Below are 272,180 nucleotides of genomic sequence, written 5' to 3'. Positions count from 1 at the left end.
CAATAAGGCTGTTGATCGAGAGTTGCCGTTTGCCAGTTTGACCGGGGAAGAGGAGTTTTCCTCAGAACCCTGATCTCGAGGTAACGCCAGGTAATTTTGGAACTGCACAACGTAATGACTCCATGTTAAAAACATGCCAAATGTAACTGTGGTGAATAATGTTCCTCAAGATGCATGAGTCAAGGGAAGGTTCCCTCATTTTTCTATTTGAGTTGTTCTACAAAGTGACAAAAATTAGAGAGGAGGTGGTGCAACAACAACTTCTGGTACCGGGTTGCTATAGACAAACAGTTTTACATGCAGCCCATTCACATGTGTTTTGAGGCCATTTGGGTGCAGAGAAGACACAGGATCGCATTCTGCAGAGGTTCTTTTGGCCAGGCTGTTATAAGGAAATAGCAGATTTTTACCAGGCCTGTCCCACCTGCCAGGTAACTGCCCCGGCTCCCCATTTTAAGAGTCCCTTTGTTCCATTACCCATAATTGAGGTGCCATTTGAGCGGATTGCCATGGACCGGGCCGCTGGTAAAGTCGGCTAGGGGTCATCAGTACATTCTGGTAGTGGTAGATTATGCAACCAGGTATCCGGAAGCAGTTCCGCTGAGAAATACCTCGTCTAAATGTATTGGGAAAGAGTTGGTACACATTTTCCAGAGTGGGTCTGCCTAAGGATATATTGACAGACCAGGGGACGCCGCTTATGTCCAAGGGGATAAAGGAACTCTGCAAACTGCTGAAAATTAAGCAGTTGCGGACTTCTGTCTACCACCCCCAGACTGATGGGCTGGTAGAAAGGTTTAATAAAACCCCAAAAATATGTTGAAAAAGGTGGTAGAGACAGATGGCTGAGACTGGGACTGTCTGCTTCCCTGCTTCCTATTTTCCATAAGAGAGGTTCCACAAGCATCCATGGGTTTTTCGCCGTTTGAGTTGTTATATGCACGACAACCCCGTAGGTTGCTGGATACGTAAAAGACATGGGAGAGTGAGGTTACCCCGCATAAAAGTGTCGTTGAGCATGTGGCCCAAATGCAGGATAGGATTGCAAAAGTCATGCCCCTGGTCAGGAAGCAACTTCTTAGGGCACAGGAGAGCCAGGCCAGGATATATAATAGGTCCGCCAAGGTCAGGGATTTTAGGCTGGGGGATCGGGTACTGGTTCTAGTACCCACAGTAGAGAACAAGTTCCTGGCCAAGTGGCAAGGGCCGTATGAAGTCCTCGAAAAGGTGGGGGAAGTTATATACAAAAAAAAAATCAAATCATGGTATTTGTATAGCGCCAACTTATTCCGCAGCGCTTTCAGGTAATTATTACTTATTACCCCCCACCAAGCTGGGTTCTCATTTTACCGACCTCGGAAGGATGGAAGGCTGAGTCAACCTTGAGCCGGCTACCTGATTCATGTGGGAATCGAACTTGCAACCTCCAGGTCGTAGGCGAGAGCTTACACTCTGCACCACACGAGGCTCACAAAATACACCAACCAGGTAGAAGAAAGCCCATACAGATCTATAATGTAAACTTGTTAAAAGCCTGGAATGAGTGAGATTCTCTGGTCCGTCCTTGTTTGACTATAGAGTCAGGATGTGGCATCCAAGACGGGATGATTGCTGAAACGCTATCAAGGTCCCAGGCACAACAAGGTAGAGAGTTTTTGCAGCGCAATAATGACTTTTTCACTGATCTGCTTGGTTGCACCAAGATCATTCAACACGAGATCCTTATGGACCCTCAGGTAAAAGTCTGCCAGAAACCATACCGAATCCCGGAAGCCCGTAGGGAAATAGTGTCGGTAGAAGTCAAAAAAATGTTGGAACAAGGGGTAATTGAGCCATCTAAAAGTGGGTGATCAAGCCCAATATTGCTGGTGCCAAAACCCTCTGGGGAATGGCGGCTTTGTAATGACTACAGGAAACTCAATGAAGTCTCAAAGTCAGATGCCTACCCCATGCCTAGGGTCGATGAGTTGATTGAGAGGTTAGGGTCCACCAGGTACATAACCACACTGGACCTATCAAAAGAGTATTGGCAAATTCCCCTCTCAGCAGAAGCTAGGGAGAAGACTGCTTTTTCCATCCCAGAAGGCTGTTTTCAATATGTGAGAATGCCATTTGAGTTGAAAGGTGCCCTGGCTACGTTTCCAAGGGCAATGGATAGGTTAAGTCCCCACAAAAGATACGCAGCGGCTTACCTGGATGGCATTGTCATCTTTAGCCAGGATTGGGAGAGCCATCTGAGTAAAGTCCAGGCTGTACTGGACTCAATCAGAGCTGCTGGGTTCACGATAAACCCCCAAAAATGTGCCTTAGGAATGGAAGAGGTCAAGTACCTTGGCTTTCTCATGGGGAGGGGTTTGGTAAAGCCCCAACTCAAAGTAGAGGCCATACAGAATTGGCCAAGGCCCCTGACAAAGAAACAGGTGAGAGCCTTCTTGTCGTTGGTGGGCTATTACCAATCTTTTGTCCCTAATTTTGCCAAGATGGCAGCCCTGTTAACAGGGCTAACAAAAGGGGGGGAAATCGAAAATGGCTCACTGGTCACTAGAAGCGGAAGAAGTATTTATGGATCTAAAATGTGCGTTGTGTCAGCAACCCGTGTTGGTGGCGCCTGACTTTACAAAAACGTTTTATAGTCCATACGGATGCATCAGATGTAGGGCTAGGAGCAGTAATGTCACAGGAGGTTAACGGCGAGGAACATCCGGTAATGTTCTTGAGCCGAAAACCTACGACCTCTGAAAAAAACTAGGCAATAATTGAGAAGGAAGGGTTGGCTATAAAATGGGCCCTGGACTCACTCTATTACCTCCTGAGAAGAAAGTTCAAGCTAGTGTCAAATCATGCCCCCCTGAAATGGATGTACAAAAGAAAAGGGAACAACGCCAGGGGAACAAGGTGGTTCCTGGCCTTACAAGAATTCAACTTTGAGGTTGAACACAGGCCAGGAAAGGCAAATGGCAATGCGGATGCCCTGTCAAGGGTCAGTTGTTGGGTAGAGGTTTGTGCCCAGCCCCCCCCACTTGGGGCAGAGGGGAAGGGTATGTAGCAGGGCGAGAGGGGGAGTGAGGGCCGGAAGATATATATCACAGAGGTTACTAGCATCCGTGATGTAGATGCGGTCCGTTCCTCACTCCAGTACGGAGTTCCACCTGAGCAGGACAGGTGGTGGATATAAAATTGGTCCAGCTGACATGTAGAGGGAAGTGTGTCTTGTGTGAGCAGCAGAGGCCGACAGAGAGGGCTGAGCTGGAGACACTGCTACAGGGAAGTTTTTGCTGGAACTTTGTCCTACTGGAATTTAAAAAGACTGTTATGTTTGTTAATACTGGACTGCTGATTTTAAAAGGACTTTCCTTATATCTTTTTGTTATCTGGAGACTACCAGTACTTTATGTTTTGTTCCACAAGCCTGAATAAAAGACAAGTTGTTCAGCATTTGGTCGTGGCCTGGTGTGTTTTCCCCCTGCACTGCTACAACCTTATGCCGGCTTCACACGAGCGTGACGGGCTCCGCCGCGGAATATTCCGCGGCGAAGCCCGTCACAGCGCCCCCCAGAGACCCCATACTTACCAGCGGAAGATAGCGTGAAGACGCTTCCCCGCCCACCGCCGTCGCGTCATGTGACACGCCCACCGCGTCACATGACGCGGCCGGCCGTGTCACGTGACGCGTCAGCCGCGTCATATGACGCAGCGGCGGTAGGCGGGAAAGCGTTTTCACGCTATCTTCCGCTGTGTTACAGCGGGAGATAGCGTGAACGGACGGCTTCCATTGACTGCAATGGAAGCCGTCAGCGCGTACACCCGCGGCAAATAGAGCATGCCGCGGGTGAGGACGGGAGATTTCACGGTGCGGAATTCCGCGGTGGAATTCTGCATCGTGAGCATTGTGCTATTAGGTTCAATAGAACCTAATAGCAGCGGGCAACGCAGCGGATTTTCGCCGCAAATTACGCGGCGTAAATCCGTTCGTGGGAAGGAGGCCTTAAACTGGATTAAAACGCATGTCTAGTAAACAGAAGATCCCCAGTTTAGCTCAGCGGTTTCCTTACTCTCTACCCAAATGGGAAAATATTCTATAATATATAAAGGCCCAGCTAGTAGAACTGATATCTGTGATACTAGAGTCAGAGGTACAAGGTCAAAACTTTAAATCCAACAGCTGAAGCAGAAAGGAGCAACTTTGTAAAAGGCTGGCTATCTTCCATAGAGTTTAAAAACTTTGGAACTCTGGAGTGAAGTGCCTATAATTGATTTACAAGCGACCACCTTGTTCGAGCCCAGCTGCAAGACCCCGTAAAATCATGTGAGACTGCATGTACACTTTCAGCCCCCCCCCCCCCCCACCACCACCACCCGGCATACCAAAAATATATTCGATTATGGTTAAAATGATTTTAAAATCATTTATTTTCAGCTTGAACCCGGACACCCAAAAAGATCTTGGAGTACTCCTTAATTCCTCGAAGGGGTATTCGTTTCCTCAAATAAAACGATATTTCATCGTAGGATCACTTGTCTGCAGGGAGCACAGGCGACAGATGGGGAACATTGGGGTTATTGCCTGGCTCTTTGAGACCCATACATTCAGTATAGCTTAAAAACCTATCCATCTAACTAATGATGTGCTACAACCCTAAATATAGCTACAAAGGACAGCGATAAACAATAACAACAGTTAGATGGCAGCTGCCGGATGGGTAAGTCTCCCCCCCCCCCCCCCAGTATCCTAGAACCTAGGGCTTATATAGCCTTCCCAGCCCTTTCTCACCCCCTCTCTAATCCCTCTCCACCCTCTCATTCTTCCCTCCCGACTGCTTCTCCTCTACTTTCTACTTTCCATTCCTCTCTTCACCAGCTAAAACTAACGCTTTGTTTAGACAACGCTGATACGATCTACAGCACAGAGGTGAGTTACTCACTATACTCTCGCCGCTGCTTATAAGTTTACTTAAGTTTCTTTATTTGGTTACAAGATGATAACATTTAACAAGTTAATGTGCCTTCACCGGTTTACTTGCTTGAACTGACTGATTTATTGTAACTGTGAACAGTTAGGTAAAGTTATCGACATGTAAAGTTACTGATATCCCAATAAAATACTTATTGAAAATAAAACCTATCCATCAAAGTAGCCTTGCTGGTAGTTATTACAGCCCCTGGGCGGATTGGTGAGATACGGGAATTACCTTGTAGAGTCCTACCTAAAGGACTCTACTTGTGCTTGACTATAGGAAGTTATGAAACTAGACTTATTTCATTTTCCTACAGTGATGTCGACGTTTCGCATGGAAAAGGGAATAATTCTGCCTTCTGTCAGGTTTTTAAAATGACAAAGAATGGCGCTTGTGCAGTTTAGACGTCAGAAGTACAGTCCTGTCCTATTACATGCCTTCCCCTAAGGGGTTGAGAACCCACGCTACAAGAGCTCTCGCTTCCTCGTGGGCTGAACGTAGTGAAGCTGTACAGAGCATTTCTAAAGCTACAATGTGGTGTAACATCCACACATGTTCTAAGCACTATCGCTTGGATCTCCATACTTTAGGGAGCTAGCCTTTGGGCGGAAGGTCTTCCAGGCAGTCCTCCCCCCGCCCCCAAGATGGTGATCTGAATTCACAGACGTGACTAACTCTAAAAACTTATATTTATTAATAACTATATTAAAACACATATACTGGGCACTACAATGACAACACACATATACCAGGTTCCTCCAAACACCTAACAATTGTAGGAGGTGAGTACCACTGGGGGCCTGGAATTATTTTCCACTCAATAAGAGTAAGAAGTGATTGTATGTTGTAACAAACACGCTCTACCCGAGATAGTTTCAAGAGAACATAGGATAATTCAAAAATCGGAGTTAGGAGTCCTGAGTTATATTGTATACAAGAAGAACAAGGTGTCGATTCGAACTAACACTTGTAATGATCAGGACAATCACATTATTAGTGGTCCGAACTCCAACTCCAAAATTATTTTATATACAAGCAAGACAAGATCACCATTTTGATTTCTCGCTTGTAACAAATAGTACTTAGACTCACTCGCTAGTAGTGGTCAGTACATAGACTTGTTTGAGTTCTCACTTGTAATAATCAGTACTTAGACTCGCCCAGTTGTAGTGATCAGTGATGAGACTCTGATCAGTACTTAGACTCGCACACTTATAGTGATCAGTACTTTAACTCTACGCGTTTCTCCAATAGTTTAGTGGATCATCAGGAGGTATAGTACTAGAGTTTAAAATTCAAAGGTAGAAGAGATTCAATATATCGAGGAGACCATCAGTCTGAGTTAGAGAAAAAAGCTGAATCTCAGATTTCTAAAGATGCAGCGAGATTTATGTAATGGTCAATGTAGTGACCGAGATGGATGTCCCCATTGACCAGAACATACAATTGCTCTTGCAGTTGGGAGCCTGCGTGGGTGAATTTCTAATTGGAGGTAAATTACATGCTAGTGCTCTATAGGTGGATAATGCATAGAGGTGACAAAATTAAAGGTCTTGGTTTCCCGCTATGCAAGTCGATACAGATATGGAATTTGAGAAGACAAAGCCCCCAAGGTATCGGGAGAACCTTGTCTTGACCTATCAGTCCGCTTGTGAGTTGGAGTCAGGCACAGAAGAAATACTCCATTAGATATATCCGGAGTATTGAATAGTTAACATACCAGAGTTAAGGCTTGGGTCAGTGATGCAGAGAGGAGACACAGTATGTGTGTCTCAATCTCCTGACTCAATTCAATGAGCTCTAGACGCCATGCATAGCTTTTCAGCAGTATGGTCTACTGTGCTGAATTCCAACCCTAAGTGCTTAAATTTAGGTCATAAATATAGGGATGAGACATAAATATATGTCTCGATCACTAGACCTAAATGCACTTTTAAGCGCGGTGCATGATTTTTAAGAAGCTGGCTAAGCTTTAGTGCTAGTTCCAACCCAAGTTCTGATTCTAGTCAGCAAGTTCCTAGTCAGCAGTTTCTAGCAAGCAACCCCAGCAATTCCCCCAGATGTAGGGCTCAAGGAAGAGCAGAGAAAAAGAGCATGACCCTTCGCCTTGATGGTAGGCTAGGGAATCATTCCCTAGCCTACCATCAAGGCGAAGGGTCATGCACCGCGCTTAAAAGTGCATTTAGGTCTAGTGATCGAGACCTATATTTATGTCTCATCCCTATATTTATGACCTAAATTTAAGCACTTAGGGTTGGAATTCAGCACAATAGACCATACTGCTGAAAAGCTATGCATGGCGTCTAGAGCCCATTGAATTGAGTCAGGAGATTGAGACACACATACTGTGTCTCCTCTCTGCATCACTGACCCAAGCCTTAACTCTGGTATGTTAACTATTCAATACTCCGGATATATCTAATGGAGTATTTCTTCTGTGCCTGACTCCAACTCACAAGCGGACCGATAGGTCAAGACAAGGTTCTCCCGATACCTTGGGGGCTTTGTCTTCTCAAATTCCATATCTGTATCGACTTGCATAGCGGGAAACCAAGACCTTTAATTTTGTCACCTCTATGCATTATCCACCTATAGAGCACTAGCATGTAATTTACCTCCAATTAGAAATTCACCCACGCAGGCTCCCAACTGCAAGAGCAATTGTATGTTCTGGTCAATGGGGACATCCATCTCGGTCACTACATTGACCATTACATAAATCTCGCTGCATCTTTAGAAATCTGAGATTTAGCTTTTTTCTCTAACTCAGACTGATGGTCTCCTCGATATATTGAATCTCTTCTACCTTTGAAATTTAGTACTATACCTCCTGATGATCCACTAAACTATTGGAGAAACGCGTAGAGTTAAAGTACTGATCACTATAAGTGTGCGAGTCTAAGTACTGATCAGAGTCTCATCACTGATCACTACAACTGGGCGAGTCTAAGTACTGATTATTACAATTGAGAACTCAAACAAGTCTATGTACTGACCACTACTAGCGAGTGAGTCTAAGTACTATTTGTTACAAGCGAGAAATCAAAATGGTGATCTTGTCTTGCTTGTATATAAAATAATTTTGGAGTTGGAGTTCGGACCACTAATAATGTGATTGTCCTGATCATTACAAGTGTTAGTTCGAATCGACACCTTGTTCTTCTTGTATACAATATAACTCAGGACTCCTAACTCCGATTTTTGAATTATCCTATGTTCTCTTGAAACTATCTCGGGTAGAGTGTGTTTGTTACAACATACAATCACTTTTTACTCTTATTAGAGATGAGCAAACGTACTCGTCCGAGCTTGATACTCGTTCGAGTATTAGCGTGTTCGGGATGCTCGTTACTCGTAACGAGCACCACGCGATGTTCGGGTTACTTTCACTTTCATCTCTGAGACGTTAGCGCGCTTTTCTGGCCAATTGAAAGACAGGGAAGGCATTACAACTTCCCCCTGCGACGTTCAAGCCCTATACCACCCCCCTGCAGTGAGTGGCTGGCGAGATCAGGTGTCACCCGAATATAAAAATCGCCCCCTCCCGCGGCTCGCCTCAGATGCGTTGTGACATAGCTGAGGGACAGTGGTATCGTGTTGGAGCTGCTGTAGGGAGAGTGTTAGGAGTTAGTGTAGGCTTCAAGAACCCCAACGGTCCTTCTTAGGGCCACATCTAACCGTGTGCAGTAGTGTGGAGGCTGCTTTTAGCAGTGTTGCACATTTTGTTTTTTTGGTATATCGGCCGTGCAGAGCATTGCGCCCTGCAGTAATACTCCAGGGACAGAATTGTGTAGGCAGGGCCAGAAGACATATATTATAGATTGAATATACGCAGTGGTCCTTTTCAAAAAAATATTGGAAAAAATCTATTTGGCCTGCCTGTCACTGTGCTCAGTGTTCTGGGTCCGTGTCTGCTGGCGGTAGTAGTTCTCCAAATAAATACGCAGCCAGCTAAGTGTTACAGCAGGCTTGCGCCAAATTATTTCCTGGCTCTGAAATCACCGCTCTGTTGCAGTTAATAACAGTGCAACACTGCAGTTCCGTGACACACTCCAGGGACAGAATTGTGTAGGCAGGGCCAGAAGACATATATTATAGATTGAATATACGCAGTGGTCCTTTTCAAAAAAATATTGGAAAAAAATCTATTTGGCCTGCCTGTCACTGTGCTCAGTGTTCTGGGTCCGTGTCTGCTGGGGGTAGTAGTTCTCCAAATAAATACGCAGCAAGCTAAGTGTTACAGCAGGCTTGCGCCAAATTATTTCCTGGCGTTCCGTAAGCGAACTCAGCCTCCAACCACAGGCCAATAAGCGGCACATTTAATTACAGCGTTGTGTTTCTGCATTCCTGGTAATACACCATGCTGAGGGGTAGGGGTAGGCCTAGAGGACGTGGGCGCGACCGAGGACGCGGAGGCCCTAGTCCGGGTGTGGGCACAGGCCGAGCTCCTGATCCAGGTGTATCGCAGCCGACTGCTGCGGGATTAGGAGAGAGGCACGTTTCTGGCGTCCCCACATTCATAGCACATTTAATGGGTCCACGCGGTAGACCTTTATTAGAAAATGAGCAGTGTGAGCAGGTCCTGTCGTGGATGGCAGAAAGTGCTTCCAGCAACCTATCGTCCACCCAGAGTTCTGCGCCGTCCACTGCTGCAACTCAGAATCCTCTGGCTGCTGCTCCTCCTTCCTCCCAGCCTCCTCACTCCATGAAAATGAGACATTCTGAGGAGCGGGCAGACTCCCAGGAACTGTTCTCGGGCCCCTGCTCAGATTGGGCAGCAGTGGTTCCTCTCCCACCAGAGGAGTTTATCATGACTGATGCCCAACCATTGGAAAGTTCCCGGGGTCCGGGGGATGAGGCTGGGGACTTCCGGCAACCGTCTCAAGACCTTTCAGTGGGTGAGGAGGCCGATGACGATGAGACACAGTTGTCTATCAGTGAGGTAGTAGTAAGGGCATTAAGTCCGAGGGAGGAGCGCTCCGAGGATTCTGAGGAAGAGCAGCAGGACAATGAGGTGACTGACCCCACCTGGTTTGCTACGCCTACTGAGGACAGGTCTTCAGAGGGTGAGGCAAGGGCAGCAGCAGGGCAGGTTGCAAGAGGCAGTGCGGTGGCCAGGGGTAGAGGCAGGGCCAGACCGAATAATCCACCAACTGTTTCCCAAAGCGCCCCCTCGCGCCATGCCACCCTGCAGAGGCCGAGGTGCTCAAAGGTCTGGCAGTTTTTCACTGAGAGTGCAGACGACCGACGAACAGTGGTGTGCAACCTTTGACGCGCCAAGATCAGCCGGGGAGCCACCACCACCAGCCTCACCACCACCAGCATGCGCAGACATATGATGGCCAAGCACCCCACAAGGTGGGACGAAGGCCGTTCACCGCCTCCGGTTTGCACCGCTGCCTCTCCCCCTGTGCCCCAACCTGCCACTGAGATCCAACCCCGCTCTGAGGACACAGGCACTACCGTCTCCTGGCCTGCACCCACACCCTCACCTCCGCTGTCCTCGGCCCCATCCAGCAATGTCTGTCAGCGCAGCGTCCAGCCGTCGCTAGCGCAAGTGTTTGAGCGCAAGCACAAGTACGCGGCCACGCACCGGCACGCTCAAGCGTTAAACGTGCACGTAGCCAAATTTATCATTTATCAGCCTGGAGATGCTGCCGTATAGGGTTGTGGAAACGGAGTCCTTCAAAAGTATGATGGCGGCGGCGGCCCCGCGCTACTCAGTTCCCAGTCGCCACTACTTTTCCCGATGTGCCGTCCCAGCCCTGCACGACCACGTCTCCCGCAACATTGTACGCGCCCTCACCAACGCGGTTACTGCCAAGGTCCACTTAACAACGGACACGTGGACAAGCACAGGCGGGCAGGGCCACTATATCTCCCTGACGGCACATTGGGTGAATTTAGTGGAGGCTGGGACAGAGTCAGAGCCTGGGACCGCTCACGTCCTACCCACCCCCCAGAATTGCGGGCCACAGCTCGGTGGTGGTATCTGCGGCGGTGTATGCTTCCTCCACTAAACCACCCTCCTCCTCCTCCTCCAACGCAACCTCTGTCTCGCAATCAAGATGTGTCGGCAGCAGCACGTCGCCAGCAGTCGGTGTCGCGCGGCGTGGCAGCACAGCGGTGGGCAAGCGTCAGCAGGCCGTGCTGAAACTACTCAGCTTAGGAGATAAGAGGCACACGGCCCACGAACTGCTGCAGGGTCTGACAGAGCAGACCGACCGCTGGCTTGCGCCGCTGAGCCTCCAACCGGGCATGGTCGTGTGTGACAACGGCCGTAACCTGTTAACCTGGCAGCTCGGCAGCCTCACGCACGTGCCATGCCTGGCCCACGTCTTTAATTTGGTGGTTCAGCGCTTTCTGAAAAGCTACCCACGCTTGTCAGACCTGCTCGGAAAGGTGCGCCGGCTCTGCGCACATTTCCGCAAGTCCCACACGGACGCTGCCACCCTGCGCACCCTGCAACATCGGTTTAATCTGCCAGTGCACCGACTGCTGTGCGACGTGCCCACACGGTGGAACTCTACGCTCCACATGTTGGCCAGGCTCTATGAGCAGCGTAGAGCTATAGTGGAATACCAACTCCAACATGGGCGGCATAGTGGGAGTCAGCCTCCTCAATTCTTTACAGAAGAGTGGGCCTGGTTGGCAGACATCTGCCAGGTCCTTGGAAAGTTTGAGGAGTCTACCCAGGTGGTGAGCGGCGATGCTGCAATCATTAGCGTCACCATTCCTCTGCTATGCCTCCTGAGAAGTTACCTGCAAAGCATAAAGGCAGACGCTTTGCACTCGGAAACAGAGACGGGGGAAGACAGTATGTCGCTGGATAGTCAGAGCACCCTCCTGTCTATATCTCAGCGCGGTGAGGAGGAGGAGGAGGAGGGGGAAGACACAGCTTGGCCCACTGGTGAGGGTACACATGCTGCTGGCCTGTCATCCTTTCAGCGTGTATGGCCTAAGGAGGAGGAGGAGGATCCTGAAAGTGATCTTCCTAGTGAGGACAGCCATGTGTTGCGTACAGGTACCCTGGCACACATGGCTGACTTCATGTTAGGATGCCTTTCTCGTGACCCTCGTGTTACACGCATTCTGGCCACTACGGATTACTGGGTGTACACACTGCTCGACCCACGGTATAAGGAGAACCTTTCCACTCTCATACCCGAAGAGGAAAGGGGTTCGAGAGTGTTGCTATACCACAGGACCCTGGCGGACAAACTGATGGTAAAATTCCCATACGACAGCGCTAGTGGCCGAAGGCGCAGTTCCGAGGGCCAGGTAGCAGGGGAGGCGCGGAGATCAGGCAGCATGTACAGCACAGGCAGGGCAACACTCTTTAACCCCTTCATGACATGGCCTATTTTGGTGTTGAGGACCAAGCGATTTTTTTTGGTATTTTTCCATCTCCATTTTTCAAAAGCCATAACTTTTTTATTTTTCCGTGGACGCGGCCGTATAAGGGCTTGTTTTTTGCGTGACGAACTGTAGTTTTTATCGATGCCAATTTTGGGTACATAGACTATATTGTAAAATTTTTTATTTTTTTTTTAATGATAGCAGAGAGAGAAAACGCATCAATTCTGCCATAGATTTTTTTTTTTTTTTTTTACACCGTTAATCATGCAGCATAAATGAGACTTTCCATTTTTTCTGCAGACCGGTACGGTTACAACGATACCAAAATTCTAACATTTTTTTTAGGTTTTCCCACTTTTCTGCAATAAAAACCCTTTTTTTTGGAAATCTTTTTTCTATTCTAAATTGCTGCATTCAAAGTCACGTAACTTTTTTATTTTTTGATGTACAGAGCTCTATGAGGGCTTATTTTTTGCAAGACGAGCTGTAGATTTTATTGGTACCATTTTGGCGTACATACGACTTTTTTGATCACTTTTATTGCGTTTTTAGTGAGGCAAAATGCTAAAAATGAGCATTTTGCCTCAGTTTTTTAGCTTTTTTTTTAGCGTTTTTTTCGGTGCACAGTCAAAAGCATGTGCAACTTATTGTACGCATCGTTACGGACGCGACAATACCAAATATGTGGGGTTTTATTTTTTTTTTACCTTTTTTTATGCTAATCTGAGAAAAAGCATAAAAAATGGTTTTTTTACTCTTTTTTTTACATTTTTTTAATTCATTTTTTAAATCTTTCTTTTTTTTACACTGTTTGTGTCCCTCTGAGGGACTTTAATCACTGCCCTGATGATCGCTGTCATAAGGCATGGCAGAGCTACTGCTCTCCCATGCCTTATAGCTCATACAGCGATCTCAGGCATAGGCAATACAGGACGCCAGTGTCTGGCGTCCTGTTGCCATGGTGACAGGCCGGGCTCTCGCGATGACATCTCGAGTTCCGGCCGGAGACACAGAGGGAGCCGCGCTCCCGCTGTGAACTCTTTCCCTGCCGCGATCTACTTAGATCGCGACAGGGAAGGGGTTAACAGTGGCGGGCGCATCTCCGATGCCCCCCCGCTGCTGCAGCGAGACGCCGGCTGTGACTGACAGCCGGCTCCCGCTGCGGGATAGCGCTGGATCATATGTGATCCCGCGCTATCTCCAGGACGTAAGTTTACGCCCTGTTGCGGGAAGTACCCCGCTCCCAGGACGTAAACTTACGCCCTGCAGCGGGAATGGGTTAAGGCCCTTGACTGCTTTATGGCTCCCCAGCAAGACTGTATCACCGCTCCCCAGTCACGGCTGAGTCGGCGGGAGCACTGTAAAAGGATGGTGAGGGAGTACGTAGCCGATCGCACGACCGACCTCCGTGACGCCTCTGCCCCCTACAACTACTGGGTGTCGAAGCTGGACACGTGGCCTGAACTCGCGCTGTATGCCCTGGAAGTGCTTGCTTGTCCTGCGGCTAGCGTCTTGTCAGAGAGGGTGTTTAGTGCGGCTGGGGGAATCATCACAGATAAGCGTACCCGCCTGTCAACCGACAGTGCCGACAGGCTAACACTCATCAAGATGAACAAAGCCTGGATTTCCCCAGACTTCTCTTCTCCACCAGCGGACAGCAGCGATACCTAAGCAATACGTAGGCTGCACCCGCGGATGGAAGCATCGTTCTGTATCCCCATCAAAAACGGGGACCTTTTCACTTCATCAATCTGTGTATAATATTCCTCCTCCTCCTCCTGCTCCTCCTCCTGAAACCTCACATAATCACGCCGAACGGGCAATTTTTCTTAGGCCCACAAGGCTCAGTCATATAATTTTTCTAAACTATTTTTATACGTTTCAATGCTCATTAAAGCGTTGAAACTTTCACCTCAACCAATTTTTATTTTAACTGGGCTGCCTCCTGGCCTAGTTACCAATTAAGCCACATTAACCAAAGCGATTAATGGGTTTCACCTGCCCTCTTGGTTGGCCATGGGCAATTTTTCTGAGGTACATTAGTACTGTTGATACAGCAATTTTTGTGGGCCCTCGCCTACAGTGTAATCAAATTAATTTTTAGCCCACCTGCATTACAGCTGACGTTACATCAGCTGTGTTGGGCACTGCAATGGGATATTTTTATGTACCGCCGGTGGGTTCCAGGGAGCCACCCATGCTGTGGGTCCACAGGGAGTTGTAAATGCATCTGTTTCCACTTCTAAAGAACCCCAGTCTGACTGGGGCATGCAGTGTGGGCCGAAGCCCACCTGCATTAAACATGACATTACTACCTCAGCTGTGATGGGCAATGCAATGGGATATTGTTATGTACCGCCGGTGGCTTCCTGGCACCCACCCATGCTGTGGGTCCACAGGGAGTTGTAAATGCATCTGTGTCCACTTCTAAAGAACCCCAGTCTGACTGGGGCATGCAGTGTGGGCCGAAGCCCACCTGCATTAAACATGACATTACTACCTCAGCTGTGATACGCAATGCAATGGGATATTTTTATGTACCGCCGGTGGGTTCCAGGGAGCCACCCATGCTGTGGGTCCACAGGGAGTTGTAAATGCATCTGTGTCCACTTCTAAAGAACCCCAGTCTGACTGGGGCATGCAGTGTGGGCCAAAGCCCACCTGCATTAAACATGACATTACTACCTCAGCTGTGATGGGCAATGCAATGGGATATTTTTATGTACCGCCGGTGGGTTCCAGGGAGCCACCAATGCTGTGGGTGCACACGGAATTCCCATTGCGGAGTTGTACCTGCCTGTGACTATTTATAAAAAAACGCGGTCTGACTGGGGCATGCAGACACATTGACAGAATGAATAATGTGTGGCACATAGGTTCCCCTTTGCTATGCCCACGTGTGCAGCTCCAGATGGAGGTGGCACAGGATTGGATTTCTCATTGCTTCTGTACAGCATTGTGGGCTATCGCCCCACCACTTTTAAAGAGGGTCGCTGCCTATCCGTGCCAACCCTCTGCAGTGTGTGCCTGCGGTTCCTCTGGCAGACGCACTTATAAATAGACATGAGTGTGGCGTGGCATGAGGGCAGCTGAAGGCTGCGCAGGGACAATTTGGTGTGCGCTGTGGACACTGGGTCGTGCAGGGGGGGTTGGGCAGCATGTAACCCAGGAGAAGTGGCAGCGGAGTGTCATGCAGGCAGTGATTGTGCTTTGTTGGAGGTAGTGTGGTGCTTAGCTAAGGTATCCATTGCTAATGAGGGCTTTTCAGAAGTAAAAGTTGTTGGGGGGGGGGGGGGCCCACTCTTGCCGCTATTGTGGCTTAATAGTGGAACCTGTGAACTTGAGATGCAGCCCAACATGTAGCCCCTCGCCTGCCCTATCCGTTGCTGTGTCGTTCCCATCACTTTCTTGAACTGCCCCGATTTTCACAAATGAAAACCTTAGCGAGCATCGGCGATATACAAAAATGCTCGGGTCGCCCATTGACTTCAATGGGGTTCGTTACTCGAAACGAACCCTCGAGCATCGCGAAAAGTTCGTCTCGAGTAACGAGCACCCGAGCATTTTGGTGCTCGCTCATCTCTAACTCTTATTGAGTGGAAAATAATTCCAGGCCCCCAGTGGTACTCGCCTCCTACAATTGTTAGGTGTTTGGAGGAACCTGGTATATGTGTGTTGTCATTGTAGTGCCCAGTATATGTGTTTTAATATAGTTAGTAATAAATATAAGTTTTTAGAGTTAGTCACGTCTGTGAATTGGGCTTTATATTCTTTTGTTGACTTTAACTGCCCCCTCTGTGAAAGTCAAGATGGTGATCTGGTATTACCTCCATGTGTGCTGTGAGGATGAATGTTTAGGTAAAACTGGAATTATATTTAACAGTATGTTTTTTTTTTTTTGGGGGGGGGGGGGGTTCAGCAACAATAAAAGACTAGGCCATGTATCTGTTGTGGTGATTTGAAGTCACTGGAGATTGATGCTGGGAGGTGCCCTTAAGGGCTCATGTCCACGGGCAAAATAAGAATTAAAATCCGCAGCGGATTTTAACTCTTCTCCTGCCGCGGATCCGCACCCCATAGGGATGCATTGACCACCCGCGGGGTAGATAAATACCCGCGGATCGTCAATAAAAGGGATTTTTTTTAAAATGGAGCATGAAAAAATCTGGACCATGCTCCATTTTCGTGCGGGTCTCCCGCGGGGTCGGCTCCGTGCCGAGTTCATCCGCCAGCCGAAAAAGAAGATCCGGCCGTGAGGAAGAGAAGACTTTCCCGAACCGCTCCGGATGGGTAAATTCTTTTAAATTCCTATTTTCAGCGCTCATGTCCGCGGGGCAGGAGGGACCCGCTGATTTTCCCCTTGGACATGAGGCCTAAGAACTCTCCTCTTCCTGTCCCAATGAACTCAGGCGGGGCAACGTTCATGTGTGCTGTCAGGATGGACTCATGGAAAAGGAATTAATGGTAAGAATAATTCCAGTTTTTCCTCATGCCATTGGAAGCTTAACTGTTATGTCAGATACCCTGAAGAAAAGACGGTACCTCTTATGTGAGCCCAAGAAAAAAAACTGTATGAGATAGTTGTAGGAATGTGTTCAGTGAACACTCTTCAGTTACAAGGAAATGCCAGAAATTTCTAAAGTAAATTAACAGTGCAGTATTATTTGGTAATCATCTTATGTGCCAATAGTTTGTGTTTAAAAATAGGATACCGCGCTCCTCAGAACATCCACGTCCCGGACAGCAGGTAGTTTTCTTTCACCTCGTTTATTTGCACAACGCGTTTCGTCTTAAAGACTTCCTCAGGTACATGAGGAAGTCTTTAAGACGAAACGCGTTGTGCGAATAAACGAGGTGAAAGAAAACTACCTGCTGTCCGGGACGTGGATGTTCTGAGGAGCGCGGTATCCTATTTTTAAACACATAGACTTTTACTTTAGCGGCTCTCTTGCTAGGGAGACGGAGGATCCGCAGGAGCTCTCCCAGCTGTCTAGCCCAGAGGGATTTTAAGGGACTCACCGGCAGCATTTACCTACAGGCTTTTCTGGATATGGGGTGTTGGTAGGGATCTTATCCAAGGTCTCTGCCAGACACCGGGTAAATGTGTTACTTATATTCAACACACGTGCATATTGATATCACTCTGCCTATATATTCAGGAGCGCTAACCTGGTTGTTTCTACTGTGATGTGCCAATAGTTGCCATCCCATGCAAACAATCAGAGCAATTCCTGTGGGGGAGCTAGTGAGAGCCAAACGTTTCTGCACTAGGGAAGACTATACAGTTTCAGAAAGTGAAATGTGTGAAAGATTGGAAGAAAGAGGGTATAAAAATGGATGCTAGAAAGAGCAAGATAAAAGGTCCGAAAAGTGGATAGAACCGATATGTTAAGGAACAAACAGGCTAATAAACAATTGCAGATTTATAGACTGTTTGTTTTTTTTCCTACGACATACAGTCGAGAGTTCAGTAGAATTTAGAAAAATAATAATTTCATACCTTCCCATTTTGAAACCGGATAAGACATTAAAATCTATTTTGGAGGGGGTGTGCCACAGCGTAAAAAGAATCTAGGAAATTTACTGTCACACAGTCATTTAGGAAAGACCAGTAACTCACGATGCTGGCTGTTGCAAAAGGGCTTCAGATGTGGGGGAGTCAGGTGCAGAGCATGTAAGCTTGCTAACAAAGTAAAACAATTTTTGGAACATTTATAGGAAAACGAAAAATAAATTCTTTTATTAACTGTGATACTAAGAATGTTGTCGTCAACATTGTATGCACACACTGCACCAAAGTTTATACAGGCTGTACCACGAGGAAATTAAAAGCCAGGATCATGGAACATATTAGAGATATCAGTAACAAAAATAACTGTTCGGGCGTGGTCAAACACACAGAAGAAAGGGTACAAGTGACGGGTCTCCAATCCTCGTTCTCTTTCTCTCTTTATTCACATTGAATCCTCTGATAGGACTTAAAATCTCTCTCTGCCATGGGAATAGGCGGTGGGGACTTCCACGTCAACTTCAACATTCGGGGCCCACCCCGGCCACCCCAAGGGGAGACCTCCCGCATGTGACTCAGCCCCTCAGGCCAGGATTAAGACAATGCTCATGGAAGTCCTCAGGGGACCGAGACAGTTCTTTTCTCGCAACCGTTAGTGGGGGTCTAAGGCATTCGCTTCCACAGCTCCCATTCCCCGATGAATCTATCGTGTGTTTCTTTTCCAGCTGGAAAGTTCCTCAAGGTTGTATATCAAGTCAACCTTATCTTTCCACTGAGTTATAGAGGGGCAAGACTTTTGCAACCACATGGTGGGAATCGGGGCCTTGGTGGCATCCATAAGAAGAGCTATTAGTTTATCCTTAAGAGGGTGGAAATTTGCTGACTGCTTCCACAAGAAGACTATCTCCGCTGAGAGTGAGAAGCCCAGTTTAATGCTCCTGATTGAGCTTTCGACTACTCTCCAGAAGGTGGAGAGAGTGGGGCTATCCCACCAGATATGTCTGTAAGACCCTATTGCAGAGTCGCATCTCCAGCATCTTTCGTATGTGGCTAGTTTGTGCAAATAACCATTGGGGGGTCCTATACCACCTTGCTAATATTTCGTAGTGGCTTTCTTGAAGAAGGACGCAAGGGGATAGGCCAAAGGCCAGCCGCAAAATGGTTTTCGTGTCATCCCCAGAAAGAGAAATACCCAATTCACGTTCTCACGAGCTAAGGAAAGCTGGTTTGAAGCATGCCAGGGGCAAGACAAATTTCCTGTAAAGTTTCGCGGTTAATTTATTTGGGGACACCTTCCTGGAAGAGCTTTTTAAAAGATGTGGCGGATCTGGTAGACCTGTATTTCTTGAAAAACTTTTCTATTGTTTTAGATATATGGGCTTTTTGTAGGTAGGAAATGTGTGGGCCTCGGCTCAGTATTCGGAGAGCCTCTGTGGCACCCTCATGAGCCAAGGGTTGTAAGTCTCCCAGTTTTAGACCTGTGAATTTGTCCCAGATACTCTTAGTGGCGGGGTCCAACGTAATGCCTAATAAGTTGCTGATGGTGCCTATTGGGGCTATTGGCGATGGTTCAGGGGCTAAGGAGCTCCTTAACGTGTCCTAGGCCTCGCAGGGGGCTCTCAACAGGGGGTTGAACCTATTCGAGTTGAATTGGTGCTTGGAAGGTCACCATAGGTCCTCCATCATAGATTTACCGTGTGTATGCTTAGCTAGGTTTTGCAGGAGGGGATCTCTCATTGGGTGGACCAGGTCCAACCAGTAGCTAAGCTGGATTGAACTGTATATGTCGTGGACACATGGCATGTCGATCCCTCCCTCCCCTCTCCTCTTGGTCAGTAGGTTGTGGGCTATTCGTGGTCTCTTCTGTCTCCATATATAACTGAAGAATAGAGCGCGAAGAGAATGAAAAAAAGATTTAGGGATATAGATTGGAAGCATTCGCAATTTATATGTAATGATGGGTAGGGCATAGGACGTGACAATGTTTTTTTCTCCCAAACCAAGATATATACGGTAAATCGTATGTGTGGAGTAAGTTCTTGCTATGCGGGAGGAGGAGGTGAAAATTGGTGGTGTAGAGATTTTCAGCTTTCTTTGTGATTTTAATGCCTAGATAGTCTATTGTGGTCTCTGACCAAGTAAAGGGTGACTGGGACTTTAAGATGCTTCTAATATTTGATGGGACAGACACATTAAAAATAGTGGATTTAGAAAAGTTTATTTTAAAGTCTGAGATGGTGCTAAAAGACTCTAGTAGCGAGACTAGTTTCGGGACTCCTTTCAGCGGCTCCGACACCACAAACATGATGTTGTCGGCGAATGCGGCTGCCGAGAGTGAGTGCTGGCCGACCGTGATTCCCTTTATGTCCGGGTGCTGTCTCACCTCTTGTAATAGTGGTTCCAACGCGAGGACAAAAAGGGTCGAAGAGAGCGGGTACCTCTGGAGGGTTCCATTTCGGATATCAAACGCGGGTGATTAGGGTATTGTTAATCCTCAGCCTCGCGTAAGGTTTGCTGTATAGTGAAAAGATCGCTGAAATCCAGGGTGTCAGAAAGTTAAAGTAAGCTAAAACTCTCTCCAGGTATAGCCAGTTCACGCGATCGAATGCTTTTTCAGCGTCTGTACCTATCAGCACCATTGGTATTTTGCGTGCTTGTGCGAACCTCATCGTATTTAGTAGTCTATAACAGTTATCTTTACCTCCCTTCCCTTTATGAAGCCCGTTTGTTCGTTATTGATCAACTCTGAGACGAGATCCTCCATTCTATTGACCATAAATTTGGCCCATAATTTCATGTCCAAATTAATCAATGATATTGGTCTATAGTTTGTGCATGATTCAGGGTCCTTGTTTTTTGTGTATAAGAGTAATATGAGCTTCTAAGGATTGCTTAGGAAAATCCCCCCCTCCCCCCACCTGAATCAATGAGTTGGATAGTTCCTTCAGTTTAGGAATAAGGGTTGTTTTGAAAGTTTTAGAATAGGTAGCTGAAAAGCCGTCGGGCCCCCGGGCTTTTGCCCGAAGGGCATGATACGATCAAGTCCTTTCCCTCCTGGTCTGTGGCTGGTGACAGCAGAGACTGCGCTGCCTCCCCATCTAGTTTCGGAGGTTTTAGGGTGCTCAGGAAAGAGTTAAGTCTTTCCTTTAATATTTCCTGGTCCATCGGGCCTGGTTGGTCTCTCAGATTGTACAGTTTTGTGTAGAACAGGTGAAAAGCTTTGGCTATATCCTGAGATGTAGTTGCTATTTTTCCTGTCTGGTCCTTAATCGCGTTGATGTGATTTCTAGAATGGGATTTTTAAGTAGTGCAGTCATATACTTACTTCCTTTGTTGCCCTGGATAAAAACGGTCTGTTTAAGGAATAGCTGATTTCTATTAAATCTGGATCGCAAGAGACGTCCTAGCTCCCTACTCTTGTCAGTCAATTACTCTAGGTCAATTTTGGTTTCAGAGAGTTTGGATATTCTTTTCAATTTTGCTATTTGGGACAGTAGTTTATCTATCTCTTGATGCTGGAGTCTTTTTAATCTAGCCCCTCATGTAGGCCTTATGGGCTTCCAAGACCAGAGGGATTTTTAGGTCTTTCCCCTTATTTAGTTGGAAATATTCCTCTAACAGCTCTGTAAGTTTTAATCTGTCCTCTTCGTTGTCTAACAAAGTGTCATTCATACGCCATTGCAAGCAATCTTGACGTCTATGTGGATAGGGGCGTGGTCCGAAATTGAGCTAACATTAGTGTCCACTCTCTCCACGTGTGGCAAGAGATCGGAGGATATGAAGAAATAGTCTACTGTTTGGTAGGACGAATGTATCTGTGAGTAGTTGGTGTAGTCCCTAACTGAGGGGTTTAATGTTCGCCATGTGTCCACGACCCCTAAGTCCCCCAGAGCTCTGATTACCTTGCTCAAGCGCCCCTGCGAGACCTGGGATCTGCCCCTCGAGGAATCCCATAAAGGGTTGAGGGTTACGTTCAAGTCACCGCCCAGTAGCGCCGCGCCAATAGAAAACTCCTTAAGGATTTTGATCTGTTTGATTAACCATTCTGCCTGATGGGAGTTTGGGGCGTATAGGTTTGCAATGGTTAATTTTACATTGTTTATTGTGCCCTTTAGGAATAGTACTCTGCCTTCTTCATCTGAGTATTCTGACAGGGGAATAAAATTCACTGTCCTGTGGAATAGAATCGAGACCCCCTTGGAAGCAGTAAGGGGATGGGAGCTGTGGAAGCACTGTGGGAACTGTTTCCCCGGCAGTGATAGGCACCTACCCCCTTAAACGTGTGTCTCCTGTAGGAGCAGGATTTTTGTGTTGTACCTTTTTAGTAGCTGGGAGACTCGATACGTCTTTTGCGTCGAGTTGAGGCCCCGAACGTTGAACGTACATCGCAATACCTCCGTAGACATTGGGCACTGAGAAATAGCACTTAGCACCTGTGGTATAAAGCAGGGGATTTAAGCAGATGTTCGTTAGTTGTAGTTTCTGAGTGTGACAATAGGTAATGTGTCTCTCCGCACCTGTCGCCAGCTAGCGATTAGAGTGATAAGGCTTCGCTGTTGAGAGCAGGCAGAAGGATCGACGTTTTAATAGGTGTGAGAGGGGGAAGTGGTTAATAGGGTATGGTAGGGGTGGGTTGGAAGGGGGGAAATATAAGGAAGGGGAAGTTAGGATAACAAATATGTCAGAAAATCAAATAAGGGAAACAAGATCTCTCTCTCACTTCGTGGGAGAGATACGGACGTGTTTTGGTCTATCACTTAAAGGGGTTGTCTCGCGAAAGCAAGTGGTGTTAAGCACTTCTGTATGGCCATATTAATGCACTTTGTAATATACATCGTGCATTAAATATGAGCCATACAGAAGTTATTCACTTACCTGCTCCGTTGCTAGCGTCCCCGTCTCCATGGATCCGTCTAATTCTGCTGTCTTCTGGCGTTTTTAGACGCGCTTGCGCAGAAGGGTCTTCTGGCTTCTCTTCGGTCCGGCACGAGCGGCGTTCTGGCTCCGGCCCCTTCTACGCGTCATCGCGTAGCTCCGCCCCGTCACGTGTGCCGATTCCAGCCAATCAGGAGTCTGGAATCGGCAATGGAACGCACAGAGCCCATGGTGCACCATGGGAGAAGACCCGCAGTGCACCATGGGAGAAAACAGCAGTGCATCCCTGGGAAAGATCGGCGGCCATCTTGGGGAGAAGATCTTTTAAAGTTCATATTTCGTCGGATCGGTGAGTAGCAAGCGGCTTAAAAACCACTTTAAATTGCTATTTTATGCCAGGGGGGTGACAGGGGGAATGGGGTAATGTAAAATTTTGATGTTTGCCGCGAGACAACCCCTTTAAGCACGTCCGTGAGATGGAGGTGAGAAGTAAACGACATAAAACTCAAACTTTAAACTTTCTCTGCCTGATCAGAATGAGACAAGCAAGCACCATGTTTTTAGGGGTCTATAGTAAACAAACCATTATATACGATAAGAAAGGTGGGGGGAGGGGCCCTCTCGCAAGTCATGTTCAGCTTGAACCAGAGCGGGGTTGGAGACGTAGGTAAGCATGCCTTATGACTCTTTCTCAAGGCCTCGTCTCCACTCTGACCGATGGTCAAAGATCCAGCAATAAGATTAGATGTACAGTCAGGTGTCAACCACTGTGTTGTCTTCTCTGGGTTTTTTTCTTCTACTTATTCCTCAGGGATTTCGCATTGTTCACGACGCTCCAGTTTTCTGGGGCCGACAGGTAAGGCAGGTTAGGGAATTCTGGCAGGGAAAGCCAGTTAGGAAGGTCCATAGGCTCCAAGTCTAGGAACTGCCAGCTGTTCTGCAGGTCTTCGGGGGACCGAATGTTAAGCCGCTTTCCTCTGTGGGTCACCCCCAGACCAAAGGGGAACAGCCAGGCGTATTTGATATTTTTAGATTTTAAAGCGTCCAGCAAAGGTTTCAGTAGCCTACGTTTGGCCAGCATTGTGGGGGACAGGCCTTGGAACAGTTAGATCACCACCCCCGCATATTGCAGATCCAGGTGGTTTCTGGCAGCTTCCAAGATGGCCACTGTGTCCGGAAAGGCAAGCAATTTACAAATTATGTCCCTTGGGGGGTCCACTGCTGTTGGTTGTGGTCGCAGTGCTCTATGGACCCTTTCAATTGATATTGATGCCGCTCTGTCTGCTCTCACCAGGGATAAAAAGATCTCCAGTGTGACTTTTGGGAGGGCCTCCATCGCCCACGACTTGGGGACCCCCTTAATGCGCACATTTGGAGAATCGCAGTCGCCGCAGCAATCTTCCTGCATAAGGAGAGTTTTATTTAGTTTCTGGTGTTGAGCCTTTAGAACATGTGCCATCTCAAGTGAATGTGTAGTAATGGCGGCCGAGGAGCCCTCTAAGTCCTCCACCCTTCTCCCCATATGCCTCACCTCTTCTTTAATTTCTGCCAAGTCGGCCAGAACTGGGCTCATGGCTTTTGCGATAAGGTCCCTCATAAAGCCTCTCGAGACCCTCTCTTCCTCTTCCCCCTCCGAGGATGGCTCACCTTACCGCTCCGTCTGAGGTGCTGTAACAGCCACCGGCGCCATCTTGCCTGGAGCGTGCGGCCTGTTCCCTCAGGTATTTCTGAAGGTCCGCTTGTCCCCAGGTGGTTTCCACTCCTTTCCTTGCTCAGTTTACCCATGTTGGGTAAGAAATACTGCAGCAGGGTGCTTGTCTGGCTGTCTCTGTGACGGAGCTTTCTCACCAAGCGGCCATCACTCTCCGCGGACAGGCTCCGCCCCCCGACATTCAGCTGTTTTTATTCTTCTAAAATTATTGTATTTACTTGTTGTAGTCAGCTTTGACAAAGCAAGAGGTCGCTGCTGAAATGCGTCGCTGCAAACAAAGTGTTTTGTCTATGCGTCTTGTGTTCTGAGCATGAATTTATAATAAAGAAAGAAGTTGTGTGAAGCTGGCAATTCATCCCTTGTCTTGAAGTATATTCTCTGCTGCTTGGACTAGCCAGGGTTTCACACATGCTTTTAGCAGACTAATGGAAGGAATGCCTTACTACCGTGTTTCCCCCAAAATAAGACAGTGTCATATATTAATTTTTGTTCGAAAAGGTTTAACGTTTTTTCATGTATAGCTGCCTGGACACTATTTAAATTGACTTTTTAAATTAACTGTTAGCAGGGCTTATTTTTGGAGTAGGGCTTATATTTCAAGCATCCTCAAAAAGCCTGAAAAATCATTTTGGATCCTCAAAAAATTCTGGAAAATCATGCTATGTCTTATATTCAGGGTATGTCTTCTTTTCAGGGAAACAGGGTACATTCAAGGTGAGCTACTTGTTTTTACACATGGAGGTGCAGCCAGATGAAACAAATGTAGTGAGAGGCTTGTGACTCTTAAAGCTAAGAGGTCCAATGGACTGTCCTATCAGTGATCGACAGCTATTTGTGTATGGCTGTACATGGGGAGATTGCTGTCAATCACTGATAGGGACCGCTCATTTGACCTCTAAGCTCAGAATGAACAAGGGTTTTAATGAATAAAACACGAGTTACACTGAATCTTTCCCCGTAAGACTTTATATCAGTCTGCTCAGCTACTCCTGCTCTATAACATCATGCCTGCAGTTTGAACAGCATTTTTGAGATGACAGATTCCTTTTATTACATTTGTTACTCTTAGTCCAGTGAACTGTTGACTAGCATATGAAATGCTAGTCTAAGTAAATGTGTTCCTTCAAATGACTCTTGATTGTAGGCTTTGACAATATTTCTACCTTTACTCAGGTATAGATCCCCGCCTACTGAAAGCGCTGCCTCAAATTGGCTGAGCGCTGTTACCAATCAGAGGCAGCGCTCAGCTGTCCATTCAATGAATGGCTGAGCGCTATCTCTGATTGATCATGGAGCTCAGCCAATCAGAGGCAGTGCTTTAAATCCCCAGGGAGAAGACTTGCTAAGACTGGACAGCACCGGAGAGGTGATGTGTTTTTTTTAAAATTATTTTCAAGCAGCTAGGGCTTATTTTAAGGAAAGGGCTTATATTTCAAGTCCTTCCTAGAAAATACTTGCGGGCGTTGCCTTCATTCCATTGCCTTCAATGGGGCGGCAGCAGTGCTGGACACATTGAAAGCAATGGGAGAACATCGGTCTCCTCTGCCACAGCTGTGGCAGGGGAATTCTTCATCCCCTTGGGGAGTCCCTATGTTACTGAACACTGACATTGCTGTCACAGTGTTCAGTGATGAGGTGACTCCCTGCGGGGATGAAGGCATTCACTGCCACAGCTGTTCCAATGGGGCCTGCGCTGGTGCCGCTGGCCCCATTGACAGCAAGGTGAAACCGCTGGATTTGACAGCATCCAGGGGTTTCACATCCAAGGAATCTCCTGCTGCAGCTGTCACAGCCGCAGTAGGGGATAACGATGGGACTGCACTTTTATGTGCAAATTTTGCCATTGGGTGACTGCATAAGTGCGAATTTAAAAACGCGTCTGCCGCTACGGTCACGCGATTTTTAAATATGCGTTTTGCAAATGTCTTTCCCGCTCCTAAATGCATGCACAAAAATGCTCGTCTGACTGAACCCTTGAGTTGGCTAGATGTTGTGAAGGGTTTTTTCTTTATACTGCAGTCAACCACTTTAGTTGTCATCTAATAATAATAATGATGATAAACTTTATTTATCATTGCACAGTATGGTGAGGTGGAGAGTGAGGGATGCTATACACATAGACAATGGTCAGACATTTAGCCGTGTGACGGCAGAAACGGTTTATGATGGCTAGCAAGGATTGCAGTCAATAGGTCAGGGAGCATGTTGTCAGGCGGAGTACAGAGGGGTTTGTTTAGGTAATGCGGTATGCCTCCCTGAAGAGGTGCATTTTTAGAGCACGCCTGAAGTTTTGCGAGTCCTGGATTGCTCGTGTAGCGTTTGGTACTGCGTTCCAGAGGACCGGTGCTGCTCTGGAGAAGTCTTGGAGGCGGTAATGAGAAGTTCGAATTAAAGGGGTGCTCAGTCTGGTTTCGCTAGCAGAGTGGAGAGCCCGGGCTGGGTGATGGATTGAGATGAGGGAGGCAATATAGGGTGGCGCTGCGCTGTGGAGGGCTTTGTGGATGAAGGTAGCGAGTATAAATTGAATTCTGTATTTAATGGGCAGCTAGTGCATGTTTGCTATTCCAGGGATTCCATCAGAATGTACTAAGTTGTTGATTTGTCCACTTCTAAAGTTTTATCTGTTTTATTTTCTAATTTGTTTATTAGAAGAAATCATGTACAGATGTTATAGTAAAAATGTTTATCACATCAGCCTAGGCAAACATGTGTATGTACATATATGTAGATACTGGTATAACTTCCTCTTTAGTGGAAAATCGGCATCTAAATAGTTAAAGGGGTTGTCCCGCGGCGAAATCAAAAAATTTTTTTTCTACATACCCCCACATTGTGCCCCGTTAAAAACAATCCCTTTGTTATTTTAAAAAAAAAGTGCTTACCTGCATCCCCGTTCAGGCAGTTTCCTCTTTTCTTCTTTTAAAGATGGCCGCCGGTCCTTTCCCAAGGATGCACCGCGGTTTTCTCCCATGGTGCACCGCGGGTCTTCTCCCATGGTGCACCGTGGATGTCTTGCGTTCCACTGCCGATTACAGCCACCTAATTGGCTGATCGGCACCACGTGACGGAGGCGGAGCTACGATGACTATGCGCAGACCAGCTCTCCGGCAACGAGCACACCGGAGCGGCCCCATTCAACAGAGCAGAAGACGGGACAGCACAAGCACGTCTAAAGAAGCCAGAAGATGCAGAAATTAGTCGGAGCCATGGCGACGGGGACGCCAGCAACGAAGCAGGTAAGTGAATAACTTCTGTATGGCTCATATTTAATGCACGATGTATATTACAAAGTGCATTAAAATGGCCATACAGAAGTGTATAACCCCACTTGCTGCCGCTGGACAACCCCTTTAACACTGGTATGTAGATGTAGGCTCATCCTTCCTCCATATTCTGGCATGGCTTAAGAATGTCTAAAGATAACTGGAGATATCTAACTCCCCATACATATAGAAAATAGTAGAACGGTGTATACTAGGATCCAGTTTCTATCCATGGGAATTGCGTGTTTGGAGTAACACGCCTTCAGGTGTTAACATATGTTGAACCACTAGCACTAGAGCCAATCATGAGTTCTTATGATTACAGGGCATGTATTTCTGATCATGCATAAAGGAACTTATACATACATTGTCTGCTTTGTATTAAAGCCTGAAGAGCTTTAATTGTCGAATGATAGTCTGTCATGTGTCAGTGATTCGTGTACATGACTTCTCTTATGATTTGGACCAGGCAACGAAACCCTATGAAATCCCTCTGATAATTTCCCTAACAAACTGCCGCCCTCAAAAAGAGACGCGCGAGAAAAAAAGGATTTAATTGTCCGACTACTTAAGTTCAATGCTAGAGATGAGCGAGCACCAAAATGCTCGGGTGCTCGATACTCGAGTCGAACTTTTCGCGATGCTCGAGGGTTCGTTTCGAGTAACGAACCCCATTGAAGTCAATGGGCGACCCGAGCATTTTTGTATATCGCCGATGCTCGCTAAGGTTTTCATTTGTGAAAATCTGCAAAACCCAAGAAAGTGCTGGAAATTACACAGAAACGGATAGGGCAGGCGAGGGGCAACATGCTGGGCTGCATTTCAGGTTCCCAGGTCCCACTATTCAGCCACAATAGCGGCAAGAGTGCCCCCCCCCCTACCAATTTTTACTTCGGACAAACCCTCATTAGCAAGGCACACCTTAGCTAAGCACCACACTACCTCCAACAAAGCACAAGCACTGCCTGCGGGACACACCCCTGCCTCTTCTCTTGGTTTACATGCTGCCCAACCCCCCCCCCTCCCGCATGACCAAGTGTCCACAGCGCACACCAAAGTGTCCCTGCGCAGCCTTCAGCTGCCCTCATGCCACACGCTGGCCTCACAGCCACACCACACTCATGTCTATAAGTGCGTCTGCCATGAGGAGGAACCGCAGGCACACACTGCAGAGGGTTGGCAGGGCCAGGCAGCGACCCTCTTTAAAAGGGCGGGGCGATAGCCCACAATGCTGTACAGAAGCAATGAGAACTACAATCCTGTGCCACCTCCGTCAGGAGCTGCAGACGTGGGCATAGCAATGGGGAATCCATGTGTCACACAGTATTCATTCTGTCAAGGTGTCGCATAGCTCAATCCACACTGCAAGGGGAAAGCCGTCAGCGCTCTGCCCTCTACCTAAGTCAGTCAGTGCCTTAGTTCCCATCGCGGTGTTTGACTTGTCTGGCACAAAGTTTGCACCAACAGCATAGGGGGGTCCTAGGAAGCCCAAGACATGAACCAAAAATTGATCTGAGCGGCCAAACATAGCAGACTTGCACCGCGCCCACGACATAGGCCTTGGCCCACAGCTTTAGCAATCCTAGGCAGGAAGCGGACTTTCACTGCACTAAGGACATAGGCCTCTGCACAAACCCTCAGCAATCGCGTGCCTACAGCGGACTCCTATGCTAGCGTAGCTGTGCACGTCTCATTAGCGCTGTATTGCTCCTGTAGTTTGTCCCAATGCAGTGCCCCGGATAGTAGAGCTAACGTCAGATTAAATACAGGTGGGCTTCGGCCCACACTGCATGCCCCAGTCAGACTGGGGTTTTTTATAAGTAGACACAGGCAAGTACAACTCCGTGTGGACCGACAGCATGGGTGGGTCCCAGGAAGCCACCGGCAGTACATAAATAAATCCCATTGCAGTGCCCAGCACAGCTGAGGTAACGTGAGGTTTAATGCAGGTGGGCTTCGGCCCACACTGCATGCCCCAGTCAGACTGGGGTTCTTTATAAGTAGACACATGCAGTTACAACTCCATGTGGAGCGACAGCATAGGTGGGTCCCAGGAAGCCACCGGCGGTACATAAATATATCCCATTGCATTGCCCAGCACAGCTGAGGTTACGTCCGATGAAATGCAGGTGGGCTTCGGCCCACACTGCATGCCCCAGTCTGACCGGGGTTTTTAATACATAGACACTGGCAGGTACAAATCCCTAATGTGAAGTCCCTGGGGACCCACAGCATGGGTGGCTCCCTGGAACCCACCGGCGGTACATAAATAAATCCCATTGCAGTGCCCTGCTTAGCAGAGCTAACGTCACATACAAGACAGGTGTGCTTCGGCCCACAGTGCATGCCCCAGTCAGACTGGTAATATGTACCTTAACAGTAACCGCGTTGGTGGGAATGTGGTGGCGACTGCGGACCTAGTAGCGCGGTTTTATTTAGTTGGTTTTCGGAATGTGGCCAGGATTAAGTGGACCATGGCGGGGGGATGGTGGAGGGGCTCTCTTGTTGTGTCGGTAAAGGTGAAATTCTTGGACTGCCACCAGACGGACCAATGCAAAGGTATTTGCCAAGAATGTTTTCATTGTTGGAGGAGGAGGGGGATGTTTTTGAGGCACTACGTATCCTCTCCACGTGTCCGTGGTTATATGCACCTTAACAGTAACCGCGTTGGTGGGAAATGGCCTCGCCACCATCATGTCTTTGGGAAGCCTCCGTTTCCACACCCCAGTGACATAGCATTAGCAGCGGTACAGGCAGAGCCCAGAATTAGTAACATTTCAGCGGTAGCATTAGGGACAGGCCCCAGTAACATCACTAGCAGCATTATAGGGGGAGCACAGTATTAGTTCCATTTCAGTAGTAGTAGCAGTCCAGACAGGCCCCAGTAACAATTCCGAAGCAGCAGTATAGGGGGAGCACAGTATTAGTTCCATTTCAGTAGTAGTAGCAGTCCAGACAGGCCCCAGTAACAATTCCGAAGCAGCAGTATAGGGGGAGCACAGTCTTAGTTCCATTTCAGTAATAGTAGCAGTCAAGACAGGCCCCAGTAACAATTCCGAAGCAGCAGTATAGGGGGAGCACAGTCTTAGTTCCATTTCAGTAGTAGTAGCAGTCAAGACAGGCCACAGTAACATTCCCGTTGCAGCAGTTTAGGGAGATAACAGTTTTTCACATTTCAGTAGTTGCAGTATAGACAAGGCCCCAGTTACATTTATGTAGCAAAAGTGTAGGCCAACCCGACACACCTTGCTGTAGCATGAGTGCAGGCGAAGCCCATAAAAATTACTAGGATTACACTGTAGGCGAGGGCCCCAAAAAACTGGTGTACCAACAGTACTAATGTACCTCAGAAAAATTGCCCATGCCCAACCAAGAGGGCAGGTGAAACCCATTAATCGCTTTGGTTAATGTGGCTTAATTTGTAACTAGGCCTGGAGGCAGTCCAGTTAAAATAAAAAATTGGTTCAGGTGCAAGTTTCAACGCTTTAATGAGAATTGAAACGTATAAACATTGTTTACAAAAGTCATATGACTGAGCCTTGTGGGCCTAAGAAAAATTGCCCGTTCGGTGTGATTACGTGAGGTTTCAGGAGGAGGAGCAGGAGGAGGATGAATATAATACACAGATTGATGAAGCTAAAAGGTCCCCGTGTTTTATGGTGATAGAGAACGATGCTTCCACGGGTGCAGCCTACGTATTGTTTAGGTACCGCTGCTGTCCGCTGGTGGAGAAGAGAAGTCTGGGGAAATCCAGGCTTTGTTCATCTTGATGAGTGTAAGCCTGTCGGCACTGTCAGTTGACAGGCGGGTACGCTTATCCGTGATTCCCCCAGCCGCACTAAACACCCTCTGACAAGACGCTAGCCGCAGGACAAGCAAGCACCTCCAGGGCATACAGCGCGAGTTCAGGCCACGTGTCCAGCTTCGACACCCAGTAGTTGTAGGGAGCAGAGGCGTCACGGAGGACGGTCGTGCGATCGGCTACGTACTCCCTCACCATCCTTTTACAGTGCTCCCGCCGACTCAGCCTTGACTGGGGAGCGGTGACACAGTCTTGCTGGGGAGCCATAAAGCTGGCAAAGGCCTTGGAGAGTGTTCCCCTGCCTGCGCTGTACATGCTGCCTGATCTCTGCACCTCCCCTGCTACCTGGCCCGCGGAACTGCGCCTTCTGCCACTAGCGCTGTCGGATGGGAATTTTACCATCAGTTTGTCCGGCAGGGCCCTGTGGTATAGCATCACTCTCGAACCCCTTTCCTCTTCGGGTATGAGAGTGGAAAGGTTCTCCTTATACCGTGGGTCGAGCAGTGTGTACACCCAGTAATCGGTAGTGGCCAGAATGCATGTAACGTGAGGGTCACGAGAAAGGCATCCTAACATGAAGTCAGCCATGTGTGCCAGGGTACCTGTACGCAACACATGGCTGTCCTAACTAGGAAGATCACTTTCAGGATCCTCCTCCTCCTCCTCCTCCTCAGGCCATACACGCTGAAAGGATGACAGGCAAGCAGCATGGGTACCCTCAGCAGTGGGCCAAGCTGTCTCTTCCCCCTCCTCCTCATGCTCCTCCCCCTCCTCCTCCTCAACGCGCTGAGATATAGACATGAGGGTGCTCTGACTATCCAGCGACATACTGTCTTCCCCCGCCTCCATTTCCGAGTGCAAAGCGTCTGCCTTTATGCTTTGCAGGGAACTTCTCAGCAGGCATAGCAGAGGAATGGTGACGCTAATGATTGCAGCATCGCCGCTCACCATCTGGGTAGACTCCTCAAAGTTTCCAAGGACCTGGCAGATGTCTGCCAACCAGGCCCACTCTTCTGTAAAGAATTGAGGAGGCTGACTCCCACTATGCCGCCCATGTTGGAGTTGGTATTCCACTATAGCTCTACGCTGCTCATAGAGCCTGGCCAACATGTGGAGCGTAGAGTTCCACCGTGTGGGCACGTCGCACAGCAGTTGGTGCACTGGCAGATTAAACCGATGTTGCAGGGTCCGTAGGGTGGCAGCGTCCGTGTTGGACTTGCGGAAATGTGCGCTGAGCCGGCGCACCTTTCCGAGCAGGTCTGAACCACCAAATTAAAGATGTGGGCCAGGCATGGCACGTGCGTGAGGCTGCCGAGCTGCAGAGCCGCCACCAGGTAACGGCCGTTGTCACACACGACCATGCCCGGTTGGAGGCTCAGCGGCGAAAGCCAGCGGTCGGTCTGCTCTGTCAGACCCTGCAGCAGTTCGTGGGCCGTGTGCCTCTTTTCTCCTAAGCTGAGTAGTTTCAGCACGGCCTGCTGGCGCTTGACCACCGCTGTGCTGCCACCCCGCGCGACACCGACTGGTGGCGACGTGCTGCTGCTGACACATCTTGATTGCGAGACAGAGGTTGTGTAGGAGGAGGAGGAGGATGGTGGTTTAGTGGAGGAAGCATACACCACCGCAGATACCAGCACCGAGCTGGGGCCCGCAATTCTGGGGGTGGGTAGGACGTGAGCGTTCCCAGGCTCTGACTCGGTCCCAGCCTCCACTAAATTCACCCAATGTGCCGTCAGGGAGATATAGTGGCCCTGCCTGCCTGTGCTTGTCCACGTGTCCGTTGTTAAGTGGACCTTGGCAGTAACCGCGTTGGTGTTCCTGGGAGACGTGGTCGTGCAGGGCTGGGACGGCACATCGGGAAAAGTAGTGGCGACTGGAAACCGAGTAGCGCGGGGCCGCCGCCGCCATCACGTTTTTGAAAGCCTCCGTTTCCACAAGCCTATACGGCAGCATCTCCAGGCTGATAAATTTGGCTATGTGCACGTTTAACGCTTGAGCGTGCGGGTGCGTGGTGGCGTACTTGCGCTTGCGCTCAAACATTTGCGCTAGCGACGGCTGGACGCTGCGCTGAGAGACATTGCTGGATGGGGCCAAGGACAGCAAAGGTGAGCGTGTGGGTGCAGGCCGGGAGACGGTCGTGCCTGTGTCCTGAGAGGGGGGTTGGATCTCAGTGGCAGGTTGGGGCACAGGGGGAGAGTCAGTGGTGCAAACCGGAGGTGGTGAACGGCCTTCGTCCCACCTTGTGGGGTGCTTGGCCATCATATGTCTGCGCATGCTGGTGGTGGTGAGGCTGGTGGTGGTGGCTCCCCGGCTGATCTTGGCGCGACAAACCTTGCACACCACAGTTCGTCGGTCGTCTGCACTCTCAGTGAAAAACTGCCAGACCTTTGAGCACCTCGGCCTCTGCAGGGTGGCATGGCGCGAGGGGGCGCTTTGGGAAACAGTTGGTGGATTATTCGGTCTGGCCCTGCCTCTACCCCTGGCCACCCCACTGCCTCTTCCAACCTGTGCTGCGGCTAAAATTGCCTGCCCCTCTGAAGACCGGTCCTCAGTTGGCTTATCACACCAGGTGGGGTCAGTCACCTCATCGTCCAGCGGCTCTTCCTCCGAATCCTCTGTGCGCTCCTCCCTGGGACTTACTGCCCTTACTACTACCTCACTGATAGACAACTGTGTCTCATCGTCATTGTCCTCCTCACCCACTGAAAGCTCTTGAGACAGTTGCCGAAAGTCCCCAGCCTCATCCCCCGGACCCCGGGAACTTTCCAAAGGTTGGGCATCGGTCACGATAAACTCCTCCGGTGGGAGAGGAACGATTGCTGCCCAATCTGGGCAGGGGCCCGAGAACAGTTCCTGGGAGTCTGCCTGCTCCTCAGAATGTGTCATTGTAATGGAGTGAGGAGGCTGGGAGGAAGGAGGAGCAGCAGCCAGAGGATTCAGAGTTGCAGCTGTGGACGGCCTAGAAGACTGTGTGGTCGATAGATTGCTGGATGCACTTTCTGCCATCCACGACAGGACCTGCTCACACTGCTCATTTTCTAATAAAGGTCTACCGCGTGGACCCATTAATTGTGAGATGAATCTGGGGACCCCAGAAACTTGCCTCTCTCCTAATCCCGCAGCAGTCGGCTGCGATACACGTGTACCAGGAGCTCGGCCTGTGCCCACACCCTGACTTGGGCCTCCACGTCCTCGCCCCCGTCCACGTCCTCTAGGCCTACCCCTACCCCTCAGCATGGTGTATTACGAGATTAGCAGAAACAGAACGCTGTTATTAAATATGCCGCTTATTGGCGTGTGGTTGGAGGCTGACTTCGCGTACGTAACGCACTGCAGAGGCAGGCAACAATTATGCGCAAGGCTGGGTATTAATTCAACAACTACTACCCCCAGCAGAGACGCAGTAAACTGAAGGCAGTGACAGGCAGGCCTAATATTGTATTTTTGAACTTTTTGGGAAAAAGCCCACTGCCTATATAGCCAGTATACCTCTTTCCCTGCCTCACCAGTACTGCCCCTATACTGAATAAATGACTGCAGACTGAGGACGCTATGGTCTGCACGCCGATATACAAAAAAAAAAAAAAAAATTGTGCAACACTGCTAAAAGCAGCCTGAACAGTACTACACACGGTCAGATGTGGCCCTAAGAAGGACCGTTGGGGTTCTTGAAGACTAAAATAACACCTAACACTCTCCCTATAGCAGCAGCAGCATCACCAGCACTTTCCCTGATCTCTGTCAGCATGCATCTGTGGCGAGCCGCGGGCGGGGCAGATTTTAATACTCTGGCTATGCTCAGCTGGGTGCTGTGTAAGGTTTGTTTATTTGCCGTTTATCTGAGTTTTCCAGTGTTTGACGAAACACTGATAGTATGCTGAGCATAGTCTTAACCCCTTAGTGACCAAGCCTGTTTGCGCCTTAATGACAGGCCAAATTTTGCAAATCTGACGTGTCACTTTAACATGGAAAAACACCAGAAAGTTTTTGCATATTCAAGCGATTCTGACAATGTTTTTTCGCCACATGTTGTACTTCATTTAGGCGGAAAAATTAGACCGATAGAATTTGTGTTTATTTATTAAAAGCGCCAAAATTGGGAAAATTTTGAAAAAAATCGTCTTTTTTTCACATTTCCAACTGCAATATCTTAAATATGTGCAAACATAACAGAAATTTTTGCTAAGATTTATATTTCCACCCGTTTACTTTATTTTGGGCGCACATTGGAAAAACTTTCGTTTTTTTTTTTTAACCATTTAGGAGACGTACAAATTTAACATTACATTTTAGCATTTTGAGGAAGACTTTGTTTTCCTACACCAAGCCAAGATTAGAAAGGCTCATGAGTGTCAGAATAATAGATACCCCCACAAATGACCCCATTTTAAAAACTACACCCCTTACTGTATTCACTGAGGGGTGTCATGAGTATTTTGACCCCCACAGTTTTTTTTCAGGAATTAATTCAATTTAGAGGAGAAAAAGTAAAATTTCATATTTTTGCAAATCTATCATTTTAAAGACATATTTTTTTCCTATAGTTTACATGAAAATGAGGATTTACCCCAAAATGGATACCCCTGTTTCTCCCATGCTCAGAAATATACCCATTGTGGCCCTAATGTTATATCTGAGTCCACAACGGGGCCCAAAATGAAAGGAAGTAGTCCGTGTCTTTCAAAACAGGAATTTTGCTTCAAGTCCTTTTAGACCCCATAGCACACATGTAGAGTTCTTGAGCGCCCAGAACCATAGAAAACCCCCACAAATGACCCCATTTTTAAAACTAGACCCCTTAAGGAATTTATCTCGGGGTGTAAGCATATTTTAACCCCACAGTTTTCGAATGAATTCAAGCCAATCGGAAGGAAAAAAATGGTGATTTTCGTTTTTTTGGCAATTCTGTCATTTTAAAAACAGCTTTTTTGTACAGCACACATATGAATGAAGACTTGCACCCAAAAATGGATACCCCTGTTTGTCCCGTGTTTAGAGACATACCCATTGTGACCCTAATCTTATGTCTGGATGCACAACAGGGCCCAAAATGAAAGGAGTAGTCAGTAGCTTTCAGAACATAGATTTTGCTTGAAGTCCTTTTAGGCCCCATTGCCCACTTGTAGAGTTCTTGAGCGCCCAAAACCATAGAGAACCCCCACAAATGACCCCATTTTGAAAACTAGACCCCTTAACGAATTTATCTAGGGGTGTACTGTGTATTTTGACCCCACAGTTTTTGAATAAATTCAAGCAAAACAAAAGGAAAAAAATAGGATTTTCATTTTTTTGGCAATTGTCATTTTAAAAACAGCTTTTTTTATACAGCACACATATGAAGGAAGACTTGCACCCCAAAATGGATACCCCTATTTGTGCTGTTTTCAGAAATATACCCATTGTGGCCCTAATCTTATTTCCGTATGCACAACGGGGCCCAAAATGAAAGGAGTAGTCGGTGGCTTTCAGAACATAGATTTTGCTTGAAGTCCTTTTAGGCCCCATTGCCCACTTGTAGAGTTCTTGAGCGCCCAAAACCATAGAGAACCCCCACAAATGACCCCATTTGAAAACTAGACCCCTTATCGAATTTATCTAGGGGTGTACTGTGTATTTTAACCCTACAATTTTTGAATAGATCTAAGCGAAGCAGTAAGAAAAAATTACGATTTTCATTTTTTGGGCTATTGCGTCAATTTAAAATCAGTTTTTTCCTGGCGTCATCCTGACGGCAGACATGGAGGTTGCACCTTGACCTCGTAGGGACAGGAAGCAAGAGACTTTAAAAGGCTCCTCCCGTCTCCCACCAGTGCTTCCTGTCCCTACAGGGACATGCAAGAGGAGCTCCCTCCAGGGAGCTGCAGGATGACAGCTGGGGGAACGGTCCATAGGGCTGTTTCCCCCCTCACCTTTTTCCAAAGCAGGCTGACTGTAGGGATTGACGGTCCATAGGGCTGCTTCCCTTCTCATCTCCCTTCGGGGTGTCAGCGCGGTCCGGGAGCACGGCGGGCCACAGGTCTGACCGCCCGGGGTTCACCACCGCAGTGGTCGGAGCCGCGGACCAGAGGTCCTTGAGTCCCCTCCTTCCTCTTCCACAGCTCGGAGTTGTTTTTCAGCCGGGGAGAGCGGCGGGCCATAGGTTCAGATGCCTCTCTCCGTCAGGCATGCCGGCGCGGCCGCGCGCGGCGTCGGGGGACGGAGCCAATGACGCGGCGTGACGCGGTGATGTCAGACGCCGTCAGCTGACCCGTAACAGCGGGAGATTTGAAAATGGAGACCCCCCCCGGCAAGCTTCCACTGACAGCACACCTTCAGAGAAGGATTTATCTGTCTAATCTGGTTCTGTCTGCGTTTCTGCATCATGACTACAAAGGAACCAGAGAAGGAAGCCCTGCAAACTGTAAGTGTTACTTGTTGCAGGGATGTTATGCTCAGGGATTTAGCATTGTGTGGGGGGGTTTCCCTTATGCGCATGCATGTATATTCTGCAGGACAGGAAATTCACCCAGTCTAAACAGGACCTAAAGAAAAAACGCAGGAAATGCGCCCTGTGTCTTTAAAAAAAAATAAATAAAAAAATGGACGAGGCGTATAAAAAGCCGCTATGCCCCGATTCTACCTCCAAGATCCTTACGGATGAACAGGCTGCATTCAGGGAAGATATTAGATCACTGGTTAGAGAGGAGGTCCAGGCATCGATTTCCAGTCTCCCCCCAGCTCAGCGGGAAAGAAGGGCCGCTAAAAGGGCGAGTCACATACCGCTAACGAGCTCAGACTCTGAGCAATCCCTGGGCGACCTGTCAGATGGCGAACTCTTTGACCGTCCCCCTGACGTCAGGGATGAGAATAAAAAGTACTATTTCCCTTCGACATCATGACAGCATACATCTGGAGGTTGCTCACCTGCTGACCTGATGGGACAGGAAAAGGCAGAGCATAAAAGAAACCTCCCCTCCACCAAACACCAGTGCTTTTCCTGTCCCTTCAGGACAGCAGCGGCAGAGCTCCAGCTATGCTGTCCCATGCCGGAGGTTCCAGGGCTTACCGGTGAGCGGCGGCATCTCTCCTGGCAGCCCCGGTTGCCCCATTGGGAAGTACCTCATCTGGGAGCTAACCGGGGACTGCGTGGGCCTGGGTCCAAGTACGGGCTTTCCGGCACCACTGCGGCCGTCATTTAGGCGGCGGCCGCCATCTCTGGGTCCAGGGCTGAGCAGCAGCATTCCTCAAGGGGGCGTGGCCTCGGCGGAGCTCCGGGAGTGACGCAGTGACGTCAGACGCTCCGCAAGGGGGCGTGGCCTAGCGTGAAAGGGGCGTGGCCTTGCGCCGGATTCAATTTTTAAAGCTCCTCTGCACCAGGGAAGATGGCTGGTGTTTCTTCACGCCGGGAATCGATCCTAAGTACAGGAGTTGATCCCACAAGCGCAGGATATCGGCCAGAGAGGACCCAGAGAATCTCCAAACTGTAAGTGGTCCTGTGGGCCAACCTACAGACACCTGCACTACATACACTTCCTGACTAACAGAGTTCTCCCTTGTCATTTCAGGACAGGGATACTCAAAAACCTAGGGAGGCTAGGAGGAGGAGTAAAGTGTCCAGTGTGCTTGGCCAAACTCGACGACTCCTACACTAAAACATTATGTGCCGTTTGTTCTGCAAAAGTTCTGCAGGAGGAAAAATCTTCCCTTATGTCCGAAATTCGGTCGGTCGTCCGGGAAGAAGTTCAGTCCTCCCTCTCGGACCTCCAACCTGGGCCCTCAGGGGTTACACGAAGGTCTGCTCCGGCTGTGTCAGAGTCCGACTCTGACATGGCGGAAGATTTGGAGTTTGATAATCTCGGGGAAGTGTTGCAGGAGGAGAAAAAGTACCTTTTTTCCACCGCTGACATGGATCAACTTTTAAAAGCTGTACGTAGAACCATGCAAGTGGAGGAAGATGTGCAGCAACCCCGCACGGCGCAAGACGATATGTTTGCGGGATTGCTTCCACAACGGAAATCTTCGTTTCCTGTAAATGCCACACTCAAACAACTAATCCTGAAGGAGTGGGATTGTGTGGATCAGGCTCCGCTAATCCCTAGGGAGTTCAAGGAGCGCCTTTTATTTGCGGGAGACGAGGTGGCGTTTCTGGACGAAATGTCGAAAGTAGATGCGGCTATCGCTATGGTGTCCAGGAAGTCTGGATTACCATTTGAAGATACGTCCCACTTAAAGGACTCCTTGGACAATAAAGTGGACATAACTATGCGTAAGGCCTGGTCCACGTCCAGCCTTATTATAAAATCCAATATCGCGGCCACTTCTGTGGCTCGCTCCATGGCGGTCTGGCTGGATCAGCTCGCGTCCCTAATTGACCAAAAAGCCTCCAGGGAAGAGTTTGCGAGCGGCATCCCTCTGCTACAGATGGCAACGGGGTTTCTGGCGGATGCCTCAATGGAAACGGTCCGCTTCAGAGCTCGCATGGCAGCCCTATCCAACACCGCCAGAAGGGCAGTCTGGGTAAAGGAGTGGTCGGGGGACTTAACATCCAAAAACAAGCTGTGTACCCTACCCTTTCGGGGCGCACGCATTTTTGGACCGGACCTGGATCGCCTGCTGGAAAAAGCAGCTGACAAGAACCAGGGACTGCCAGCCATCAGACCGCCCAAAAGACCCTTCACTCCACGTCCCTTGTCTACATACGCTGGGAAAGGGAAGACCGGAAGATGGTCTTATCCGAAGGGTGGAAGGGGTAAGACTCTTATTGTTGTCCCTCAGCCCGCATCTTCGTGCCCGGTGGGCGGTAGACTGGCTCGTTTTGCCACTAGTTGGCGTAACATAACGACTAACGAGTGGGTGCTACACCTGGTGGCGGAGGGGTACAAGATCGAACTAGAATCTGGCCCCCCTGACAGATTTATTGTAACCTCAATCCAGTCTCCAGCCCTAGAGCAGGCTCTGTTGAGAGGTGTACAGAACCTGCTGGATCTTGGCGCGGTTATCCCCGTCCCCAAGAAGGAACAGGGGAAGGGATTTTATTCCCCCCTTTTTCTGGTTCCCAAACCAGATGGCTCCCACCGCACAATAATTAACCTCAAAGAACTGAATAAATTCATTGAGTATAGGAAATTTAAAATGGAGACGATCAGAACTGCAACTCCCCTAATTGCCAGGAATAATGTAATGGCTACAATTGACCTAAAGGATGCTTACTTTCACATCCCTATTTACGCCAACTCGCAAAAGTTCCTGAGGTTTGCGCTGAGAATGGAAGGGGAAATCTGTCACTTTCAGTTTATTTGCCTCCCATTTGGAATTTCCTCTGCTCTGCGGATTTTTTCCAAGGTGGTGATAGAAATGGTTGCCTTTTTGCGCAATTGTGGGATTATTATCGTCCCCTACTTGGACGACTTCCTGTTGGTGGCAGATTCCCCGACTATTCTGAGGTCACACTTGGGTTCCACGCTTCAATTGTTTAAGGACCTGGGTTGGATTATTAATAGAGATGAGCGAACGTGCTCGGCCACGCCCCTTTTTCGCCCGAATACCGCGATTTCCGAGTACTTCCGTACTCAGGCGAACAAATTCGGGGGGCGCCGTGGTGGCACGGGGGGTAGCAGTGGGGAGTGAGGGGGAGAGGGAGAGAGAGAGGGCTCCCCCCTGTTCCCCGCTGCTACCCCCCGCACCGCCACGCCTCTCCCCGCCCCCCGGCACCCCTCGAATCTTTTCACCCGAGTACTGAAGTACTCGAAAATGGTGGTACTCGGGTGCGTAAGTACTCGAAACGAGTACGTTCGCTCATCTCTAATTATTAATGATCTAAAATCCAACATGGAACCAGAAACCAGGAAAAAATTCCTGGGAGTCATTCTGGATTCCAGTCTCCAAAATTCGTCCCTTCCTCCTCTAAGAAAACAGCTTATTTTAGAGGAATGTTCCACTCTCTATAAAAAATCTAGAGTAACAGGTAAGAGATGCAATGCGGATCCTGGGGCTAATGACTTCGTGTATTGGTGTGGTTCCCTGGGCCTAGTTCCATAGTCGCGGTCTCCAGTCACTAATCCTTCAGAATTGGGACAAGTTACAGTCCTCACTCGACCAGACAATCTCTTTCTGCTAAAGCCAGATCTTCACTCCGCTGGTGGTTGTCATCGGACAACCTGTCACGGGCATCTGAATGGAACTTGGACCCTGCAATAATAATCACAACAGATGCCAGCGCCAAAGGGTGGGGGGCCCACTTTGAAGGCGGTCATATACAGGGTACTTGGGACGCTCATGAGAGATCTGGTTCGTCTAACTTTAGAGAACTTAATGCGGTGTGGAAATCCCTACTTAGCCTGCAATCGCTCTTAGGGATGAAGCATGTGAGGATCTTTTCAGATAATATGACGACAGTGTCACTTATTCGCCACCAGGGTACCACCAGGAATCCTCTACTGCAGCAGTTGGCGGGAAGGATCCTTCAGTGGGCGGAACTCACAACCAAGTCACTGTCGGCCTTTCACATAAAAGGAGCCGAGAATTCAGCCGCGGACTTTCTAAGCAGGAAGAAAGTGGACCCAGGAGAGTGGGAACTCCATCCCGAGGTGTTCAGCCTGCTTGTGACGAAATGGGGGGTACCAGAAATAGACCTATTTGTGTCAAGCCGGCACTTGGTATTTGCGTTTTTCTTTTCCCGAGGCGCAGAGAAACAGGCCTTGGGCACGGACGCTCTCTCTCACCCCTGGGTTTGGGACTTGGCGTACGCTTTTCCCCCTTTACCATTAATTCCGCTCCTACTAAGGAAATTACTGCGGTCAAGCCTGTCAGTAATTCTGGTAGCACCTTATTGGCCCAAAAGACCTTGGTTTCCCCTCCTGAGATCTCTGTCAGTAGGAGAGCCTTTCCACCTTCCACCAAGACCGGACCTATTGCTGCAGGGCCCTCTTCTTTACCCGGAGGTTCACAAGTTCAGGCTTACGGCCTGGATCTTGAACGGGTAAAATTCTTGGGGAAGGGTCTTTCTCCTAACGTAATTTCCACTATTAGCGAGAGCCTTAAACCCTCGACAAACAAGATCTATTCCAAAGTCTGGAAAAAATTCTCAGAGTGGATGGGCCAGGACATCCAGTAGTTAGATCAGCCAGACATCCGTAAAATCCTAGATTTTCTCCAGGCGGGCCTGGATAAAGGGTTGAGTCCGAATACCCTCAAAGGCCAAGTTGCGGCTTTGGGGGCATTCTTTGATCTCGTGCTTGCGGAGCACAGGTGGATTAGGAGATTTCTTAGAGGGGCAAGTAGATTGCATCCATTCACAAGGCTTATGGCACCCCCCTGGGATCTGACCATAGTCCTTCAGGCCTTCTGCGATCCCCCATTTGAACCTATTAGAGATCTATCCATCGCCTTGCTGACGTATAAGGTAGCCCTCCTTGTGGCAGTCACGTCGGCTAGACGTGTGGGTGAAATCCAGGCCCTCTCACGAAGGGCCCCATATATGCCTATTCACCCAGACAAAATAGTATTTTCTTTAGACCCATCCTTTCAGCCTAAAGTCTTGTCAGATTTCCATAGAGGCCAGCCAATAGTCATTCCAGCCATCTGCCAAGATTTCAAAAACAAAAAGGAGCAGAAGCTCCATAATCTAGATGTCAAAAGAGCTGTACTAGCGTACCTTGAGGCAACGGAAAGTTTCAGAAAGACTGATAAACTTTTCGTTCAATTTCAGGGGCAGGCCAAAGGAAGGGCCGCTTCTAAAGATGCGATCGCCCGGTGGCTCAGGAAAGCTGTCCAGGAGGCTTACAAGGCCAAGGGCATCCCTCCTCCAGATGGATTGAAGGCCCACTCGACGAGAGAGGTGGCATCCTCTTGGGCAGAAAGAGCGCACGCGTCAATCGAGCAGATTTGTAATGCAGCCACGTGGACTTCTGGCCATACTTTTATTAAACACTACAGGCTGGACTTTAAATGTAGTCAGGATGCAACCTTCGGTAGGAAGGTGCTCCAAGCGGTAATCCCTCCCTAAAAAAAGCCCATGCCAGTTATTTGGTATTCCTCCAGATGTATGCTGTCATGATGTCAAAGGGAAAACGGGAATTTTTCTTACCGATAATTTCCTTTCTTGAAGGCATCATGACAGCATACGGGCTTTTTCCCCCCCTACCGACATGGTTACCCTTGTTTTGTCCAACACATGAGGTAATGTGTATGCTTATGTTTCTTTGTCTGAGGTGTGTGATGTCAATAAAAACACACCTTCTGGTTAAGTATTCTGTCACTGTGGTTATTTGGAACGCACTGGTGTTTGGTGGAGGGGAGGTTTCTTTTATGCTCTGCCTTTTCCTGTCCCATCAGGTCAGCAGGTGAGCAACCTCCAGATGTATGCTGTCATGATGCCTTCAAGAAAGGGAATTATCGGTAAGAAAAATTCCCGTTTTCTCATCTGGGGACCTGGATGACCTGATCAAAGCAGTCGGGGATACGATGAAGGTCGAGGATGTGGTCGAGCCAAGGTCCGTACAGGATGACATGTTCGGCGGGCTCAGACCAAGGAACCGCATAGTGGTTCCGGTTAATGATACCTTGAGGAAAGTAATCACGGATGAGTGGGCTTGCGCGGACAAACACCCATATTTGTCCCGCAAATATAAAAGAGAGATTCCGCTTTGCAGAGAAAGACGTGAGCATCTACGCCCCAAGGTGGATGCACAGATGGCCAGAATGGCCAAAAGAGACAGCTCTGCCATTCGAGGAACCCTCTCATCTTAAAGACCCGATGGACAACAGGGTTGACGCCCTGATGAGACTGGCCTGGCAAACAACGGCCTATACGCTGGAGCCCAATATCGCAGCGACTTCTGTGGCAAGGTCGATATTCCTCTGGTTGGGGGAACTTGACGACCAGATTAAACAGAAGGCTCCTAGAGATGCGTCACTGGAATGCATGCCTCTACTTAGATCAGCAACAGGCTTCCTGGCGGACGCGTCTGCCGAATCTATGAGGCTGGCGGCCAGAAGCGCCGCATTGTCTAACAGGCGGGCGGTCTGGCTGAAAACATGGAAAGCAGATATGGCTTCCAAAGGAAGGCCGTGTAACATCCCGTTTCATGGCCAGCACATTTTTGGCGCCTACTTGGAGGAGATCCTAAAAAGAGCTACCGACAAGACCCACAGTTTCCCGGACCAAGCAAGAACGGGATTTCCCAACAAACGTCAGCCATCCTTCAAGCCATACCGAGGCAAAGGAAAGACGGGGCACTGGTCCTACCCCAAAGGAGGCAGGGGTAAGACAAAAACAACCCCTTCCCCTGTAGGCAAGTACCAGGTGGGAGGCAGACTATTGAGCTTTTCCCGGGAATGGCAGGGGATTACAGACAACCCGTGGGTCCTGCAGCTCATAGCCCAAGGGTACAGAATAGAACTCTTCACCCGGCCCCCTAGTAATTTCAGAGTCACCCCCACGCAATCCCCCGCCCTGCAGGATATCTTTAAAAATGAAATTTCTAAGCTGCTACAGATGGGGGCGGTAGTCCGGGTCCCCGCAGTAGAACAGGGCTTGGGGTTCTACTCACCCCTATTTCTGATCAGATTAAGGATCATCCGAAAACTGCCGTTCGGTTTTTTTGAAGGGCCTGAACAGGTTTATTACCTACAAAAGGTTTAAGATGGAAACCGTCAGGTCTGCAGTAACTCTGATCAAAAGAGGGGACTTTAGGAGTACCATCAATCTAAAGGACGCATACTACCACGTCCCAGTACCTGCGGTTTGCCATCAGGATGGGCAGCCGTGTACCCCATTTTCAATTCCAGTGCCTACCCTTCGGAATTTCAACGGCACCCAGGATATTCTCTAAGATAGTGGCAGAGATGGTGGCGCATCTCCATGTGGCAGGCATAAACATTGTCCCATACCCGGACGATTTCCTGGTAATTGCATCCTCGCCGAAGATCCTCAAAGAGGATACCAGCCGAATCATCTCCCTATTTCAGAGACTGGGGTGGATAGTTAACTTCCCTAAATCTAGTCTTCTTCCCGAGACGCGAAAGACCTTCTGGGGGGTACAGATAGACTCAGTGTCTCAGACCTTGTCTTTGCCTCCACCCAGGCAGGAAAACCTTAGGCTGGCAGCACAGAAATGCGGCCAGAAGAAACAAATAACGATTAGGGACGCAATGAGGCTCCTGGGCCTCATGACCTCCTGTATCGGCATTATTCCTTGGGCCCAGGCGCACTCAAGGACGCTACAGAAAGTCACCCTGGGCAACTGGGACGGGGCAACAACCTCTCTGGACAGTAGAATGCCCGTGTCATTATCAGTCACAAGGTCCCTCCACTGGTGGCGGTCAACTGGTAACCTAGAGGCGGAGTCCCCATGGGTGGCAGAGCCCTTCATCTCTGTAGTCACCGACGCAAGCCAGACTGGCCGGGGAGCGCAAGTGGGGCAGCGTTTGCTCCAGGGCAAATGGGGCCCGACATTGCGTGCCCAAACCATCTGGGAGGCGCTTCACAGAGCTCAGGATATCCTAAAGAGGAAACATGTTAAGATCTTCTCGGATAACGGGACCGCCGTTTCACTTATTCGCCACCAGGGAGGCACCAGAAACTTTCACCGGCTGAAATTAACAGCCCAGATCTTCTGAGGGGCCGAGTCCATGTTACAGTCCCTGACAGCGGTCCATCTCAAAGGATCCCAGAACCTGACAGCTGACTTTCTCCGTCGAAGACGCCTAGACCCCAGGGAATGGTCTCTGAATCAAGAGGAATTTCGTCTCCTTACAGAAACCTGGGGCAGTCCACAGGTGGACCGGTTTGCGAGCAGCAAAAATTCTAAATGCCTCGCCTATTTTTTCCTAGATCCGAGGGGTTAGACACTTTTTTTCCCAGAGTTGGGATTTCAGTCTGACATACGCCTCCCCCCCCCCCCCCATACCCTCGATCCCGAGAGTTCTTCAGAAGGTCCAGCAGAGCAACATCACGCTGATCCTGATCGCCCCACACGGGGGAAAAAGGGCATGGTTTCCGGTGCTCCTAAAGCTCGCAATCTCGGAGCCAATCCGCCTTCCATCCAGGAAGGACCTTCTAGCGCAGGGGCCCAGTTCTTTGCCCCAACCTAGAGAGACTGAACCTCGCGGTGTGGATATTGAGGAACAGACGCTACTAAGACAAGGTCTGTCCCCCCCATGGGACCTGAACCTAGTTCTCCAAAGCCTCTGCAAAGACCCCTTCAACCTATCGATCAGATTCCAATTAGGTTCCTCACGTTTAAAACTGTGTTCCTGGTAGCTATCACAACAGCAAGGCGCGTAAGCGAGCTCCAGGCCCTATCTTGTAAGACATCTTACCTATTAAGCCAGGATGATAGGGTCATACTAAAAACAGACCCCCTTTTTTCTTCCAAAGGTAGCCTCAAAATTCCACAGACAGCAAGAAATTATTCTCCCATCCTTCTGTTAAAATCCCCAAAACAATAGGGAAAGAGACTACCATACCCTGGATACAAGGAGGGCCATTCTATGCTACCTAGAGCAGACCTCATCCTTTAGGAAGGCTGACTGTCTTTTGTTCAATTTCAGGGGCCAGGCAGAGGAAGAGCGGCTTCTAGGAGATCCATTAGCCACTGGATAAAATCCACCATCCAGCAGGCCTACTCGTCCTGCAACAGCACTATCCTGGAAGGACTCAAGGCCCATTCTACCAGGGCAGTATCCTGCTCCTGGGCAGAGAGGGCTGGCGACGCCGGACCAAATTTGTAAGGCAGCCACATGGTCCAACCTGCACACATTCGCAAAACATTACAGGCTGAATGCAGGCCTCTCCTCCGATCTCTCTCTTTCGGGAGAAAGGTCCTGCAAGCAGTGGTCCCTCCCTAAAGAGTTAATCTGGTAGACTCGATGTCTGCCGTCAGGATGACGCCGGGAAAAGGGAGTGAATTTCTTAACAAAAATTCCCAAAAATTCACACGTTTATATTAACGTTTATGCGGGCACGAATCTGTAGCCCAGAGGCTCCTATGTTGGACATTTCCGTTTAAGGCGGAAAATTTGTGCATATTATCTTGTGTTTAAGTCCGGGTAAGCTACCCTCTTCTTGTTTATGTTCAAATGGAACTAACCATGTTACTTTTTTCGGAGCAAATAAATATCTTCCTTGGTTAACCACGACATGTCCATGTACGTAATTTAGAAGACACTGGTGAATGGGAGACGGGAGGAGCCTTTTGAAGTCTCTTGATTCCTGTCCCTACGAGGTCAAGGTGCAACCTCCATGTCTGCCGTCAGGATGACTCGGAAAAAAGGAATTTTCGGTAAGAAATTCACTCCTTTTGTACAGCACACATATAAATGAAGACTTTCACCCCAAAATGGATACCCCTGTTTGTCCCGTGTTCAGAAACATACCCATTGTGGCCCTAATAGACTTACAGGACACATGGCTAGGCCTACAATGAAAGGAATACCCGTTGGATTTCAGGGTATAACTGAATAAATTCCAGGCCCAATTGCCCACTTATAGAGCCATTGAGCGGCCAAAACTATAAAGAACCCCCTCAAATGACCCCATTTTGAAAACTAGACCCCCTTAACAAATTCATCTAGGGGTGTACTGCGTATTTTGACCCCACAGTATTTGAATGGATCTAAGCAAAGCAGAAGGAAAAAGTTACGATTTTCAATTTTTTTGGCAATTTTTTAAATTTAAAAACAGTTTTTTTGTACAGTGTACATAGGAATGAAGACATTCACCCCCAAATGGATACCCCCGTTTGTCCCGAGTTCAGAAACATACCCATTGTGGCCCTAATTTACTTACAGGACCCATGTCAAGGCCTACAAAGGAGGGAACACCCGTTGGATTTCAGGGCACAACTGAATAAATCCCAGGCCCCATTGCTTATTTGTACGGAATAAAAATTGACTCACTAAAAATCCCCCCCTCCGCGCCCTTTTTGGCGTTCGCAAATCTTAGATAAAAGTAATAATGTGAACTGTGTGGTATTTCTGAAGACAGGGGTAATTACGGAGGCTGGTTGGGATGGGCCCATGGGGCAATAAAACCGTGTATCCCCCCTCCTCTCATGCTTTTTGGGGGTATTTCGTGACCTTAGTGGCAGGGATGGGGTGTGAAAGGTGGCGCTCTGTGAGTCTCCGTAAGCTTGATGTGGTGCGGCGGTCTTGCACAGAAGGCGCTCAACAAGCTGCTCCTGGAACTACATGAAGGCAAGCGTTCCCGGGGCTTCTTGTAAAATACGTATTACAGGTAGCGGTCTCAATAACGCCGGGCTCACGCAGCCGTAGGCGGAATCCGCTTGCGGAGGCCCGCAGCGGATCCCATCTGTGAGCCCGGCTGTGACCCTGCGTACGGCCGCGTAATGTACTGCGCATAACTGCGTACTTAAACGGGCGGTCATGCGCAGTACACCTTTTTTTTGTTTGTATTTCCCGCACAGTCGCTTAGCGATGACGCGGGTACCCGCAGCCCATACACAACGTAGTTGCATATGGGCAACAGGTATATCCACGACCACGGAGCACAATGGGCTCTATGTTGCGGATATCCGCGGTAAAATAGAACCTGCGGTGTTCTGTTTTCTGCGAGTGGATTACACAATTCCGACCCGCTAATGTGAGCGGAATTATGTAATCCCATGCGATTGATCTGCATATTAGCGCGTATCAGACGCATGCGGAATCTGTAATTCCTATCCAGTCATGTGAGACCGACGCATGTGTCAAAGAAGGGCAACTAAACTAATACATGGAATGACGGGACTGGAATACCCAGAGAGGCTATGCAAATTGGGATTATTTACTCTGGAAAAAAGACGGCTAAGGGGTGATCAAATAACTATGTATAAATACATGAGGGGACAATACAAGGATCTCTCCCATCATCTGTTTACACCCAGGACCGTGAGGGTAACAAGAGGACATCCGCTACGATTGGAGGAAAGTAAGTTTCATCACCAACATAGAAGGGGATTCTTTACTGTAAGAGCAGTTAGACTGTGGAACTCTCTGCCGGAGGAAGTGGTGATGGCAAAATTCATAGAGGAGTTTAAAAGGGGACTTGATGTTTTTCTGGAGAGGAAGGACATTATAGGATATAAATCTTAGGTTAATTGTCAATCCGGGTATGCAGGCAGGTAGGAACTATTAGAGGTTGATCCAGGGAACAGTCCGATTGCCATTAGGGAGTCGGGAAGGAATTTTTTCCCCAAAAGGGCTAATTGGCTTCTGCCCTTGGGGTTTTTTGCCTTCCTCTGGATCAACAAAACAGGAGGCTAAACAGGCTGGACTAGATGGACATTGTCTTCATTCAGCCTTACATACTATGTTACTATGTATGTTAGAGCGCTACTTTTTTATTACGTGACCAGGGACCGCTCAACGAGGCCACCCATCACTGCTCCAGGCTCTCGGCGACCAACGGTCGCCGAGAGCAAGGAGCTTTTAGGTTTCCTGGGCTCCCCGACTCCTGCGCATGTGTCCGGTATTTTGCCGGCGGTCACATATGCAGAATCCGGGTAAGCTCACGAATGAGGATCGCGTCGGGGTGCAAATACGTAGGCCTCTGGTAAAAAGTTTCATCTCCTCTCACCGATCGCATCGGTGAGGGGAGATGAAACTTCAATTTTAAAAAAAAACTTTTACGTGATCGCCATTATCCATTGTATAACGGCAAACACGTGCTCAGGAACCGCTCACCGCGGCCCCCTGTGAAATCTCCAGGCTCTTGGCTCAGTTTTGTAGCCAGGAGCAGGGAGAATTTCAATTATCCTGGCAAGCCACAGCTTTTGCGCATGTGTCCGCCATTGTGGCGACAGGCGTGTGCGCAGAAGCTGGGGTAAGGTCCGCGAATAAATCTGGGGGCCTTATGTACGTACTTTCATCCTCCCTTACGGATATGACCCGTGAGGGGAGATGAAACGTACGCTTTTTTAACTTTTTTAAAACTTTTTTAACTTTTTTTTTTTTGTTACTTTTTTTTACACTTTTTTTAACTTTACATGACAGTGATCATGTCCCCAGTGACATCCCTCTGCTCTTGGCTACACATGGCAGCCAGGAGCAGAGGGATTTTGAATTTCCCGGGGCTCAAGCCCCTCTGTGCACAAGCCCGATGTCAATCATCGGGCACGTATGCGCAGAGGGGGACTTCGGGTCCCTGAACACCGGGGACATCGGCGGACCTGAGGTGAGTATTTTCACCTCCCCTCATGGATCGGATCCATGAGGGGAGGTGAAGCTAGCACTTTTTCACGATCGCCGCTATCCATTGGATAGCGGCGATCGCGGGCCCGGGGACTGCTCACCGCGGTCCCCGGTAACACCTCCTGGCTCCCGGCTACCTTCAGGAGCCGGGAGCTAGGAGATTTTGAATTTGCCGGGGGCTCCCGGGCTTCTGCGCGTGCGCGTGACGTCATCGTCTGGTGTGCATGCGCAGAAGAGCGGCGGCGGGTGCGGGAGGACCAGATCTCTAGGGGACACCGCCGACAAGCCAGGTGAGAATTTTCAGCTGCCCTGATGGATCTGATCCATCAGGGCAGCTGAAACTTTAACTTTTTGGGCACTTTTATTTACTTTTTTGCGATCGGCGCCGATCGCAATGCCGGGGGGGGAGGGTCCCCGCAGACCGGGATGACAGCTCCATGCTGTCGGCTACCTGCGGGCACCGACAGCATGGGGCTGTCACGTCCACAGCCCGAGGGGCTTTATTCTCTGCAGGAGACGTGTTTTTACGTCCTCAGAGAATAAAGCCCACTTCGGGAGGACGTAAAAACACTATGGGCTGGTCGTTAAGGGGTTAAAGGTTTTTATAAAAAAAGTTATTCCAAGCAAAGGTACGCGTCACTGCTGAATGATGGGTGATCTAGGAGTAGCGCAATTTTACAGTAATGCGGTAGTTGTGTGGCGTATATAGATCATAAATAAGCGGATACGGTAGGCAGCAAGCGGATGGATGTTAAAAACTCTATATAGCACCGCAGATGGTACTTCGTATAGAAGAGATACAGAATGTGAGCAAGTTGAAAAAGGTTGATGTTTATTACAGAATGCAAGGCTAAGTGAACCCTTCTGGAAGAGTGTAATATCGGGGAGGATGGGGGGGGGGGTGGTATTGGAATGAAAATGGTGCATTCATGTATAGTTATTGCCTCCTGGAGAAGGAGGAGGTGGCTTCTTCCTTGTGGATGATGGGAAGTCAAATGGTGATGCTGCCCCATCTGATGAGGAGTCAGCATATGATGCGCTTGCTCCTATTGTGCCGGCCCCACTCCCATACAAGCCCTTGGATGGACTTTTGGCATTGCACACAAAGGAATAAGGCATGGCAAGATGCTTGATAGTGCTCTTAGTCACGCTATGCCCCTTGTGGCCATTTTAGTGCCAGTCAGGGCCTGTGGCCATTTTAGAATCTGTTGTAACAATACCTTCAGCTGCCACCTAAGTGCCATCTTGGCTCCATAGAAGGCACAGTCTGGCTTCTCACCTCCCATAGATGTACCTTTTACCTAGCATCCCAATGCTAGCACTGGTAGTAGTGCACAACACCAATGATGAGTGCCTTCTCTGAATTGTGTAGGAATATTCAGAAACCCTTAATCCTGTGTCCTCTGTGTCTTGATGATAAGTTGTCTATCTTAGGTGTGTGCTGTAAGATAGGGTCAGTATGATACTCTGGTATATTTAGTCATAGCAGAGTAATATGTATGGTCTGCTTCAGAGAGGTGTCAGGTAGTGAAGGGACAGATTGCTATTGGTTACAGTAGCACTGACAAGGATCAGGGATAGAAGGCAGCAGGACAGACTTTTTCAGAGAAAAAAGGGATGATTATGTAATGCAGATAGTACAAGATTATGAAGGAATAAAAGTCTACAGTAGTATTAAATGAAGTTGACAGGTAATGGTTTGAGTGCTGGCTCTGTGTGGTAGGATTACCTCACAAATGGTTAAATAATCTTTTTCATTTGAATGCTTGGTCCTTGTGAAACTGCTTCTTCCCAGCCTCACAGAATTTGTTGTATACTGGACACACTGAGAAGGGAGGGGGAGGGAAAGAGAGTGACTGACCTGATGTAGGAGTCTGGGAGTGGTACTCTTCCTGCATGAAATGAATAAAGACTTGTAATGAAGATGAACATGATGAAGTGAATTACAGTGTTTTAGTACAAGTTTGTGCAAATAACAAAGGTACAGGGATCTTGAGGTATATTCTTGCTGTTATTTGTGTGAATGTAAGTACTGTAATTGGTTTGCAGTGAGTTTATTTGTTAAATGGTGTTACTGTTGTGTTTTCAGTGTGATAATGTCATGTCATGTAAGAGGTGGAAAAAAGTTGTTAATAACCTCTGTGAGACATGAGTGTTCCTATGGTATGAGCTGTTTCTGCTCTGCTTAGACCTGTTCTCATGGTAGCCAGTCTGGCCTACCCGCTCACAACGCCACCACCAAAAACTGATCTTTGAGTTGGTATTCGGGTACAAAAAGTAATGAAAGCGTTGGAGGTAGTGTCAGGGAAATTCTGCGTACAGCACCAATCAGGCCCACCCCAATGCCCCGCTGCCGGCAGTAAAGAAGAGACACCACACACGGAGGTCTGGTATAGTTCCTCACACGGGGACATGACTGCGCACTTTATTACAGATTACATGGGATCTTATACCCTTTGGTCTCATCACTAGGAATGGGTGATGGGCTCATTGGCTCAAATTCACCGCATAACCATATATGGGAAGTCCGGATTTCCGGCCTGAGACAGTGAAAGTTATATATGTAGTTGAACAGTCGTTATCTAGATATGGTGCTTCTGGGAAAACAGCCAAGCACCCGGCCTTCGTGTTCGGTTCTGTATCATCTCTGAATTTCTGGAAACATCTCTCTCAGCCTTGCAAACTTTTGGAATATCTGATGTAAGGCGACATATGTTTTTCTCATTTTAACTTTGAATAGAACTTGCATACAGGTATAAAAGCATAAACAACATGGCAATATATACATATACCCTCACAAACCCCCCTAAAAACTTATATGGAGATCAAGCACCAGGCCTTGCACTCTTCCTCGGTTGCCTCTCCCTTGCGTCAGGGTTTCCCCACTGCCCTTAAGTCCCTACTCCTAAGAGGGGGGATCCCTACCTCACCTCAGAAGGAGGCCATGGATTCCCTGGGCTCATTTCTGGGCATCCATACCCTCTATCTGTACAAGTTAACACCCCGCAGAGTGTGCCCTCGCTCGAACTTAAGGTCTTCTGCACTATCCCTAGGCAAATGGGAATTCTACTGACAATTCATCTTATGAGACCGAGGCGGCGCAGTACTAGTCCATTTCTCCATTCTTCTGGTAACGTATCTGGTTGGCATTATCGGAACTGGCTCTTCATCTTTTTCAAACAAGGGAAAGGTTGGTGTCACATTATCCAGTCCCTTACTCATACTCTTTTTGATCAAAGGGATAATACACATACAGGAAATTACATACCCCACCTCTTTCTGCTAAAATCATATCCAGGGCCACTCTAGGGCCATGGATGCAGTGGACCCTAACTGGTCAGCTTACCCTTGCAAAAGCATCCCTGGTGTAGTTTACAAACCTCTGCTGATTGTAATAGATATAATTCATCCAATCTACATTATTATTAACAGTGACAATAGCAAATAAGGACTCAAAACCTGCTTTAACCTGATCTCTAGAATTAAATTCATCTGACACCCCCCTTGGCACTCCTATTGCATCTATGTATACATGTGGATCAAAGTTACCACCTGGAGCGTCAACTTCTCTCTTAGCACGATGCGGTGTTGGATTCTCACCCTCAGTGTACTCTTATTGATTGTATTAATTCGTTTTGTAACAGGGGGCTAGTGTACAGTAGTCAAAGGTGTGTGTTAGAGGAATTGTACCACATTATAGCATGTAAAGAATATGCAGGATCATGAGTTTTTTGCAGTGCGAAGTGTGGATCCCAGTGGGCTTTCCTTCGAGCTTGACTGCAGTTGGGGTGGTGAGCAACATCTGGTAGGGACATTCAAACAGGGTTTCTCTCTCAAACTTTTTCACATAGACCCTGTCACCTTGTTTCAGATTGTGACACTCATCTGTAGGACCTGGGAGAAAAGCAGAGACTACAGAATGCATTATTGACAATTCCTTGGAGAGACCTATGACAAAATTAACAAGAAAATCATTCCCCAAACTCTGCTACTGAGGCATGTACCCTCTGGAGAAAAAGAAAAACTAATGGAAGACACTCAATTCAAGATTTGCCCGTTTTCTTCATTGCCTTTTGTATCTACTTTCCCCCTACTCCGCGGACGGTAGGGTGTGTGAAAAGCCTGGAATATACCTAAAGCAGACATGATGTGTTGCTTTATTTCACCTGTGAAGTACCTTTGTTGACTCAATCACTTCCGGTGCCCCGTATCTGCAGATTACCTCATTCATGAGCTTCTGTGTGGCTACCTGCTCCTTTACTTTGGTAACAGGGTAGGTCTTTCCAACCTGAAAAGACATCAACAACAACAAGCACATATTCATACTTCCCAACAAGTGGGAGCTGAGTGTAGCCAATTTGCAATCCCTGAAATGGGTAGAGTGGCCCCGGCAAGTGTTATGTGGCAAATTTTACTTCTGCCCTGTTGCTTACGGCAAAGATCATGCAAAATTGGACAAATGATGCAGCAGCTACAGAAAACCCAGGAGCCACCCGTCCTTGTTCAAGCGTCGACATCATTACTGCTTTGAGAGGTGCGTCTTTCCGTGCGTCAGCTGGGCCATCATGGGGCACAAGGATCGTGGTGGGCAAGTGCTGTTGACTGTTCGCCATACGCCATCCCTTTTTAGTCCATTTTTCCTTTTCTTCCTTGCTGGCTTGTAACTGTAAAGTCCTTAGTATATCAAAGTCCAAAGTTGTTATCAAAGTCCAAAGTTGTTATCAAAGTCCAAAGTTGTTATCAAAGTCCAAAGTTGTTATCAAAGTCCAAAGTTGTTATCAAAGTCCAAAGTTGTTATCAAAGTCCAAAGTTGTTATCAAAGTCCAAAGTTGTTATCAAAGTCCAAAGTTGTTATCAAGGTCCAAAGTTGTTATCAAGGTCCAAAGTTTTTATCAAGGTCCAAAGTGTTAATCAAGGTCCAAAGTGTTAATCAAGGTCCAAAGTGTTAATCAAAGTCCAAAGTGTTAATCAAAGTCCAAAGTGTTAATCAAAGTCCAAAGTGTTAATCAAAGTCCAAAGTGTTAATCAAAGTCCAAAGTGTTAATCAAAGTCCAAAGTGTTAATCAAAGTCCAAAGTTTTTGTTAAATTCTTCTTTTCTTCTTTTCTTCCACGGCTTGAGGGCCGCTGCCTTTGCTGTGTGGTCTTGGATGGTGTTGCCTCTTGCTTCTCCGGTGTAGGAATTGGTGTGAGCTCTCTACTTTGTCAGGTAGAAGTAGGGCCTCCATAAGACTCTGCACCGTTGCATCATTCTTAATTGGCTGTCCTGCTGAGGTAAAAATCTGTCTGGCCTTCCATGTTGGGCCGTAATCATGAGCTATGCCAAATGCATACCAGGAATCAGTGTAAATGTTTGCCGTCTTACCTTCTACCACTCTACACGCCTTAGTGAGGGCATTTAGTTCCGCTTCTTGTGCTGCGACATGCGGAGGCATTCTGCTTTGAGGACATCTTGTTGTGTGACCACTGCATATCCAGTGTGGAGTCATCAATCACCCTGGGACCATCTATAAAAAACAACTCAAAATCTGCATTGTTAACAAGGGCTTTCAGTAACTTTTTTAAAACTTAAATTTTCTTGTTGCATCAATGCTAGACAATCATGCTGATATTCTATTTCAAAAAGATCAGAATCTTGTTGCAAAAACAAATTTAAAAATGGCTGATTTGCAATACCTAGATCACCTATGCCTTCTCCTCCCCCCCTTTGAACCAGGGTACTCAATTGGAACAAGAGTACCCAGTTTCAAGGTAGTACAATATTGGAAAAAGATTTGATGGATGCAGATAAGGCCTGCAAGATGTTAGCACCAATAACAGAGACATGAGTTACATCGGGGCAGAATAATCTACAAACACCTATTAATATTGGAAATGTGATATCCTTTAAGCAAATTCATTATTAATCTGTTCCTGCCTGCAATGTCTTATCAAATTTGAGAGAGAAAAAAAAACAAAAAAACTTTTACTAGCTGCTCAAGATCCTCACCCCCTCCCTTGTGGACAAGAGGGATGACCCACATTACGTCCTTTACATCATCTAGCTCCACCCCCTCGATACTGATCGCTTGCGTCTTTTTTCACAACTTCATTTAAGCTTAACAGTCTAAGCATCCACATCTCAAACAAGTAAAGTCTTATGCATTGGGGGGGACTTTTATCCCCAGTCAATATCTGCATCACACATTTTACATTTATTACAGCCTGAGCACGGGTCACTAACTCTCATCCATCCATGCGCTCAAGTTTGCCCCGTCACCCCCATTGAAGGTGTACCAGTACATACAGATGCACAGACAAAAAAAAAAAAGTTTGACAAACATACATCAGTTGAAAAACATTGAGGTGAGTGCTATAATGTTACAAAGTACATGATTCTATTGAGATGAGATTGTGAATGAGCGCTATTTATGACAAATTATGTGAAAAAGTTTGAGTGACTGAGACTTTTCTATTTTTCTTATTTACTGAAGCTATTATATGCTATATTAAACGCTGAAGTATTTTAGTTTCTGTGACCCTGAGTTTGAGTCAAGTCTGAAAGCCCCCACCTTTGCAAAATAACTTCTTGGCCTTGGAAAGCTAGACACAGGCTGCAGCTTCAAGTAAACAATCCTTCTCCTCTAAAAGCAAGCTCAGTTAACCATTTGCACACATATATACATATATACACATACACATACAACTATATCTATTATCTATCTCTACTATATCTAGTATTATACACCTTTTCCTCTTTCTCTCTGCCAACAAATCACATGCTTTGTAACTTTCCTCACGATTTTGCTTGTTCTCCATACTTCTCTCCCTACCTAACTGCCAATGTAACCTTCAATAGACACTCTCCCAACACCCTCCAGATCACTTACTGTACTTTCCAACATTTCACTTACGGATACTTTCTTAAACAAATAATGTGTACATACTTAACTTTCTCTGACTGTCTCTCTGCTTCTCACTTCAGCACTTTCTAGCAACCCTTGGTCTTTCAAGGCGCCCTTCTTGGTCCTAAAGACCTCCTCCCAGTCCCTATATTGTAATCTACCGTGCGGGTCGATGTCACACATTTTCATAAGAGTTTTCTTACATTTTACAGATTGGGACCCTTGTCTCTCCTACTGTCTCTCCTCCATCAATTGATCCGCACGGCGGCGGCCCATAATGGGATCCATCTTCTTTAATAAGGTCTTACACATATTAGAACAACAACAACAATAATAATAATAACACGCTCCATAGAGTGCATCCTTCTGACCCGAATTGTTAGCCCCTTATATACTGGCAAAACAACCGAAGGCTTCTCCTTCTATGGAACCAGTCTCATAGAGTGCGTGTGCGTCTCCTCCTCAGCTAAACCATCAACAACTAACTAAACTAAAACCGAGGGTCCCTTCTTCTATGAGACAAAATGAAAAGTAAGAGAAAAAAAAAATTTTGCAGATACAACAAACAACCTTCACTTTTGCTAGAACGCTACGGACTTCAAAGTACAAATAGACTACAGACTAGTTCCTGGGTGAGCGATTGGTGCGCATATCACGGTCAGTGGTCCGTGACGGCAAACCCAAAGCCCACGAGTTACCGTGTAGAACTCTTAACCCAACCCGTCCGGTCACAAAACACAGTCCCTCCCGCTGCAAGACTCTCAGCGTAAAACACAACATAAATATATGCCGGTCTTACCTGGAGTTCTGTGAGTTAATCAGGCTCGGTTTGCAGCAGGACGGCTTCCCGTGGCGTGGATCCGGTTTTACCGCCCCACTTTTGGGCGCCATTTGTCAGGGAAATTCTGCGTACAGCACCAATCAGGCCCACCCCAATGCCCCGCTGCCGGCGGTAAAGAAGAGACACCACACACGGAGGTCTGGTATAGTTCCTCACATGGGGACATGACTGCGCACTTTATTACAGATTACATGGGATCTTATACCCTTTGGTCTCATCACTAGGAATGGGTGATGGGCTCATTGGCTCAAATTCACCGCATAACCATATATGGGAAGTCCGGATTTCCGGCTTGAGACAGTGAAAGTTATATATGTAGTTGAACAGTCGTTATTTAGATATGGTGCTTCTGGGAAAACAGCCAAGCACGCGGCCTTCATGTTCAGTTCTGTATCATCTCTGAATTTCTGGAAACATCTCTCTCAGCCTTGCAAACTTTTGGAATATCTGATGTAAGGCGATATATAAGTTTTTCTCATTTTAACTTTGAATAGAACTTGCATACAGGTATAAAAGCATAAAAAACATATGGCAATATATACATATACCCTCACAGTAGAAAAGGCCTTTTATGCTCCGTGCCATCCACAAAGCAGTGGTAGAGTAAAGAGCTTAAATGACACCTTAAAAACCACGATCTAAAAGGTCATGGAAGAGCTCAATAGACCATGGACCGAGTGCTTCCCCCAGCACTGTTCTCTGTAAGGTACATACCTAACAGAATAGGTCTCAGCCCATATGAAGTACTTTTTCGGTCGCTCCAATGTTAGGATTGTATTTGCCACGATAACTCCATATGCAGCATGGTAGCTTGACAAACTGTTGTTGCTCTCACGAAACGCTTTATTAATGTAAATTCTTGAGTGCTTCCCTTCCAGATCCTGACAGCTTAGAAGGAACTCATTCTGTAAAACTAGGAGATTAGGTGATTACCAAAAGATATGTGCACAAAGCTCTAGAACCCAGACTTGATGGTCCATAACAAGTGTTTATGACCACCACTACAGATGTTCAGCTGAGAGGACAAAATCCAATTGGATACACGTGTCTCATTGCAAGAGAGTCTCCCCAGCATGATGAACATATGCTTTGTTCAATCCCTGTTTACAACTGTAGTTCCATAACTAAGACTCTGAAGGGCCTAACTAGGCTCTCTAAAGAACTGTTATGGATTGGTACTAAGTACCCGATGAATATCTGCCCCCTTCCTAATTAGAGGTTTCAAGGTCTGTGCATGCACAGGAAGAATCACTCTGACACACTGTTCAGCAAAAATGAAACTTCTTTATTCTAATCAAGCTGCATGGGGTTTTATAGATAGTATGCATAGTTAATACGCCATTATACATTATAATACATTCCGAATTTGTAGCTGATTGGTTATTGCCCTTATATGGGTCTCTTCCTCCAGGAGCTGCTGTCATGATCTGCGGTATCTTGGTTTTATTCTTGGATGGAGGTGCCATCTTGAGTTACACGGTGAGAGAGCAAGTAGTTAGTCAGCACTTTAGCAGGTAGCTGTGTTAGCAAGTGTAGAACAGAAGCACATATTTGCAATAGGCATTTTACTTATTACAATCCCTTACAGAACTAGTTGCAAATTCTGGCATCTCCAACCCCTTTGGTGACTAGTGGGCTGATATTTTTGGGAGATTGAGCTCCTGGATTTCATCTTTTGCTAGTACTTTAGTGACTATTCTTGTTACTATTGCTTTTATTGACTGCTATAGTATTCCATGCCTTTGAGGATTCATCCTTAAGTCGATTGACAATGCTGTCCTCATGTATTACGAGGTTTTAGCCACTGACTAGCAATAGGGGGGTGGGGAATCAGTCGGGGGATCCGGGGTAGTTTTGTAGGAAATTTGGCTTGTGTCACTAGGGCATTTGTAAGTACCTGGCTAGCTGCTCTCCTAGCTGCTCTAAGAAACAAAAAGAGGGACTGTTATAGTAACAAAACATATTTCGCACATCAGCCTAGGCAACCAGCATCTAATGGTTAACTTAGTTCGTGTTGTACACTGGTATGTAGCTGTAGGCTCATCCTTCCTCCATATCCTGTCATGGTGTAGACATGTCTAAAGATAACTAGACATGTCTAACTCTCCATACATATAGAAAATAGTTGAAGGGTGTATACTAGGATCCAGTTTCTATTCCTGAGAATTGCGTGTTTGGAGTGACACGCCTTGAGGTGTTAACATATGTTGAACCACTAGCACCTAGAGCCAATCATTAGTTCTTATGATTACAGGGCATGTATTTCTGATCATACATAAAGGTACTTATATATACATTGTCTGCTTTGTAATAAAAGCCAGAAGAGCTTTAATTGTCGAATGATACAGTCTGTCATGTGTCAGTGATTCGTGTACATGACTTCTCTTACAATTTGGACCAGGTAATGAAACCCTATGAAATCACCCTGATGATTTCCCTAACAAACAGTACACTATTGCTTGCTGCACAGTGTATCAAAAAGACAGAAAAAGGGAAGATAGGCTCAGGGTCCAATATAGTCCTATTATACTCAAAATCAAAGCACTTTTGCCATAAGCAATACTTGGTTCCTTTTGAAATATAACTTTTATTAAATAACACAAAGATTGCGCATAGAAACGAAAATATTTAAAAGCACAGTATATGCAGCAGACACAATGGTATCCTTCCCTCCAGTACTAACCTGTTGAATTACAAATGCAAATACAGTAAAACCTCTACTAGCATTGATATACTAGCATTGAGTAAGGCCATTTTTTTAGCCAAAATTTTGTCTCTAGTAACATTGGTTGCCTCCAGTAACACCGCCATGTGCTGGCCCACATGACCTTGCTGCTGAACCCACATGGTCTCCTGCTTGGTGTCTCCTTCTTCTGCTGATGCACACCCAACCTTCCCCATCATCAGTGACGGGTAATACACTAGTAAACTACTGTGCTGTAGTATTGCACTCCAATGTAACACCACAGAGAAAACTGATAATGCTGAGGACAGATAATGTCACCTGCAGTCCTATGTAACAACACAGTGATCATGCTGAGGACAGATGAAGTAGATGTGACCTGCAGTGCTATGGAACACCACAGATAACGCACAGTAACATGTTTAATAGCATGTTAAATATTCATCTATTCTTTACGATAGTTTTATATACATTTGTTATTGTTTTTGGTGTTAACCCATTAAGGACCAGGCACAGTAAATTTACGCCGCCTGGTCCTGGGCTTAAAGCACTGTCGATAGTAAAAATTACGGCGGCGCTTTAAGCCTCCTGGCTCTGCAATCAATCAGAGGCAGGAACAGGTTATCAGCTGATACCCCGGAGAAGAAGGCAGGAGGGGTTTTTAACCCTTTCCGCCTTCTGCTTCCCCGAGTACACAGTGCTCAATGAGCACTGTGTACTGAAAGTGAAAGTACAGTGTAACTTTCACATCGGGCGCATATACTGGGCTTTTAAATATTTTCGTTTCTATGTGCAATCTGTTATTTAATCTATATATATATAAATATATATACATATATAAAATTGAATGTATGCGTGTCTGTCTGTCTGTCTGTCTGTCTGTCTGTGTGTTTGTCCTTTATGCGCTACTACACCATTTGTCCGATCGCCATGAAACTTTGGAAAGTTGTTGAGTACACTCCTGGGAAGATTATAGGCATAGTACAGCTATCCTATGATAAATGGCGCACATGCGAGCGTCGTCAACAGTTACACCCCCCCCCCCCACGTAGATCGTTTGATTTCCATCACTGCCACTAATTCTCTCACTTCCCGATGTCGTAGAAACATTAAATTTGGCACGAGCATTGATTATGTCATAAGTAGAAAAAGTTAATGAGTCCCAACTCAATTATTCAATCCTAAGCGCAAAAGAATTAGCGTCCAAATTTTACGTACGGAATCTAATTTTCTCGCTTCCCAATGTCATAGAAACTTGAAATTTGGCACGAGCATTGATTATGTCATAAATAGGAAAAGCTAATGGGTCCCAACTCGATTATTCAATTCTATGCACCAAAGAATTAGCGTCCAAATTTTATGTACAGAATGTAATTTTCTCACATAGAAACTTGAAATTTGGCACGGGCATTGATTATGCCATAAATAGGAAAAGTTAATGGGTCCCAAGTCGATTATTCAATTCTAAGCACAAAACAATTAGCGTCCAAATTTTACGTACGGAATCTAATTCTCTCACTTCCTGATATATATAAATGAATGTATGTCTGTCTGTCTGTCCTTTATGCATTACTACACCATTCATCCAATTGCCATGAGACTTTGGGAAGTTGCTGAGTACACTCCTGGGAAGATTATAGGCATAGTACAACTATCCTACGATAGGTGCTGCGCGTACGAGCATCGTCGACACTTATGCCCCCCAGACAAAGATCGTTTGATTTCTATCTCAAGCATGAAAGCAAAAGGCATTACGAGCAAGCATGTTCAACTACAAAATGATGCATCCGCCAAACGTTTCGCAAGGCAATTGCTGGATATTAAGAATGCTGAGGTAAAATGAAAGCTGTGCTGTGATTGGTGGCTGCTACTTATACTACTGAGGTTGCATGAAAGCTGTGCTGCGATTTGTTGTTATATATTATACCACTGAGGTAACATGAAAGCTGCGCTGTGATTGGTTGCTATATATAATACCACTGAGGTAACATGAAAGCTGCGCTGTGATTGGTTGCTATTTTTTATATTGCTGAGGCAGAATAAAAGTTGCGCTGTGATTGGTTGTTATTTCTCTTACTGCTGAGGTAACATGAAAGCTGCGCTGTGATTGGTTGTTATATTTTATACTGCTAAGGTAACATGAAAGCTGCGCTGTGATTGGTTGTTATATATTATACCACTGAGGTAACATGAAAGCTGCGCTGTGATTGGTTGTTATCTATCTGAATGTATGTCTGTCTGTCTTCGCAGCAATGCGCGACGGGTAAGCTAGTCTATATATATAAAAATGAATGTATGTCTGTGTGTCTGTCTGTGTTTGTTTGTCCTTTATGCGCTACTACACCATTCATCCGACCGCCATGAAACTTTGGGAAGTTGTTGAGTACACTCCGGGGAAGATTATAGGCATAGTACAACTATCCTATGATAAATGGTGCGCGTGCGAGCGTCGTCGACAGTTACGCCCCCACATAGATCGTTCGATTTCCATCATTGCCACTAATTGTCTCACTTCCCAATGTAATAAAAACTTGAAATTTGGCACGAGCATTGATTATGTCATAAATAGGAAAAATTAATAGGTCCCAACTCGATTATTCAATTCTAAGCGCAAAAGAATTAGCGTCCAAATTTTACGTACGGAATCTAATTCTCTTACTTCCTGATGTCATCTATTCAACTGGATAATATTTTTCTCCAGCAGGCTTCAGGGTATTCTGTAGCTTCCTAATTGTATAGTGTGCACACATAATGAAAGGAACCGGTCAGACACAAGTCATCAGCCTTGAATCTCAACCAGCAGCTCTCTCGAGTTACAGAGCCTCGGGTCTTTATTGTAACACATGATACCTGCCCTTTATGGGCGTTTAACAGATTACATCAGTAACATATAGATATTCTTATTTGCTGGATCATGTAGAATCCCCCCCCCCCCCCCCTCCCCGCCTTCCCACACCTCTCTCAAGTCCAGTGTATATAGCAGCCTTTGTTCCAGAAGTTGGAGAGTGGGTGAGGGGCTGGATACTCTTCTTCAGTATTGGAATGTGACTTAACTCTTTAAGAGGCTGCCTGTGGAACTTTGTACCAAGCCAACATTATACCACACACATCTTTCACCATGCCATTGTCCAGCAATTACTATAATGAAATTATGCAGTCATTAGCCTCTAAGAGTTAAAGTCACTACAGCTGCGTAATACATCTAGTTTATTACAAATCAATAGACATTTTACGCTAACTAATTATCATGTCTATCACACTATATATATAAAAATGAATGTCTGTCTGTCTGTCCTTTATGCATTACTACACCATTCATCCAATCGCCATGAAACTTTCGGAAGTTGTTGAGTACACTCCTGGGAAGATTACTGGCATAGTACATCTATCCTACGATAGGTGGCGCATGTGCGAGCATCGTCGACAGTTATGCCCCCAGACAAAGATCGTTTGATTTCCATCTCAAGCACGAAAGCAAAAGGCATTACGAGCAAGCGTGTTCAACTACAAAATGATGCATCCGCCGAACATTTTGCAAGACAATTGCTGGATATTGAGAATGCTGGGGTAAAATGAAAGCTGTGCTGTGATTGGTTGCTATATATTATACTGCTGAGGCAACATGAAAGTTGTGCTGTAATTGGATGCTACTTCTTATACTACTGAGGTTACATGAAAGTTGTGCTGTGATTGGTTGCTATATATTATACCGCTGAGGTAAAATAAGTGCTGCACTGTGATTGGTTGCTATTTTTTATATTGCTGAGGCAGAATAAAAGTTGCGCTGTGATTGGTTATTATTTCTCTTACTGCTGAGGTAACATGAAAGCTGCGCTGTGATTGGTTGTTATATATTTTATACCACTGAGGTAACATGAAAGCTGCGCTGTGATTGGTTGTTATTTATATATATAAAAACGAATGTATGTATGTCTGTCTGTCTGTTTACGCAGCAACGCGCGACGGGTAAGCTAGTCTATAATAAAAGAATCTAAATCATTAACCCCTTAAGGACATGGCCTATTTTGGCGTTAAGGACCAAACGATTTTTGGTATTTTTTCATCTCCATTTTTTATTTTTCCGTCGACGCGGCCGTATAAGGGCTTGTTTTTTGCGTGGCGAACTGTAGTTTTATTGGTACCATTTTTCGGTACATAGACTATATTGTAAAACTTTTATTATTTTTATTACGATTGTAGGCAAAGAAAACACATCAATTCTGCCATAGATTTTCTTTTTTTTATTTAAAGCGTTAATTATGCAGCATAAATGACACACTACATTTTTTTCTGCGGGCCGGTACAATTACAACGATTCCAAAATTCTTATTTTTTTTTTAGGTTTTTCCACTTTTCTACAATAAAACCCCTTTTTTTTTTTTTTGTAAATTTATTTTTTTCTAAACTCACTGCATTCAGTCCTATAACTTTTTTTTATTTTTCCATGGATAGAGCTCTCTGAGGGCTTATTGTTTGCGAGATGAGCTGTAGTTTTTGTTGGTACCATTTTGGGGCACATACGTTTTTTTTTTTAAATCCCTTTAATTGCGGTTTTTTGGGGAGGCAAAAAGCTAAAAATTAGCATTTTGCCTCAGTTTTTTAGCGTTTTTTTTAAACTCTTTTTGCCATGCAGGATAAAAAGCATGTTCAATTTATTGTACGTGTCGTTATGGATGTGGCGATACCAAATATGTGGGATTTTTTTTTTATGCTAATATGAGAAAAAGCCTAAAAAAGGGTTTTTTAACTTTTTTTACATTTTTATTTTTTGTACTTTATTTTGCTCTTATTTTTACACCATTTGTGTCCCTCTGAGGGACTTACACTGTAGCACTAATGATCGCTACGATAAGGCATGGCAGGACGTCTCTCTTGCCATGCCTTATCGCTTACTATAGCGATCTTCGGCAATGGCAATACAGGACGCCGGTATTTGGCATCCTGTTGCCATAGCAACCAGACGGGCTTTCGCAATGTTATCGCGAGAGCCAGCTGAAGTCACAGAGGGAGCGCGCTCCGTCTGTGAACCCTTTCCCTGCCGCAATCTACTTAGATCGCGGCAGGGAAGGGGTTAACAGCGGGTGGGCGCATCTCCGATGCTCCCCACTGTCGCAGCGGGAGGCTGGCTACTAGCGACGGCCGGCTTCCGCCTTGGGATAGTGCGAGATCTGCTATGATCTCGCGCTATCCCTATTACGTAAGGGTACATCGTTTTGCGGGAAGTACCTCGCTTCCATGACGTACCCTTACGTCATGGGGAGGGAAGGGGTTAAACAAAAATGCATATTTGATATTGCTGCGTTCGTAAAATCTATCAAAGTAATGCATTATTTACTCCACACGATGAACGTTGTCTAAAAAAATAAATTTAAAAAAATTACTTTTATGTGATCTCTGTTATCCATTGTATAACTGTGATCACATGACCAAGGACCACGTACCGCAACCCCCTGTGAAATCTCCAGGCTCTCTGCTACATTTGGAAGCCAGGAGATTTTAAATTACCCCAGCAATCCGCGGCTTTTGTGCATGCATCCGTCATTTTGCCAACAGGTGCATGTGCAGAGGCTGGAGTAAGGTCCACGGATAAATGCAGGGGCCTTGGGTATGTAATTTCATCTCCCCTCAGGGATACGATCTATTTTTTTGTCTTTCCTTTTTTTTGTCCTGAATTTTTTGCTCTACATGATCACCGTTATCTATTGGATAACGGTGGTCATCTGACCGGGAACCGCAATTTGCCGGGAGCAGGGAGATTTAAATTTCCCGGGCCTCCTGACCTTTTGCGCATACGCGTGACTTATGACGTTAGGCGCCCAGACGCCGGCATCAACTACTGGAAGACCAGAATGTTGCAGGACTTCACAGAGGACATGAGTGAGTACTCTTGGCTCCCCTCACGGTTCCAATTTGTGAGGGGAGCTGAAACTTTAACTTTTTAAAAAACTTTTTATTTACTTTATTGTGATCGCCGTTATCCACTGTCCACTGCCAAGATTGAACGGACGTTATGTTAAGATAATGGAAAGGGGCGAGGTAGAGCGAGAAATGAAATCTCCTCCAACTGCGAGCCAGCGATACTTGCTCCCGTGCAGCAGCACGAGCGCTAGTATGTGCAGGGATGAGTGTCGGGCCTAGTTTGCCCGACATTCGTCCCGTCTAAATGGGCCTTTACAGTTGCTTCACCATTTTCTTCCTCATTTTCATTACTATCAATATTGTCAGCTTTATCTTCTACTGCACAGAGTTCATCAACTTCTTGCATTGACAAGGGGCACATACTCTTGATCTAACATTTTCCTTCTTTTGCAGCTCCTTCCATGCATTTGGACTTATTTCAGCACTGTCATCAACTTCATTAATTATGTCAATAGCATCCTCTGCACTAGTCAAAAATACTGCCCTACATAGCAACACTGTAAGACATGCATGTGTTGCTGTGACTTATGGATTGCCTTGGTAAAAAAAAGATGGTCTAAAGCGTTTTTTACAGGAAAATTTTCTGCCCCGAACCTACAGAATGCCACTTTTTAAGTGGAAAAACATTTTGAACAAAACCGTTTTAGGTGGGTAAAAATTACATTGATCTTATGGACAAAAATTCAGGACCAAGAGTAATCGACTACTTAGGTGGGAAAACATCTTAAGGCTCTTTTACACATTTTTTTTGGCTCAAAATTCGTCCAACTGTCCGAAAACGAGTGCTAATAATTACACTAAATGTGGGCATCATGGGGGGCGGAGCCAGCGACCGACATGTACAGTCGCACTTGAGAGGAGCTCCCCAGGGGAACTACAAAATCCTTCAAAATCCTGGCCTTAACATGTCACCAAGAGCTGCAAACTAGCCAACTGGACCTCTAGAACCTTGCGGAGGTGACCAAACCACGGCTAAAAGAAAATAACTCCTCCTGACGCCGTCGGAGCAGAAGCAACGCCACGCCAACGCCCTGCTGCCTTCCCGCTCATCCTCGGAGCAGGTGGCCCCCGCCTCGCTGCCCCACCTTACCGGTGTGCCGGACCGGGACCCGGGTGGACCGACCCCCCCGCTCTGGACGCGGCTGACACAGCGCAAGACCCCTTGGAAGGTCCGCCGCTCAGCGGACCCAACGCTGACACCGCTCTGATCCCGAGCCCCTCTCGGCAGCTGCGGCGTGCTGCACCCCGCCGTGGACTGTCCGCGGGGCGCCCCGGAGAGCCCGCGACTCACCGAACCCCGCGCTGATACCCTCCCGACTTCGGACCCCCTTCAGCCGCCGCAGCACACTATATCCTGCTGCGGACGATCGGCGGGACGGCCCGGAAGAACTGCTGCTTACCTGACCTTGCGCCGACACTCCTCCGACTCCGGACCTCCTTCGGCCGCTGCAGCACATCACACCCGGTCGCGGATTGTCCGCGAGATGCCCGGAAGACCCGCCGCTCGCCGGACCCCGCACTGGTACTCCTCCGACTCCGGACCCCCGGCGGCTGCTGCGGCGCACCACATCCGGCCGCGGGCTATTTGCGGAGCGGCCCGGACCTGGCTCCGGAGAGGTGAGCGGCTCACCCTCCTGCGCCCCACTGAGATCAGGGGACATCTGACAGCCGCGCGGCCCTGTGCCAGGACCCGAGTGCGGTGTAACCTCCACCTACACCATTCTGTGGAGAGGAACGACCCACCCTCGCCCGAACTCCCGGATTGGCCTGTCCCCCGGGGACGCTCTACTACTACTGGGCCGCGGGAACCCTATATTCTGTGGCGGGAAAACCGCTAAAAGACCCACCGAGTGGAAGACAGCTCCTGAAAGGTGGGAGACCTACCGCAGCACCCCCGGAGGAAAACACCCACGGTGCAGCCCTGCTGAAGACCACGAGCCACCCAACGAGTCCAACAACAGCCTTACGACCTGAAACTATTTGCTGCCACTGGACCGCGACAACCCACATCGCATCGGACTCCGAGGCTGAGAGATCACGATCCCATACCCGGTCCTGCGGAGCCGGCAACAAACCGTGAGTTTCCCTCTTGAAGGGGGACGGGGGGGTAACACCCCAGCCCGACAGAACTGGCTCTGAGGACACCCCTATACCCTTGAGAAGCATCCTCTTTATTACTTAACGCAATTACATAGTGACCCTCTGGGGGGAAGGAGACGTTATTCTGCATTAAATCTAACCAGAACACAACTAGCCGGACCGGCAAAACACTAAGGCCCATCTGGGACATTAATCTTTCCTGGACCCTTGAATTACATTATATATGCTGAAAGCCCGAAACTCAAAACCTTAGTTGACGGGGCGGCTAGCTAGAGACATCACTACTAACTAACTTTCTCGCCAAGGCCAGATCAAGCCCTAGCTGGATCCCCTTTAGCTATCTAATCTATTGGACTCCCGCTATCTGGAAATTGTGACTACTAAATCTCTAGAACTCTGCAGACCCACACGTCTAAACTTCTAAAGTAGACATTCTACACTATCTCAATCGCTAACCTATTCCCTCCATAAGCAACGCTACCCGACATCGCCCGTGCTGCATAACTGGAGGGGGACACAGAAACAGTCGTCCACCAACCTCTCTAAATTAACGCGCATATCTGATATTCTTCACCATGAGCACACGCGCTAAAAGTGGCTCTGCAGCCGAAAAATTAAAGGAATTCTCCCGCACTGAAACCCCCGACCACTCTCCGCGAACAGTAAGACCTACTCAAGCGAGAGAATTCGAAGACGACACAAGACAAGCCCCGGAACCAACCTTGCGGCAACTTCTGGAGGCTATTAACACCTGTAAATCCTCCCTTACTAACAAAATAGAAGAAGTCAAGTCAGACGTCACTTTGCTAAGACAGGATCTACAAAACATACGGGGCAGAGTGCGAGAGATGGAAGACCGCATCTCTAATGCAGAGGACTCTCTCCGTCCGCTCCCCGCGGCGGTGAAGAAAGTCGAAAGACTAACTGAATTCTGCCAGTCTAAGCTAGATGACCTAGAGAACCGCTCGCATCGCAATAATCTACGCATAATAGGTCTCCCCGAAAAGACAGAAGGCTCCCAACCGGAAGTATTCGCTGATACCTGGCTGAAATCCCTACTAGGAGACGACACCTTCTCGACTCATTTTACAGTAGAAAGAGCGCATCGCGTCCCCGCAAAACCCCCGCAACCGGGTGCTCCCCCGCGCCCATTCCTGGCAAGAATCCTAAATTGTAGGGACCGAGATGCGGCTCTACGCCAAGCCAGACTGAGAGGGCCACTCAAACACAATAACGCAACCATCTCCATATTCCCAGACTTTTCTGCGGACCTACGAAAACAAAGGGCCACCTTTACGGAAGTCAAGAGGAAATTCAAGGACAGGAACATCCCCTACTCAATGGCGTACCCAGCTCGGCTACACATCGCGACACAAGGGAAAGTGACCTTTCTACATTCTGCCACCGAGGCACTGGAGTAGCTCGACATGCACCCTGAACCGCCAAAAATGCCTAGCCCTAACACACAGGCGGCAAAACCCTGAACTCAGCTGTGATTAATAGAATTTGAGGTCCCCCTGACCCACGGAGGGCAAAAAATAGAAAGCCATGAAGCAAGACAAATTTCTCTTAGTCTCTCTCTGCTTCGATGCCATCGTTACAACATATGTAAAACCCAGTTGGCAAAAGATTTGACCCTCTGTAGGCCAAAGGGATATCCCCTAACGACAACATCTGCTACTTTCGAGATAGACTGTAGCTAACTTCTCTTTTGTTCTTTCTCTGTTGTTCATCTACACTGAAATTTAAGCAAGATGTCAATGGTTGATAGTTTAAATTGTTTTAAATTGAATTTTATTATTTTTCTTGACAAGTCTGTGCTGATCCGATTTTTTTTTCCCAGTATATGCAAAGCCCCTCTCTTTTTCCTCACTTCACAAGTGCAGATAACCCGTTTAAAGCCCCATACCCACGCGGATACCAATGTCTCTGACATGTCTCAGTTGGAACGTGCGAGGCCTAGGCACTGCTCTCAAACGAAGGGCAGTGTTTTCCTACATTAAGCAAATTAATCCCCACATCGTCTGCCTGCAGGAAACACACCTCACCATAGATAAAGCTGACACCCTCAAAAAACCATGGGTTCAGTGGATGGCCCACTCCTTCCACACCTCCTTCTCCAGGGGTGTTTCACTACTTGTCCACAGAACACTGAGATGGAATCCCATCAACATCCGTAAAGACCCTGAAGGCAGATCCATATTCATATATGCTGAAATAGACTCTAAACCGTATGTTATCCTGTGTATCTATGATCCCCCTCATAACAATCTACATCTCCTGCAAACTGCCATAACATTTGCACATCAATACCCTATGGCAGGAGTGATCTGCATGGGCGACTTTAATCAAGTAATGGACCCAACAAAAGATAGATTTCGCTTACCCTCAAACACCACCACCACCACAAGCTCCCCTCTGCGGCAACTGATCGAGGGTGTTGGCTGGGTCGACCTCTGGCGGTTGCGCCACCCTGAAACCCTAGAATACACCTGCCACTCTCTTGGACATAACGCCCTGGCGAGAATTGACTATATATTTAGTTCTATGGAACTTGCAGTCTGTCTCTCCAATATTACACATTGCCCACGAGGAATATCTGATCATAGTCCAATATTATTAACGCTAAAATATCCCCAACACAAGATACTGCCCACTTGGAAATTGCACCCATTCTGGCTTAAATTAATCGGGTCAGATGACCAAACGCCCTTTCACATATTTTTATTTCTAGACGCACATAATAACAACACCCACCCAGCCCTAAAATGGGACACTCTTAAGGCCTATATTAGAGGATGCCTTAAATCCGCTATTACACACATCAAAAAATCAACATCCCAGACTGACAGAGAGCTGGAAGCCCAGACATTAGACGCCGAAAGGCTATACATTTCCGACCCTACAAATGCTAATAAAATAGCCTGGCTCAGCCTCTCCCGCCTCTATAAACAACATATACACACTAAGACTAAACGTAAACTATTCTTTGCTAAACAATACTATTTCGAACTGGGAAATCAATCCAGTCACTTACTCGCCAATCTAATTAAACATGAAAATCAAACTAACACGATCCTCAAGATCAAAAACCAACACGGCGCGGAACTGACCGATGCCCTATCTATTACAAACTGTTTTAAGGAATTCTATGCCAACTTATATAGCTCTTCCACAAGTGACTCTATAGCAGACGTATTGAACTACTTACAGGACCTGACTTTCCCAACACTCTCCACAGAACAGATGGAGTTCCTGGAGGCCCCAATCACCCTGGATGAAATTAAACAGACAATCCAAGAAATGGCACTTAATAAATCCCCTGGCCCAGACGGCCTCCCAATAGAGGTATATCGCAAATACAGTGAACAATTAGCCCCACAACTATATGAGACATTACAGCAGGCCCAATTAGATAAAGCACTCCCATCCCCCTTCTATAAGGCCTCCATTGTAGTCATATTAAAACCAGATAAAGACCCCACAGACTGCGGCTCCTACCGTCCCATCTCATTGGTAAATGCAGATTATAAAATCTTGACAAAAATCTTAGCCATTAGACTGAACCAGGTAATCCTATCCATCATACACCCCAACCAGACTGGTTTCATGCCAGGGAAATCCACAACAATTAATATACGCAGAGTCCAAACAGCTATCCAGCTGGGCAGGCAGAATAACATGCCATGGGCCTTGGTTTCCCTGGACATGACGAAGGCCTTTGACTCCCTGGAATGGGTATTTTTGGAAGCCTGTCTAGTTCGTTTCGGGTTTGGTCCCCAGTTCCTACAGTGGATTAAAACCATATATAAACATCCAAGCGCTAATGTGATAGTAAATGGTATCCCATCGGCCGAATTCCAACTTGCAAGGGGCACCCGACAAGGATGCCCACTATCCCCGGCCCTATTTGCTATAGCCATTGAAGCGTTGGCGATCCGCCTAAGATGTACCCCCAGCGTAACTGGCATCAGATGGGGGGGGATTGAAAGTAAAGTAGGGCTATACGCAGATGATACAATTCTTTTTCTATCAGACCCAATAAACTCTTTCTCCCAGGCCATGGTCCAAATAGACAGATTCTCCCATCTATCCGGACTGTATGTCAACTGGTCCAAGTCTACGATCCTGTACACAAACCTTACCCCGGAAAACGATCCCTGCGTATCCAGGTATGGGCTGAAGGTAGTCACTACATTTAAATATCTAGGGATGTTTATGCCCCAAGACCATAATAAGGCCATAGAGGATAATATTGACCCACTGTTAAAAAATATAAAATATAAGCTAAAAAAGTGGTCCAAGCTGCCACTGTCGGTAGCAGGACGCATAAACCTGATTAAAATGGCTGTCCAGCCAAAGTGTCTGTACGTGCTACAACACATGCCAGTGAGTGTCCCTAAACGCATCTTCCAAACCTTTAACTCCCTCATCACTTCATTCATATGGAACTCTTCACGTTCGAAATTAAGTCTTTTAACACTACAAAGATCTAAAGAACAAGCGGGAATGGCCCTCACGGACCTACGGCTTTATTACCTAGCAGGCCAGCTACGAAACATCCGAGCCTGGGTTCTGGACCGCGAGATGCCAATAGCAGATCAATACCTGGCAAAACAGGTTAAAGCAAACAACTTACTAGCCTACCTAGAATTTCCAGAATGCACAAACTCCTCTGACACAATACCACTTCACAGACTAGCCCTAAGCGTATGGAAGGAGGCCAAAACTCTACAACGATACAAAGATATAGTGTCCGAGCTCCCTTTATGGAACAACCCTGGCTTAGTGGCCTTACACTCGGTCCCAGACCCCCAATACTGGATATCCCAAGGGGTACGCTCACTGGCAGATATCTATACAGACGGAACACTTCCCACATTTACCCAGCTGCGCGACAAATTGCAGGCCCCACAACTCCAACTATTTAGATTTTTTCAGCTGCGACATGCACTAAACTCCCAATTCCCACGTCCCTCCACTCGAATATCAAAATTTCCCACAATAGGTATCCTTAAATCACAAGGGCCCAAAGGTCTGATCTCAGCACTCTACACGCACCTCCTCTCAGCCAAAATGGATATTCATCCACTCCCAGCTTGGGACAAATGGAAACTTTCTATCCCATCCCTATCATCTGAAGAATGGCTGGACGTTATTAAATCCCATCTGTCTGTCTCCCCCGCCGTAAACAGCAAACTGATACAGCTATACATAATACACCAGGCTTACCTTACCCCCAGCCGTCTCTATAAAATGGGCAATGCCTCGACAAATTCCTGCCATAGATGCCGCCAACCGGAAGCAAAGTTCTGGCACCTGATCTGGGAATGTCCTCCAGTTAATGACTTCTGGTCCAAAATCATAGACTTTATAAATTCAATATTACCACCCCCATTTAGCATCGATCTGGACCCAAAAATAGCTTTATTTGGTCTACTGGAGGAGGAGGTATGGCCGTGTCAAACCCGTACTTTCCTCGAAAAGGTGCTATTTCTGGCGCGGAAAGCGATAGCCATACAATGGATGGCTGCCGAAGCCCCATCAGTCCCACAATGGATTCAAATGGTGAACACAATAATCTCCTACGAGAAAGTTATTTACCAAAATAGAGGCTGCCCGAACAAATTTCAACGGGTATGGGCTCCCTGGCTGGATACCCAATCCACCCTATTTGCAGAATAAACTCTTAACCCTGAACCCCCCCTCCTCTCCCCCCCCCTTTTTTACATCATTAAACACACGAAGTTCTATTATACAAATTCAAAGGATCGACACAGACAGGTTACGATGGCTATATGTTAAGTTTATTGATATAAATGTTAAAAAAGTATTCAGAAATTAGTATATTATTTACAATACCAACTCAAGTACAATGTAATACCTATGTACAATTTGATATGTATTTAACAAACCTTTTTCGATTTTTGTACTGCGCAAAATATTTCTGTTTTAAATAAAACGAATTTAAAATGTGGGCATCATGCACTTTTTGTTTGAACAATAGATTTTACTCTTTACTTTTACTTTAAAATCCATTGTTCAACAACTGACAGACTAAGCTAATTTAATTTGAATGCATTTTGCTCCTGTTTCAAAAGACTCCATGATGATCTCCTCAAGGCATGTTAACCTTTTCTGTGAGGAGAATAATGGAATGTGTCAGCAGCTGTTTGCACAGCTAGGTGTGTGTTTAACCCATTAGTGACCACCCATATGGGTCTTGACGTCCTACATAGTGTGATAGACATGATGATTGCTATTATAAAATGTCTATCGATTAATATAACCCAAATGTATTCTGCTGTTGTAATGACTTTTAGCTCAAGAGTTTAAAGGACACACACACAATCTAATCATGGTATTTGCTAGCCAATGGATGGGTGATGTATTTGCTCTAAGTACATAGAAGTTGCTCAACCAGTTTCTAAGAGTTAAAGGGCCATAGTGTTATGTGTAGATTCTGTGTCCAATACTGAGTGTTTACCTAGGCCCCCTTCCACTCTCATCCTGAAGCTAGGTAAACAATGATTCATCACTACACGGAGATGACTTCAGCTACACAGAATCTTCTACAACAAAGAAATTCCTTCAGCCTAAGCACATGTTGATAAGAGTTGCCACATATACAGAACCTGCTTAAGGTTGCCTGCATAGAGGACGAAGTCCATGCTGCCTCAACACTTGGAAGGGGGTGGGCAGAGAGGTGGGGGATTCTATATGATCCAACAAATGAGAATCTTATATGTTACTGATGTAATCTGTTGCACGCCCATTGAAGGGCGGTTGTCATGTGTTATAATAAAAGGCCTGAGCCTCTACACAGTGTAGAGACTCTCCCGGTTTTAGACAAGCATTTGTGTCTGATTCTGGTCGACGATGTGTGCACACGATACTCAATTCGGAAAGCGACAAAATACCCCAAAGCCTGCTGGAGAAATCATAATCCAGATCAGTGGAGTCCCTGGGTGAGCGAGTGGATCTGTGAGGTCACAGCCTGGAACGTACAGAGATCGGCAGATGGCACGCAGAACTCAGGGGCCCGAAAATCTACAGAACACGGTAAGATTGCTTTATGTAAATCTACCGATGTGAGCTGGGTTCTGACTGCTTTTCTGCCTGTTCCTGATCCAGACTGGACCTTCACTGAAAGACAGGTAATAACTCTAGTTCTGTCCACTCGGAAAAACCACCACGTTACCTGTCTAGGGGTATTTTGTACGCTGTGTATGCTGTTGTGTCTGAGGCGGTTAAAAATTGTTTATACAAGACCAAGAGATAAATTCTGTGAGGGTTAATGTGTCAGAAGGGCGGACTCGGCTGTTTAAGTCTGAGGGAACACGCCAGTGACACGTGCTCCTAGGTAAAACTAGTGTGAGGTTAGGAAGATTTATGATACGTATGTTTACCTTTTATGATTGAGCGTGTTATGTTCTCATATGTGAAAAGGTATGAAGTATAGCCGTGGTGTGACGGCTGGCTGCAGAAAACTCTTGGTCATTGAAAATAATCGTCAGTCTCTGTGTATAGCTAAAATGTCCTGTCTAGGACGTGTACAGGAAGTGCTCTTCGGGATTGCTAGTAGACCTTGGGTTGATATAAAGGTAGATGAGATATATATATATACCCTGAGCCGTTGTGGGTATTCTCCAGTAATCCCGTCTGTTTGGTACTATAGAAAGAATGTGCAGTGTTTATTGTTGGGGGGAGGGCTGCTGATAAGAGTGAACTGAAAGCTTTTTCCAATTAACCCTTTCTGTTTACTTTGTCGTTCCCTGTGTTTTGTAGAATTAATGTGCATTATAATTCTGAGTGGGAAAGAGAGGTTATATGGGAAGAATTTTAAGAAAGCAGATTTTACAAGAGAAACACTACTGTGTCTTCAAATAGAATAGAGTTGAGCAAAGTGAGCAAGGACAAAGGTCATAGAGCTTGTGATTTGGTTACTGAACAATGGGAAAGGACCAGGAAAAGTTGCAGAAAGAAATGTTAGGTCATGGACAGATAAGCAGAAATGAGTATGGACAGATAAGATAGGCTGTAGAAAGTTTACAGAAGATGAGCAGGAAGCCTAGCAGAAAGAAAGGTGTTTTTAGATTGCTAGGAGGAGGTATAACGTAGTTGAGAGATTGAAGAGGGGAAAGCATGTAGGGGGGTATGTGTATTGCTTATGAACAATGTAATGTCTTTGTGTTGACTACAGCCCCTCCCTGTAATGGCGGCCGTGCTTGCAATGTTTACAATCCAACATAGTGTGACTCTGCAGTAAATGCAGTGAGGCCTGCCCCCACCCTGAAGTTACTTCCCCCCATGTGCTCACTTTCAGGGTGTGTGATGTTACTTCCGGTCCCTCCCCATCCGGGACAGGACCTGGCCCCGCCCCTTCCTCCTCCAGCGGCCATCTTGCCTCACCTGGAAATGCTGCTACCCCTGGCCCGCCCGGTCCTCCAGCGGCCATTTTGCCTCACCTGGGAGATTTGTAGCCCCGCCCCTTTCTGCCTCTGGCAGCCATTTTGCTGCACTTGGGAGGCCTATATTTCCCAATGCCACTGTATCCAGTGCTAACATCATGATTGTCTGAAGTAAGGTTTTGTTTGACCAGACTTTGTTACGCTCCAAGATGTGGCCACTTTGGATGTGTGATAAGTTCAGGGAAACAAACCTTTGTGGAGATGCAGCTTGGGACATAGTAGATGACTAAGCTGGTTTATAGTGCATGGAAGGTTGGAGTTGATGCATGGGGGGCAGAGACCAGGAATACATGACAGGGGACGCTCTCTCATGTTCCCAGGGGCTCTGTTTTCCACTGCCCGCTTCTCCAATGGATACTCAGACCGATGATGTTATGGAAGGCTCCTACAGATGAAATAATTTCCCTATAGTCACCCAGCAAACTTTTTCATGCAATTTGGTGAAGTAATTTTACTTTTTATGTGAAGAAAGAGGGACTGAATTGCCCAGAGTAGGATGTTAATTCATCCGTATTCTTTAGTTTTTCTTTAAGTCTTTGGTATATTCTAGTGTCAATTTACACTGAAGCTATAATTATATTCTGACAGGAGAGTAAAAGCTAAACGCTGGCCATACCCTGAAATACTATTACACTGGGTGACGTAAAATTTGAATTGTGTGGCGCCCCCTTGTGGTAAAAAATGCTAACTGCGACCTGAAATTTAAAAAAAACATTTTTTTTTTTGTAAGGAGATTTTCGCTCAGACTTCGCTGTATACAATGTCACCTTGACCTACAAAGTGCTTGTTTTTGTGCCTCTTGGTTTACTAGTTTGAACGCAATGACTCTTTTTTCCATTGAGTATTCCGCTTCAAAAGGGGGGAGGCAGAGGTGATCTGGGCCATAGATGATCTAGGTGTTGTAGATCAGCTATTGGGTTTGAAAAAAAAAAAAATATAAATGGAATAAGATAACAAGATTCCGAGCCATGTGAAATAGAACATCAGCACGATTATTTAGTACTAATTCAGTAAGAAACTGCAGGTATGCAAACAGTTATCAGAACCTCTGTTGATAATGCATATGTTGAGCTTTTTGCAGATGGTACCAGGGTGAGGACTGATGACTCCACATCGGATATGCAGTGGTCACACAACAAGATGTCCTAGAAGCAGAAGCTCTGCCTCCGCATGTCACAGTACAAGAAGCGGAATTGAAGGCCCTCACTGAGGCGTGTAGAGTGGCGAGAGGTAAGACGGCAACCCTTTACACTGACTCCTGGTATGCATTTGGCATAGCTCATGATTACGGCCCAATATGGAAGGCCAGACAGTTTTTACCTCAACAGGACAACCAATTGAGAATGGTGCAGCGGTACAGAGTCGCATGGAGGCCCTGCTTCTACCTGACAGAGTTGAGAGTTCGCACTGATTCCTACACTGGAGAGGCGAGAGACGACACCCTCGCTGACAGCGCAGCAAAGGCAGCGGCCCTCAAGCCGTGGAAGAAAGAAGAAAGATACTGACAGCATGAGTCAGTGGTAAAAAACTTTGGACATTGACAAAAACTTTGGACTTTGATATGCTAAAAGACTTTTACAGTTACAAGCCAGCAAGGAAGAAAAGAATAAATGGACTAATATGGGAGCAGCAGAAACAGGACAGCGTGTGGTGAACGGTCAACAGCACTTGCCCACCACAGTTCCTGTATCCCATGATGGCCCAGCTGATGGACGCAAAGACCCACCTAGTAAAGCAGCACTGACGACGACGCTTGAAAGAGGTTGGGCGACTTCTGGGTTCTCTGTAGCTGCTGCATCATTTGTCCGGTTTAGCATGATCTATGCCATAGGTGAGTCAGGGCAGAAGTAAATTTGCCACATCACACTTGCCGGGACCACTCTACCCATTTCAGGGATCGCAAATTGACTACGTTCAGCTCCCACATGTTGGGAAGTATGACTACGTGCTTGTTGTTGTTGATGTCTTTGCAGGTTGGAGGCCGACCCTGTTACCAAGGTAAACAAGTAGGTAACCGCAAAGAAGCTCATGAATGAGGTAAACTGTGAATATGGGGTACCAGAAGTGATTCAGAGTCAGACAGAGGTATAAACTTCGCAGGTGAATGTAACATGTCATGTCTGCTCTGGGTGTATCCCAGGCCTTTTACATACTGTACCACCTTTAGTGTAGTGGAAAGGTGGAGAGACGTAGTGGCACGCTAAAAAGTAAGATACTTAAAAATGACGCCACTTTGGAAAGACTGTCATCCAATAGCCTTATACAGTGTTAGATATGAACCCAGGGGGGATTATACATTATCTCCCTACGAGATTGTTTGGGCTAGCCCCAAGGCTAGGTTGTTACTATCCTCAGTAGTTACAATTACAATCTGATGTGTTGACTAAGTATGTGATTTCCGTTGTTAAAGAACTAACCAAAGCCTATGCACAGGTGTTCTCTTCCAGACTCAGAGGCAGACACTGGGACACATATCTTGCAGCCTGGGGATTGGGTGTGCGTCAAGAAGTTCCTCAGGAAGCACCCTCTTGAGCCCCGATTTGATGGCCCCTACCAGGTGCTTCTGACTACTGCCACAGCTGTGAAACTAGCCGAAAGACTTACATGGATCCATGCTTTATACTGTAAGAAAGCTTCAGATCCGGGAGACCAATCTTAGTTGTGCCAAAGACATTACTCTGGTTAGGGCTAGTGAGAGAGGAGGGTGGTAACTGGAATCCTTAGTCGGAAGAATATGAGGGTATGGTTACCTTCTAGTATAACTCGTCCAATGCTCAAGTAGCCGCATATTCCTTCGACTATTGTACTGTGGTCCCGTGTCTAGGCACAAGATCCCACCGCAGGCCAGATTTAGCTCAGTCCAGCTGGTTATATGACTCATATACCCGGGGAATACAATATGTTCGTGCCACTGATAACGTCTGGGGAGAAGACTGCCGTTATTGGGGATTAGTGGGATGGAACGCAGGAACAGACTAGTCCTATAAACCGCGAAGTGCCTTAAATAAGAAAGATAGGAGCGGGAAATCCCTAATTAGTCGTATAACCCTCCTTGAGAATAATAAGGACAGCAGGTATTGGAAGGCTGAACTTAGTATGTTGCTTGGTTTTAATACGGTTTTTACATTAACCATGGGAGATCCAAGCCCGGGGGACGGGGAGACTTATAGTCTGGGGACATACCGGTACGGGAGGACAGATCCCTTAGGGAAGTTTAAAATAAGGGGTATGGTAGATGCATCCGAATGGAAGCCTTCACTTAGTCCCGTGCCCATAATTAACCCCCTCCGCCGTAAGATAAAGACCTTGACGAACATGATGATCATAGCCAACCCTACCTTTTGAGGACACCTTGACAGTAGCGACTGGCTACTCTGACCAGAATCTCTGGTTGGAGTTGATGAGGTACAATGCTAACAGGAGCAACAGGTCTAACTGTTGCATGTGCGGTAGTGCCCGACTACACTCGGGGATGGTCCCCCTAAATCTCCCTGTAGATGCTGAAGAGTGGTTTGTTAGTCTCTTCACGAACATTTCCGCTAATTACACTGTCCGTGAGAAATGGAAGAAGGAATACTCTATAACTACTTAAGTGTTTTGCACCGGAGAGAGTATTACTGACTACCCTGGAAACTACACCTGCCAGGCAAATAGGCAGGGTGGAGGGAGATTTTTGGGGAACTCGCCAACGGGTATTGCTCCTCCTACAGTATGATAGGAGGGGAATAGATGCAGAATCAGGTCCAGTCCTTAGGAGACGTTTACTGGCTTTGTGGAGACATGAGGTAGAGGACCCGCCTGGAGGGTAATTGGACAGGGGAGTGTGCCTTAGTAAAGCCCTTATGCTCCTCCACATCCTGTCAGACACTAACGTTTCCCTTGTTTGAAAAAGATGAAGAGCCAGTTCTGATAATGCCAACCACGTACGCTACCAAAGAAAAGGAGAAATGTACTAGTACTGCGCCTGCCCCGATCTCCTAAGATGGATTGTCAGTGGAATTCCCATTTGCCAAGGGATAGTGCAGAAGACCTTAGGTTCCGGCGAGGGCACACCCTGTGGGGTGTTAACTTGTACAGATAGAGGGTATGGATGCCCGGAAATGAGCCCAGGGAATCCATGGCCTCCCTCTGAGGTGAGGTAGGGATCCCCCCCCTCCTAGGAGTAGGGACTTACGGGCAGTGGGAAAACCCTGACGCAAGGGTGAGGCGACTTGGACGTGTTCACCATTAGGACTATCTCCAGGAGGGACATTGGTGTGGGTGAAGATTAGGGAGTCCCACACCGTGCGTGCCTGTGCACACTACTTTATGCTAGAGCGAGAAGAGAGACCCCTGGTGGTAGTTTTGATCTACACGTATAAATTGACGTCATAGGATAGCCAAGGGGGGTACCTGACAAGTTTTAAAAATTAGAGATCAAGTTAAAACTAGATTCGAGTCCATTTTCCTGATCATTAGGGTAAATAAATGTTGACTGGATTAATTATGTTTATTATAATTAGCAGTGGTTTATAAATTATACTAGAGACGCCTTATAGGGACTAGTCGACCAATAGGACCTACCTCGACTATGACTTTTTTTTAAAAATAGAGTGACCTTAGATATGACTTTAGCTAAAAAGGGGAGTGTCTGTAAGATGATAGGGGAGACTTGTTGTACCTACATCCTAGACGACACGTGACCCGCGGGTAAAGACGCAGTTGTCATTAAGAAGCTGACCGCACTAACTAAAAAGAGCTAACTTTTGGGACCAGCACTCGCCATGGATGAGCGGGTGGTAAAGGATCCTGGCACAGACGGGCGTCGCTGTTGTATGTGAACTGATGGTTACCTTTTCTGTTCTAGTCTGCTGTGTTATCCCCTGTGTCAGAGAGACCTGTGAAACTGATGCTGGAAAAGCCGCCCCCACCATGAGTTTGCTGAATGCATCCCCAGAAGGAGTGGACAAGTCCTACACCCCCTTGAAGACCCTAAAACGAACCTTCAACGCGCTCCAGTTATAGGCTCATGCGCAGAAAACTGTGAAAATTAGATAGAGAATTAGAGGATAGACATTTTAAGGGGGGATTGTGATAGACATGATGATTGCTATTATAAAATGTCTATCGATTAATATAACCCAAATGTATTCTGCTGTTGTAATGACTTTTAGCTCAAGAGTTTAAAGGACACACACACAATCTAATCATGGTATTTGCTAGCCAATGGATGGGTGATGTATTTGCTCTAAGTACATAGAAGTTGCTCAACCAGTTTCTAAGAGTTAAAGGAGATGTCCCGCGCCGAAACGGGTTTTTTTTTTTTTAACCCCCCCCCCCGTTCGGCGCGAGACAACCCCGATGCAGGGGTTAAAAAAACCACCCGCACAGCGCTTACCTGAATCCCGGCGGTCCGGTGACTTCAATACTTACCGCTGAAGATGGCCGCCGGGATCTTCTACCTTCGTGGACCGCAGGGCTTCTGTGCGGTCCACTGCCGATTCCAGCCTCCTGATTGGCTGGAATCGGCACGTGACGGGGCGGAGCTACACGGAGCCCCTCTCTGGCACGAGCGGCTCCATAGAAGAAAGCTGAAGACCCGGACTGCGCAAGCGCGGCTAATTTGGCCATCGGAGGCCAAAAATTAGTCGGCTCCATGGAGACGAGGACGCCAGCAACGGAGCAGGTAAGTATAAAACTTTTGATAACTTCTGTATGGCTCATAATTAATGCACAATGTACATTACAAAGTGCATTATTATGGCCATACAGAAGTGTATAGACCCACTTGCTGCCTCGGGACATCTCCTTTAAAGGGCCATAGTGTTATGTGTAGATTCTGTGTCCAATACTGAGTGTTTACCTAGGCCCCCTTCCACTCTCATCCTGAAGCTAGGTAAACAATGATTCATCACTACACAGAGATGACTTCAGCTACACAGAATCTTCTACAACAAAGAAATTCCTTCAGCCTAAGCACATGTTGATAAGAGTTGCCACATATACAGAACCTGCTTAAGGTTGCCTGCATAGAGGACGAAGTCCATGCTGCCTCAACACTTGGAAGGGGGTGGGCAGAGAGGTGGGGGATTCTATATGATCCAACAAATGAGAATCTTATATGTTACTGATGTAATCTGTTGCACGCCCATTGAAGGGCGGTTGTCATGTGTTATAATAAAAGGCCTGAGCCTCTACACAGTGTAGAGACTCTCCCGGTTTTAGACAAGCATTTGTGTCTGATTCTGGTCGACGATGTGTGCACACGATACTCAATTCGGAAAGCGACAAAATACCCCAAAGCCTGCTGGAGAAATCATAATCCAGATCAATAGTAACATAGTTCGTAAGCCTGAATGAAGACAATGTCCATCTAGTCCAGCCTGTTTAGCCTCCTGTTTTGTTGATCCAGAGGAAGGCAAAAAACCCCAAGAGCAGAAGCCAATTAGCCCTTTTGGGGGAAAAATTCCTTCCCGACTCCCTAATGGCAATCGGACTGTTCCCTGGATCAACCCCTAATAGTTCCTTCCTACCCGCCTGTATACCCGGATTACCAAATAACCTTAGATTTATAGCCTATAATATCCTCCCTCTTCAGAAAGACATCAAGTCCCCTTTTAAACTCCTCTATGGATTTTGCCATCACTACGTCCTCAGGCAGAGAGTTCCACAGTCTAACTGCTCTAACAGTAAAGAACCGTTTTCTATGTTGGTGATAAAACCTGCATTCTTCTAATCGTAGCGGATGCCCTCTTGTTACCGTCGTAGTCCTGGGTATAAACAGATCTTATCCTATGCAGTCCTATCCTTTGGACTGGCGCTCCTTGATTATCGTTCGGTGCACTGCACCCGTCCATGTAGCTTGGTGGTTGCCATAACTACCAGTCATCCACTCCAGCGACGTCGCTGCGTCATCGCACACTGACGTCATCGCGCTCTGACGCTGCTGCATCATACTACTCGCGCTGCTATTCTATCTGCTCTACGTCTCAGCTGGGAGTGCGCGACGAGGTTCTGCGCTACAGGTACCCTATATCTTTCATTTTTGCTATTAAACAGTAACCAAATAATAATCTATGATGATCGGCTTATACATTAGCCCTATAGGCATCTCATGATCCTTTGTGCAATCTAGGACCAGCCCTAAGTACACACCCAATTTGGGGGTCAATGAGTAATTTAATGACCGGATTGGTGGACAATATCTCACACCCATAGTGGGCGTATCTTATTAGGCCCTTTATAAAAGGCACTCGGACGTTCTCCATTCATCTCTCTCCCGTCCACCTTCAGGGCTGGAGACTTTGCTGCATACACTTAATTCTTAGAGAGCTAGCTGCCTAGGGTCTTTAATTGGACCAGGAGTTAGTCAGCTACTGCAGAACTTTGTTTCTAATCCTCTGGTAGAAGCATAGTGAACCATTTACTTAGTACTTAGATATATGGTCAGTTTTTGGCGCTTCCTACACTGGTTCTATTAGTTATTGATAAGCAGTAGCCTATTTTGAGCATTTACTCTACTTCTCTAAGTACGCTAAAAGGGTATTATTCCACCTGTTATCCCAGCCCATTCATCTGAGGCTGTGGGTTAAGGAACACCTTCTTATACCAGGATATTTTGGATTCCTGGTTATGTTATTTTTGATTGGGGATAATCCTTTTGTCCTCTAGGCATTACCAATACCCCAGGGTATCCACCCCCCACAGTGTTGTGGACGCTTTGATAAGGAAACACAACCCTATACATCGCTTTGGTTGTTTCCTTGTATTTTTTACAATAGCACCTCTTACGTGGTTACATAATTTATCCTCCTGGATACTTTAGCCAGGCCTTTATTGTCTACACGGGTCCCTGATGAGTTATTCATCTAACTGAACCGCGTCGGACCGATTACCATCTGAAATATCTGTATTCTATTACTAAGACCTGTAATTATTCCTCTTTGAAGGATATTTAGTCATTTACCACTACTTTCTGCTCATCATTAGATTGTAGTAGTGGTAACGCTGGGTATTATCTTTTCAACCACCATGTTCAACATGTTCATGGAACCAGCAGTGTACTTATGAAAGAATAGAAAGTACATTGTAGGTCTTGTCCTATTAAATCTAGGCCAACCGCATTCCAAAGCGTACTGGTCACCTAGCTCCACGCTATTAGGTGGAGGATATTACTTTTCATCACACACTTCATTAGGACCTCGAAACGTTGAGTTATCTAATTCTGTCCAGAAGTAGTTGTGAATTTTTTCGAGACTGGTGGTTGTTTGAAATCACACTATCCCATCATCTTGTTTGACCCCTCTGGGTCCGTCTTGTGCGTTGTGTGTTGTGGTCTGTCGTTTGTCTCACTTATTGTTTTGAGGCCTCATTTATTTTAATTAGTTACCAATAAAAGTTATATTTTAAAAGGATCAACCCAGTAAAACTACTTGGGGAGATATTAGTTATTATTGAATTTAATGTATAACAGTATGCAATGAGCTCCCCGTAGTGGTGGCTACAGGCTGACAATGTGATCTCTTAAATGTGATTATTCAATGGTATAAAACCCCCTAACAATTCTTCAACAACTATAAAAAATAGTGAAATTAATCAGCGCATTCTCGTTACCCTAAAAAAGACGTGTTAAAAGGTGAACAACGCATTGAAACACAGAGACGCAAAGTTATGTCTCTTTCTCCAATACTCCATTAACATGCAGTGCACTACCTCCAACAACACTCACCTTAAGGTCAGTTCCACATGAATATATTATGAACACATTTGAGTGTCTGTAATACAGATGAGTGCCCTTGTCAGGGAAATTTCACGTACAACACCAATCAGGCCCACCCCAATGCCCCGTTGCCGGCGGTAAGGAAAAAACACCACACATGGAGGTCTGGTATAGTTCCTCACACGGGGAGTAACTGCGCACTTTATTACAGATTACATGGGGCTTTATACTCCTTGTCACATCACTAGAAATGTGTAACTGTTCTTATTGGCCCAAATCCACGGCATAACCATATATGTGATGTCCGCAGTTCCGCCTGAGGCAGTGTTAGTCACATAAACAGTCGTTATCTAGATAAGCTGATTCTGGGAAAACAGCCAAGCACGCGGTCTTCGTATCCGGTTCTGTATCATCTCTGAATTTTTGGACACATTTCTCTCAGCCTTGCAAAGCCATGGCATATCTGATATGATTTTTAAGGCTACATATTAAGTTTTTTGCATTTTAGCATTGCATAGAACCTGCATACAGGTATAAAAGCATCAAGTTCGCAGGGTGTCAAGAGGTTGTCATGGCAACTGGGGATTTCTGAAGGTCTCTAGGCCTGCCATCAGAGTATTCCTAAATCCTGGTGTAAGCAGGGTTTAAAGGGGGTTTCCAGGACTAAAATGCTGATGACTTAACCTTAGGATAGGCCATAAATATAAAATTGGTGGGAGTCCAACTGTTGACATCCTTGCTGACCAGCTGCTTGAATGGACCGTTATGCCTGGGCGAGTAATGTGGTCTCTGATGTACAGTATAGCAAGCACAGTGCCATATATTTCATAATGACAGATATTGTAGCACAATCCCATTTGTTGCAGCAAACCTGGCTCATTAGCACTCGAGTAGTCAAATCATTCCATGAATTTCATAAACTATGTATGTTCACATCTAACTCCGGAGCTATTAACGATACTGTTACAGAACTCATGCTGTTGAAAGTGGGCATTAAAGGGGTTGGTAGACGAGCCAGGAGAAGAGAGTATGAGAGCATTTATTTTTATGCATGGGGGATTTATGTTTTGGAAAAAACCTTATCTTGGACAAACCCTTTAAATAACATATATGCAGTAAAAATAAATATTGCTACACAAAGAAATCAGGTCTTTAAACTTAAAGGGGTTGTCTCGCGAAATCAAGTGGGGTTATACACTTCTGTATGGCCATATTAATGCACTTTGTAATATACATCGTGCATTAAATATGAGCCATACAGAAGTTATTCACTTACCTGCTCCGTTGCTAGCGTCCCCGTCACCATGGTTCCGTCTAATTTCGGTGTCTTCTTGTTTTTTTTAGACGTGCTTGCGCAGATGGATCTTCTCCCTTCGGCTCGGAAGCATCGGCGTTTTGGCCCCGTCACGTGCCGATTCCAGCCAATCAGGAGGCTGGAACCGGCACACGTCATGGGGCGGAGCTACGCGATGACGCGCACAAGGGGGCGGAGCCAAAACGCTGATGCTTCTGAGCCGAAGGGAGAAGATCCATCTGCGCAAGCGCGTCTAAAAAAGCAAGAAGACACCGAAATTAGACGGAACCATGGCGACGGGGACGCTAGCAACGGAGCAGGTAAGTGAATAACTTCTGTATGGCTCATATTTAATGCACGATGTCTATTACAAAGTGCATTAATATGGCCATACAGAAGTGTATAACCCCACTTGATTTCGCGAGACAACCCCTTTAATATGTTCTTCAGTAGATTTTCACTGTATTCAATAAAGTTTATATTTTACCAATATGTGAGACCAATTGGGTTTTCTTTTTTCAATTTATGTCTATGCAGAAAAACTGCATTCGGTCCTAATATTTTTTGCATTCAAGTGTGAAGTGTTTGTTAGTCCTGTAGAGTTGTAATCCTAGGCAGATAGATGGCAAGGATTTTTTTTTGTAGAAATCATAACACAAACTTCTATCTGTATTTACACTTTGGAAAGTGTTTATTCCCACTCCACATCTCTATATGGCCTAAAGTTACCCGTAAGTACAAGAGCTCTTCACACTACAGCTTTTATAGTTGCAATCATATTCCAGCGACTTTAGGCCTCATGTCCACGGGGAAAATAATAATTAAAATCCGCAGCGGATCACCCGCGCGCGGATCCGCGCCCCATAGGAATGCATTGACCACCCGCGGGTAGCTAAATACCCGCGGATGGTCAATAAATGTGAATTAGAAAAATCATGGAGCATGAAAAAAAATGGACATGCTCCATTTAGGTGCGGATCACGCTCCGGATGGCCCCATTGATCTCTATGGGGTGCGGGAAATCCGCTGCGGGTGTTAAATGCCATTTATTTGGGTGCGTGAAATCTGCATGCGGATTACAAGTTTGGCTTCTTTTTCAGTGGCCTTGCATTTTTTTTCACGCGCAGATGCAAAAATGCCATCCGCGTGCATACACGCGTGAAAAAAAACGCATCCGCGTGTCATCCGCATGCAATAAAATACTATTTTAAGCTCATCCGCACTGCATCCGCGGCCCAAATCCGCGTTACAAATCCGGAGCAGATTTGATTTTCCCCGTGGACATGAGGCCTAAGTCTTTTAAGGGAACTTGTCCTGTACTTTATCTTTTCTCACCAAGAGCAGCATAAAGTAGTGACAAGATATGCTGATTTCAGTGATCTGTCACTTATAGGGATCAAGTGCAGTGGGTTTTAAGAACTTACAGCTTGTTCCTGTAGCTCTTAGCATGAGACAAGAGAGGAGTCTAGTTTATTCATAAGGTATTGCTAGCTCCATCCACCAACCATGATTGGTAGTTTTCTTAGTATGCAGTGTAATAGCTATAAAACTGTCAGTGAGGATGGATGGGCAGGCCTAGGAACACTATGAATAAACTGGATTTACTAGCTGGAATTGCTGTTTTTAAAAAAACACTTAGCATTACCCCTAAAGTAACATGGGTCACCAATAGGTGGCGCTGCAGAGGTTTTGTTCCATCTTCCTAATTTCCTTAAAGTGACAGAACACCTAAAAGAATTGTCCAGTTACCAAACATCCCTTCAATAAGACTGAACGCACTAAAATCAATTAAGCATTATTTACCCTGCCACCGGGATCCAGCACTGCTGTCACCGGAGATCAGGTGACCACTAGTGTCATGTACACAAACCTCTGGCACTCTGGATGTGAGCACCGATGCCAGAAGAAGGAACGGTGATGCAGCAGCCACTGATTGTCTATAGCAGTCACCTGACTTCCAATGATGTTGGTTAGATAACTCAGGGGTTAAGATTTTTATTTTTAAATCATCAGTAAATGTAGTTATTTGTAAAGGCGCCAACTTATTACGCAGTGCTTTCAGGTAATTTTTTATTCATTATCCCCCACCAAGTGCTCATTTTACCAACCTCGGAAGGATGGAAGGTAGAGTCGACCTTGAGCCAGCTACCTGAAACAAGCGGGGATTGAACTTGCAACCTTCAGGTCGTGAGCGAGAGCTTACACTTTGCGCCACACGAGGCTCACTCTTGATATTAAAGTGGTTGTGCCTTATTGCAACCACTGAGACCCCCACTGATCCTGGGAATGGGGCTCCAGTGCTTCCTAAAGTAAGAGCAGTACATGTCACACATGCGTCCCGCAAACCATCCAGTTCAACGTGACCACTGGAGACAGCCGAGTGCTTGAACTCGGCTAACTCCAAAGATCCTATTGGAACAAACGGAGCAGTGGTGTGCATGTGTGACTGACGCTCCCCTCACTTTAGGATGCACTGGAATCCTATTCTGGATTGGTGGGGGCCCGAGTGGTTGAACTTCCAGCGATTTGAAAATTATTCCCCATCCTGTAGATGAATATATATTTTTTTATTTTTTACTCATTTTAGGGATGATTTTCAGGGAAGGGCTATATTTAAAGCCCTTCCCCGAAAATCACAGCAGGCTTGCAGGCAGCCCATTGCTTTCAATGGAGCCGGCTGTAGCGCCGACTCCATTGAATTCAATATGATAGCATTGCGGTCCTCTGCCACAGCTGTCATAGTGACAAGGGAACTCCCCGCGGAGATGAAGAAATCCTCTGCCACAGCTGTGGTAGAGGATCGCGATCTTCTCTGTATGTCAATGGGGCCGCCGCTGCTGCTGCTGCCGGCCCCGTTGACCATAGGTGAAACCCCTGGATGTGACAGTATCCAGGGGTTTCACATCCAAGGAATCCCCTGCTGCAGCTGTCACAGCCGTAGCAGGGAATAGTGGGCAGCGCACTTTATGTGCAAATAAATGCAGCCAAGTGCGTTTTTTTTCAGCGTGACGTCGGCTTCGGTCACACAAATTTTTTGTGCATTTGCGTTCTGCGCACAAAAATTTGCACATAAAAATGCCTGTTTTACTGAGCCCTAAGGCAGCAGTATGCAGTCCTAAGCTATCGCTCACAACCTGAAGGCTGCATGTTCAATCCCTGCCTGGTTCAGGTAGCCGACTCAAGGTTGACTTAGCCTTCCATCCATCCTAAAATGAGTACCCAGCTTGCTGGGGATAATAAATAAATTATCTGAAAGCGCTGCATAATAAGTTGGCACTATACATATAACTTTCCCCCTTAATAGGTATGTGTGATCGACATGAAAATAAACTAAGGCTAAGGTGTAAAGAGTCTAACATTGACTTTAGGGAATCCTGCCTTCCAATAGGTGGTACTGTTCCATCACCCTTATTTACATATTACCCAGAGAAGCGTAAATGGCCTTTTAAGTCTCCTCACTTACCGTCTAGGTGCTCTCCCTAAGGAGAAAAGATAGTGTTTCTTACCAACTGTTCACATCAACACCCCAGGAACATGCACACAAGATAGAACAGGACTGTTCATACACCTTGTGTGGCACCCAACGAAGACAACACTGCTCACACACACCACACATCCATGCATAAAAGCAAAACCCTAGGGTGACATAGAAACCCACTCCAGAAACCCCACTCAGAAAAACTATACAGATAAACCATTGCTAGCGCAAGTGTCCTCGCATATCTGACGTACACATAAGACATCAAAAGTCTGGAGGCCGCACCTGTCAAAGGGAAGGGAAGAGGGGGTCTGCATGTAATGCAGATGTGGACTACAGGTGTCCAAACCGTCCTAAGGGAATGTGAGAGAGACACTTCAAACTAGACATGCATAACACCAAGCTCAGAGTGGAATTAACACAGTATGCATAAACAGGATAACATGACCAGCATTCTTTCACAAGAGAAGCTGGTATTTATGTGCAGCAGACCAGGGGGATTGGCTGGCTGACTAATAACACACCCAGCTGGATCAATTAACCCACAGCTGAGAAGGTGTGCTCATGGAATCTCAAAGAACTACAGGTCCCAGAAATACAATCTAACAGGTTCTTTACTGTAAGAGCAGCGAGACTGTGGAACTCTCTGCCTGAGGACATGGTGCTGGCAAAATCCATAGAGGAGTTTTTAAAAGGGGACTAGACATCTTTTTAGAGCACTGAAATATTACAGGATTTAGACATTAAATAACCATAAGGGTTTTTGCTCTCAAATGTTGATCCAAGGATTACTCTGACTGCTATTATGGAGTCGGGTGTCGCGGCTTGTCGGTCGTGACAATGTTGCGGCATTGTGGTTTCAACACAGGCATAGATCTGTTGCTTCGTTAAGCAGGTCAAGGGTTAATGCACCATGTGCGGTGTCTGCTGGTTCTGTCTGCCTTTGCTGCATAGTTGCATGCTGGATTAGTCATGCCTGGGAGTAGGGTGGTTTTCTATTCATTCTGCCAGTTTTTCAGTGGTGTTCAGTGCTGCTTATTTAGTTCTCTAGAGGAAAGGCTGCAGTCTGGTGTTCCTCTAGGCTGGTTGAATTTGGTTTAGGTTATTATTGTTGTTACTTTGTGGTGTCGGTTCATCTCTCCAGAGATTCCTATAGAGACAATCAGGACCCAGAAAGAAGACCGTGGGGCCACCTTTTATCAAGGCGATGTTGCCGCTTTAGGGCCAGGGTTTCTTCCCTCTCCCTGGAGTGGTGCTACCTTCCCGCATAGCCGCCTGTTTGTTTTTTTTCCCAACAATGTGTACGTTCCCTGTGGCTGTGCTGAGTGTAGTACTATTGTGTCACACAGGCTTTACATCTGGGCTACGTATTTCTGTTATGGTGCGCACTATTCTTTAGTGCAATAGTCTTTTAGCTACTATAGTGGTAATCATCACCTTGCGTCCGTGCTGAGCAAGGTGTTCATGTGCTGCATGGGCATGACATCGGGAAGGAATTTTATCCCCCAAAATAAGGGTAAATAAGCTACTGTCCACTGTTTTTTTTCCCTTCCTCTGGATCACCAAGGAGGGAGGGGGTGTTGGAAACAGGCTGAACTGGATGGACATTTGTCTTTTCTTTTTTTTTTTCCTTTTTCAGCCTAGCATATTATGTATGTTACTATCTTTATCGCATGTAATTAATGCTGCATGCGAGAAAGATTGCGCAGGACCTATCTTCCTGCTTTTCTTTTCAAAGTCGCGTGCACTAGTGCGAAGTTTGAATAGTCCGAAACACACACCGCCCTGGTACATGTGCTAATGTGCTCGATGCACCCATGTGTTTTTAAAACCATACTAGTGTGAAGTGCATCGGCGAATCTGCATTCCTCTTCTGCTAATGTAATACACTGTGAGATGGTCTCACTGCTGCTTGTATTGCTACACTGCTTTTAATCTGGATTTACACAAAAAAGAAAAGATTTTACTTTGGATGAGGCCTGTCTTCATTTGAAAATTAAAGTTTTTTTTATAAGAAAATGTTTGAAATTTGTGCACATCACTATGATGAACTGACCCAACACTTCACCAATGAACTGGCTAGGCATGTGCTCCTAGTACTAAGTAGCTTGCAGAACTTGGAAACCGATAGTTCTACAAGAGCAGTCGGAACTAAATCTTTATTCTGTGTGAAAGAATAGTTTTTTTTTAAACTTTGTTTTCTTTATTAGAGGAAAGTTTGCACAGTACATAACAAACATTTTTTCGTCAAATGCAAGTACAATATTACATATGTATCATGTTGTGCTTAAACGTGCTTGGTAATTATAATAGCATTTTTTACTTTTTCCTCTATATGATTTATCCATGTATATGACAATAAACTTTTAACAGTTAAACATGAGCTGTCTATGCCGATTATTTAACTTATTGTGTTGTGGGGTTCCGTGTTTATTATTTATTAAGAGGGGGAGACAGGAATGTAGATAGGAGAGGGGGGAAGGTGACCTAGTCTGAGGATAGAGTGGAGTTGGTATCCAGCCAAGCGCCCCATATCTCTTGAAATTTATTTGGGCACCCTCTATTTTGGTAAATGATTTTCTCGTAGGAGATTACCATGTTCACTGTCCGAATCCAGTGTGGAATTGTCGGGACTCCTACAGCCATCCAATGTGTGGCTATCGCTTTGCGTGCCAAGAATAATATTTTTTGGAGAAAGATGCGGGTGTGGTATGGCCACACCTCCTCCTCCAGTAAACCGAACAGAATTGTCTTAGGGTCCATCTCGATATTAAAGAAGGGGGGTAACAGTGAGTTTATGAAGGAAACAATCTCAGACCAGAATCTGTTTACCAGGGGGCAGTCCCAGATCAAGTGCCAGAAATTAGCTTCTGTCTGGCGGCATCTATGGCATGAGTTTGAGGAAGAATTGCCCATTTTATTTCAAAATGTATTTTATTAAATTTTTCTGAGGTACAAACAGTATGAAATTGAAATTTTCTGCAGTACGTACAGTATGAAATTAGAGCTTTCAGTAGTACAAGCTTTGTGAAAAACCTCTTCTCGTTTCACTAAGCCGCTGTTAACTCTGTGCTTCGGGAGGACGTCAGACTTGTCCCTAATGGCTGTTGTTGGTAATATCGCGGCTTAACCCTTGCTGGTGGTCTTTACTTGGAAACAGTTTACCCGTAAAACTTTCCCACTCACCCGCCCCCCCCCCCAATCAATTGCTATCAATACCCGCTTGGTATAGACTTTGAGTGTTCTATAACTTATTACTTATATAACGTTATGAGCTTTAAGTAAAAGAAAACAAAAACCACAACAAAACAAAACAAAAACAAAACAAAACAAAAACAAAAAGGGAGAAGTAAGAAGGATAAAGAGAAAATAATAACATTGTGTGTGTACATATATAACAGACAATAAAGAAGGGGGAAGAAGAGGGGGAAAGAGGGGGAAAGAGGGGGGGGAGATGGTCCTGGTCCCGTTTCCATGGCCCCGCACATAAAACATGGGATTAGTTAGGCAAAGCTCCACTCACCAGCCACTGTCCAAACCCCATGGTGTTGCGGAATGTCAACCAGGGCTCCCATGTGAATTGCCCATTTTATATAGTCGGCTAGGAGTGAGGTATGCTTGGTGTATTATATATAGCTGGATCAGCTAGTTGTTTGCCGCAGGGGAGACTAAGAGATGGGATTCGGAGATATCCTCCCAGTCCTCGGGTGTTAAAGATGGAATGGAAGCTTTCCATTTATCTTAGGCTGGGAGCGGGTTGTGGTCGATTTTAGCTGAGAGGAGATGTGTATAGAGTGCCAAGATTAGGCCCTTGGGATCTAAGGATGCCGATTGTGTGGAATTTGGATATGCGTGCAGAGGTAGATGGGAATTGGGCGTTTAGAGCGTGCCTTAGCTGGAAAAATCTGAATAACTGGAGTTGAGGGGATTGTAATTTTTCACGTAGTTGATCATATGTAGGGAAAATCCCATCTGTGTATACGTCCCCTATTGACACCACTCCCAGGGAGATCCAATATTGGGGGTCCGGAACCAACTGCAGTGCAGTGAGGCCAGGATTGTTCCATAGGGGAAGTTCAGGTATCACTCCTTCGTATTGTTGGATAGCCTTGGTCTCCCTCCACACCCGTAGGGCAAGTTTGTGAAGTGGTAATGTGTCAGAGGGGTTGGTGTTCTCAGGGAGTTCTAGGTAGCTTAGAAGGTTGTTCCCTTTCACTTGTTTTGCGAGAAATTGATCTGCTATGGGCACTTCTCATTCCAGAACCCAGCTACGGATATTACGTAATTGTCCGGCTAGGTAATATAGGCGTAGGTCCGGAAGTGCCATTCCGGCTCGCTCTTTGGGTCTTTGTAGGGTCGAAAGGCCGAGCTTTGAGCGGGTGGAATTCCAGATGAAAGATGTGATGAGGGAGTTAAGGGATTTAAAAATACGTTTGGGAACATATATTGGCATATGCTGTAATATATACAGACATTTGGGCTGGATGGCCATCTTGACAAGGTTTATACGGCCGGCCACCGAGAGCGGTAGCTTAGACCATCTCTTAAATTTATCTTTTACATTTTTTATTAGTGGGTCAATGTTATCTTCTATGGCATTATTTTGGTCTCGGGACATATACGTCCCTAAGTATTTAAATGTGGAGACCACAGCTAGGCCGTATTTAGCTACGCAGAGATCGTTTGTCGGGTTGAGGTTTGTATATAGAATTGTGGACTTAGACCAGTTGACGTGTAGTCCAGATAAGTGGGAGAATTTATCTATATGGGACATAGCGTAAGAAAAGGAGGTCGTAGGGTTTGACAGGAAAAGAATTGTATCGTCTGCATATAGGCCCACCTTGCTTTCAAGGCCCGCCCATTTGATGCCGGTTACGTCGGGGGAATTTCTCAGTCGAATCGCGATGGCTTCAATGGCTATGGCAAATAAAGCCGGGGATAGCGGGCATCCCTGACGGGTGCCCCTTGTGAGACAGAACTCAGTGGATGGGATGCCATTTACTATTACATTAGCGCTTGGCGACTTGTTATATAGTTTGGACCCATTGTAGGAATTGAGGGCCAAACCCAAATCGCTCCAGGCAGGCCTCAAGGAAAACCCACTCCAGCGAGTCAAAGGCCTTCATCATGTCCAATGAGACCAGTGCCCAGGGCATGTTGAATTGTTTTCCCAATTGAATCGCTGTTTGGACTCTTCGCAAGTTGATCGTCGTGGATTTCCCTGGCATGAAACCTGTCTGGTCAGGGTGTATGATGGATAGGATTACTTGATTTAGTCTGGTTGCCAGGATTTTTGTTAGGATTTTATAGTCAGCATTTACCATGGAAATGGGGCGATATGAACTACAGTCAGTAGGGTTTTTATTCGGTTTCAAGATGACTATGATGGATGCTCCGTAGAATGAGGGTGGGAGGGCTTTATCCAATTGGGCCTGTTGTAGCGTCTCGAGTAATAGCGGGGCCATCTGTTCGCTGTATTTCCGGTATACTTCTATTGGGAGGCCATCTGGGCTCGGGGCTTTGTTAAGTGCCATATCTTGGATTGTTTGCCGAATTTCGTCTAGGGTAATTGGGGCGTCCAGGAATTCCGCCTGTTCTGTGGTTAGTGTTGGGAAGGTCAAGTCGCCAAGTAGTTTAGGATGTCTGATTTAGTGGATTTTATAGTTGAACTATAGAGGTTAGCATAAAATTCTTTGAAGCAGTTTGTGATGGCCGGGGCGTCAGTCAGTTTCTCGCCGTGTTGGTTTTTTATCCTAAGGATCGTGTTAGAGTGGTTCTCACGCCTAATTAGATTGGCTAGCAACTGACTGGATTGGTTTCCCAGCTCAAAGTAGTATTGTTTTGCAAAAAATAATTTACGTTTGGCCTTGGTGTGAATTTCATGTCTATAAAGGCGGGAGAGGCTGAGCCATGTTTCTTTGTTGGAGTCTGTGGGGTTGTCGATGTATGCCTTTTCTGCCTCTGATGTCTTTGTTTCTAAGTCTCTATCCGCTTGGGATGTTGTGTGTTTGATGTATGAGATAGCTGATTTAAGGCATCCCTGAAGGTATGCCTTAAGGGTGTCCCATCTCAGGGCCGGGTGGGTATTGTCACTGTGGGCATCTAAGAAAAGGGATATGTGAAATGGGGTTTGATCGTCTGGGCCAATAAGCTTAAGCCAAAACGGATGTAGTTTCCAGGTGGGAATCGCCCTAAGCTGGGGAAATTTCAGTGTTAGGAAGATCGGGCTGTGGTCTGATATTCCGCGTGGGCAGTGTATTATATCTGAGAGGTAGATCGCCATTTCTGTGGAGCTGAATATATAGTCAATTCTTGACAGAGCGTTATGTCCAAGGGAGTGACAGGTGAATTCTAGAGCTTCAGGGTGGTGTAACCGACATAGATCAACCCAACCGGCGCTCTCGGTCACCTGCCGCAAAGTGGAGCTGGTGTTAGTGGCAGCGTTAGCGGGCGTATGGAATCTGTCTTTAGTCGGGTCCATCACCTGATTAAAGTCTCCCATACAGATCACTCCAGCCGAGGGGTATTGATGTGCAAAGGTTATGGCGGCTTGAAGGAGGGACAGATTATTATGCGGCGGGTTATAGATACATAGAATAACGTAGGGTTTAGAGTCTACTTCGGCGTATGCGAAAATTGATCTACCTTCAGGGTCTCTTCGGATATTAATGGGATTCCATCTCAAAGAATTGTGAATAAGCAGAGAGACGCCTCTAGAGTAGGAGGTGTGGAAGGAGTGGGCCACCCACTGGATCCATGTTTTTTTTTTAGAGTATCAGCCTTATCTGCGGTAAGGTGGGTCTCCTGCAAACACACAATGTGGGGGTTGAGTTGTTTAATGTGGGAGAAGACTTCTCTGCGTTTGAGGGCGGTGCCCAAACCTCGTACATTCCAGCTAAGATACGTTAAAGACATTAGTGTCGATATGGGCATGGAATTTAATCAGTGTGTCTGTGCATATGGGAAAGGGGGGAGGGGGGGCTTTGTGTGCGTAGGGCAATAAGTGTCATCGGCATAGACTTCTTAAAACAAATAACAAAGGTTGTCATGAAACAGTTTAAACCTTTAACTATTGACATCCTGTCTAAGTATAAACGTGGAAATCCAAAATTTAGAGTTCCAGTGAACCGTGCGACAGGAGACGAAGAAAATTTTTAAGCTACAAACTATCAGGTAGGTAGCTGGTGTTATTGGAGGGGGGGAAGTCCCAATGGCCTGTAGGTGGCCGGTTTGGTCAGTCAGACTTTAAATGTTAACTTGGAGTAGCAGTGGAACCCGGAGGATCCAAGACAGCGGGTTCGAACCGTGGACGACCGGCTCGTCATCTGTGGGTCAGGGGATGAAGGGTCGCCTCGGTTGCGGCTTAGGTTATTGCTCTTATCTGTGTATATTATGGGCTAGCGTCCCTTGGTGACACAGGATGCATTCTGAGCCACTCCAGGGCTTCCGAGTGGGAGTGTAGGAAGATCGCCTTTCCCTCTGCGACAATGCGTAGGCAAGCTGGGTATGCCATGGAGTAGGGGATATTCCTGTTTTTAAATTTCTTTTTGACTTCCATGAAGGTGGCACTTTGTTTTTGTAGGTCCGCCGAAAAGTCTGGGAATATGGATATCACTGAGTTGTTGTGTTTAAGTGGACCTTTTATTCTGGCTTGACGTAGGGCGGCATCTCGATCCCTGCAGTTTAGGATTCTCGCTAGAAACGGACGTGGAGGTGCGCCCGGCTGTGGTGGTTTTGCCGGGACCCGATGGGCTCTTTCCATGGTGAATTGGGCAGAGAAGGTGTCGTCGCCCAGCAGAGATTTCAGCCAGTTTTCCTCAAACACTTCTGGTTGTGAGCCTTCTGTTTTTTCGTGGAGGCCAATTATGCGTAAATTGTTGCGGCGTGAGCGATTCTCTAAGTCGTCTGTTTTGGCTTGACAGTATTCCGCTGATCTTATAGCTTTCTGCACCGCCGCAGGGATTGGTCGCAGAGTATCCTCTACGTTCGAGATGCGATTCTCCATTTCCTGCATCCTGCCTCACATGTTTTGTAGGTCTTGTCTTAGGAGGATCACGTCTGATTTAATTTCTTCTATCTTGACTGTTAGGGTGGACTTGCAGGCGTTAATAGCTTCCAGGAGTTGTCGCATAGTTGGTTCCGATGGTTGCCCTGAATCATCTTCAGTTTCCTTTGTCTGGGTGGGTCTCGTCGCTCGAGGAGTATGGTCTGGAGTTTCGATACGTGAGAATTCTTATAATTTTTCTGCCGCAGAGCCGCTTTTTGCACGTGTGCTCATGTTAGTGGGTATTGGATTGGCTTGTTTATCTAAGGACATAGATGATTAGCTTGGTAGCAGGAGCGTATGGGTATTACCAAAGTAATTTCCTTGTCAGTAGGATAGATTAGCCGTTTTACTAACTTGTAGAGCTCTCGGTGAGGATTTGCGTTGTTGAGGTCTCAGAGAACTTAGTGTCGCGGGGCTGCGATGATCGTCAGGAGTATAATGTGTCAGAGTTCCGTGTGGCGGATACAAAGAAATATCAATTGGGGCCCGAATCGCAGCGAGTCCCCCTACAGCAAGCGGGGTTTAGAACAGGCTCACAGGGGGGGGGGGGGGGACCGTATTGTGGTAGGGTCTCTTTGTGGCTGTGCGCCAATTCCAGTTTTGGACCAGCTCAGAAGGGTCGGTTCCGGTCGTTCGGTTTCCAGCCTGCTTGTTAGGGGGTTGTTGCGCAGCAGTGCCGGTATTTAAGAAGAAAGGGGATTCCCTGTAGGGGTTTCTCCCCTCTGGGCACACAGTCACTAGCGCGGTAGCTTGTTGCTCCCAGGTGTTGTCCCCCGGTCTCCAACCCCACTTAGTTTTTTGGTGCCGGCTCCGCTGGGCCGGTTCTCGGTTGGCGGGTTGTTCATGCTCGGCGCCCAGCCAGGCGCAATGGCCACGATCCCGCTGCGGTAAGGAGGATGAGGCGGTGGGGCTGTCAATCAGGCCGCGGCCGCTGGCGTCCACCGCAGGAGGCAGTCCGCACCGGGGAGGGAGAGGCAGCCCGATCCCTCTTCGTGGTCGCGGCCCGGATGTCCGGGGGTGTCGTCCCACAGCGGCGGCAGGGGGTTGTAGCGCTGCGGTTCTGGCGGAGTGACCAGGATGGACCAAGTATGGTGTGGCCAAAATGCAGGAGCTGGTACCTTCAGGCAGGGGGTCAGCCCCGGATCCGATGCGCCCAGCTCCCAGCAACCAGTCCGGATCGGTGTGTTGTCGCTCCTCTGCAGCAGGGGGAGGGTATCGGGAAGACTGGTGGAGGGCAGGAGAGCGGGGTCTATCCAGGTGTCAACGGCTGTGATCCCGCGGCAGCAAGGAGGGCTGAGGCAGCAGGGTTATTGAGCAGTCAGTAGAGCTGCGGCCGTTGGCAGCGTCCGCAGCAGATGGTCCGTGCCGGGGGAAGATGGGCAGCTCGCTCTTCTCCCAATAGCCGCGATCGGGCTATCCGGCAGGGTCACGTTCACGTGGCGGAGAGGCTCGGCGTCCGGAGTCCGGGGAAGCAGCCAAGAGGCGTGTGGTATGCGGCCGCAGCGCAGGAGCAGGCACTCCAGATGCGGGGGCCGCCCGATCCTGAAGCCTCCTACAGCCGGTGTCCAGCCGGACCGGTAAGGAGTTGTTCTGCGACAGCAAGGGGGGGGTAGAGCTCCAAGTAGCTGGGCGGCGGCACGGGCAAGCAGGCTGTGATCTTCGGCGAGTTCTTGTGCCGAGTGTACCGCTCCAGAGGACGGGGGAGAGAGTCGGCTCCGTCTCTCAGTCTCGATTGCCGCCGGGGTAGCCTCCTGCAGCAGTCGCCCTGGATGTTGGCAGTGGCGGGAAGGGGACAGGGTGTTGGCGCGGTCTCACCCTCGATTCAGCCCACAGTCCTTTGCGGTGTGTTCCGGGGGTTAGTTTCACCCCAGTCTTGCTTCGGTCTCTTTCAGCAGGATTTAGAAGTCCGTTTGAGTAGTTAGGTCACCATATGGCCAGGATTTTTAGCAGGATTAAGGCTTCCCCTGGGGAGCTCCTCTCACATGCGACTCTCCATGTTGGTCACTGGCCACGCCCCCCCCCCCCCCCCCCGTGTGAAAGAATAGTTAGTTGCACCCCAAGCCATTAGTAGCTTTAGTGTCACTCTTTTAGTTATATTTAGCACTAAGATCAATCACATGGTCCTGCATATAGAAAGTGAGATATCATAATCTCCTGTTAAGGGGATCTAATACTAATATAAGTCAATACCTGTCCACGGATTTTCCATAGTATGTGCGAATCCATTTGAAATGCTACATTAAATATTAGAACTGGCATAAAGATGTAATTAAGTAACATAGTGTTGATCTCAGAGATACGTGAAGTATATGGAGTAACCTGAAAAAAAACAAAACATTAAAAGTAGCATAAATGCTCGATTATCCTATGATATCTGTTATCTAGTTATGTGGTGAAATAATTAACAGAATTGCATATAAGTGGGTTAACTGACTACAAATTTGATGGATAGACCATCAATATCACGTTGATGAGAGTCTGACTGTTGACATTGATACTTCTGATGATCAGCTGATTGAAGGAGGCCAATGCGCTCCCACCAGGGATGCGTCTCCTTCATTATTTATCAGGTACAGTTTTGTACTTTTTAGCAGTGGCTGTGCATGATATATAGCTTAGATCAGTTCAGTTCAGTTCTATTGCAGTAAATGGGACTGAGCTGTAACGTGAAGTACAGCCCATACTAAATGTATGGAGTTTTGCATGGTAAGCAGAACATGGCACTCACTGGAACACTGTAGCTAATTGCCAGAAGTGCCATGAGTTGGACAGCTCAACTTATATATATTACTGGGTGTCACCACAAGATATTGTACACTTTACTGTACATATACTGTGGGTGACATGTTGCTTCTACTCTTTGTTTTCTAGGTAGTAGAACTATACTTCCTATCTCTATAGGCACAGAAAGCAATAAATGGGATGCCATTTCTCCTTAATGCTTATTGAGTAAATTATTGAGATTCCACATTTGTTTCTGCCCAGTTTTTATATATTACACTTGGTATTCAAATCCTCACTTAGACTGATTGAGTTTTGTGAATGCAAACTGAAATTCTCCATCTATGCATTTTTGCAAATGTCTTGTTTATTGCAATGACACTATTCGGGTTTGTCAGTGCTGATGTGGTCAGCATGTCAAATGTGCAAAATGCATAGCAGATGAAAATAACAACGAAAAGTGAGAACACATTCTAAGAAGTCTTATAATTTAAAGTGAAATCTCTTATGAGCATACACCCGACAATAATGTATAAAGATTGTACTACTAGAGAAACATGAAAGCCTACACTTCCAAGAGAATTCCAGTGATGCAAAGCAATACAATGTATGGGAAAGGAAGCGACTTCAAGAATGTGCGACAAAGTCCTGGAAAAAAGCATAGAATGAAAATAGTATTAAATGATATATTAGAAAGGTATCACTATGTAATTCTTCAGCTGTGCATGCGTGATCAAGTAACTGGCTGAGAACTGGGACATGCAGCCCCTTGTTCCTGGTAATGATGCAACAAATCCTCATAATACACTTAACTAATGGTTAATTAACAGGTCGAAAAAGTATATAAAAGGTGTGCGTGCAAGGAGCCTGAGATGAGAACAGCTCTATTAAAACAGCTTCCATATATACTACACATTACCTACAGAATCCACTGATTGATGGAGGTCCCAGCTGCCTGAGACCACCCAAAAGAGGTTGCCTCTGATGAGATGTGGCATCAAGTAGTACCTGCTTCCCCATTTCTAAGTAACTGAGACATCAGTGCCAGCGTGATGCCCATACTGTGTTTGGCATCTCAGAAATAGAAAGAAGCCAGCATGCAACAGATAAGCATGGGTTGGGCTTGGGCAACAGAAGGAGACATTGTGATTAGCAGGAGAGTGTTGGTGACATAATGGTTGTCAAGGGAGAATATTAGCTGGCATGGGAATATGGTGGTGGACATAGGGGAATAGTAGCTACTAAATTGCACATTAAGGCCATTTTCAGTATGAGGGCATTGTGATTGTCACGCTACAGTGAATCACAAGGAAACGGGCAGATTTACCAAAACTGTCTTTGTTACCCATAACAACCAATCACAGCTCAGCTTTCATTTTACTACAGCAGTTTAAGAAATTGCAGCTGAGCTCTGATTGGTTGCTATGGGCAACAAAGACAATTTTGCAGAAACGTTTACTATTAAAATAAATCCTGTTCACGTGTAGAGGAGAAAAACACTGTGGATTTTCTGCTGTATCTGTACTATAACTCTAACCTGCGGCCATGTTGCGTATCCACAGCGGAACCGCAGCGTTTTTGTAACATCTGAACGCAATTGTTAGGCAGTTTTATTAAATGAGGCCCATAATGCTTACCTTCCACAATGCAGGCTCCAAACATGGGTATGAATATCTCTGGCAATTATTTATATTTGGAACCATTTATTTGTGTATTTGCAGGAGCCGGCGTGACATTAGTACTTTGCATTTTATACTGATATATCTGCACGACACGGACTACAGCCAGCAGTGACAATTCTTTCAAACATGGCGTGAGCTCGCTGCTGATTGGTTATTGAGGTGACAATCTGATTTCACCGGGTATGGTTTTTTTTTGTAATTGTAAAACTTTATCAGGGCTGCATTTCTTCAAGTTTCCAAATAAATAGTGCTCACATTTCTCAAATACATTCATACAGTGCCTAATACTTCTACATATGTGCCATACATATACTATGAGCGGAAGCTGCTTTTTGGAGGGGATGTTTTAGTGGATCTAATAAAATAGGTGCATTTGTAAGTTAAATCCACAAATTTCTTAAATAATGGCAAATTCACTTGAACTGTCAAGTTTAGAACTTTTCCTCAAATTTTCCATTGCCTGTAGCTGGCAAAGCTTCAATGGTTTATCAGTCCTCCACCACTTGTAATCTCCAGCTTATTCCTTATCGATTATAAACTTGAAAGGGCATAAAAATTTCATTCTCTGATGTATATTTCTCTGGTTTGCATCATTGTCTATTACAAGTGGACTTTTACATGTTTTATATTGTTACATGCTGCAGAACATGATGGCAGAAACAATTGTAATAATACTAATTAAAATAATAGAGGCCTGGTGTGGTGCAGAGTGTTAAGGGCTCAGTCAGATGGGCGTTTTTATGTGCGCATGTTACTTGTGTTTGCGATCCGCATCTATTAAGAACCAATGCTTTTCAATGGCAGCAGTCATATGCCCGAAATTTACCTGCGCACAAAAATGTGAAGTGGTAAATATAGGGCAGCGGATTTGAAAATTCAAGTAACTGCAGCATCAGCCTTATTCGGATGTGAAACCATTGAGAACATACAGTGAAGATCGCGATCCTCTGGCACAGCTGTCACAGCTGTGGAAGAGGAGCGCGATGTTCTCCCATTGAAAATGGAGCCGGTGCTACAGCAGGCTCCATTGAAAGCAATCGGCTGCCAGCAAGCCCTGCAGTGACTTTCGGGGAAGGGCTTAAAATATAAGCTCTTCCCTGAAATGTGTAAAAATAAATAAAAAATTAAAGCAAACAACGCTGTAACCACAGCAGGGCTGCATCCGGGTGGTAGTGGAGGGGTAATGTTTTATTTTACTACATCCAGCCCCACTGAAGGGATATTGTCTGGTAGCTGTACAACCCCTTTAAATCAGCAGTACTATATCATGCTCTCACTAAGGGCAGCATAAAGTATATGATAGGTTCCCTTTACAAAGTACCTGCACTTTCAATTCAGAGGACTTCTGCTCCGTCGGCCATTTTTAGCAGCTGAAGACGGCCCCATATAGTCATAATAAAGTGTTATATGGGGCCGACTTCAGCTGCTCTGAGGAGCCGAAAACTGAGTAACAGTGCAGGTAGTCTTTAACCTTGAACCATCACAAACCTTATTTAGAACCATTCAAACTTTTTCACGTCACGTTTAAGCTGTTTAGAGTATAGAATTATTGCATAATTTTGGCTGTGAAATCAGCAGCATGCTCCAGCCATTGCGGAAAACCAGCAGATCTTCACAGCACATTGCAATGCAACGAGTGCAATTTGCATGGAAAAGCTACACCAAAATGAAGTCATTGTGGATATTATGCACATATGCTTAGAATATATTCATGTAGCATAGATTCTGCTCCAAAATATGCTTCTTATTATTTGCAATGAGAATCTGCATGACTAAATGCATCGGGATTTTCCACCATGGATTTATAATCCATATCATGAAGAAAAAACAAAATTGCTTTAATAAATGATATACTTATATGCAGAAACTGCAATGCGTAACCATACATGGATTCACCCTAATGAATGGTGTGAACTTGTGCAGATCCATGGCATACTCAAACTACAAATCTATGGCATAAATCTGAATGCCAGCACTTTGTGTCTGAGAAGTCCATCATGTGAACATTCCCTTTGAAAAACTATTTAAAATAAAAAGGAAAAAACAACATTTACCAAAAGGAAAAAAAAACATTTATTTAACCCCTTAGTGACGGAGCCAAATTTTGGAAATCTGATGTGTGTCACTTAAAGGGGTTGTCCAGCCATAGACCATTAATGTCATCACTTCTGTTTGCCCAATACAATGCACTTTGTAATATACATTGTGCATTGTAAATTAGGCAAACAGAAGTTATTCACTTACCTTTTGGGGTGTTGCTCCTCCGTTGTCCTTGGATCCGACAAGTCTTCTCTTCTTGTCGGCCGGCTCCAGGTCTTGACAGGACGCGCTTCTTCCGGGCTGTCAGAAGTTGCGTGGGGGGGCGGGTTGGTGCTGGAGTCCGGCGGCCTGTCACTCTGTGCTTCTTTAGCTCAACTACTGCGCATGTGCTGGGAAGCATCTTCACTTCAGCTGCTGTCACGCTCTGGTCTGCCTGCAGGGGACCCGGCTGCTGAATCAGGTAAGAATCTGGGGGGGGGGATGCGGGTTCGGGCTGTCAGAAGTTGGGGGGGGGGGGGCGGGAGGGGGAGTCGGGCGGCCTGTCACTGTGCGGGTGGGGTGGGGGGTGCAGTGCAGGAGTCGGGCGGCCTGTCACTGGGGAGGGGGATGCGGGAGTCGGGCGGCCTGTCACTGTGCGGGGGGGGGGGGTTGCAGGAGTAGAGTGGGTTCACTTTGCGTGGGGGGGTTGCAGGGGAGTTGGGCAGGCTGTCACTTAGCGGCGGGGAGCAGGAGTCGGGCGGGCTGTCACTTAGCGGGGAGGCATGCTGTCACATAGACTTCTTGCGGAGGTGGTGCTGTCACATAGACTTCTTGCATACGTGGTGGTGCTGTCACATAGACTTCTTGCGGAGTTGGTGGTGCTGTTAAAGACTTCTTGCATAGGTGGTGGTGCTGTCACATAGACTTCTTGCGGAGGAGGGGATACTGTCACATAGGCTTGTAGCTGTTAGGTGCTGTCACATAGACTTCTTGCGGAGGTGGGGATGCTGTCACATAGGCTTGTCGCTGTTAGGTGCTGTCACACAGACTTCTTGCGGAGGTGGTGATGCTGTCACATAGACTTGTAGCTGGTAGGTGCTGTCACACAGACTTCTAGCATAGGTGGGGGTACTGTCACATAGACTTCTTGCGTAGGTGGTCGTGCTGTCACAGACTTCTTGCAGTGGTGGTAGTGCTGTCACATAGACTTCTTGCAGAGGTGGTGGTGCTGTCACATAGACTTCTTGCGGAGGTGGTGGTGCTGTCACATAGACTTCTTGCGGAGGTGGTGGTGCTGTCACAGACGTCTTGCGGAGGTGGTGGTGCTGTCATAGACTTCTTGCGGAGGTGGTGGTGCTGTCACAGACTTCTTGCAGCACCACCACCTCCGCAAGAAGTCTATGTGACAGCACATAGACTTCTTGCAGAGGTGGTGGTGCTGTCACAGACTTCTTGCGGATGTGGTGGTGCTGTCACAGACTTCTTGCAGATGTGGTGGTGCTGTCACAGACTTCTTGCAGATGTGGTGGTGCTGTCACAGACTTCTTGCAGATGTGGTGGTGCTGTCACATAGACTTCTTGCGGAGGTGGTGGTGCTGTCACATAGACTTCTTGCAGAGGTGGTGGTGCTGTCACATAGACTTCTTGCAGAGGTGGTGGTGCTGTCACATAGACTTCTTGCAGAGGTGGTGGTGCTGTCACATAGACTTCTTGCAGAGGTGGTGGTGCTGTAACATAGACTTCTTGCAGAGGTGGTGCTGTCACAGGCTTCTTGCGGAGGTGGTGGTACTGTCACATAGACTTCTTGCAGAGAAGGGGGTACTGTCACATAGGCTTGTCGCTGTTAGGTGCTGTCACGTAGACTTGTTGCTGGTGGGTGCTGTCACATAGACTTCTTGCAGAGGTGGTGGTGCTGTCACATAGACTTCTTGCATACGTGGTGGTGCTGTCACATAGACTTCTTGCAGAGGTGGTGCTGTCACAGGCTTCTTGCGGAGGTGGTGGTACTGTCACATAGACTTCTTGCGGAGAAGGGGGTACTGTCACATAGGCTTGTCGCTGTTAGGTGCTGTCACGTAGACTTGTTGCTGGTGGGTGCTGTCACATAGACTTCTTGCATAGGTGGTGGTGCTGTCACAGACTTCTTGCGGAGGTGGGGGTACTGTCACAGACTTCTTGCATAGGTGGTCGTGCTGTCACATAGACTTCTTGCATAGGTGGTGGTGCTGTCACAGACTTCTTGCAGATGTGGTGGTGCTGTCACATAGACTTCTTGCAGAGGTGGTGGTGCTGTCACATAGACTTCTTGCGGAGGTGGTGGTGCTGTCACAGACTTCTTGCAGATGTGGTGGTGCTGTCACAGACTTCTTGCAGAGGTGGTGGTGCTGTCACATAGACTTCTTGCAGAGGTGGTGGTGCTGTCACATAGACTTCTTGCAGAGGTGGTGGTGCTGTCACATAGACTTCTTGCAGAGGTGGTGGTGCTGTCACATAGACTTCTTGCAGAGGTGGTGGTGCTGTCACATAGGCTTGTCGCTGTTAGGTGCTGTCACGTAGACTTGTGGAGGTGGTGATGCTGTCACATAGACTTGTTGCTGGTGGGTGCTGTCACATAGACTTGTTGCTGGTGGGTGCTGTCACATAGACTTCTTGCAGAGGTGGGGGTACTGTCACATAGGCTTGTCACTGTTAGGTGCTGTCACATTGACAGCACCCCCACCTCCGCAAGAAGTCTCAGACTTGTCGCTGGTGGGTGCTGTCACATAGACTTCTTGCATAGGTGGTGGTGCTGTCACAGACTTCTTGCGGAGGTGGTGGTACTGTCACATAGACTTCTTGCATAGGTGGTGGTGCTGTCACATAGACTTCTTGCATAGGTGGTGGTGCTGTCACAGACTTCTTGCAGAGGTGGTGGTGCTGTAACATAGACTTCTTGCAGAGGTGGTGGTGCTGTAACATAGACTTCTTGCAGAGGTGGTGGTACTGTCACAGACTTCTTGCAGAGGTGGTGGTACTGTCACATAGACTTCTTGCGGAGAAGAGGGTACTGTCACATAGGCTTGTCGCTGTTAGGTGCTGTCATGTAGACTTCTTGCATAGGTGGTGGTGCTGTCACATTGACTTTTTGCGGAGGTGGGGATACTGTCACATAGGCTTGTCGCTGTTAGGTGCTGTCACATAGACTTCTTGCGGTGGTGGGGGTGCTGTCACATAGGCTTGTCGCTGTTAGGTGCTGTCACACAGACTTCTTGCGGAGGTGGAGATGCTGTCACATAGACTTGTCGCTAGTGGGTGCTGTCACATAGACTTCTAGCATAGGTGGTGGTGCTGTCACAGACTTCTTGCGGAGGTGGGGGGTACTGTCACATAGGCTTGTCGCTGTTAGGTGCTGTCACATAGACTTCTTGCGGAGGTGGGGGTGCTGTCACAGACTTGTCGCTGGTGGGTGCTGTCACATAGACTTCTTGCGGAGGTGGGGGTGCTGTCACATAGACTTGTCGCTGGTGGGTGCTGTCACATAGACTTCTTGCAGAGGTGGTGGTGCTGTCACATAGACTTCTTGCATAGGTGGTGGTGCTGTCAAAGACTTCTTGCGGAGGTGGTGGTACTGTCACATAGACTTCTTGCATAGGTGGTCGTGCTGTCACAGACTTCTTGCATAGGTGGTCGTGCTGTCACATAGACTTCTTGCAGATGTGGTGGTGCTGTCACAGACTTCTTGCAGATGTGGTGGTGCTGTCACAGACTTCTTGCAGATGTGGTGGTGCTGTCACAGACTTCTTGCAGAGGTGGTGGTGCTGTCACATAGACTTCTTGCAGAGGTGGTGGTGCTGTCACATAGACTTCTTGCAGAGGTGGTGGTGCTGTCACATAGACTTCTTGCAGAGGTGGTGGTGCTGTCACATAGACTTCTTGCAGAGGTGGTGGTGCTGTCACATAGACTTCTTGCAGAGGTGGTGGTGCTGTCACATAGACTTGTCGCTGTTAGGTGCTGTCACGTAGACTTGTAGAGGGGGTGATGCTGTCACATAGACTTGTTGCTGGTGGGTGCTGTCACATAGACTTGTTGCTGGTGGGTGCTGTCACATAGACTTCTTGCATAGGTGGTGGTGCTGTCATAGACTTCTTGTGAAGGGGGGCGTACTGTCACAGACTTCTTGCGGAGGTGGGGGTACTGTCACATAGACTTCTTGCGGAGGTGGGGGTACTGTCACATAGGCTTGTCGCTGTTAGGTGCTGTCACAGAGTTCTTGCAGAGGTGGTGATGCTGTCACATACAGACTTGTCGCTGGTGGGTGCTGTCACAGACTTCTTGCGGCGGTGGGGGTGCTGTCACATAGACTTCTTGCATAGGTGGTGGAGCTGTCACATAGACTTCTTGCATAGGTGGTGGAGCTGTCACACAGACTTCTTGCATAGGTGGTGGTGCTGTCACATAGACTTCTTGCGGAGGAGGGGGTACTGTCACATAGGCTTGTCACTGTTAGGTGCTGTCACGTAGACTTGTGGAGGTGGTGATGCTGTCACATAGACTTGTCGCTGGTGGGTGCTGTCACATAGACTTGTCGCGGAGGTGGGGGTGCTGTCACAGACTTCTCGCGAAGGTGTTGGTGCTGTCACATAGACTTCTTGCGGAGGTGGTGGTGCTGTCACATAGACTTCTTGCATAGGTGGTGGTGCTGTCACATAGACTTCTTGCATACGTGGTGGGGCTGTCACATAGACTTCTTGCATATGTGGTGGGGCTGTCACAGACTTCTTGCGGTGGAGGGGGTACTGTCACATAGGCTTTTCGCTGTTAGGTGCTGTCACGTAGACTTCTTGCGGAGGTGGTGATGCTGTCACAGACTTCTTGCATAGGTGGTGGTGCTGTCACATAGACTTCTTGCGGAGGTGGGGGAACTGTCACATAGGCTTGTCGCTGTTGGGTGCTGTCACATAGACGTCTTGCAGAGGTGGGGGTGCTGTCACATAGACTTGTCGCCGGAGAAAGAGGGGGAGGTGTTGTCACAGTAATTTGTCACTGTGGGGTGCGAGGGGGGCTGTGACAGTAATTTGTCATGCTGGGGGGGGTCTGTCACAGTAATTTATCCCAGTATTCCTGCCTGTGCAGGGAGGGGAGGAGGTGAGCTGTGTCTATTGTGAATGGTGGGTCCTGGGGGGGAGGTGGGGGTGTTGTCACATAGACTTGTTGCTGGTGGGTGCTGTCACATAGACTTCTTGCGGAGGTGGGGGTGCTGTCCCATAGACTTGTTGCTGGTGGGTGCTGTCACATAGACTTCTTGCGGAGGTGCTGGTGCTGTCACATAGGCTTATCACTGGTGGGTGCTGTCACATAGACTTCTTGCGGAGGTGGGGTTGCTGTCACATAAGCTTGTCGCTGTTGGGTGCTGTCACATAGACTTCTTGCAGTGGTAGTGGTGCTGTGACAGACTACTTGCGGAGGTGGGGGTAATGTCACAGACTTCTTGCATAGGTGGTGGTGCTGTCACAGACTTCTTGCGGAGGTGGTGCTGTCACAGACTTCTTGCGGAGGTGGTGGTACTGTCACACAGATCTCTTGCATAGGTAGTGGTGCTGTCACAGACTTCTTGCGGAGGTGGTGGTACTGTTACATAGACTTCTTGCGGATGTGGTGGTACTGTCACATAGACTTCTTGCAGAGGTGGTGGCGCTGTCACATAGACTTCTTGCGGAGGTGGGGGTGCTGTCACATAGGCTTTTCGCTGTTAGGTTCTGTCACATAGACTTCTTGGGGAGGTGGGGGTGCTGTCACATAGACTTGTCACTGTCGGGTGTGGTCACAGACTTCTTGCGGAGGTGGGGGTGCTGTCACATAGACATGTCGCTGTTGGGTGTGGTCACAGACTTCTTGCGGAGGTGGTGGTGCTGTCACAGACTTGTCGCTGGTGGGTGCTGTAACATAGACTTCTTGCGGAGGTGGGGGTGCTGTCACATAGACTTCTTGCGGAGGTGGGGGTGCTGTCACAGACTTCTTGCGGAGGAGGTGGTACTGTCACATAGACTTCTTGCATAGGTGGTAATCTTGCGTGTGCAGAGAGGGGAGGAGGTGAGCTGTGTCTATTGTGAATGGTGGGTCCTGGGGGGGAGGTGGGGGTGCTGTCACATAGACTTGTCGCTGGTGGGTGCTGTCACATAGACTTCTTGCGGAGGTGGGGATGCTGTCACATAGACTTCTTGCGGAGGTGGGGGTGCTGTCATATAGGCTTGTCACTGTTGGGTGCTGTCACATAGACTTCTTGCGGAGGTAGTGGTGCTGTCACAGACTACTTGCGGAGGTGGTGGTGATGTCACATAGACTTCTTGCATAGGTGGTGGTGCTGTCACATAGATTTCTCGCGGAGGTGGAGGTGCTGTCACATAGACGTGTCGCCGGGGAAAGAGTGTGGGGGGGGGGGTTGTCACAGTAATTTGTCGCTGTGTGGTGGGAGGGTGGCTGTGATAGTTATTTGTTGGGCTGGTGGGGGGGGGGGGGAGTCTGTCACAGTAATTTATCCCAGGGTGTAATCCTGCCTGTGCAGGGAAGGGAGGTGAGCTGTGTCTATTGTGAATGGTGGGTCCTGGGGGGAAGGGGGGGGGACTGTGATGGGGCATTTGGGGGGGGGGGCATTTGTGGGAGGGCATTGTGGGGGATGACACTGGAGGGGGAACTGTGGTGGGGGCATTTTGGGGGGTGACACTGGAGGGGCATGTGTGTGGTGGGGGCACTGAGTGGGTGTACTGTGGAGGGCACTGTGGGGGGGGTCATTGTGGGGGGTGCACTGTGTGTGGACACTGAAGGGGGGGCTGTGGGGGGGCACTGGAGGGGGACACTGTGCAAATGGGGCAGTGTAGAGGGGGCACTTTGAGGGGGTTGGGCATATGTATGTGTAGGGCATGCTTGGTGCTACTTTCACTTTCAATAGCAGAGCATCACATGCTCTGCTATTGAAAGTACTGCTAGAGATCACGATCTGCTCCTACTGCTGTGACAGGTGTAGCAGGAGATTTCTTCATCTCCCCAGCATGTCCCCTTATCACTGGACACTGGGACACTGCTGTCCCAGTGTCCAGTGATGAGAGGACATTCCGGGGAGATGAAGGAAACTCTTGCTACTGCTGTCACAGCAGTAGCAGGAGATCGCACTGCTCTTCCTGCTCTCCCATTGCTTTGAATGGGGCCGGCCGGCTGCCGGCTCCATTCAAAGCTGTGAAGCCTGCATCTCCATTATGACGCTGGTCCTCCAGTCATGTGACCGGTGTCATCGGGAGCGCGCACTGAGGAGAGAGAGGCAGCAGTGCATCATGGGAACTACCGGGCCAGCTTTATAAAGGGAAGAAAAGGAATAAAAAGGTGAGCAAAATATCGTTTTTTATGGGTAAAGCTGTAGTGTGTGATGCTTCTCCTCTACAGGGCATTAATGGGGGGGAAAAAAATCAGTTTCGGCGGCGGACAACCCCTTTAACATATCATAACTCCATGAAGGTTTTGCATATCCCAGTGATTCTGGCATTGTTTTTTCGCCACATATTGTACTTCATTTAGTTTGTAAAAATAGACTGATATAATTTGTGTATATTTATTAAAAGTGCCAATATTGGGAAAATTTTGAAAAAATTGTCATTTTTTCACATTTTCAACTGTAATATCTCAAATATGTGCAAACATACTGTACACATTTTTGCTAAGATATATATTTCCATCTGTTCACTTTATTCTGGACGCACGTTTGAAAAACTTGTTTTTTTTTTAACCATTTAGGAGACGTACAAATTTTTTTTTTAAACATTAATTTTTATTGAGAAATGTTCAATTTACAAGGAATATGTCAACAGAAAAAGCTGTACCAGCATATCTTAGTTAAGTGATCACAAAACTAATTCTGTTTAGGTGTTATACAAAGTACATTAGTAAGCATTTCTCGTTTTTTGCTAGTGTTTTTCTTGCAGGTGTATTTCGCTAAACACAATGGCCTGGCCAGGGCCAAATAACAGTTCGAAAATGGAAAGAAGGAAAAAGGGGGGAGTCTTAGGGGTGGGGGTTCTTATCTCTCGGGACCACCACCCAGAAGGGAGGATTTGCTTCAGAGCTATGTTTTTGGTGTTGCGTGTTTTTTTTAAATTCAATTAATCATGGAGTGCGTAATCTATCCATGGGATCCAGATATTCAGAAATTTGTCATATTTGTCTTCTGTTATGGAGGTTAACTTTTCGTTTATCATGTACCAGTTCATTCTGCGTTTAACCTCTCAGAATTATAATGACGCTCTTCGCCAAGAATGAACTATAGTTGGTTTTGTAGCTAGGAAAAAGAACGAAATCAGTCTTCTAGAAGGAGTCAAATTTGCAATCCGTTTATTTAACAGGGCTTCCCATGGATTTTTTCGTAGGTTATTGAGTATATTAGGGAATATGTTCTAATCCAGAGCCTTTTAACTTGAGGGCATGACCACAATATGTGGAACATGTCTCCAGGAGAGGAGCAACCTCAGAAACAATCTTTAGAGTGACCTGGTACTGCGTGTGCTATTCTTGTGGGGACCAAATACCATCGTAGGAGTATTTTGTAAGATGTTTCTAACATTAGTGTATTTCTTGCGCTGCCGTTGGTAGATCTCCAGATTTGAGACCACTCGGCTTCATCTAAGGTATTACCAATATCCTGTTCCCATCTTGTTACATATGGTGATTGTGTACGATACGTGGTATGTACTAGTCTTGAGTATATTTGTGATATAAGGCCTTTTGCTTGTGGGTATTTAAGGCAAAATGTTTCGAAGGGACGAATAGATAACGGAGAACCAGTGTTCCTAAGAAGAGTAGATATATAGTTCTTAAGTTGCAGGTAACAATTTCAGAGGATGGTAAGTCCAAGTTTTTCTGAAGGGTGGAGAATGCAACTATGCCTTCTAGTGAAAGTAAATGGTATGTTTTGGAAATACCTTTATTTGTCCAATTCTGAAACGAAAGAGGGGAATCATATCCTGGGGGGAATAAGGGATTATGTAAAAATGGTAAGAGGGGTAAATAAGGGGAAATCAGCTTTCCTGGATATTTTATGGAGTCCCATATTTTAAGGGAGTGTTTTATAATGGGATTAGAAATAATGGGTCTATGGGCTGGGGGGGTCCACAAGATCGAGCCCACTGTGAGAGGGTGTATTTCACTCGCCTCAAGAGTAAGCCATAGAGGAGAATTAGTTGTGGAATGGAGGGAGGCCAGCTGTGCTACCTGGGCTGCCTGGTAATATCTTAATAGGTGTGGAACTCCCAAGCCTCCCTGCAGTCTATGTCTATATAAAGTGGAACGCGACACTCTAGAAGTGGAATTATTCCATATAAAGCGGAGGGTCATCTGCTGAAGAGTCTTCAGGATGTGCCCAGGTACACGAACTGGGAGAGCTCTAAAGAAGTAAAGAAGCTTAGGGAGGAATGTCATCTTTAGAGAGTTCACCCTACCAATCCATGAGATATGGTATAGGTCCCAGCTTTCTAGAAGTAGTCTGAGTTTACAGAGGAGTGAATATAATTTTGTGTATACAATGAGGCATAGGAGTTTGTCAGATTTATACCCAGACAGCCCAGCGAACCAGACACCCACTTGAAAGGAAAGTTGGATTGAAGCAGAGAGACCATTTGCGGGGAAAGTGTGAGGTTGAAGGCCTTCGACTTAGAGCCGTTGATTGTCAACCCTGAGAGTGACCCAAATCTGGACAGTTCCGCCATAAGGTTAGGGATAGTGGTATGAGAAGAGGAAATTATTGCCAACATATCATCAGCAAATAAGCTGATTTTATGGTGAATCGAGGCGATTTCAGTTCCCTTAATGTCAGGGTTGTTTCGAATTTTTATTGCCAGGCGTTCTATGGCTAGTATGAAGATGAGAGGAGACAGCGGACACCCTTGCCTTGTACCCCGTTGGATCGGAATGTGATCTGAGCAGAAGCCTTTATATCGAACAAATGCTTTAGGGTCGGAGTAAAGAATGCGCAATCATGTTAGAAATTTAGTGGGAAATTTCCAATGTTCTAATGCTGAGAATAGGTATGACCAGCTAATAGTGTCAAAAGCTTTATAGATGTCCAAAGAAAACAGCATTGCGGGGATGCCCCTAGTTTGGCAAATGTGTATTAGGTGAGATAATCGACGGATGCTGTCTGGGGCTTGGCGACCGGGGACAAATCCCACTTGGTCCCTTCCTATTATTAATGGTAAAGCTTCATTCAATCGTAATGCTAGTATTTTGGTAAGGAGTTTTAGGTCTACATTAATTAGGGAGATAGGCCTGTAGTTCTGTTTATCTAATAGGTCCCGTTCAGGTTTAGGGACCATGGAAATGGCTGCCAATAGAGAGGTTTGTCCTATTTGTTGTCCCTCTCTGATTGCATTGAAGTAATTTGCAAGATGGGCATGCAATATCGGGTTTTCCGCCTCATATTACAAAACAATTCTCCCCATCAGGGCCTGGGCGTTTATTGACTTTCAGTGTTTTTATTGCTTCCCTGACCTCATCTGTGGTGATTTTAGCCGCCAAGAGATCTACGAATGTATTGGAGAGTGTGAGATCTTGAAAGTATGAGGATAGTTGTTCTGGGGATGGGTGTTGTGTTTGAGAGTATAGTTTAACCAGAAATTGTCGGAATTCTGTGACTATTGTTAGTGGATTGGCTGTGACTGTACCATGTTTAGTTCGGAGTTTAAAGAATGAACTCGTAGTGTTGTTAGTTCGTAATTAGAGATAAGCGAGTATACTCGCTAAGGCACATTACTCGAGCGAATAGTGCCTTAGCCGAGTATCTCCCTGCTCGTCTCTAAAGATTCGGGGGCCGGGGCCGGCGGGGGCAGGGAGCGGCGGGGGAGAGGGGGGAGGAACGGAGGGGAGATCTCTCTCCCCCCCCCCCCCCGCAACTCACCTGTCACCCGCGCCGGCCCCCGAATCTTTAGAGACGAGTGGGGAGATACTCGGCTAAGGCAATACTCGCTCGAGTAATGTGCCTTAGCGAGTATACTCGCTCATCTCTATTGATCTACGGGCTAGAGGTGTTGTTGGCTTATTATTTAATATGTAAAAGCGCTGGCGGGACCAACGTAGTTTCTGTTCAACAAGCTCCGTAATGCACATGTCCAGTTCTGTCCTAGACTGGTAAAGTGCATTCAAATTATCTCGAGATGGATGTTTTTTGGCTGTCTTCTAATTGTAGTACTTTTTGTTCTAGTTTTAGTTGTCGAGCTATTCGCTCTTTCTTTCTTCGAGCTGATATTTGGATGAGGAAGCCTCGGCGTACAGTTTTATGTGCTTCCCACAGAGTGATGGGGGGAAGAAACAGAAGGACCGTTAATAGCAAAATATTCCTCAAGTTGTGGTGTGATTAAGGATAACGTTTCAGGGAATGTTAAGAGAGAATCATTAATGGTCCATGTGGTGTTAGTAGATTTTGATAGTAGGGAGTCACAGGTCATCGAGACAGGATTATGGTCGGACCAGGGTACTAAGAGGATTCTGGAGTGAGTTATTCGTGGCAGAAGAGCAGCAGGGACTAGAATGTGGTCAATTCTTCTGTATAGGGAATGAGGAGCCGAAAAATGTGTGAAGTCCTTGGTTGTTAGGTTAGCTTCCCTCCAGGAGTCTATTAAGTGGTATTGGGAGAGGAGTACCTTAAAGTTATGTGATATAGAGTTTTGGGGGGACAGCAGAGGTGATGGGAGAGAAATTGCGTTCCTGTCCAGCTTTGGGTCTAAGATACAATTTGAGTCTCCACATAGTATAACTGTACCAACTTTATTGGTTTCCACAATCTCAAGCAACCTTGTAAGGAAACAAATTTGTCCAGAGTTCGGGGCATAGTACGAAACAAAACTGGAACATCATGAATTACTCCTATGAGTAGTAGGTAGCGACCTTCGGGGTCAGAAATGGTTGAAGTATGGGTAAAGGGGACTGAACGACCAATGCATATTGTCACGCCCTTTGTTTTAGTTTGAGCTGTCGCCGAGTAAAAAGTGGGAAAGTGTGGAGAAAGGTAGCGTGGGGAGGAGTTGGTGGAAAAATGGGTTTCCTGCAGACACACTACGTCAGTATGGATGCTTTTGTAATAACAGAAAGCTTTAGTTCGCTTATTAGGGGGAATTGAAGCCCTGCACATTGTGCGAAATAATTTTTAATGTCATGAGGGGATGTGTAGGCAAATATTCAGTATGGTTATCCAAAGGTTCCAGTCCCGAGAGAGAAGGGGGAGGATCAGAGGGAAGAAGGGGCAGGGAAGCAACGGGAAAGATGGCCAATATGTAAAATTAACGTGTAGGACATTACACAAAACTTGAATGGAATATATTGCTGTGGATGTCACAGCAATAACGACCTGCGGCAACGCAATAACGCCAGAGAGGAACTATTAATTGATACAGAAGATAAGAGAAAGACCTTTCATAATGGGTGAATATAAAGTAATAAGGAGAAAAAAGGGAGGAACAAAAGTGAGAGAGGAAGAACTTAAGAAGGAGGAGGAGAAGAAAAAAAAAAGGGAAAAAAAGGGGTGGGGGAGAATATGTAGCTCAACCTTTAAACAATATGCCTATTATATCTATAGTTCGACCAGTTATCTTCGATCGGATAAGAAATTTATACATGTAGTAGAAAGGCACACATATTTCTTGAAGGTTTGACCGTTAAGCAAAACGTAGTCGCAACTGTTCCATTTTTGTCCGATGGCGGAGGAAACCTGCAAAGGAGGGATCTGTCTACCAACGCTCAATGTTGTCTTAAATGGAGCTGGAGGAGTATGGTGAAATAGATGTGATTATTATGAGGGCGGTAGGGACAATGAAACTTGGTATCATAAGGGTGGTATCAGACTCCTACTAAAAGTTGGGTAAGGATGATTGTATCTTGGGCGAGCCACACAGTGGCAGTCCTCGTGGTCAAGTAATCCCAAATATTGGGCTGGACTGGTTGCTATTGTACTCTATAATTTTGATATCAAGGAGTTTTAGGTGGTTGTGTTGAGTTTGGAGAACTTAAGTGCTGGGATGGCTGTTGGAGCTGCAATTCTTTGAAGCAACATCTGGCGCCCCTGATAGGTGAATGTTAATCTGAATGGAAAACCCCATCGATATTGGATGTGCTTTTGTTGGAGGATTTCCAAATAGCGCTTGAGGGCTCTTCTCTTGGCGAGTGTAGAGGGAGCCAGGTCAGGAAACAATTGATAGTCATGTCATTAAAAGGTAAGTTTTGGGACAGTGCGGGCTGCCCGGAGAATTTGCTCCTTGGTGCGGTGGAAATGCATTTTCAGTATAATGTCTCTTGGCGGGCCATCCGATCGGCGGGCTCGTAATGCTCTATGGATTCTGTCCATCTCCAGCCGCTCTATGGGGATGTTGGGGCATAATTCTTGAAATAATGCCGTAGCGGTGGATTGCAGATCCTGAATAGATTCAGGGAGGCCATGTATACGTAGGTTGTCCCTACGCGCCCTATTCTCAACATCCTCCAGTTTATCGTGAGGAAAAAGGATTTCTTCATGCAACTGCTGCACTTCCTACTCGTGTGACTCAAGGACTGTTGTTGCATTGTCCATTCGATCCTCTAGTGATGACGTACAGCTACCAAGGTCTCGAATTACTTTAGTGAGTTTGGTCGTTATATCATCTGACGTTTTAGAGAGTTCCTTTGCCAGCATTATCTGGATTTGGGTTAGCAGAGAGTCAGATAGGGAAATTGAGGTTGCCTCAAACTCAATTGGGCGTGTAGAAGCGGTGTCCTGGGATGGGATGAGGTCTCCTATCGATGAACAGGATGACTCGTCTGAGGCAATTGATGTTGATGGTATTTTCGATGTTCTTTTGGCCATCGATTGAGGCATGTTATTTTTCCCTGACTTTGATTGGGGAGGACTCATGTTGTTGGAGGGGTATTTGAGGGGATAAAAGGGCAATAGGCTTATTACAAAAGTGGGGGTCTCCTTTAGTAATGTCCTCTGTAACGTGCTATACGTAGTTGAAGTTACATTGAGGCCCTGTGAGCACCCATGAAACCCAAAGTCGGCTGCAGTGTTTCTATCTTCTCTCTATTTCTCCCTCTCTCCCCCAATATCTTCCATCTAAGCAAATGTGCAGCTTTTTAGTTACAGGGTCAGTATGCAAGTCCTCTGGGTAGTTCTGTTATTTAATGTAGGAGAGCAAGATGCTGTGGGTTTGTAAGAGCCTGTTGAAAATCTTTATCTGAGAAATCTGTACTGTCTCTTTAAGAGGCAGGTTATAGGATCCTCCCTGCCTGCTTCACATACACTGCTTTATAAGTTGTAGGGACTTCTCTGCTTGCTCTGTGAATTGATTGTATTTAATAAAATTAAGAGTTCCACCTTAATTATAGTTGCAGCAAGTCTTCACTTGTATGCACTAGGACTGAAGCAAGCTGCTGCTAGTGTTCCAGTTTAGACTTCCTCTCCTTCTCCTCTAAACCAGCAAGATGGCTGCTACTGCTATTATGCAGCCCAGCAATTATAAGATGGTGGCTTCTGAGATCGTTGGACCTGAGCAATGATCCCAAACACACAGGGAGAGTTACTACTCACTCAGCGCTGCCTCCGTTCAAGCAGGGACACAGCAGACAGAGTGCTGTTGGAAGTTGGTGCAGGGACCTCCTCTACAGCCACGGGGATCAGCCGGAGACGTACAAATTTAATATTAATTATCAACATTTTGAGGAACACTTTATTTTCCGGCACCAAGCCAAGATTGCAAAGGCTCATGGGTGTCAGAATTATAGATAACCCCACAAATGACCCCATTTTAAAAACTACACCCCTTAATGTATTCACTAAGGGGGGGGGGGGGGGGGGTTCAGGAGTATTTTGACCCCTTAGTTTCTTTTCAGGAATTAATGCAATTTAGAGTCGAAAAAATAAAATGTCATATTTTTGCAAATACGTAATTTTAAACAGAGGATTTTTTTTTCTATAGTGCACATAAAAATGAGGATTTACACCTCAAAATGCATACCCCCGTTTGTCCTGTGTTCAGAAACATACCCATTGTGGTCCTAATCTTCTGTCCGTATGTACAATGGGGCTAAAACTGAAAGGAGCAGCCGGTGGCTTTTAGATCAGACATTTTGCTTGAAGGCCTTTTAGGCCCCATTGCTCACTTGTAGACCCCTTGAGCGGCCAAAACGTGGAGGACCCCCACAACTGACCTCATTTTGGAAACTAGACCTCTTAGCGCATTAATATAGGGGTGTACTGCGTATTTTGACCCAACAGTTCTTGAATGAATGAAAGCAAAGCGGAAGTAAAAAAATTAGGATTTTTTATTTTTTTTTATCAATTATGTAATTTTAAAAAGTTTTTTTGGACAGCAGACATATGAATGGAGGCTTTCACCCAAAAATGGATACCCCCGTTTATCCCGTGTTTAGAAACATACCCATTGTGGCCCTAATCTTCTGTCCGTATGCACAACGGGGCCCTAACCGAAAGGAGCAGCAGGTGGTTTTCAGAACAGACATTTTGCTTGAAGGCGTTTTAGGCCCCATTGCCCACGTGTAGACCCCTTGAGCGGCCAAAACGATAGAGAATGCCCACAAATGACCCCATAATAAAAACTAGACCCCTTAACGCATTCATCTAGCGGTGTACTGCGTATTTTGACTGCACCATTTTTAAAAGAATCAAAGCAAAGCAGAAGAAAAAAAATTACGATTTTTTTTGGCAATTATGTCATTTTAAAAATAGGTTTTTTTTGTACAGCATACATAAGAATTAAAACTTTCACCCCAAAATAGATACCCCCATTTGTCCCGTATTCAGAAACATACCCATTGTGGCCCTAATCTTCTGACTGGATGCACAACAGGGTCCAAACTGAACGGAGCGTCAAACTTAAACTGTCTTTTAACTTTTACGTGATCACCATTATCCATTGGATAATGGCGATCACGTGACCGAAGACGCTCACCGCGGCCCCCCATGACATCTCCAGGCTCTTGGCTACCTTTAGTAGCCATGAGCAAGGAGATTTTAAATTTCCATTTGCCCTCCCCAGCTTCTGCGCTTGCGTCCACCATTCTGGCAAAGGGCACATGCGCCAAAACTCCGCGGATAAGGATCCCGTCAGGGGACATCGCCGGTGGCCTTATTTAAGTAATTTCACCTCCCCTTACGGATCCGATTCGTGACGGGAGGTGAAAATGGAGCTTTTTTTAACTTTTACGTGATCGCCATTATCCATTGGATAACGGCGATTACGTGACTGGGAAAAGCGTACTATGGCACCCCATGAAGTCTCCAGGCTCTTGGCTACATTTAGTAGCCCGGTGTGGGGAGATTTTAAATTACCCCGCCAATCTGCGGCTTTTGCGCCTGCGTCCGCCATTTTGGCAGCGTGCGCAGAAGTCGGGCAAGGTCCGCGGATGAATCTGGGGGCTTTGGGTACCTAATTTCATCTCCCCTCATGGATATGATCCATGAGGGGAGATGAAACAAACTTTTTTTCTTTACTTTTTAAACTTTTTTTTTTACTTTTACATGATCGCTGCTATCCATTCTTACAGATAGCAGCCAGCGCTCCGCTCAATTCTAATCTGCAATAAAAAGTGGATTATACCCACCTGATAATCAGGTTTCCAGTAGTCTCCACGACAGCACCAACTGAGATTGCCTCCTCCTGGTAGGACAGGAACATACTGAGAGGTTAAAAGCTCCCCCCCTTCCCCACTTTCCTCAGTGGATTCTAACGAATTGCCGGGGCAGGAGCTAAACTTAAATTTCTTCCCCTAACCGGGGTTTTTTTATTTTTAAATTTATTATTTTACTTTTATAGGGCGGGAAAGGTACGGGTGCTGTCGTGGAGACTACTGGAAACCTGATTATCAGGTGGGTATAATCCACTTTTTCCCCCAGTCGTCTCCACGACAGCACCAACTGAGACGTACCAACTAAAGTTTATTAGGGTGGGATCGCTGCCGAGAGGACTTTACGGCCAAAGGCCATGTCCTCGTCCTGCTGCACTTTTACCCTATAGTGTTTAGTGAACGTGTGGGGTTTTTTCCAGACTGCGGCCTTGCAAATTTGCTCGACCGAGGCTGAACTGTGTTCGGCCCATGAGGACGCTACTGCCCTTGTGGAATGGGCTTTAAGAGCTAACGGGATCTCCTTCCCGAGGGCCTTATAGGATTCTATGATAGCCAGACGGATCCACCTGGCTATGGACCTTTTTGCTGCTTTGCTACCCTTATTTGGGCCACTGAACTGGACGAACAAGTTGTCGTCTCGCCTCCAGTGGCTCGTTGTATCTATGTAGGTTAGGACTGCTCTCCTAACGTCCAGGCAACTTAGGGTTCTTTCCTCCTCGTTTTTTGGGTTACTGAAGAATGAGGGGATTATTATATCCTGGGACCTATGAAAATCTGACACTACTTTTGGCATAAAGGCCGGGTCCGTTTTAAATATTAGTTTGGTGTCTGCGATTTTCATGAACGGGTGGCGGATGGACAAGGCCTGTAGTTCGCTAACCCGTCTTGCGGAGGTGATGGCTACTAGGAAGATGGTCTTGATTGTAAGCATCCTTATAGGTAGCGCCTCGATCGGTTCGAATGGTACCGCTGCCATGGCCCCTAGAACCCAATTAAGGTTCCAGTCTGGGAACAGGTTTATGGGCCTAGGGCGTAGTCTAGCTGCTGCTGTTAGGAACCTGTGGACCCATCTGTCGTCTGCGAATTTTGTGTCGCAGATGGCGCTAAGGGCTGAAACCTGGACTTTTAGGGTGCTCGGGGAGAGGCCCATCTCTAAGCCCTCCTGCAGGAATTCTAAGATTAGCGGAGTGTCAGGGATAGAATCCCCGCGATCCCTTCCCTGTCTCCATGAGGAAAACCTTCTCCAGACCTTCTGGTAGATCAGGTGGGTCGTCTTTTTCCTACTGGACATTAGGGTTTCTACTACTTTCTCTGAGAATCCTTTCTTTCTTAGCGAGGATTCTTCAAGAGCCATGCCGTTAAATGGAGTTTGTCTAGGCCGGGGTGGTTCAGTGGCCCCTGCGATAGAAGATCTGTCCAGGTAGGGAAGGTGACTGGGTCCTGGACGCTCAGTGTTGTCAGAAGACCGAACCAGCTTCTTTTCGGCCAGAAGGGGGTCACCAGGATTAGCGTGCGTCCCTGGGTTCTGAAGTGCTGTAAGACCCTGGGAATTAGTGGTATGGGAGGAAAGGCGTAAGCCAGTCCTTGACCCCAGTCCTGGCCTAGGGCGTCTACCGCTATCGGGCGATCTCCTGGCCGGAGGGAGAAAAAGTTGCCTACTTTTGTGTTCTCCCTGGTTGCGAAGAGGTCCAACTGTGGGGTCCCCCACCGGTTGGTTAGGATTCTGAATGCCTCTGGGGAGAGGGACCACTCTCCTGGGTCTATTTGCTTCCTGCTGAGGAAGTCTGCTTTTTCGTTTAGTGTACCCTTCAAGTGGGTTGCCGTGATCGAGAGGATCCAGCCCTCCGCCCAGTGAAAGATTTTCTGTGCGATGCTTTGCAGTGGGGGAGATCTTGTGCCCCCTTGGTGTCGTATGTGAGCGACCGCGGTGACATTGTCTGACAGTATTTTTATGTGTTGGTTCTGTAGCGAGTTGCCCAACTGCTGTAGAACCTGCCAAACTGCATGTAGTTCTCTGAAATTTGAGGACTGTTCTTTTATCCTCTGGGGCCAGGGACCCTGAAAGAATTGGTTCCCCACATGCGCTCCCCATCCACAAGCGCTTGCGTCTGTTGTGATGTGGATGGCTGGGCTTTGTAGCCAGTGAACCCCTCTCCGCAGGTTCTCTGGGGATGTCCACCAACGCAGGGATGTTTTTGCCCTGTTTGGGATGTACATCCTTGCCCCTAACGAGGATTGCCTTTTGTCCCATGAGGATAGGACTACGGCCTGCAGGGCTCTGGTGTGGGCCTGGGCCCATGCTACTCCTGGGATGCATGATGTCAAGCTCCCTAGGAGAGACATTGCCTCCCGAATTGTGCAGAATCGTCTTCGTAGGAAAGTTTTGACTATTCTGCGGATTTTTTGTATTCTCTCCTCGGGTAGGTAGGAGCATTGCGAATCTGAGTCGAGAGTTATTCCCAGAAACGTCTTCTGCTTGTCGGGATCTAGGCTGGATTTTTCCCAGTTTATAATCCATCCCAACGATTGGAGAAGTTCTAGTACTGTCTCCAGGTGTTTTGTTAGGAGTTTTTTGGACTCTGCTATTAATAGAACATCGTCCAGGTAGGGTACTACTAGAATCGATTTTTCTCTCAAGTGGGCGGCTACCTCCGCCATAATCTTGGTAAAGATTCTGGGGGCTGAGGATATCCCGAAGGGCAAGCATCTGAATTGGTGGTGCTCTATTCTTCTGCCCGTGTCCACTGCGAACCGCAGGTATTTCTGGGAATCCTTGTGGATCGGGATGTGAAAATAAGCGTCCTTTAGGTCGATGGACGCCATGTAGGCTCCTCTGGGGATCAACTTTATTGTGGAGGAGATGGTTTCCATTTTGAATCTCCTGTATCGGACGCAGGTGTTCAGGCCTTTCAGATTTATTATCGTCCAGTGTTTCCCTCCGGGTTTTTTTACTAGAAAGAGCCTGGAATAATAGCCCTGGGTTTCCTCGTTTCGCGGTACGGGAGATATTGCGTTTAACCGTTGCAAGTCGCGCACGCTCAGCCTTAGTAAATGTAGCTGTTTTTTTGGGGCTCGCGTGGTAATAAATTTCCTTCTGGGGATGGACACTAGCTCTATCCGGTATCCGTGCTGTAGGATTTTTGGGATCCATGGGCCCCCGCAGATTGCGGCCCATTGATCCGCGAAGCTCCCCAGCCTTGCCCCTACGGGGATGGCGTCAGGGTCTCTGCTTCGGTTCCCCCTGGTGGGGGTTGAAGAGGATATTCCTTCCTCTGCCCCCCTTGGGGTAACTCCAGCGGCCTGTCTTGCCCTTGCCTCGGTAGGCCTCGGGCTGCTGCATTGGGGCCCGGGAAAAGGTCTTCGCTCTCTGTGGCTTTTCCTCAGGGAACCCTTTTTTCCTGTCGGCCGCCTTTTCTAGAATTTTGTCTAGGTCCGGTCCGAATAGAAATTGGCCGTAGAATGGGAGGGCACACAATTTGTTTTTCGAGACCAGGTCGCCTGACCATGATCTCAGCCATAACACCCTTCTGGCTGAGTTAGAGCGGGCTGTGGCCTTTGCTGAGAGCTTGACGGTCTCGGCCGCGGCGTCCGCTAGGAAGTTAGTTGCCATGCGCAAGATGGGAAGGGAGTTAAGGATCTGATCTCTTGGTGTTTTGTTGGTCAGGTGTAGTTCCAACTGCTCTAACCATACCCCCAGGGTCCGCGCCACGCAAGTGGCTGCGATCCCTGGCCTAAGGATGTTTGCCGCTGCCTCCCATGATTTCTTTAGGAGTCCCTCTGCCTTGCGATCCATGGGGTCTTTTAGCTGTGCGGCATCCTCAAAGGGGAGAGTCGTCCTCTTGGCTACCTTGGCCACCGGGACGTCTACTTTAGGTATTTCATCCCAGCTTGCGCAAGCTTCCTCTTCCAAGGGGTATCTCCTTTTTACGCCTCGAGCGGAGAAGGAACCTGCGTCTGGTCTACTCCACTCTCTCTGAATTATTTTAGAGATGTTTTTGTGGACCGGGAAGGTATGTTTACGCCTCTCCCCAAGTCCACTGAATATTTCATCCTGAAGAGTCCGTGGCTCTCTGGGCTGTTCCATTTTTAATGTAGCCCTGACTGATTTAATTAATTCCGTCAACTCGTCTTGATGGAACAAATATTTCCTGTAGTCCTCCTCCTCTGAGGACTCCTCGGCCGCCTGTTCCTCTTGCTCTGATCCGATGGAATTCTCGGAATCAGAAGGCTCCTCGGGAACATACGCCTTTTTCTGGCGTTTTGCTGGCGGTGCCAGCAGTGACGTTAGAGCTGATCGCACCTCCTCCTTCACCAGCTTCCTAACGTCATCCAGGAATCCCCCCGATTCCTCTCTGACTAGCCTAGCCACGCATGCCTTGCATAGAGGCCTCTGGTACGTGGCTGGCAGTCTCGTCCCGCATTCCACGCATTTTCGCAGTTTTGTTCTGGGGGGGATGTCTTTTTTATCCCCCTGACAAACAAAGCATTTTTGCGGGTAAACATGCAATTTTTCCATATACAACATACTGGATATTTGCATTGTATTTGTGCCGCACTGGCTACTTACGGCCGCTGAGGCTGAGGTTTCAGCTGTCTCTGGGGCTGTAGCACTCATCTTTATACCAGTGCTGCAGACACCCTGCGACCTGTAGTGCTGGTGTTCTGGCTTCTCTCAGGTTCCTATTTGAATTTCGCGCTCCTGCGCTAAGCCCCGCCCCCTCCGCTCCTAATGCAGACGCGATGACGTCATCGCGCTGGACGTGAGATGCGGCGCCCCGCCCCCTGCCGTCAAAGGGCTTCCTGGAGCGCCGCGCTGTAATTTCTGCCGGAGGACGAGGGGGACTGAGGCTCCCGCTTTGAACCCCCCATGGGCCGCCGCGGGAGGAACCTGGCCCGGGGGTTACCACCCTGATGTGGCGTCCCGGGAGTCGTCTGGCTGCGAAGGGATGACAGGGTGAGCCACTGCCTTCCGATCCGCCTGTATATTTTCGCTGGCTTCTCCACCAGCTCCTCTCAGCGATCCTGCCTCCTGGCAGGACAGGAAGACACTGAGGAAAGTGGGGAAGGGGGGAGCTTTTAACCTCTCAGTATGTTCCTGTCCTACCAGGAGGAGGCAATCTCAGTTGGTGCTGTCGTGGAGACGACTGGGGGAAAAATATATATTGGTTGGTTACTATGGGCAACAATGTTATTTTGCCTTTGATCATTTTTCACTATATATTCATGGTTTTACACAGGTTTTGTGGCAGTTTTTCACACATTTTTGAAGCCAGAAGTGGATGTAGCAGGAAGGAAAAGCCCTTCCATTTACATTTTCTGTATCTTTTGAATCCACTTTTTGCTTTATCTCAATTAGGCCAAATGCACACTGGAAATTCTGGCAGAATTTCCGCTTGTGCCTGCTGGCATAAGATTGCATTAGATAATGCAATCTTATGCAGACAGCCGTGATTTGTCCACGTGAAATCTCACACGGTACATAAATCGCGGCAGGTCCTATTTCTGCGAGGCCCGCACAGGGACGTCACGGGTGACGCGCCAGTTCCGCTCTGCGCATGTGCCGAATGGCCGGCAGCCAGCACGTAGCAGAGCAGTGTGATGCCGAGAGTGGGCACGGCCCGCATCCCGCTGTGAGAATTCTCACAGCGGGATCCGACCTGACCATCTGCAGGAGGCCTTAGGTCTCATGTCCGCAGGTGTTTTTTCACTGCGTATTAGTTATGTGATGCATGGACACATAATATGCAGTAAATGGAGTCAATGAAAGTAAATAGACTTTCATTGATCCATGCACACCGGCGAGTAGACACTATGTGTAGATACACGTGAGAAATAAGTCGCAGCATGGTCTATTTCTCTGCATACCATGCAGCGTGATCCTTTGTATAGGCTGCGTATGCAAATACTGTTCATACGGAATGCAAATGCAAGCTTCATATGCAAAAAAAAAAAAGAGTAACACAGCACATGACTGCTTGCGTGCGCAGTACACTCGCTGCCTATACGTGGTCTCTGCCGGCAGAGCTGGCATTTACAAACACTGGTATGATGCTGCGTGGCGACCTGCAATGTTTTACCAAATGCCAGTGGACATGAGACCTAAAACCTGTTTGTGAAAGCAGCATATAGCAGGTCTAAAGCCTCTGTGGGAAAGGTGGGTTGTGGCAAGTACTGAGCTGGTGGTTCTGCTGGAGTATATACCCTCCCTGCATACATAAGGCATGGCACTGAAATGTGGTAGACTGAGAAGAGGTAATAACAGTAATGCTGCAACGCAAATTGCGCAAAGAAAATGTCACTGTTCACCGGAATGATTCTACAAAACCTTTCTGCAGCCTCCATTTCATCAAATGACACGCTGTATCCCACAGACAGTTAATATACATGATCGCTCAAAAAAAAAAAAAAAAAAAATCGCTCAAAAGACAGTTTGAGTCACAGCTTTGAGCGATCATTTTGCATAAACTATTAGGTAGCTACTTAAGTACCAATTAGGTGTGCAAATGAAGCCTTCCCTGAATGCAGTTAATAGCCCAAGGGCTCAGATCCTTTTTTCCTCTATGGGAAACAATGGTATCAGCACTCCCCGTGGAGAACTGCTGAATGAAGCGTGAATGAAGATTTGTAGGTTAGCTTGAATTTAAAGATCAGCTAGCAGTGCCCAAAAAGCGGACGCTGGGCGCACATTTACACACTCCGATTATCGCTAAAACGATCGCTGATTCGCGATTTTTTTTTTTTAGCGATCATCGGCTGGTGTAAATGGGCCTTAAGCCAGTAACCCCACACAGCAGCCTCCTCAAACACCCATTCACACCATCTTAATAAATCACCGACACAAATATCCCCCCCCTCCCATATAAAAACCCCATTTCCTATGTTACTACTCATCCATTCATGCACATCCCCACACACAACCGCCAAGTGATACCCGACAGCCCAGAAACCCCCAAGACTGGAAATCCTATAAGATCATTCTTCCCTCAGAATACACAGGGCAATGATACTTCATGAGAAGAGTGACTGCAGACTGGATAGTCAGTTTTGTACATTTACACCGGCTCTTGTCACAAGACTAACACTTCTCTAAGCCAAGTATCTTACATGACAGCAGTCAGTGTCTTGGACTGGGCCTACACATAATGAGGATGGTCCAGGTCAGGAGAGTATCCCAGCAATGGCTGGAACACTAGTCTGAGCGGCCATTTCTACACAGGAAAAACAAATTGTTCATCATAAACTAAATTTATTCCCCCATTCAAGGGCTTCTCATTCGTCGTGTCAATATAGAAATTACTATGTAAAACAATTCTGTTTATTGTTCTGTCTTTAAGTCCTTTAAAAGATACATGTAAGCCCAGCCATACACACATTGGAGGAGATTTATGAAACTGTCTAAAAGAACCACTCAGTTGCCCCTAGCAACCAATCACAATGCAGCTTTCATTTTGTATTCTGCTTTGGTAAAGTGAAAGTTGCGCTGTGATTGGATGCTAGGGGCTACTAAGACAAGTTTTTCTATTAGAGAAAACCATAATAGTACTAGGGATAGTAGGGTAGATTTATGAAAGAGTTGGGTGGGAAGATAAGCATTCACTGAATGGCTGTGAATGATCGAGTGCCGGCTCTGATTGGCTGGCGCTTGATCCAATCACAGTGCTCTCTTGCTGAAGTCGGGAGAATTTAAAGCCCCGTTTACCAGAGAGAGAATCCTCTGACAGCGGGGAGGAACACACAACAGCCTGCCGCAGCACCTGGGAGATCATAACGGGGGACACAGACGCCAGCTGCGAGGCGAGTATTGCGGGTTTTTTTCACCTAGTGTAGCTAGGGCTTATTTTCGGGGAGGGTTTGTTATCAGGGTAGGTCTTATTTTTAGAGAAAAGGGTAGGTACCCATACATTAAGGTTTGCCTTGACATGGCAGAGGGGCATACATGGATTTGATCAAATCGTGCACTAAGAACCTTGCATTTTTATGCAGTTAGTACAAGAAAATCATTATGCAGTTGTTCGCAGATATTAGGTGTGTATGAGTGCTGAAGCACGTTTGTTGCTGTATTTCACGCATGCTGTCATACACAGTATACCTGTGTTCTGCCTGCTACCTTGGATTCAGGGGTGCTTAACTATTAGCACCCCTGCGAAGTAAGTAACATCCATATCATACATACCTTGTTTGCACAACCTTGCATCATCTGCCATTTTCCGAAGCACTGGAGCGCTGCTTAATTTTCTGTTTTTCATATTGATCTATCTTTATCCCGTGGTGGTTTTTTCATCGCCGGGAGCAACCAAGACGCTCTCCCTAGGATGTCTCGAGAGACCGGTGCGAGGAATCTCTTTCTGGATTGATACGCCATCTTGGATTTTGACGCACGGGCACCCTACAGACGGGCCCGGCGTCACGGGGTGAGTTACCTCCCACATACGATTGCCTCATATCCATTTATGTACACTCTCTGTATTTTTTGACAACCACGTCTTATCCATTTCTTGGAGCGCTATCCATTTTATCTTCTCCTCCTAAATCGACACGCACTCAATCTTGCCCATTATATCCAGAGTGAGATCTGCCTTAAGCGGGCTCTTCAATTTTTTTAATTTATTTATTTTTAAACCAGCAGGCGACGTATAAACACCCATCCTGAACCCGCAAAACCTTCAACATTGCATCTGACAATCTACACATAGGTAGTCCACTTACAGAATGTTACAGACAGCCGTGGCCAATCGCAGGCCTCAGTGATGCACTGTTATCAACCGTCTGTGACATTCCACATATAGACTGACCGCAGAATGTCTACAAACCCGGCAGGAAGAGTGAAGATGCGGCCCTGGAAAAACGTGGTAATAGGACTGTCGTCAGTATTTTTCCAATTACCGAATTTGGGGCTGGGGTAACATATGACAACGTGCAAAGGCCCCTTTAAACCTTCCAATACACTAGAAAAAAAATTGTATAATACTAATACTAAAAAAAAAAATACAGGCCAATTAAAATTAGTGTACATGTAATAAAACTGTAGGACATAAATACTGCTGTTCAGGGATCACTGACCATCAGTAAAGCTAGAAGCAGAGCATCACAACAGTGAAGTGACAATGTTCAAATCTGCAATGTTTAAGTTCAATGTTTAACCTTAAATAAGTTTTAGGCTGGGTTCACACGGGGCGGATTCCTGCCAGAAATCTCGCAGTTTGGCCGCAGCAAAAACCGTGAGATTTCCGCTGGGAGAAGCGCCGTGGAAAAACCCGCAGCGGGTTTGAAGCGGCCCAGCCGCTCGCTCTTCCGCTGCGGCCTGCACTCCCATAGAGGATAGCGCGGTCGCAGCGGAAAGAAAAAATAAATAGATATGCTGCATTCGGCGCAGCCGCGGTTTCGGACGGATTAACCGCAGCGGATTGGCCGCCTCTCGTCCACATGGCTGGCTAATCCCGAGATTAGTGGCCGCAGGCGGATTTGCCGCACGGAATTACCGCGGCAAATCCGCCCTGTGTGACCCCAGCCTTAATGTAATTTATAAACAAATTCATTGTAATTTAAAAAAATAAATTGAATTTTGTTAATTTCGCACAATGTGAGGGGGTTTAACTCCCTGAGCAAAAGGAAAAATGCCTTCCTGATGTTTGAAAAACACAAACCAGATATAATTTGTATCCAGGAGACTCACTTTTCCCATAACTCCGCTCCCAAATACTTTAACCGCAACTATACTAGATGCTACACCTCCACAGCCAGCAAAAAGCATAGAGGGATCCTGACATTATTACATAACTCATTCCCCCTCCAAGAGATACAGACAGAAAGCGATCAAGAAGAAAGATACTGTCTCATATGGGGCACACTACATGACCAACCAATAGTGTTGGCTAATATGTACGCCCCCTCGGAAAACCCTTGGCCTACAATAAGTTCAATCGCGAAAAAACTCACACGATTCCCACAACACAACATAACATATTATGGGCGGGTGACTTCAACTTCCCCTTTAACAGGACACTCGACAGATCGAGTGATACCCCAGACAGGTTCTCGACTTCGCTAAGAAAAGACTGGGAGGCCAAACTATCTCAACACAGCGGACAGCTAGAGGGAGATCCGTGGAAAAGAAAGAGGCTATACTTTTTTCTCAGCATCAAGTCAGACATACTCAAGACTTGATTACGTCTTGATTTCTACATCCCTCTTGCCTCAGCTAACGACCGCCAGACATTACCCATGTGCCTGGTCGGATCACGACCTTGTGTTGCGTGAGATAGAGGCGGAGAAAACCACAAAGAACATATTTAGATGGAGGCTGAACGAGGCCTTGGTGCGGGATCCTATCTGCTCGAACAAAATTTCTAATCAAATTACAAAATTTTTTTACCTTAACAGTGGTCCAAAAGCAAAACCTCAATGGGTATGGCTCTCCCATAAGGCATATATCCGCAGCCAACTAATCCGACTATCCTCCCAAAAGAAAGGAGAAATCACAAGCTTGCCAAGCATTGGAAAGAAGGTTATTTCTCCTAGAAAATCTCAACCAACGTAACCCCTCACGGGCAACCGCTAAGGAGATCAGGGATACTAAAATGCAACTCAACACCCTCCTGTCAGAAAAAGTAGAACGAGCATTACAATGGACCAAATATAAATATTATAAATTTGCCAATAAACCAGACAAATTGCTAGCAGCTAAGCTACGGGATACACAGAGGCTTAACACAGTATTTAAATTATACACCCCCCACAACTACCAACCCAAATAAAATATACGATACGTTTGCCAATTTCTAAACCTCCCTTTACCAAGGACACAAGGGGGGAGGGGAAAACCTAAGGAAGGAATTTATAGAATCTGTCGATTCCCATCATCTCTCAAGAACAAAGAGAGTCTTTAAATGCAGCCATTACCATAGAAGAAATAACAGAGGCTATAGACAATTTGAAACTAGGGAAAGCCCCAGGCCCCGACGGCCTCACAGCCATTTACTACAAAAAATACAAAGATTTACTAATTAAACCTCTAAGTGACATGTTCCAGACCCTGATGGAGGGAAAAATTCCACCACAGGAATTCCTAAACTCAAACCTAACAGTAATTTCCAAGGCTAATAAGGACCCACTATCCCCAAAGAACTACAGACCTATATCCCTTTTAAATATAGATTACAAATTATTCACCAGCATTCTAGCAAATCGAGTAAACCAGTTTCTCCCAAAAATAATCCATAAGGATCAAGTGGGTTTTATTCCACAGATACAAGCTGCGGATAACATCAGGAAAGTATTCAATATCATTGACCAGACACAAAAGAACAATAGCTCACTAACTCTTTTAGCCTTAGACATTGAAAAGGCGTTTGACTCCTTATCCTGGAAGTATCTATTTTCTATTTTACAACAAATGGGATTCGAAGGGGAGTTCATACAGGCTCTAAAAACCCTATACTCCTCTCCATCCACCCTCCTAAAACTCCCAACAACCAAAGAAACTCCAATCTCAATTAAGCGAGGCACCCGACAAGGGTGCCCCCCCTCTCCAGCACTTTTCGTGCTAGCCATGGAACCATTAGCGATAGCAATAAGAAATAGCCCTAACATAAAAGGAGTTGTCCTGGGGAAGGAGGAATATAAATTAAGTCTTTTGGCAGATGACCTACTACTTACGATCACCCAGCCACTGACATCGTTGCCGAACTTAATGAGCTTACTAGAGAAATGGGCAACCCTAACAGAACTAAAAGTAAATGCAGATAAAAGCGACATAGCCTACATAAAACACCCCACCCTCTATATCAAAATTAATAGACTTGAATTTCGGCTTCCAACAACAGGCACACTACATCCCATATCTGGGAGTCAATCTGACCAACTCATTGTCTACCCTATACACCTCCTGATAAGAAAACTATCCGCTGAGCTACAAAAATGGGACGACCCAATGCAGTCCTGGGTAGGAAGAGTACACGCGGTGAAAATGAACCTTCTCCCACGGATACTGTATCTCTTCTGAACCCTGCCCATCCCAATCCCAAGTAAAGTACTGAACAACTTTCAAAAACTTAAGCTTTAAGTTTATATGGGCCAATAAACACGCTAGAATAAAAAAGTGTTCTTTATTACCATAAAAAACAGGGAGGTCTCTCGGTGCCCTATACTATACTATATAAGTACTATACAGCAGCGAGAATAGCTCAATGAATCGAAACCTTAGGGGGGGGGGGGGGGGGGACGAGAGCACCTCTATGGGTAGGTTTGGAAGCATCAAGAATAGCTCCACACACATTCCCAGAACTGATTTGGTCTAGCGGCCCAATGATTGGGAACCTCCAAGACAAAAGTTCCTTTTCATATTACTCGCTACGTATCTGGAGGAACACCAGATATAAATACAAACTGTCAACAAACCCCTCTAGACTATTCCCTTTAATACCAAATGAACGATTTCCCCCAAGCATGGACCTGGTTCATTTTCAGTGGTGGAAAAACAATGAAATCACTAATCTCCATCACCTGATAGAGAACTCAAACCTGCTGACCATGAACCAATTCCAGGCCAAATTTAATCCCCTTTCATCTGAGAACTATAATCAAGTGTTTCATTTTTTAGGCTCACTCCAACTACATCGGCTTTTCCCGGACATAACCATGTTTGAGAGAGTATGCCTAAGAGACCCTATGAAAAAAGGCTCTTTATCTCTGATCTACAGTGTCCTGAACAACCTGATAGGAGAAGGCAAACTAACCTATATGAAAAAATGGGAGAAAGACCTAAATATAAATATGTCTATAGAAAGATGGAGACATTGCTGCGAAACAATATCAAAAGGTAGCCACCAAGTAACTTTGATGGAGACCTCCCTAAAAATTCTTCATCGTACCCACCTGGTGCCAACAAGACTACACCAGAACTCATCTTCCTCGCCCCTCTGTTTTAGGGGGTGTGCAGAAGAAGGCACCCAGGTACATACCTGGTGGACCTGCCCAGTAGTAGCCAGGCTATGGGCACAAATTCATAGGCTTCTACATAGACTATTTATAGGCACCCTTCAGAAATCTCCCGCAGTGTTCCTCCTGGGAGACCGCCAACCAGGGGTCAGCTACCGCGCACATAAACAGATTCAAGTCGTTTGCATGGCAGCAAGAATTCATATTGCATCCAGGTGGAAGCAACAGAATCTCTCATTCCAGGAGGTGATGAACAGAATCTCACAGATAGCAATGTATGAGAGACTCCATGCCATAGGGTCAGACTCACTAGAAAAGTTTGGGCAAGTTTGGGGACCGTGGATAGAATTGATAGATATTCCAGGATTTAGACATGTCCTCCAGTCCACCTAAAGCGACCAAATACTCTACCTACAGTTGTATTAAGTTAAAGGGGTTGTCTCGCGAAAGCAAGTGGGGTTAAGCACTTCTGTATGGCCATATTAATGCACTTTGTAATATACATCGTGCATTAAATATGAGCCATACAGAAGTTATTCACTTACCCACTCCCTTGCTGGCGTCCACGTCTCCATGGCTCTGTCTAATTTCAGCGTCTAATCGCCCGATTAGACGCGCTTGCGCAGAAGGGCCTTCTCCCTTCTGGTCGGTCCGGGCACGAGCGGCATTCTGGCTCCGCCCCTTCTACGCGTCATCGCGTAGCTCTGCCCCGTCACGTGTGCCGATTCCAGCCAAACAGGAGGCTGGAATCGGCAATGGACCGCACAGAGCCCACGGTGCACCATGGGAGAAGACCCGCGGTGCATTGTGGGTGAAGATCCCGGCGGCCATCTTGGAGGAAAAGAAGGAAGAAGTTGCAGAGAGAGGATTCGGGTAAGTAAAAATTTTTTTTTTAATTTAAACACATCCCTTGGGTTTGTCCTGCGCTGAACGGGGGGCCTATGCAAAAAAAAAAAAACTTTTCGGTGCGGGACAACCCCTTTAAGAGAAAAAGAGAGACGACCACACGTGACCTTTGTTGTACTTAACTTTATCAATTGGAACAATAAAACTTTAACAAACACCTAAAACCTCAGATAAGATAAAACCGAAACTAACAAAGTAGGTGATTGTAAGAGAATAAGTATATTTAAGCTATATGTATAAATTTCTCGTTATCAAAATGTCTGTAAACTGATACTTCACGCCCCCTGCGAGGGGAAATATTTTGCTGTTAAGAAAAGATATACTTATCTTGATATGCTACTTTAATAAATATTATCTGAAACTAAAATTGAATTTTGTGGAGTTTATTTTGTTTGAAACTTTCCATATGTGTAGTCAGCTAGGGATACTGCTATATATCTGCTTGGTGTCTGAAAAGAAACAATTAGGCAATTTTCTCACACAGCGGAGCATTTCTGCACCAAAATCTGCAATTAAATGCTCACCTGATCCGGTTCGGATTTAAAAAAAAAATACTGACATTTTGACAACAAATACATAGATCATGCTGTGGTTTTGAAATCCCAAAACATTTTGCATATCTGCAGCAGAATGTTATCACGGAGAGTAAAAAGTTCGCCAAAGCTCCATTCATCAACATTAATCTGTACATCGTTGGGGAACTTTCATGCAGAAAAATCCCACAACGAGTACGCAGTGTGTGAAAGTGGCCTTAGGAAGCAGGCAGATCGAATGATTAAACTCCATGCAAATGAAACATGCCCATAGAAGCCAAATCAGCTTGCAGCCTCCAAAGAACCTCTGGCAAGGAGAGCTGGAATCTGATGAGTTGCTATGGGTAATTTCATTCCGTTTAGCTTTGCACTAGTTTTGCCAATGCAGTCCCACCAAGTCTAACGTGACACTACACAGGTCAGTAAAATATGAGCCTTTTTATCGCAAACCATAAAGCTCATGTGTTACATTTTGTCAACGTGTTCATCTAACCAAAATCATATTCCGGATTGAAGAGAAACAGGTTTTATATGATCTCTCAGTCTTTCTATTGGAACAGAAAATCTTTTAAAAATTAGAAAACTTGAAGCAAAGATGGAAGTGTACAGTCATGTGATGAAAGCAACTTCTGGGATTTTACTCTTTGCCTGCAGAGAAAAATCATAACATGGAATTAATGCTATAAACAAGGGTACACACTACAACCCCTCCCTAATTTCAATACTTTACTGCTATTATGAAAGTCTCTCAGTACATAATTTAACCTTAGTTCCTGTATTCTATGGATCAAGTAGGATACCAGAAGGTTAGACACTCACCAATCAGATTTATGGTTACCGGCGATCGAGTGCCCGGGTGGGGGGGGGGGCTTACATTTCCTATGTGGTTTATGTTCTAGTCCATTTTAATTGGCACAAAACACAATATATTATCACATGCTGTCTCTCACCTTTAGCTTCATAAAAATCTTTGCTGCCTGTTCAAAGTCCCAGCTGTTGTCCTGAAGACACCTGAGAAAGATGTATAGTTATAAAAAGTGGTATGGTACCAATTAACCCCTCAAGGGCACATTCAGAGAGCTCCAATACCGTTCTTTAGGCTGGGTTCACACAGGGCGTATTCCCGCCGGAAATCCCGCGGTGTGGCTGCAGCAAAAACCGTGAGATTTCCGCCGGGAAAGCCGCGGCGGCTTTGAAGCGGCCCGGCCGCTCGCTTTTCCGTTGCGGCCGGCGCTCCCATAGAGGAGAGCGCGGTCGCGACGAAAGTAAACAATAAATAGACATGCTGCATCTTTTGAAACTGCGGCTGCCGCAGCTGCGGTTTCAGCCGGACTTACCGCAGCGGATTGGCCGTCCCGTGTGGACGAGATTTCTGAGAAATCTTGTCCACATGGCTGGCTAATCCCGAGATTAGCAGCCGCGGGCGTATTTGCCGCGGCTGAATTCCGCGCGGCAAATCCGCCCTGTGTGAACCCAGTCTTAAAGAAGCTGTATGTTTTGTGCCAAATAAAGTTCTTACTTTTGAGTCCATTCTATATTCATTCCAGAAAACAGGGAAAATGCTTGCACCATATCTTGGTGAGCTGGTTCAAGAACAGGTACTGGACTGCTGGAAGGTGTAGGAGCTGGTGTGGCAAAGGCTTTTCGAATCTCCTCTGTAGTAGCATTCCTTATAAACTGTTCATCATTCACTAAGAGAAGCCTGAGGGTTACAAGCAGGTTTCTGTTATTAATAAAGTAACCTGAAACATCAAAGAGTTATGGTTCTTTTACACAGGACGAGCTGTTGGGAAAACGATGCCCCACAGGTCATCCCAGTGATGTAACAGTACAGGAGCGAGAATCGCTAGCATTGCTCACAGGGCTGCCGGAACGGAGGCAGAGCAGGTCGAGGAGCTCTCTCCCCGCCCGCCTCCATTCACAGTAAGCAGATAGTCTTTCAAAAGTGAACGACTGCAGTTTACACTGAATAACACGTTGTAGAAACTAAATGACCGAACAATTGCCGTTCAGTCGCTGCATGCGTTTACACGGGACGATTATCGTTTGTTTTCCTGTTGGAGTGTGGGAATCTGAATGATAATGGTTGTGTGTAAAAGTGCCGTTATTCTCACCTTTAGAAGTGATAGCATATCACTAGGATTTGCCATCACTTTATGAATGGTGGGAGGACTGACTGATGAAACCCCCACGTATCGTATGAATGAAGGAGCCACAGCACTGGTAGCACTGCATCCCCTTCAGTTTTTCCTGCATAGTGGTATTCTCTCTCCTCACTATTCAGAGAAACTGCACCACAGCTCATTCAAGTGAATGAGGCTGTTTGTAGTTCACCGCACAGCCGATTGAGTCAGGACTGCACGAAAAATTGAGAAGGTCAGTGGGGTCACAGTCATGATAGAGATATGTCAAAACCACATAAAATGGCAATCCTCTCAAATATTTAACAAAACATGCAATGAAAAATAACTAGAAAAATTTGTAAATACAAACAAATAAGGTCTATGCTCCTTTTTTGTATTCTGGAGTTATAGGGAACGGCTCCAGATTACTCTGGCCATTTCATAATGATCAGGCAGAGTGCTCATAACCCGACTTGCTCCATTACGGAGAACTTTGCAGCCACACAGGCCTCTTTGTAATATCAGCGTAGAGCATGGGTATCTCTGTGCTAGCGTCATCCCCTCCGCCAAGCACTGGCTGAGGGGAAAGTGAAGGGCCGGTTCTCTTGTGTCCAGACTTCGTGAGCCGCATAAAAGGCTGCATTTGGTCTGTGGTCCTCAAGTTTGACATATGTGGTAAAGAGCATGAAGGGAAGACGAATGTAGCTACAACTAAGGACGTGTACCTGTGCCAAAAACGCGTCACCAGAAGCTGCCATGTTGTGAATGGATATTTTTAACATGCATTTATAAAGTTTAAGTTTTTAAAATTTCAAACTGGGAGCGAGCTGGCTTCTTCTAAAGCACACTGAATTCTACATCTTCCCAAACAAGCACATGCCATCTCCCTTTTATGCCTGGATTTGGTTGGTGAGCTGGATTCTGTTCTACATTTACAAATATTAATCCCTTACTCTAAATAACTGGAGCTGGTGACCACCAGTCAAGTGTTAATTAGTGAAGTGAAATATTGTTTCCGATTTCTTGGTATCTAAACTTAAAGACATCTTATAGTCCAGATATAATATACAGGGTCTTTTAATCCCTTTGGAATATAAAACCGCAACCTGATTGACTACAGTGACCAACGGCTTCACTAGATTTAACCCATTCCCGCTGCAGGGCGTAAGTTTACGTCCTGGGAGCGGGGTACTTCCCGCAACAGGGCGTAAACTTACGTCCTGGAGATAGCGCTGGATCATATGTGATCCAGCGCGATCCCGCAGCGGGAGCCGGCTGTCAGTCACAGCCGGCGTCTCGCTGCAGCAGCGGGGGGACATCGGAGATGCGCCCGCCACTTTTAACCCCTTCCCTGCCGCGATCTAAGTAGATCGCGGCAGGGGAAGAGTTCACAGCGGGAGCGCGGCTCCCTCTGTGTCTCCGGCCGGAACTCGCGATGTCATCGCGAGAGCCCGGCCTGTCACCATGGCAACAGGACGCCAGACACTGGCGTCCTGTATTGCCTATGCCTGAGATCGCTGTATGAGCGATAAGGCATGGGAGAGCAGTAGCTCTGCCATGCCTTATGACAGCGATCATCAGGGCAGTGGTTAAAGTCCCTCAGAGGGACACAAACAGTATAAAAAAAAGAAAGATTTAAAAAATGAATTTAAAAAAATGTAAAAAAAAAAAGAGTAAAAAAACCATTTTTTATGCTTTTTTTCAGATTAGCATAAAAAAAGGTAAAAAAAAAATAAAACCCCACATATTTGGTATTGTCGCGTCCGTAACGATGCGTACAATAAGTTGCACATGCTTTTGACTGTGCACCGAAAAAAACGCTAAAAAAAAAGCTAAAAAACTGAGGCAAAATGCTCATTTTTAGTATTTTGCCTCACTAAAAACGCAATAAAAGTGATCAATAAAGTCGTATGTACACCAAAATGGTACCAATAAAATCTACAGCTCGTCTCGCAAAAAATAAGCCCTCATAGAGCTCTGTACATCAAAAAATAAAAAAGTTACGTGACTTTGAATGCAGCAATTTAGAATAGAAAAAAGATTTCCAAAAAAAAGGGTTTTTATTGCAGAAAAGTGGGAAAACCTAAAAAAAGTTAGAATTTTGGTATCGTTGTAACCGTACCGGTCTGCAGAAAAAATGGAAAGTCTCATTTATGCTGCATGATTAACGGTGTAAAAAAAAATAAAAAAATCTATGGCAGAATTGATGCGTTTTCTCTCTCTGCTATCATTAAAAAAAAAAAAAAAATTTACAATATAGTCTATGTACCCAAAATTGGCATCGATAAAAACTACAGTTCGCCACGCAAAAAACAAGCCCTTATACGGCCGCGTCCACGGAAAAATAAAAAAGTTATGGCTTTTGAAAAATGGAGATGGAAAAATACCAAAAAATCGCTTGGTCCTCAACGCCAAAATAGGCCATGTCATGAAGGGGTTAAAGGAAAAGAAATCTGCTCGGCTTCAAGTTAGAATTTGTCCAGCTTCTCTCTCTTCAATTTCACATCATACATAAAGAGACGCTGCTGCGTGTTGGACAAGAAAGTTGTCCAAAAATCAGCAGCACCTCTTCATACCCAATGCCAGATCATGAGGAAGGGTCAAGTATGGTAGGTAGTGGATGACCCCTTCTATGTCTGTGTTAGTCGATTATGACTTACCCTCCATCAGTGCTTGGTACAGCTATGAAAACCCGTGAGAAAGCATGTACAGGGTCATTGCATTGGCCCTCAACTAAAGAGTAAGAAAATGAGAGATTAGCACATATTTTCATTTTAGAAAGGAAACCGCAGTGTATTTTATCACATCAAGTATATAATTGGCAAGTGAAGATGAAAAGAACCAGTCTTCAATGTTATCTTTGATTTTTTTTTTTATTCCTATAAACATTGAAATTACAGGATGGGACAAATTTTTGTTACTGGAGGGACAAGAAAGTCAGGCCTGTTGAATGACAATTATGGTCTCCTGCAGCAACCCCAAGTGGGAGCTAGCCGAGCATGCATTCACATTGCTTCCTAGCCGTGTAAATGCCTGTAATGAGCTCCACCTCGTGGGCGCTACAGACAGCCTGAAGTTTATCATGCAACTCTATGGCTGTGTGGAAGTAAGCGGGGAAATTGGAGGTTTACATCACAAAATACTAGAAGGACTGCAATTCAATAGCACAAATGGTGTATTAGGTTAGATTTTAGGACATGTCATCCTGCCACTTTGTGTACTACACTATGTATAGCATTTCTGACATTATAAAATCAGAGGTATGCTTCAATCATTTCTACACTCCTCAGTGCACACAATGGAAGTAGAAAAGCTACCGACTCAAAGATGCTCACCTTTAAATAGACCGCTCACCACAAAACAAAGCAGCATGTTCTACAAGAGAAAAAAACCTATTATAGTAGGATATTTGAAAAGTAGTCTGTGGCTCTACAGTGAAAGTTGTTAAAGCAACAAGTAAATTACGATGGCAGGAAATTACAATTAAAGTTGGGGGGGGGGGGGAAATAAATAAATAAATTTAAAAAAAAAAAATCGGATGGAATATAGAGGACAGATGACAAGTATTATTGTATTTGGAGTGAAATAAAAGCCTAAGTTCAAGTAATAGAAATTATACTCACAGATTGCACAGTGATGTCTACAATAAATGAATTCAGATCATGCAGCGTACGCGGGAGCTCGTTTAGGAAGCTGACAACGTTAAGGCGCTTGTGTTTCAGTAGTTTAAAACGGAGTGCTAAGAAAATAAATCTTATTAATGGCTTGGTTCGTACAATAGTTATGCTGAGATTTTTGTCAAAAAAAGTAGAGCGCACTGTTTTCACCTGGATCATATATTCTCTTTATATTCCTGCTGCTCCTGAAATACTCTCCCAGACTGCTCCTATTGAGAAAGAGGTCACATTAGGGATCAAAGAAAGTACTGTGGATATGCGTATGATGCAGTGAATAAAGTCAATGAAAGTCAACGGACTTTCATTGGTCCATGCACACCGATGTGTAGATACTGTGTTATCGATACGCAAGAGAAAAAAAACGCAGCATGCTCTATTTCTTATACATTATGTATGGGCAGCGTTTTCATACGCATCCCTGCTCCGTTTCAGAGTGTGGAATGGAAATAATAATAAGAAAAGTCACACCGCGCATGTCCGTGTGATACGTGAGAATGCGCAATGCCATACGCGGTCTCTGCCGGCACAGCGTATGTCTGCAAAATGGGTAAAACGCTGCGAGGAGACCCTTAAGGGTGGAGAAAAAAAAAAACAACAAAAGAAAGGGAGGAAGGATGAGTACTGACCTTATGGATTTCCATGAAAATAGATCAGGGATGCAGACTGAACAGCAAGCTTCATCATGGTATAAATTAAGGAGGTCTTGACGATCTTCACTATCATAGCATGCATAATATCTATGGATATTAAAGCACAGATCACACAGGATTAGATGGAAGGGGTGGGGTGGAAGAAAAGGTGCTCTATCCAAAAAGAAAAGAGAATCAATACCTTTTTGTTGGTGCAATGTAATGTAACCTTGCTTCTTTACTTGAACACCTCCCTGCTGCCTACGGAATAGGTATATAGACACTGGACTGCAGTGTCCTCCACGCCCATAAAATATAAGATGGAGGCGATCACATGATTATCCAGGACTGCTTTCTCAGAAGGCAACAGCACCTGCACAAAGTGGACACTGCAAGGGAAAGCTGGGGAAGCGGTCAAGTGGGTAAATACCATGACCATCACTATCTTATATTCTAAAGGACACCAAGATCATCACTGTCCATTGTTTACATATCCCACCTATGAGCAGCAGGGGGCCTTCAAGTGAACAGCTAGGGTAAAGGTCCATTTACACGCAAAGATGCAAGGTTTTGTTGTTTTGAAAGGAAGAGGTGTATCAGAATGGATTTTTTCTGCAGATTCCAAAATGGCCTTCAAAATTCCATCACGAAAATGTGAAAATTACAAAAAACTAGTGCTCCTAGTCAGCGACCCTGCGTACCTGTCTTTCCTTCTGTACTGTGGAGGGGCCACCAGCGCACATGTGCAGAACAGATTTCCCCATCCAATTGCTAGGCGGTTACACGGATCCCACAGCCTTTCCGCAATAATGATTGCTGAAAGGCTGCATATCGGGCAGCTTACATTGACTTCAATATATTTTCAACATTCAGTAAAGAGATCAAATCAGTCGGGGGACGCTCTCGGGTTTAAGGTTGATAGTTATCACTGCGTCCTTCAAAGATGATGGCATTTCCCGTCTATGCACAGCTTCATGAAACACTGCAAGCAAATGTGGCAAATGCATCTCACCAAACTGTTTTGGCAGTCCTGAAGCCTTATTGTACTGTAAGAAAGCCACTGCCTCCGGCAATTCCCCCAGGTCCACAGGAGCATCAAGGAGATCTCTATGATCCTGCAATAAGCACAGTAGTGCTATTGTTTCTAAATATCATGATTTGCCCTCATTCTCCATGGGATCTAGAGGAATACAGCGGGTCATACAAGTATATGCCAGTTTTTTTTTTATGCAAAAATTAGCACAACAGACTGCACTATTCTGTTTAAAAAATAAAAAAAAACGGAACGGAAGAAAACATACATTTATTTTTTCCCCCCATTGACTTCAATAGTCAAAAAAAAAAAAAGGAAAATGTTTAATTCCGCTTCTCTGCTCCACAAATGAAACAGAGGAACAGAGTTGTTTAACAGGTACAACGCTGGTGGGAACAAGCCCTTTTTCTTTGGTAGCAGAGGTGCTGTGTATCCATTAATGTCTCCTAAAACGTATAGTTAATAGTGAAAAAAAAGACATCTGGGAGAAAAAAAAAAGATAATCTAAAGATAGGTCTACTCACTGACGAAGAAATGACAAAACTAATGCTTTACAATCATCTGATGCAAGATAACTGCCCTGAAAAATAAGAATTAATCATTGATCAGACTGTAAAAGGACCAGGGGGAAGTCATTACAATATATTCAAATGTGTAGATATTATACACACACACACACACCCGAGTTAATTTGGTACTGGTATTTATCTGGTGTTCACACAGAAAATCTTATGAAGTCGTGGTTACTTTAGAGATACTGAGGAAAAACATATGTTTACCATTTTGCATAGTTCTCTGCGTTACCCAGGAAACATCACGGGGAGGCAACCATGCGACGTTACCTTTATATAAAATGACATCAGGAAGTGAGAGATTTTGATTACGTACATAAAATTTGGACACTAATTCTTTTGCGCTTAGAATTGAATAATCGAGTTGGGACCCATTAGCTTTTCCTATTTATGACATAGTCAATGTTCCTGCCAAATTTCCCATTTCTATGACACCGGAAAGTGAAAAAAATTACATTCCGCACGTAAAATTTGGACGCTAATTCTTTTGCGTATAGAAATGAATAATCGAGTTGAGACCCATTAGCTTTTCTTACTTCTGACATAATCAATACTCGTGCCAAATTTCCCGTTTCTATGACACCGGAAAGTGAAAAAATTACATTCCGCACGTAAAATTTCGACGCCAATTCTTTTGCGCTAGAATTGAATAATCGAGTTGGGACCTATTAACTTTTCCTATTTATGACATAATCAATGCTTGTGCCAAATTTCACGTTTCTATGACACCGGAAAGTGAGAAAATTAGATTCCGTACGTAAAATTTGGACGCTAATTCTTTTGCGCATAGAATTGAATAATCAAGTTGGGACCCATTAGCTTTTCCTATTTATGACATAATCAATGCTCGGGCCAAATTTCGAGTTTCTATAACACTGGGAAGTGAGAGAATTAGATTCCGTACGTAAAATTTGGACGCTAATTCTTTTGCGCATAGAATTGAATAATCGTGTTGGGACCCATTAACTTTTCCCATTTATGACATAATCAATGCTTGGGCCAAATTTTAAGTTTCTATGACATTGGAAAGTGACAGATTTAGATTACGTACGTAAAATTTCGACGCCACTTCTTTAGCGCTAGAATTGAATAATCGAGTTGGGACCCAATTACTTTTTATATTTTGGAGATAATCTATGCTTGTGCCAAATTTCATGTTTCTACGACATAGGGAAGTTGGAGAAAACACGCGCACACGCACGCGCACACGCACACACGGCTGTGCAAATACTTCAAGCAGGTGTGGAAATAAATGCTGCAGTTAAGAATGCTTTCAAAGATTACAAGTGTTAAAAGTTTGCATTTTAATTGACAAAAATAAAGTGAATGAATAAAAGAGGAATCTAAATCAAATTAATATTTGGTCTGACCACAAATTCTAAGGCAGAAATTTTATTATTTGTATTCCCTGATAGAAATGGGCAGAACTGGCTATCCACCACAGGATGTGGTCACCGTATATGTAGAGTTTGTTCCTCTGCAAAACAATCCAGAGGTTTTTCTATTCCAGCAATACAGGCAAGGAATATTCAATAAGACAATATATTATTTGAACTACAAGCGATGAGATTTATGGGATTACATGTACTGCTTGTTTGATACAATATGTGGATTGTACCACTCGGCCTCCTAGGCCTCATGTCCACGGGGAAAATCAGGCCTGCCGCGGATATGTAACACGGATTTCTACAGCCGTGCAGTTCAGATGAGCTTAAAATTGTAATTTTTTGCATGCGGGATACATGCCGATTGCGTTTTTTTCACGCAACATATGTACGCGGGTGCAATTTTTGCATCCGGTGAAAAAAAAGCAAGTCACTTCACCCCACCTACAGGTACTTGATCTCCCGCTCCCATTTAATTCACATTTAAATCCCCAGCGGATCTCCTGCACCCATAGAGATCAGTGGGCCCATCCACGTTAAAATGGAGCATGGTGCGTTTTTTTTCACACGCATGAAATTTTTAAATCACTGTAAAATACCATCCGCGGCTATATAAATAGCCAAGGGTGGTCAATGATATCCTATGGCCAATTTTTAATGAGGATCACGTATGCAGGTGATCTGTAGCGGATTTGATAATAGATTTTCTCTGTTGACATAAGGCTTTAAGATTAGCGTTAGGGAACATTTGGCGGGGGTTAATAACCCTAATGCAACAAGCCTTTCAGTGATATCCCAACATTTCATCTATTGTCATAATGGTAACATTTCTGCCTTTTTTCTATTAGGGTATCAAAAGGGTTAACAGACCATGAAGAGGTGGAAACTACAAGCAACTGCTAGTGAGCAGAAAAACAAAGTGGGTTTTTCTTTTTACTGTATATGAGAATTCCACATGAGCTAAATATACAGCAAGGCTTGAAGTATAAGGCCGGCTGTACACCAGAGAGACGGATTCCGCATGCGGGAACCCGCAGCAGAATTCAGCTGTAACCCTGGCTGGCGCCCCCGGGTACCTGCAAAATCTGTAATGTGGATGACCACAGATACTCGCTGTCAGTCAGGTGCAGTACAGATTTTAAAAAAATATATATTTATATTTCCTGCGCTATCGCTACGTGATGATGCGGGTAATTGTTAATTGTGGTTGGGCTGGAGGTCAGACGGCTATCTGTAACAAAATAGAGCATCCTGTGATTTTTCTTCCGCTTGCAGAATACGCAATTCATTTTCGTCAGTGTTAACAAAAGTGAAAGTACATACCTTTCAACGTGTGCGACTTGCTGCGGATCCTCCGTGTGAACGCTGGTCACGGATTACGCAATAGGAATCTGGTCGTGTGAAGCCAGCCTTATTATGACTGTTTTAGTGTTAATTTGTGATAGCAGTAAGGAATTCAGCTGTCATAATTCTATGTAGAAGCAGAGGCGTAACTTGAAGTTTCTGGGCCCCAATGCAAAATCTTTAACAGGGCCCCCAACTATAATGCTTCATTCGTTGCACTTGAATCCCTATATGGAGAAGAGAGGTGTTATGGGCCCCCTAAGACTCCTGGGCCCTGGTGCAACCGCATCCCCTATAGGGCTATTTAAAGGGGTTGTCCCGCCACCCAAACTGATTTTTTTCCCCCCCATTAATACCCTGTAGAGTAAAAGCATCACACACTACAGCTTTACACATAAAAATCCATATTCTGCTAACCTTTTTCTTCCTTTTCTTCCCTTTATAAAGCTGGCCTGAAGAATTTTTCAAAGGTGGCACCGCTGGGTAGTTCCCATGATGCACTGCTGCCTCTCTCTCCTCAGCGTGCGCGCTCCCGATGACGCCAGTCACATGACTGGAGGACCGGCGTCATAATGGAGACGCACGCTTCACTGCTTTGAATGGAGAAGGCAGCCGGCCGGCCCCATTCAAAGCAATGGGAGAGCAGGAAGAGCTGTGCGATCTCCTGCTACTGCTGTGACAGCTGTAGCAGGAGATTCCTTCATCTCATCACTGGACACTGTGACAGCAGTGTCCCAGTGTCCAGTAATGAGGAGACATGCCGGGGAGATGAAGGAATCCCCTGCTATAGCTGTCAGAGCAGTAGCAGGAGATCGTGATCTCTAACAGTACTTTCAATAGCACCAAACATGCCCCCCCCCCCTCACAGTGCCCAGACAGTGCCCCCTCCACATTGCCCCCCCACAGTGTCCCCCTCCAGTGCCCACACATAGTACTCCCCCAAAGTGCCCACACACAGTGCACCCCCCAATAATGACCCCTCCCCACAATGACCCCTCTCAGTGTGCCCCCTCAACAGTGCTCCCCCCACAGTGCCCTCCACAGTAACCCCCTCAGTGCCCCCACCACACACGCCCCTTCAGTGTCACCCCCCACAATCACCCCCCCCACAATGCCCTCCCACAGTACACCCCCTCAGTGCCCCCACCACGCACATGCCCCTCCAAAGTGTCACCCCCCACAGTGCCCCTACCACAGTGTCCCCCTCCAGTGTCCCCCCAATAATGACCCCTCTCAGTGCGCCCCTCCACAGTGCCCCCTCCACAGTAACCACCACCACACATGCCCCTCCAGTGTCACCCCCACAGTGCACTTCTCCACAGTGCGTCCTCCACAGTACCCCCTCCAAAATGCCTCCCCACAGTGCACTCCCCACAATGACCCTCCACAGTACCCCCCCACCATTGTCCTTCACAGTACCCCCCCATAATGACCCTCCTAAGTGCCCCCCCACTGTGCACCCCCCATAGCCCCCCCTCCACAGTGCCCCGCCCACAGTACCCCCACAACAGTGCCCACACACAAGTACACACTAAAGGCACCCGCAATGTAACAGCACCCCTACCCCCGCAAGAAGTCTATGTGACATCACTCAACAGCGACAAGTCTATGTGACAGCAAATTCCACAGCGACAAGTCTATGTGACAGCACCCCCACCCCCGTAAGAAGTCTATGTGACAGCACTAGAGATGAGCGAACGTACCCGGTTCGGGTGTTTTTGGACCCAAGCACCGCTTTTTCCGAGAAAATGACTACTCGGACGAAAAGATTTAGGGGGCGCCGGGGGTGCACGGGGGGTTGCAGAGGGGAGTGGGGGGGGAGAGAGAGCTCACCCCTGTTCCCCACTGCTATCCCCCGCTCCACCACGCTGGCGCCCCCCAAATCTTTTCGTCCGAGTAGTCAGTTACTTGGAAAAAGCGGTGCTCGGGTCCAAAAACACCCAAACCGAGTACGTTTGCTCATCTCTAGACAGCACTCAACAGCGACAAGTCTATGTGACAGCACACCCCATAGCGACAAGTCTATGTGACAGCACACTCCACAGCGACAAGTCTATGTGACAGCACACTCCACAGCGACAAGTCTATGTGACAGCACACTCCACAGCGACACGTCTATGTGACAGCACACTCCACAGCGACAAGTCTATGTGACAGTACACCCCACAGCGACAAGTCTATGTGACAGTACACCCCACAGCGACAAGTCTATGTGAAAGTACACCCCACAGCGACAAGTCTATGTGAAAGTACACCCCACAGCGACAAGTCTATGTGAAAGTACACCCCACAGCGACAAGTCTATGTGAAAGTACACCCCACAGCGACAAGTCTATGTGAAAGTACACCCCACAGCGACAAGTCTGTGACAGCACCCCCACCCCCAGCAAGAAGTCTATGTGACATCATTCCACAGCGACAAGTCTATGTGACAGCACCCCCACCCCCCGCAAGAAGTCTATGTGACAGCACTCCCAAGCGACAAGTCTATGTGACAGCATACTCCCCAGCGACAAGTCTATGTGACAGCACACCCTACGGCAACAGCACTACCCCTCCTCCCCCCAGACACCCAACCAGCACATTGACAGCAGCCCCCCCTCCGCCCAGACACCTGACCAGCACACTGACAGCAGCCCCCAATACCCCCAGACACCCGACCAGCACGCTGACAGCAGCCCCCAATACCCCCAGACACCCGACCAGCACACTGACAGCCCCCCCCCTTCCCCGTTACACTTACCCTCCGCCACATGACAGCTGAACACTCCAAATCCTCACCGCAGCAGACCTGGTCTGAAGAGAGCTACTGGGCATGCGCGAAGAATACCAGGCTCGACTATGGGAGAAGCCGGCTGGAAGAACTAGTCGTAGCCAGGGAGACGGGATCGTCAACACATTGGGAGGCACCCCTGTAGGTGAGTAAATAACTTCTGTATGGCCAATTTACAATGAACAATGTATATTACAAAGTGCATTGTAATGGCCATACAGAAGTGCACACACCCACAACACACAATGGGAAAACCCCTTTAAACTATGTAACTGCATATGGTTTGAAGCTGTGAAAGAGGATATTTTTTTCCAAAACATGTAGATTATTCGTCTCTGGGTGCTTTTTTACCTCAGGATTGCTGATAATTTAATCTCAGATTGCTATTTGTGCATGCCTCTGGCTTTGGGGTGTGGAGGACAGGTGAGCGTTTCAAGGTTCAGCGTTTGAAGACTGAGCACAGCAACAAGGCACAAGGTAGTTATACAGCCCCAGCAAAATATCTTCCATGCAAACATTTCAAGGCAGACTGGTTTTAAAGATGTGCTTGTAAACGAACACAAAGAAATGGGCAACTCTTGAGGACAATACACACGGTGGTTGGCCAAGAAAACGTAGTGCAGCAGATAAAGACACATCATGCTTACTTCTCTTCAAAATCGTAAGATGTCCAGCAGTTCCATCAGAACTGGTAGAAAATACTGAGACTCAGGTACACCCATCTACTGTTCGGAGAAGTCTGGCCAGAAGAGATCTTCATGGAAGAATTGCAGTCAAAAAGCCATACATTCGATGTAGAAACAAGACTAAGTGACAACTATGCATAAAAACATAGGAGCTGGGTTGCAGAAAAATGGCAGCACGTTCTCTGGACTGATAAGTCAAAATTGTAACTATTTGGCAGTAACAAAAAGCAGTTTGGTTTCTGAAGGGCTTGAGAGCGGTCCAATAATAAATGTCTGCAGGCAACAATGAAGCAGGATGGAGATTCCTTGCAAGTCTTGGGCTGCATTTCAGCACAACAGAGTTGGGGATTTGTCAGGATTAATGCTGTCCTCCATTGCTAGAAATACAGGCAGATACTTCTCCATCAGGGATGCAATACCATCAGGGATGTATCTGACTGACTGCAAATTTTGCAGTGGGACAACGACCTCAAACATACAATGTTATTAAGTTTTATCTTCAGCGTAAACAATAAGGAGTTATAGAAGTGATGGCATAGGCCCCACAGAGCCCTCATCTCAATATCATCCAGTCTGTATTAAATTTCAGTGTAGAGACGGAAGGATTTGAGCAAGCCTAGATCCAAAGACATTCTGTGGATAGTTCTCCAAGATGTTTGGAACAACCTCCCTGCAGAGTTCAAAACCTGTGTGCAAGTGTACCTAGAAGAACGGATACTGATTTGAAGACAAAGGGTGGTCACAGCAATTATTGATTTGATTTAGATTTCTCTTTTGTTCATTCATTTTGCATTTTGTTAAATAACAAAAGAAGATTGGGGGACTAGGAGGCAACACTAGGCAGAGAAAGTGTTAGCTCCTCCTACTAGCTATACCCCTCCTGCAGGCGCCATGCTAACCAGTTTGTATGGAAGCAGTAGGAGCAGCCAAGTAGGATCTGAAATATAACGTCAATACAATGCATGACAAAAAGCCTGCTAAGAACGATAACTCAAAGTAACACCATGTTCAACCACAGAACGAACTCTCCAACAAGGAGAAACATATTCGCCAATGCTGACAAGAGAATGGGTGGGTGCTGTGTCTCCCAACGAACGAGAAGAGAAAAAGATTTTACAGTACGTACAAAAATCTTGTTTACTCGTCTGCATCATTGGGGCACAGAGTTGAAGACCATGGGACATTGTAGAGCAGTCCCCAGAAGGTGGGAAGTAGAAAGACGCATGCGGTCAGTTTACAGCTGTTTGCAAAACTCTCCGACCGAGGGAGGTGTTCGCAGATGCAGAAGTATGTACCCTGTAAAACTTTAAAAAAAACTGTGTAAGGAGCCTTACACATTTGCATACTAGAAGCCCCATTGGGTACTGCCCACGAGGCCCCCCAACGCCCGAGTTGAATGTGCCGTAACATAGAAGGGCAGCTTCCTGCCCTTGGCACAGCATGCCTCAACCACCGCTGAAAGGATCCGTCTGGAAATGGTCACCTTGGAGGCCGTAAGACCACATCTTTGGCCCTCAGGAATCACGAACAAGGAATCAGAGCGTCTGAACGAAGCAGTTTTAGAAAGGTAAATCCACAAGGCATGAGCTCAAACTTGTGAAGAGAGTGTTCTCTGGGATGCAGGGGCGTAACTAAAGGGCATGCGGTTTCACCCGGGTCCAGGAACCTTAGGGGGCCCATAAGGCCTCTCCTCATAGGAAGCCCAGTACTATGAATAAAGCAATATAGTTGGGGGCCCTGTTACAGGTTTTACATGGGGGCCCAGGAGCTTCAGGTTACGCCTCTGCTGGGATGAGCTGCCAAGGGACAGAATGAGAAACGCACAGGTTGAGCGCCATTTCGCTCACACCAGCAGAACATTTTTCCATACCCAATGATAAATTTTGGAGGTGGCCTTCATCATTGTCTGAATCACCTGTTCCAAAATTCTGCGGGCTCACAGGCCGCAGCCTCAATGGCCATGCCGTTAAGCGAAACGTAGATAAATTTGGGTGGAAGAGGGGTTAATGTAAGAGCAGATCTCATCGAAGTGGAAGTCACCATGTGGAGTCGGCAAGTAGATCGAAGATATCCGCATAACCAACACTGCGGGCCAATCCGGTGCAAGGATAATTACCAGAAGGCCTTCCAGCTTGACCTTCCTGAGAATCCTCGGGATCAGTGGAAAGGGAAGAAATACATAAAGGAACCAAAATTCTGTCCATGGAATCACCAGTGCATCCACTGCTCAAGCCTGAGGGTCATGTGATCTGGGCACGAAGGTTGGTAGTTTTCGGTTGATTGCTTGAAAAATTTCAGGATGCAGTTCCTACTCTCCTGGATCTAGTGTCTCTCTGTTGAGGAAGTCCTCAATCCAATTGTCCACTCCCAGTATGTTAACTGCTGAGAGCGCTATGAGATGTTCTTCAGCCCAATTCAAAATCCTCGCTGCCTCCACCATGACGCTGATGCTGCAAGTCCCACCTTGGTGGTTTATGTATGTAACATAGTATATTTAAGGCCGAATGAAGACAATGTCTATCTAGTTCAGCCTGTTTATCCCCCTAAGTTGTTGATCCAGAGGAAGGCAAAAAAAAAAAACAAACAAAAAAAAAAAACCAAGAGGCAGAAGCCAATTAGCCCTTTTGGGGGAAAAATTCCTTCCCGACTCCCTAATGGTAATCAGACTAATCCCTGGATCAACCTCTAATAGTTCCTACCTGTCTGTATACCCAGATCAACAACCCGCTGGTCACCTAAAATTTATATCCTGTAATATCCTTCCCCTCCAGAAAGACATCAAGTCCCCTTTTAAACTCCTGTATGGATTTTGCCATCACCACATCCTCATGCAGAGAGTTCCACAGTCTCAATGCTCTTACAGTAAAGAACCCTTTTCTGTGTTGGCGATATAACCTACTTTCTTCTAGACGTAGTGGATGCCCTCTTGTTACCGTCGCAGTCCTGGGTATAAACAGATCATGGGAGAGATCCTTGTATCGTCCCCTCATGTATTTATACATAGTTATTTGATCGCCCCTTAGCCGTCTTTTTTCCAGGGTAAATAATCCAAATTTTGATAGCCTCTCTGGGTATTTTAGTCATTTCATACCATGTATTAGTTTAGTTGCCCTTCTTTGAACCCCCTCAAGCACTGCAACATCTTTCCTGAGCACTAGTGACCAGAACTGTACACAGTATTCCATGTGGGGCCTAACAAGTGCCTTATATAGTGGTAAAATAATGTTCTCATCCTTCACCCCTATACCTCTTTTAACCCATTGAGTGGCACGCCCGGAAATTTTCCGGGACGAGCTCCACTGCCCACAGCGATATAGCCTGGAAGATTTCCGGGCTATGTATCTCTATGGGAGCTGCAGAGCACAATGCCACAAGCTGTGCAAGTGTGCTCTGCCTGCACAGTTCCTCATAAAACAGTTCAGGACTTTGAAAAACAGAAGCAGGAAGATATTGCCGATCTGCCGGCAATCTCCCGCTTCTGAATTCAAAACCCCTGCACTGCTTTGTTTACAGGTTGCCATAGAGACCATCGGCTAGTCAGAAGCAAGCTGATGGTCTCTGTGGCAGGGAGAGCTAGTGCTTGGCTGTCAGAGGACAGCCAGGCACCAGCTCTTACAGCAGACATCAGAGAAAACCTCAGATCTCTGCTGCGGTAACCCTTTACATGCTGCAGTCTATGTGACTGCAGTATGTAAAGGGCTGTCACCATCTGAGCCCCAGAATGTGATCAGGGGTCCAGATGGGTCTCTGTGGAAGTCCCCTAAAGGTACAAAAAAATTTTTTTTTAAATTACAAAAAAAAAAAACTTTAAAAAATGAGAAAAAAAATAAAAACACTTGTCTGCCTTTACTTTGCAAAATATTAAAAATAAAATTACACATGTGGTATCCCTGCGTCGTAATGACCCAGAGAAGAAAGTTAGTACATTTAACCCCTTAATGACACTGTCCCATTTCTTTTTTTCCTCCCCTCCTTTAAAAAATCATAACTCCTTTATTTATCCATCGCCGTCACTGCATGAGGGCTTGTTTTTTGCGGGACGAGTTGTATTTTTCAATGGTGCTATATAAAGTACCATATAATGTACTGAAAACCTTTTACAAAATTCTAAGTGGAGTAAAATGAAAAAAAAAAAAAAATTACATTCTGCCATCTTTTAGTGCGTTTTGTTTCTACGACGCACAAACTGCAACAAAAACATGATAACTTCATTCTATGGGTCAGTACGATTACTACGATACCAAACTTGTATAGTTTTTTTTTTGCTGTAGTATTTTTTTTTAAAGACATTTAATTTTTTAAAATTATTTTCTGCTGTATCTTCTGCGCACAATAACGTTTTTATTTTTCCGTCGACGTACTTGAGCAAGGGCTCATTTTTTGCAAGATGTCCTGCAGTTTACGTTAGTACCAATCTGGAATACATATGCCTTTTTGATCGCTTTTTATTGCATTTTTTCTGGGAAGCAGGGTGACTGAAATAGTGCATTTGTGGCGTTCTTTTTTTTTTTTTTCCGGACTACGCTTACCGTGCGGGGTAAATAATGCACTACTTTGAGAACCTTTAAGAAAAAAAAAATGTTTTAAATGTACAAAAATAGCAAAACATAAAAAATCTGTATAAACTTGGTGTCGCCGGAATCGTGTTGACTCCGAGAATAATGTTATCACAGTATTTATTCTGCACGCTGAACGCCGTAAAAATAATATCCAAAAAACAAATGGCAGAATTTCTTTTTTTTCCCCCAATGTCCCTACAAAAGTTATGCAATACATTATATATACCCCAAAATGATGCCATCACAGAATACAACTTGTCCTGCAAAAAACAAGCCCTGATATGGCTGTGTCAGTGGAAAAATGAAAAAGTTATGGCTCTTGGAACGCGACTGCAAAATTAGTTGAAATTACATGATTAGACGATTTAAAAAACCTGCCCTGGTGGGTACGACAGGCTGGTAAGAAACCCGTCACTCAAGTTGTTAATGCACCCCAAGACTTTATTGGCTTTTGCAGCAGCTGACTGGCATTGGTTACTCTAGTTTAATTTACAATCTACTAGTACCCCCAAGTCTTTTTCAATATCACTTTTCCCTAGCAGTACCCCATTTAGTGTATATTGGTGACATCTGTTTCTCCTGCCCATGTGCATAACCTTACATTTATCAACATTGAACTCCACTTGCCATTTTTCTGCCCAAGCCCCCAGCTTATCTAGGTCCTTTTGTAGGCGTACATTGTCCTCCGTTGCATTGATTATCTTGTATAATTTTGTGTCATCTGCAAATATTGATATTTTACTGTGCAGTCCCTCTATCAGGTCGTTGATAAATATATTGAACGGAATGGGGCCCAATACTGAACCCTGTGGCACCCCACTAGCAACGGTGGCCCAGTCAGAGTATGAACCGCTTATTACCACCCTGTGTTTTCTATCTCTGAGCCAGTTCTTTTCCCAGATACACACGTTTTCAACCAATCCGAGCTGTGTCATTTTGTATATCAACCTATTATGCGGCACGGCGTCAAATGCTTTAGAGAAGTCCAGATATACTAAATCAATAGACTCTCCAGGGTCCAGCCTAGAACTTACTTCATCGTAGAAGCTGATCAGATTGGTCTGACATGATCAACCCTTCATAAACCCGTGCTGGTGGGGAGTTATTCCATTGTTCTCCTTGAGGTATTCTTCAATGGCGTCTCTCAGACACCCCTCGAATATTTTTCCAGTTACTGAAGTGAGACTTACCGGCCTGTAGTTACCAGGCTCACTTTTGGACCCCTTTTTGTATATTGGAACTACATTGGCAAGCCATTATGTTGTCGGTTTGTACACAAACTGGCCTCCCTGTTTGCTGGGGGCAAATTGATACAGGGATAGTAGAATGGCCTGAAGTTCCAATACATTTATTGAAAGTGTGGCTTCCTTTCTGCTCCATATACCCTGTGCTAAGAGATGCCTCAGGGTCCCCCCACAGCCAGATAAGCTGACATCCATTGTCAGTACTTACCATTGGAAAGTCAGAAAGGGTTGTGCTACCTGCATGCACCCCTGAGGGTTCCAGTCACGAGGGGGCAGCAGCAGCTGCCGAGGTATCTGAATTTTCTGGTCGAGAGTGTGCACTGACTTGTCCCATTGAGAGAAAATGTGCCACTGGAGCGGCCGAGCTTGAAACTTGGCGAATGGGATCACGTCGAAGGTGGACACCATCAACTGCAGGACTCTCATGCAGTGACAAATCATCACGAGATATGTCATCTAGAGATGAGCAAGCACCCAAATGCTCGAGTCCGCATTATTCGAGTTTTTCGTAAAATTCAAGCGCTCTACTCAGGTAACGAACCCTATTGACTACAATGGGAGATTCGAGCATTTTTGTATGTGGGACGCCGGGTGCCGAGTTTTTTTCTTCTCTCTCTCGACCAAAAATTTGCCAATGACACGCACTGCATCACGGCGGGGAGGGGCCAAAACAGACACGTCCCAGCGGGGAGGAGCCAAAAACTGGGGCGGGGTCGAACACGAGTAACGAGCACCATCGAGTACGCTAATACTCAAACGAGCATCAAGCTCGGCAGAGTATGTTTGCTCAACTCTAATGTCATCATTAGAGAGCGTACTTGCTGATGGAGTAAGAGCAGTTTCAGCTCTGGTAAGAATGTCCAGGTTTGAGCCATGTTGAAGATCAGGCCTAGAAACTCCAAATAATGTGACTGTGTTAGGCAGGACTTGGGATGGTTGACAATCCAATCGAACCTGGACAGGGTGTGTAGGATGATGTGAAGACTCTCCATGTTGTCCGGCAGAGTCGGGGCCTTTATCAGGATATAGTTGAGGTAGGGGATGGCTACTATCCCTTTGGCATGAAGTAGCACCATGACAGCCGCCAAAACCTTTGTAAAGGCTCAGTGAGCTGCGGCCAACCCAAACGTAAGTGCCATGAACTGGTAATGACTTGACTGTATGGCGAAGCGAAGGAATCCCTGATGCGTCATGCAGATGGGAACATGAAGGTATGCATTCTTTATGTCGATAGACAATAGGAACTTCTGAGGTTCTGTGGATGCAGTTATCAACCTCAGGAATTCTGAGTGCCTCACCTCGACATACTATTTCAGCCGCTTTAGATCCAGTACAGGTCTCACCATGCCGTCCTTTTTGGGAACCACGAAAAGGTTTGAATAGAAACTCCGAATTCGGTACCAAGGAATGGGAATGATCACGTCCTGGGCGGATAATATGTCTATCACCTGATTAAAAGCCTGTGCCTCTGTCGAAGATCTCGGAAGTCGGGCACTGAAGACACGATCCGGAGGGAGTGACAAAAACTCTATGGCATAACTGGCAGATATTACCCAGGTGTCTGAGATATGGATGAGCCAAATTTCCCTGAACTGGAAAAATCACTCCCCACCCTGAGAAGATCGGGTGGGGGCTGCCCTTCATGTGGACTATTTTACTAAAGAAGGCTTTTATGATTGGGGGCGGGGGTGCCAGGCTGGTCCATGCTTAAAAGAGGGACATACTTTCTGTTCCTGGTATCCAAGCTCCTGGGGCTAGAGCGGCAAAAGGAACAAAAATTAGTTGTTTTCTTCTGAGGCGCTTTCGCCTGCCTGGATTTATTCTGGGGCAAGAGAAAACTTCTCCCACCAGTTGCTTCCGAGATGATCTCATCCAGCCTGGTTCCGAAAAGTCTTGACCCTATAAACGGAAGTCTTGTCAAGGATTTCTTTGAAATACTATCCACATCCCAGGTCTTTAACCACAGGTTCAACGTATGGCTACTGAAGCCGTGAAAGCGCGGGTTAACAATCTGGCTGAGTCCAGGGAAGCCTCTCATAGAAACTTCCTGGGCCAATTGAGCAGCTTTTCATCTAACTCTTCTGGAGGAGAGCCAAAAAGAATTCCTCGGCGCAGCTGTTGGGTCCATTTAAATCAACGCCTGGCTGACCCAGGTGGTGGCAAACACTGGGCGAAGAGCAGTCCCTATCAGCCTAAATATGTTTTTGCCAGGTACTCTACCTTCTCGTCCCGTACATCCTGAAAGGATGCCACATCAACGATGGGGAGCGTCGTGTGCCAAGCTAAGCAGGGTTGCACAGCCGGCAAAAACAACCACTTTCTTTTATTAAGTAGTTTGGGAAGGAATACAGCAGAACTAATTCTTAGGCTTAGTGAATCACTTGTCAGGGAGGCTCCATTCCTTGATCAAGACTTCCCCGAACTCCTCATGAGGGAGAAATACTTTCAGGGAACGTCTCTGGCGTCTGAAGGAGACAGTTGCCGCTGAACTACTAAACGCCTGCTCTGTAACCTGCAGAGTTTCCCACACTGCAACTTAAAGACTATCCACCATAGTGGAAAGCGTTGATGCTTGTTCTTTGTTCAAATCAGAAATCGGTAAGGGAGTGAGATACTTTGCCCTCTGACAGACTACAATCCCTGGAAGCAAGTTCGGGGCCTGATGTTACAGGTGGACGAGAGGATAATACCTGGGATCCAGATGATCATTGCGAGAGGGACATTCTGGCTCTTTTCCGAGATCTGCCACGTGCAATGCCCTGTGCTATCTGTTCTTTTACGTCAGATACATCAGGAGATGAATGGGTGTTTGCACGGTTGAGCCATTCCAAAATGGCCACAGACGCTCTGGTAAGGTCAGAAACCAGCAGTGAGAGCTAGCATGCCCATTCGGGCCTGACAGAGTGCAAATTTGGCGCAGAAGGGGTACCAGTAGTTGGATCTATGGTTTCCTACAGTGATGGGATATGGTTAGAAGAGCAGGGTTCAAACTGGCCGCATGAAAACATGGGAGTTACAGTGAGAGCACGTATAATAAATGGCTCTTGCTGGCCCTTGAAAGGAGGGAAGGGGAGACCTCCACCCCGACTAAAAGCATGGCCCCAGGGGAACAGATAGGGGGAGAAGGTGGATAGAGGAGGGAGGATGGGGGTATCGGTGGATGGGAAGGGGGAAGAAATATACTCACCTCTCTGATACTTAGCCACCAAGAGGTCCCATGCTCCAGCAGTGAAGCCCATCTACTCTACATCCTTTAGAGAGAATGGGAGTCCTCCAGGATGGGAAACCCCATCGCTGGCGGGTCACGCTCAACTGGACTTAAACGTGCCTCCTTTCCTTCCAAAGGTAGGGACAGCAACAGAACAGTTAGCTCGGTTTCATTCGCCTTCCTTGGTGTAAGCGGAAGAGTCCTGCCTCCCTCTCTTCCCAAATAGGGTCCTGAAGACCTGCAATAAAGAGGTCTGCCTCCTATGGGTATTAAGCTAAAACTGGTTAACATGGTGCCTGCAGGAGGAATATAGCTAGTCGGAGGAGCTAACACTTTTTCTGCTTAGTGTTGCCTCCTAGTGGCAGTAGCTATATCGACGGTCTTCAGCTGTTTCTTCCAATGATATGGATGAGAAAAAAAGTATTATTTAGGCCTCATGACCACGACCGTGCTTTCACCGCGTGTTACGCAGGCGTTGCACAGACACGTGATGTGTGATGAATGGAGACAATGAAAGTCATTGGACTTTAATTGACCCATGCACATGTGCATGTAGACACTGCATATCAATACACAGTATAAATAGATCGCAGCATGCTCTATTTCTCTGTGTACCACACAGCATGAGCCCTATACATTTGTATAGGTGGCGTATGAAACCCGGTCCATACACAATAAAAAAAACAAACAAAAGAAAACAAAGGGTCACGCTGCATACGTCCGTGTAATACGCGGGCATGAGCAGTGCACATTTAACGTTTAACACATATGCCCATAGACACGAACCCTAACACTTCTATTTTTGAAAGCATTCTTACTTTGCAGCATTGTTTTAACACCTGCCTAAAACCTTGCGCAGTACTGTATTTATAAAAATACAGTCCATCTTACCTTGCAAGGAGGGAGTGTTGTGTGAGTTTCTAAATCAAATTTGATCGGTGGAGGAAGGTCATGTCCATCCTATTAAAGTGAAGAACAGTGAGAGGCGGGAAAAGAAAGGACGAATAAAACATAAAAAGGGATGAAAATTGTGAGGTAGAAGAATATGTTAATTCTACCCAAATACATACCACTCACACAACACTATCACTAATCAAAATGCCTACACAGACAATATTTTGTGATCTCACCAGTCGCAGGAGTTTTGGAAAGCGGCCTCTCATGGCACTGTCATCCACGGCAAAATCCGCAGGTCGTCAGACAAACAAACAAGAACACAGAGAATATTAGTTCCAGCAAATAGTAAGCCCAGACCCACCATGGCCAAGCTTCTACAATACCCAGAGAGCAGGTACCGGTGAATCACTGGCCTCTGCTAAGGGAAAGTGGAATCACAGCCTTGGGCTCCGCTATATCTCTGGAGAAGAATAGATTTGCATGCAATGGGGAATGATATCGGTCCTATTTGAAGAGATTTGAATTCCTACATTTTCATAGTCAGAGACATGGTATTGTCACAAACATACCATTTGCAGCAACAGACTATAAATGTAAGCTAGTAACAGTTCTATTCCTCAATGACTAAATAAAGTGTCAATTTGTAAAGAAAATACTGCTCTAATTATACTAACAAGGTCAGCTCCCACCAGGCTAATCCATGACAGCAAGTCAAGGCTTTTTCTCGGTCTCATAATAAGTACAACACAGTAAGCACATGTACGCAGGCCAGCAAGCTTATACTAAATACACAGCCTGTGGTCAGTGTAGAACCTGACAAATAAATCCTTTATCCATCTTGGTACGGTCACTTATGGGCATTGCGAATAGTGAGCTACCATACAAAACACAAATGTGTCATTAACTTAAAAGTGCAAAGGCAAAAAAGTTGTCAGCAGCACAATATGAGTACCATATGGTTTGAACAGGTATCCTGCACACCCACTGGGTTTGGGATCCAAGCCAAGCCGCTCTTTAGTACAAATGTTGATGAAGTAGTGGAAACAGCAGATCAAGGTGCAAAGCAATGAAGTTTCTTTATTTCTTTCCTCCCAGACAGAAAAACACGACGTTTCGACTACAAGAGTCTTTGTCAAGTATGGACAACAAGTGAACAACATACAAATATATAGTGTGTCTAGTATCACATTAAACCAATCACAGTAGATCACATGATAAAATTCACCTGCATTCATTAATGTCATACACATGCTGCGGAGTTTGTAGCTATGGTGGAGCGTTGTAGCAACCTTTCACTTCCTCTTGTGGCTATGTCGCCATGGAGACGTGTTATGCAAGGCTCCTACTGGCTGGAATCTGCATGAGTCTCCTCCCGTCCACCGTGACATCATCACATCACGTCTGTATAGCGTGGTCACATGACTGGAGCGTGCAGCGTCATTGGGCACATATCCTGTTCACACCCTGCTCCATAGAGCTACTACTAGACATAAATGTCAGTGTTTCTTAGTAGTCACCATGACGTAATCAAGCCGCGCCAGTGAGACGTGGTCGCGTGTCCGAGATGAGCCGCATCATCGGGCGCATCATAGACGCGCAACCAAGTCCCACTATGTGATCCTACATAGATAAATCAACATCTATAGTGGACACAAAGACAAGTATATGAGGCATTGCTGCGTGCATAACGCACAAAAAGGAATACCACATATCTGTACATCGGAATATATTATATAATTGCAATGTCATAGCCGCACGTGTAGGCTCCTCCCCAAGGGGTGTGGCCTCCACGTGCAAAATACCATAGCATATTCTTTAACGTTAAACGCACAGAAAAGAGTACCGCATATCTATACATCAGAATATATTGTATAGGTGCAGTGTCATAGCCGCACGTGTGGGCTCCTCCCCAAGGGGTGTGGCCTACACGTGAAAAATATCATTGCATATTTTAAAACGCACAGAAAAGAATACCGCATATCTGTACATCAGAATATACTGTATAGTTGCAGTGTCATAGCTACACGTGTGGGCTCCTCCCCGAGGAGTGTGGCCTCCACGTGCAAAATACCATAGCATATTCTTTAACTTTTAACGCACAGAAAAGAGTACCGCATATCTATACATTAGAATATATTGTATAGTTGCAGTGTCATAGCCGCACGTGTGGGCTCCTCCCCAAGGGGTGTGGCCTCCACGTGAAAAATACCATTGCATATTCTTTAACTTTTAAATATCAATAGCCAGAAAAGAGAATAGATATTTGGAGGGCATCATGAATTGGCATGAGATAATCAGGTAAAAAAAATCAGATATAGCATATCGTGCATATATAATCATGTTAATAGGCCAGTAATGATATTCATAATACACATAGATGTCAAAGTGGCTCATCATGCATTCATCAATATTCACATTATGCTATAACCTCCATGCAAGACTGCCACCAGTAATCGCATATAAATAATACACAAAAATTGGCTATTTGTTCGCATAACACTCCGATGCAGTATAGATTTCTTCAGTGCCATAACTACATCATAAATGCACTGTGAAGACATAAAAATACAAATAAGTGAGTGAATTAAAATCCATATAAATAGCATAACCAATGCAGAGAAAGCAGAATAACTACAGGAACATATGGGTATCGTATTCGTGATTTAGACCCTTTGGGGTCATTGTATCAAGTGTAAAAATCCAATATAATTCTTTCTTTAATAACATTCGTGTTCTATCACCCCCCCTTAGATGTTTCGGGTACAGAATCAATGATGCGGAATTTTAATTGGCATACCGAGTGTCCACTGTCATAAAAATGGCGTGGAACTGGCTGATCTAATTTTTTGGTGCGTATCGCGCTCTTGTGGCTCGAAATTCTACTCCTCACCTCCTGTGTTGTTTGGCCGACATATTGTAGGCCACACGGGCAGGTGAGTAAGTAGATGACATATGTCGATGAACATGTGTGACGTCCCTTGATATGAAAACTTTTCCCGGTCTGAATGAAAAAATTGACTACCCTTGATCATGTTTGAGCAACTGGAACAACCCAAACATGGATAACTGCCTGTCCCGACCGATAAAAAGGTTCTAGATGTCCGAGAAATAGTTTTTTCATAAGTTGACCGTACCAATTTGTCGCGCAGACTAGTGCAGCGTTTATATGACATGATTGGCCGTTCACGGAATGCATTCGCCTTCGGAGCTAGCTGCAATAATGGCCAATGTTTGCGTAGAATGGAAGATACCTGTCTACTTATGGTGGTAAAAGTAGAAACAAAAGGAATGCGTTCATTTTTATTAGTTCTACCTTTAGAGATTAATAGTTCATCCTGCGTGAGCACTCTTGCTCGTTCCATTTTCTCAGTCACTAGCTTTGTGGGATATCCACGATCAAGAAATTTTTTACACATCTCTGTTAGGCGTGTCTCCACATATGCATCATTGGTGACTCGCCATAATGACATCAATGAATGCAGGTGAATTTTATCATGTGATCTACTGTGATTGGTTTAATGTGATACTAGACACACTATATATTTGTATGTTGTTCACTTGTTGTCCATACTTGACAAAGACTCTTGTAGTCGAACGTCGTGTTTTTCTGTCCGGGAGGAAAGAAATAAAGAAACTTCATTGCTTTGCACCTTGATCTGCTGTTTCCACTACTTCATCAACATTAACTTAAAAGTGAACACTTGAATGGCTGTTGGTGGATAGAAACAAATAATGGGATGATGAATTAGAAGATAACAGAAAGATGATGTATGTGCAGATGGCAGAATGTGGCAAGGTAGGCTAGAGGAGAAAATCAATGTGGTATAATTGGCAGAACAGAATAGTGAGCAGTGATAACCAAGGGTACAGCCCATGAAAGTACTGGAAAGCCATGTGCTGCATCTGATGTCCATCAACCACCAACTTCTCCACATGAAATCCTCATGGCTCCACATATAAAAGCAGGTTCCAGAAGGGGTTATCCATTCACTAATTACTCCGCGGCAGGGGAGCATTACTCCCTGGGCTAAGAGGAGCATTTGTAGGCATTTTACTCCAAGTCCTCAAGGGCATACAGCCCACCACTCCTAGCAGGTAGGGTTCCAGACAAATGAGGGTTACTCAGGTGGGCACGCTTTTGGCTTAACAATCCAACCGCCTTCTTCAGTCTTCATCTTCTCGTGGCTGTTACAAGGTCTGCCTTAGGTTGCTCCCGCCTGGGGAAACTTACCTGTCATAGACCAAACAACCACAATGCAATACACAAAAAATAAAAGGCGGCGAAGACTGCAAGTTCTGTATGGACATGGCTAACACTGGGGCAACAAGTGATCGCGCTTGAAAGGCAACAACTGAGTCCTCCAACCAAAGCATTAGGAGGAGCAGGAGGAAGATCTGGAGAGCAGCAGGCCTGAAATAATGGACACACTGACAAAGGCTATATTGTGTGGCATAAGGAAGGAATGAAATGTGTAATGGTAAAATAAAATGGAAAAATGTGCTGTAAAATAATGTGGAAAAGGAGGAAAACAAGGAGACTGAAGGGAAACAAATGATACATCTGGGTGATGCACGAATGTTTGGAAAAGTATTGTATATATTTACTAAAATGAAGATTACGTAGGTAGCTCTGGATTTGCTGAATCACTAATACTATATGTGGCAACCATTGTTTTTCTTTCGTAAGGTTGATCATTTATATATACATAATAGTTTATGTTCATTGAGAACAGTACAAGCGGGTCCACAGTATGGCTCAAGAGAATAATGATACAACGGCACTACAGACCGAATGTACTTAATGAAGCCAGTCAGTAAATGTGCTTCCTCTGCTGAAGTCTCATCTGGTCATTGGCTCCACAGAAGCCGCTGTGGGTTTATGTCCTTTAGAGAGCTGACATTTAAGTACTTTATGAAGCAGCTTATTTTCTGCACAATAATGTACTCCGCATGATGATACGTCAACATACCAGAACATCACACTAATCAAACATGGTTAACCAGATTTTATGGTGCTTTTTCTTTAACTGGTCCCCAAATCCTACATGGGCCTGTTGGACTAAAATTAAATCCTCAGGAACCATTAATAGGGGTAATAAGGAAATACATTAAGTCAGAAGGGTAACAAACCCAGGCCTGCCTCTGTGTATTCCGTAGAGCAATATTGCAGAGCTTCCCCTTATCACTAAAGAGGACAGAGGCTCTTATCAAAATAACCCAAGTACGATTCAGCTCAGCTAGCTTTTTCAAATTGGTGCAAAGTACCAGACTGACCTGATGTATACAGTTTGGTCTTTGAAGTTTTTGCAGAGTGGATTCCCATTTAGCCATAGCATTTCCAGTTTGAGCTTCTTGATCTTATCCAGATCCTTTTCAGATCTCAGCTGTACACAGAAAAGATGACAAAGGGAAATTGGCTCTAAACATCTGCGACCTTTAAATTCATCCGCTGTAATATATTACTAGACGTGTACAGCTGACAATACTGTTTCCAAGCAGAAACCAAAATAAAAACACTGAGTAAAGTCACTACTTCTTCCTCATCATAAGCGGCATATGTTAAGGCATACAGGTATTGACTATTGTATCTTGAAATCACTGCATACATTTAGCGGATGTAACAAATGTACACGATTGCTATGCGCTAATATTAAATCCCATCAAACAATAAACATCACTAATAGAGATGAGCAAGCACGATCGTTTATGGCTGCTCCTTGAGTAGCAGTCTTATCGAGTAACTGTGTACTCACCCGAGCAGCATGTGGGCGGGCGGCAGGGGAGAGAGGGATCCCCCACATGCTGCTCGGGCGAGTACACAGTTACTGGATAAGACTGCTACTTGAGTAGCAGCCTTAAACGAGCACGCACGCTCATCTCTAATCACTACAAAACATCAAGAACATAGCAGTAATTTCCTTGTAGAAAAGAACGGCCTGGGGCTGGGCTGTGACTTTAGTTGTGCACCTGTTGCACGAGTCTGAATATGAGTAAAGGCCCATTTACACCAGCCGATGATCGCTTTAAAAAATAAAAATAAAAAAAATCCTATTCGGCGATTGTTTTAGCAGTAATTGGTGTGTGTAAATGTGCGCTCATCGTCCGCTTTTCGGGCACTGTTACCTGATCGTTAAATTCAAGCTAACCTAAAAATCGTAGTTCATTTTTACCAGCAGTTCTCCACAGGGAGTGCTGATAGCATTGTTTCCTCATGGAGAGCAAAGGATCTGAATGCAGATAATAGCCCTTGGGCTGTTAACTGCATTCAGCGTAGGCTTCATTTACACACCTAATTGGTACTTAAGTAGCTGGGTAGCTACTTAATACTTTATGCAAAATGATCGCTCAAAGCTGTCACTCAAACTGTCCTTTGAGCGATCATCTGCTGCTGTAAATGGGCCTTAAAGGCGTTGTCCCGCGCCGAAACGGTTTTTTTTTTTTTCAATAGGCCCCCCGTTCGGCGCGAGACAAACCCAAGGGATGGGTTAAAAAAAAATATATATATATATTACTTGCCCGAATCCCCGCTCTGCGACGACTTCTTTCTTCCTTCTCCAAGATGGCCGCCGGGATCTTCACCCACGATGCACCGCGGGTCTTCTCCCATGGTGCACCGTGGGCTCTGTGCGGTCCATTGCCGATTCCAGCCTCCTGATTGGCTGGAATCTGCACACGTGACGGGGCGGAGCTACGATGACGACGCGGGACCAGCTCTCCGGCACGAGCGGCCCCATTCACCAGGCAGAAGACCGGACTGCGCAAGCGCGTCTAAAAACGCCAGAAGACAGCGAATTTAGACGGATCCATGGCGACGGGGACGCTAGCAACGGAGTGGGTAAGTGAATAACTTCTGTATGGCTCATAATTAATGCATGATGTATATTACAAAGTGCATTAATATGGCCATACAGAAGTGTATAACCCCACTTGCTACCGCGAGACAACCCCTTTAACAGTTCTAGGATGACATGATCATAGGAATTAACTGAATTCACATAAAAAGTGCGTTCTGATTTATTGGACTCACCAAATTGTCAGACAGGTTAAGAATCTTTAAATTAGGAGCTACAAGGTGAATTTCTGACATATGATCAAATCTATAGAGCTTGTTGTTACTCAGATCCAAGGATATCAGCTGTTGAATATAGAAAGAACAGTCAAGTTACAGATTACATAGATCAAGAACCAACATCATTTATGGTTTTCAGTCAATTTATTGTATGCATTGTAAAAATCAGAAATTTGAAATACAACATTTCTGGAACACTTCAATTTATTTTCTTCTTGGTAAATTAGGATTTTGTTACTTACCGTAACATCCCTTTCTCGTCACGTTGCTTGGGGGACACAGAGAACTTGGGTAAAGCTGCTGCCACTGGGAGGCAACACTAAGCAAAGAAAAAGTTAGACCCTCCTACCAGCTATACTCCTCCTGTAGAGACTGAACTAAATCAGTTTGTACATTAGTACAACTGGGTGGGTGCCGTGTCCCGCAATGAACGTGACGAGAAAGGGATTTTACGATAAGTAACAAATTCATATTTTTGCGTCCGTATCATTGGGGGACACAGAGACCTTGCGAAGTTCCAAAGCTGTACCCAAGGGGGAAGGGCAAGAAAAAGATGATGAAATTAGCCTACTAATCCCAGTGGGCGCTAATAAACGACATCTCCATTGCGGCTAGCAAGTAATGTTTGCTATCCATTGTTAGACAAAGATATTAAGGCTGAATGTGTTCCTGTTCTAGGAAGTAAGCTTTTTTTTTCTTTACATCCCTGCAGCACAGGATATAGAGTCTAGTCCCTCACCACGCTCCAAGCGTTAGTACTGTGCAGATGAAAATCTGACTGTGTACTTGTAAAGGAAAGAAACACGCGGAATGTACCCGTTATACGTACAACGGCATTGTACTAGCTCTAGACATTACTGGTAACGGATTATATACACCGTGTCATGGAGAGACTTGTTAAGGAAGCTAAGCTGGATCAGACCACCCAAGGTGGTTGGTTTGCTGAATAGTAAGTGGGTTCCAACCTTACTAGGCCAATATTAACTAGCAGGGCACTGGGAGGTGCCTCAGAGACAACAGCACCAGTTTAAGAGGCTGGGCTGAAAGCAGAACGCCCCAATGTACCGTACAACATTCCTTCGAATCTAGCGCAGAGTGATATGCGATATATGATCAGTACTAATACTGAGTAGTATCCATATACAAAAATAGTCTCGTCATAAACCCTGGTTTATGGGAGATGATGAGCACTCAAACTCCTGGAATTGTAATGTCAGGCTACGCAGTCTGTCGCAGGACGGAGTTATTCTTCCCAGTATGGAAGTGTCATTACCCATAGATATCATGCCTGAGCATGGTAAAGATACTGCTCTATGAAGGGTACCGTTTTTAACTTATAGGAGGTGATGGGGTTCCCTTACTATTGCATATATGACCCCAATGCCAGATACTGAAAGGCCCTATGTCCCATCAGACACAGAGTCTATCAGCAGGATATTTGCACCTCAGAAGCAGGGGGGGAAATGGGCCGCCTCACAGTGCAATTTGCCGCATTAAGACAGAGTAGCTATAATACGTCTCCAGCTTTACAGATGACGACTGATTGTCAACCGGGCAGTTAGAGTCCTGATGGCTTTGCCCAAAAGATAATTAATGAGGGGACTATAGATCTGCTAAAAGCATATATGATTGAGACAGCACTGCACAGACCACCATAGTTCCTCCTAGTAAGAGGAATAATGCATTAGCCACTGTTTGTCATGGATGTAAAGACATGAAAGTCATTGGACTAACGCAGTTGGGAAATGGTCCCGACTAGATGGGGGCAATGATAGTGATCATGGTTGTAACATTGGGTAGTCACCAGTAAACAATGTCTTATAGAACTGCCATCAGTTCTCCCATACCAAGGACACATAAGGCGGATGACTATTTATACCTATGGCCACGAGGGGATTGAGCCCCCCCGGCCTAGCATTACTCCTCCTCCAGAAATGAGCAATGACTGAGCATCGTTGCCAATGAAGACTGGATATGTGCTAGACCGAGGCATAAGAGATACAAGAGTCGCACATTACTAAGATTCCTCCTCCTATGGAAGGGGGAATGCGGTGGAAGATGGTAATCAGTAATGAGTAGTCATCGAGGACCTGAGATTAATGGTCCTACACATAGTTCTTGTGTGAGAGAGGTTAACATTATAGAGGATGGTGATCATGAGTGACCAGACTTGTGCGGTACCCATAATATGAGAGTTGGTGAGTCTCACAGCTTACTACTTACTCCTTCTATAGAAGAGAGTAATATGGAGGATGATAATAGGCAGCATCCAGTGATGCAATACTGAGATAGAAATGGTAGACATCATTGATCAATCCTACCAAATACTGGGACTCACTGTCCTACCATTACTCCTCCTGTAAAAAGAAAAGAATGAGCCAGAGGACAGTTGTCATGACTGCCTGGACCTGTGGATACCGCTAGAGCATTGCACGGCTTACAATTACTCCTCCTATGGAAGGGAGCAATCTTGTGAATGACGGTAGCCATCATTGAGCACCCAGAGCTCTACCTTTGACGCAGGCTACACAGGCCTAGAAGCCGGGGGGTCAATGTGAGCCTACCCCAGCCGGAGGCTGAGCCTGTAGCACCCACAGATGGGAGAAACGACCAGGATGGGAGACCTAGAGGCTTCACGCGGGGAAGGGGGAGGGGTGCAGTTTTCACCTTCTCCCCACTTTTCGGGAGTCCTGTCTCCGGTTGCAGCCTATATTGGCCTAGAGCCAAGGGCTTGATTTTCAGAGAGGTGCGCACTTCCGGAGGTCCTGCCTCCGATCACGGCTATGGTCATCGATGCGGTGGGTAGGCACAGGTGGATGTATGGGCCTACAAGGGGTGAAATGGGAAGGGGACGAAGAGTGAAGCGACGATGGTGCAATACTCACCTAATTCCGTCTACTCATCTATCTTCATCCTCTTCGCTTTGGCTTCCCAGGGCACCAGCAGAGTCACCGCTTCAGCGACTGTCACTTTGATGTCAGAAATTGCTGGAATTGGGGGAAAACAGTCAGGAACCTCAGGTGAAGCCCATGGCTGGCGGGAAGCAGAGTGGTTAGTCCCTGTTCTGTTTTGTCTTCTTGGAGAAGGGGGTAACTGTATGTCTGATGCACCACTGTTCACCTCCTCCCCACTTAGGGACCATCAGGAATGTTAGCTCATTCCTGATGCCCAGCTAGAAGGGAAAGAGGAAAAATAATATATATACTACAGACACTAAGCTAAAACTGATCTAGTTGGGGGCGTGGCCAAGCAGCCGAGCTGACCGGCTGCATGTAAAGAGAGCTCCCGTGCCCACCGGCAAATATACAATCCTGCACTTATCCTGAGGGCCCCCAGACCCAATATAACACCGCCAAGGAGAGGGCTGAACCGCCAACAGCGCTCCCAGACAGCTACAGCGGAGGTAACACTAGCGGCGGGCGGGGAGAACCGCAACCGCCGCACTGCTGAGGACGCCGACTACCCGACGAGACCCCGGACCCGACGCAGCACCTGACAAAGCAGGGTGAGAGGGGACCGGACCTCCGACAGCATCCCCGCAGCACCCGTACCGGGGGCGCCGCCGACAGCAGACCCACGAAATCGCGGCTACCGCGTTCATCTTACGAGCAACGCCGGCCGGCTGACAAGTCCCCGGACCCAGCACAACACCACCAATCCAGAGGGAGAGAGAACTGAGCCGCCAGAGGCACCCTCGCAATACTCACAGCGGGAACGGTGCCGACGGCAGACCTGTGGCACCGCGACTGCCGCCGCCATTTTGCAGACGCCGCCGACCAGCCACGTGGAGAGGAGACAACCACGGAGGACACAAGAAGAGCTCCCCCAAGTGAGAGAGGCAACCAGGAGCGACAGTAAACATAGATAAGTGTGCCGGGGAGAGAAAGGTCGGGTTAAACTCCACACAGCTCGGTGACAGAGAGCAGAGGATCCCTTCCCGCCATGGACAGCACAGGGTCCCCGGGGAAGCTGCAAGACATCCTTGGTGGAGGGGGAGGGGAAGGAAAAACCCCAGAGCTGCGGGCCGATTGATGCGAAGGTTACATACCTAAGCAAATAGCACTGAGACCTTTGGGGCGTAAAATAGCTGGAAAATACTCCACAAAGTACGCAGCCCAAAGAAAGTATATAACAAAGCAGAGACACTTACAAGCTCCCTGCAAGGAGCCCAACATACAGCGGAACCCCTTGCAAAAGTGAAAACACCAAACGACCGCATCATGGGCCCCACCAGACAGAATGCATCCGTAGACAAACTTAAGGCATTCGCCAGAGGAGAAAGCCGAAAAGATCCCATCCCTGAACCCACTACACCCGCCACAGCGGGAACGTCAGCGACAAAGAGCAGCAGCCCGGGCCCACCTGAGGGCTCTGTCCAAACACTGCAACAACTATCTGAACAGCTCATATCTGCAATACAAACATCTACGACTACCCTCACCGGCAAAATCGACAAAATAAAAATGGACGTAAGCCTACTAAGGCAAGATCTCCAAAACCTAAGAGAACGTGTTACAAATACAGAAAACAGAATCTCCACACTAGACGACAACGTCTCTCCCATGTTGGCCACGATACACGACCTCACACAGAAAGCAGAATATTGGAGACAAAAAGCAGATGACCTCGAAAACCGTTCACGACGGAATAATCTGCGCATAGTGGGTCTAACAGAACGAGCTGCAGGGCAAAGGCCTGAGGAATTCATGGAAAGATGGCTCCGTGAACTCCTCCCCAATGCTGGACTATCACAAGTCTTTGTAATTGAGCGAGCCCACCGAGTGCCCATGAAACCGCCAATACGAGGAGCTCCACCTAGACCATTGCTAGCAAAACTGCTTAACTCCCACGATAGAGACATAATTCTACAAGCTGCCAGAAAAGGAGGACCCCTGAGATATGACAACGCCACAGTATCCATCTTCCCGGATTTCTCAGCAGACCTCCAAAAGCAACGAGCATCATTCTTCGGAATCAAAAAGCAACTCTGAGACCTGCAGCTCCAGTACTCCATGGTGTACCCAGCACGACTGCGAGTGATAGATGGAGATCGCACCCGTTTCTTCTCTTCACCATCTGAGGCAGAAAACTGGCTGGCTACCAGACGTCGACCAGAAGGGCCGTAATGTATACATAACCATTTTCCTCTTTTTCTCTAGGTGGCGGGATTCCCATGTAAACATATGAACATAATCCTAAAGCTACCTAATAGCACATCAGAGACTATGTTCCAGACATACCCCAAACACTCCTGAACCTGAGATACAGGACTGAGACTTTTGCTGGCTGTCGCGGATATCCGGCTTACTCTCTCCCGGAGACGACGGCAGACCCTCCTCTCCTTTGGCACCATTAGACTCTTCCCCTCCCCCTCGGCCCCACCATACTTCCCTTACCCCCCCCCCCCCCCCCTCCACCACCCTGTAACGTAAATCAGCATTCACACAAGGAGAAGTAACTAGGAGGTACCTAGGTAAGGGAGACTCTCCCTCCCACTCCCCCCCCATCCCCCCAGGAGGCCCACCCAGTCAATGCCCACCAGGCTAATGCCGGTCCCTATAATAGATCTATCAATACAATAGTACCTCAAGTATAGCCCAGATCAAAGCTATACTACGCAGGTTCCCCCTAATATCAGTTCGCCACGAATAATATCTCAACAGAGAGAGTAGTTAAAGTTTGTTTAACTGTCTGTTGTTTAAGTGTTAAGCTGGTAGTAAACTGCCGCAATGTTAACGAGTTATATAAATCAAGCGCTCCATGATGATTCTAAAAATGTATTGAAGTACTGTTGCATGATATGTGGTAAAAATACAATCGAGTGTCAGTGAGGGACTCCTGACAGTCAAAATGCTATAAGGAAATCTATCCGGACCTGATTAACTTCTCCCAGCCCATGGCGGAGATAGTTTTTGTGTCCTGGAATGTCAGGGGCATGGGGTCAGCCAGAAAGAGGAGCAGTAAATTCCCTAATACGCTCCTGGCGACTGCAAATACTATGCCTGCAGGAGACCCACCTTACACCTGAAACTACAAAAGTTCTGTTGAAACCATGGGTTCAGTGGTCCGCTCATTCGTGTCACACATCCTACTCTAGAGAGGTGTCTCTATTAATAGGAAGGATGCTTAGATGGGAAGCGGAGCAGCTTAAAAGAGACCCAAAAGGCAGATATGTTTTTGTAAGGTCCAAAATCAACAACGACCCATACGTCCTCCTGTGCTGTTACAACCCACCGTCAGCGACAACAGCCATCTTGGCAGACGGCATCCAATTCGCATCATTTTCGCCAGACGCAACGATCATCTGCATGGGAGATATGAACATGGTGATGGATCCCCATATGGATAGGTTCAGGGGGGGTGCTCGGAGGGAGGGAGAAACGAGTATGACCCGCCTAGCCTCCATTGTTTCAGTGACGAGATGGCTGGACTTATGGCGCACATTCCACCCACAACAAAAGGAATATACCTGCCACGCAGCCCACAACCATGCACTTAGCCGAATAGACTACATGTTCGGATCTCCCTCACTATTCCCTAAAATCAACTCAATAGAGCTCCTCCCTCGAGGGATCTCGCCAATCCGTATGGCCCTTAAAAACCCGGGCCCGGCTACAATTAAGAGACTAAAGGTGCACCCATTCTGGCTCTCACAATTTGGTCCCAATGATCGCATACCGGATCAGATCCAAATATACTACGAGGCGCACGAGACACACACGGATATAATGCTGGTATGGGAAGCATTTAAAGGGGTTGTCCTGCACCTAAAGTCAATTTTTTTTTTGCCCAGTCCCCCAGTACCTGTAAAAGAATACTGCTGCCAGATGTTATTAAAAAAAAAATTCCCTTACCTGAATCCCCGTTCAGCAACTTTAAAAAATCTTCTTTCCAAAATGGCTGCCGCTGGTCTTCTCCCACGATGCACCACGGGTCTTCTCCCATGGTGCACTGTGGATGTTCTTCTGCTGTCTGAGCTCCATTGCCGATTCCAGCCACCTCGGCTGATCGGCACAATGTGACGGGGGCGGAGCTACACGATGACGATGAGAAGGGGGAGGAGCCAGGACGCAGCTCGTGAGCAAGGACCTTACAGAAGGGGATTCCTCTCTGCGCAAGCACGACTGTTCCGGCGACCAGAGAAGCAGTTTGCTCGTCGCCATGGAGATGGGGACGCCAGCACCAGGAGGGTGTAAGTGTATAACTTCTGTAAGGCCAATATTTAATGCACGATGTATATTACAAAGTGCATTAATATGGCCATACAGAAGTGCATAACTGCACTTGCTTCTGCGGGACAACCCATTTAAGCCCTACCTTAGAGGCTGTTTTAGATCCTCAATCTCCTTCATTAAAAAAGCCACTGCATGAGAGGGAGAGCTTTTAGCAGAGCAATGTCAACAGCTAGAAAGAGAATTTGTCGCCGACCCTACAGACACAAAAAGAGATAGATGGCTCCAGATTGGTAGAGATTACCTACTATATCTAAAAGAGAAAGCCCAGAGGAACCTCTTCTTTACCCGACAATCCTTTTTTGAATTAGGAAACCAGTCTAGCAAACTACTAGCCTACATGGCGAGACAGGAGATTGCCCCCCCGTCAGTACTGAGAATTAAATCAGCTGAAGGAACAATGCTTACAGACCCAAAAAAGATCCTAGATAGATTCCAACAATTCTACGACGATCTATACCGATCGCGGGTTGACTACTCACCGGCGGAACTGGAATCTTATCTAGCCGACATAATATTTCCAGAACTGCAAGACGATTATAAGTCCTTATTAGACTCTCCCATTACAAAGGAAGAGATCGAGGAGGCAATAAATGATATGGCAAAAAGTAAAACTCTAGGCCCAGATGGTCTGCCGGTGGAGGTCTACTAACAATAAAAAAAAGAAATAATACCACACCTGCTTTCCCTATATAAATATATATTTGATAAAAGTCATCTCCCGGATTCAATGCTAGAAGCCGACATAGTCCTTATCTTAAAACCAGACAAAAATCTAGAGGACTGTGGTTCATACAGACCTATTTCCTTATTAAATACAGACTATAAAATCCTTACTAAAATATTGGCCTCCCGTTTAAACCAAACTATAAAGGAAATTATACATCCTGACCAATCCGGCTTTATCCCGGGAAAGTCTACATTGGACAATATCAGAAAGACGCAGGTAATTACGCAGGTGGGATGGAGGTGGAGGTCGGACTGGGCCTTGGCCTCGTTGGATACAGCTAAGGCATTCGACTCAGTTGAGTGGCTATATTTGATAGAAGTCTTGCGGAGATTTGGGTTTGGAGACTCATTCATTAAGTGGATCTCTATTCTATATAAATCCCCGACAGCTAGAGTAGTGGTAAATGGCCTGGCCTCCACCTCCTTCTCACTTCATAGGGGGACCCGACAGGGATGCCCACTTTCCCCTCTCCTGTTTGCAATTGCAATAGAGCCCTTAGCCGTGAGGATCCGACAACACACCTCATATAAAGGCATCCAGATAGGACCCAGAGAAGACAGAATAGGACTATATGCAGATGACATAATACTATACATATCAGACCCAAGAGACACCTTACCGTTAGCCATCTCACTAATAGATAAATTCGGAAACTTCTCAGGCCTACGTATCAACTGGCAGAAATCCGCTTTCATGCCCCTAAAATTGGAGGGATGGCCGATGGGGGATGTATTTTGTAAATTACAAGTCACCCCCAAGTTTAAATATCTCGGAATACACATCACCAGTGACCATACTCAGAGTATTGAGCTAAACATCACTCCCCTATTGACAACTCTGCAGCAAAAATTAAAAAGCTGGAGCCCTCTGCCATTATCTGTAGCGGGCAGAATAAACCTTATAAAAATGATAATAATCCCCAAGTATTTATACGGCCTAGAACATGCAGAAATAACTATTCCGCAGAAATTCTTCAAAAAAACTAATTCCCTGATAACATCATTTATATGGGGGAACTCTAGAGCCAAACTCCGCATGGACACTTTACAGCGACCTAAGGAAATGGCAGGAATGGCGCTACCAGACTTCAAACTCTATTATTTAGTGGGGCAGGTCAGGTATATCCGTCACTGGTTATAGGACGCGCCTCTCCCAAACTCCGAGCACCACCTGATGTTTCTCCTCTCGGAGACATCGCTATGGATCCTTCTGGAAAAACCAGGACTACTGACTAAACAAATGCAACCTATTCACAGGCTTGCAGTTAATGTATGGCAGACGTGTAAATCACTAGCTAAACAGAACGACACCCCTCTGGAGACCCCCTTGTGGGATAACAGAGCACTACCACATCTGACGAACCTGCCGGACAAACAATTCTGGATAAACCTAGGAATTACTACACTAGAACACTTATACATTAACCAAATATTGATCTCCTATGAGCAACTACAGCAACTTTATCAAATCCCAAGAGGGGGCTTTTTTAGATACCTACAACTTCGACACGCTTTAACAGCACAATTTCCAGAACCTAGACAATCATTTTCTCAATACCCACTAATAGGCATACTACGCACCCAAGGACCCAAAGGCCTGATATCGTTGTTGTACACTCACCTACTACAATCCAAGATCTCTGATACGCCAATGACAGTAATGGAGAGATGGAGAGAACTCATCCCCACCCTCACTAATGAGGACTGGGAGTCTGCAATGTCCACATACACCACGGTATCACCAGCCACAAATAACAAACTAACACAATTATATATCCTACACCAGTGCTATTTAACACCGACTAGACTCTATAAAATGAATAGGACACCCACTAACCAATGCCATCGGTGCAGAGCGCCTAACGCAAATTTCAATCACTTAATATGGAATTGTCCAGACATCCACGCGTATTGGGGGGGGAAGTCACAGAATTTCTAAAACAAATGCTAGGGGTACCAGTGCCACACGATCCAGCAATATGCCTACTAGGTATCTTAGACGAAGAACAATGGCAATACCATGACAGGATATTCCTTACCAAAGCCTTATTCTATGCCCGCAAAGCAATAGCCCTACGTTGGATGGATAGCCGCCCTCCGACACTATTAAAATGGCAGAATATTATCAATGCCATTCTACCATATGAAAAAATAGTTTATAAAAATTGGAAATGCCCTGAAAAATTCAGCAAGGTGTGGGAAAGATGGTGTGGATCAACGAACACAGTATACACGCAGGACCGATTCCAAAGCCTGCTAAGGGCAAATGCGCCCAGAAACGCTTAATAAGACTAGCGAATACACCGACCCTCCACTGGCACTACGAGAAACCGCACTGTTACAATGTATTCAATAACTGTATATGTCAATGTAACGTACTTAAGGTCTGATAATAAGATTACAAAGAGCCTATAATGTAACCAAAGTTATTTTTCATGTATTGTACGAAATACAAAATATTCAATAAAACGAGTTTAAAAAAAACTGATCTAGTTAAGTGCCTGCAGGATGGGTATATCTGGTAGGAGGGTCTAACTTTTTCTTTGCTTAGTGTCGCCTCCTAGTGGCAGCAGCTATAGGTCTCTATGTCCCCCAATGATACGGACGAGAAAATGTTTTCAACACAAGCTAGGTGCCAACAGAAAATCCATCTGTAAACATTTTCTAGTATAGTAATAAAATGTGGTCTTCTGGACAGATACAGTAGAACTCACCTCTGGTATGTTCTCTCCTATAAATTGTAGCATAGGCTGCATAGAAGTGCTTCGGTTCAGCATTATATCTACCTTGTTTTCAATGAGGTCTATATAGAAAGAGAGAGAGTAAGTAATATATGGAATAAAAGACGAGACTATAGTCAGAATTGTGGTGGATGAAGGGGTGCCACAGATTGCCCATCTTTCAGTAAAAGCTTTGAGTCCAGCGGATTCACAGTTGGTTTAAAGACATCATTTAACGGAAAGTATTCTGAACAGGGCCTAGTTACAACTGGTTACCACGGGGTCTGTCCTGGGTCCTATTCTTAACATGCTGGTTAGTGATATAGCAGAAGGTTTAACAGTTAAGGTCTATCTGTTTGCGGATCATACAAAAGTGTACAATAAGGTTAATACTCCTGGTGGTGTCTACATCATGGAGAACGATTTAACCTTACTGGATAAATGGTCAAAAAAAATTGGAAATTTCAGTTCTAGATTTTCAAATGTAATATAATGCACTCGGCTGTGCTGTGTTAGCCAGGACTTCATAGGAGAAGGAATTAGTGTTTATGACTTCTGACAGCTTCAAAATAAGTCAACAATGGGGTCACATAGCAGGGAAAGCAAATAGGATGCTCCATTGCATAGCTGGAGGTGTAATCAGTAGAAAAAAGGAGATTGTGATCCCACTGTACAGAGCTCCAGTGAAACCACATGCAGAATACTGTGTACCGTCCTGGAGCACTCACCTTCAGGGTTTGTTCACACGAGCGCTGTTGGCGTGCACAGAAAGCACTTCTATAGGAACCAATGGTTTCCTATAGAAGGGTTCACATGAAAGAATATAAGACGCACAAAATACTCGCACATAGCAAAGATAGAACATGCATTGCTACAATGCACATATCTAAAGTCCGTGCTGCGAGTAAAGATAGGACTTGACCTATCTTTGGTGAGAGCTGCGCAGGAGCTTCCATGGACTCCTATGAGAGCAGGAGTCTATGGAAACTCCTGCGCATGAAAAGAAGATTAGAAGTCATTAGGAGGATTACACCGGGACATTTAAAACTTGCAGCCCAGAAGCACATTTTAAATGTGGGATAAGGGGACTCCCCGGGGGTTCCCTCAATACCCGCGAGAACTAACAGGAGTTTACCGCAGGACATTTAAAACGTGCTTCTGGGTTGCAAGTTTTAAATGTCCCGCTGTAAGCAGTAGTGACTTCCTCCAACCCCACTGCTGGGCAATTTCCCAGCAGCAAAGCGTAGTAGGAGACTTCCTCTACCTCTCCCCCCAGCTTGGGAATTCCAAGGGATTTCCCTATAGTTGGGAGAGAGAGGTGGAGCAGGGTTACAGGGCTTCTCTGAGGGTTTCCCTGAGAGCGCCTCCTCTCAATTTGCAATGGGGAAAATCCCAGGGAGGAGACCTATAGCCTGGCCCCCTTTCTGGCCCCACCCTCTCGGCTATGGAGATATCCCTCGGGGGATCCCCTGTAGCCGTGCCCCCTCTCTCTCTGCACTATGGGTATGTTCCTCGGGGATCTCCATAGCAGGTAGAGTGAGTCAGGCTATGGATTAATTCCCCATAGTAGGAAGAGAGTGTGGGGCTATGGGGGAATAACCCATAGCAGGGAGAGACAGAGCGGGGCTATGGGGGAATCTGCCATTAATTTTCCATGTTTCTACAAGAAGAAATCAACACATTTTTACCTGGATCTAAACATATGGACTTCAAGTTAAGAGCTTGTTGAGCTCCGTCATATCGTTTCTGCATACAGCTCTATGGGACAAATAACCAAATGAGAATGGTAAAACTTCTATGGCACAAAGTAAACCCAATATCTTGACTACCTTTATACTTTTGAATAAAGGCAATACCAAAAGCAATGATACTGTATGTCTGAAATACCTTTAAATGTACAATTTCTTCCTGTGACATATCATTTGGCAGCTCTGGTGGAGGACATGGAGCTGTCAAAATGGTAACCTGAAACAGAAAGACAGCCTGATAAAACATTTAGTATGTGCATATATAATACAATAAATGTTGTACACCTATTTCTATACAATTTGGGGATAGTAATGCACAGGATAAGGTAGAGATCCCTTAAAGGGGTTGTCTCGCGGCAGCAAGTGGCGTTATACACTTCTGTATGGCCATATTAATGCACTTTGTAATGTACATCGTGCATTAAATATGAGCCATACAGAAGTTATTCACTTACCTGCTATGTTGCTAGCGTCCCCGTTGCCATGGATCCGTCTAATTCTGATGTCTTCTTGCTTTTTTAGACACGCTTGCGCTGTGCGGTCTTCTTCCTGGTGAATGGGGCCGCTCGTGCCGGAGAGCTGGTCCTCGTAGCTCCGCCCCGTCACGTGTGCCGATTCCAGCCAATCAGGAGACTGGAATCGGCAATGGACCGCACAGAGCCCACGGTGCACCATGGGAGAAGACCCGCGATGCATCGTGGGTGAAGATCCCGGCAGCCATCTTGGTGAAGGAAGAAGAAGGAAGACGTCGCAGAGCGGGGATTCGGGTAAGTAATAAAATTTTTTTTTTTTTTTTAACACATCCTTTGGGGTTGTCCTGCGCCGAACGGGGGGCCTATGGAAAAAAAAAACCAGTTTCGGCACGAGACAACCCCTTTAAACGGTTTTTGCTTAGGTAATCACCAATATGAAAACGAACAAAAGTGCAAATCACATTATTTACCTACAATGTTGTTTTTGTACTGAAAGCTTCCTCTGAAGTGCAGACCACTAGGGACCTGCCTTCTAATTTTTGTCTACAGACTGCTATTTTTAATTTTAATAATTATTTATATTGTGCCAACAGATTCAGCAGCACTTTGCAAATCGGGGAAATCTACACAAAATAAATCATAGCATATGGAATTAAACCAATGCGCTATTAAGTGAAGTCTGTCTTTGGTAACAGACAGATTACAGGAAGAGGGGTGTTGTCTCTTGCTGTTAACAGAAGTCTGTGAAGAGGGGGAAGCAGGAGGAGGGAGGCAGAAGAAGAGAGACTCACACAGACGCTGCTACAGCCAAGGCCTCACTCACGCGACTGTATTTTGGCTCTGTATTACACATGTATTGTTTATGAGAGCAATACGCAGTAAAATATGCATGTAACATGTATAACATGCACTGCGCATTTTTCACAACCATATACTACAAGCTGTGTTTTTTTTTCACAAAGGTAAAACGTGTGTGAAAAATGCAGGTCTGAATGGCACAATGTAAATCAATGGGGTTTCAGCACTGCTTATTAGGTCTGTAAGAGATATGCTCGTGTGTGAGCCCTAATAGTGAGCGATTTACCGCTACTGAACTCACATCTACACTGGTCAATACTGCTGCATTATGTTCTTTAAGTTGCTGTTACTTTTCTGCATTCTACTGAGAGTTACGGAGCAAAATTTTCTGTTATCCACAAGCTGTATATTGTAGAGATCATAGCAGCTAAAGACCACCCACCAGCTCAAGGACAACTTTAAATTAAATACATAGCATGTAGAGGGGAAAACTGGGGAAAAATATGATACAAATAAATGATGGAATAGTGTTATTCTTTACATACACATACATGTGGCAGCCTATTCTAAAACGTTAAACATGCTTTAAGGAAAATGTTCATGAATGTTTCTGTTCTGGATTGTACTAGAATCTTTCCCGACTTTTAAAAGAAAAAAAAAAGACACATAGGAGCGTAGCTCTCTCAACACTGTGGATGGCAGCCTAGTCATAAAAAGTGACAAGAGCTTGAATTAGTAAGAAAATTAAAGGGCCACTTCAGCGAAAACACATTTTTCCATACCTGCCCTCTCCACAGGTTGCCTGTCTTATATGTATTTCAACCACTTTCATGTAGTGTAGCCCTCTGTCAGCTACCATCTTGAGAGTTAGATTTTTTTTTTACTTTGTTTCACCTCTATCCAATGATGCAATGAGCCAGCATTAGCGAGGGTTATACCATTCTAACACAGGGGGGACAGTTTAATCATCGTTACCTTTTATAGTCACCTAAATAATCTAAAGCCCATAAATATACAGTCAGGATGATGAATGGTGATCTCCTCTATTATAACTGTGATCATCATCAGTAATAGTAACTGGAGTGCATGTCTCTCCTTCAACATAGTTGCTGAGAAATGGACTAGAAAATGAATCCATAACCCACAAGTAGATCTGAGCAGGTCAAAACGGAGATCACAAGACCATCTGAGGAAAAACAAGCTGAGAGTTTTAGGAAAAAGAAACAACCAAGGTAACACTAACCCACTTATATATACAGGGGGGATACAGCATAATGAAGAAAAGAAATAAAAAGCACTGGAGTGGCCCTTTAAGAGATAGCCTAGATCTAGCAGTCTCTATATGCATAAGTATTTTCATGAGTTTCGGAGCATACTGAAAACTATGTACCGTATATACCGGCGTATAAGGCGACGGGGCGTATAAGACGACCCCCCAACTTTCACCTTATACGCCGGTATACAGAGGAGAAAAAAAAAATCCTTACTCACCTGCCCCGGCGTTCTGTCGCGCTCCGGCAGGATGTCGCTCGCCCCTCGTCCCCGGCGCAGCGTTGCTTTCTGAATGCGGGGCTTGAAATCCCCGCTTCCAGAAAGCTAATACACACGCCGGCAGCCATGACAGCATTGAATGGCTGTGATTGGCTGAAGGCGCACGTGGCTTCAGCCAATCACACTATTCAATGACATCATTGAATGGCTGTGATTGGCTAAAACACACGTGGCTTCAGCCAATCACACTATTCAATGACATCATTGAATGGGTGTGATTGCTAACACACGTGCGCCTTCAGCCAATCACAGCCATTCAATGCTGTCATGGCTGCCGGCGTGTGTACTAGCTTTCTGGAAGCGGGGATTTCAAGCCCCGCATTCAGAAAGCAACGCTGCGCCGGGGACGAGGAGCGAGCGACATCCTGCCGGAGCGCGACAGAACGCCGGGGGAGGTGAGTACTGATTTTTTTTTTTACACTTTTTTTTTTTTGAATTACCGGCGCATAAGACGACCCCCGACTGCAGAGCAGATTTTTCGGGGTTCAAAAGTCGTCTTATACGCCGGTATATACGGTACATACAGAAATACATATTTGTACTTCTAGGGCTACGTGACATCACAGGTATCTGTCCTATGCCTGTCACACAAAAGTATACACAGCATGTGCAAAAACTAGTTACTTATGCACATATTGTCACTGGGTGGGTTTTAGCAAAACTGGCGCTAAGGGAGCATTGGGGCAGTTTGGTTGCCATAGGTAAATCTACATCCCACTGTCCTTTTTTCCCCCAACAGGCTTGACACACCATTTAATTTTTGCTGCTTATTACACTATATATACCTTGTAGTTTTCTCGGTCAGTGAATGTCCGCGAGATCCGTTTTATTGCTTTTGCAACTGCAGCATCTTCCACATAGAAGTGAGCTCGAGAATGATCACAATGATACTATAAAGGAAAATAAAATGAAAGACATTTCTTACTATTCAATCTATTGTTAAAAAAAGACAACAACTGGGGGGGCGTGGCTTGGTGAGGCTCCGGAGCAGACGCTTGAGCTCAGGCTCCGTTATAATTCAGACTCTCAGAGACTTCAAAGCGACTGAGGAAAAGAAAAAAAACAGCCCAAATCACTTGCAAGCATCCCAGGATCCCGGGGATGTCAAGAAGAAGGAACACCAAGGGGAAGCCGGCAAGACTGGAGGACTTCTTCCCCGCGCGCGCTACTTCATCTGTCATGGCGCCGGAGGAGCTGACAGAGAGCGGAGTGCAGACGGAGGAGAGACAGTCCACCCTGAGCGCTGCAGCGGCAGGTGAGCCAACAGCACGTAGCGATTCACAAGAGGACACTGCAGGGGGCTTAAAAACATATTCAGAGAGCCAGGCACTGGGTTCACAGGGAGAGGGAGGAAGCATTAAAGGGGACAGAAGACATAAAATGGCGCCAGACACGCGGCTGCAACCCCCCCCCCCCCCCTTCCTCACCCACTGATAGTCCAGAAAAGCAAAGGCAGAAGCTGTCGGATGATCCCTGCCTGACTAGCTCCTTACCATACAATGAACCCACCAGCATCCAGAGAGAAAATAGCTTAGCTGATCTCTCAGCATCTAACAAACCTGCCTCGGAGCTGTATATTAAGGAGATAGTTATGGCTCTATGTAACACTATCCAGCTGGATATAAAACATCTAACTTCTTACGTCGATTCATCAGTTAAAGAAGTTAATACCCGCATAGAAAAAACCGAGACAAAAATGGGAGAACTGGTGAAGTCCTATAACTCCCTAATAGATGCCCATTACAACTTAGAGGCTAATGTAACTAGAATACAACAAAAGCTAACTGACCTTGAGGACAGAAACAGACGTAATAACGTCAAAATAAGAGGCGTCTCAGAGAAAATATCCAACCTGGAAATTATGAGTTTTGTGACAAGATTCCTCCGCAAAATTCTCCCTGAAGTTCCAGAACAGGAGTTAAAAATCGATAGAGCTCACAGGCTCCCTCTCCCAAAATTTCTTAAGGAAAACACTCCGAGAGACATTATTATACGTATACACCACTTCAGTACCAAGGAGGCTCTCATGACCGCCGTTAGGAAGCTGAAAGTACTTCCAAGCCCTTACTCAGATCTTCGCATCTTTATTGATTTATCACAGGCTACAATGGAAGCAAGGAGAGGTTTTGCCAAGATAACAGCAGCTCTTAGGGAGGCCAGCATCCCATACAGGTGGGGTTTTCCCACAAAATTGATTGTCTCCAGAGCTAATACCACATATGTCCTTTTGAGCCCCACCTCTGCTGCCGAGATGTTACAAACCTGGGGCCTGAAATACCATGACCAAACCTCAAATTCTCAGGGTAGAGGTGGCCTGCATAACCCCGATACCCGAAGCAAGAATAATACCACCTAATTGCTCTGGGAACTGTAAGCTAATACCTATTAAGAAGAGCTTTAATTCTTTTACCTCACTTAAAATTAAGTGAATATGAGTCTTCTCACCGCAAGTAACTTATCCCCCCCCAAAGCGAAATGCAGGCGCAAGCTTGTGCGATAACCCGGTTAAAACCTTACCCTCGTTACAACATTTCTTCAGGGCATGTTCGTTCTGCCCGCTCTGTAAAAATGTTTTGGTGGTGGTCTATACTCTGTGCACTATCCTCCATTCAGAAAGAAGAGTATCACCACAGACATGGGTTGACCTCAAAAGTTATGCCAACCTACAAGTATGTTGTCATGCATAATGTTCTTAAGTGTTTTTGCAGGTTTTGTTTTTCGGCAGTGTCTCATAGGTTTCTCCACTCCCAGTCCCACCTCATTAGGAGCAATACCAAGGAAAAATGTCAATCAAAATGATGTCACAGAACGCCAACGGTCTGAACACCCCCTTCAAAAGAAGCGCAGTATGGAAAGAGGCCCGCCGACTCGGCGCAGACATTGTATGTATACAAGAGACGCACCTACTAGACACGGATAGACACAGAATGTCACATAAAAAATTTCCTCAGATCATACACGCATGCGCACACAAAAAACAAGCAGGAGTATTGATAGCATTTAAAGAAACAGCCCCGTTCAAAATAGACCTACAAATCTGTGACCCGAAGGGGAGATACATAATTCTGGGAGGCTCCCTAAAAAACACACACCTCACCATAGTGAATGTGTACGTCCCAAATTCAAAGCAGATAAGCTTCCTAAATAAATTGCTAAAGAAAATAAAACGCGCAACAAGAGGCGCATTAATTATTAATGGAGTTTTTAATCTAGTCCCGGATAGATCATTAGACACCTCATCTCAGGAGACCAGAGGAAGTAGATCTTTAAACAGTTGGATCAGAGGAACTGCGTTATATGACACTTTTAGGTGCCTCAACGCATCATCAAGAGAATACTCCTTTTTCTCATCCCGACATAGATCCTTCTCCCGCATTGACCTCAGTCTGGTAGACAAATCACTTATAAACTCAGTGGTTGAGGCAAATGTGGGAACAATAACGTGGTCGGACCATGCTCCGATTACGACATCCCTGGCATTTGAAACAAACCATCAGGCCAATAGAACTTGAAGGAACAATACCTTCTTAATGAAACTACCTAAAATCCAAAAAGAAATACAAGAAATAAAATCTTACTTTACACTAAACGACACGCCAGAAGTTAGCCCTGAAGTCCTATGGTTGGCCCACAAAGCCTACATGAGAGGCATTTTTTATCAAAATAGGAGCCAAATATAAAAGAGAAAAACTAAAGAACACAGAGACATTAAAGGGGTTGTCCCGCGGCAGCAAGTGGGTCTATACACTTCTGTATGGCCATAATAATGCACTTTGTAATGTACATTGTGCATTAATTATGAGCCATACAGAAGTTATAAAAAGTTTTTCACTTACCTGCTCCGTTGCTAGCGTCCTCGTCTCCATGGTTGCCGTCTAATTTTCGCCGTCTAATGGCCAAATTAGACGCGCTTGCGCAGTCCGGGTCTTCTTCTCTTCTCAATGGGGCTCCGTGTAGCTCCGCCCCGTCGCGTGCCGATTCCAGCCAATCAGGAGGCTGGAATCGGCAATGGACCGCACAGAAGAGCTGCGGTCCACGGAGGAAGAAGATCCCGGCGGCCATCTTCAACCGGTAAGTATAGAAGTCACCGGAGCGCGGGGATTCAGGTAAGCGCTGTGCTGTTTTTTTTTAAGTCCCTGCATCGGGGTTGTCTCGCGCCGAACGGGGGGGGGGGTTGAAAAAAAAAAAACCCCGTTTCGGAGTGGGACAACCCCTTTAATACAAAAAATCCAAACTCTAGAAAAACAATTACAAACTAAAACCACCCAGGAATTACTCTCCGAACTATTTTTAACTAGACTAGACCTACGTAGGGTCCTGCAAGGGGATTTCGACAAAGAGATTACTTCCCACCACACCAATATCTACTCCTCAACTAACAAACCAACAAAATGGATGGCCAATAGACTTAAAAGAAGGGTAGCCAGGGCTTCCATCCCATATATTTGGAGCTCCTCAAAAAAAAGAGCACAAAATAACCCACCCAGAACAAATACTTGAAACATTTCGATCCTATTATGGCAACCTATATAATTTAAAGGAAGACCCGCTTACCTCCCACCCCACAGAAGAGAGCATAGAGGAATTTTTGAACAAGATAGATCTCCCGAAAATCAACAATACTTTGATAAGCACCTTAGAAAGTCCAATCACAACTCCAGAACTTCTAGAAACAATCTCCTCTATGAGAAGCCAGAAAGCCCCCGGGCCGGACGGCTTCTCATCTGAATACTATAAATTGTTTGCAAACAGTCTCTCACCACATTTGGGGAAGACCCTCAACTCAGTGATGTCTAGGGGAGTTTTCCCGGAAGAGATGCTCCAGGCTACTGTGGTTGTGTTGCCTAAGCAAGGCAAAGAACCAAACGATCCAGCAAACTTCAGGCCAATCTCTCTGCTCAACACAGATACCAAGATTTACGCAAAGATATTGGCCAACAGATTGCTCAACATACTCCCAGATATAGTACATTCCGATCAAGCGGGATTTGTGAAGGGGCGGCAGGCTTCGGACGGCGCGAGAAAACTCCTTAACCTTATCCACTCTACAAAAACCTCCGGCACGCTGGCTATCATGCTGGCCTTAGACGCTGAAAAGGCGTTTGATAGGGTCCATTGGGGATATGCTTTTCAAACGTTAGCAAAATTTGGCTTTGGGGAGGGTATGATTCGCGCCGTCCGGGCCCTGTACTCCTGCCCGTCTGCTAGGGTGCTGATAGACGGGGCAATGTCGGACAAGTTTGAGATTTCCAATGGCACTCGCCAGGGGTGCCCGCTCTCTCCCATATTATATATTTTAATGGTGGAGCCGCTGGCGGAGGCGATCAGATCCTCTCCAGAGATAATAGGAATCCCACATACCTTTCGCCAGCATAAAATCGGCTTATTTGCAGACGATATCGTCCTCACTGTATCCTCCCCTCTGGCTTCTTTGAGAGCAGCTAAACATGATCTCATATTACAAACTAAATGTTAACAAATCAATAATATTAGGACTCAACGTTGCGAAAGATCTAAAACAGGCAATCCAGGCAGAGTTTCCATTCGAATGGAGAGCGGAGAGCATTCCATATCTGGGTACAATAGTAACAGCAAACACCAAAAATTTAGAGGACTCGAACTTTGCACCACTCATGAAAACAATTCAAAAAGAGTTAGATTATCTCTCGGGGATCAACCTTTCATGGCTAGGTAAAATAATGACATATAAGATGAAAATTCTCCCAAAAGTTTTGTATTTATTTAGGGTTTTGCCGATTCCGATCTCAAAAAACACCCTCAAAAAACTACAACGTCAACTAACAGACTTTATCTGGCCCGGAGGTAAACCACGTATAGCCCTCTCCATCCTAGCTCTTCACCACAGAAAAGGGGGCGCGGATATACCTGATATAGAAAGTTATTTTAAAGCTACAATTCTGAACCAAACCAGAAACTGGGTAAAGAATAGCGATACGATGGCTTGGGTGGGCATGGAAACCTCCTATATCAACCCCTCTAAGGGGAACCTGTTGCTATTAGCGGCATCTCTTGCCGCGTCTCATGCTCACCCCGACCTAAAAATTATCTTAAAAGACCCTCCTCCAATGGTTGTGGCCTCCATAGAGACCTGGAAGGAGTTCTCAAAAAAAGCCGCGGCACAAGATTCCTGTAAGATACCAGAGCTCCCTCTGGAAATATTAAACATATTTATACCCGACTTAAATGTGGAATCCTGGAGACAGAAGGGCATTAAAACAGTGGACAACCTTGCCACAAAAAAGGGATTGAAATCCTTCACAAATTTATGTTTGGAATTTAAACTAACCGACAGTGACATGTTCAACTTTGCACGAGTGTCGGCTTTCCTAAAGAAAAATCCCATACACACCACCAAAATCTCTAGGCTAGTCCTAGAAAAAATTATGTCCCCCCCTATAGGAGGTAAATCAGATACCAGATACTTTTATGACACATTAACCGACAATACCAACTTACACAAAAAAAACCCTATCCTTAACTGGGAAAAAGAACTAGAGGAAAAAATACCAACAGTAGCATGGGAATCAGCATATAAAATAGCGTGCAGCTCCACCAAAGGAATGGGTATCCTAGAAACACAGTTAAAAATCAATCTGAGGTGGTACTTTACACCCAGTTTAATGGCCTCGAGACTCCACCATAAAGACGACCGATGCTGGAGAGAATGCGGTCAAAAAGGCACACTTACCCATATCTTTTGGTCATGTACCAAGTTAAAAAACTTTTGGACCCCTGTGCTAAATCTCCTTGACAAAGCACTGAATATTCATATAGATAGGATACCAAAAATGATCCTACTCTTAATTGACTTAAACAAACACCCCCCAAACGTCAGATTTTTATTAGCCCATGCCTTGATGACGGCCAAAGCGATTATAGCCAAGTGCTGGAGATCGCCGGCCCCTCCTTCCTACAACGAATTCACGAACCGTATGGCGGAACAGCAGATATTTGAAAAATGGTTGGTGCTAAGAGATGGCTCCTTAAAAAAGCACAATGAGGTCTGGGGACCATGGAAAACAACATAAAGTATGACTGTATGACCTGCCAATTGTTTTGTTATGGTTAAATTCTGTTTGCTTTCAAAGGTTACAGCATGAACATATATTTGACACAGATAACTTACCTAAGCTAAATTATACTTTGTGTGATTGTCCCCCCAACGCCCCACACTCGAGTCCTATGTCCTCTTCCCCTCCCCCCTCCTTTTCTCCCACCCCCCCTCCCCCTTCCAAAAACCATGTGATATGCAATTCTGTGAAGTTTGTTATTCAACACTTTACTTTGTTGAAATTCTGTCACGCATATAATGTATGTCTCTTGAAAAAACTAATAAAAATCTAATATTTAAAAAAAAAAAAAAAAAAAGACAACAACTTACCTCTACAGGAGTGAATGGCAGCGTGCAGGCACCTTGTATGAGACCCATTAACCAACCCTTATCATATTTTCTCCCATGAGGAATCTGATTTTGTGGGGGGAAAAAAAAAGATAGTTATAAAACTGCACAATAAGGACGTGTACACGTTTCTTCTAAATTCAACCAACTAAAACATTTTTCTCTATTAATTGCTCAGCATATGTTTATTACATAATTGTTATGAAAACTATTGCAGACTATAATGTGCAACGCCTTAAAAAAATGACTTACCGTGACCTTAAACCAGCCTTTCTCTCTTGGCTCATTCTTAGTCTGATTAAGAGAGTCTCTAGAAGTGTTTCCATGGGGATTTCCTTTGTCTCCTGCTTGTTTCTCTCCACGGCTATAAGGATTGCTAGAGGTTTAACATGGGGTGGGTATTAAAAATAAAGTACACATATGGGTTTCTTTCACTGGTAATTGATTTTGAATTCTGACAACCAGTCATAATAGAAGCACATACTCAGCAAACAGCTGATAATGCTGGGGGAAGGTTAATAGAAGATATTGTAGACTACAGCAGACACTTAGCAAGTCCAGTGTATTCATGAGTGCAGCGCTCCCCCATTAACGCACCAGACTTACAACTATTTCTCCTATCGCACCTATTAGCACAATTTCATTGCACTGTTTTGGCTAATGGGAGAGCTAACCTATCACTTTAAACATTTTTGGATTAAGGGTTTTCTGGGAAACTTGCCGTTTCTGCCACTATACAACGGCGCCATCTGCTGGATAAAGCCAGTAGCTATATGATGGGATGTGTCGAGAGTGGCCAGCAGAATAGAGTAAGTATACACTGTCTGACATCTTTCGTCATCTGAGCTGTACAAGCGTCACAGTGTTTATGTGGGAAAAGACGTCTAACAGTGAATTGGAAAGGGTTAAAATTAGAGATGAGCGAGTATACTCGCTAAGGCACATTACTCGAGCAAGTAGTGCCTTAGCCGAGTATCTTCCCGTCTCTAAAGATTCGGGGGCCGGGCGCCGGTGACAGGTGAGTTGCGGCAGGGGGAGGGGAGAAAGGGAGAGAGAGATCTTCCCTCCATTCCTCCCCGCTCTTCCCCGCCGCTCCCCACCCCCCGAATCTTTAGAGACGAACGGGGAGATACTCGGCTAAGGCAGTACTCGCTCGAGTCATGTGCCTTAGCGAGTCTACTCGCTCATCTCTACTTAAAATGCTACTCTTAGGGTGCTTTTACATGGGACAATCTGTCGGGAAACAGATGCCTGACTACTCGTCTCAGCGATAATTGTTCCTGTGCTTTTACACAGGAATGAGCATCATTGACTAAAAAGGAGGCGGGCCAGTGATTGTCCCAGCCCACCCGCCACCATTCACAGAAAGCAGGCAGTCATTCGTAAGTGAACGACTGCCTGTTGACACAGAACAATACGTCGTTCCATTTCCTGCATGTAGAAACTGGACGAAGGAGAAGTGAACGACCACTCGTTTGTTGTTGAATGCATTTACACGGAATGATAATCATTCACATTCTCGCTGGGTGGTGGGAATCCGAACGAGAACACTGTGCAACAATTTTTTTTTTAAATTTCGTAACAGAAAGTAATTGATATGTTTCTGTAAAATTAAAACATGTTAATTACACGGGGAAAACTGAATAATAGCAGCACGTCTCATTTTGAAGTTATTTTACCCCTTAGTGACCAAGTATTTTTCCGTTTAAAAAGAATCATAACTCCTTTATTTATCCATCGACGTTGCTGTATGAGGGTTTTTTTTGTGCGGGACGAGTTGTATTTTTCAATGGTACTATTTAATGTACCATATAATGTACTGAAAAACTTTTAAAAAGTTCTAAATGGAGTAAAATGAAAAAATAAATAAATTCCGCCATCTTTCGCTGAGTCTTGTTTCTACGGCCCACAAACTGCAATGAAAATGACATGATAACTTTATTCTATGGGTCATTATAATTACTAGGATACCAAATTCATGTAGTTTTGTTTTTTTGCTGTACTACTCATATTTTTTTTCAAAGACATTTTTGTTTATAATTATTTTCTGCCGCCATCTTCTGCACGCAATAACCTTTTTATTTTTCCATCCACATAGTTGTGCGAGGGCTCATTTCTAAAGGGACGTCCTGTAGTTTGCGTAAGTACCATTTTTTTTCCGGACAGCATTCACTGTGCGGGGTAAATAATGGATTACTTTGATAGATCGGACGTTTGCGGACGCGGCGATACTAAACATGTATTTTTGTTTTATGATTTTGATTCTTTTATTTAGTCTAACCCATGACCTGTAAAAACACAGTTCATTAATTACAACTTACTGGTGGATGACCTGCAGTGTTTACGCCACGTGGGAACATACCCTATATATTACATAAACCTACCCTTATAGAGCTCAGTCAGCACGCGATGTGTAACAGTGATTGTGAAATGGCTACACAATCACTTTTCTTATTTTAATTAAGCAAGCTTACTGGCGAGCCGACTGGATTCATTGTATAGGCAGCTTTCCAAAAAATACAATACAACGGCAATTGGATTACATTATTCCCCATAATTAGAAAACCTTACGTAGCAGAAAAAAACGGATATTATATTGGAATTCAGTGCACTATAAGTTACTATAAGGCACCTATCTGCTTATCTGTTACAAAAATTGTGCTGCACAGTGTAATAGTTCCATGTAAAAATACTTTCACACAGGGTGGCACGTATAGGTAGCAAAATCTAGTTTAACTCCTTGGAGAGACCGTCATTTCTCTTTTTTATCCTATATTAAAAAAATCTAAATGTATTTTTCTGTTGACCTAGACACAGGAGAGTTTGTTTTTTGCAGGACAAGTTAGATTTCCAAGTGGGATGAAATGGAGAAAAACAATGCCATTTTTGAAGGGGTGGGTTACAGTAAAAATGACAGGCAAACTTTATTCTGTGGGTCACTAAAATTATGTTGTGTGAATTTTTTAAAAGACAAACTTGCTGCCTTCATATTCTGACAGATTTTTTTTTAATTTTTTGTTTGGCAATAGAGAAGTGTGAGTACTTGCTATTTACAAGACAAGTTATAATTTCTATTGCCACCATTAAGTGGTACATATGGCATTTTTATCATCTAATTCCTTTTTTTGAAAGACAGTGACCAAAAAGAATGCAATTTAAGCATTGCATATTTTCCCCTGACAATGTTCAACACGTCATATAAATAATGCGATATTTTAATTGATAGTATTTTTTTTTTTTTTAAATAGCACCAAATCTGTCCAATTTGCTTTTTTCCTTTAAATTTAATATATTATATTTTCTGTTTTACATTTTAAGTCCCCCTAAGGGACTTAAATTTGCAATCATTTGCAGCATTGCCATTTATTGTACATTGAAGATCAGCCTATTAAGCCCCTTCATTTTCACTGAGGCAGACCAATCAACTAGATCGCTATATAGTAGTTTCACTGTAAGGATTCGGTGTCTCTAAAATGTAACCTTTAATGAGAATAAGCTAAAATAATTTGATAGTGATTCCAACACAAACACAAGAAGTTACTAAATTATAAGAAGAACGAGGATTATCAGCAATATGGACCTGAAAGTGTATCTTTCAACTAATTTAGTCAAGTATCTTAGTGGCTAGTGTTGATGTGCCACTCATATTTAAGATTACTTGCTATTACCTAGGTCCCATGGATTAACCATTCTATACTGAATTTATTACTGATCAATATCTGGGAAGAAAGAACTTCCAATAAAGTGGTCAATGTAGTGGTAAAAATATCCAGTCTAAGATATAAGTTCCAGGTTCAACGCGTTTCCACTACCCTGTGGTAGTTTCATCAAGAACCTATCCACTAGACAGTGGAGAAATCTATGATGGATTTAGAAAAGCCACCTTAAAAGACTGGCTTAATGATGCCGTCTAAACTAACAGAGTATGAGGAGTACACTTAAGTACTCATAAGGTTGAAGTTTTTTTTTTATCCCGGAATACCCAACCCCCACCTCAATCCCTTTAAAAAAAAAAAAAAAACGAACTAACAGCATCACTAGCCCTTGTGGTAGGCTAGTGGCATTTTTTTATTGATAGTATTTTTTCTTCTTTTAAATAGCACCAAATCTGTCCAATTTGCTTTTTTCCTTTAAATTTAATATATTAATTTTTCTGTTTTACATTTTAAGTCCCCATAGGGGACTTGAATTGCAATCATTTGCAGCACTGCCATTTAATATACATTTAAGATCAGCCTATTAAGCCCCTTCACAGGCATACAAAACAGAGTCAAAATCTGCACCATCTTTGGATGTGAAAATGCTATGGAATTTGAGGCTTAATTTTCTGTTATGGACAATCCGCAGCATTTCTGCCCTGTGTGAACGTACCTAAGAGGCTGGAATCTGTAGCAGGCCTGAGATCCTTCAGGAGGCTCCAGACTGCCATGGCAAAATAGAGGGAGTCTTTAGGCCCAATGTCTACAGGCGGATCCGATTTGCGTAATCCGTGCGGGGCACCCGTGCGGAGGGCCTGCGATTCAAGCCACCTATAGCGAAGCATGGGCATTCGCACGTGAATTAAAGCATGCGGATTTGTTTTGCAAATCTTTGGGTCCGGAAAACAAATCACAGCATGCTCTATTTTAGTGCGGATTCCGTGCGGACGGGCCACAGATTTCGCAGAAAAGCAGGAGTTTAAGAGAAAGACAAAACTGTACTGTGCATGTGCGCCGGCCGGCACTTCTGCACACATCTGCAGTACAGAAAAAAGACCTGGACAGGTATGTGCGATCACTGGCAACGGGCAAGGTCAGATTCTATGGGGTGCCGCGTGTGGAATACGACCCGAACGTGGACATAAGGGCCTTAATAGGCTGGTCGTCAGCTGTGTTTTACAGCCAGCACCTGCTTTTAGGCCCACTCCATACATTCCCTCTGCACATCTACCGTGTGTAAAAATATGTACATGCAAAGATTTTTGAAATCTTCTCCACAAGATTTGTACCATAAATGCGGAGAAATTTCCACAGAAAGGCAGCCTTAGATATAGTATTCATCACAAGCCACAAGGACTGGTCTCTATGAAATAAGTCAATCACACCACTATAACCGCACTCAGCTTCACATTGCCTACTCACAAACTTGAGCGAACAGGTCCATGTGCATTACTTATAGCATTATCTCTATTATCATCCAATCTGGAGTGAGGGTTTGCTGAAGAACTACCACAGTTTAGATATCTAGGGCCACCGTCACTATACCTTTTGGCCAAGAGGCGTCCACGTTTACTTTTTTTCTTCTTTTTCATGAAATGTCCCCCACCAAACTGGTCATCATGGTCTGGATGGAGACAAAGAAAAAAACTAAACAATTGACCAAGATGCGCATAGCATAAAACAAAGTTATTGTACAACTAAGGCCAGGGACACTCCACCGTATTTCAGTCGCTTTTTTTCGTCCATAATAAGGACGTTCATTCCGGCAAGATCACGGCTCTCCTGATCCAAACTCTGCATAGCCAATTCCCATGAGCCTCAGTTTGGGTCAGGAGACCTACGGTCAGGCAGGAACGCATTTCCATACTATGGCCGAAATACAAAGATGTGTCACTAGCCTGAAAATGCTACAAATTTTTTGTACAATTTGCTGCAGAATAACTGTAGCATATTACAGTGTCAGCGGTGTGGATGACAAGAAATCTCATCCCCATGATGCAGAAAATTAACACATATATGCACAAATTAACCTGTAGTGCAGATTATTAAATCCACAGCATGTCAATTTATGTTGCAGATCTTACCTCTTCAAATGAGAAGGTTAAATATGCCTCAAAATTCAGAATAGATGTTTTACATTGGATTTTTAGTAAAGATTGTGGCATGGATCGGCACCAAGATCTATGTCTGAATGCAGCCTTAAAAGGGAATCAGTCACTATGTTTTTGCAGCCTTCACTGAGAGCACTATAAGGGTTACTTCACATGAGCGTGTACCTGTGGGTACATAGGTGCGCACCCCTGTACGAGCAAAAACACGCGAGTGTGAAGGTCCATGCATTGCCTTCAATGGAGCCGCGGCTGCTGCCAATGGCGCCATTGTAGGCAATGGTCTACTGGCACCCCTTAATTGTTTTTCAGGGAAGATCTTTAAGTATATACACATATATATATATATATATATATATATATATATATATATATATATATATATATATATATATATATATATATATATATATGCACACACACACACTCACCTGTCTCCAACGGGGATGAAGAACACATCTGCCACGTGGCAGATATTTTCTTCATCCCCGCGGGGAATAAAAAATTCCCTGCTGCACCTGTCACAAATGTGACAGATGCCGCAAAGGAGTTCTTCATCCCCGCGGTAAATAAAGAATTCCGTAGCGCAGCTGTCCCAAATGATAGATGCACTAGAGAATCCATCTGCCGGCACCCCTTAATTGTCTTTCAGGGAAGGGCTTTAAATATAAGCCCTTCCCTGAAAAACAAGCTAAACTAGTGTAGAAGAAAAAAACAAAAAACATGCTAACCTTTCTTCAGCTGCTGGGGCTCAGACGCGTCTTGTCTGTGATGTCCCCAGCTCTGCACTGAAGTTCTTTCAGCAGCCGGGGAATCAAAATCCCCGCCTGCTGAAAGAGCTGCTTCTGATTGGCTGAGGCACTCAGCCATTCACAGGCAGCTCTCGCCTGTCATTCAATCAGCGAAAGAAGTTAGAATGCCACTGTACAGAAGTGGGAAAATAATGCAGTAAGAGATCTCTTCCCACTAATGTCCACAGAGTTCGGTTTCCATTATGGGATTATAAAAAAGGAAGCCTGCAATAAAATATCAGTCCTGTGACAGAAATGAACAGATCCCATTGACTAGAAGTATTCTCTGGTGTATAGAAGCATAGAATGGTAGAGTTGGAAAAGATCTCCAGGGTCATTGGGTCCAACCCCCTGCTCAATGCAGGATTCACTATATCATCCCAGACAGATATTTGTCCAGCTTTTGTTTAAACAATTCCATTGAAGGAGAACTCACCACTTCTTGTGGTAACCTGTTCCACCCACTGATCACCCTCACGGTCAGAATGTTTTTCCTACTGTCTAATTTGTGTCTCCTTCCTTTTAGTTTCACCCTATTGCTTCTAGTCTTTCCTTGTGCAAATGCAAAAAAGGCCGATCCCTCTGCACTGACAGCCCTTCAGATATTTGTAGACATCTATTAAGTGTCCTCTCAGCCTTCTCTTCTGCAAGCTAATCATTTCCAGATCCTTTAATCGTTCCTCATAGCACATGATTTACAGTCCGCACACCATGTTGGTAACTCTTTTCTGAACTTGCTCCAGTTTGTCTGTCTTTTTTTTTTTTAAGTGGGGTGCCCAGAACTGGACACAGTATTCCGGATGAGGTCTGACTAAGAAAAATTAGAGGGGGATGATTACCTCATGTAATCTAGACTCTATGCTTCTCTTAATACATTGTGTTTGCCTTTTTGGCTGCTGCATCACATTGTTGACTCATGTTCGGTCTATGATCTATTAATATACCTCAGTCTTTTTCACATGTGCTGCTGCTTAGCCTAATTCCTCCCATTGTACATGTGCTTTTTTCATTTTTCTTGCCCAGATGTAGGACTTTGCATTTCTCATTGTTAAATACCATTCTGTTAGTCACCGCCCACTGTTCAAGCTTTTCTAGATCTTTTAGAATACTCTCCCTCTCTTCCCTAGTGTTAGCTATCCCTCCTAGCTTTGTGTTGTCGGCAAATTTGATCAATTCCTTCATCCAGATCGTTTATAAAAATGTTGAACAACGCTGGGCCTAGGACAGAGCCTTGTGGTACCCCACTTGATACCTTCTTCCACTTGGATATGCAGCTATTTATGACCACTCTTTGAGTACGATCACTCAGCCAGTTTTGAATCCACCTAACAGTTGCCTTGTCAATCCCTTATTTGGTCATTTTTTCAATAAGTATGGTATGAGATACTTTGTCAAATGCTTTACTAAAGTCAAGATATACTATATCAACACAGTTGATGATTCTGTCATAGAAGGAAATTAGATTCGTCTGGCATAACTTGTTTGTTACAAACCCATGCTGGCTCTGGTTAATTACTACATTTTTATCCCATTACTTGCATACATGTTGTTTAATAATTTGTTCAAATATCTATCCCGGTATAAAAGTCAGGCTCACAGGCCTGGATCCACCTTCTTCCCTTTTTTGAAGATAGGGACAACATTTGCCCTTTTCCAATCTTCTGGGACTTCTCCAGGAATTTTCAAAGATTATGGCAAGTAGTTCAGCAATTACCTCCGCTGCTTTCTGTAGTATCCTAGGATGTAATTCATCTGGACCTTGAGACTTGAATTCATTTAAGTTAGCTAAGTGTTCCCTCGCCATCTCTCTGCTTATAGGTAGCCTGCATTCTTTTATTCCCCCAATAGCACAGGGAAGCATCTAGTCCAGGGATAAGTAAAATAGCATACATTTCAGGAGCCAATCAGATAAATTCATGAGCCAATTTGACTTTCATAGAACAACACAAAGCAAGCCAAAAAGTTAAATGGCACTTTTCTAGGCATATTATGCTGCTTCTAGCTTAGGCCTGTTTCACATGGGCTACAAAATGCATGTAAGTGAAGCCCATCGTTTCCAATGGGTTCTTTCAGGCTAGAAAACATCTCTCATAGGGATATCCTCGAGGGGAAGGTGACAGTGGAGGAGGCCTGGATAGCAGTAAAATCACTTAAACCTTCGAGGACCCCTTGCCCAGATGGTTTTTCAAATATATACTATAAGAAATTCTTCACACCCCTGGGCGGTCTAATGGTTGGGTTTTTTAATTCCCTTCTACAAACTCTATATTTATCCCCTACAGCAAACAAAGCCTTTATTCACGTAATCCCTAAACCTAACTAAGATCACTCTATTTGCAAAAATTATCACCCAATTTCCCTAATTAATAATGACCTAAAGATTCTTTCTAAAATTATGTCCACCAGACTTAACTTATTCATCACTCAGTATATCCACCCGTACCAGGTTGAATTCATTCTCAGTCGACAAACTAGAAGGGCAATTGACATCTCAGCTGTACGATCAGGTTGGGATGGGAAGACAAACAGGCGAGGACTTCTCCTTAGCCTAGATTTACGCAAGGCCTTTGATTCGGTCTCTTGGCAATATTTATTTTTTATTCTTGAGGCCATGGGTTTCGGAACAAAATTCAGAACTTTACTCATTTCCCTCCAGGCCCTCTACTCATTTCCCTCCGCCTCGGTTAAGATTCTTACACAATAGCTATCGAAAGAGGGACGAGGCAGGGATGCCCATTATCACCTCTTCTATTTGCATTAGCAATCGAACCGTTGGCCTCTATGCTTAGAGCCAATGAGAGTGTTAGAGGCATCCACAAAGGGGGACATGAACACAAATGCGCCCTACATGAAGATGACGTGCTGTTGTTCATCTCCTTCCCCTTCACCTCTCTTCCCAATATATAACAAACTCTGGATAAATTTGGAGTGATTTCGAGTATCAGATTTAACTATACCAAATCGCAGACTCTAAACCTTAACTTACTCCCTTCCATGATTAAGCTATTGAAACTTACTTTTAATTTTCATTGGGTCACAAAAAGTCTTCCTTATCTGGGGATACGCCTCCTTGAAGCTTTTGATACATTATATCGAGCTAACTTGACCCCCCTGATTAAAAATCTAGAACAAGACCTAAACACGTGGACCTCCTCCAATCTATCATGGTTAGACAGAATCCATTCTATTAAAATGACATGGCTTCCAAAAACTGTGTATCTTTTCCGTGCTTTGCCCATTCCCATCGCAGCAGCAGATTTGAAACATTTACAATCCAAATTGTTGACATTTATCTGGTCGAACAAATCAAAGCGTATCCAACAGTCTACCCTATATGCACCTCGAATTGCGGGAGGCTTGGGGGTCCCTAATATCACTAAATATTACTATTTAGCTCAACTAGCACGATTAACCTCCATTTTCTCCCATCATGATAAACCTCAATGGGTATCTACTGAGACATAGGCAGTGTCAGGACAGTGTCCGGGATATGGGGGTCCCTGAGATATCCCGCAACCCCTGTCCCTGCCTACTTGCCCCCCTGGGCTACCCCCCAGGGCGACAACTGGGCGACGGTCCCTACCCTCACTAGGGAAGCGGGACACGGGAGACAAACAGACACTGAGACAAGCAACGGTAGAATGGTCAGACAATCCGGGTAGGCAACAAGAGGGTACGCAGTACGGAGGGGTCAGGCAAAAACGTAGTCAAGTCCAAAAGCAGGTGTCAGAAAAGCCGAGGTCACAAGAGCAGTCAGGATAAACGCGGGTGCAGCTGGAGAACCAAACTAACACTGGCAAGGCCTGAGAGGAAAACACACCTATTTAAATGCTGTCAGCGCTCCCGCCCCAGAAGCTGATTGGGGCGGGGAGCCTGACAGCAGCAGGGCTAATCAGGGCGGTGCTGGGGGCACGCCCCCAGTCTCACTGCACAGACAGTTACCAGGGAAGCCAGCCTGGTAGTCAAGCGACTAGAAGCACCAGCTGCCTCCCTAGCAACCCGGCGGCGACCAGTCTTACAGCGGCCCGGGGAGATCACAAGAACCGGGGTACCTCTGCGCCGTGCTCCTGTACCCCGGGTGGCCGGACCGGTGGTGCGGGCCCGGCGGCCCCGAGAGTTGCCGGTTCTGACAGTACCCCCCCTTCTACGGGGGGACACCGGACCCCCATGGCCAGGTGCGGGCTTAAGCGGGAAAGCCCTGTGGAATGCCTGGACTAGGCGTGGCGCATGCACGTCCCTGGCAGGGACCCACGTCCTATCCTCAGGGCCAAATCCTCTCCAGTGGACCAGGTACTGCAGCCCACCTCTAACCCGTCGGGCATCCACAAGCCTTTCTACTTCATACTCCAGTTCCCCCTGTACCAGAGAGGGAGGAGGCGGGTTCTGGGTGGGGAGAACTGGAGTCACATACTTCTTTAGCAAGTTCTTGTGAAAAACCTTGTGGACCTTCCAGGGGTCAGGAAGTGCCAACTTATATGACACCGGGTTGATAACCTGAGAAACCGTAAATGGGCCAATGAACCGAGGAGCAAGTTTCAGGGAGGGAACCTTAAGTCTCAGATTCTTAGATGATAATAAAACCTGCTCCCCGACCACAAAAGGTGCAGAGATAGTACGTCTTTTATTTGCGTATTTACGCAGTTTCTCTTGGGAACCCTGAAGGTTCTTACGAACCTGGGCCCAAACTGTGCACAGTTCTTCGGCGGATATGTCGGCGGCCGGATTGTTCGAGAGCAAAGGAGTAGAAAGCGAGAACCGGGGATGGAACCCATAGTTACAAAAAAAAGGTGACAGTTGGGTCGACGAGTTACCATGGTTGTTAATAGCAAATTCGGCGAGAGGTAAGTAGTTGGCCCACTGATGCTGGTTATCAGAGACAAACAGTCGCAGATACTGGATAAGTTCTTGGTTCATCCGTTCCGTTTGTCCGTTACTCTCGGGATGGAAAGCGGAGGAAAAGGACAAATTAACGTTTAGATTTTTACAGAAGGCTCGCCAGAAGCGAGCGACGAACTGAACCCCTCTATCAGACACAATATCCTCGGGGATCCCATGTAACCGAACAATCTCCTTGATGAACATCTCAGACAAAAGTTTGGCGTTAGGCAACTTGCCAAGTGGAACAAAATGAGACATTTTGGAGAAACGGTCAACTATTACCCAAATGACCGTATTCCCCAGCGAGGATGGCAGATCAGTAATAAAATCCATGGACAAATGGGACCATGGCCTGGACGGAATGGGCAAGGGCAGAAGAGGCCCCTCCGGACGTCTCCTGAGGTTCTTCCCCCTTGCGCAAACCGGGCACGCGGACACAAATACCCGTACATCCTTGGCCATGTGCGGCCACCAATAGAGTCTGGCCGCTAGCTCCAGAGTACCCCTGATACCGGGGTGTCCAGCTAGGACTGAAGCATGTGTCTCCTCTAACACTTTCAATCTCAGTGACAACGGGACAAATAATTTGCCTTCCGGAAGGGCTTCAGGAGCAGATTGTTGAGCGGCGTGAATGAGAGGTGAAAGGTCGGAGGAGACAGCAGCGAGGACCACCCCAGGGGAGAGAATGCTCTCAGGCTCCGGCTCGGAAGGTTCCGGAGAACCAAAACTCCTAGACAGGGCATCAGCCTTGACATTCTTAGAACCGGGTCTATAGGTAACAACAAAATTGAACCGAGAGAAAAACAAGGCCCAGCGGGCTTGCCGAGCATTTAACCTCTTAGCGGAATCTAGATAAGTGAGGTTTTTATGGTCAGTGAGTACCGTAATCTGGTGATGGGCTCCTTCCAAAAAATGCCTCCACTCTTCGAAAGCCCACTTAATCGCCAGCAATTCCCGGTTGCCTATATCATAGTTCCGTTCGGTGGACGAAAACTTCCTAGAAAAATAGGCACACGGTCTAAGGTTGGTGAGAGTGGAGGGACCTTGGGACAGTACCGCTCCCACACCAAACTCAGAGGCATCTACCTCCACCACAAAAGGACTGGACAGATCCGGTTGTACTAGGACAGGTGCAGACGAGAACGCCGCCTTTAGGGTATTGAAGGCCCTCAGAGCCTCAGAAGACCAGGTCCTCACATCTGCCCCCTTTCTGGTGAGGTCCGTTAGAGGTTTAGCCACCACGGAGAAGTCTTTAATGAATTTGCGATAGTAGTTGGCGAAGCCGAGGAAGCGTTGAAGGGCTTTCAACGACCCTGGCTGGGCCCACTCCGTGATGGCCTTCACCTTTTCAGGATCCATCTGGAAGTCGCATGGCGTGATGATATACCCCAAAAATGATATCTTTTGTACCCCGAAAACACATTTCTCGAGTTTAGCAAACAGCTTGTTATGTCTGAGTCGAGCTAGCACAGTCTGAACGTGAGTATGGTGACTCGGCAAGTCGGAGGAAAAAATCAAAATGTCGTCTAGATATACAACCACGAACACCCCCATGATATCCTGAAACACTGAGTTCATGTACCCCTGAAAAATGGCGGGGGCGTTACACAATCCAAAAGGCATAACTAGGTATTCAAAATGCCCGAGGGGCGTATTGAAGGCGGTTTTCCACTCATCCCCCTCCCGAATGCGGATGAGGTTGTATGCTCCCCTGAGATCAAGTTTAGAAAACCATCGGGCACCAGCGACCTGGTTGAGGAGGTCAGGAATGAGTGGAAGAGCATACTGGTTTCGGACTGTGATTTTATTTAGCTCTCTATAGTCAATACAGGGCCGGAGACCCCCATCCTTCTTCTCAACGAAGAAAAACCCGGCACCCACCGGGGATTCTGAGGGCCGGATGTGCCCCTTGGCCAGGCTGTCCTGGATGTAGTCCCTCATGGATTCTCTCTCTGGAACCGTAACGTTATAAATGCGGCCCTTAGGAAGTTTGGCCCCAGGAATCAAGTCTATTTTACAGTCCCATTCCTTATGAGGGGGCAGAGCTTCAGATAATTGTTTGGAGAACACGTCAGAAAACTCGGAGAGGTATTCTGGTAGGGGGCTCCCCTCGCAGGTGGAGATTCCCACCTTCACCGCACAAAGGTGGTTGGCACAGCGGGGACCCCACTTTACCAGTTCCAACGTGTCCCAATTTACTACCGGGTTGTGCTCCCGGAGCCAGGGGAGGCCTAGGACGACGTCCACAGACAAATCTCTCATCACTAGAAAGGTGCAGGTTTCCACGTGTAAGGCTCCTATAGTAAACCTTACTTCAGGGGTCACCAGATTAACCACCCCTGCTTGCAAAGGAGTGGAGTCCACTCCTGAAACCAGAATCGGAGTTTCTAAACGTAACAAAACCCCGGACAGTTGAGCAACGAAATTAAAGTTAACGAAATTAGCCGCAGCCCCCGAATCAACAAAGGCTTGCCCAGTACGGTGGAAAGCATGAAATTCTAGGGTGCAAGGCACTAACATTTTGGACAACACAGGGAGTACCTTGGCTCCTAGACAGTCCCCCCGATAACTGCCTAGGAGCGGGAGTTCTTCCTGCCGTGGCTTCTTAGCGCAGGTAGCAATGCGGTGACCCGGCTCCCCACAGTAGAAGCAGAGGTTCTTCTTCAGGCGGTGTTCCCGTCGTTGCTCGGGGTTCACGGCTCCCAGCTCCATGGCCTCGGTGGTGGGAGGGTAAAAGGTCGGGTCAGTCGAAGAAGTAGATGTGGGGAGTGGGGTGGTCCGAGCGGCGTGTCTGGCCCTCAAACGTCGGTCGGCTCGAATAGCCAGCGACATGGCTTGCTCCAGGGTTTTAGGCTCTGGGTGGGCCACAAGTAGGTCCTTGAGACCCTCAGACAGACCGGTCAAAAATAAGTCTTTTAGGGCGGCATCGTTCCACCGGGATTCCGTACAATGTTGACGGAATTGGGAACAGTAGTCCTCCGCCATCTTACAACCCTGGCGCAGGGCCAGAAGTTTGGAGACTGCGTAGCCCGCCCGGTCGGGTTCGTCATAAATTTGACCCAGGGCGAAAAAAAAGGCGTCAAGGGATAGTCGGGCTGGAGAGCCAGCTGGTAGCGAGAAAGCCCAATTCTGGGGCTCTCCCCTCAGGCGGGTAATTACGATTCCCACTTTCTGGTATTCAGTACCAGAGGAGTGGGGGCGGAGATCAAAGTAGAGCTTGCAGCTCTCTCTAAATGCAAAAAACTGATCTCTCTCTCCGGAGAAGCAATCCGGAAGCGTGGCTCGAGGTTCTGACATCGTTCCTGGAGCGGACGAGGGCTGCATGGGGCCTGCAGCTGCCACTTGTTCCCGTGGCTGCAAGCGGGCTGTTAGGTCCTGGGCAAGGGTCGTAAGGACCTGGACCTGGTTCGCTACAGCCGCCACGGCCTCCATCGAGGGGCTCAAAGTTGCCGGGCGGATGCAAGGGTCTGACCTTAGTTCGGCCAGTGTTACTGTCAGGACAGTGTCCGGGATATGGGGGTCCCTGAGATATCCCGCAACCCCTGTCCCTGCCTACTTGCCCCCCTGGGCTACCCCCCAGGGCGACAACTGGGCGACGGTCCCTACCCTCACTAGGGAAGCGGGACACGGGAGACAAACAGACACTGAGACAAGCAACGGTAGAATGGTCAGACAATCCGGGTAGGCAACAAGAGGGTACGCAGTACGGAGGGGTCAGGCAAAAACGTAGTCAAGTCCAAAAGCAGGTGTCAGAAAAGCCGAGGTCACAAGAGCAGTCAGGATAAACGCGGGTGCAGCTGGAGAACCAAACTAACACTGGCAAGGCCTGAGAGGAAAACACACCTATTTAAATGCTGTCAGCGCTCCCGCCCCAGAAGCTGATTGGGGCGGGGAGCCTGACAGCAGCAGGGCTAATCAGGGCGGTGCTGGGGGCACGCCCCCAGTCTCACTGCACAGACAGTTACCAGGGAAGCCAGCCTGGTAGTCAAGCGACTAGAAGCACCAGCTGCCTCCCTAGCAACCCGGCGGCGACCAGTCTTACAGCGGCCCGGGGAGATCACAAGAACCGGGGTACCTCTGCGCCGTGCTCCTGTACCCCGGGTGGCCGGACCGGTGGTGCGGGCCCGGCGGCCCCGAGAGTTGCCGGTTCTGACAGGCAGTTTCCCCCCAATCTTTGGAAGATATATTTTGGCACAGAGTGGAATATAAAAAAGCAATCCTGAATCCGACCCAGTCTTCTTCCTTAGCACTTTGGGATAGATTATCCAAAAGATATGACCTGATATCTAAACATCTTCCCATATCCAGGATATTTGGTAATCCGGCCTTTCTGCCTGGTATGAATAAAACCGACTTTGGATGGCGGATAGCCAGAAATCTTACCAGAATGATTGATTTTGTGGATAGATTAGGCTTCAGACAATCTGAGTTCTTTCGGGCTATTCACTCCATTCCAAACGAGAAGATTTTTTGTCTACAGCAAATTAAGCATTATGTATTGACTTATACCGAAAATAGACGAAATCTGGCTGAATTATCCATCTTTGAAAGCCTTTGTAACACAAATGCTAGGGGCCCTGGAAAAATTGCCAAATTATACTCCAACTTTATAACACCCAAGGACAAACTCCCCTACATGAGGAGATGGGAATGGAAACTAGGTGAGGAATTACCAATTTCTGAGTGGCATAAAATCGCAACATCAACTGCAAAGCTCTCTATCAATGTATCAATAACAGAAACGTGTTATAAACTTCTTATGCGTTTGTATCTAGTTCCTAAAAGAATCTCCAGCATGTTTCCAGGGACGTCAGGCCTATATTCTAGGGGAGGCGGAGGGGAAGGAACCTTCCTACATATCTGGTGGAACTGCCCTAGGTTCCGCAGGTTCTGCATTCAGGTATACATCCACATATATTCCATTACTAATATCCTATTACAAAAATCTTCCTGGAAAGCTTTACTGGGCAAACGTATTCTTAACATCCCCAAACACACTCATAAATGGGTATCTTATTGTTTCCTAGCTGCACGTACAGCAATCGCTCGCTCTTGGAGGAAAATATCAGTTAGTGTTGATTTGGTTAAAATAAAACAGTCATGGATTATGGTTAATGAGAAACTGACAGCTATTCTTGCAGACCGTGAAGTGGTATATGAAAGAATCTGGGCACCTTGGTACCAATAATCGCTCACTATGCATCTATGGAACCCAACAGCCAGATCTGTGACCCTCCCAGGGGTCTCTAGCTCACCTTCAAGTATATCCTCTACTCCCCCAATAAATATATGAGGTATATATTAATGGAGCTAAATCAACAGAAGAGGTTTTTGTACCCTTTCAACTCAGGTGCACCATTATGACACGCTACAAGCATAGCCTAACCCCCCACCCCTTGATCCTCCCCTTATGTGTTTTCCCTACTGTCTTTATACAGTAGAACCTCAACTAACGTCATTAATCCGTCCGGAAGCAATGGACTTTAGTAGAAATCAATATTAGCTGAGGACATTATTTCCATAGGAATTAATGTAAATCCAATTAATTGGTTCTAGACGTTCGAAAAAACACACCAAACACCATTTAATAGAGAATAACTCTGGTCTTTAATACCAAAAACAATAACAATACTGAATGAATATAAAACACAACTGTAAAGAATAAATTAACATTAAACTGGTTTTTGGACATTTAGCATACAGAGTTTTGACAGTCTGCAGGGACATCATTATAGCAGTATATATCACTGTTATCTGTGGTTTGACATAGGACTGCAGGGACACACCTCTTCACTTCCAGTTGCAGGGTGTGGTTCACTTGTGAGCAGGTGCTAGCAGCTCCAAGCTTCTCTCCTTCTCCTCCAGGGCCTGGGACTTTTTGCTCTCTCCTACCCAGGAGGGAGTGAGGTCCTGGGCTATGGCGAGAGGGAGGACTACTACCCCCAGCCTCCGGAGCCAGCCGGCGGAGGATGGGGATGCTTCGCAACCGGCTACCCAGGAGGGGCTGAGGAGATCTAGCAGGAGACGCAGCGATGTGTCTCCTGCACCCCTCCTGGAGACCACCCGAGGTGGCCGTCGGGCTAGCCAGGGTGAGGGACGGCGGCCCTCCGGGACCTCGGCTGCTGGGACTTCCAGCAAAGGCCCTCCTGGAGCCAGGCCAGGTACTCCTGGGGGAAACCCCAGTCCTACCATCGAGCACTGGGGGACACTGCGGCCTAGGGAGGATGTAACCGTCTTTGCTGCCAGGCTCGCTTCAAGGACCCAGGAGTACCGTAAGGCCGGTGGCGCCATCAGAAGGCTTCAGGAGGAGTTAAAGGCAGCCAGGTCCCTGGCCAACAATTCAGGTGGGTCAAGGAGGGCCCAATACAACCAGGCCGTCCAGGAATTGAAAAGCGAGATCCTCACCCTGGTTGAGAGGAGGGCGGACATCTTAAGGGGTGCAGGTCCGTTCGCAGAGAAGTTGGTGAATGGTGACCGGTTTGAAGGGTCTCAGCCGGCTCTGGCTGGGGTCTGTGAGGATATGAAGGGCCTAGTGTCCAAGATGGAGCAGGCCCCTGCTGGAGAACTGCAGACAGCGGATAGTCAGCAGTCCCTGTGCAGTGACCTTCCAGCTGGGCAAGCTACTATTATTTCAAGCTCAGACTCCTCTGGGGAAGAGGGCGAGGACAGCGGCCCAGGGGGGCAACTAATGGCGTACACAAGTCACCTGGAATCCCCTGGAGGGTCTCTATTTTGGCAATGACCTTCCTGAGCGAGACCCCCAGGCTAAAAAGAAGAAAAGTGGCAAAGAAAAAACCCAGGTGGAGTACAGGTACGTCAGCCTCCCTGGGCAAGTCTCTAAACCAGGGGAGGGGGGTAGCTGCATGGGTAGCCCCCGGGTCCGACCCAGCCTGGACTCTGCTAATGTGGGTTCAGTGCAAAGGAAGGGGGAGAGTACTAGGCATCCTGATCCAAACACCCCCCTGGTTCGTAATAAAAGGAGGGGTGACGGGCAGAAGCTGGTGTCTGACAGTGAGATTCCTAAGAGTGGGGGTCATCCGGCGTCGGATGATCCAGGTAAAATGTCATAAAAGGTTGCGAAGGTGGGGGGTCATCCGGTGTCGGATGATCCAGGTACAATGACAAAAAAGGTTGCGGAGGTGGGGGGGGGGGGCACCGGCATCAGGTGGCCCCCAGAAAGGCCCTGCGGTGGGCCTAAGTAAGGGGGGGGGGGGTCACCCGGCGTCGGGTGATCCCAAGAGTTCAGGGAAGGTGGAGGAACTGGTTGGGGATCATCCGGCGTCGGCTGGCCCCCCGAAAGGCCCTGCAGTGGGCCTAAGTAAGGGGGGTCTCCCGGCGTCGGGTGATCCCAAGAGTTCAGGGAAGGTGGAGGAAAAGAGGGGGGGGGGGTCATCCGGCGTCGGCTGGCCCCCAGAAAGGCCCTGGTGGGCCTAAGTAAGGGGGAGTCACCCACAAGCAGGTGATCCCATAAGTTCACGGAAGGTGGGGGGTCATCCGGCGGGTGATCCCAAACATCCTGGGCGTTTGGGGGGCCATCCGGCATCGGGTGGCCCCAATAAGGGCCCTGCGGTGGACCCCAAAAAAAGTGGATACCCAAAACGCCGGAATTCTTTTGCTGGGGTTACACGAAATATGATGGCAGGAGGCGGAGCCAAAGGTCCTGAATGCGTGGCTGGAAGTCCCTTTCCCCCCAGTGCTAAGGGGGGTGGGTCTGGAGGCTCGGAGGGGACTATATTTAAGAAACCCACCCTGGGTTGCTCCCCTGCAGGCAAGGGGGGAGCGGCTGGGAAACCTCCGGGCCGCCAGGTGCCCCTTACTCTTCCGGCCAAGAGAGAAGCCATTACCGGTCTGGTCGCAAAGAATAGGGAGAATGATGAGCGTGAGAGTATGGAAGGCATAGAGGTGTGTGAAAGGGATGAAGGGAGCAACATCATGGTGAGAGGTGTGCGTGAGGGAGAGTCCAGGGGTGTGGGGAATCTAAATAATACAAGATTAAATGTTGGGGTGTCTGCTGGTGGAGGAGTATCTGAGGGAGGTACAGGTAAATTTACAAAAGTCACAAGTGAGGGTGGAGTGTCTAGTGGTTTGGGGAGGAGTGGAGGCCCCGGTCCAGCTGCCGCCCCGGCAGTGACTGCTCCTAGAAGCTACGCTAGTGTTGCCGCCGGGGTAAGTGGGGGACCTTCACCTCCCGGCTTCAGGGACCCCAGGTCACACAAGCTATTCCTATCCGCCTTAAAGAGGGGAGAGAGGTCGGTCACTATAGAGGGTGAAAAGCACGACCTATCCTTTTTGGATAGATAGGTTTGGCACAGGGGCCTTCCGAGAGCAAAGGCAGGGAGAAGACGCATGGTCGCTTCCTACAGCCGGGCAGGGGGGGTCCAGAAGGAATGTGGTTCGTCTCCGATGGGGAGGCAGTGAAGCCTGCCCTAACCGTACTAGGGTGGTGGAGCTTCTCCTCGGGATGGAATTCAGGGTGAGTGACATCTTTGCCCTGATCCACCCCTTTGGGACCTCCCTGTTTGATGTTAGCTTCGTGAGACCAGAGGGGCTCGAGCTCTTCTGGTCAAAATACGAGCTGGCTCCCGAGTGGCGGGATTTTGCAGTTCAAGCAATTACCCGCCAGAATACACTAAGAGAGTGACCGTTCTGACTAGTAACGAGTCTCTCTCTTATGTTGACATCATGACCTGGATGGGCAGGTATGGAGAGATTCTCCATCCTCCCCAGAAAAACAGGGACGCACACGGTATCTGGTCAGGGGCCTGGACTTTCATGGTAAAGTTGAAACGTGCAGGTAATTCCGTTACCCACATCCCTTCTTCTGCGTTCCTGGGAAGGGACAGAATTCTGGTTTTCTACCAGGGGCAGCCGAAGGTCTGCCACAGGTGCGGGGACCCCACACATTTCAGTGCACAGTGTAAGGTGCTGGTGTGTGCGCTGCGTGGGGGCAGAGACCACCCATCCTCCTCCTGTGGCAGCATTCGGTGTAACCTGTGTGGTGCTTTAGGGCACCCATTCAATCGTTGTCCCTTATCCTTTGCCAACATCGGCCGAGCCCAGTCAGAGGGTCAGCGGGCCCGTCGCTCCGGGGGCGAAGCTGGTGGCAGCAGGGAGGAGGAAGAGCTACGGGGTCTCGGGGTGCCTGGCCAGCCAGGGCAGGAGGGGAGTCGAGCTGCTGAGGCCCCAAGGGATAGCGATGTGGATGAGGAAACCAGAAGGATGGAGAGAGAGGAGGTGGCTGCCAGTTCTGCCGGATCTTCCCGTGAAGAAAGTGCGGACGAGGAAAGCGAGAAATGGCAAAAGCAGAAAAAAGGGTAAGGGAAGAACAAGAAAGAAAAATAGGGGTTCTTCCTCTCTAGAGAGGGATGACTCGGTCCCACTCACTCTGGTGCAGATACCAAAGGAAGGCCCCATCAGTTCCCTTACGGTCGACCTCTCTAACCGGTACCAAGCTCTCAATAACACCTCCTCTTCCCTGCCAGGGGGAGAGGCTGGGGGTGAGGTACCGGAGGTGGTGGCGGAGATAATTGAGGAAGGAACCCCGGGGGACGCTGGGTCTCTTTCTGTGGGGGACCCGGTTTCTTCCGGGAAGGGGGCTACCCTGAAGCCGGAAGGTGAAGGTAAGGATGAGAGTGGTGATATGGATGTCTCAATTTCACTAAAAAGAAATAAAGGAGAGACCTCTTCTTCCGACAGGGAGGAGGGGGAGAGTAAGAGGAAAGCCATCCAGCTCGATCACCAATGATGGCGGCACTCACCCTGTTGACGCTGGCATCCATTAATGTTGCCAGCATTAAGTCAGATGCGGCTAGGTTTGCGGCCTTTGATTTTCTCAGCCGAGTTGAAGCTAACATTTTATTTTTGCAAGAGACCGGGCTGACAGATTTTTCGGTCATGTACAAAGCCAAGCGTGAGTGGAGGTGCGGAGCCTCCTATTGGTCTCTTGCGGCCGAGCCGTATAGCGGGGTGGCGGTCCTTTTTAAGACCGCACAGGTAGAATGCAGACGGGTTATCGAGCTGGAAATGGGGAGGTGCCTGATCTTGGATATTCTCATGGGAGGTCAAGAGTTGCGTCTTATTAACATCTATGTACCCCAGTCAAAGGAGGGGCGCAAAGACCTCTTTATGAGAATTAAGCCTTTCCTTTTTACAAGCCGGCAAGTGGTCTTTGGAGGAGACTTTAATAATGTCACGAGGCTCTGTGATAGAGGAGGTTCCAATAACCAGCTAAGCTATGATAGCGTCGCGTTAAATAGGGTAGTTAGTGAGGCACGCCTTGTGGATGTCCACGTTCGGTACACCCCAGGGCGCACAGGATTCACTTGGTTTAGAGGTAGTTATTGCAGGTCTAGGATAGATAGGTTTTATTTAGAGGAGGAAGCCGTCTCCTCACCGTTATCGGTGGTGGAGGTGGAGTTCTCCGACCACTGTATGATTCTTTTTTTCTCTGAATGTCACAGAGACCCCTCGGATAGGCAAAGGTTTATGGAAGTTGAATTCGTCACTCCTGGAAGAAGCGGAAATAAGACGGTCCTTTGAGGATTTTCTTCAGAGCCAGGAACCACTACTGGGCCTATGCAGCAGTAAGTCAGAGTGGTGGGAGATGTTCAAACATCGGGTAAGAAGGTTCTTCCGACAGATCTCCAACCTCAGAAGCCTGAACAGAAAGCGTATGTATCAGAGCCTGAGGAGGAAACTCGAGCGTTTGGTCTCGACTGGAGGTAGCCGCGAGGAGATCTCCAGAGTGAAATCCTTGCTCAAGAGATGTCAGTATGATAGGCACGCATCTTTGGTTCTTGAGAGGGACTTTGGGAAGTACCGCTCGCCTGACCCCTACAAGAACTGTAAGATGTCAGTGAGTTGTAAATTGGTTACGGGTCTGCTAGACAGTACAGGCTCCCTGAAAAGGTCCAGATCAGGGATCCTGGAGGTCGTCAGATCCTTTTACTCACATCTCTTGGGCGGGAAAGAACTTAATTGGGACGGAATCTCGACTTTCCTGGCAGAAACCGTTCCCGAACCAGGAGTAGACCCCTCTCTTGGCGTTTTGACAGAAGCAATTACGGAAGATGAAGTCGGACTGGCGATTGATGGGCTCCGGTCCAAAAAGTCGCCAGGCCCAGACGGCTTAACATCAGAGTTTTATAAAGCCTTTAAGGAAATTTTGGTTCCCCTCTTGACCGAGGTTTTTAATGAATGTCTATCCTTGGGCGTTCTGCCGGAGTCAATGAGGAAGTCGGCCCTAATTATTCTGTCAAAGGGTAAAGATCCGCTCCGTATTGAGAATTGGCGTCCCATAGCGCTCCTCAATACGGACAGAAAGATTCTGACAAAAGTGCTGTTCAGTAGGTTGGTGAAATTTGCACCCCAGCTCCTTTCTGGGGCTCAGCACTGCTCTGTTCCCGGTCGAAGCACGTTTAGCGCCGTGCTGAGTGTCCGGGAGGCTGTGGAGCAGGGCAGGGCGGGTCTCTGGAAGGGGTTTTTACTTTCCCTGGATCAGGCTAAAGCTTTTGATCAAGTAAACCACGAGTACCTTTGGTCTGTCCTTTTGAGATACGGTCTGCCGGTGGTGTTCGTAAAATGGTTAAAAACATTGTATTCAGGGGCTGAGAGTTTCCCGCTCGTGAACGGTTGGGTTGGCCGTCCTTTTGTAGTCGGGTCTGGAGTTCGTCAGGGATGCCCTCTGAGCCCCTTGCTTTACGCGTTCGCTGTCGATCCCTTCCTCAGAAGGGTAGATGGGGGACCGTTGGCGGGGGTGACGATGGACCCGGGGGTCCCGGACCTGGCCTTGAGGACAGTGGCGTACGCTGATGACGTTACTATCTTTGTCTCCTCTCAGGAGGAGGCGGGGTGGGTGATGTCGGAAGTTGTCCGCTAGTCGGAGGTCTCTGGGTCAAAGATCAATCGGGAAAAGTGTGAGAGTCTCTGGCTGGGAGGGGGAGATCCTGCTTTTGATCTTCTGGACGCTCTCCCAGAACCCCAAGATTCCGCAAAAATTTTAGGCATCGATTTCGACCAAGGGAATTATCCCGAGAAAAACTGGGAAGGCAGATTGAGGAATGCCGCTCAAAAGGTGGATCAATGGAAAGGGTGGTCTTTGACCCTGAGAGAAAGGGTTTGCTTGATCAAGACTTACCTGCTCCCTTTGTTAATGTACTTGGGAAGTGTCTGCATTTTTCCAGAACCTCTTTGGTCACGGGTCTACAGCATGTTCTTCCAGCTGTTATGGGGGAATAGGTTGAACCCAGTCAAGAGGGAGGTTACTTACCGTACGAAGAGACTAGGCGGGTTGGGTATGGTCAACCCAGTGGTATTCCTCGTGAATACCTTTTTGAAAGCCAATATCGCAAACCTCTGGAAAGAGAGGGCTCCTCCGTGGGTATCCTCCTGTAAGGGATGGTTTCATTCTTCCAAGAGTGGGAGACAGGAGGGCATGTGAAGGACTTTCGTACACCGCACGGACATCTTCCGGCTTACGTTGCACCAGTTCTGAAGGTTTTACGCCAATAGAGGCTGACCGTGCGGGAAGTCAGGACGCTGGCCAGGCGTGTGCTGGACCAGAGGGTCTTGGCAACCCACTTTCAGAATCCATTGGCCCTCAGAGACTGCCCAGGTGGGGATTTGAGGATGGGTTTGTTTCTTTTAAATTCGGTAAGAATCCCCTCAAAGTATTGGGACTTGACCTGGCGCTGCTTCCATGGTAAGCTGTATGTGGGGGACAATTTGAAGCACAAGAACATCGAGGTCAGAGGTTGTCCCCGGAAGGCATGTGGCAACACTCTGGAGAGCATGGACCACTTCCTGCTTCATTGTCCCTTTAATATAGAGGTATACAAGAGGGTAGGGGCTTCCATCGGTTGGCCTTGGCTGGCTGACCTTACCTACGCCGAGTGGTGTTATGGAGCATTCAGAGATCTGGGTGGCAGGGACCGCTGCACTTTATTTTTAGTAAGTCTAGTGGTTAGGTATCACACGTGGAGCGCATGGTGTGTAGTATCGACGCAGCATAAAATCCTCCTCGAGGACGAGGTAAGTAGGAATATTCTCGGTGACCTGGTGAAGGTGCGTTCTCTGGAGTTTGAAAGGTTGAGTAGACCTCGAGCAGCCTTCCTTTGGAGGGGTTTTTGCTTTGGGGTTCCCTAGCCTGGAGAACTGTTTCCCGGTGGGGGGCTGGATTCTTTCACCCTAGCTTTTTGTTTTGTTTTAAGTTAAAAGTTGAATAAAAGGCTTACAGGACCCGAACCAGGGCTGGAGGTAATGGTTATATTTTTGTTATTTATATATTTTTCTGTATATTTAAGCTGTGGATTATTATGCATTATATGGGTTTGTGGGTGGTATATGTTTGTTTGGTTTTTTTTTGTGGGTGGTATCATGTTTCATGGGTGGTATTATGTGTTTTCGTGGGTGGTATCTTTATGGGTGGTATTATGAGTTTTTGTGGGGGGTTAGTATTACGTTCTGTGTATTTACAAAAAAAAAATAAAAATAAATAAATAAATTAAAAAATATATATATATATATATATATGTTCATAAGCATGATTGGCAGGTATTGGCAGCGGACCAGGGGATGGGTAGAGGGTAATGTGTGTGTAGTTTAGAGGGGGGGGGGGGGGGAATAAATAATAAAAAGAAAAAAAAAATTTTTTTATATATATTCTTGTTTTACTAATGTGTGTTTTTTCTCTGTTTAGTAGGTTGGAATATGCAGCACGACGGGATTATGGAATAGGTTGTCTTGTTTTTGTTGTGATATGTTTTGTTATGTAAATTTTGTAGTGTATATGGGACGTGTGAGATTGGGGATGCGGCCAGACCGGTTTTCACTCCTGTACAGTTTCTGTAAAATCTTGTAAATATGAATATGTTTGGCTATTATTTCTTGCAAATATTTCTGTTATTTTCGGTTATTTTTGCAAATATTTCTGTTTTGTAAATGTGTCTGTATATATGCTTCTTGCGAATGTATTTGGCAAATTTTTCTGTTATTTTGTTATTTTTGTTATTACGCCCTGTAATGTTTTTTACTTTTATAATAAAAAGATTATCACTGTGTTATCTGTGCTTTGACATAGGACTGCAGTACTGTATTTATTTGCAAACGTTTCTTTACTGTACCGTACTCATCTGTACAGTACTTACATTTTGCAGTACAGTGGGGATTCAGGAGGCAGGCAGCGTTCAGCCGGCACTTTGGGGATTCAGCTGCTGTACTGTGTCAGGAGGCAGGCAGACACAACAACGTTCAGCCGGCACTGTGCACTGTGGAGAGGGGAGGAGGGGGTGATGCAGAAAAAGCAGGAAGTGACGGGCATCAGCTGCGCGCCGGCTCACTGAGCTGCACCCGGAGTCATGGAGCGGTCGGCGCCCTTATCTGAGGAATGCAACTTTATTTAAGGGACCACCACTGCCATGACACATCGACTTAAGTTGAAAACAGTGTTACTTAAGAGCAATGCTACTCAAGGGTTTACTGTACTTGTTTCTCCCTTAACCCCTTAATGACGCGGCCCCTTTTTCTTTTTCCATTTTCGTTTTTTCCTCTCCCCTTCAAAAAAATCGTAACTCCTTTATTTATCCATCGACGTTGCTGTATGAGGACTTGTTTTTTGCGGGCTGAGTTGTATTTTTCAATGGTGCTATTTAAAGTACCATATAATGTACTGCAAAAATTTTAAAACATTCTAAGTGGAGTAAAATGAAAAAAAAAAACGTCATTTTGCCATCTCTTAGTGCGTCTTGTTTCTACAGCGCACAAACGGCAACAAAAGTGACATGATAACTTTATTCTAAGGGTCAGTACGATTACTACGATACCAAACTTGTATAGGTTTTTTTTACTATACTACTCTTTTTATTTTTTCAAAGACATTTAATTTTTTTCAATTACTTTCTGCGGTCATTTCGTGCGCGCAATAACTTTTTTATTTTTCCATCGACGTAGTTGAGCAAGGGCTCATTTTTTGCGCGATGTCCTGTAGATAGTATATATTTGGAATACATATGACTTTATCGCTTTTTCTGGGAGACAGGGTAACTAAAAAAGTGCATTTCTGGTGTTCTATTTTTTTTTTTCGGACGACGTTCCCCATGCGGGAAAAATAATGTGCTACTTTGATAGATCGGACTTTTATGGACGCGGTGATACCAAATACATATTTTTATTTTATGATTTAGATTTTTTAATAATGGATATGGCAAAGGGGGTGATTTAAACTTTTATAACTTTTTTTTTACAATTAAAAAAATTTTATCCCCTGGGGGACTTTTACATGCGATGCTTTGATCGCTCCTGCAGTATGACGTAATGTCATAGCATTACGTCATACTGCAATTTAACAGGCAGTCTATCAAGCCACCCCACGGGGATGGCTTGATAGGCAGTCTGGTAAGGCAGCCCTGGGGCCTTTTATTAGGCCCCCGGCTGCCATGACACCTGCACGGCTCCCTTGATCTCACCGCGGAGGGGGCTGTGCAGGACCCCCGAACATCGTTCTGGGGATTTAAATGCCGCTGTCAGAATTGACAGTGGCATTTAAATGGTTAATAGCCGCGAACGGCCGATAGCGGCTATTGCCCGCGGGTGTCAGCTGTTATAAACAGCTGACGCCCGCACTGTATGAAGAGAGGTTGCCATGCAACCTCTCTTCATACATACCCCGCCGCTCCATGACGTACCGGTACATCATGGAGCGGAAAGGGGTTAATATTACTCTTGGTTCAGGTCTCTTCGGGACGATTATATTTTGATTCAGTAGGGGTTTATCTAATAAAAGGAATAAAACTTTGAATTTTACTTTATTCTACTCTGTAAGAAGTAATACATGAGATGTAATTTTGGGCATTTTTCCCAACCTTGTAACCCCCTGACTATTTAAATGAATGTAATATTGAAAGCCATGTTTAATATGTTTTGACCAAAAAACTAATAAAAACTTTGTTAACCAAAACATCTCTTATGTGAAAGAACCCATTGGAAACCATAGGCTTCACATAAATGCATTTTGTAGCGATGATTTTGTAGCACGTGTGAAAGAGGCCTTATTCCTATTGACTATATATTATACAGTATTCCTAAATTTTAACAGCAGCACTTCCACTGGCTGACTAGACCTTCCAACACTTCTGGCTGCATCCAGGCAAGGAGGCAACAGCTGTTTTGTTACCCTGCAAACACTAAAGCGTACACAGAAGAGCTGATAGGGGTTCTCATCTGGTGTGACATGATGTATATATTTGTTGTTCGTCCCCACTGATCCTGCCCAGAGAGCTCAAATTAAGATTCTAGTTATCCACATGATGCAGTTTCTGCTGACATAGGCAGGATGGTGATCACTTACCAACTCCCCTCCCATACCCTGCACAGGTCAGAGCAGGACACAATGGATTCCCTAATCAAAATACTAACGACTGCCTGTCCGTGAGTGACTGTGTGATTTACATATGATGATGTAACATCATGTGGTAAGTCACCGGGGCTCTGAGCTCCGCCCCTGATGACATGACGGTGACGTCATAACAGGTACTTCATCCATGTGCATTCAAAGACGGATTACCGGTGGACTACATCCATCACAAACCCCCACAGCCTCAGTTGCTATGGATACAGCAGTACTCAGTCTGGCAGTTTGTCACGGAACCTAAGACATGCAGAGCCTGACAGCAGCCCTGTGTTTACAGGACCCGTAATGATGCCGCTGTCATGTGATCAGTCACCTGTGTGGGAGGAGTCCTGGGTCACATGACCAGGGGGTGATCAGTGTGTGCAGGACTGTGCTGGTTGAGCTCCCTGTTCTATGGTATGAACAATGTATGTGGCAAAGCTGTGTGTGCTTACAGGACCTGTGATGATGTCACCATCATGTGATCAATAGCCTGGGCTCTGTACTACTATTATTTTTTTATTGCATTGTTTCTTGGAACCAGGGTGACCAAAAGAGCGCATTTCTGGCGTCTTTCTTTGACGTGCATCGTGTGGGATAAATAATGCATTACTTTAATAGCTCAGACTTTTACGGACACAGTGATATCAAACATGCCTTTTTGTTTTATCATTTAGACTCTTTTATTATAAATATGGCACAAGTTTTTTTAGTTTTTTTTTTTAAACATTACTTTTTTTTAATAGTTAGTAAAACTTTAATAATCTTATTTTTACTTTTTTTTTTCTTAGTCCCCAGAGGAGACAACAACGTGCGATGCTTCAATCGCTCCTGCAGTATGGGGTAATGCCATAGCATTATATCATACTGCGATCGGACAGGCATTATATCAAGCCACCCCAGAGGCATGGTTTTCAGAAGGCGCCCGGCTGCCGTGACACCCACACAACTTCCTCCGCGCGATCTCCCTTCATACATACCCGAACGCAGCAGGATCTAATTGTACATCCTATAGCAATAAGGGGTTAAAGACTACTGAAACTTTTTCTGTAAATGTGCAGAACAGGCGATTCTAAGCATTTTTGCAATGTTTTATCAGCCTATTCTGTACATTTTTCCTAAAAAAAAAACCCTCTTCTGCTAAGCAGCTAAGTGAAGACCAGGGTGAGAAATCTATCTTCACCTAACTGCATACTAGTAGAGGGCACTGCACCAAGATGTGCCTGCACCCATTCTCTACAGACATATGTGTCCTGCTGAGTATGACAATGCATGAAGAAGAGTATTATGGTCTATATACTTTCCTTTCCTTAAGGCTGTGCTCCCACTCTATCCCCCTTGTGCTTTACTGTCCACCCCGCGTCAGCTAGTCTCTTTAACGCTCAACTTTCCACATCCAAACCCTTGCCAGTTATCACCCAACGTTGCCTTGCACTCATCACTATGGCAACTAAACACAACAGAGGAAGATTACAATTATACAGTTAGGGCCCTTTCACACAGGATAACCAGCGATGATACCTCCTGTGTTTTTCTTGAGAAACGATCATCTCAAGTGAATGGACTCAGAGCGGGACGGAATCGTATTCACACTAAAGGCCCATTTAGTCTCAACAATTATCGCTCAAAATTCGCTCAAAAGCCGTCTTTTGAGCGATAATCGTTGTGTGTATCTGCACTGACATCGTGCAGTTTTCGTTAAGCCGTCGCTCATCGTTGTCTTTCAGCAGCATGCAATTATCAGCCTTATCAGGGATTCACAGTGGGATACAGCTAATACTATTGTTTAAGCTGTATCCCGCTCCATGATGACAGGCTGGGTATGACGAACAGAGCGGTCCAGCTCTGTTCACTCAGCTGTATAACAGCCGGGCGCTCTGAGCGAGGAACAGCTGGATGCAGAAGACAAGCGGGGACACTCCGCTTGTCTTTCGCATCCTCCACTCGGAGCGCTCGGCTGTATAACAGCGATGTGCTACAAGCTGGGTACAGCTGGATGCAGAAGACTAGGGGCCCCGCTTGTCTTCTGCATCCTCCGCTCGGAGCGCAAGATGATTGCTCAACATTTGAGCGATGATCTTGTGCTGTAAATGACGATTATCGCTCAAAAGACATCTTTTGAGCGATAATGGTCGTGTCTAAATGGGCCTTAAGAAGGCAGTCGCTCATAAATGCATGCATAAACTGAACAATGAACGAGAAGTGAACAATTACTTGTTTGTCGTTCAGTCAGTGCGTGCATTTACATGAGACGATTATTGTTCGGAGTTGTTCAAATACCTGCATAGTGTCCATGTAATCATTAGGCTATTGTGTTGTAATAGAGCATAATACAGAAACCAAAGTCAGGATTCCACGCGATTTTCACGGCCATGTGGAAGTGGACTTATAATAACAGTAGAACATATATGTAGAGGCCCGTGTGGAGCAGAGTGTTAAGGCAGCAGGAATGCAGTCCTAAACTCTCGCTCATGACCTTGTAGTGGATATACGCAAAATCTATATTTCTGGGACAGTGGACATAAATTTCACATGTAGTGGACAGTGGACCTGTGATACAGTTTTACGTATATTATGTATTCTGTATCTTCTGTATACCTATGACAGTATTTCTCAATCTTGTGTTTGCTTAAAAACAAATATCTTTTTATATATCTTACATACCCACTTCCTTATATGTGTAATGAAACTCTCTATTTCCCTATTTTCTAGCAGACCATAGCAGACATAAGCAGAAACTGACATTTAGCAAGAACACTCTGCTTCCCGATTGCTAGCAAACCTTAGAAGAAATAAGTCAGACACACGTAACCGCAGTCTCAACATTACCGCTTTTAGCAAACGCACTAGTCAAAATAGGCAGTTTACGGGAAATTTATGCTAATAATAGTTCAAGTTATAACCTCCAATCATACCGGACCATTCACACGTGGTGCCCAAGACAACCCACTCATCTCGTCCTGCCCTCTCCGGACACATACCACGTGACGGGCAAGAACAGATGACCGGATGAAGGAAGAATCTCAAGACGCTCATCCAATAATCAAATACGTTGTATCTATGTAATCTTTGGCATGCCCAAAAAGGGCAGATATGTAAAACGCTTTAAAAGAGGCTCATCCAATAATTAAATACCTTGTATCTATGTAATCTTTGGCATGCCCAAAAAGGGCAGATATGTAAAACGCTTTAAAAGAGGCTCATCCAATAATTAAATACCTTGTATCTATGTAATCTTTGGCATGCCCAAAAAGGGCAGATATGTAAAACGCTTTAAAAGAGGCTAGGCGCCCACAAATAAAGCAGAAATGAGGAAGTTTTCATATACTGAACTTGTGTCAGTGTGATTGCTTCAGGCTATGCGCACAGTCTCATAACATTAATTTGGAAGGATGCAAACATTCCTATTGATCACGCCGTGGACCCCCAAAGGTCATCCACGACAACCTGAAGGTTGCGAGTTCAGGTAGCCAGCTCAAGGTTAACTCAGCAGCGTTCCATCCTTCCGAAGTCGGTAAAATGAGCACCCAACTTGGTGGGGGATAATAAATAAATCACCTGAAATCGCAGAATAAGTTGGCGCTATAGAAAAAAGGTATATTTTTAATTTATTTATACACACACCAAGACTTGCCAGATGGAGGCCAGGGAAACCCCGCTCTCTTTACAGGTACATATGGTACTAGTGTATTATCTCCAATGGAAGAATGGGTGGAGACAAAATGCACACCCACAACCAATGCCCACAACTTGATTGGCTGGGCCGGAGAATGAGTGCCCATGATCTCCCCTCCCGCCTCGTGTCACTCACCCCTCCATCGCTCTCCCTTGTCTCTCTCCCAGCTCTTGCGCTGTCAGTCTCCTCGCTACCATCACACATTGCAGCCATTATGCAAGACCGGCCGGTGAGGGGACTGACAGCGTCTGACCAACTGCGTCGGAGCAGAGAGGGGAGAAGGCAGAGTGCCGGAGCCAGTGACAGGTGAGGGGATGGAAGTCTGTAAGCAGCTGACACATTGCAGCGCTGATAGAGGGCTGGCGGTGAGAGTCTCCACAGGGAACGCAGTGCGCCGGAGACGGTAGACGATAACTTCCAGGCGGGAAGATATTACAGCAGCGGAGATGAAATGGCAGGTGGGGAACATGACAGCACCGGAGGCAGGAAGGGAGATGGTAGAGCGCAAGGGAGAGCTGAAGCCGGCAAAGAATAATGGGACAGCAGCAAGAAAAGTCACTTACAGGATCACCAGCAGCGACAGCGCACATGGCACCACAGCGGGAGGAGAGTGACAGGATCAGCAGCAGAGATGGGATGTCGCAGCCGGGAAGATGATGGGCACCCATTCTCCTGCCCAGCCAATCAAGTTGTGGGCGTGCGCTTTGTTCCCACCCATTCTTCTGGTGGAGACAAGATACACCAATACCGGCATCTATTGCATAGGTAGGTCCCCCAACGGACACAGGATACATGCATTATGAGCTATGCATTACTTCCTACTGGTTAAGAGGTACCAACATAGTCTATAGTGCTGTACCTATCTGGGCTCACAATCTAATTACCCAATCAGTAGATTTTTTTGGATTGAGAGAGAAAGCTGAAGAACAAGGAGAAAGCCCACACAAACAGTGAGGAGAAACAAACTCCATGCAGATGTTGTCCATCATTGGTGGTCCGCCGTAACGGTGCTTATCACTGGGCGCTAAATAAAATGGTTCTGTATGAAATTGATCTTGAGATTTCCTAATGCACTTATGCCTGTCACGCCGACACCATACTTACCAACAATACCACAATTCCTATTTGTATCAGTAAAAGAGGTTTCACTCACACCGAGGGCAACTGTTGTAAGTGAGGGGTTGTCCGAGTTTTTTGCAGACACGTGCCCCATGCAGTAATATAACTAACATCACTTCCCCGCTGTGTTCCACCCCTCAGCTCCAGGTTTCTCCTGTGACGTCATGTATACAGCAGCCTGTTTATGGGATGTCACAGGCTGTTGCAAACAATGGCAGCGGTTAATCGCCCAAGCTCTGTCATTGGCTGCAGCAGCCTGTGACATCCCATGCATGACTGCAGCCTGTAAACAAACAGGTGCAGAGCAGCAGCACAGGAGATGCAGAGATTTGGGAGAGGTGAGTATATGTTTTTGGGGAGAAAAAAAAACAACCAACCCCTTTAGGGCTCCTTCACAGTGGGGGATCGCGATATTACCATGAGAAAATCACAGCAAAATCGCGCCTTTTTCCCAGCGATCTTTGAGCGTTAGCATTGCTTTTTCTCGATAAAACATTGGTACCGCTCACGTTTTTTCCCCACATGATTTTGCTGCAAATTTTTAACGCGAAAGTCAATAGGACTTTCTAATCGCACGTTCGGACTTTGAGATGCGATATTAAGGAGGCTCCATAGGGAGACATGGGAGAGAGAAAAAATGTGCACATCGCAGAAAGAAAGGACATGCCGCGATTTTTATTTCCTCACAACATCGCATGAGTAAAAAACATCGTAAATGTGAAGAAAATCATTAGTTTCAGAATTCTGTGTTTTTACTCTTGCATTGCATGATTTTATCACAAGTATGGAGGCACCCTTAGGTTGTCTATCACAGAAAAGTGGCAGGCAGTAGTCAGGCACAGTTGGACAGCGGCTTCCTCTGAGATAGTACTGGAGACATGCTCTAAAAAAAGCAGGGGTGCAGTGTCCGCTCCCCTTTGGGGTAACGTGTCTCCTATATGAAAACTTATCACATGATGCTCAGCCACAGGGTTGCCAACCGTCCAGAAATTTCTGGAGAGTCTGTAAAAATAAAGGACTTAGAAAAAAATCACAAATGCATTTAATATTTTTAATGAGGTCGGTGTTTCCTTGAGCAGCTCGTTATGACTAATTAGGTTACAGTAAATTATTATATGACCATTCATTATGGTTTTCCAATATGTTCGTCAAAAAATGTTGTTTGTCCATGATTCTTGAATAATTTGTCCAGGTCAGGTTTGCACCCGTGCTCAGCCGCCGACTACAGCCAGGTATCACCGCACGTTCCCACAGCACTAGCCTCATCCTAGATAGGCTGGCCTCACACCACCGGATTCCTATTGTGCAGCAAATCGCACGCATTAAAAGGCTTAACACGCATGAATACCAATTGCGTACTCTGCGAGCAGAGGGGGAAAAAAATAATTAAAAAAATAAATAAATCACAGCATGCTCTGCTTTGATTCAGACTCCATGAAGACGGCCTCCACTGAAGTGAATGGAGGCCGTCCAACCCGCAGCCCATACGCAATTAACATTGTGCACAGGCTACGGGTACCCGCGTCATCGTTGTAAATGCAAATATTGAAAAAGAAAAAAAAACCCTACATAATCTATACTGTGGATGATCGACGGTGAGCCTCCGCGGTCATCCACGATATAGATTATGTAGGTACGCGGGGTCGCCGGCCAGGGTCACAGCTGAAGTCCATCGCGGGATCCCACATGTGGAAGCCATCTCTTCCTTGTGCAGCCGGCCTAACCTGGTAAGGACCAAGATTTAATCCCCCCCGAAAATTGTATAAATGTGGTCCGGGATTGAAGCTCCTGCAATCTAGTAGGTGCAGGTTGGGTCCTGGGCTGTTAGTCACAGTCAAGGACCCGGAGGAGAAGAGCTAGGAGTGAATAGAGAAAGCAGAAGTGTAACTTTCCATTATTGAACCCAGTGATCACATGACCACAACAGAGCTGCAGGGTCTTATCAGACCCAGAGCACATATTTTGTATTTCAGCTGCACTTCAGAAGCGGTGATTCCAGCGACCTCATTGGTTGTTGAGTACACCCCCCTTTGGAGATGTGCACGAGTGGGCGGCCCGTTAAATAAGCAGCAGCAGGGCCGTAGGAGGGTCAGCAACTAACCCTAACTCCAACCCCAAACCCTAAACCCCTGCGGGTCTCACTCGTGCACATCTCCAAAGGAGGGGGTGTACCCAACAACCAATGAGGTCGCTGGAATCGCTCACCGCTACTGAAGTGCGGCTGAAATACAATATATGCTTCCTGGACTAGTACATATACTGGTTTTAAAATTAAACTAATATTAACTCTGCACCCCTTACAAAATATTACAATACAGCTCTATATATCATGGGGGGAGACAGGCAGCAAAAACAATGGGGCAGTATAAGCACAACATGGGTAAAACCCCTAAAAGGTCCTTAAGGGGTTAATCAGATGTCTCACTCTGCCTGAGCCGCCAAACACTGTGAGCTAAACTCCCGGTAATAACACCCGCCGGAGTTACCTCAGCGCAGCGCCCCCTACTCACGTCTAATAAACTTACAGAAAGAGGAGCGACCGCTATCCGCCATTTCACATCACTTCCCCCTTGAGGAGCCGCCTACAATTCTCTGCAAATCACCGTAGCAACGGGCCGCATATTAGCAGTTTACGCTTAGGTTAAGCAGCGCTGCTAATTAGAGCCACCTGATTGGCTCTTCGGCACCACGTGACTACACAGCATGCACGCGCATTGCCTTCAGCAGCCGTGCACTACACACTACAGTTAAGCAGCCGTGCACTACACACTACAGTTAAGCAGACGTGCACTACACACTACACTTAAGCAGCACGGGGTTAGGTTTAGGGTTAGGATTACCTAACCCTAACCCCAACCCTAACCCTAACCATAAACACTAACCCTAAACACTAAAACTAACCCTACACCTAACCCTAAACCTAACCCTGTGCTGCTTAAGTGTAGTGAGTAGTGCACATCTGCTTAACTGTAGTGTGTAGTGCACGGCTGCTGAAGGCAATGCGCGTGCATGCTGTGTAGTCACGTGGTGCCGAAGAGCCAATCAGGTGGCTCTAATCAGCAGCGCTGCTTAACCTAAGCGTAAACTGCTAATATGCCAACGGGCCTTCTCACCGGAAGTGTCGTGCAAGCAGAGGTGTACGGCGTTGTGGAGCGGTCAATCAGGTTTGTCAGCCCCAGAGCTCCCCCCCATCCGCGGCAGAATAGTATGACCCACGCTAGTCAAACGTATGCTTGGTGCCTTGCTGGTTCAGTCCATCACGGTTTTTTTTTTTTGGGGGGGGGGATTCTTTCCCCCTGCTTACAGATGATTTGATCTGATACAGTTTACAGCAAGAAAGGAAATAAAACCAATGCCATGTATGACACAATGAACAGGGTCATCTGTTCCTCACAGAGCGTGCAGACGTTATTTCATAGATGTAGGGTCCAGATTAGGATTTTTCTGTACATGTAGAGCTGTATACAGATGCATGCCATTTTTCATATATCTGTACATTTTGTTCTCCGGTCATGCAGCCGTGTAATAATCATAACGGGACAAAACCACTGATTTTAATTGATTTCAGTGGTTTTGTTTTGACTAGCAGGATTCTCGCCCGTTAATTGTGTGTGCGAGAAAAAAAAAAAATCGGACCTGCTCTACCTTTCTTATGCATAGTATCAACTACGTGCGGAAAAGATGGGGCAGCACCTATCTTCCTGCATTTTTTTTTTTTTCAAACTTCTGTGCTATGGCGCGGCCTCGATCATGCGCCACTATGTGTCGTGAACGTAGTTGCGCATATGGCTGTGCCCAAAGATTTAATTTGTGGAATCTGCGTCGGTCACCCGCACAGAAGATCCGTGGTTCAAGCCGCCCATAGTGAAACATGGGTGTCCGCACTTCAATTTACACTTGCGGATTTCTTTTCTGGATTCCGCATGCGGAAAACAAATCGCAGCATGCTTCATTTTAGTGCGAATTCAATGCGGACGGCTTCCATTGAAGTCAATGAAAGCCGCCCAATCCGCAGGTGTTTTTAAAAAAAAACAACTATTGCGCAGGTGCAGTGGCCAGCACTTTTGCACGCATCTGCAGTACAGAAAAAAGTAGACCCGGACAGGTAGGCAGGGTCGCTGGCTGCGGGCAGGGTCGGATTCCACCGCGGCTTCCCACATGCGGGATCCAACCTGCCCGTGAACATGAGGCCTAAAGCAGCATATTACCGCTGTTAGAGCCAGCCTATCGCTGCGTATGGCAGCAAATTTTCACTGCGCATGACAGCGTATCTCACGCACGCCGCCATGCGCAGTCTGCCTGTTTTTGTTTATAAATTTCCCGCTCTGCTACTTAGCGGCGTTGCGTATATACGCCGCACATACAAATGTAATTGCGTCTGTACAGCGTTTTTAATGCTCCCATAGAGAACAATAGGGCTTTATCTCATGTATTACGCAGTAAAATAGAGCGCGCTGCGTCCTTTTTTACGTGTGAATTATACACAGCTGTGAATGAATCAATGTATTTTTAGTGACTCCATTCACCGCGTATTTTGCGCGCTTATATCACATGCATAATACGCTATTAAATTCCGCCCACATGAGCCGGGCCTTAAATGGATATCCATATGTTTTAATACGATTGTGTCTGTTTTTCCACTGTAAATAAACTCTTTCTTAATAGTTTTGTAGTTGTACATTTTTTTGTATTCACGACATTTGATAACATAAAATGTACATGGTAAATGTATGGAAATGTACTGACATTGCTATATTTTTCCATTGACTGTCACGTTAGAATAATCTACGTTTCCGTGTATTTTTTTGGCACTGTAAAGCGTGCCAAGTAGGAATGAGCGAGCGTACTCGGAAAAGCACTACTCGCTCGAGTAATTTGCTTTATCCGAGCATCGCTGTGCTCGTCCCTGAAGATTCGGGTGCCGGCATGGAGTGGGGAGGAACGGAGGGGAGATCTTTCTCTCCCTCTCTCCCGCCCGCTCTCCCCTGCTCCCCGCTGCGACTCACCTGTCAGCCGCAGCGGCACCCGAATCATCAGGGACGAGCACAGCGATACTCTGATAAAGCAAATTACTCGAGCGAGTAGTGCTTTTCCGAGTACGCTCGCTCATCTCTAGTGCCAAGGTCTTCTGACCCCCCACCCCTCCCAAAAAAAACGTGAACATAAAGGAGGTCAAATATATTAACTTTTGAACTGCACTTGACCAATTCTAGTTAATGGGTTCATCAAGCAATGCGTTTTAATACTTTTTTTTTTAAAGAAATCGTGTATGCTAAATGATGGTAAGATCCTAGTATGAAGAGCCCCTTAGTTAGCTCTTCCTGTCATTAACTCTATAACAAAGCGGTCTTTTTTTGTTTTGTTTTTTCCTCCCCGCTTTTTTAAAGAATTATTACTCCTTTATTTATCCATCGACATCGCTGTATGAGGGCTTTTTTTTCGCGGGACGAGTTGTATTTTTCAAAGGTACCATTTAATGTACCATATAATGTACTGAAAAAATGAAAACCACATTCTAAGTGGAAAGAACTGGAAAAAAAAGCACAATTCCGCTATCTTTCCGGGGTCTTGTTTCTACGGCGTACACACTGTGGCAAAAGTGACATGATAACTTTATCCACTGGGTGAATATGGTCAGTACCCGCACATGAGTACCCGTTCAGCGCAACGCCTTTTTTCCAAGCATGCTCATAAGTGCTAGCCGCACCTATGTGCAGAGAAGCCCACTCTACTCACTCATGGGAAATGTCCCCACTTGCTGGATCCGGCAGTTCTGTGTTGCCATTACTGGGAACAAAAACAAACATGCAATGCTAATTTTTTTGCTAACAGAGAAATACCTGCAATAACCACTTCTGAACATTCCTAACCAATTACTGGCTGCTAACTTCCCAAGCGCGCGGTTCTTCTACCACTGAGAGACTACAGTTGTGATCGGTCACAACTGTAGTCTATCAGTGCACTGCCGGCTGTGTGATTGGTACTGCCGGCGGTGCACTGGCAGTGTCGGGGAGCGGAGAAGGAGTAAATGCGGTGCAATGAGGTATGCAATTTTGTATGTATAGCTGGTATACGGGGATGTATAACATATAGCAGCTGTACATATATAATTATACACATGGGATATCCAGGTTATACTAGCATGCTCCATATCCCTATATGCAGGATGTATATCTCCCTGTATACAGTGATATGGAGCATGCTGATATAACATGAATATCCCCTGTATATAATTATATATGTACAGCTGCTATATGTTATACATCCCCGTATGTAGTGATATCGACCATGGTCGTATACCCTGGTTTATCATTATATACAGGAAACACCAGTTGTACTGGTAAACTCCCTCTAAGGGTAGCTCAGGACCCGACCACGTTACCGCTGGGGAAGATCACAGGGGTAGTAACCGGGGGTTACCTGAAGTCCAGTTGTTACTCGTGACACCACTGTTCCTTCTCCAGGGCTGGATCTTACAAATGAATAAAGCAGTGCAACACCAGAGGGTTATATTTTGGAACAAAACGGTCAATCTTGTCTATTTTCTTAAACGTTTGTAAAAAGTCACTAACAGATGTATAACAGTTGCTTGGTACTATTGTATCTTGTCACCACCGGAAGTATGGATGGAGACAAGATACAAGCAGCTTGAAAGGCTGGTGAAGCCCCAAGGAGCTGATTGGGTGATGTATTTGCTCAGTGTCCCCGCATGCATCATGGGCAGGCTGTCACTCAACCGGGAGCCCTGAGAGGCGGCGCCTGGGACAAAGCAGTGAGCAGCAGCACAGCGGGGTACGGAGCACTGAGCCTGCACGGCACATCGGCAGAAACACTGCTGGGGACACAGCTGTCAGCGGCCACAGCGCACCAGGATCCCTGCAATCTCCGCTGCAGGTGGTGAGGCGGAGGACGGAGCTGTGAGGCGGTAGTAGCACAGTGTCACGAGCTGTGAGGAAGCGTGTCACCAGCAGAGATGCTTCGTAAGTGACAGCGGCAGGTCTTCGGCAGGGGACCGGGCAGAGGCAGAGAGCAAGGAGATTGCTGGTGCTGTGCCAGTAGCACAGGAGCTTGGAAGGAGCGCTTCGGCAGGGGAGATAGTAGGGGGACTCCTGCTTCAGGGGTGCGTTGTGTTTGGCTTAGAGGGTTAGGGTTAATTTTCCAGTTTCGCTTACATTATTAGCTCTAACAGCTAAGAAGGTAAGCCTAACAGGAAAACTAACCTTAACCGTCCAGGCCAGGCAAAAAATCCATAGACACGCTGCGAGGACCTTGACAGCCAATCGGGAGCTAGGGGCGTGTCAGGGGCGTTCCTTCACACAAGCCCTGTCAAACCCCTAGCGTCCGGTGGTGACAAGGTACAACTGTACCCAGTTGCTGAACAGCTGTAGAAATCACAGTTCACAGTTAAAATCTCTCTGTAGGGCTCATGGGGTAATTGTATAATTCACAGTCCAAGTTATCTGTAGGCTCCATTACTCCTGGTACTCACTTTCTCTCTACACCGGCAAGCCATTCACATTCTCTCTTCTTCGTTATGAAGCGGTTTCTCTCTCTCTCAGCATTCAACAGAAGAACCAAGGATTCCTGGGTGTTGAACAGGCCTAGGCTGAGCCCAAGGAAGTTGCTCGGCGTCCTCCATGCTCCACACACAGATCGATCTGTCCGGTGTCTGTGTGGTTCACTCACTATCCTCCACTCTCAGGCTGACCAATTCACTCTTCCAACTCCCTCTCCTTGCATATATATATATATATATATATATATATATATATATCTCTCACCCTCATGTGACCACATACAAACAATACATAGACAATTATACATTTTCCAGATAGGACAGAACATGCCAGATGTGAACCCTTTCAGTCCTGCAACCATTCAATCCACATAAATCAAATGCACTCCACAAACAAGACAATGGCACAAGACAGACATAGAACATTATAGAGGGGCCCCATTAACTCTAGGAGACTACGCCAACCAGATCTCTGTAATTACCTGTTTTGAGACATACCACACAGTCTTACATTATTACTTTTATAAAAAAATAAATAAATAAAAAGGAGATGCTCTATCTTGGCGTGTATTAAGCGCCACCAAAGTGTATGTGGATTTGTCAGCCCGCAACAGCATGCGTGCGGGCACATGCTAGTGTAAGAGTGGCCTAATAAACAGCAAAATAAAACAGATGTGTGAACAGCTGTGTCCTTTTTTGCGCTTGCGTGTTGCGCAATTCTGGCACACTGTGAGCAGAACTGCGTAAGGCAATGTGGTAATCATACACTCATGTGAGCCCGACCCAACTCGTTCGCACTTATTCAGCCTGTTTCACATCTCACATAGGATGTGAAGCGCTGGGAGAGAAGCCAGCGAGGATCTGCCTGCGTAAGCGCTCTGCACAAACGCCAATAACCAATGGTGACGTCACCATTCGTGCAGTCGTTTATATAGGCAGATGGTCCTGTCTAAATGAAGCATAAGCCCCACACACTGTTCAACCACATAAAATGCTGACATGTGCACATAAATACTCCCCTTTCAGAACACTGATCTAGATATCCCTCCTCCTAAATCGACACGCACTCAATCTTGCCCATTATATCCAGAGTGAGCTCTGCCTTAAAGGGGTTGTCCCGCGCCGAAACGGGTTTTTGTTTTTTTTCAACCCCCCCCCCGTTCGGCGCGAGACAACCCCGATGCAGGGGTTAAAAAAGAACACCGGAGAGTGCTTACCTGAATCCCCGCGCTCCGGTGACTTCTTACTTACCTGATGAAGATGGCCGCGGGGATCTTCTCACTCGGTGGACCGCAGGGCTTCTGTGCGGTCCATTGCCGATTCCAGCCTCCTGATTGGCTGGAATCGGCACATGACGGGGCGGAGCTACACGGAGCCCCATTCAGAAAAGCAGAAGACCCGGACTGCGCAAGCGCGGCTAATTTGGCCATTAGACGGCGAAAATTAGTCGGCTCCATGGAAACGAGGACGCTAGCAACGGAGCAGGTAAGTGAAAAACTTCTTATAACTTCTGTATGGCTCATAATTAATGCACAATGTACATTACAAAGTGCATTAATATGGCCATACAGAAGTGTATAGACCCACTTGCTGCCGCGGGACAACCCCTTTAACCCCTTAATGACATGGCCTATTTTGGCGTTGAGGACCAAGCGATTTTTTGGTATTTTTCCATCTCCATTTTTCAAAAGCCATAACTTTTTTATTTTTCCGTGGACGCGGCCGTGTAAGGGCTTGTTTTTTGCGTGGCAATCTGTAGTTTTTATCGGTGCCACTTTTGGATATATAGACAATATCGTAAATTTTTTTTTTTTTTTTTTTAATGATAACAGGGAGAGAAAACGCATCAATTCTGCCATAGATTTTTTTTTTTTTTTTACAGCGTTAATCATGCAGCATAAATGACACACTAAATTTTTTCTGCGGGTCGGTACGGTAACAACGATACCAAAATTGTTATATTTTTTTTAGGTTTTTACACTTTTTTGCAATAAAACCCCCTTTTTTTGGAAATCTTTTTTTTTTCTCTATAGCTGCATTCAAAGTCCTGTAACTTTTTTATTTTTCTATGTACGGAGCTCTATGAGGGCTTATTTTTTGCGAGACGAGCTGTAGTTTTTATTGGTACCATTTTGGGAAATGTACGGCTTTTTTGATCACTTTTATTGCATTTTTTGTGAGGCAAAATGCTAAATATTAGCATTTTGCCTCTGTTTTTTAGCGGTTTTTTTTACGCTTTTTGTCGTACAAAATAAAAAGCGTGTTCAACTTTTTGTACACGTCGTTACGGACGCGTCAATACCCAATATGTGGGGTTTTAGTTTTTTTTCCCTTTTTTTATGCTAATATTAGAAAAAGCATAAAAAAGGGGTTTTTTACATTTTTTTTTTTACATTTTTATTTTTTTTACACTTTTCTTTTCTTTTTTTTAATACTATTTGAGTCCCTCTGAGGGACTTACATCACTGTGCCTATGATCGCTGTCATAAGGCATGGCAGAGCTACTGCTCTGCCATGCCTTATCGCTTGTACAGCGATAATAGGCACAGGCAATACAGGACGCCAGTGTCTGGCGTCCTGTTGCCATGGTGACAGGCCGGGCTCTCGCGATAACATCGCGAGTTCCGGCCGGAGACACACAGGGATCGCGATCCCTCTGTGAACTCTTTCCCTGCCGCGATCTACTTAGATCGCGGCAGGGAAGGGGTTAACAGCGGCGGGCGCATCTCCGATGCCCCCCCGCTGTTGGAGCGGGACGCCGGCTGTGACTGACAGCCGGCTCCCGCTGCGGGATAGCGCGGGATCACATGTGATCCCGTGCTATCTCCAGGACGTACCAGGTACGTCATGTTGCGGGAAGTACCAGGCTGCCATGACGTACCAGGTACGTCCAGGAGCGGGAAGGGGTTAAGCGGGCTCTTCAATTTTTTTTATTTATTTATTTTTAAACCAGCAGGCGACGTATAAACACTAGAGATGAGCGAGCGTACTCGGAAAAGCACTACTCGCTCGAGTAATTTGCTTTATCCGAGTATCGCTGTGCTCGTCCCTGAAGATTCGGGTGCCGGCACGGAGCGGGGAGCTGCAGGGGAGAGCGGGGAGGAACGGAGGGGAGATCTTTCTCTCCCTCTCTCCCGCCCGCTCTCCCCTGCTCCCTGCTGCGACTCACCTGTCAGCCGCAGTGGCACCCGAATCTTCAGACCTGAGCACAGCGATACTCGGATAAAGCACATTACTCGAGCGAGTAGTGCTTTTCCAAGTACGCTCGCTCATCTCTAATAAACACCCATCCTGAACCTGCAAAAACCTTCAACATTGCATCTGACAATCTACACATAGGTAGTCCACTTACAGAATGTTACAGACAGCCGTAGCCAATCGCAGGCCTCAGTGATGCACTGTTATCAACCGTCTGTGACATTCCACATATAGACTGACCGCAGCATGTCTACAAACCCAGCAGGAAGAGTGGAAGATGCGGCCCTGGAGAACGTGGTAATAGGACTGTCGTCAGTATTTTCCCAATTACCGAATTTGGGGCTGAGGTAACACATGACAACATGCAAAGGCCCCTTTAAACCTTCCAATACACTAGAAAAAAAATTGTATAATACTAAAAAATACAGGCCAATTAAAATTAGCGTACATGTAATAAAACTGTAGGACATAAATACTGCTGTTCAGGGATCACTGACCATCAGTAAAGCTAGAAGCAGAGCATCACAACAGTGAAGTGACAATGTTCAAATCTGCAAGGTTTAAGTTCAATGTTTAACCTTAAATAAATTTTAATTAGAGATGAGCGAGCATACTCGTCCGAGCTTGATGCTCGTTCAAGTATTAGGATGTTCGAGATGCTCGTTACTCGAGACGAGCACCACGCGGTGTTCGAGTCAATTCCATTTCCTTCCCTGCATGTTTAGCGCCATTTTCTGTCCAAAAGACATGCAGCAAGGCATTACAACTTCCTCCTGTGATGTTCCAGCCCTATCCCACCCCCCTGCAGTGAGTGGCTGGTGAGATCAAGTGACCGCCGAGTATTTAAAGCGGTCCCGCCCGCGGCTCGCCTCAGACACACGCTGGCAGAGATTAGGGAGAGTGCTGCTGACGAGATAGGGAGAGTGTTCGCGTCTTCAAGAACCTCAACGCTCCTTCTTAGGGCTACATGTGACCGTGTGCATTACTGTTGTGGCTGCTGGGAGCAGTTTTGCACCAAAAATTTTTTTTTTCATCTCGGGCTGTGCAGGCTATTACAGCTATAGCATTCTCAGTCTGCAGTCAATTATACAGAGTATAGGGGCAGTACTGGTGAGGCAAGGACAGTGGTAGTGTAGAATCCTGTCTACAAGAACCCCAACTGTAAGGACAGTTAGGGCTACCTGTGACCGTCTGCATTTTACTGCGTGGCTGCTGGGAGTTGTAGTGCTTCACTATTACGCAGCTAGGCCTTTTTGCCGTCTTGCGTATAATTTTTTCTGGAAGTTGTTTGCGTTACATAACCGCTGTCAGCCTCCAACTGTACGCCAATAATTCCCTAATTTTTTAAACCGCTCTGTGTCTGTCGTCGGCTTCAGGCACAGCGTGCGGCGACAGCCCCTGATAGAGGGAAAGTCATATAGACGCTATATAGCCTGCATTCTTTTTTTTTTTAAATTACAATAAAAGCTCCTTGGTTGGGCTACCCCTGACCGTCTGAAATTTACTGTGTGTCTGGTGGGAGTTGTAGTGAATCACTATTGCACGGCTAGGCCTGTTTGCAGCCTTGCGTATAATTTTTTTCTGGCTGCAGTTTGCGTTACATAACCGCTGTCAGCCTCCAACTGTACGCCAATAATTCCCTAATTTTTTACACCGCTCTGTGTCTGCGGTCAGCTTCAGGCACAGCATGCGGCGACAGCCCCTGATAGAGGGAAAGTCATATACACGCTATATAGCCTGCATTCTTTTTCAAAAAAAATTACAAGAAAAGCTCCTTCGTTGGACTAGCCCTGACCGTCTGAAATTTACTGGGTGTCTGGTGGGAGTTGCAGTGCATCAGTATTGCACAGCTAGGCCTCTTTGCAGCCTTCTGTATTCTTTATTTCTGCCTGGAGTTAGCGTTACATAACCGCTGTCAGCCTTCAACTGTACGCCAATAATTCCATAATTATTTACACTGCTCTGTGCCTGCCGTCAACTTCACGCACAGCGTACGGCCACAGCCACTGATAAAGGGAAAGTCATATAAGGCTATATAGCCTGTATTCTTTTTCAAAAAAATTACAAGAAAAGCTCCTTCGTTGGGCTACCCCTGACCGTCTGAAATTGACTGGGTGTCTGGTGGGAGTTGTAGTGCATCACTATTGCATGGCTAGGCCTGTTTGCAGCCTTCTCTATTCTTTGTTTCTGCCTGGAGTTAGCGTTACAATACCGCTGTCAGCCCCCAACTGTACGCCAATAATTCCATAATTATTTATACCGCTCTGTGTCTGCTCTATTCATAATCCACCATGCTAAGGGGTACGGGTAGTGCTAGAGGATGTGGACGCGGGCGGGGACGTGGAGGTCCAAGTGAGGGTGTGGGCACAGGCCGAGTTCCTGGTCCAGGTGAATCGCAGCCGGCTGCTGCAGGATTAGGAGAGAGGCAAGTTTCTGGGGTCCCCAGTTTCATATCACAATTTTTGGGTCCACGTGGTAGACCTTTATTACAAACAGAGCAGTGTGAGCAGGTCCTGTTGTGGATGGCAGAAAATGCATCCAGCAATGTATCGACCACCCAGTCTTCTACTGCTGCAACTCTGAATCCTCTCGCTGCTGCTCCTCCTTCCTGGAAGAGGCAGTGGGGTGGCCAGAAGTAGAGACAGGGCCAGAGTGAAGAATCTCCCAACTGTTTCCCAAAGCACCCCCTCGCGCCAAGCCACCGTGCAAGGTGTTCAAAGGTGTGGATGTTTTTCAGTGAGAGCGCGGACGACCGATGAACAGTGGTGTGCAACCTGTGTCGCGCCAAGATCAGCCGGGGAGCCACCACCTCCGGGTCACACCACTGCCTCTTCCCCTGTGCCCCAACCTGCCACTCTGATCCAACCCCCCTCTCAGGACGGAGGCACGAGCACCTCCCGGCCTGCACCCACACCCTCACCTCCACTGTCTTCCACCCCATCCAGCAATGTCTCTCAGCGCAGCGTCCAGCTGTCGCTAGCGAAAGCGCAAATACGCTGCCACGCACCCGCACGCTCAAGCTTTAGATGTGTACATTGCCAAATTGATCTGCCTGGAGATGCTGCCGTACAGGTTTGTGGAAACGGAGGCTTTCAAAAACATGATGGCGGCGGCGGTCCCACGCTACTCGGTCCCCAGTCGCCACTATTTTTCCCGGTGTGCCATCCCAGCCCAACACCAGCACGTCTCCCGCACCATCAATCGTGCCCTCACCAACGCGGTTACTGGGAAGGTCCACTTAACCACGGACACGTGGACAAGTACTGGCGGGCAGGGCCACTATATCTCCCTGACGGCACACTGGGTGAATTTGGTGGAGGCCAGGACCGAGTCAGAGCCTGGGACTGCACACGTCCTACCCACACCCAGAATAGCGAGTCCATTCTCGGTTCGGGTACCTGCGGCAGTCTATGCCACCTCCTCTAAACCCTCCCCCTCCTCTTCCTCCTACACAACCTCTACCTCTCAATTAAGAAATGTGAGCAGCACGTCGCCAGCAGTCTCTGTGGCGCGGCAGCACAGTGGTGGGCAAGCGTCAGCAGGCAGTGCTGAAACTCCTCAGCCTAGGTGACAAGAGGCACATGGCCCCCGAACTGTTGCAGGGTCTGACAGAGCAGACCGACCTCTGGCTTTCACCGCTGAGCCTCCAACCGGGCATGGTTGTGTGTGACAACGGCCGTAACCTGGTGGCGTCTCTGCAGCTCGCCAGCCTTACACACATGCCATGCCTGGCCCACGTCTTCAATTTGGTGATTCAGCGGTTTCTGAAAAACTACCCGCACTTGTCTGACCTGCTTGGCAAGGTGCACCGCGTCTGCGCACATTTCCGCAAGTCCACCACGGACGCTGCCACCCTGAGGACCCTGCAACATCGGTTTAATCTGCCAGAGCACCGACTGCTGTGCGACGTGCCCACACGGTGGAATTCTACGCTGCACATGTTGGCCAGACTGTATGAGCAGCGTAGAGCAATAGTGGAATACCAACTCCAACATGGGCGGCGTAGTGGGAGTCAGCCTCCTCAATTCTTTACCGAGGAGTGGGCCTGGATGGCAGATATCTGCCAGGTCCTTGGAAACTTTGAGGAGTCTACCCAGATGGTGAGCGGCGATGCTGCAATCATTAGCGTCACCATTCCTCTGCTATGCCTGCTGAGAAGTTCGCTGCAAAGCATAAAGCCTGACGCTTTGCGGTCGGAACAGGAGACGAGGGAAGAGAGTATGTCACTTGATAGTCACAGCACCCTCATGTCTATATCTCAGCGTGTTTTGGAGGAGGAGGAGGAGGGGGAGGAGCAGGAGAAGGAGGGGAACAGACAGCTGAGCCCACTGCAGAGGGTACCCATGCTGCTTGCCTCCCATCTGTTCAGCGTGTATGGCCTGTGGATGAGCAGGAGGAGGATCCTGAAAGTGATCTTCCTAGTGAGGACAGCGATGTGTTGCGTACTGGTAACCTGGCACACATGGTTGACTTCATGTTAGGCTGCCTTTCTCGTGACCCTCGCGTTAGACGCATTCTGGACACTACGGATTACTGGGTGTACACCCTTCTCGACCCACTGTATAAAGAGAACCTTTCCACTCATTCCTGAAGAGGAAAGGGGTTCGAGAGTGATGCAATACCACAGGGCCCTGGTGGACAAACTGATGGTAAACTTCCCATCTAACAGCGCTAGTGGCAGAAGGCGCAGTTCCGAGGGCCAAGTAGCAGGAGAGGCGCGGAGATCAGGCAGCATCTTCAGCACAGGCAGGGGAACACTCTCCAAGACCTTTGCCAGCTTTATGGCTCCCCAGCAAGACTGTGTCACCACTCCCCAGTCAAGGCTGAGTCGGAGGGAGCACTGTAAAAAGATGGTGAGGGAGTACGTAGCCGATTGTACCACCATCCTCCGTGATGCCTCTGCTCCATACAACTATTGGGTGTCAAAGCTGGACACGTGGCACGAACTTGCGCTGTATGCCCTGGAGGTGCTGGCTAGCCCTGCCGCTAGCGTCTTGTCAGAGAGGGTGTTTAGTGCAGCTGGGGGAATCATCACGGACAAGAGTACCCGCCTGTCAACTGCCAGTGCTGACATGCTTACACTTATAAGGATGAACAAAGCCTGGATTTCCCCAGACTTCTCTTCTCCACCAACGGAGAACAGCGCAACCTAAAGATTCTTTTCGCTGCAACCGCAGATAAAAGCACTCTTCTCTATCACCAGAAAAACGGGGCATTTAGCTTTGTCAATCTGTCTCTGACATTAGTCCTCCTCCTGCTACCCCTCCTCCAGAAACAAGATGTCATCGCGCTGAACAGCCAATTTGTCTGCGGCCCAAAAGGCTCATCTACCAATGCTTTTACAATTTTTCAAAGTTTCAAAAGTATTGATACATTAACATGAACCAATTTTTTCAACAGGGCTGCCTACAGGCTCTATTACAAATTAAGCAACAGTGAGCTGTATCTTTCAAAAAATATTTATGGGTTTCACCTGCCCTCGATTGATACATTTTTCAGAGGTACACTTGTACTCTTGGTACACTTATTTTTGGGGCCCACGCCTACACTCTTATCCAACTAATTTTTCTGGCCTTCGCCTAAGCTCATGGTACCCCAATGTTTCAGAGGTTGGCCTATAGTATTACTACAGAAATTTTACTGGGGTCTGCCTGCCTATACTTCTGCTACAAGAATGTTACAGGGGTCTGCCTATACTGCTGCTACAAGAATTTTACAGGGGTCTGCCTATACTGCTGCCACGTAAATGTTACAGGGGTCTGCCTATACTGCTGCCACAAGGATGTTACTGGGGTCTGCCTATACTGCTGCCACTTAAATGTTACAGGGGTCTGCCTATACTGCTGCTACAAAAATGTTACAGGGGTCTGCCTATACTGCAGCTACAAGAATAATACAGTGGTCTGCCTATACTGCAGCTACAAGAATGTTACTGGAGTCTGCCTATACTTCTGCCATGTAAATGTTACAGGGGGGTCTATACTTCTGCCACGTAAATGTTACAGGGGTCTGCCTATACTTTTGCCACGTAAATGTTGCAGGGGTCTGCCTATACTGCTGCCACAAGGATGTTACTGGGGTCTGCCTATACTGCTGCCACTTAAATGTCAGTTATCTGCCTATACTGCTACAACAAAAATGTTACAGGGGTCTGCCTATACTTCGGCTACAAAAATGATACAGGGGTCTGCCTATACTGCTGCTGCAAGAATGTTACATGGGTCTGCCTATACTGCTGCCACTTAAATTTTACAGGGGTCTGCCTATACTTCTGCCACGTAAATGTTACAGGGGTCTGCCTATACGTCTGCCACGTAAAAGTTACAGGGGTCTGTCTATATTGCTGCCACAAGGATGTTATTGGGGTCTGCCTATACTGCTGCCACTTAAATGTCACAGGGGTCTGCCTATACTGCTGCTACAAAAATGTTACAGGGGTCTGCCTATACGTCTGCTACAAGAATGATACAGGGGTCTGCCTATACTGCAGCTACAAGAATGGTACTGGGGTCTGCATATACTGCTGCCACATAAATGTTACAGGGGGGTCTATACTTCTGCCACGTAAATGTTACAGGGGTCTGCCTATACTGCTGCCACAGGGATCTTACGGGGGTCTGCCTATACTGCTGCCACGTAAATGTCACAGGGATCTGCCTATACTGCTGCAACAAAAATGTTACAGGGGTCTGCCTATACTTCGGCTACAAGAATGATACAAGGGTCTGCCTATACTGCTGCTGCAAGAATGTTACACGGGTCTGCCTATACTGCTGCCACTTAAATGTTACAGGGGTCTGCCTATACTTCTGCCACGTAAATGTTACAGGGGTCTGCCTATACTGCTGCCACGTAAATGTTACAGGGGTCTGCCTATACTGCTGCCACGTAAATGTTACAGGGGTCTGCCTATACTGCTGCCACGTAAATGTTACAGGGGTCTGCCTATACTGCTGCCACTTAAATGTCACAGGGTTCTGCCTATACTGCTGCTACAAAAATGTTACAGGGGTCTGCCTGTACTGCTGCCACGTAAATGTTACAGGGGTCTGCCTATGCTGCTGCCACTTAAATGTCACAGGGATCTGCCTATACTGCTGCAACAAAAATGTTACAGGGGTCTGCCTATACTTCGGCTACAAGAATGATACAGGGGTCTGCCTATACTGCTGCTGCAAGAATGTTACACGGGTCTGCCTATACTGCTGCCACTTAAATGTTACAGGGGTCTGCCTATACTTCTGCCACTTAAATGTTACAGGGGTCTGCCTATACTGCTGCCATGTAAATGTTACAGGGGTCTGCCTATACTGCTGCCACGTAAATGTTACAGGGGTCTGCCTATACTGCTGCCACGTAAATGTTACAGGGGTCTGGCTATACTGCTGCCACTTAAATGTCACAGGGTTCTGCCTATGCTGCTGCTACAAAAAGGTTACAGGGGTCTGCCTATACATGTGGTACAAGAATGATACAGGGGTCTGCCTATACTGCAGCTACAAGAATGTTACAGGGGTCTGTCTATACTTCTGCCACGTAAATGTTACAGGGGTCTGCCTATACTGCTGCCACAAGGATGTTACTGGGGTCTGCCTATACTGCTGCCACTTAAATGTCACAGGGGTCTGCCTATACTGCTGCTGCAAAAAAGTTACAGGGGTCTGCCTATACTTCTGCTACAAGAATGAAACAGGGGTCTGCCTATACTGCTGCTACAAGAATGTTACTGGGGTCTGCCTATACTGCTGCCACTTAAATGTTACAGGGGTCTGCCTATACTGCTGCCACAAGGATGTTACAGGGGTCTGCCTATGCTGCTGCTACAAGGATTTTATGGGGGTCTGCCTATACTGCTGCTACAGAAATGATACTGGGGTCTGCCTATACTGCTGCTACATAAATGTTACTGGGGTCTGCCTATACTGCTGCCACTTAAATGTTACAGGGGTCTGCCTATACTTCTGCCACGTAAATGTTACAGGGGTCTGCCTATACTGCTGCTGCAAAAACGTTACAGGGGTCTGCCTATACTTCTGCTACAAGAATGATACAGGGGTGTTACGATCGTGTGGGCAAACTAAGCACAGGAGCCCACATGATTGCACCCAAAAATTGGGAAATGTAATGGATGTAATGGACGCACACAGGTAGCACCAGGGTCACACAGGTTTCAGGCAACTGACTGTCTACCGGGAGGATGGCATGGCCCTACCTAAGCGGGGAACATTGCCCCAATAAGGGCAGCCCAGCGGTCTTCGGAACGCGGCCCTAGCTGATCCTAGGAGCCACGCCACAGAACAGGAGACATACACATGCTACAGGACAGAGACAGAACCACAGGATACACAGAGCCAGAACACAGAGCATTCAGCAGCCAAAATGCAACTACTAGTAACAGATAAGCTGAATATAAATACCAGGTATTGGTTAACATGTTGTACAATATGTGGAAGCTAGCGGGCCACTTCACGGCTCCTGGTTATACCGCTAGTCCCTACACTAACCAGGAGTCCAACAGAACCGGAGTTCACACAGAAAGCTGCAACAGGACAGGACACAGATAGCAGGTTTCGCAGCAGACTGACAAGAAACTGACAGAATTTAAATGTACAAACGGACATGAACCAGCAAGACAGAAATCACTCAGCAAAGCTTGCAACAGGACAGAACAGAGCACTGGACACACAGCCAGCTGCATTAGGAACAGGACGGAGAACAGGGAACAGAGCCAGACAGACTCCACTCAGAGCACACGCACACAGATGGAACTCACAGCAAGTCTATGTGTCCTCATACAGGGGGGGACAGACAGTCAGCTACACAAGCTGACATAAGGGAGTGTCCAGTTACACCAACTGACACCCAGAGTAAGACATAAGATTTCTGGAGGCTACACCTGAACAGGAGAAAGGAAAAGGGGGCTGCATGTACTGCAGACTAGGACGACAGGTGTCCAGACAATCCTGGGGAAGCAGAGCCACACAATAGACTTACTTGCAAACACAGATCAGAGTGGGAACAAGCAGAACATGACTGATAACAAGTTACAGGACACAGAACTAACATGAGTACTCACCCTTGGGGACCCAGCCAGAGACTGACAGGAGCTGGGTTTATATGTGAGCATAGATCCAGGAGATTGGCTAGCAGGAAGTACCACACCCAGCCAGCTCAATTAACCCTCAACCGCCTGACTGTGCTGCTAGGAGTACATAGTACAACAGATCCCAGCAGCACACGTAACAAGGGGTCTGCCTATACTGCTGCTACAAGAATGTTACTGGGGTCTGCCTATACTTCTGCCACTTCAATGTTACAGGGGTCTGCCTATACTTCTGCCATGTAAATGTTACAGGGGTCTGCCTATACTGCTGCCACAAGGATGTTACTGGGGTCTGCCTATACTGCTGCCACTTAAATGTTACAGGGGTCTGCCTATACTGCTGCTACAAGAATTTTACAGGGGTCTGCCTATACTGCTGCCACTTAAGTGTTACAGGGGTCAGCCTATATTTCTGCCACGTAAATGTTACAGGGGTCAGCCTATACTTCTACTACAGAAATGGTGCTGGGGTCTGCCTATACTGCTGCTACAGAAATGATACTGGGGTCTGCCTATACTGCTGCTACATAAATGTTACTGGGGTCTGCCTATACTTATGCCACACAAATGTTAGAGGGGTCTGCCTATACTTCTACTAAAGAAATGGTACTGGGGTCTGCCTATACTACTGCAACCAAAATGTTACTGGGGTCTGCTTATACCTTTTCTACTGGAATGTTACAGGGGTCTGTTTATACTATGGGTGCACACAGACTTCCCATCGCAGTGTTTTACCTATCAGGCCCAAAAATACTCACTGACTAGGGCATGAATTGTGTGCTGAGGCCAATATGTATTTGCTCTCGTGTTACCACAGTTATCTGTGAAACTCGTTTGGGCCACTGAAGAGGAGCATTACTGGCTTAATGAGACGTTCAGTGCTGTACTAGCATCGGAGTCCGCTCTATGCCTGCGTTTGCTGAGGGTGTGTTCAGTGGCCTATGTCCTCGGCGGAGCGAAAGTCTGCCATGTTTGGGCACTGTGATTTCTTCATGTTTATTACTTTCTTTTGGTTCCTTCTGCTCGCCTATGCTGTGGGTGCACAAAGACTTCCCATTGTGGTGTTTTACCTGTCGGGCACAAAGTCACTGACTGACTTGGGTAGGCTGCAGAGTGCAGATGGCTTTCCCCTTGCGGTGTCGATTGAGCTATCCGACACCAACACAGAATGAATAGTGTGAGGGTCCCGGATTGCCCATTGCTATGTAACTCGCGGCACCTTGGGTGTGTTTGCTGGGACCGAGTCTGACCAAGGGCCCACTCACATACTTCCCACACAGGCTACAGCGGGTCCTGGTCATGGTTTCTTGACCTTGTAAGGCCACCTCCTCCTCCTGCTTGGGGTCAGGGGATCAGCACTGGTCATCATGTATTTGCTGTTGTGTTACCACAGTTATCTGATACACTGGTTTAGGCAAAAGAAGAGGAGCGTTACTGCATTAATGAGACGTTCAATGCTGTGCTAGCATTGAAGTCCGCTTCATGCCTACGATTGCTGAAGCTGTTGGCCGAGGCCTACGTCCCGGGGGAACTGCAAGTACGCCAGGTTGGGCCTGTGGAACTTTTTCATGGCTAATCCAGTCATTGGAGCAGTGAAAGAAAACGTAACTGATTTAATGAGCCCACCGCAGATGAACTAGCATCGAAGTCCGCTTCATGCCTGCGATTGATCAGGGTTTGTGCAGAGGCCTACGTCCCGGGGGAACTGCAAGTACGCCAGGTTGGGTCTGTGGAACTTTTTCCTGGCTAATCCAGTCATTGGAGCGGTGAAAGAAAACGTAACTGATTTAATGATCCCGTCGCAGATGAACTAGGATCGAAGTCCGCTTCATGCCCGCGATTGCTGAGGGTGTGGGCTGAGGCCTATGTCCTGAGGGGACTGCAACTGCGCCAGGTTGGGCCTGTGGAACTTTTTCCTTGCTAAGCCAGTCATTGGAGCGGTGAAAGATAAAACGTGATTTACTGAGACCTTTGCAGCTGAACTAGCATCGAAGTTCGCTTCATGCCCTCGATTGCTGAGGGTTTGTGCAGAGGCCTATGTCCTTGGCACAGTGAAAGTCTGCCATGTTTGGGCACTCTGATTTTTTCATGGTTCATGTCTTGGGTCGCCTAGGACCCACCTATGCTGTGGGTGCACAAAGGCTTCCCATTGCGGTGATTTACCTGTCTGGCACAAAGACACTGACTGACTTGGGTAGGGGGCAGAGTGCAGATGGCTTTCCCCTTGCGGTGTCGATTGAGCTATCTGACACCTAGACAGAATGAATACTGTGTGGGCACATGGATTCCCTATAGCTATGTAACTCATGCCCACATTTGCAGCTCTTGATGGAGGTTGGCACTTTATTGGAATGAAGATCGAATGTCAATTTCTCATTGATTCTCAACTGCATTGTGGGCTGTCACCCCCCCTTTTACAGAAGGTCGCTACCTGGCCCTGCCAACCCTCTTCAGTGTGTGCCTCTGGTTCCTCCTCATGGCAGACGCACTTGGAAACAGACATGAGGGTGGTGTGGCTATGAAGCAAGCGTGTGTCATGAGGGCAGCTGAAGGCTGTGCAGTGACACTTTTGTGTGCGCTGTGAACCCTGGGTCGTGCGCACACAAAAGTATGTAACCCAGGAGAAGAGGCAGCGGTGTGACCCGCAGGCAGTGATTGTGCTTCGTTGGAGGTAGTGTGGTGCTTAGCTAAGGTGTGCCTTGCTAATGAGGGTTTGTTCGAAGTGAAAATTGTTAGGGGAGGGCACACTCTTGCTGCTATTGTGGCTTAATAGTGAGACCTGGGAGCCTGAGATGCAGCCCTGCATGCTGCCCCTCCCCTGCCCTATCCGTTTCTGTGGCGTTTCCATCACTTTCGTAGGTTTTCCAGATTTTCACAAGTGAAAACCTAAGCGGAGCATCGGTCATATACAAAAATGCTAGAGTCGCCCATTGACTTAAATGGGGTTCGTTACTCAAAACGAACTCTCGAGCATCGCGGAAAGTTCGACTCGAGCAACGAGCACCCGAGCATTTTGGTGCTCGCTCATCTCTAGTCTAGATGTAAGTCTTTCCAACAATAGGTCTCTATAGAACACTCCTTTGCACTGACCCCCCTCCACTTAATTGAAAGCCTTATGTGTCTAATATAGGTTTTCAAAACTTTGTGTTTGTAGCTTATGGCAACAGTGATCTAGGCATGTAGGAAAACTAGATGGCGGCGTCTAAGGCGATATTCACAGCAAATGAGCGCAGAGAAGTGATAAAATTCTTGTTTCTGTAAAGAAAGTCCGTGACATGTCTTATTTTTGGGCGTTCCCTTGGAACGCTTCACCCATTATTTTCACTGGGTACAGCAAAGCATCACATGGTGTGAGAGGGGCACGCAGGTGACCCTGATTCTCCTAATAGGTGGAAGACCTGGAAATGGACTTGATTCAATTATGACATATACTTAAGACGTACTATAAATGTCTCAGATAGGAATATTATTGTGGCCCATGGAAGCGATGCAGTATGGCAATGTGACCCTGAGACCGGAAAATTGGTTTTCCGGCTTGGGCCCCGTGGATTAGTTTTCAGAACTCACAGAAATATGTAGCAATTTCAGCTAGGTGTTTCAGCTAGGTGTTTATAAAAATGTGTCCTTATATTCCTGCTAGCAACAGGGCTGCTCCCAGTTGGAGGGTCTAGCACTCCCTTATCTCCTCCCCTCCAAATACTCTATACAGTTTTTTTTTCCCCTTCTCCCCTATTTTGTATTTTTCTATCTCTTGTTTCATTTCAGTTTTCTTTGTTTACTTGCTTACCTAATTGGCAGAGTTAAATTGTATGTTGGGACCTCAGAAATTACAAAGTACCAGTTTTGTGGAAAAAGTTAAATCTTTCTCTTCATTGTTCGGGTTATATTCTTGGCCTCTATATATTTGATATGAGTGTATGTATCTCTATAGGACAGTTCTCTTCCTTCTCTTTGGTATAAGATTTCTTCAATGCCATTTTGGCTTGTCTTCTACAGTAGATGTTCTGCCTGATTTTTACAGTAGAATTGTAGAAAATAATTAATTTTGAAAAAAAGAAAAGCCGGGTGAACATCTTTTAAAGGGACCTTCTAGGTCTGAAGCAACAAAAATGGCCACACCTCTTCTCTGACCACCTGATGCACACTGTGAATGAGTATGCAGCAGTAGTCTAAGACAGTGTTTTTTTCAACTCCACTCCTCACAGTCCCCCAACAGGTCATGTTTTTAGGATATCCTATAGTAAGAACACCTGTGGCAATGGCTGAGGTACTGACAATAATTGCATCACCTGTGTAATACTGAGAAAATCCTGAAACCTGACCTGTTGGGGGTCTGGGAGGACTGGAGTTGAGAAACACTGCTTTAAGACACTACAGGCTGCTCTGACTGGGCATCATTGGTCAATCAAAGCAGGTGTAGCATCATAGACTAATGATGCACACTAATACAAGCGCTGCGGAATAAGTTGGCGCTATACAAATAAAGATTATTATTATTATTATTAATACACAGTGTGCATCATATAGTCAGAAAGCAGTGGAGCCATCTTTGCTTCTCCAGGATCAGAGAGGTTGGCTTAAAGTGTCGTGTGTTACAATTACGTGCCAGAATGTGGTATTTCTATGGTGCAATTTATTTCATGCAGATTTGATGGGGCTGCAGAACGCCCTAGTTTTCATCCTTAGGCTACTTACATATGGCCTGAAAGATTGTGTGGAAATAGGACCAATTCATTTGAATGGGTGGATGCACACAAGCTTTTATTTACTCAGACCAATAGAGTTAAAAAAAAAATTAATAAAAAAAAATAGCATATCCTAATCTCATCCAAGTTTGGACAAGAATAGCATGTCAATGTGATGTGTTCAGCACCTCGCACAGCATATGGACTGGTTTTCTGAGCAAATGGTGGCCGAAAACCTTAGGGTGTTAATTTGGTGTTCAATGTACTAATAGAGGTCCCAGTGTCAGAACCGTGCACACTGACAGCACTTCTTTCACATCACTGCGTAAGTGGAGCCACAGGTTAACTCACAGTTAAAAACACATATAATACTGCTTACTACCTACTGCAGACCCACCATGGTAGCTGTAAATGATCACACTAGCTTCTGCCATAAGACATTGTACATGAACTGCCAATTACCATAGTAAAGCAATTTACATAAATCAGTTTCATATTACACTCTATAGTGAATCTAAAAAAAAACTGTGTTGCTAGATACCAGTTATATACCTGCTGTGATTTTTAGCTCACCAGTCATAGAAATTCAAAGAAAAGTAATAGGTTTAAAATATATAATAAAGTCTGTAGTTAGAGGAAATACATTTGTGGGTTGCCATTGCAACTTTTATGTGAAAATAAGTCAAGAGTGGAGTTGAAATTCATCAACAGGAAATTACTCGACAAGCGACAAACCAAAGGATGAGACATGAGCAAAGTCAAGACCAAAAGTAGGACTACAAGTACTAGGCATAGTATCTGAAGGGCTAGGCAGGAGTGTAGTTAAGACCAAGTCCAAAGTCCGGTTCAAGGACAATAGTCCATAGGAAAAGCAATCTGAATGCACTGAGCATGAAAGGATGTACTTTATTACCAGGCAATGTATGTCAGGACAAGTGCCGTTTAAAGAGGTCGAGAGGCCTGACCTTAACTGGCCAGTTAAACAATATTTAAGGGTAGCGCTAAAAAAAAAACCCCACAATAACAAGGGCTTTCAGTTTTGCCTAAATGAAAAGCCAACAGCAAGTCAAGGAAATGTCCCAAAGGCCCAATCAGTGTCTTAGTATCCTATGTACTAAGTACATCCACGATACCATGCTTCCCCGAAAATAAGACACCCCCTGAAATTTGCAGAGATCCCAAATATAAGGCACCCCTCGATAGTAAGACATAGTAAAGTGTGCAGGCAAGTCAAGAGGCCTGTCCCCTGCTGCCATCCCTGTTGTCTCCTACCTCCAGATGTATAGGTAGATCTGCAGACAGTCTGCTGTTATCCTGTCCCTGCTGTGCTGTACGAGTGTGCTGTTGTGAGCTCCCTTTGCTGGCTGGAAAAGTCCATACTGTACCTTCTGTTCCTGCTGTACATGTCTGCTGTGATGAGCTCCCCCTGGTGGCCGGAAGCTGCAATGCCATCCCTGCTTACAAGTGGTACAGGAACTTCTGTCTGCAGACAGGTACGTTACTTTACAGCCCTTATTTTTTTATGGCTCTGTGTGCGAGACAGGCAACCTGTGTGTGATTCTTAAGGCTGGGTTCTCACAGAGCGTATTTCTGGCGGAAATCTCGCAGTTTGGCCACAGCGATAAACAGCGAGATTTCCGCCGGGAAAGCGCTGCTTCAAAACCCACAGCACTCAGACGCTTGTTTTGAAGCGACCTGGCTGCACGCTTTTCCGTTTCTGTGGCCGGTGAATCTGCACCACAACACCGGCTTCTCCCAGCTTTGCCGTGACAGATTTGCTGTCCCATGTGGACGAGATTTCTGAGAAATTTCGTCCACATGTGAGGGTATATGTATATATCACCATATGTTTTTTATGCTTTTATACCTGGTTTGAATGTCCTTACCAGATGTTGCTCACCACCCCAACTGCAGTCAAGCTCGAGGGAAAGCTCACTTGGATCCACACTTCACACTGCAAAAACTCATGATCCTGTATATCCTTTACATGCTATAATGTGGTACAATTCCTCTAACACACACAAGTAGCCACGTACACCTGTAACTACTGTACACTAGTCCCCTGTTTCAGGGACCAGAACAAATTAATACAATCAAGTGTGCAATAAGACCACACTGAGGGTGAGAACCCAACACCGCATCGTGCTAAGAGAGAAGTTGACGCTCCAGGTGGTAACTTTGATCCATATGTATACATAGATGCAATAGGAGTGCCAAGGGGGGTGCCAGATGAATTTAATTCTAGAGATCAGGTTAAAGCAGGTTTTGAATCCTTATTTCCTATTGTCACTGTAATAATAATGTAGATTGGATGAATTATATCTATTACAATCAGCAGAGGTTTGTAAACTACACCAGGGATGCTTTGCAAGGGTTAGCTGATCAGTTAGGGCCCACTGCATCCATGGCGTTCCAAAATAGAGTGGCCCTGGATATGATTTTAGCAGAAAGAGGTGGGGTATGTAACTTCCTGTACATGTATTATCCCTTTGATCAAAAAGAGTATGAGTAAGAGACTGGATAATGTGACACCAAAATTTCCCTTGTTTGAAAAAGATGAAGAGCCAGTTCCGATAATGCCAACCACGTATGTTACCAGAAGAATGGAGAGATGTACTAGTACTGCGCCGCCCCGATCTTCTAAGATGAACTGTCAGTGGACTTCCCATTTGCCTAGGGATAGTGCAGAAGACCTTAGGTTCCGGCGAGGGCGCACCCTGTGGGGTGTTAACTTGTACAGATAGAGGGTATGGATGCCCGGAAATAAGCCCAGGGAATCCATGGCCTCCTTCTGAGGTGAGGTAGGGATCCCCCGTCCTAGGAGTAGGGACTTACGGGCAGTGGAGAAACCCTGACGCAAGGGAGAGGCGACTGAGGAAGAGTGCAAGGTCTGGTGCTTGATCTCCATATTAAGTTTTTAGGGGGGTTTGTGAGGGTATATGTATATATCACCATATGTTTTTTATGCTTTTATACCTGTATGCAAGTTCTATTCAAAGTTAAAATGAGAAAAACTTAATCTGTCACCTTACATCAGATATTCCAAAGGCCTTGCAAGGCGAAGACAAAATGTATCTTAAACACGCAAGGAAAAAACGGACACGAAGGCCGTGTGCTTGGCTGTTTTCCCTAAAGCGCCGTATCTAGATAACGACTGTTCAACTACGTATATAACTTTCAGTGCCTCAGCTGGAAATCCGGACTTTACATATATGGTTATGCGGTGAATTTGAGCCAATGAGACCATTACCCATTCCTAGTGATGAGACCAAAGGGTATAAGATCCCATGTAATCTGTAATAAAGTGCGCAGCTATTTCCCCGTGTGAGGAACTATACCAGACCTCCGTGTGTGGGGTCTCTTCTTTACCGCCGGCAGCGGGGCATTGGGGTGGGCCTGATTGGTGCTGTACACAGAAATTTCCCTGACACACAAAGCTGGCCAATTGAGGGATTAGCGGCCACAGACGGATTTGCCGCGGCGAAATAAGGCACCCCCTGAAAATAAGACATAGCGCATATTTGAGAGCAAAAATTAATATAAGTCGCGTCTTATTTTTGGGGAAACAGGGTAGGTGGAGAGTCACCAGGGAAGTAGCTCCAGACCACATCCAGGGAAAAAAACCAATGCCTATGAAATACAATGATGAATTCTGCGCTCATAGGAACCAATGTAAAAAGGCACTTGTGCAAAGTGACTTACTTTTGTGGGAGGTCCCTGTCCTTGAGACCCCCATAAAACAGCATATGGCAGAACCAGCTGTAGGCTTTCCCAGAAAGAAATGAAGAATTCACTCAAATCTTCCAACAGCAGGATTTATTTTCTCTAAGAGACATACATTCACAAACACAAAGTTGACAGGTAGATGCAGGGGTGCTGTGCAACACGTTTCGGGGTGCTGCTGTTGCCCCTTTATCAAGCATAACAATTAACTCCTTGAGTAGCACGCCCGGAAATTTTCCGGGACGAGCTCCACTGACGATAGTGATATAGCCCGGAAGATTTCTGGGCTATGTTTCACTATGGGACCTGCAGAGCACAATGCCATAAGCTGTGGCAGTGTGCTCTGCCTGCACAGTCCCACACAGAACAGTGCAGGACTTTGAAAAAAGAAGCAGGAAGATATTACCGATCTGCCGGCAATCTCCCGCTTCTATTTTCAAACCCTGCAATGAATTGTTAACAGGTTGCTATGGAGACTATCTGCTTGTCAGAAGCCAGCCGATGGTCTCTGTGGCAGGGAAAGCTGGTGCTTGGCTGTCAGAGCATAGCCAGGCACCAGCTCTACACAGCAGAGAATGGAGAAAACCTCCGATCTCTGCTGTGTTAACCCTTTACATGCCGCGGTCTATGCAACCACAGCATGTAAAGGGCTGTCACCATCGGACCCCCGTAATGTGATCAGGGGGTCCTGATGAGTCTCTGTGGAAGTCCCCTAAAGGGACAAAAATTTTAAAAAGTCAAAAAAAGGGAAAAAATTATTAAAATAAAAACACTTTTCTCCCTTCACTTTGTTAAAAATTAAAAACAACATTACACATGTGGTATCCCTGCATCATAATGACCCAGAGAAGGAAGTTAGTACGTTATTTAACCCCTTAATGACGCGGACCCTTTTTTATTTTTCTGTCGACATAGTTGAGCAATGGCTCATTTTTTGCGAGTATGTACTGTAGTTTACATTAGTGCCAATTCGGAATACATACGACTTTTTAATCGCTTTTCATTGCATTTTTTCTGGAAGGGTGACTGAAAAAGTGCATTTCTGGCGTTGCTTGTTTTTTTTTTTGGACTACGTTCACCATGTGGGGTAAATAATGCGCTACTTTGATAGATTGGACTTTTACGGACAGGGAGATACCAAATATGTATTTTTCTTTTAAGATTTAGATTTTTTTATTATAGATATGGCAAAACGAGGGTGATTTAAACTTTTATTACTTTTTTTAAAAAAAACTGTAATAGTTTTTTTTCTTTTTCGCGACTTTTTAAATTTGGTATTGGCATAATCGTACTGGCCTATAGAATTACTTTAATTGCTCAGAGAATGCAGTGAAAATTCAAAAAACATGCCAGAATTTCAGATTTTGTAAATTTTGCCACTAGAAAAAATGGAATAAAAAGTGATCAAAATTTTACATGTTCCTAAAAATTAGATAAATGAAGACTAGAGTTCATCCCGCAAAAAACAAGGCCTTCTAGAGCTCTGGCAATGGAAAAATAAAATTAATACGGCTCTTGGAATGCGGCGACACAAAAGCAAATCTTTAAGAAAAAAAAAAATGTTTGAAATGTACAAAAATAGCAAAACATAAAAACCTGTATAAACTTGGTATCACCAGAATCGCGATGACTCAGAGAATAATGTTATCACATTATTTATTCTGCACGCTGAACGCCGTAAAAATGAAATCCAAAATAAAATGGCAGAATTTCTTTTGTTTCCCCGATCTCTCTACAAACTTTTTTTACAAAAGGTATGTAATACATTATATATACCCAAAAATGATGCCATCAAAAAATACATCTTGTCCGGCAAAAAAACAAGCCCTGATATGGTCGTGTCAATGGAAAAATGAAAAAGTTATGGCTCTTGGAACGCGACTGCAAAATTAGTTGAAATTAAATGATTGGCCCATTTAAAAAACCTGCCCTGGTGGGTCTGACAGGGTGGTAAGAAATCTGCCACTCAAAGGGGTTAAATGACATGAAGGAACTTTTATAATAGGGGTCTGTGGGTGTGGCATTTTTGCTGGAACGCCCACATCCAATCTATGATCTCCTCGCTGTACAGCATTAACGTAACTGTCTGGTTGGCCAGTAAACAGACATGGCCATAGATAGGTGCTACCGTGTTTCCCCGATAGTAAGACACCCCCAATTGTAAGACGTATCGGGGGTGTCAGGGGGGTCGGCCAATGTAAGCCGTACCCCGAAAGTAAGACATACCGTAGAAGAAAAAAAATCATTACTCACCTCCCCCGGCGTTCTGTCGCGCTCCGGCAGGATGTCGCTCGCTCCTCGTCCCCGGCACAGCATTGCTTTCTGAATGCGGGGGCTTGAAATCCCCGCCTCCAGAAAGCTAATACACACGCCGTCAGCCAGTTACAGAATGGCTGTAATTGGCTGAAGGCGCACGTGGCTTCAGCCAATCACACTATTCAATGACATCATTGAATGGCTGTGATTGGCTGAAGGCGCACGTGGCTTCAGCCAATCACACCCATTCAATGATGTCATTGAATAGTGTGATTGGCTGAAGCCACGTGCGCCTTCAGCCAATCACAGCCATTCAATGCTGTCATTGAATGGCTGTAACTGGCTGACGGCGTGTGTATTAGCTTTCTGAAGGCGGGGATTTCAAGCCCCGCATTCAGAAAGCAATGCTGCGCCGGGGACGAGGAGCGAGCGACATCCTGCCGGAGCGCGACAGAACGCCGGGGGAGGTGAGTAATGATTTTTTTTTATTATAAGACATACCCCGAAAGTAAGACATAGTGGGGCTTTTGGGGATAAAAAGAAAGTAAGACACTGTAGAACTGAGCAAAGTATTCCATAATATATATTTTTTTCTAAATCTTAGTTTATTAGAATTTTTCAAATTTTACATTATATATCATATCATGCAACCTTAAATCTTGATGAGCGCATAATAGACAATGGGCAATGCAATCAAATCATCCTTACAAATAGCCATACATTTAACTAATTAACCCCTTAGTGACGAAGCCTGTTTGCGCCTTAGTGACGGAGCCAAATTTTGGAAATCTGACATGCGACGTTCAACGTAGCATAACTTCGTAAAGGCTTTACATATCCAAGTGATCCTGACAGTTTTTTCGCCACATGTTGTACTTCATTTTGGTTGTAAAAAGAGACCGATATAATTTGTGTATATTTATTAAAAGCGCCAAAATTAGGAAAATTTTGAAAAAAATTGTCATTTTTTTCAAATTTTCAACTGTAATATCTCAAATAAGTCCAAACATACTGTACAAATGTTTGATAAGATATATATTTGCATCTGTTTACTTTATTCTGAATGCACATTTGAAAAACTTTTGTGTTTTTTTTAACCATTTAGGAGACGTACAAATTTAACATTACTTTTCAGCATTTTGAGGAACACTTTGTTTTCCTGCACCAAGCCAAGTTTGCAAAGGCTCATGAGTGTCAGAATAATGGATACCCCCACAAATGACCCCATTTTAAAAACTACACCCCTTAATGTATCCACTGAGGGGTGTCATGAGTATTTTGATCCCACCGTTTTTTTTCAGGAATTAATTAGATTTAGAGGAGATAAAAATAAAATTTCATATTTTTGCAAATATGTCATTTTAAAGATATTTTTCCTATAGTGCCCATGAAAATGAGGATTTACACCCCAAAATGGATACCCCTGTTTCTCCTGTGTTCAGAGACATACCCATTGTGGCCCTAATCTTATGTCTGGATGCACAACGGGGCTCAAAATGAAAGGAGTAGTCGGTGGTTTTCAGAACTGAAATTTTCCTTGAAGGCATTTTAGGCCCCATAGCACTTTTGTAGAGCTCTTGAGTGGCCAAAACCAAAGAGAACACCCACAAATGACCCCATTTTGAAAACTAGACCCCTTAACGAATTTATCTAGGGGTGCACTGACCATTTTGACCCCACAGTTTTTGAATGAATTCAAGCAAAGCAAAGGGGAAAAAAATGTGATTTTCGTTTTTTTGCCAATTCAATCATTTTAAAAACTGCTTTTTTGTACAGCACACACATGAATGAAGACTTGCACCCCAAAATGGATACCCCTGTTTCTCCCGTGTTCAGAGACATACCCATTGTGGCCCTAATCTTTTGTCTGGATGCACAACGGGGCCCAAAATATAAGGAGTAGTCGGTGGCTTTCAGAACTGAAATTTTCCTTGAAGGCATTTTAGGCCCCATAGCACATTTGTAGACCTCTCGAGCGGCCAAAACCAAAGAGAACCCCCACAAGTGACCCCATTTTGAAAACTAGACCCCTTAACAAATTTATCTAGGGGTGTACTGTGTATTCTTAACCTACAATTTTTGAATAAATCTAAGCAAAGCAGTAGGAAAAAAATTACAATTTTCATTTTTTTGGCAGTTGTATCAATTTAAAAAGTTTTTTTTGTACAGTGTACATAGGAATGAAGACTTTCACCCCAAATTGGATACCCCTGTTTGTCCCGTGTTCAGAAACATACCCCTAGTGGCCCTAATCTACTTAAAGGGCACATGGCTAGGCCTATAATTAAAGGAGCACCCGTTGGATTTCAGGGTACAACGGAATAAATTCCAGGCCCCATTGCCCACTTATAGAGCCATTGAGTGTCCAAAACGATAAAGAACCCCCACAAATGACCCCATTTTAAAAACTAGACCCTTTAACGAATTCATCTAGGGGTGTCCTGCGTATTTTGACCCCACAGTATTTGAATAAATCTAAGCAAAGCAGAAGGAAAAAATTACAATTTTCAATTTTTTGGCAATTTTTCCAATTTAAAAACAGTTTTTTTTGTACAGTGTACATAGGAATGAAGACATTCACCCCAAAATGGATCCCCCCGTTTGTCCCATGTTCAAAAACATTCCCGTTGTGGCCCTAATCTACTTACAGGAAACATGGCAAGGCCTATAATGGAGGGAACACCCGTTGGATTTACAACTGAATAAATTCAAGGCCCCATTGCCCACTTGTACGGAATAAAAATTGACTCCCTAAAAATATCCCCCCCCCCCCTCCGCACCCTTTTCGGCGTTCCCCAAATCTTAGATAAAAGTAATAATGTGAACTGTGTAGTATTTCCGAAGACAGGGGTAACTACGGAGGCTCGTTGGGATGGGCCCATGGGACAATAAAACCAGTATCCCCCCTCCTCTCATGCTTTTTGGGGGTCATTTCGTGACCTCAGTAGCGGGTATGGGGTGTAAAAAGTGGCGCTCTGTGAGTCTCCGTAAGCCTGCTGAGGTGCGGCGGTCTCGCACAAAAGACGCTCAACAAGCTGCTCCTGGAACTGCGGGAAGGCGAGCGTTCCCGGGGCTTCTTGTAAATTGCGTATTACAGGTAGGGGTCTGAATAACGCCGGGCTCACGCAGCTGTAGGTGGAATCCGCTTGCAGAGGCCCGCAGCGGATCCCAGCTGTGAGCCAGCCGTGATCATGCGTACGGCCATGTAATGTACTGCGCATAACTGCCTACTCACACAGGCGGTCATGCGCAGTATTTTTTTTTGTTGTTGTTTGTATTTCCCGCACCGTCGCTTAGCAATGACACGGGTACCCGCAGCCCGTATACAACATAGTTGCGTATGGGCAGCGGGTATATCCACGGCCATGGAGCACAATGGGCTCTATGTTGCGAATATCCGTGGTAAAATAGAACATGCTGCGTTCTCTTTTCTGCGAGTGGATTACACAATTCCGACCCACTAATGTGAGTGGAATTGTGTAATCCAATGCGATTGATTTGCGTATTACCGCGGATCAGACGCATGCGGAATCTGTAATTCCTATCCGGTCATGTGAGACCGGCCAAAGGTAGATCGCTACCTTTTTATCACGTGACCGTCACTGCTCCAGGCTCTCGGCGACCGTTGGTCGCTGGGAGCAAGGAGATTTTAAATTTCCTGTGCTCCCTGACTCCTGCGCATGTGTCCGGTGTTTTGCCGGCGGTCGCATGCGTAGAATCCGGGAAAGCTCACGGATGAGGATCGCGTCGGGGTGCAAATACAGAGGCCTCCGTTAAAAAGTTTCATGTCCTCTCACCGATCGCATCGGTGAGGGGAGATGAAGCTTCACCTTTTTTTTACTTTTACGTGATCGCCATTATCCATTGGATAACGGCGAACATGTGACCAGGAACTGCTCACCGCGGCCCCCCATGAAATCTCCAGGCTCTTGGCTAAATTTTGTAGCCAGGAGCAGGGAGATTTTAAATTACGCTGGCAATCCACGGCTTTTGCGCATGCGTCCGCCACTTTGGCGAAAAGCGCGTGCGCAGAAGCTGGGGTAAGGTCCGCGGATAAATCAACTACTGCATTAGACTATCTTTCAGCAGGGTTTTCTTTGAAAATATGCAAGGACTGCTTTCTGAAATCAGAGTGTTATAGAGGATATAGATGGCAGCGAAATCAAATAGTTTGATGGTCATAAAACCAGAATAACCACCGTTATCCTCTGATTAATTTTGCAGTCCTAATCCCCAGCTGAATATAAGTAAAGCTGCTCCAGGAATAGTCCAGGTGCTAGCAAAATTTGCCGCCCTCGTCCCTATCTGAACGCAAGCTGAACTGTTTCAGTCTAAATGCTAACTTCTGTCCGCATTTGCTAGATGTCTACGCACTGATACTGCACTAAAAGTAGACTAGAGGAACAGGAGCGCATCTAATCTAACAGCTATCTGTAATAGCTATTAGGACATAGCACCAAGGAGACACCAAAACAATAAGAAAATAATAAATGAACAGAAAGGTCTTAAGCCTGTGGCTCTGATGGTGAACCACAGGTATGACCCTCCCAGGTCTCGATAGGGCCTCGTAAGAGGGGTTCGCGGTTGCCCCTCCTGGATCTAAACCCAGGCGGGAGCCAAAGGTCTTCCATTAGGGAGTCCCCGTATACTCCTTCCGCTAGTAAGGTTAGAATTGGGTCCTTTATGGGCTGACTGAGTTCCATCCAGTAGCTTAGTTGTACTGCCTTGTAAAAATCTTCGATACAGGGTAGATCCATTCCGCCCTCGTATCGCTTTTTTATCATTAGGCTATGGGCCAGACGCGGTCTCGTGTGCCTCCAGACATAATCTGAAAAGGCTTTTTTGATAGCTTTAAAGAAGGATTTTGGAAGGGAAATTGGGAGCATGCGTATTTTGTAAAGGATTGTCGGGAGTACGTAGGATTTAAGGATGTTTTTCCTGCCAAACCAGGAAATGGGGGGCAAGTCATATGAATGGAGCATGTCGCTAGTTTTGGTTATTAGGGGGAGGAAGTTGTAGGTGTACTATTCCATAATATTTGCCAGGAGTTCTAATATTTGACTAAAACCAGTTTTACACAACCGAGAAACTTGCACGAGATTTGTGCATTGTGATATTCACAAGTCTCGTGCGAATATGAACCCCGTTCAAAAGAATAGAGTCATAAACATGAGTGAGGTTTTCCCGTACTGTGATGCGGGAAGAAATTGCAGCATGTCCTATCTTTTTAGTTCCTAAGAACACATCTCCCATGATTTTCAATGGAACAGTAAGGGTGCCTCCACACGGGAGTTTGCGTTTTTGGGCTGGCAAAAAATGCAGCGATAGGGCAAATGTGTGTCTGCTTTGTAAAGTGCGTCGTCGTGCCGTTTTTCACCCAAATCGAACAAATAATTGCTTTATTTGGAAACATACGTGCATAAAAAGGCAACCCCCCCCCCCCCGAAAGATAGAACATGCCGCTGAGAATATATAGCAGATGTAAATGAAACCATTGAAAGACATTTGTTTCATAAATCTGCTTTTTCACTCACTCTCGCATAGAGCAAAAAATGCAGCGTTTTAGTACCTGTGTGGAGGCACCCTCAAACACATTGCACTGCGTGGGATATGCACAAGTGTGATGCGCGTTTTCCCTTTGAAGACAATAGATAACACTTGCCGATCCTCCAACGTAGCTGAAAGCCGCACCGGAGGATGGCTACTTCACAGAAGTGATGGGAGGCGTTCTTGATTGAAAATCGCCTTGCTTGCTTGCCTGTGTTTAGATAGAGTAAAGCAGCATTGCTGGGAAAAATATTTACTGCCTGGCAGGAGAAGAGAGCCAGCTATGGAGTGGCAGGATGGCAGTCCTACCTGAGGGACTTGTTTATTTAGGACACTTATCCGTGGTTAATGTTTAGTTCTTTCTTTTCTCTTGTTAGAGAAGCCATAATATTTTCTCATACACCACCTTCTCTTTGCCTTGTTATGTGTTTAGTTTCCTGTATCTCTTAAAGCATCCACGTGTGCTGGTTGACGAAGAGGGCAACTAGAGAAATTCAAGTTCTACAACAAGGGCAAAGATCGGAACAGCAATTAAGGGTTCCTTCACAGTGGCAATTGCGATTTTGCCGCAAGAAAATTGCATCTTTTCCCCATGTTTTTTGAGCGTCTGAGCTGCTTTTTCACACAAAAACATTGCTGCCGCTTGCGATTAGCTCACTTGATTTTTTTTTAGCCTGAAAGTTATTAGAACTTTTTACAATGTTAAAAACGCATCGCACGAAAATCGCAAGTTGGTGCTTTGCGCTGCGATAAAAAGGAGGCTCCATACGGAAACATGCTCCATACAGAACACAGAAAGATAGGACATGTCGCAATTTTTTTAATGCAACACCACATGAGTGAAAACATCGCAAATGGGAATGAGACCATTGAACAGCATGGTTTCATAATTCTGCATTTTCATGCCCTCTCACATTGCAAGTGTGAAGGCACCCTGTCTTTTTTCCTGCCTACACAAGGATGAGCTGTAGCTAACCAAACCCTCCTTATCCCCATGGACAGGGGGTAAAGGATGAGAGATCAAAAACTAGATAAAGAAAAGCAGCTCACCTTTCCAGACTCTCCAGCAGCCGTCCGTCTTTGCAATCCACTTTTTCAAACCAGCTATACCGCCCAGTCCCAGCGGTTCTTTAGATGAAAAGCATTCACAAACGAGGGGAGCTCAATTTCTTGTATAGAGTGGCTTTGCTTTTATTTCTTAAGTGCCATAAAAATACAGGGACAACTGGAGAACGCGTTTCAGACCTCTAACTTGGTCCTTGTTCACCTCAATAATGTTACTCCATACTTCCGCTTTAAAAGCTTCCGTAATATCTAATTAAAAACAACACTTGATATTTAACCTCTTACGCACCATTTCCTAAATAGCAGATATACACCCTCTCATATCCTCACAGTATGAGGGAGTTTCCTGCAATTCCCTATCATTAGTATGGGAAATGAATGTGTTTCTATTGGAGATGAGCAAGTACACTCGTCCGAGCTTGATGCTCGTTCGAGCATTGGGGTACTCGAGATGCTCGTTACTCGAGACGAGCACCACGCAGTACTCGAATCAATTCCATTTCCTTCCCCGCATGTTTAGCGCCATTTTCTGGCCAATAGACATGCAGGGAAGGCATTACCACTTCCTCCTGTGACGTGCTAGTCCTATCCCACCCCCCTGCAATGAGTGGCTGGCGAGATCAAGTGACCGCCGAGTATTTAAAGCGGTCTCGCCCACGGCTTGTCTCAGACACACACTGGGAGAGTATAGGGAAAGTGCTGCTGCTACTGTAGGGAAAGTGTTAGTGTAGGATCCTGTCTTCAAGAGCCCCAACGGTCCTTAGGGCCACATCTGACCGTGTGCATTACTGTTGTGACTGGCTGGGAGCAGTTCTTAGTCTGCAGTCTATTATACAGAGTATAGGGAAAGTGCTGCTGAGATAGGGAAAGTGGTAGTGTAGAATCCTGTCTTTAAGAACCCCAACGGTCCTTCTTAGGGCTACATCTGACCGTGTGCATTTTACTGGGCAGTTGCTGGGAGTTGTAGTGCTTCCATTTTAGTATTACGCAGCTCGGCCTGTTTGCAGCCTTCCGTAATATTTTTTTCTGGCTGCAGTGTGCATTAAAATACTGCTCTCAGCGTGAGAGTGCACGCAAATAATTCCATACTTATTTCTACCGTTCTGTGGCTGCAGTGCCAGTGAATTAGACGCACAGCGTAGGGCCACAGCCACTTCTAGAGGGAAAGTGATATACACTATACAGCCTGTATCCTCTGTGCCAAAACCCCCCCCCCAAAAGCTCCTTCATTGGGCTACATCTGACCCTGTGCATTTTACTGGGTGGCTGCTGGGAGTTGTAGTGCTTCCATTTTTGCATTACGCAGCTAGGCCTGTTTGCAGCCTTCCGTATTATTTTTTTCTGGCTGGAGTGTGCAGTAAAATACCGCTCTCACTGATAAATAGTACTGTAATATTACCAGGGCCACTGCAAAGTATTTCAGCTCAGCCACTGTGCAGAGCGTCTCACAATACCATTTCCGTTTGTGGGGTTAAGATCTCCACAGTTACCAGCACTATCCACTGGCTTTAGAGTTTTCTCCCACTCCACACAGCCTCTATAATCTACAAGTCTCTGCGAGCAGTAAATTACCCCTAGGTATCAGCGCAAGACAGCGGGTTACTTTTTTCTAGTCACAGCATAGAGCCTCCGCTATCTACAAGTCTCTGTGTGCGGTGAATTAAGGCCCAGTTGTCAGTGCTGTACAGTGGGGTAATTTATTTGGCCCCTGCTCTATTCGTAATCCGCCATGATGAGGAGTAGGGGTAAGGGTCGAGGACGTGGACGCGGACGTCCAAGCGAGGGGGTGGGCACAAGCCGAGTTCCTGGTCCAGGTGAATTACAGCTGGCTGCTGTGGGATTAGGAGAGAGGCAAGTTTCTGGGGTCCCCAGTTTCATATCATAATTTATGGGTCCACATGGTAGACCTTTATTACAAACAGAGCAGTGTTAGCAGGTCCTGTCGTGGGTGGCAGAAAATGCATCCAGCAATGTATCGACCACCCAGTCTTCTACGCAGTCCACTACTCCTGGCTTAGGGACTGCAACTCTGAATCCTCTGGCTGCTGCTCCTCCTTCCTCCCAGCCTCCTCACTCCATGAAAATGACATATTCCGATGAGCAGGCAGACTCCCAGGAACTGTTCTCGGGTCCCTGCCATCAGTGGGAAAAAATGGTTCCTCTCTCACCTGAGGAGTTTGTCGTGACCGACGCCCAACCTTTGGAAAGTTTCCAGGGTCTGGGTGATGAGGCTGGGGACTTCTGGCAACTGTCTCAAGAGCTTTCAGTGGGTGAGGAGGATGATGATGATGATGATGAGACACAGTTGTCTATCAGTGAGGTAATAGTAAGGGCAGTAAGTCCGAAGGAGGAGCGCACAGAGGATTCGGAGGAAGAGCAGCTGGACGATGAGTTGACTGACCCCACCTGGTTTGATAAGCCTACTGAGGACAGGACTTCAGAGGGGGAGGCAAGTGCAGCAGCAGGACAGGTTGTAAGAGGCAGTGGAGTGGCCAGGGGTAGAGGCAGAGCCAGAGCGAAGAATCCCCCAACTGTTTCCCAAAGCACCGCCTCGCGCTATCAGGGTAATAAAATATTCTATGTACAGCACCAATCAGGCCCACCCCACTTGCCCCGTTGCCGGCGGTAAGAAGAGACACCACACAGGGATCTGGTATCATTCCTCACACGGGACATGGCTCTCAGCTGTTCTTTATTACAGATTACATGAGATCTTATACCCTTTGTCCCATCCCCAACCAGGGGGTGATGGGCTCATAACCATATATGGGCAGTCCGGATTTTCGGCCTGAGACAGTGAAAATTATGTACATGGTTGAACATCTTGATATCTTGTTCCAGCGCTTCTGGGAAATCGGCCAAGTACACGCGGCCTTGTGTCTGGTTCCGTATCTTCTCTGAATTTCTAGAACATCTCTCTCAGCCTTCTAAAGCCTTGGAATATCTGATGTTAAGGCGACAGATTAAGTTTTTTTTTCTTATTTGGAATTGAATAAAACTTGCATATAGGTATAAAAGTATAAAGAACATATGGCAATATATATATATACCCTCACAAACCCCCCTAAAAAACTTAATATGGAGATCAAGCATCAGACTTTGCACTCTTCCTCGGTCGTCTCTCCCTTGCGTCAGGGTTTCTCCACTGCCCGTAAGTCCCTACTCCTAAAAGGAAGGGATCCCTACCTCACCTCAGAAGGAGGCCATGGATTCCCTGGGCTTATTTCCGGGCATCCATACCCTCTATCTGTACGAGTTAACACCCCACAGGGTGTGCCCTCGCCGGAACCTAAGGTCTTCTGCACTTTCCCTAGGCAAATGGGAAGTCCACTGACAGTCCATCTTATGAGACCGGGACAAGCGCAGTACTAGTCCATTTCTCCATTCTTCTGGTAACGTATCTGGTTGGCATTATCGGAACTGGCTCTTCATCTTTTTCAAACAAGGGAAATTTTGGCGTCATATTAAAGGGATAATACACATACAGGAAGTTACATACCCCACCTCTTTCTGCTAAAATCATATCCAGGGCCACTCTAGGGCCATGGATGCAGTGGGCCCTAACTGGTTAGCTAACCCTTATAAAGCATCTCTGGTGTAGTTTACAAACCTCTGCTGATTGTAATAGATATAATTCATCCAATCTACATTATTATTAACAGTGACAAAAGCAAATAAGGACTCAAAATCTGCTTTAACCTGATCTCTAGAATTAAATTCATCTGGCACCCCCCTTGGCACTCCTATTACATCTATGTGTACATGTGGATCAAAGTTACCACCTGGAGCGTCAATGTCTCTCTTAGCACAATGCGGTGTTAGAATCTCACCCTCAGTGTAGGCTTCATATTGCCCATTTGATTGTATTAATTTGTTCTGAAACAGGGGGCTAGTGTACAGTAGTCAAAGGTGTGTGTTAGAGGAATTGTACCACATTATAGCATGTAAAGGATATGCAGGATCATTAGTTTTTTCAGTGCAAAGTGTGGATCCAAGTGGGCTTTCCTTCGAGCTTGACTGCAGTTGGGTGAACAACATCTGGTAAGGACATTCAAACCAGGTTTCTTGCTCAAACTTTTTCACATAGACCCTGTCACCTGGTTTTAGATTGTGACACTCATCTGTAGGACCTGGGAGAAAAGCAGAGACTACAGAATACATTATTGACAATTCCTTGGAGGGACCCATGACAAAATTAACAAGAAAATCATTCCCCAAATGCAGCTACTGTGGCATGTACCCTCCTGGAGAAAAAAACTAATGAAAGACACTCAATTCAAAATTTACCCATTTCCTCTATTGTCTTTTGTATCTACTTTCCCCCTACTCCGCAGATGGTAGGGTGTGTGAAAAGCCTGGAATATACCCAAAGCAGACATAATGTGTTGCATTATTTCACCTGTGAAGGGTGTACCTTTGTTTGACTCAATCACTTCCGGTTCCCCATATCTGCAGATTACCTCATTCATGAGCTTCTGTGCGGTTACCTGCTTATTTACTTTGGTAACAGAGTAGGTCTCCAACCTGAAAAACATTAACAACAACAAGCACATTTTCATGCTTCCCAACAAGTGGGAGCTGAGTGTAGCCAATTTGCAATCCCTGAAATGGGTAGAGTGGTCTAGGCAAGTGTTATGTGGCAAATTTTACTTCTGCCCTGTTGCTTACGGCAAAGATCATGCAAAACTGGACAAATGATGCAGCAGCTACAGAAAACCAAGGAGCCACCCGTCCTCGTTCAAGCGTCGTCATCATTACTGCTTTGAGAGGTGCGTCTTTCCGTGCATCAGCTGGGCCATCATGGGGCACAGGGACTATGGTAAGCAAGTTCTGTTGACTGTTCACCATACGCCGTCCCTTTTTAGTCCATTTGTCTTTTCTTCCTTGCTGGCTCGTAACTGTAAAGTCTTTAGCATATCAAAGGCCAAATTTTTATCAAAGTCCAAGATTTTTATCAAAGTCCAAGTTTTTATCAAAGTCCAAGTTTTTATCAAAGTCCAAGTTTTTATCAAAGTCCAAGTGTAGTCAAAGTCCAAGTTCATATCAAAGTAGTCAAAGTCCAAAGTTATTATTAAATTCTTCTTTTCTTCTTTCTTCCACGGCTTAAGGGCCGCTGCCTTTGCTGTGTGGCCTGTGATGGCATTGCCTCTTGCTTCTTTGGTGTAGGAATTGGTGTGAGCTTTCCACTTTGTCAGGTAGAAGTAGGGTCTCCATGAGACTGCACCGCTGCAACATTCTTAATTGGCTGTCCTGCTGAGGTAAAAAACTGTCTGGCCTTCCATGTTGGGCCGTAATCATGAGCTATGCCAAATGCATACCGGGAGTCAGTGTAAATGTTTGCCGTCTTACCTGTGGCCACTCTGCACGCCTCAGCGAGTGCTTTTAGTTCCCCTTCTTGTACTGCGACATGCGGAGGCATTCTGCTTTTAGGACATCTTGTTGTGTAACCACTGTATATCCAGTGTGGAGTCGTCAATCACCCTGGGTACCATCTATAAAAAACAACTCAAAATATGCATTATTAACAAGGGCTTTCAGTAACTTTTTAAAACTTAAATTTTCTTGTTGCATCACTGCTAGACAATCAGGCTGGTATTATATTTGAAAAAGATCAGAACCTTGTTGCAAAAAATTAAAAAATGGCTTGCAAAAAATTTAAAAATGGCTGACTTGCAATACCTAGATCACCTATGCCTTCTCCTCCCCCCCTTTAAACCAGGGTACTCAATTGGAACAATAGTATCCGGTTTAAGGTATTACAACATTGTAAAAAGATTTGATGGAAGCAGATAAGGCCTGTAAAATGTTAGCACCAATAGCAGAAACATGAGTTACATCGGGGCAGAATAATCTACAAAACATCTATTAATATTGGAAATGTGAGATCCCTTTAAGTGAATTCATTATTAGTCTGTTCCTGCATGCAATGTCTTATCAAAAGTTGAGACGGGAGACAAAACAAAACAAAAAACTTTTACTAGCTGTTCAAGATCCTCACCCCCTCCCTTGGACAAGAAGGATGAAACATCACTACGTACTATTACATCATCTAGCTCCACCCCTTCGATATTGGCACATTGCGTCCATCTTCTCAGCTCCATTTCAGCATAACAGTCCACACATCCACATCTCAACCAAGCAAAGTCCCAAGCATGGGGAGGACTTTTATCCCCAGTCACTATCTGCATCACAGCCTAAACACGGGTCACTAACTCTCATCCATCCATGCTCTCAAGTCTGCTCCGTCACCCCCTATTGAAGGTGTACCAGTACATACAGATGCACGGACAAAAAAAGTTTGACAAACATACATACATCAGTTGAAAAACATTGAGGTGAGTGCTTTTAATTTTATAATGTACATAATTCTATTGAGATGAGATTGTGAATGAGCGCTATTTATGACAAATTATGTGAAAAAGTTTGCTGAGTGACTGAAATATTCTATATCTCTTATCTACTGAAGCTATTATATGCTGTATTAAACGCTGAAGTATTTTAGAATCTCTGGGTATTTTTCAACCCCCCTGCCTTTCTTTCTCTGTATTTCTCTGTATTTGACCCTGAACAAAAAGTGAAGTCTGAAAGCCCCCCCCCCTTTTAAAACATCTCTTATCTCTCTACGAATATGAAACACAGACTGAATTGTTTTAGCGTAAACTATTGCCTGACCTTGCAACATTCATTTTCAACCCCTGTATAAGTAAGAATATAACTTAGAAATTTCTATATTTCCTGTCTACTAAGACAGTATAATTAATTAAATTCATTTCAAGCCTCCATTCCATTTACGCAAGCGAGATATTATCCAGGGTTATTATTGCATTTTCTCTCGCTTCCTTATCTCTTGACCTTGAAGACTGAACACAAGCTCGCAGTTACATGTCAACAAAACTCTTCTCCCCTAAAAGCAAGCTCAGTTAACTATTTGCACACACAGTATATACATATATATACACACATATATATCTATATCTATTATCTATCTTGTATTATACACATTTTTCTCCTTTCTTTGCCAACAAATCACATGCATTGTAACTTTCTTATCGACTTGCTTGTTTCTCATACTTCTCTCCCTTACCTAACTGCCAATATAACCTTCAATAGACACTCTCCTGACGCCCTCTTGATCACTTACTGTACTTTTCAACATTTCACTTACGGATACTTTCTTAATCAAATAATGTGTATATACTTTCTCTGACTGTCTCTCTCTCTTCCTCCCCCTCCAGTATTTTCTAGCAAACCTTGATCTTCCAAGGCACCTCTCGGTCCTAAAGACCTCCTCCCAGACACCATTTTGTAATCTGCCGTGCGGGTCGGTGTCACACATTTTCATTAGAGTTTTCTTACATTTTACAGATTCATCCACACGGCGGCAGCCCTTGAGGTGCTCTATCTTCTTTAATAAGATCTTACGCATATTACAACAACAATAATAATAATAATAACAACACGCTCCATAGAATGCATCCCTCTTAATTTTCAAATTGTCAGGCTCTTATATACTGGCAAGACAACCGAGAGTCCCTTCTCCTTATGGAACCAGCCCCATAAAATGCATCTCTCTGAAATCAAATCGCTAGCCCCATATATAAGGCAAACCGACCGAGAGTCCCTTCTCTTATGAAGCCTATCTCACAAAATGCATCCCTCTCTGCTAAACCATTAACAACTAACTAAACTAAACTGAGGGTCCCTTCTCTTGTGAGATTAAATGAAAATAAAGAGAGAAAAAAAACTTCTGCAGATACAACAATCTCCACTATTATTAAAACGTTAAAACTTCAACAACAAATAAACTACAGACTAGTTTCTGGGTGAGCCATTGGTGCGCATATCACGGTCAGTGGTCCATGACGGCAAACCCGGAGCCCACACGAGTTACCGTGTAGAACTCTTAACCCAACCCGTCCGGTCACAAACCACAGATAGTCAGTCCTGCTGCAAAACTCGCAGTGTAAAACACAACATAAATATATGCTGGCCTTACCTGGAGTTCTAAGTGAGTTGATCAGGCTCGGTTTGCAGCAGGACGGCTTCCCCGTGGCGTGGATCCGGGTGAATTGCGCTGTAAGCTCCTGGTTTTACCGCCCCAGTTGGTTGCGCCATTTATCAGGGTAATAAAATATTCTAAGTACAGCACCAATCAGGCCCACCCCACTTGCCCCGTTGCCGGCGGTAAGAAGAGACACCACACAGGGATCTGGTATCATTCCTCACACGGGACATGGCTCTCAGCTGTTCTTTATTACAGATTACATGAGATCTTATACCCTTTGTCCCATCCCCAACCAGGGGGTGATGGGCTCATAACCATTTATGGGCAGTCCGGATTTTCGGCCTGAGACAGTGAAAATTATGTACATGGTTGAACATCTTGATATCTTGTTCCAGCGCTTCTGGGAAATCGGCCAAGTACACGCGGCCTTGTGTCTGGTTCCGTATCTTCTCTGAATTTCTAGAACATCTCTCTCAGCCTTCTAAAGCCTTGGAATATCTGATGTTAAGGCGACAGATTAAGTTTTTTTTTCTTATTTGGAATTGAATAAAACTTGCATATAGGTATAAAAGTATAAAGAACATATGGCAATATATATATATATATACCCTCACAGCGCCAAGTCTCCGTGCAGAGGGCTAGGTGTTCAAAGGTGTGGATGCTTTTCAGTGAGAGAGCGGACGACCGACGAACAGTGGTGAGCAACCTGTGTCGCACCAAGATCAGCTGGGGAGCCACCACTACCAGCCTCACCACCACCAGCATGCGCAGGCATATGATGGCCAAGCACCCCACAAGGTGGGACGAAGGCTGTTCACCGCCTCCGGGTCACACCACTGCCTCTTCCCCTGTGCCCCAACCTGCCACTCAGATCCAACCCCTCTCTCAGGACACAGGCACGAGCGCCTCCTGGCCTGCACCCACACCCTCACCTCCACTGTCGTCCACCCCATCCAGCAATGTCTCTCAGCGCAGCATTCAGCTATCGCTAGCACAAGCGTTGGAGTGAAAGCGCAAATACACCGCCACGCACAAGCTTTAAACGTGCACATTACCAAATTAATCAGCCTGGAGATGCTGCTTAACAGTTTTGTGGAAACGGAGGCTATCAAAAACATGATGGCGGCGGCGGTCCCACGCTACTCGGTCCCCAGTCGCCACTTTTTTTTTTCTGGTGTGCTGGCCCAGCCCTACAGCAGCACGTCTCCTGCAACATAAATCGTGCCCTCACCAACGCGGTTACTGGGAAGGTCCACTTAACCACGGACACGTGGACAAGTACTGGCGGGCAGGGGCACTATATCTCCCTGACAGCACACTGGGTAAATTTGATGGAGGCTGGGACCGAGTCAGAGCCTGGGACCGCTCACGTCCTACCCACACCCAGAATAGCGGGTCCTACCTCGGTGCTGGTATCTGTGGCGGTTTATGCCACCTCCTCTAAACCTTCTCCCTCCTCCTCCTCCACAACCTCTACCTCTTAATTAAGAAGTGTGAGCAGCACGTCGCCAGCAGTCAGTGTGACGCGGCAGCACAGCGGTGGGCAAGAGTCAGCAGGCTGTGCTGAAACTACTCAGCTTAGGTGACAAGAGGCACACGGCCCCCGAACTGTTGCAGGGTCTGACAGAGCAGACCGACCTCTGGCTTTTGCCGCTGAGCCTCCAACCGGGCATGGTCGTGTGTGACAACGGCCATAACCTGGTGGCGGCTCTGCAGATCGGCAGCCTCACACACGTGCCATGCCTGGCCCACGTCTTCAATCTGGTGGTTCAGCGGTTTCTGAAAAACTACCCGCACTTGTCTGACCTGCTCGGCAAGGTGCGCCACGTCTGCGCACATTTCCGCAAGTCTACCATGGACGCTGCCACCCTGAGGACCCTGCAACATCGGTTTAATCTACCAGAGCACAGACTGCTGTGCGACGTGCCCACACGGTGGAATTCTACGCTGCACATGTTGGCCAGGCTCTATGAGCAGCGTAGAGCAATAGTGGAATACCAACTCCAACATGGGCGGTGTAGTGGTAGTCAGCCTCCCCAATTCTATACCGAGGAGTGGGCCTGGATGGCAGAGTCTACCCAGATGGTGAGCAACGATGCTGCAATCATTAGCGTTACCATCCCGCTGCTATGCCTGCTGAGAAGTTCGCTGCAAGGCATAAAGGCCGACGCTTTGCTGTTGGAACAGGAGACGGGGGATGATAGTATGGTGCTTGATAGCCAGACCACCCTCATGTCTATATCTCAGCGCGTTTTGGAAGAGGAGAGGGAGGAGCAGGAAGAGGAGGGGGAAGAGACAGCTGGGCACACTGCAGAAGGTACTCATGCTGCTTGCCTCTCATCTGTTCAGTGTGTATGGGCTGTGGAGGAGGAGGATCCTGAAAGTCATCTTCCTAGTGAGGACAGCCATGTCTTCCTTACTGGTACCCTGGCACACATGGCTGACTTCATGTTAGGCTGCCTTTCTCGTGACCCTCGCGTTAGACGCATTCTGGCCAACACAAATTACTGGGTGTACACCCTTCTCGACCCACAGTACAAGGAGAACCTTTCCACTCTCATTCCCGAAGAGGAAAGGGGTACGAGAGTGATGCAATACCACAGGGCCCTGGTGGACAAAGTGATGCTAAACTTCCCATCTGACAGCGCTAGCGGCAGAAGGCGCAGTTCCGAGGGCCAAGTAGCAGGGGAGGCGCAGAGATCAGGCAGCATGTACAGCGCAGGCAGGGGAACACTCTCCAAGGCCTTTGCCAGCTTTATGGCTCCCCAGCAAGACTGTATCACCACTCCCCGGTCAAGGCTAAGTCGGAGGGAGCACTGTAAAAAGATGGTGAGGGAGTACGTAGCCGATCGTACCACCGTCCTACGTGATACCTCTGCTCCGTACCACTATTGGGTGTCACAGCTAGGCACGTGGCCTGAACTCGCGCTGTACGCTCTGCCGCTAGCGTCTTGTCAGAGAGGGTGTTTAGTGCAGCTGGGGGAATCATAACAGATAAGCGTACCCGCCTGTCAACTGCCAGTGCCGACATGCTTACACGCATAAAGATGAACAAAGCCTGGATTTCCCCAGACTTCTCTTCTCCACCAGCGGAAAGCAGCGGTACCTAAAGATTCTTTTCGCTGCAACCGGATAATTAAGCATTCTCTATCACCGGAAAAAAAGGGGGAATTAGCTTTGTCAATCACATGTCACAAACAACATGTCATCACGCTGAACTGCCAATTTTTCTGTGGCCCAAAAGGCTCTGCTTACAATTTTTCAAAGTTTCAAAAGTATTGATACTTTATCAGAAACCAATTTTTTTCACTGGGCTACCTCTAGGCTCTGTTGCAAATTAAGCAACAGCGAGCTGTATCTTTAAAAAATATTTCTGGGTTTTACCTGCCCTATCGGTTGATAAATTTATCAGAGGTACACTTTTACTCTTGGTACATTAATTTTTCTAGCCCTCGCCTATACTGTTATATAACTAATTTTTCCATACTTTGCCTACACCAATGGTACACCAATGTTTCAGGGGTTCTATGCTCTTGCTACAGAAATGTTACAGGGGTCTGCCTATACTTCTGCTACAGAAATGTTACTGGGGTCTGCCTATACTGTTACTACAGAAATGTTACAGGGGGTCTGCCTATACTTCTACTACAGAAATGGTACTGGGGTCTGCCTATACTGCTGCTACAGAAATGTTACAGGGGTCTGCCTATATTTCTACTACAGAAATGGTACTGGGGTCTGCCTATACTCCTGCTACAGAAATGTTACAGGGGTCTGCCTATACTGCTGCTACAAAAATGTTACAGGGGTCTGCCTGTACTTGTGCTACAGAAATGTTACAGGGGTCTGCCTGTACTTGTGCTACAGAAATGTTACAGGGGTCTGCCTGTACCTTTGCTACAGAAATGTTACAGGGGTCTGCCTATGCGTCTGCTACAGAAATGTTACAGCGGCTCTGCCTATACTTCTGCTACGGAAATATTACTGGGGTCTGCTTATACCTTTGCTACTGGAATGTTACAGGGGTCTGTCTATACTATGGGTGCACAAAGTCTTCCTATCGCGGTGTTTTACCTA

General features: G+C 46.2%; 1 protein-coding gene across 3 annotated transcripts; it reads right to left on the bottom strand.

Moving 5' to 3' along the window:
• Positions 1-136,315: 136,315 nt before the first annotated feature.
• Positions 136,316-260,214, bottom strand: LOC136581948 (nuclear RNA export factor 1-like). Of its 3 annotated transcripts, none has more exons than XM_066582650.1 (21): positions 260,084-260,214; positions 195,595-195,673; positions 190,604-190,727; positions 190,334-190,417; positions 183,717-183,821; positions 180,249-180,326; positions 180,050-180,119; positions 178,356-178,444; positions 167,639-167,746; positions 165,886-165,995; positions 160,845-160,881; positions 160,606-160,674; positions 144,468-144,523; positions 142,908-143,018; positions 142,432-142,490; positions 142,228-142,343; positions 141,940-141,979; positions 141,265-141,337; positions 138,001-138,183; positions 137,432-137,492; positions 136,316-137,129 (listed from the first exon to the last, which is right to left on the bottom strand). In XM_066582650.1, the coding sequence occupies exons 2-21, from the start codon at positions 195,639-195,641 to the stop codon at positions 137,091-137,093; spliced, it is 1,659 nt and encodes a 552-aa protein (XP_066438747.1). In that variant the 5' UTR covers positions 195,642-195,673; positions 260,084-260,214; the 3' UTR covers positions 136,316-137,090. The 3 variants fall into 3 exon arrangements, with proteins under 3 accessions (XP_066438747.1, XP_066438746.1, XP_066438749.1); XM_066582649.1 differs by lacking the exon at positions 260,084-260,214 and adding an exon at positions 225,531-225,594; XM_066582652.1 differs by lacking the exons at positions 190,604-190,727; positions 260,084-260,214 and adding an exon at positions 225,531-225,586.
• Between the last annotated feature and the right edge of the window lie 11,966 nt (positions 260,215-272,180).

This window comes from Eleutherodactylus coqui, chromosome 11 (genome assembly GCF_035609145.1).
Source record: "Eleutherodactylus coqui strain aEleCoq1 chromosome 11, aEleCoq1.hap1, whole genome shotgun sequence".
Classification (NCBI taxonomy): Eukaryota; Metazoa; Chordata; class Amphibia; order Anura; family Eleutherodactylidae; genus Eleutherodactylus; species Eleutherodactylus coqui.
The sequence above is the reverse complement of the archived record's forward strand: the minus strand, read 5'-3'. Positions and strand labels throughout refer to the sequence as shown.

Excerpts from the sequence above, each read along its gene's own strand:
- LOC136581948 (XM_066582649.1), bottom strand. The coding sequence starts at position 225,558 with ATGGCGGATAGCGGTCGCTCCTCTTTCT. Across the intron at positions 183,822-190,333 it reads TGCCATTCACTCCTGTAGAG|TATCATTGTGATCATTCTCG; the intron begins GTAAGTTGTTGT and ends TTTCCTTTATAG. Across the intron at positions 178,445-180,049 it reads GTCCATATGTTTAGATCCAG|ACCTCATTGAAAACAAGGTA; the intron begins GTAAAAATGTGT and ends CTTTCTATATAG.